This window comes from Hippichthys cyanospilos, chromosome 5 (genome assembly GCF_059441005.1).
Source record: "Hippichthys cyanospilos isolate Australia breed blue-spotted pipefish chromosome 5, RoL_Hcya_1.0, whole genome shotgun sequence".
NCBI lineage: Eukaryota > Metazoa > Chordata > Actinopteri > Syngnathiformes > Syngnathidae > Hippichthys > Hippichthys cyanospilos.
In genome coordinates, this window is record NC_142373.1 from 18,280,354 (window position 1) to 18,504,510 (window position 224,157).

A 224,157-nucleotide genomic window follows, 5' to 3' on the forward strand; every position below is an offset into this window, starting at 1 on the left:
CAGTAATAGCGTAGAGTTCTGCTCGCTCTTGTACCATAGTGACGCATACCAAATTTTCGTGACTTCTGATGTTGAATTGGTGTATCTAGGCCCTTTGACTGATGCAAAGGGCAAATATATAGAATAGTTGAGTGTGTCCTCTCTACCAAACATTTCAGCCTCTGACACTGTGATCAATGCATAGACTGCCCCTTCACTTTTGTTGACTTAAAAAAAAAAAAAACTGGATTTTACCAGAATGTCACAATGCTGTCAACACAAACACTATGAAGCAATGCAGCAGATTGTCCTTCAGCATATGATTCAATATTTAGCTGGGCTCCAGCGTTAAATATTTATTCAGGGGGTAAACGCTATGTGCTTGGTTTGTTTCACTGTGAGGTGTGGCTCAATTCCCAGTAGTGTTATTAGCAGCAAACTCTTATCAGTCACCACCAGAGTAATGAGATGGCCTGTTTCAGATCACTACACTACACACAGGATGGACCTAATAGGGCATGTCAACAAGGCACACACGCACTGGCCCTGTCTGTCACCATGATTCTAATTGTTCAAAACTTTTGGAAGCCGCTGTTAATTGACAAAGAACAGTCCTTGAAAGTGACCTCACATTGATGCCATTCATAATTTCAGTCAAAATGTTTGCTTAGGAATGGTAAATCCTGCAGCGATGACGGATGAGTGGACATGCATACTCATTTTATTCTTGCCGCTCAGTGTAAGCATATCGGAATTTTTTTTTTTGCGAGTGGATTAAGAGCAAACTAAGGCATAAACAAAACGAAATAGATTTCATCTTGGACGCGTGCATATTTTTCTTTTGTCTGAAGGCCACAGCTGTCATTTGAACCTCAAAACTAAGACGCAGATGTGATATCCACTTGACTACCTAACGATATGCCGCTACTTAAACATTAGTCAACATCCACGGCTGTTTGGGTCAATGACGTTTAATTGATTTGAAAGAAGGTTTAAGTGCTGCAAATTTGGGATTATCTCATTAGACACACGCCGAATGCCTTTTAGTCTCCTTATTCCACACCATTTAACTCTCATTCTTTTAATCTTATCTTCTCTTTTAGATGCATCCGAGCAGAGTTCAGGACGGGAAACGCCAGCGAGTACCTCGTCGCGCCAAGGTGTAGCGGATCCAGTGGAGGAGAAAACAAAAACGGACAAGAAAAAGAAAGTCAAAACCAAAAAGAAGGATAAGAACAGAAACAAAGGAAAAGAAAAGGAGAAGAAAAAAACGGAGGAGTCTGAGGAGACTGAAAAGAAGTCTAAGAAAATAGGCTTTGGCTTGCTGAGGTGAGTATTCTCCCCCCGCTCCTTTTTCCTAATATTTGCTGATGGATAGGGAGTGATAGTTTCGTATATATTTCATTGGGTTTAAAGCAACAGCCTGAAACTGAAATAAAACAGATTGAGATCACTGCTAAGACTCGAGCAGTAAAAAAAAAAAAAAAAAAAAAAAGACAGCACATCTGCATTTTGAGTGATTATCATCCTAGGTGTCATGCACAAAAGCTATTGATTGTATAAAAAAAAAAAAAAGACAATAAATAGATTGCTTTACCACTATCAGCCCCATTTTCAGCATTTTATTAGTTTGGCCATGTACAAGCTTCTGAAGTTGTTTCACAAAACGGTTTAATGACATCAAGGTCGTTCACACCAACAACATCTGATTCTTTTTTTTTTTTTTCTACTTTATCAGTCCAAGCCAATCTGGGCAATTTATATCGGACCGGAATGCGCAGTAGCTTTTTAAAGGTACCATTTTGAAAAAGTCTTTCTGAGCGTACAATGTCAGCCAAGGGCAGCGCATCGGACTCGGCAAATAATAATGCCAGATAACGCAATATGGAATTCAGCGCCTGTTTTTCCGTCAGCGCAAGTAAACAAGCACAGTGTGCGATCACCCCATCCACTCGTATCGCATACATCAACGCACCAAGCACTTACCCCTGTGAAGCACTATCACGTGTTCCCTAGCACACAAAGACCACTATAAGAGCGCTGCCCCAATTTTCTCAAGAGGTGCTTAAAATTATCTGTTAGAGCTATTTGGTGTGATTAACTCAAACACTGTACAGCAGAGTAAAGTAGGCATATACAGAATGTGAATGGGAGTACTGTTTTTAAGAACAATGTGGACTTTCTGCTTTAATTCTAACCTAATACCAGGTTGCTTTTCTTAAGCATGAATGTTATTGAACTGAGGGATTTCACATGCCCATTACATAGATACGCATCTGTAGAAAAGCATGCGCTTGTAATTTGATCTTAAAAACACCTTCTCTTCGAGAGCTATCTCTGTGAAGTACTATTACAGGACTTAAAAAAAAAAAAAAAAACATCAAGCAGTGCCTTGTATCCCACTGATTGTGCCTCACAGTTGCTATTTATATTGAAATATTTTGTAACTTTACTACTCTGCGGGAGCAACACGGACACAACAGGCAAAGTCTGCTGGTGTTTATTTTCTTCTTTTTTTTTTTATATATATATATATATACAATTCTCATTCACAATGATACCAGTGGTGCTGAAGGGGAAAAAATGTCACGGAAGCAGAAATGAAAGTGGTAAATTGTATTTGTCTGGTTTCTCTGTGCAATGTTGTTAAATACGTTCACAGACAAATCACAAGAATGGAATGTACAATAGATTGAAAAATGAGATAACCATGCACAGTCATTCCAGCAAATATGACGAAGTTTACTAGAACATCTGAACATCTTTATTTGGGGTTAATCAGGTCCGATTTAAATGGTGGCAGGTATGTACCCATTTAATGTGAATTTCTTCTTGGTTTATTCTCAACATTGACAAAATACATCCTATTCCTTAGCTCAGGGGTGGATTTAGCTTGCGGGCCACATGGAGGAAAATCTATTCACAAGTGGGCGAGACCAATGAAATCATGGTATATTTTATATGTATTTAAAACAACTTCAAATTTATGATTCTTTTTTTAACTCTTTTAGTGCCATGCGTTATCGGAAAAGGAAACTTCTAGATGGCCAGTATATTTATCATTTTCACTCATCTTTCAAGGCCGACAAAATATGGTGTCCGAGGTGTCTGTAAATGTGGATTGATTCAGATTGATTTCCATTCCTTAAGGTGAATCGCATGTAGGTAATATCTATGTTGTAAGTGTGGAAACACTGTCATCCAATGGTCACAGTTATAACTACAGTGCTCAATAGGCATTAGGTAAGGCATTATTCAAGGGTGTGGGCTACCCTCCATAAAAAGGTATTTGACCAGAATTTTAGTATTTATTATTGTACTAACACTAATCCCTACCCCTAAAAGACGAGAATTCTCGCCCATGGTGCTGAAAGAGTTAATACTGTCCAAAATATCACAAGCCTAACATCACGATTAATCGTAAAATGTTATCATTCCTATCACTCATAATACAATTCAAGTTTTTCATTTATTGAGAATAATCAGCTCATTTTTATACTTTACATCACAAAATCATCACGCGGGCCAGATTATACCTGTTTTTGGGCCAGAACCGGCCCATGGCCCGTATGTTTGACACCTTTCCCTGCACAGGACTAGCAACTACATTGTCTCGAGTGTTTGATTTCATTCGAGCTCTTAAACAATAGTTTTCCAATTCAGTTGTACAGGTTGTAGTTCATATTAAAGGCAGTAAAGCATTTGTAATGATTTATCTTGGTCTCCTTTTTTAATTTTGAAAGCATAGCATTTGAACAGAGGTGTGCAGACTTTGTGTAACCACTTTATGTAAATACAGTATTGCGTGTGTGACTTACCACCGTAACATTTTTTTTTTATTAGCAGATGTTCACAGCTCCTTCTTAGTGTATCATTTATTACATAAGACAGTAGCGCTTTATACATTTTCAGATGATGAATGAAATCGTTTTTCTTCCAATGATTCTGCCAATGTTATGTTGGAGCTATTGACTTTGAAATTGCCCACTTGCTGTTTTTGTGCCTGTTTGGGTTACACAAGCTGGATTTAATGGCGATGTTTCTTCATTTGATCTCATCCTGAACTGAAGGATAACTACGCTGAGCTTCACCAATTAAATACATTTTAAGCATTATATGTATACAGGGTTCTTGGTTTATGGCAATGTTTTGCAATTATTTTTTGCAAAGCCCCCCAGAAAAGAGAGAACCTTTTGCGGCCCCCCCCCCCCCCCCCCCCCACACACACACACACACACACACTAGCCTCGCTGTCTCTAAATAAGATTATCATCTATGAAAGTTGTATACCTAAAACGGTATAAAAATCAACTTTCAACAACTGTAATTACTTTTTTACAGTGTTTATACAGTTTACAGGTTAGTCTAAAACTGCAAAAAAGCATCAAAGTGTGTGAAATGCAAAAAATTCTGATGCCAATCTTTATTTTTTGTAATTACTCTTCACATGGCATGGAGTCCTAGTCACTTGCTATGACCCGTGGACCCCATTTTTATACAGTATTGTGAGGTATAGTATATTAAACTTGGCTCTACTGTACATTTTCATGGTAGTTTTATTTCTAGCATCTTCTGTTTTAATTTTATTTATTTTTTTCCAGTCTTGCAGCGTGGTGATCTATGTCTCATTCAAAATGTTCTTGGCTTTCTTTTTCCTCAAGCCTCAGCTCTATCTGCCTTTGATTGCACGTAATGGTTAGAGACTAAAAGGGCAAATTGGCGCGCCTCGGAGTTCCATCTAAGCCGAGATCCGCGACATTGGCGGAGGGATAAATGTATACCGTAATGCTCTGAAGGTAGTGGTATAGTCAGGCGTATTCCTAATGTGTTTGGTTTTTGGTGTGATTATATTAATCATGTTCAGCGATCACACTTTTTGCATTTACCCGCAGTTACCTTTTCATTTGTCTGAGCACCATCTGAAAAGGGAAAAAAAAATGGAAAGCATTTTTTTTTCTTTCCTGATGGACTTTGCAAAGTATCACCAAATAAAACCCACATTACCAGAAAGCCTTCAATCCAATTCCATTTTAATTCACATGAACTCATTAAAATGAAAGTGGACAGCTGGCTCTGTCAACTAGACTGCTGCCATCTGCCAATCAGATATGCCAGTCACTTGTGTGTGTGTTTGTGTGCGCACACGTGTTGGTATGTGCATGTAAGTGTTTGTGGTTGTGCGTGTGAGATTTTGTATGAGATGTTTTGCACAAGGAGACAACTAAATGGTAAAAATATATTTGAAAGAATATGCAGACCAGAGATTATGAATATTCACTTTGCGATTGGTCACAGAGTCAGATGGTCGTCACATTGTTGGCTCATGGTCCCCGCGAATCATCGCTGTGCGTATGCGGCGTGCGTAACCCGCTAACGTTTGGCAGCTGTGCATGCAGTTCCTTCTTTCTCTCCTTCCTCATGCTTTTCTCTCATCAGCTGGTCCAAATGTGACACCTCTGGTGGACTTAAAATGTTCCATCGACGAGGCTATTATCTTGTCGCAACAGGGGTGCCCATTAAGGAGAGCTCGCGCCGTTGTGGGGTTGAGGAGTGCTACATCCAGTACTGCTTTGTGGTCTCGGTTTACATGTTTACTTGTTTGACAAGCGATTGATCGGGTACAAGCACTTGAATTCAAATAGTGAACAGAAATGCTCAAATGGGGCTACAAGTACGTAAAGGCACTTGGAATGTATGTGAGATTTTAACAGGGTTTATGCAGATATCAACAAATCGAATGTTATGCCGTGACAGAAGCTGTGCAGTTTTCTTTTCGAATTAAGTACACATTAATTGGAACATGAATCAACTTATTGCTAAATTGTGTAACATTGAGTTGAAACTGTGTATGCTTTTTATTTTCTTAAGATTTATACTGGAGTTGCTGAATACAATATGTCGAGATGCCACAAACAAATGGAGTTACAAATTTGTATACATCAGATACCGCTGGCACAAACTTTTTTCCCCCCAAACACTCCCCAAATGCTTTGCACTAGCTAGGGTCTACTTAACTGAAAAATATTTCTTAACTCCTGGGTGTGCGGGGATTTTTCACAAGCCTGGCCATATTATCACCCAACTTGGTCTAATGAAAGTGTCATAACATCCTCAAATAAAAATATATAATTACTTTCAACCCCTCAAAATGTTCGATAGCATCAGCCCTATTCATGCATATAGAATTTTTTATATTTTTGTACAAAAATGGTAAAAATGTGATAATAGCAAAAGTAACTGCGCTGTGTATTCATAAATGAAATTGAAATAGTTTTGAAGACTTTTGCATCATGTGAGTCCAGGCTCAGCCAATCATTGAAGTCATTGAAAGGCTTGCAAATGTCATAAGTTGACCATGAGCGCCACCCGGTGTTTTTGGGGTGTCACAAAAATTTCTATTGCGCTCCATTGGTGAATTGCCATTGAAAGGATTAATGCAAAAATCGGGTGATATGCATGATAAAACATTGGGTTTTCAATATGCCCAAAATTGACAATATTACCAATGGTTTGAATGGCCGTAAAAGAGCCGGACATGGGCTAAATTTGACACCTAAAGGGTGAACCTCGCAACCTCCTGTTTGCAAGCATTTAAGGGAGGGCAGCGTGGCATCTTGATAGTTTTGACAATCTATGCAGTAGTGTTTTTTTTTTTCTTTGTATTCTTTTTCTTTGAAATCACACATCAAAAAGCCTTATGAGGTACATAATTTGACAAAGGTTGCAAACCACTGGTGTACTCCATAAATTAAACGGTTACCTGCAAAAATAGTAAGAGTAATTTTGTGTCTTGTTGCTTGTTTAAGCCATGTTTATTTTTCTAATAAAATGCATGTCTTAAAACAAACCTTATAACCAAAACCACTTGAGTTATTCAATTTCTAAATTGAGTAGGAGCTGCCTTTCAATTTGATATGCAAAAACTACACTGCCTTCTGACCGGACTTGGCTTTTGTTTTATAATTAGCGAGAACATGCTCAAAATGGGTGGATGGACACCCTAGCTGCCAATCAAGCAATGTGACAGGAAGTCATTGGCGTGTCACTGACTGGTGTCATGCCTGCCAATCAGTTGTGTGTTCGCCTGTGCCTGTATGTGTTTGTGAGCGGCGTTAGTTTGTTTTTCACGGTTGCATAATGTCAATCAGCGATTTCCTCAAGGGTCGGCCCGCTGCGACGGCAGAGGGAGGGGTGACAGAATAAAAGTAATGAGAATTTAGTCAACAAACGTCTGCTTGTTTTCCTCGTGTGTCTTCTCATATTGGCTTTTATGAAGTTCAGGTGGTAAGATTGCCGTGGGTATTCCTTCATCTTTGTGGAAATGGCAGAGAGCGATGCTGTCATGTTCATCTGCAAGGCGCACCTAAAAGCCTTCCATTTTCTCAAAAGATGACAATGCGTTTTATAATCCAGTCCGCCTTATACAGTACTTCATCTCCATCTAACTTTTTCGATTCTTACCTCTGCATTTCAGTTCTAAATGTATTTTTTGCAATTACAATTTTTTTACACCCTGTTTGTAATTTTATACATATGCATAAATGCTCCAATTTTGAAGCAATTTATATGGGGACAAAGCGCAAAAACTGAGTTTTTGTAAAAGAAAGCACACGTTTATCAAATAAATCCTCAAACTGTTTTTAAATCAACAAAGCAATATCTGTTAACGTTTTTTTTTTTTTTGGTTGCAATTTGATTTAAAAAAAAAAAAATAAATCATTAACGCAACCTCAGCCACTATTGTGGTTTCTATTCTATGCGCCCTATAATCCAGTTCATCTTATAGTGCAGAAAATACCGTACTCTATCTAGGAATAAATTGGATTGACAAACCAGGATGAAAAAAATGCAGAAAAGATATGCTTTTGGGATCCAAAACAAAGCTGGCTCCACTTATTTAGTGACGCACATCACTTGCTGGGCTAGTACCCGCCTTTTAAAGAAACAGTAGTGACTGGGGTTGCAGTATGCATCAACTCGATGGAGCTGCGCTAAAGGGAATGTCAATAAAACAATCAGATAAGTCAAGACTTTTCAAACAGAAATCAAGAAAAAAGAAGATTTATGGAAATTGGTATCCGAAGAATGGGAGGAAAAAATTCCGCTCTCTTGGTTACATTAAAAGATCATAGGTCTCAAACTCCAGTCATCGAGGGCCGCAATCCTGCATGTTTTTGATTCTTCTCTCTCAAACACCCGATTCAAATGATTAAGATACTTTTCAATATCCCGTAGAGCTTGCTGATGAGGTAATCTTTTGAATCAAGTGCGCTTGAGCGAGAAGAATCAAATTTTAGGTGTGCCTTATACTGTAGTTCGGAAAATCCTTTAAATGATATAAAGAGATTTCCGTTGTGCCTTAAAATGATGCACTATGGCATGTGGAATATAAACTAAAGCGTCACCAATGCTTCAGCTGCTTTGTGTAGGGTCAAGAAATCAACACTGCTGCTGATTAGGAATGTTTTTAATGCTGTTTATCAATACTGTGTGCTCACATTTCCAGCCTTCGGTAAGCTGAGATCCCATGTCTGCTAGGTCAACAAAAATCCATCAAGCTTTTGTAAATTCCCCGTCTTACTAGTTAGTAATCCCCATCTGTGCTCCAAGAGACTTTGGGGGTTTAAGAACGTGTTTTCACTATATTTCCAGCAAGCACACCATCAAACGCAAATATTATTACCCACATGCACTAACATGTAAATTAAGAAAATGTTGCCTATGGGGAAGTTAACCTAAAACAAAGTAGAAATTAAAACTAGGCGATCTTTGCCGCTATATGCGCTGGTGCCGTATACAGTAAATTCCTCAAGACATTTGGAATTATTACTGTCTTAACGCCGCAATGGGGTTCAATTATAGAAATACCTTGGAGGGAGCTGTTTTGAAACCGAGTGATTGACTAATCCTTTTTAGTACATTTGGCCCTTCTATCAGTGTGAAATTGAAAACATGTATAATGCACATGCTGGCATTTTATTGCTTATGAACAAATCAACCATTAAAATAAGTCAATATTTCCCGCAGCAAATGATTTTTTTTTTTTCCCCCCTCTGGTCACAAGTCACACTCTGTAAATGACTTTCTCCTCTCACGAGCAACCTTCCTTTACCCAGATGGTAGCCTTAATAACGTGTACATAATTGTGATTAAATCATCCTCACATGCAAATGAGTGGTGGTAAAGAATGTAGTGAGAGGTCATGAATATTCACAAGTCATCCTTCTGTTCCTGCTAATGGCAGAACGGGAGCTTTTGCCTTCATCCAACTGGCTGCCAGTCAATCTTTGCTGACGCTTTTCTATTGTATTTCCTGTGAACAATGGTCTTCATGGCGTGTCACTGCGGTCATGTTGGGAATGTACCCTCGGGTTACGGCGTCCTTCGCTTACGTTTTTTTTTATTCTTTACGTTACGAAATGGAATACTACGTTTTTTTTAAATGCATTTTTCCCTCTTTACGGCGTCAATAACTATCATGACCGGTAGGGTTGGCTGTGTTTATGTTGTTTTGCCTCCCTCTTCAGGCGTTTTTAGGTAATTACTCTTATTTTCTGTTTGCGTCAAGCTGCCTCCAAGATGCTGGTCTGCTATTGGTTAGCGTCACGGTGTCACTAAGATGCCGACATGCCTTGTCGAGACTTGATCTTTTGTGAGATGATGATGCCAGCTGATTCAATTAAGAGTGGCAAGAAACACGAACACAAGACAAGATGAAGAATTTACAAAGATAACGTTTATCTTGTTTTGCTATAGTTTTTAACATCACGTGCTTCCTATTCGCATGTGTGTCCTATATTTGGACTATTACGAATTAATGTACATATTTTAACTACGGTACTTGAAAGAAAATTTTTTCCCTCTTTTTTTTTATCAAGCTTGTGTAGTACCCACCAAGAGGCACAGATGCAAAAGTGCTGGAGACTCACTAATTTCCTCACATCCAACTGTCACATGCCTTTATGCTCAGATCCACTTAGTAATACACTGTTTATTTCCTCCTTCCTATTATTCCTGTTCAGATTTGGAAAGAAAAAAGAGGACAAGAAAGAGACCAAGGCGGCTTTGCAGCATCAGAAGTCAGGCACACTGAATGACCTGGACTTTGAAAGGATGAAAGAAGAGCGTGAGAGGTGTGAATAGTTCATTTTTCCCATCATTGTTTTCTCCTGAATGCCAAAAAAAAAAAAACGGGCTCTGTTGTAAACACTGTAATTAGCCATGACTAATCTTGCATTGATTTTTTTTCTTTCTTCTTCATTCTTGTCATATTTGAGCCATGGGCCAGTAGAAATCGGTATCAGAAATGTCCTCATTTGTGTGTAATCGTCTGTCCTATGATCACAGGTTTTCAAACATGCTAAAATATGAATGTGGACTTTTGTGGTTGCTAGTTGTTTTTTTTTCTGTGTAAGTTTCCAATATTCCAAATCACTGAACTAAATCTGCATTTTCCATTTGTCAGAATTAAGGCAGGACATCCTGAGCTGCATGATCACCGTCCCAAAGACCACCAAGTTGCGGGTGTCAGATCCATGTATGAAAGTGTTGAAGATGACGACGCTGATCCCAATTATGCCAGAATACAATCCTTTAAGGACCGTGATATAGTTTCACCCCCGCAGCCACTGTTTCAGTCCTCACCACATAATACTGTCCAGCATGGTCAAGTCAGGACGCCTTCTCCTTCTCTTCAGGGCCCATCAAACATTTCTGGACAAGCCAATCGGAGTTATGATCCAGGAGCCATCCCTGAAAACAATTTTGATCAGCTCTATGCAAAGGTCAATAAAAATGACCCAGGAGTCATACCTGAGGACCATTTTGATAGGCTATATGCAAAGGTCAACAAAAATGACCCAGGAGTTATACCCGAAGACCAGTTTGACAGGCTATATGCAAAGGTCAACAAACCTAAAGGAACCGGGACAATTTCAGCTCCTGTGTCTGCTACTTCCACTGACAGGTAGGCCCTCAAAAATGATTGTCTGTGTTGTTCAAATTTCAAATTCTGACCCAAAATTGAAGTTCAAATTTTGACCCAGCATGACCTTTTTGATGTTTTTGATACTTAATATCAGAGGAAAAGCATACAAAATTAAACACTAGGAGGCTAAAATATTGCATGGATTGTCAAAACATGACATCTTTCAATATGCCACGCTGCCGTGCCTTCTAAATAACGGGAGGCCGAGAGGTACACCCTATAGGTGTCAAATTTAGCCCATGTCAGGCTTGTTTACTGTCATTCAAAATTTGAACTAATGTCAATTTTGGACATTTAGAAAACCTGTTTTTTTTATCCTCTTTCCCCCGATTTTAGAAATTTTTGTGTTGACACATTCCTTTTCGGTTTCATAAATATATAAATATACACCCCAGTTACTTTTGCTGTTTTCACATTTTTACAATTTTTGTACATAACAAAAAGTACTTTTTTGGTTTTGTTTTTTTTTTTTTTATTCTCGGGAATTGAGGACTGATGACAAGCCCCTCCATTCTTTGTGTGGCTTTACCCTTGCTCACATGAATGCCGCACTGAGTGTGTGAGAGTTGTCATCCTGAAGGATGGAGTTTGGTCTGTGCGAGTGTCTGTGAAGATATAGGACTGCCACCGGATGTACAATCTCATCTAAATATCTTTCTCTCTGTATTGAAATGGCTTTCCACAATGACAAGCCTCGTTTTTCAAGTCCCGGAAATGTCATCACACACCAACACACTCCAGTCAGGCATCCGCTTGTCAGCACCTGGGGGGTACTGGAAACTCAAAAACAAAATATGTTTATACCATGGAGATGAGAAGTCGACACATCCCTGTTCAAATGCCAAGTTTTTGTGAAACACTATAAAAAAATAAGACCAAATAAATCATTTCAAATGTTTTACCTACCAGCCTTTTGAGCAGATCAGCCAAAAATATCAGTTCGTTTTATGGTACAATAATAAAAGGGGGCAATGTAAACACATAGAAATGATCAAAGACATCATTTAAAAGTGAAATAAATAGGCTTTTCAGCAGAATACAAACATTCAAAGTAAGCATTGTAACAGATAACCTACCACTATGAAACATTATATAGTCCCAATACTTTTCCAAGGCATTTATTTCAAACAAACTGCAATAATATGTTGACTTGTTTACTCCCAACTGTTCCGAACTGTATTGTTGCAAAGGGCACAGTTTAATGTAGGATCATTTGGTAAAGCAATTAATCACAGAATTGCAAATATACTATTGAAAAATAAACATCCGCAACTGCGCTTGAGTTGAGACTCCAGGAGGTAAAAGGGAAACAAAAGGCGGGCGAGAGTACACAACAAGGAATGTATGTTGCTCTTGAAAAGGATTTGAATTCGAAGGTGTGATTTTTTTTTTTTTTTTTTTTTTTTTAAACCCCCACACACACAGTTAGGTGGAGCTATGTCAACCACCATCAATTTTCTGAAGTGACTGCAAAGCCTTGCTTTAGTGCTCCCTGCAGTCTTGAGTGGCTGGAGCCTACCTCCACCCAACCACTACCACTACCAAAGCATCCCAAGTGCGCTCAGGTTACCATAACAACAACAACAATCTCTGGCCCTTGACCAATTAGAATGCAATCACTCTGGAGAGAACAGAGTGGAGCGAGCTTGAGAGTCTGCGTTATTATTGCACGCGAGCGAGACAGATCAATACCAAATTATTGTCAAGATACAATAAAAATTAAATATAAACTATGAATAGTGACAGTAATGTGTCAGTTTGGCTTCTATTTTCACCATCTAAACTCGGGCTGCACAATTAATCGAATTTTAATCGCGATCACGATGTTGGCTGGCACCATTAATTAAGCTGATCCTCGGCAATATTAACATTTAAAAAGCCGGCTATAGTACAGTACTGTACATGTCAAATCAAGCACTTTATCATTCCACCACCAGGGGGCAATGTTTCCCACAGGTTTGCATGACAAAATGCTACGCTTTTCTCACCCTAATATATTACTTACCAGTGTGAAATGTCGTTGATTTTCTCACCTGATTCCTAATACAAACAGTGCTAGCTGTCAATTGAGATTCAACATTGGAATAAATTTAGTTTGAAATGCGCGAAAATTACATTTAGACTGCCAATTGATTAAAATTTGCTCAAAAGTAAACAGTCCTTGGTTCTAAGAAGACTTAGTCTTCATTTTTTTTCAATGGTTTGCGCTCAGCAAGTAAGTTAATTATTTACTTTTTTATTTTAGTTTATTATTTGTAAATATCAAGTCTTGAAGCCTTGTTTATATACTGCTTGTTTAAAAAAAAAGGGCAATAAATAGACATGTTTGAGCAAACATGAATAATCGTGATTTCAATATTGATCATAAAAATCATGATAATTATTTTGGCCAAAATGGTGTACCCCTAATCTGAACATGATGCTGCCAACTTGTACCTTTACCTCCAATAACATAAAAATTAAATGCCTACATTCAACAAATACTGAATCTTTTGATTGAAGATAAGACAAATAAAAGGGACCAAAAAATAAAACTGTTTGTCCCTACGTTTCACACTAGTCCTACAACCTCCACAAATAGTTCATCCAATCGAAAATGAATGGACGGCACATAATTTATAATTTTAATAATAGGGAAATGTTTCTAGAAATTCTATGAGATGACTTGATAATTTTCAAGTGAGAATAGCACAGTTAAGAAATGTTGATAATCATAACCTACTGGGACACTTTAGCGTTATTGCATTTTGGAATGCATGAGAAAAACCAGAGACATTTTGATTTGAAAAATGTGAGCGGTAAGGAGGTTCAAGGACCGTGGTGAGTATGAGCAAGAGGAGGGATTTGAAGTGTCTTGAAAGTAAAAGGAGGCCAAATGGAAGGTCAAGTAGGATTAGGAATAAAGAGAAGGGAAGTTAAAGAAAACGAAAACAGTGAGCGGGTGAAACAGAAAATAGTTATGGAGAAGAAAGAGATAGAATGAGTGTTTGGCACTAAAGGAGCAAATTAGTGAGAGGAAATGCGGGAGAAAAGGGGGATTTAGTTCTAAAAGCATGAAAAAAAAAGCCACAGAATATAGACAGCCGATAAGGGTTGGAGAATAAGACGAAAATGATTGAAGAAGTGAGCGGGAAAGATTTTGAGGAAATGGAAGCTGCAATGCGTATTTAGAGCTTCGAAATGTATAAAAAGAGGATTCGGAAGGCGGCGTTTGCGGGTTTAAAGGAGACGGGAATGGATCCACATTCGAAAAAAAAACTCTAGCAACTAGCAAGTGAATGTTTGGGGATTGTTCTGCAGATGCGGATATTGGGGTCATTGAGTGTTGGGGGCTAAAAGGGCAAAGTAGACTGGGAAGCAAGGAAAAAAAAGAGGTGAACTAAATTGAGATGCTGCGCGCAGAGAATGTACAGATGAATAAAAGAGGGGAACGAGAAGAGGTGGGGGAGCAAGCAATGGGGAGTCGTTGTAAAACGGGCTTGCATGTGTGTTTTCCAGGACTCAAAGTGAATGATTCAGCTCGGCTAATAAGGAAAGCTCTCAAGAGGCACTCGGCTGCCGTCCTTTCCTCCCTCTTGCTCGCTTGCCTTCAATGAAGCCTTCCGAGGCCTCTCTTCACCCTGTTGCACTCGCTTCCTCTCATTTATGATGTTCCCCTCTATTTGCACAAGTAGTCCGCGATGAAAAATACATTTCATGCAAAGGACGTCCGCCTGCGATTGAACATCGGCTTTTACATTGTAAAAGCACACGAGGGCAGGGGCCAGGCCTTGCGGAAGGACGCGCCATTCTCTTTAAAAGGGCGCTCATGGACAAATACGCAAGAACGCATTTACTCTTTAAAGCATTCTTTTCTGATTGTACCAACCTCAACGGTATTTGGAAAATTGTTATGTGGTCGGCATTGACACACCACTACTATATACTATATATACAGAATATACTGTATGTGTGTGTGTGAAAAAAAAAAAAAAAAAAAAAAAAAAAAAAAAAATATATATATATATATATATATATATATATAGTTGTTTTTCAAGAATTTTAACCCCTTTTATCCCAACTCCGGCTTTTTGATGTTTATGTGATATCAAAGGAAACGCATACAAAAACACTAGGAGGCTAAAATATTGCATTGTTCGTCAAAACATGATGACTTTCAATATGCCACGTCGCTGTTCCTTCTAAATGCTTGCAAACAGAAGGTCGAGAGGTATACCCTATACAAATTTAGCCCATGTCAGGCTCATTTACTGCCATTAAAAATTGGAAATATTGTCAATTTTGGACATATTGAAAACCTGATGTTTTGTCATGCAATTTTTGCATTAATCCTTTCAACGGTAACTCGTGAAGGGGGCGCAATAGAAATTTTGTGTTGAGATCCCAAAAGCACTGGGCGACGGTAGCGGCCAACTTATGATATTTGCAAGCCTTTCAACGACTTCGATGATTGGCTTAGCCTGGACTCCTCTAACGCAAACGTCTTAGTCATAATACTCTAAGTATGACATAATAAATATTCTATATATTTATTATATAGTAATAAACATATAGCTGAAAGCTACTTTTGCTATTATCGCATCTTTACAATTTTTGTACATAAAGTAGGTTCCTACCCAACTTTTTTTATATATCTGTATAGATAGGGGTGATGCCACTAAACATTTTGAGCAGTTAAAAGTACACATATACATCATTCATATTTGACGATGTTATGACCCTTTCAAAGTCAGCCCAAGTTGGGTGATAATAAGGCCGGGCCAGTGAAAAATCCCTGGACACCCAATGGTTAAAATTGCCTACTACTACATACACAGAATACCTTGATGCGAAATGTTATACAAACATTGGTATTAAACATATTAGCCTTCTGCCGAGTCAAAGGGTGAAGTATGCCCATGAGGCTTTTATGCCAGCCGCTCCACCACCTGCAACACCTCAAGCACATGCTGAAGACATGTCTACATAATTTTATGGCTCATAATTTTCAATCTGTTGAATAAGACACCCAGAAAACAGGATGCCTGCCTTTTCTACCAGTACAGCGGGCACAGGCATTACGACAGCCAGTCCGATTGATGTCATGGCAGTCGACAGAAGCGTAATTACTCCCCGTGCTTATATGGTGCCGCCAAAGGAGCGGTGTCATATCCTGTCAGCTGCATTTTAAAAACACGCGTCGCTTCCCGTTAGCCCGACGAGCAAAGTGAGCCTTGGCGCAACCTGCGAGAGTCTAAGTACCAAGCTCATAATGCAATCGCAATGTACGAGCGTGTCTTTTGTTTCTCACACACAATCGCTTTCCTTTCTGACCCACCTGCCATAGTTGGTCATCTTTTGTTGTCAAACTTCATTAGTGAAGATGTCAGCTAATTAGTGCAAAACGCAAGCTAGGGAGATTAGGGATGGGGGGGGGGAATAGAAGGCCGAGATGAGGGAGGGAGATGAGGCGGAGCCGGGGCACAGGCGATGGAGATAAGCAGACGCTGAAAGGATTAAGAAGTATGCAGAGGATGGAGAGATGAACTGCAGAAAAATGATAGACGATGCATGATATGCTCATTTCCTTTTTTACTATTTACCACTTGGTTTGGTGCACTTATTTTACTTGCGTTCACCGTCTATCAGAAATCAGTATGGGAGAAGCTGAACGGCACAGCGACAAGACACAGGGAGCGGCAGATAACATTGATCGGTCTCCGTCGTTCTCGTCTAGTTCATCCTTTTACGACACGGAGCTTAATGATCTTCTACTACTAGACGTCAGGGACAACACTCAGACGACAACTCCCTCTTGTAAAAGCGCTGTTGGCTCCTCTCAGAAATGGACCTGCCTTGTGGGGTCCTGTACTGCATCTCTACTATATATAATAGCACCAGGAATTTTTTTTATTCACCATTATAAATGACTCAATGGAAGAAATGATGATTCAGTTGTTTCACAAACATCTTTTTGAATCGAAAAACACTGCTTACGGCCACACCTCTGAATGATTTTTCAGGTATAATTCATCTCTCTCTCTCTCTCTCTCTCTCTCTCTCTCTCTCTCTCTCTAAATACATAAATAATGATGTCTGATGTTTTTAAATCTATGAATGATTTGGAGTTTGACAGATCTCTTGGCCCAATTTATTCAGTCTATTAATATTTATGATTCACAATTGATCTAAACTATTGCCATCCCCCACCACATCCTCACTTATTTCATTTTAAATAGATTTTAAATGTGCATCTTTGGATTATTTATCACCAAGCCTGTAAATATGTAAAAGTCTTAATGATATATTTCTTATTTAAGAGTATTCTGTAGATCTATCATTCTTATACCATTACTAATGAAACAGATTACTTAAATATTCATACCCATGTTATTAACAAAATGTCAAATTTTTGTGACTCATCTTAAACATTTATAGAATTATTATTGGTGTGACAGAGCAAGATCAAAGAATTGATCTTATTCTGCAAAACAGAGGCCTTTATCATAGGGGTGTAGCTTTCTGCTAATTGCGTTTGTAATGCTCAGCCATCATTAAAAAACGAACGTAAGTAGTTTATAAAAGCTTTTTTCATGTTACGTGTTTTAATGTTCGTTGTTAGTTTTTTTTCCCTTTAGTCTCTGTCAGTATCTGTGGACATGTTTTCCATGTTTGGCAGTTATTCGTAGCGATTGTGTGATTGCTGCACAGATTTGTCTCCATAGGCTTCATTCTTCACCTGCTTAAAAACATTTGTCTTTGGCCACCCTCTTCAAATAAGTTGAAGCTTTAAAAACCCATTTGTGACTATTGGTGTTCCTCAAGTTTCTGTTCTAGGGCCACTGCTGCTATTTGTTTACATGGCACAGTCTGCCTATATTCTGCAGCTATAACCCCATTCATAAACTATATCACTGCTGATTTTTAACAGCTATATTGACACACTTTTGTTAATTGTATCCTTGAAACATTTTATCTTCCTGTTGTGTTCTTAGGCGTTCCTTTCCATCCACCACCCTGTTCCTTCCTTCCATCCGTCCATAAATTTGTACATTGTCATTGTGTTTTGTTAACATTTTCAAAAATTGAATGGTACCCTAAAGTGATTATGAAGACACCCATAAATAACATGTATTCTTGTTATTATTCTTATAAGTGTTTCCTGTCTGTTTTCAGCAATATGGACCGAATCCAGCAGTTAAGAAAAGAATACCAGCAAGCCAAAAGAGAGGGAATGGTGCATGGGTATGAAGAAGTGGATCCTCGACGTTTAGGGCATGAAAAAGACAGGGTAAGGCTCTCTTTTATACAAGTCTTGCTATTGTGTGTGTGTGTGTGTATTTTTTTTTGGGGGGGGGGGGGGGGGGGGGGTTGGGCTGTAAGTTGCACGGTGCATTGCGACTGCTGTACAAATATTTTCAGTGTTCTCATGGTAGGAGTGGAAAGTGAATAGCTCTTTTACAGTGTTGTACTTCATCTTAAGTATGTGTATCAGTGTGCAATTACACACTGAATAAATCATACAGCGTACACGATTATGCCATGGACTAACCTCACAGATAATATTTGTCATCCAGCTGTTCCTTCTCAAATCACAAGATCATTGTTGCAACCTCACAGCTCCACCTCTGTGGTTGACTCAAACGAGTCTCTGGAATAACAGTACATTATCAAAGTGCTAATGAGAAATCACCTCCCACACTGCTGTCAGGTGTCAGCCAGCAATGACTTATTTTGCTTGCCAAATTTAAATACTTGTCTTCAAGACACCTGCAGTCTTTCTTTTGATAGGTCATTATTTCACCATATAACTTCATCGGTGCCATTCTCGGTTGATTTGTGTTATTATATTCTGTTTATATGTATGTGTTATTGAGTGATTGGTGTGCAAAACTTGGTTATTGAGAGTGAGTCAGACATCTTGGAAAAATGTTTTTTAAATGATGTCATGTACTGAGGCGTAAATTGACTCAGAATGGCAATCTATTCTTAGACACAAATGAAATCTGTATAGTTTATAACAGTGTACCTGTATTTCATGGCACAATTACTCATATTTACCTACGTTCATATGTACCCCCGGTGCTCGGAAGTAAAATTATACACCGCTTATCAAGAAAAATAACTTTCAAACGCATTGTTGGTTTTTGTGATAGTAATAAAGCAAGCTTTAAAAAGCTGCTGAAACATATATCCACACAGCAATACATGCCCAAAGGGGACAGAGGCATTACTCAGCGGAGTTAACAGCTGTTTTGTCTGTGTTTTTTTTAAACACCTTTTCTATTTTGGCATATAAGGTACATCTAACAAGAAAACCGAATCCTGAATACCCGCCCCAGGGGAAATTTTAAGGTCTATGATTTTTTTGCCATCATGTAATATTCTTATATACATGTTGCCTGTTTTTCAAGGAGTGTCTTATTTTGGATACAAAAATAATGAAAAACTCATTTACCCTCCCACTACGTTAATAATCCTTTCTTCTGTTGGAGACCATGGCTTCATTCAAAACCTCTCGATAAGGTAATAACATACAAGGTGTCATTTTACAATGTAATTAGATCACTTAAATGTCACATCTGTCAATGTATTCACACCGATACGCCTGCCTTACTTTAATTTACTTCTCAAAGTAATTTAGTTTGGTTACGGCAAGGGCAACCTCCTTCCTCATGGAATCAATAGCCTCACTTGACTCCAGATTAGAAAATCTTGTTATTGTTTATAAATCAGGTAGGGAGACCAATTAAAAAGCCTCAGAGGCTGGCGCTCATTTTCACCATCCTGAGATTACACATTTATTTCCATTCATGACAGGTCGAATTTGTCATTTCTTTTGTTCCCCCAATGGTCTTTTTTTTTTACCCCCACATTATTAAGACAAACTGCAGACAACATAGGAGCATCCCCAGCATTTTCCACGAGTCGCACTCGCTTCAATAAGAAAATAAATGAACAATAATAATACGTACATACATATTTGTGAATAGACATACATGTATTTTCATATAGACAGTATGCATGTGGAAATGTACCTATTTTATACTACTGTCTAGCAACTGTACTTCTAAAGCAAATGGGCTTTTTTTTATCATTAGACGAGTCCTATATGAACAAGTAATGCTGTATAAAAAAAGAAAAAACCAACAAAATAATCACTAGCTGTAATAATCAAGTTAAAATGAGTACTAAATCACCAAATTTGACACGTGCATTTTAGCCATAGTTTCAGTTCTATTAATTCTCATTTTTGCCATCAAAGTATTGATAAATTTTGCAAAGATCATCAGCAAAATGATAGTATCCATGCTAGCCCTTGCTAGCCCATTTGCAAAGTTTATCTGAAAACCACTTCTTGGTCATGAATGCATTAGTGTAATGTCTCTTTCTGCACTGTGTAATATATGTTCATTTAGGCTGCACAGGTTATTTCATTCGTAATCCTACTTTATTATTTGCTCTATTGTGTGGGGTGTAAGTCTACTCGGGGAATTGAACAGAATAAGAATTTCATTGTGTAATGTTATTGTGCATATGGCAGTCGAACCTTTGAATCTTGAATTGAAACGCAAATAAAAATATCCTTGATCATTATGTTCCATTAGAAGGACAAGGTTTGCCTACACCTGTTCCTTTCTTTCTCTGTTTTCAGTTTTATCTGCAATAAATGCACAATTGGTACCTTTTTGTACAGCTGCAGTCTAAATAGGTTAGTGCTGCCATCACAGGAGCAGTTGGGGGCTAAGTGCTTTTTTTGTGATGCTTTGAGTATGCGGTGCCCATTCACCTTCCTTTCAACACTTTTGAGACGTGTACTTAGTGGAGTTGTCTTTCATCTTCATCAGTTGAAGTTGCGTGTAGTTTGAGGACACTTGTGGGATTTATATATCCGTTTGATATTTTTATATTAGTCTTTGCACCCTTTGGACACGAACAGAAGTCATGTATGTGTAGGCAAGTTAAACTAGAACCTAATGTGGGAGGGTGAAACTAATTTATATTTCAGTCTCGTAAAATATAATTGTTTCAGCTTAGCATTGTTGACATACTTGTTTATGGATTCGATCTGCACGTTGCACCTGTTCATCTTGATGGCGAATGGTTGTTTGATTAATTTACGGCTTTTGGGACACTGCACAATGGAAGCGCAACATGTGCCTTTGTCACCAGTTTACTGTTATAGGATGGCCTTGTATAATATCCTGTTGATTAAGATGGAATTCCCAGTATGAAATGTCTTGCTTGTTTGTGTGTGCTTCCAGATTTGATACGGATTTCCCTTTACAATGTGTAAGTGTTTGTTTCGGGGATTGTTTCTTCTCCCCGTTCAAGGTTTCAGTCTTCTGAGCAGTAGCTAGTGTTCCTCCTCATCACTTCACTATTGTGTTCTTTACAAATAGGGAAAATCCCAACCCGCAATTCCCATAACATGCAATATTCTCATTTCCTGTCTATAGTGTATTTTTCATGATTTTTTTTTTAAATACATATTAGGTCACCACATTTGTGAATGCAATATGATTCAGCTATTCGGATATTTGCACATGAGTTTGACCAACTAACTTATCGTTGAAATATTCAGTGATTTGTGTGTATGGATTTCCCTAGCCTAAAGATAACCATTAAATTCACTGGCTCTACATGGAGTGGTGCTCCAGTTGTTGGCTTTTGTCACATGCATCAGTCCTTGAGTAATATATATTTTATCATATCTATTATGGCCTTTCTGAGAAAGCCAAAATCCTCTCCCCTCCCTCCATACTTCCACTTCTCTACAAGTGCACACAACACCTTTCTTTGTTCCCTCCAATTTGTCCATGTAATCTCCGTTGTATCTTTGTCGTTTGTTGGATGTACAGTACATAGATAGACTGCAGTAAACCTTGTGGCTGAGTGTAGCTCGTTGTTACAGACAGGGTTATGAGATTTGTTTGTGCACTGTTGTTTACCACAGTGGCACAAATATGCAGTGAATTGCTTGAAGGGAAATAAAGTGTACTTTGAGATTTTTGAGGGTTTTTTTGTCATGAACTAGATGATGGGTTTTAATGCACGTTATATAGGCAGTCACTCAAAACTGGGGAAAATTGAGCACACCAAATGTAGCACAGTAAAATGCGAAGTAACCTCGAAAGTGGGGATTTTATGTTATTAATGTGTTCATTTTATATTCTCTGCAATGAAGACAAAAAGACCTATTTCTTTATTTGCCAGCGGATATTCTTCTGCTACGTTTTTTCATTTCACATGCATCATTGGAAAAAATGCAGGCTGAAACGAGAAAAGCATTTAGGCCAGTTGACTGAGTTTGCTTTGGAACGTAGCCAGTTGGAGATGGTTTTAATGATTAGTCTGATATTCTGCGAGTATCAGTGTCTTAAATCAGACACGTGCACAGATTGCGGGTTGGTGAACAGACCACAAAGGGGGAGTGTTCAGAATAATTATAGATTAGTTGAACGCTGGATGAGTAGCAGTACTCTTAATGACCTGAAAGTCTGATTGCAGAAGTAGGTAACTCAGCCAGAACAATAATGCATTAGTCAAGGTTAAAGAGTATAACAATTATGCAGCTGGTATTAGGAAAATGTGTGAGGCTACGGTGGCGAGAAATGTCAACAGACGGTTTGTTGTCCAAGACCTCGCTTAAGGTTTCATGGTTATCTTGAGAAAAGTGACAGTTAGGATGTCACCACAAATAGAGAAGTCTACTCAAGAAGTATTCAGCTTGGCATTGTAGCTATGCAACAATTTGAGTTTTTTTCGATCACATGATCATTACTTGTTTGTCAGCTGTGTGTGTGGGTGAGATTGGGAGGATAAGATAGTATTGATGTAAAAAAAACAAAAAAAAACAAATGTTGATTGGACTGTCCCTTTTTTTTTCTCCTCTTACCCCAATCCAACCCAATAGTAGGTACTGTGTGTTTTACGTTATCCAATAGATATGCAAGGGCGAGTTTTGACAAGACATTGCATGATGACAAACTGCCCACTATAGTCACAAAGAAGGTAAGAAAAATGGTCCAGTCTGCATACTTATCGATATCATAAACTTTTTGTCCTCATTAGGAACCGACCAATTAATTAGCCTACTAGTTTTTTAAATGCTCCCCTATTTACAGCAACTGTATACAAGCAAACACTGGTGTCATTAAGTATCACACATAAACACATGCTATCATCATCAAAACCATGCAAATCTTTATTTTTAGAAGCAATTGTTAAGTGTGCAATACAAGGTAAAGCAAAGAATTGACCTGGATTTCATGAGGTTACACACCATCTAAAATCACAGTTTGTTTTAAAAAAAAAATACTTGATGCAACATTAAGTATAAATGTTGAATATAATAATACCCTTTCAATGACAAGCAATTCTGTACAAACAAATGAAAGGCGCTAATGTCCTTATAACGTCAAATATTTGTGCCACGCAATGCATTCTGTGAACTGAAAAGGAAGGTAGTTAGATTCACTATAAAAATGGCATATAATTGGTGTCTCTCAAATGTGTTGGGAGAAAACATGTGATTGGATTATTTATCAGTTTTAAAATGAATCAGCCGATTAATCTGTACTGGCTATCATTTTTTTCTTGCCAAAAAACAACATTGGCTCCAAAAAAAATCCATACCGGTGTATTGATTATAATGTGACAATGTCTTATTGCCCAGTGTATGGAAAAAGGTCATGTTGCTAAAATATAGGTAGGAGTTCTTATTATAGTACGGTGGTATGTAGGATGTGTGGATCTCGGGAGCGATTGCTTTGCTTGGATGGAGTGAAGAATTTGACAGTAAACCTTTGTGTTTCCCCAGTTGATCGTTTTCTTCAGGGAATTATGACCTATATCGGTTTTACATCCGTACCTTAAAAAGAAAAGAAGAGAGTTGAAAGACTACAAATAAGCTGAGCCTAATAAAAGTGAATTGAACCTGACTCTTGCTAATGTCCCAAAACAACTACTAGAATTAGAGAGAGAGGGTCAAGAGTTCAAATATTGCATATGCAAAGTGATCATACCAATATTCCAGCAAGAATGCCTGTCTCATCCCCTTACTCATTACTTCATATTTCATTGCTTCCTTAATTATTTTATAGTATTTCTAAAATCTGTGATCCAGCACTCCCTAGCTTCCATACAACAGTGTGTGTATTTAATGTATGTCTGTGCGTGCGTGTGTTTAATCTTAGCCTAGCTGCAGGTCATGGGGTTATAATCCCCAAGTCAGACAAGATGGGATCAGTGCAGACCCAGTGGACCCAGACACATTCACATGTCTGCAGGACTAACATAGACGCAATCGCACCCGCGCCTACTGTTGAGTTATACGTCCTCGCTCTGTCCCAGTCGATAATAGAGACGCACTTGTGTCTGGACGTTAATTGTTCATATGTCCCCCCACTACATTTCTTCATGTGTCCCAATAGACCGAGCGCCATGAAGCCAAACCCTCTTTTATCCGCGCTCACACACACACACACATATATACACGCACGCAACGCGCGTCATGAGGTAATCTACAGCAAGGTTCCATAGTTATGACTGACTGAAGCAATTAGCAGATGACTCATTGTTAGAGATCTGAAGCCATTAACACTTAAATCATTCACACCAACTGTCTCGTAATACCGAGCGTTAACGCGTATGTGTGTGCGACCGAAGCTGCGGCAGTGGTTTCCAGAAGGGGATTTAAAAAAAAAACAGTCAGTCAAAGCCAAACGCGGCTTCTATATTATTTGGCTGGAGAACAGTAAAAGTTGCAAAATTGACTAGTTGATGGAAATCCCCTTAGACCCACACACATTAACCAAGAGGAAAAAAATGCAAGAATGACATCAATGTGACTTATTGTAAGCACACATCTGCCATCTACGCAGTGGACTTGCCAAAACAGGTGGCTCATTCCATTGGCATCTGCAAAAGCAGTTTAACCGGGCTCAAGTTTTGCTTTAATATGATGCGACATCACCCTTCCCTGTTAATTAAAATGGCTAATGAAAGTTCACATCCCTTTTTAAAATACCACATTTTTGAAGTGTATCTGCAAAAGATGCCAAAACTTTCCCCACCAACTGATACAAATACTTTCAATATAATCAACTGCAGTAGTGCTTGGAAAAAGCAGCAAAATGTTTGAGGATATTTTTATTTCAAGTTTAGAAGTTTATTGTTTATTTTTATTTTACGGGGATTTTAAATTCAGTCCTGTTGCACAAAAAAGAGTTATAAGACATCAACATTTTCATAATGGACTACATGTGTGCGATCACAACACATTTCATATGACGAATTAAGGCTAAATTATATCAAATTTGCTTTCGCTCAATTCACAACTTCTGCTATTGATTGATAAAACAAAGTTGAAGGCGGGAGTTTTAAATGAGATAGATTTTTGGCGAATCTTCAAATGTGACGTAAAGACGATTACAAATGCCACACGGCAGTGAGAAGAAAATCCGGAGCACACATCCAAATGAACTCCAAGCCGCTTCACTTAAAGAGGTCGAAAGGTTTGGATTGACCCGGTCGGAGGTCAGACATGAAATCAATTAAAAATCTTAGGAGTGACCTGAGGAGTGAGCTGCACTGTTGACATGAGTCACAATCTTACAGATCTGGTGCAAGTGCAAATGTGGTCATGTTTTGCCAACCTAAAGATGTTGACTTTCGATAAACCCACTTTGATTTGTTTTTGGTGGAGCCCAGCCTTTTTTGTTTTGGTTTTAGGGTTAAATGGAAACTGGTTGAATTGTTTTAGAAATATTTGCCTAGCATAAAAAAAACAAAACAAAACAAAACCTTGTGATTCATTTTGGCAGGTGAACAACTATGTAATACCCGGTACGTTTAAGTTAATATATCCCAAACTAAACTCAAAATGTTGTTTATGTCGAAATGTGGTGTAGATGGATCCAGAAGCAACTTCCCACACATAATTAATTATTACAGTGGTACTTCTACTTACGAAATTCTAGAAGTAATTTTGTAATGTGAATCTTTCATAAGTAGAAACGCTTTTTACATTTAGATAGCTTAATTCATTCCAACTCCCCCAAAATGCTCCTAAGCGCTTTAAATGAATTTTATTAAATGATAATAAATCAAAAAGAGGAAATACAAATAGATATAGAATTACATTTGTGCATAATAATCCAAATGTATCATGTAAAGAATAATAAAAAAAACACTCCTAAACCCTTCAAATTAATCATATTATTGTAGCAGTTGAAAATATGAATGCAGTTCACTTGTTTGCCTTGAGATATTGTTGGTGATAAGTGCAGAGAGGGACATCTTTTTGGGACGTTTAATTTTTACGTTTTTATTTTACATTATCAGTGACCCAGGAATCATTTACAAGTCCACAGGAACAGTAATATTGAATTTTTTAATTATTTTTGGCATGCATAGCTGACTTTCAAAGTTTAGTTTGGGGTCATGCAAAGTGCTTCCTGTGTGATGTCATTGCTAAAGTGCTAACGACATGCCAACGTTAAAGTCCGATGTGACAGCCCAAAGTGGTATGTTACATAGGTGTTTTTTTTATGAATATGTACAATGTTAGCCGTAGCTAATGTGAAATTTATGTTTGTTAGTTTTACGGTGTAAATTGTTTGCGGGAAGTGTGGATGAAACGAGTAAAGATGAAACGTGGAAGACCACAGTATATATCACGGATGGTGATGACGTATTACACTACAGTCATGATGGCGCAAGCGCTGGTCTCTCTTGTCTCATATGCCAGCAGTGTCGCCTTTCGTATCTTGAATTTGCTCTTATTTGTGATGCAAATGGTGACATGTGCGCGCTTTGTGACACTTTGGAATTGGATTTTGATAGTGTCAATGGTCTTTTTCATGGTAGAAATTGTATCCAGAAAATAATCCAATGAAGCATTAAAAAAAAGTCAGGGGTTAGAGTTGGAGTCAGTGTCTGAAAAGAAGAGTTGGATTGTGTTATTAGAGAGGAATGTTAATATGATTAGTGGATGACTCCAACCATGCTGTCTGGCCTTGGTGCCTCACTGGTTTGACCGCTGAGCCTTCACTGAGCAGAATGAAAGGTTAAAAAACATGCAGCGGAATATAAGTGAACTAGTAGTTCCACATTGAACACAAGAGAGTACGTTTGCAGACATACATGCAATTCAGCCGGCCGGCCAAAATGAGTCAACATGTCATGAGTTCTCACTTTTAAACATGTGTGACTCCCCCTAATTAGGTTTCATAAAGTTTGGGTCAAAACTGCACTGTGGTTGCTTGACCCGTGGCTGCTTGACTGATTGTTGGGCCTTGATCCCAGCTTCAGCAGACACGATTCATCATTTCCTGACATCATAAACTGAAGAAACATTCTTTCCGGGATTGAGTTATTTTTCATGTGCTCTGCTGTCTTTGATAATCAGGACTCAAAATTGGTGCACATAGCAAGAAAAGTTCTATTATTACTCTGTAATTATAAAACAAATGTTCTAAAGTATAGTTCGTTTTTCATCTGAAATCAGTCAGTCTTTCAAATTCGACACACTTTACAACGAGGTCATTGTTATTATTTTCGTCCAATGTGATCAAATAAAACAGGGGTGTCCATACTTTCGGCCATTATGGCCCATTTGCTTTAAATTTTCACTGTATTTTTTTCCACAGTCACGTTGGTGTACTTTGCAACATTGTCATCTGGTAGTAGCAATATGATGGTAAGACCAAAATCCCGTTGTCAAAATAGCCACATCATTGTGACGTTACTATATTAACCCTTGTGTCTGGGGATTTTTCTCTAGCATGGCCAAATTACGACCCAATTTGGGCTGACTTTGAAAGGGTCATACTGAATTGAAAGGCTACACCCTCTTTTTGTACAAAAATTGTAAATCGATTGTTGGTTTTATCAATGTACACTGCAGTAGAATCTCTTTATTTTTGGGAGGACTAAGATGGAATCGATTGTTGGTTTTATCAATGTACACTGCAGTAGAATCTCTTTATTTTTGGGAGGACTAAGATGGAATTGATTGTTGGTTTTATCAATGTACACTTCAATAGAATCTCTTTATTTTTGGGAGGACTGAGATGGAAAGAAATTTCGCGTGGTCTGAATCCAGGATATCTCCGAACACAAGTACAAAAGTCATTCAACCAGATTTTTGCATATTAAGTTCCACCAGTACCCTACAAGCCAGGTGGCTAATCGCTCTTCCACTCACCTATTGGACACTTCAATTTAGCTTAAGATGCCGATTCCTCAAAACGTATTCGTCATGAAACTTTACAGACTTGTTTACTCGTTTAAAGTTTAGCGAAAGAGGTAATGAGGCTATTATTTATGAGGCCAGATGTCTCGGTCTCAACTATATTTGTTTTTAAATGAATGCACTTTTCATCTGAAATGCTTATCCGCAGAGATATATTTTCATCATTAGCAGTGCAGTTTGTTGAAGAGGCCAAACGGTCATGAAAACAACTGTTATGTATACATACTTTCAAGAGATTCAAATGAAACGATGCTAGCTGACTTTTTGTGTTGGGGGAATAATGATTAAACATTGTCACAGGACTATTATGTATCTAAGGTGCGCATTCCCTCGTAACGTTCAGACCCTCCCGTAATGAATCCGTCATTTACATTTAAGGAAAGTATTCTATAAAGATGATACATTATTAATGTATTCAAAATTGGATACAGAAAACTCATTTCTTGCTTATTACAGACATCAGGGGTCTCATGTCAACTTTCAATGAGAACATTTGTTTCCCACCGCGGACTCAATGAAGATGTCACAACAGTGACGGGGAATTAACGCCAAGTTCCTCTCACCTTCTTTTTCACACTCATGGCCATCTCTCCCCTTCCCCTCTCCCTCACTTTATTCTGTGCCCGCCCATCTGTGGGTTCAGATGAACTGAAATCTCACAGGAATTTTCATTGGCTGATCGCCACACTAAGAGGGGAGCTAATTGGCCAGCTGGGGCCCTGCCGGCGCCATAGCGGGGCATCGGCCAGGAGACCGGTCAAAGTGGCGTGACACTGGTCAGGCTGGCTGTCACACCAAGTATTTGGCAGTAACATTTTGGAGAGGTTAAATCGTAATAGGGGACCGTGCCTTTCTGTGAATGTGATCTGCTTTTCAAGTGTCAGCTATTTTAACTCTTTCAGTGCCTTGGACGAGAATTTTCCTCGTGTAAAATACTTAGGCTGTGTGCCGGTGAAAAGTATTCTTATGAACTACCTTTTTTTTTTTTTTTAAATGACTGGATAGATTGCCAGCACGCCTCTTAATATTATGCAAATCAAGCACTGTTGTAATGCAGTTATATACATACGCAAACTGTTATTTTGACATCAAAACACATTTCTACTGTTTTGTTCATGTTTTATCAAAGGGAAGGACTGTTCAGATCTTTCAGGTGCTACTAAAACAAAATATTTGTGTCAAAGTCACTGTTGTGCATAAAAGACATCTTTTGACCGTTTGTCCAAAATAGCTTGGTGTCACTCAAATTACCTATTTTCAAGCAGTGATTAGTATAGAACAGAATGAGGTCGAAGCTTACTTTCTTTTTCTAGGTAAAGAATGGAATCCAACCTTTCATATGTTACCACCAATGTCTCCGTAGTCAAACTTTCCAAATTCTGTCGGCCTTGAAAGATGCGTTAAAATCCTCAAAAAAAAGGCTGGCACTTTTCAGCTAACGCTTGGCACTGAAAGAGTTAAAAATAGTAATAGTAATAATAACAATAATTTAAAAAAAATAAAAAATAATAATCTCACCTAGGTTTTCCCACTCAAAAGTCCAAGTCCTACATGTTTGCATTTTTCCTATTTATTCCATTGATTAATGATAACTTTTATCTCCCCAGTAAGCATACATTATTTGATCCGACTAGATGTATTTCCATCCGGTGTTTTATTTTTTTCTTCTATTTTGGCTTTCCCCTCAATTGCTATCTCCTTTAAGACTTGGCAATCCTTGCATTGGCACATTTTCTCAATTATAGTGAAGTCTTGACACTAGACAATCCATCCAGGCAGCCATTATCCATACCACTTACTCTTATTATGCGTGGAGCTTGGAGCTTTCCCAGCTGACCCCCCCCCCCCCCTCACACACACACACACACACACACACACACACACCACTTTATTGCACGGACAGCACATGGAGGAAGCTGTATTATATGCCAAAAAATAGAACAAGCAAACTTTCTATTGAACGTCCCTAACTTTTTAGTTTTGTGATGACTACCATTATGCAATCCACTTGACATAAGTGCAAATTACGAAAGCCCAGCTCACCACTTATGATTGTTTATCTATTGGGTTTTGTTTATCTATTGGGTTATTTAGTTACCAGCAATACGAAGTGGTCCAGGGATGTATACATTTCAGGACAAAGGTGAAAATTGAGGACTGCGTTGTTACTGTGTATAAGACGCACCCACACGATGGCCAAAAGACAGCAATTAATAAACAAATCAAATGGAATACCTTTCCCTGTTCTCTAACCGGTACCTACAGCTTGGCACTCTTGATCTTCACTATGTGTGTGTGAACAAGGATTGACTCGAACGTTGGTTCAGTTGACTGGCTTCTTTTGTTAAAAATAATGCCATAACAACCTCAGCTAACACGAGATGCTGTTAGCTGCAACAGGCACAATGGCTAATGGCCACCTGATGTCCATACTTTAACTCGGTACATCACGGTAATGATTGTAAATAAGAATGCAACCGATATAAAAACGCACGTGTGCGTCAAAACTTGGCTTCGACAGATCAGTTTTCCTCCAATGGTGTCGAATAAAAATAAAAAAAATCAAATTTAAAGGGTCTGTTTATTGGACGTGCTCATACTTTTGGCATTCATTTTTTGGGAAATAAAAGTGTGCATTATATTTGGGGAATTACGGCATTTGTTTTTCTACACACCACTCAAACTATAACAGGACTATGTGTCCATTTATAACATTTTAAATCTTTATCTCAGCAAAGGGCTAGTCTGGTTTTGCCATGTTTTTATTTTCTTCTGCAGTGGTGAGTCTCCACAGTTAATCTTTTCCTTCTGTTATTTTTTTTCTCACTATGCAATATCAGTGCACCTTTACCATTTCATTAAGTAGCAGAGTGGGTTAATCTAGAGGAAATGAGAGGTGGAGGTTTGTCACCGTGGATTATTCTGGTCCCAGACTTCAAGCACTCCTTTCCCACTCTGGAGATAATCATACCCAGGTTAGCCAGGAAATTAAGTGACTGACTTTCAGAGACTTTTCTAATCCCTACCATGCTCTCTTCTTACATTTCTGGTCCATTCCCACAACACTCATTTGTGTCTGTTCTCGACCAATTTTCACCGATTGTGGACTGGAACAAAAGTTGAAGAAGATTTTCACTTTTTTGTATGTGTGTGTGTGTTAGTGCAGCCTACATTTTTTTTAAAATATGAATTGTGCTGTTACTTTGCCTATTAGATCATTTTAAACAGACTTATATTTTTTGGAAGGTCTTTCTTCCGGTTGAACTAACTCGATGAATAACTCATCCATTGGCCTTCTGGCATTTTTGGGCCTGTATAATAAGAGGGGTCTGGCCATGAACTTTATTCACATAGCAAACAAAACGCTCGACGTAGTTGCATTTCTGCCCTCTTAAAAGGCATGTCATCTCGCACAAAAGGAAATGCTGCCCTCATTCTCCACACTTCTTGTCTACTGACGTGCATTTGTGTCTTATCATTTCACATTTGCTCTGCTACGTAAGCGCCTGTTCAAATTTTGCATAATCGCCTTTCATTGCTGTGTGTTGAAGTCATTTGACTCCAGTTGAATTTTTTTTTCTTAACTGTGATTGTTAATGGACTCAGGCAATCACTACGGCCGCCTGCAAACATTTTTAGCCGAAAGGCTTTGACTGCAGGCTGTTTCAGGAGTGATAATACCGTATGCCCCTTGCCTTAGGCCAGTGCTTGTCAACCTTTTTTCAGTGATGTACCCCTGTGAAATATTTATTCAGCCAGGTATCCCTTAATCAGCGCAAAGCATTTTTGTAAGGAAATAAAGTCAGCTGGGATATGCACCAGCAAGCCTGCAACCCTTGCGAGGATAAGTGCCTCTAGAAAATGGATGGATGGATGAAAATTCTGTCTCTAATGAACCTTTAAAAATAAAGGTAGCATTGTGCAAAACTCACTATAACACACTTTAGCAATAAGTTATTTTATGTTACAATTAATTTGCTCTTAATTTGAAAAAACGTGTGACATTACTCTCCGCAGTAAAAATCGCTAAATTAGATTTACCGTTACCTGCAGACCCCCTGTTAAAATCTCATGTACTCCATGAAATGTCTTCACAAAGCCCCAAGAGCACTCGTATCCCACTTGAAAATGGCTGGTCTTTGACAATAAATGCTCGTGGTCTTCCTGGGGTAACATCTAGCAACAATGTATCGAAAGATAACTTGGTTCTGGGTTGATTAGTGGCTCGCCCCGGGTATACGATATATGACCTTTTCCACAATACAAGATGAGATTGACCAACCTATCTGCAGTCAACAACAGCACCCCAAACAAAACAATATGAAGCAATAGGTCAGGGCTATGAAGAAAACAAAGTGTAAAAAAAATAAAAATAAAATCTGAGAAAAAGAAACGGACACCATTACACCAAGAGCCCGTAGTCAATCATGAACAGGTGAGAAGGGGGAATGTTGCTTCCATCATATTATATCTTCATCTATCCTGTCAAGGGAGACACCTGCTCCCCTTCTCTGCATGCAAAAGAAAGGTCAGGTTTTTATTCAGGCTCTCTCTATGGCCATGCATTATTTTGTGTCAATTTCTTTGTGACTGAAGATGGTGGTTGCATCTTCTTACAGCATATACTGTATGGACTTACGCTTTAATACTTCCTGTCGGAGATGGAGCAAAAATGATTCCTAGATCCCTCACAAAAATCCAACAGTCTTTCATACCTATGGAACTGACTACTTTTCAACCTAAGACGTCCATTTCTGCTTCCTCAGCACTCTCTTCCAGCATTCCTATATCTCTTAATTGTCCGCCCTTAAATATCTACCTCCCCCATGCTTCCCACTTTACTTCTGTCCCCCCAGTCTTGCTTGGAATTCACCTCTCTTTGTTCCCCCTAATCCTCAAAGAGGAACCTTTTGAAGTGAGGAAGTTTGGGGTGAGACATACGCATTCAGGGGTGCCCATTGCTAAGTGGGGGGTAGGGGAACGGGGATATACTATCTGGGTGGCAGGAAGGAAGCTTAGAGAAAAGTAAATTATCTTTCTTCACTTTTAGCTGCACCTCTTCTCCTGATCCCTCTCTCCATGGCCCTATATATTCCAGCATCACCTCTGACTCCTTTTTTTTCCCCGCTTATCAACTTCCCACCTTGCGTTTTCAAGGACAAGCTCAGCTGTTGGGAACACTGTGGTTTGTGCAAAAAAATCTGTGCATGTGAGCTTTAAACTTATGTGTTAGTATATAGATATACAGTTCGTATCACTACGTGTGTATTAGCTACGGTGTGCTGTGCTCATTTTTCAACAGGATTTGTTGCAGAGGCTAATCCTATCTCCTGTGCTATCACCTTAAATTCTTTCTTACTACCAGTTATTTTCCCCCACTGCACTTGCCTGCTCCACATTTTTCTCTCTTTACTTCAACCAATATTTCAGAAATGCACTAAAATAAACTAAAAACTTCCCTCTTTAAAAAAAAGTTTAATTTCAGATAGAATAGGTTCAAAACCCAGTTTTAGCCATATTCCCTCGCTTAGTTGTATCCATCATTTGTCCATCCATCCATCCATCCATCCATCCATCCATCCCTCAAACATACGTTATTGTATTTATAGTATATTTTCAATGTTTTTGTGGGCCCTGACACACATTCCTATGTTATAGTCTAATACATTTTGTTCCTTTGTGTTGTCTTACTAAAGAGACACTACTGACACACTTTGCATGAAAAGTAGTATTAATTGTCGTCACTAGAGACACACTCGGGTACATGAGTTCAAAGGAATTGACCTTCTGTAGTCTTAATTGTACCACAAGTTAAACGGCTCTGACATTTAACTGCGCTCCAGTCTTAACTCCTGGCCATCAATTCGAGAGCGTCACTGACATTTCCATGAAGAGATATTTGCGAATAAACACGACTTGTGTGCATTGTTAACAGTGTAAACAAAAGTCACAAAATTCCACTCTTAGTCCACCTCTGCCTCCACTACATTTATTTGAGATGCAGATTTTTGTTTTGCGCTATCCTCCCTCTCTTTGGACTGGCACACCCCGCCGTCTCTCTAAGTGAGATTTTACAGTCCAATAGTGCAAAGTGACCTTAATGGTGTATGTCTGCCGAGATTTCATGGGCTTGTTGATCAATAGCAGTGACTCAGCAATCACTTTGCCAGGTGCTGAGACTTCTGATTTCAAAACTTCTCTCAACAGCACAGAGCCTCTACTTTGCGTGTAAACATGCACAGAAACACCGCCCATGCCAACATTTCCTTAAGTGCTCTTAGATGTTATACAGTGGATCAAAACGTTACAAGCGATACAACATTCTTTCCATTTGAAGAAGGAAACAAAATGCAAATCTGACACATTACAAAAAAGTCTAAATGCAAATATTATTCTTACTATATTATTAGAAAGCAAATTTGGGGATTTACTCCCCTTTTAAATAGGGTATTGCCATAATTTGTTAAACAATGCTTTGTTAGCATGCTAACGGAACCATAGCACCATGTGCTCATGAAATGCAATAACAAAAAGTGCTCACTTACTTGCTGGGTTACTATAGAACAACACACCCAATTAGAATGAATACGAAAGACCAATCACAATGAAAATGCTGCACATAAACACCTCCATTGGATTGAAAACACAAAAGCCAAGTGGAATTTTTTTTCAGAATCACAGGGTCGGTGTATTCTTTTTCCCAGTTGGAATGACAGTCGTGTTGAGGTGCGTCCGGTCTGCACATACTCCATTTTGATTAGAATGCATCATAGCATCATCGTATGCACACAATAATTCGGCATAGTCTTACTCGAGCACAACTGTTGTGCTAAATAGCATCTTTACAAATCGGGCGGTTGATCTTGACGTGTCACACTGCTGATCGGGTTAACGGAGTAGATCAGGTCAAATGATCAGGCTACCAGAGATCTTCATTTAGAATCGTTTCAGTCGGAAAACACGTCTCCATGTAACTCTGGTTATAGTCCTACCTGTCAGTAAGATGACATGTTTTCCCCTTTACCATTCAACTTGCAATTCATATATAAAAATTACAAAGCATGTTGGAGCTTGACCAATTTGCTTTTCTAATAGCAGGACATATATACTGTACTTAATGCAGTGAATATGAAGTATAGCAGTAGATGGCTACTTTTTCGAGTAAAACGGAGCAGTGTCAAAGGCATTGTGGAGACATGAACTTAAGTAGAGAAAGTTGTTTCTGATCATTTTTCATTGTGTATGTTTACGCCGAGTGCAAATGAGTTCTGAAAGTGAACTCAAACAACTCACACGAGACTGATGTGTAGTCAGAAGAGAAGCCGCCAATAAAAGGTGAGGATGGCCGCTATGCGGATAAATGGCAAGGCACTACATTTAGTGATAAGACTAGATTTGTGCCTGAGGACCACTGCACATGATTGTGCACACGAGGAACATATAGATCCTAATTAAGAGTATGTGTGGAGTATGGGTGTTTTGTAGCACTCAGAGGAGCTCGGTATTTCACTTAAGTAGTGTGAGATTGGAATGAGCGAGAGGAGGCCACAAGTGTTCTAATTGAGATGCTCCATCCATGTCAGTCTTGAAATATGATGTGAAGAGTCTGTTGAAAGAAGAGAAATGAAGCTTTCTTGATGACTCCTTCCATGCTCACTGTGCTGTGAAATGTCACCGGACCGTTTAGCCTACCAGTGCTGCTTTCCAGCCTCAGTCATCTGATCACGCACTCACACCACCGCCTGTCATATTGCTCACCCTGCTTTTCATCTAACATACATTTTCATGCAATAGAAGCATAAAGAGACAAAAGTATGAGGACGGCTTTTTACCAGCATGGGATTTTTGATGCCAATATTGGTGGTTGAAAAAATGATTGGTTGATATCTCGGATATTAGCTGTTATACGATAGAAGAACGTTGGTGTGCATGAGATTTTGCGCATAATGGTTTCAAGAACGTGGTACCCGCATGTACGTGACTAGCCAACGGACTCTTTCTAAAAATAACTTCCCGCTAACGGGAAATGATTATCTTGCACTGTTGTGGAAAAGATCATTTGTAAACCCTTGCAGATATTTCTAGGAATAATGTTGCATGTTTTTGTTTATCTCTTTCCTACCTTTGTCATTTTAGATTTTTTTAAAAGTCCTTACGGAGGTGTCCTCTGTTCAGGATCTTTGTAGAATAGGGTGAAATGTTTTCCCACCAAATTGTTCAACATCAGGAATATGAATCTTGTATAATATGAATCATGTAACGAAATGAAAATGGAGACTATGTTTCACTATTATCACTTGCACAATTTCTTCCAGTCGTTTGCCTCTATCTTGTGGCATCCCAATCAAATGATACAAACTCTGCAGATACGATTCCAAATTTGGCCAGTGTATGAATATTTCAGAGAAGTAGCATATCATAAATAATCTCCTGCATACTCCTCGTAGGATTCATTGAGGTCGCCTGCGGTCCTGCATTCGTGCTTCCTGAAGTCACAGTGAGGTCTGGTTAAGTGCAAAAATCTAGCAAAATGTAGGTATGTCTGTGGACATGGTTGTAGCAGTTTCCAAAATATGTTTAACCTTTTCGCTGGCAATCACGGCTACTATGAAATGTAGCAGGTCCACTTAGGCCTGTGCAATGTCACGCCTGTTTTCTCGTTACTGTTGATGATATTTTCTGTGGTAGGTTTATAAAATCCACATCTGTTGCTTCTCTACATACATGCTTGTGTGTTTTTGTTTACTTGGCCTTTTCCTTGGCATTAAAGAACCATCTTGTGCTTCAGCACCAACACTTTTTTTTTTCGTTCAGTTTATCCCTGACTGTAAAGCAGCACAAAACAGGACCGTGACGGTGGTAGAAGTACCCCACCACCACCACCACTACCACCGTAAACACGCACACACACATACACCTCCTGTTTTTGATTGCCTTCACTAGTGATGTGGTAGTGTTATTTTCACATTTGATAGAGCCGGTGCATTTCTTGAAACAATGGACTTTTGTTTTTCAGCATGAATGCAAAATGGGTAGCTCATGGAGCATGAAGAAATATACGAATGTTTTTTGTTTTTTTTTTCTGCTGGTCCATCATTCATCTTTCGTCTGCTACATGGGCTGCTGTCATTGTCATTTTTGCTATTTTATCAAACCATCAGTCCGCCAGCCCGTTGTTTGATTTTATCCATGCGTCCCTCGTCATGTCATCATTTTACAAATGCATGCTGGACCGTCGGTTGTTGTTCAGCAAAACAGGCATTCGTCGGTAACAGACTTGCAGAATTCCCACCTCATTCCCGATGGAATACTCGCCTCTGCCAGTGAGTGAGGAATGTCATGACTGACAAAAAAAAAAAAAACCTCAGCATCGCTGCGTAGTTCTTCTTTTTTTTAGGTTTTTCATCAGTTCTTTTTCAGCAAAACAGCAGAACCAGACATGGTTCTTACATTTTTGTGGATCAATATCTTCTCAAGTGATGACAATAGGTGTGTTTAGTTTAAAATCTGAATGTGGAAAGTTCCGACTACATATTATTTTCCAAACTTCATGTTCCTTAACAAATTGAATTCTTTCTAACCATTACCTTCATTAAATTGTCAATTATAGAGAATTATTGTCACATGTATAGCACGAAACCACACCGTGAAAGTCTTACTCTGTTCACCGCAGCGAACAGAAGCCGGCAGCCACGGTGGGCGCCATCATGCTTAACATGGCAAGTTAGAGACGCTCAGGGGTGTTAAACTCATTTTTATACAATGACCCTGTTGTTAAATATTTTGTACATTTTTAAGAGAATTGCTGAAGTCGCACTAGACACTTCCTGCCCTAATATGGCACAATGTGTTATTTTTAGCAATCGGCATCTAGTGCGACCTGTTGAGCCTGGAAGGGGGCTCCTCCCACCTGCGGTCCCTTCTGAGGGTTTCTTATTTTCCCCAAATGGGTTTTTTAGTTTTTCCTTGATACTCTTCTCCGTGTTCTATCAAAATTAGCAGACCTTATTTTCTTTATATGGGGACATTCATATTAAGTCCCAATCCCTAAGATGGTTTTCAGCCTTGGGCTTTCGGTAATGCATTTATAACCCAGTTTTAGTACTTTCAGCGATCCTGTTAATTGCTTGCTTTAGAGGCTACATATTTAGCCTCGTGAAACACGTAAACATGTTTGTTTGCCCTCTGGTATTATTTGAGAACGGAAAAACCATAACTCAGTGCATTAGTGTTAAATCACTTAGAGTAAACTGAGACAAATATATGGATGTATTCAAAGTTAATCACCGCAGCGTTTATCCAGTCTGGGCTGATCTGTTGACATGGTTGAATCCAGATGAGATCATAATCTAAAATCAATAGTTTGGTACAAACGAGATATTACAAAGAAACCCTTTGCCCCTTTTTTCTGCGCTAATTCTCGACATACAAAGTAAAGCACAGACTATTGGATGTTTTATCATATTATCTTTTCTCTACTGTCTCCGGCTTTGTCTCTTATGTAAGTTGTTTTTATATTTTTCCCCCTGATCCAGTGCGTTCATTATTATAACCCCTTAATCATCACCCTGACCTTTTTGTTGGATGTTGCAGTCACCCAACCTTTCCTATTTTCTCACCCCTTGAGCTATCTTGTTTAAATCATATTGGTAATGGTCCCATCACCTCGCCACGCTATCAAGCCCGTCTTCACTCAATTCTCTCCCTCCTTTTATAATCTACCTCTCATGTCTTTCCTCCTACCGCCTCCCCGCTCAGTGGCTTCATTATTTCCCTTCTATGTATTTCAACCGCTCCGGCTCATTTACTTCTCATTCATGCAATCTCTCTTTTCTCCTTTCTTCTCCAACTAATACCCTTTCATTCATTCACTCCACATATCTGTTCCCCTCTAATATCCCACCTCTGTATACCTGAGATATTAGGGCTATAAAGACAGGTGTTCAAAAGAAAGCGGGGCCAGCAAATGTGCTTTATATCCCTCCTGGCATCATTCCCTGGAATACAGAGCGAAGAGGATGCGTGTGATATCTCACGCTCCGACCCTTTTATGTTGACAATATTACTGTGAGTCCAAGGGAGAAGAACCTAGTTTTCTGTAAAACCTGCAATCCTTTGTCTTCCTCCTCACTTAGCACACGTGCAAGCACTCCACCGATCCCTTTGTTGTGTTCTCCTGGATTTGATGTTAATATTATTCTTTATTCCGCTGTGTGTAAACAAGCTATGCACTCACATTTTGGTTTGCCGCGGCATGAGATGTGCTGGCAGAAAAAAAGGATGTGTACTTTTCAGAACGGTATTGTTACACTGCAGACCAATCACATTTTGCACCCCGGAATATGTTAAAATTAGTTGTATTTACGCTTCTCTATATTATCCTCACTGAGAGGACATTTTAGGTTCTGTGACGTCTCGTCTTTAGTTGGAGTCTTTCAGGAGTGCTGCAAACGCTCAAATATCCCCACTGAATAGCCTGGGATAATCACACAGACATTTTGAGTGTTGGGGGAGCAAAAAGAAGTATGTTTGAGGGAGATTCAATCGTTCCCTCTATTTGGAGATGAAACATGACTTTAATCATGTGTGAGTTGGAGTGAAACATTCACAAGTAACCCTTTCCACCTTCTCAGTAGGCTCCAACTTTAAATCCTTTCTAAGTAACATCCTTATCACTCAGACCCATACACATGCAAATATAAACAAGCTGAGTGTGCATTTCACACTTCTACGTGTGATTTTATTTTTCATCACATTAAATACCGTATTTCTCCGTGTTTCTTTGAAATGCACCGAAGTTTTGCATTTGCATTGCATACTCGGTTTTGGGCCCAGAGACAATTAAAAACTAAACAATATGTCTGAAAGAGCATGTTGCGATGAATTAATAACCACCGCTAACTAGCGCTAGCTTGCAGCCAAATATTTCCATTTCGGCGCGTTCTTACTAGTTTCCCATTGAAGCTCGATGTTGTATATTGAATTATTGTTGAAGGGAGAATAAGAACATGCAAAGAGCAGCATGAGGCAGGCAAAGACTGTGCAATAGTTTTATTTAACCAGGAGAAAGCCATGGTGGCAAGAGTGAGCCTCGGGAAGCAACAGGATCAGACATGCTGTGTAACCAAATCACTTTAAAGCCCTTCCAAATACAAGCCCTCTGTTGGGAGAACACAAGGGCAGCGAGGCAACCGACACAGGGAGCAGGGCTTTCAAAAAGCAATCTTTTGTAGGGTGTTTGTGAATATTCTAAAATTGAACAGTAAACACTGATCCACAGAAAGTGACAGACACGCAAACACAAGCTCAACTTTTGCTTTTTTCTCGCAGATTCCAGGCAGAGGGAAAGATCATCGAATTGCACCACAATATGAAGAGGTGGAGCGTCAGTATGCCTCCCTACCAAGGTACTCATCTTGCTTTTTTCTGGTTTTTCTTTCTTATTTCCCCCCAAAATACGCACAATTTGTTTTGTGCTCCACCAATCTAGGGGTTCAAAATATTTCCTAAAAGTACCGTGTGACTCCCCAATCTCTAACACTACTTTGCCCTAAGCTCAATCGATGCAATCTTAGTCACGCTACAGTATTTTTATTGTGTCTGCGGCCCTTGTTTATGCCTGAATTTATTTATTTATTTTTCAGAATTGCAGAACTATCTAATCTTGATACTTCTGCAATTTAAAGATTTTGTTATATAAATTTTATTCCATTTTGGGAAATGAGGTAGACCGCTTTTTTGTGGTAGACCACATTGTAGTCATTTTCTTCCGCTTTTCTTTTGTAATGACTAAACGTACGGTCGACTCAACTGGCTATTATATAGAAAAAAATGAATAAATAACTCGAATTTAAACCATAATTTAACACTTTGGAAATCAAAAATCTTGGGAAACAACTACTGTTAAATGTACTGTATTTTTAAAATTCGATTGATTGCAAAAAACGCTTACAATAGCTCACTTATTAAAGGTTAAGTCAAGTGTCAATTTCGGTTTGATCAAAAGTAAATTATGTGATTTGCTCTAAGGCCACATATAATTTTGTGCCAAACCAATTTTTCCAATAATACACAACTTGGAAGTCAAAGAATTATTTTCAAGATGGGTGTTTAAACACAAGCCTAGATGATTAATTTGCCAAGATTAGCACATTTAAAAACTGAAAACTCATAAAACACACATGAATGAGACAACAATGTCGACGAATACCCACACCCCAACGAAAATATGTGCAAAATTTCTCTTTTCTTCTTTTTTTTTTAAACTTCTTTGTACAGTTTAAAAAAAATGTAATGGGACAAATTACTGCAAATCAGTGAGGTGTTCTCCCTGTATCTAATATTTTTTTTGTTGTATGCATTAAGAGATGTAATGTTTTTTTTTTTTAAATTAATTGGCCGATGACCATATTTTTCGCACTATAAGGCACACCTTCAACGAATGGCCTATTTTAAATCAATTTTCATATAGAAGGCGCACCGCATCATAAGGAACATAGAATAGAAGCTACAGTACTGGCTGTGGTTGCATTATGCATCCACAAAATGGAGCTTTGTTAAAGGGAGTGTCAACAAAACTTTTCGATAAGGCAGTCAAGCTTTACTAATAAACAGTCAGAAATTAAGAATAAAGATGATTTGTGGTAAGTACTATATGAAGAATGGGGGGAAAATACCTGATTACTCAAAACATGCGTTTTTGTGCCTTGTCCTCATACAAAATTGCTTTCCAAATATAATTCACAATATATAACATATCAAAATAATATTAAAAAAAACAAAAAAACTGGGTTTTACTTGCGGTTTTTATGCTATGTGAGGTGCGCGGGATATGGCGCAAAGTCAGCCGAAAATATGGTAATCGGTGATCAGAATTGCACTCTCAAAAAGTCGAGTCCGATCTTCCATTCTGTTTGTTTTCTTCATGGAATGGCAAGAGGTCAAAGTTGCAGGGAAAAGTTTGCCTCACACTTGTCGGCAACAAGTGATGGCCCACAGCTGCTTAGCTAGCGTTTACACGTGTTCCTCTTAATGGCTAACACAGTTGTAGACATTCTATATTGTCTATGCATCATCAGTCACTCTGCCTTTTCGAGTCTCAATTTTCAAAGCAGTTGCTTCCCACTTCAAAGCCTCAGCTCCAACATTACCTTGATTTTCGGCATGTATTCCCTTAATTATTCAACCGTCTTTCCTTTCCCCTTTTTATGTTTTCCACCCATCATTTTTCCTCATCCTTACCAACCGAAAATTGTAAATGCGTAAATTCAAACGGCTAACCGAAATCACATTTAACTTTCTTCACACCTCCAAAGACTCATAAAGTTAGCAACAAAATGAAAGTATAAATACTGTGCAGCATTTGCATGTATCCGCACTTCTTTGCGTTATTTATATCCAATGAACTTTTGCTAACATCTATTGACTTCAACTGCTGTCAACGAAGAGGCCAGCCAGATAACCTCTTTGACACATGTCCCGCCCCCGCCTTTATCATTTTCTCTGCTGTAAAACAAGCCACAAGTAGAATATATTCTCAAGTGTTGCATTTGCATTAGTCTCTTATTATTTGCTACTAAACATGTTAGCTATACTCCTTTGTTTATGCAGTGTTTTCATCACTAATATCACGTCAGTATTTTCATTGCTAATATTACGTGACACACGATTGGACCGTTGCTATTTTTAGAAACACTTTTACTGCCTGTGTCGGGCCGCTACTTAAACATGTCTGAGCTAAGCTGCAAATTATTCTTCACCCACCCACCAGAGAAATGTTGCAAACTAAGCTACAAAGAAATGACCACAGGAAATGTGGTTGTTGTGTTTTAATATTTTTCTTTCTTAAATATTGAATCATTTGTTTTAATTGTAACACAGCATTATATAGGCAGAAGTGTTCAACTAATTTGCTCCAACAGGCAGAATAAAGAATTGCTTTTACATAGTCGGCCAAAAACTCTTGCTGCATTATGAAATCACTCATGTCTTACAGACGAGATTGTAATTTGGGCATTGAAAATTTGTTGTCCGCTACACCGTTATGAACGCCTCACTTTTTTTCCTCACACTTTGAACTCTGCGGTTTCATAGGCCAGTGTGGCTTATCACGCTAACAAAGTATTGTTTTTCAGTTTGAACTGCTATTTTACTCGCTGCCAGGGATCCCTCATCACTAATAAACACAATGAATTGTGTTACTGTTGTGTTGGTGCAGTATTCTAACCACCTGAGTATGTCGGCGTTATGTGGGAAAAATGTTAATGCGTTCTTTTATTTATAAAACAAAGAACAAGTTTTACATATAAACAAACATTGAAAAAATTTCCATGTACCATTTTCTGTGGAAATATCAGATGTTACGACCTGCAGCTTATAGTCCAGTGCGGCCTATACGTGGCAGAAAGGAATGCTTTGCTTTTCTTTTTTTGTTTTTGTTGGTGCTGCTTAAAGTCCAGTGCAGCTTATAGTCTAAAAATATGGTAAATACCACATAAATATAAGATTAAATGAAATAAATACATCATCAAAACATGAAATGCTTACTTTTTTAAAATAATTAAATGTCTATTAATGTGATAAATACTGTGAGATCTAAGTACGTTCAATCTGATACTTAAAGTGTTTAATATCCTTTGAGTGTTTAACTTCCACCATTGTTAATTTCTTTTATACATTTAATTGTACTCAAATATCACTTTCGTGTACTTTATGTTTGCTTGCTATCATACACGATTTAAAGGAATAAGTGAGCATAAGAATATTTCTAGTCCGGTTCTCATCTCAGTTAAAAATGTCGAAGGATGGCTTTTTCACACCTCTTCCCTGCGTGTGTGTGTGCGCATGTGTGCGTAAGCAAGAGTGAGGCAAGAGTGTCTGTGCTGGTGATGACTTTAGCAGATGGGGCTGAGAGCAGTGATGATAGTTAGGGGGTCTAGCTGTCGCTTTGAAAAGCCTGGAGAAATTGGACACGCGCACGCTCACACATACAGGACGCCGTCTCAGGCTCATGCTTTCACGACTAGAAAGCTACTTGCGAGCGCACTGACCTCCACCAAGGTGGAAAGATTTTGAGCGCAAAGGATTTCTTGCAAAGAACTTTTTTTTTTTTCTGTCTGCTCCATTTAGCACCTTTGTAATGATAATAAATTCTTCCCTGCTTGGAGCAACTCCGCAAAGTTATGTGAAGTCACGGCTAATATTGTGTGCTGATAGTGTGGCGGACCATGAATGAGACATTTCCATTTGCATTCCGGGTTGGGGGAGACGACAGTTGCATTGAAAAGAAACAGCAACAGTCGAAAGTCTTCTTCACTCCACATTTATGTTTTGTCACGGACCAAAATGTGGTGACTAATTATGCTTTTGATAATAATTAAATTATTTCATCAATAACACTAGGATACAATTTTTGGTATGCTTCACACACCCCATTTTTGGCCTGTTGAACTCAGCCTTTTTGAGTAGGCGACCCTGTCGCTTGGACTTGATACCGGCCTCATTATCACCGCAGATACTGAACAATTTGTCCAAAAAAAAGTGCTTTGAGCTATTTATCGCCGCTCCTATTTAACGTGTACTAAACACACTGTACAAAAAAGCGATTTACAGGTGTGCTTAATACAACCTCATGGCTCTGCGTTATAGCAGTCAGCTTAGGTTAATGCAAACAAAAAAATCTCACAAAATGATATCCTTTTTAACATGAACAAAAAAAGCAATATAAATCAATTTACAGGAGCTATACATGCTGCAGGCTAGTCTGAAACAGGTAAAAAAATATTCAAGTGGCTTGAAGTATAAAAATATGTCAATCCTTATGTAAATTAGACACGATTTTGGCCTTCTGACTCATTTGTTGCTGATTCTAAAGAAAGGATCACTATATAATAACAGATTTTTGCTCAAAGGAGTAGGAAGAAGTTCACAACATATCTGGTCCTACTACATGTTTTCCATTAATAAGAAGAGTCATAATTATAATAATCATAAAAATTAAAATAAAAAAAAGCATACGAGTCAGCATGCATATAAAACTATAACCGCAAAAGGAGGAGATGTGAGGAAATGGATACAATGTCATCCTTATCTCTGCCATTTTCTTCCTGCTGTCACTCCACCATTTCACCTCCTCCACATCACACCCTCTATGTGTATATTACCAGTTTCTCACACTTCTCCACTTTTATCTCACAGTGTTGCATTATACTGGAACAATAGTCCCCTTGTTGAGAGCCTGTTTCAACTGTAAACAGCCATCCAAGCTAAATCAACATGTGGCGATTCCACCTGAAAATTAGGGCTTTCAAATCCGCTTGAAATAGAATGGCTTCTCGGTCATTGCCTTGGGTCTTTGGATTCCCAAGCCCATGGATGAAGTCATTAGTCGCCACTGGTACGGTACGCTACCAGACGTGACCGGAGTGGGAAGTTTAGCTTTCTGCCCTTTTGCGGCGACAAACATTATCGTTGTTGCGAGACGTCTCCACATATCTGATCATCTCGATGGGGCAAGCCGCAATGGCTGCGAATGTGCACTTCTGACACGGCACGTCGCGCTTCGGCGACTTCTTTCTAAAAGCCCCCTCGAACTTTGGTGCCTCTGATGTGCCAATCGCATGGGAACGCGCTAATAACGTAGCTTTTGTTTCTCAAGGCGTGTCGTATCCTCTGATGTTTTGTTTCACAATATTGATTGATTTACTCAAATGTCTTGTTTGTCCTGCCTTAAGTTGTGTATGACTTTCAAAGCACATCAACTTTTTATTCAATTACATTGTTATCTATGTGGATTTCTGTTGTTGATAGCGATCTGTTGTTTGAAATACAGGTTTGACCCAATTAGATTAGCCAAACACCCTGTCCCATTTTTCCTTGTTATCACTCTTATTGGATTTAACTCACCAGTCAGCCATGTCGTTCAGGTCTCTGGGAAGGCTGTCATTTCCTCATTAGAATGATAATTTCATTATTACTCATGAGAACCGCATGCTGTTTAGTGTATCCATCTCCCTCTATGTCTCTTTTAATTGTATTCCAATTGTTTACCTCTGTATTTTCTTGCAAAATCGCCTTCCCTTCAAGCACTTCTTCCTTGCGCTCTCTAAGTTCTGGATTTTTTTTTTTTTTTAAGGGCATTCTACGCTCCTGTTTAGGGGAGAAACAAAACGGAATTTCCCTCACTCTTTCGGCCTCTCTCAATCTCTCTTGACAAGACCTCCCAACCAGGCCTGAAATTTTCCCAGACCACTTTACAACCACTACATAAGCAACTCCATTGTCCACAGTTTTTTTTTTTTTTTCCTGCATCTCTGGACTCATCAAGACCCTGTTGTTTGTTCGCTATATACAAGACTCTAAAAGGACCCTCTTTTGACCCTATCCTGTGCCTCATATGTTTTTACTCGTTGCCAAAGATTGTTCCCAAAAGTTTAAATATCAAAGTAAAAAAAAAAAAAAAAGTTGACGCACAACTAATAATACAGTTACAGTTTTCCCTTGCCAATTACGCTTCACTTTTTCTGGGTTCTGTGCACGTTTTTTTTTTTAAAGCCCTTCACTCTTCAGCAGTGGCTACCCGATGTACTGCAATAACACTCCCATGCTCACTCCTAACATGGAGTGTAAAGCAATCTAACAGCCTAATACTCGGTCTTGTTCAGGCTCAAATGAAGGCATTTTGCATAAAACTAAACCACTGCTGGTCAGTTTTTGCATTATATCAGGGCGTTTTGGCAAGAACTCTTTGCGACTCTTACAGGCTGTGTGCTTGTGGCTGTGAGTGAGAGAGCTGTGCATGTGGGGGGGGGGGGGGCTGAGCAGGTATATGGGGGAATGGGAAAACAAAATTAGCGTGGCCATTTAAGAAAGCTTGCATTCTGGGAATTGGGCTGTGCTTGGGGCTGCGAGGAGAGTTAGCGGCCGCTCACCAGTCTGATGCACGGTGAAAATGAAGTTTGTGCCCAAGAAGAAGCACATGCCCGTTTGGCCTCTGTACTACGATTGGGAGATCGCTGGTCAGCCTGGATAGTTTTCAGCTCACCTGTGACCCTCTTGAAGACACATTAAAAAAAATAAAAATTGGTCGGATGAGATTAGACAATTGGATTTAGCTTGTCTGAAATGTGCACAAAAGCACAATTGTTTTCAAAAATATAATACCAGGCAAACCTGGTAGTATAATATAACACTTCTATTTTCACCTTAAAATCAGAAGCAGTCTTGGCTGTGAACCATGCAAACAGCATACATTCGTTTGTGGTCTCTTTGCTTATGTCAAGGTCTCTCCAGGAAATGAGCTCACCTGCTTGGCAGGGTTTTTCCTCAACCTGTACAAACTATTTTAAAGTTCTTCTTCATGTACCAAATTAGTAGCTGAGCTATTTTGCGGTTTTGTAATTTCACAAGCAATTTTTATCAAGTCATCACACTCTGAGCAAAACGCCCCAGCTTGAAACTATTAGATTTAGCAGGGACTTTATTGGTTCAAGATGTGAAATTATTGAGGTACGTTTATTGATCATGGTACAAGTAATGGATTTTACGACGTTTCTGGAAGTCACCAACTAAACTGTCTAAGTGGTTAGGTATGATATTTTCAAGCCCAAATGCACCAAAGGAAACCCACTGGTATCACAAAATTCACACGGATACTTTTGTTACAGTATAGAATAAATGACAAGCTTTTTTTTTCATTTAATTACTCTTCTTGATGATACCAACTGTGAAAATGATCTCAGTAACACTACCCGTCTTTTTTCTTATGACGCACACATACAGTTTATGTTTTGCGGCAAACAAGCTTGAAACAATTCATTTTTAACGTCAAGAAGTTGGAATGCGTTTGCACTACCTGTGTACCTTGCTATGCTATTATAACTGGGAAAAAAAGTAGATGTTTCTTTTTATTTTTAGCACAACGTCTGTGTAAACATACAGTAACCGTCAAATGTCAGGTTACCACTCATTTTGCTCCAGCTGTGGCTTTTTTCCTCCACATAATGAAACCTTATGATTCATGCAATTAAGGGCAATTATTTGCTTTCTCCAAAAGTGCTCTTGACTTACCTTTTTGCTGCTCTTATACAAACCTTTATAATCGAATCCACTTGAGGAACAGAAGCAATTTTAATCTTTCTAACTCTCGATTTCATTTACCGTATTTATCCGAGTACAAGTCGACCTCGCTTATAAGTCAACCCAACTTTTTCACTTCAGTTTGGGTGAATTTTACAAATGGCTGTCCAGTTATAAAAGATGGTGTGTGTTATTGAAATGACAAAATCATGGTACTTTTAGATAGATTTCTTCATTGTATATAGAATAACATACCGTTGCGGTTATGGGGGAGGGAATGGGGTGGAAACAAGACAAGTGTGAAGGAATGTCCTCATTAATTGGTCAAATATCCTCATTACTCTTCCATGGGTCTTTGGACCCCTCCAATTTGTTTGGAATGAAGGTCTTCAGAGATGATTTGCTGATCATCGTACTTGGGATGTTCTTTACCCAAGTGACGATTGTTGTGAGTTTAGCGCGTGGAAGGTTGCCCTTCACTGTTTCTCCCCCCACCTGCCAACATCCATGCCAACTTGTTTAAGCACTTGTCTAAGGGCTGAAGGAGATGAGTCAAGCCGTGTTTTCCTTTTCATAATGCATCAAAGTTCGCTGAAAAAAATTATCCACACAACCTTAACAACAAAGAAGTAATTAGGCAACACTTGCCGAAAGTGCATTTTTTATCTAAAACAGTTGCACACGATATTGAACTAGAGGTATATAAAATCACTTTAAGCCTTCTATACGACATGATATTACTTATTTCGCATTCAAGTTAATGTTATTCAAGCACAGATGTGTGGGCAAAATTGGTCTTTTTTGAGTTTTGCGATTATAAGTCAACCCCCCTAATATGGGGGTTGAAAATGAGGAAGAAAACTTGTACCCAGAAAAATACGGTATCTGTATAACTTGGTTTCTCTTAGTTTTTGGTGGTAATTTCAGCAATCAATTTCCAAGCCGCATTTCCTTTATGATGTTTTGTGAACCATCACTCCAAATCTCCATTGTTTTGCCCTCTTCTGTGTTTCCGAGGCAACAGTCTCCTACCATCTGGAAGGTCCTCATTCCCGCTTCCTCGCTCTTTCCTATAATGGATTTGTCCTCCGTCCTTCTCTCTTTTCTTTCCTTTATCGAATACGTTTTGTATTCATTTTCTGTGGGCTGTATTCTTTTTTGCAGTTTTCTCCTTACATTGAACCTCACACACTGAAATGTACTCACATACACACACACGTAAACCTGATACCAGCATGCGCGTCTGTATATGTGCACACTCTTCTATTCGCTAGAGAATGTAATCATGTTAGTTTCCTGGACAGGCCACTTTGTGATTCATAATTTCTTGGTGAATTAATCATATTTGAAAGACCTTTATTGACAAAGACAAGTAGAGGGCCCTTCAAGTGTTTTTCTTTTTTTTTTCTTTTACATTTAAACTTCAATTGACCGTCTCAGCCTGGTGACCTTTAATATGGATGAACTTTTGCCTTTGTTCCTCTGTTCTCCAGCTGCATTTGCTCCATTTTTATTGGTATCAGTGTTTTCTCCATCTCATTTTCAGTGTTTTCTCTCTCCACAGTGAAGTTAAAAAAAAAAAAACTGATACATGTAAGTATTAGTAGTATACAGTTCTTTTCCTTAAAATTTTGTGGATGCATCCACTGTTGTTTCTGTTCCACTGTTGTCATCTCAGATTGACCACTTTTGGAATGAATATGGCTTACACTGGTCAAGAAAATAATCTGTGGCCTTCTATGGTATTTAATTAAAAATGTGTCTGATAACAGATGTTGACACCATTTTAGACCCACATTACAAACAAATTTACAGTTTGACTGGCTTTGACTACGCATTTCCTATTTTGGGCTCTATTGGGAAATTCCACAAGTTGTCACCGAATAGCAAAATTTGAGTACTGTAATTCTCCAAAAATGGCTGGTTCACATCAAGATGATCATTTCCGTGTTCAATTCAGTATTGAGTATAAGTACTTATGACTTCTCCGTGCATCCTGTTTGTTATGAGAGGAGGACTGAAACGAGACCTCAAGTGATTCAAGAATTTTCTTGCTGTTGATACATGATACTGAACGCTAGCACCCAATTTCATTACGCTGCTATTTACACTCACATAAGTCACCTGTTGCCAGTGTTTACCGATGGCTCGGACTCCGTTATCGCTGTGTGTAGCATAAATTAGCCTGTGAGTGCTCCAAATAGACGTCAGTGACTCTGCACGCTGCTGTTCATACTGATCACTTAACAAACCATGCTAACTCAAACCCGCACTTTTAGCTAGTAAATTTGTTTCAAAGACCACAACTTATGGGTAGAGATCATTGACTATATTCTATTAGTCTATATTATATTTGCAGACCATGTTGAGTTTTGTGGCATGTTGGAGACCCCAAAACGGTCCTGTTTTTGTACCAACTGGTGCTTAGGGTCCAACAAAGGAAGTTGACTCAATTTTCAGACGATATCAACAACATACAATCATGAAGCACCATGGTGCTATCATAAATGGGAACATGTTGAAGTCATTGGTGACACCAGCCGTGTTTGTTAGTTTTTGCTCACACTTTGCCTTCATTTCTGTGCATTTGCTCTTACTCTTAATTCCTTCTTGATACTATCCTCTAGACTTTGACCTATGTAAGTGTTAGTTAGGAGCTAATGGAGTTTCTCGTGACTTGGCGAGGTCAAGGATCAAGGCAGGTTTAAGGGCTCCCAGCACCAAAACACCAACACAAATCTCCCTGGCAGCTGAACTAACAAGAAACCATCTCTGACACTCAATCGGACAAACACAACCAGTGTGCAATCACTTAGCCATAAGTAGCAAAATAGCTTAATGTCTTATTTGGCTTCTGCCTATCTCTCCTGCTTCAGGTGTCACCCGTAATGTTTTTTCATTCGCCGAGATTAGGTTTTGTCACAACTCACACATACAGTCCAAGATTCCTAATTCCATACCTGGCTCGGGTTTTCACGCGGCGGCTTAGTGTGGTTTAGTTTAGTCAACAAAGGCACCTGCCAATCATACTGGAAGCCGTTTCTCTCTGCGATTCTGCCTGCCCAGTGCGTATGAGGGGGGGAAAAAATCAAAGTTTGAATTACACTTTAAATTGCATTCTGTATGCGCATCGTTTTTCTCTCCTACCATCGCAGCACACGGCGTAAAGGGATTTATGTTATACTAAACGTAGCAGTGATGAGCAATAGATAACAGAAAGTAGATTTTTATCGCCATGTTATTTGGAGTCTGCTGCCTCAGGGATTAAAACACTAGAGCGCCGCATTAGGAAAGTGAACCGCTGCGACATTATATCCCAGAAGCCATATTTATTACAAGAAATAACACCGGAAAGGCGAAATCATTTTGGTTTTGTTTTTGCTTTGTAGTTTTACACTTTAGCTCCCTCTCATGCACACGCAATTTTCTGGCTCTCCACTCTACCATCCTTTTCCCACTCTCTATCTGTTGTTTCTTTTTTAATCAACTTACTTCATTTTGTTTGTTTCCGCCTTCTTTAAACGTATGCTTGTTTGGTGAAAAACAGTCTGAGAAGATTGATGTTTGCGCATATGTGCGAGCGCCCATATGTTTACTTGGAGGTAACAGCTGCGGACAGCACTATTACAAGAGTAAGTGAAAGTCGGTGCGTTCGAGAGGCTGGTGCCGAGGTTATATAACAACTCCTGTGTTTACTCTCAAATCCATCGCAAACCTGAAATCCACCAAAAGGAGAAAGTCTCACGTTACTGCAAAACACTGTCTGAGTCCACGGCTTAGCAAGCTGTATTACCGGTTATCCCTTCAACTCTTCGACCAATGTTTTCCCCACCTTCATATGGGGTTTTTGTACTTGATTCTTTTGTATGCGTGTTTGCATAGATTTCTTTGAAACTTTTCTCCAGCTTCCTCCCGCAGTTGTAGTACAAATACTGACCTGTGAGAGGCACTATTGTGCCAGACTGACAGATAATAGAAAGAAAGAAAAGAATTGAAGAACCTAGGCTAATTTTTAGCTTATCTCAGAGAGTCGGGCAGTCCTTCGCTGGCATTGCTGACAGGACGCCTACTTGGCTTCGTGTTTCCGCATTTTTGCCGAACGTTTTTTGATGTGAAGTTTCATAACATTACGCAGGCTGAGAAAGAGCAACCGTACTAAACCCCGATCGACGGACGTGAGCCCGCAAAATCAGCATTCACAAGCCAAAATATTCAACAGTTTCAACATGACACTTCTCTGTTCCCCTTCTTTCTGAGCAAGATGACACAGAAGATTCTTTGAATTCACAAAATGCCTCTATGTAACATTTAGGCCACCTTTACCCTTTACTGGGCACAGCGGCCGCATTCAGCCGATAGTACAAACACGTATAAATGGCCTTTATTAGGAACACGTTTTTCTATTTTTAAGTCCTAACCAGGCAAGAATTTTCAGGTTTTTTTGAGAAATTTAGGGATTCGTTAGAATTTCAGCAGTGGCTGTAAAGGTTTAAGCAAAGTTTATTCTTAATCAACCCTTACAAAAGACCAAGTCCCTTGGTCTTGTCTGTGAATTTACTATCCCTTTCTTGAACCGAAAAACCAAAATAGCGCCATAGGAATTATGAATTCAACGCAACAGGCCACCAACAAAGTTTACAGGCAACACGAAGACGATAGAGACGTGGGGGAAGAAAATAACAAAACACGTAGCAAACAGTCCATCACCGTTGGCGTCGGGCAGAATCCTCATATCTTCATTATTTTTCAGGAGACCCCAAAAATGGCAAGCTTTTACAATCATAAGCATTGCATTAGTGAAGTCATTTTCACCCGTGATATCGGTCCATACTTTGTAAAAACAACTCTAACTCTAGATGCTGTTTTCTATAACTCCTCACATACATGCCGCTCACAATTTTTTTCAGGTTGAAGGGTGTGACTCGGAAAGTTTAATTAGAGGTTTCTATAAGTTACTGCGGCACTACGCTTTTACTTGGCACACTGCAACAATTGTGTGCGTATGTGCTTGAATGCATGCATGTGTGTGTAAATACCAGCCGGTAATGGCTTCCACTCTCATTATTGCCCCATAATCCCCAGCTGCTGTGCAGTCTTGACTCGGTTCCTGGGGGGAGAATTCCAAACTTGCCGCTGGATTTGCAATGGATTCCCCACAGATTCAAACTGGATTTCCACTCCATTACCAATATGGCCACTCTCATAAGACTGAAACAACCATTTAGCTTTTTTTATGATCATGATTACATTACCATTAATATTATTTATACTATTAAGTCTCGATGTGAAGTTTCATTTCTTGCGTCCTAGGTTTTTTTTTTTTTTTTTTTTTTAGACTATTAGCCACACTAGAGCTTTGCCATATTCGTAAAATAATGTAAAATTTTAAACAGCTTAACAGTTGTGGCAACAATGTAGCCACTGGAAGGCAAATATTGTGTTTTGCGGTTTGCTCTCAGTAGGACGTGAGCAGTGTTCTTCCCATGTTTGCTGCAGCCATTTGTTTTTATGCACGCGGCTCCCATATGTGCACTGTTGCTGGATCATAATGCAGTTGTACATCTGCCCGGCCTCCTTGCCCTTATCTCTGCCTTGGTGACGTCATCAGGGCCAGGCCAAACAGTAGGTCACAGACTGGCTGACTGATATGGGGACAGGTTTACTTTCAGGAGAGTCGTCTGCAACAGCTGCTGGAAAATGCCATAAATCTCTCAAAACAAATAATTTGGTAGCACTGGACATATGAGGAGAGTCGAATTCCATGTAGGTAATATCTGTGTCTGGAAACACTGCCATCTAATGGTCGTAGTTATCACTACATTGCTCAGTTGGCTTATATTAGGTAAGCATTAGTCAAGAGTGTCAGCTACCCTCCATAAAAAAAGCATATTTGATGAGAATTTTCCTCTTTATTATTGCTATTACTATTTTAAAAGATGAGAATTCTCGTCCATGGCACTGAAAGGGTTAAAAAAAAGTTCACAAAAAGGTAGAATCACACATTTTTTTTAGTTAATTAGTTAGCTTCTGGTGAAAAGGGAGCATACATTTTTGACCCGAAACCACAAACCTTTTGACCCGATGGCTGCCACGAAGGATTCTAAAATTTGACCACAGAATTGGACCAGGAGGAGATGGATGAAGTATTTTGATAATCCACCTCATAAGAGAAAAAAATGTGGGCTATCTTAAAAAAACATGCTTTAATTTCAATCGAAAATTACCCAAAGCATTACAAAAGTTCCCTGTAAATATTCATTGACTCATTCATTGACTCTCCTGATTGATCATTTGTCAAAGTTTAGCAGTATGGATTAAAAAGTTTAGTGGGCCACATATGGCCCCCGGGCCATCGTTTGCCTATGCCTGTTTTATTAATTGTTCTGTAGTAAAAGCAGCAATAAAAAAACAAAGTCCTTTGGGTATTGATATTGTCAAAATGCTCTAAAATGGCTGACAGTTAATGACAGATGTATTCTGATCTGCCCTCATAATAATGGACGTCTTACCCTGCTTGGGTTTCAGCGCAACAAGATAGTTTACTAAAAAATGAACTTCCCACGTGTTAAATGGTAAGTCGGCGTTGTCCTCATCGCTCATTTGTCATCTTCCCTTTCCCAGACGAGGTCCATTGGATCCAGCTGAGTATACCATGCATCCTTGGTCGGGTCATTACGTGGGCGCTCCCCAGGCTCCGCAAGGTTACCACAAGGCACCGTCCTACCCTAACCCCAACTTGCAGCCCCCTTCATCATTCTCCAGCTACCCCTCTAGCCAGCCTTACTCACGTCCAGGTGACCCTCGGGGAGTTGACTCTGGATTTTACCCCCACCCGAGGTAATTGAATGCAACGTTTTCTTTTTCACTCATGGTCCTCATTACGCAATGTACAAGGCGTGTCAGAAAAGTTTCAGGACTGCTTCTGCGCCTGTGATGCTCCTCTTTTTTTTTTTTTTTTTTTTTTTTTTTTTTGCTCTCTTCCGCTAAAAGAGACTCTTCCGCTGAGCGCTCTGACTTTTGATCTCCAGGTCATATTCATTCATTCCCAGAGACATGTCTTTTTTTTTTTTTTTAAGTTCAGAAGTTCAGACATTCATTCCCCTTATTTATGTTTTTTATTCGACAATCTAGAAATGTCAGTTACTAAATAAATTACATGCTGAGGTAATCAAATATTATAGGTAATTAAGTATGTAAGTAAACAATTACTTTTGTAATTACACTCTAAAAAGAGTTGGGTTTAAGTAACCCAATTGTGGGTCAAAAAGGACCAACCCAATATTTACATTAATTGGACCCAACTCTTGCTGTCTGGCTCAAAAACTGGGTTGTTTTGTATAAAAAGAGCCCGGAAAGTTGGGTCAAATAGACGTAAATTTTTGTCCGGTCCTTTTTGATCCATTCGGGTTGTTTTTGACCCAACTGTTTTTCGAATGTGAATACTAAAGTGATCATGTACTTTAGGCAATTAGGTACTAAAGTGGAGATTTTTGGTAAGTAAAGTACTAAGGTAATTGATGACTTTATGTAAAAAAAAAAGTAAACATATGTCTTTGGAACTGAATGAGTTAAAGATCTTTGAATCATCACCGGTGATGAGTCTCCCTTGCAAGTCTGGTCTCATGGGCCTCATCACTCACTCTTCTTTTTGCTTGACAACCTGTCACAGAGACTAGGAATATCAAGTCGTGTCAAAAATAGTTCACCGCACAGATCTCATGCCATAGTTTTATGTTCCAGAGTGATGACAATAAAAACTCATCGTTTGGATTTAAAATATACTGTATCTTTTTTGACCGGAGTCCTACAACTTTTCAGATGCACTTTGCTGTGCGTTGCATATTTAGCCACCACTAAGTGGGATTCCTGCTAATAAAAGTGGTAATACTAGTTCCGTCCTTGGCATTCTTTGACTCAGTGCTTGTTTTGTGCCCTCAGCTCGCAGCAGAGAGGACCTTTGCGACAAGATGTGCCCCCATCACCCACCCCGCCGCTTCGGGGATTGCGTTACGACACAATGACGCGCGGAAACACCGGTGGAGGAGCTTACAGGTGAATTCAACTTGTGGGTAACCGTTCATCTTAATCGAAAATTTGATTATCCGGTTTTCTGCACTATAAGGCGTATCGGGTTATAAGGTGCACCTTCAATGAACATAAGTACTGTATTTTCTGCACTATAAGGCGCACCTGGAACCTTTTTTTTTTTAAACTGATGGTGCGCCTCATAATCAGGTGCGCCTTATATATGGATCAATATTGAGATTGTAGATGGGGAATGAACCGATAAAGTAAGCTTTACCTGTTTATTTTGTGTGTTTACAGTTGAACAAGGTTGCTCATATTGACATGGAGTTATTATGCTATTGAGAGTTTAGAGTTATTATTTGAGTTATTATTGTTATTTCTTTGAGTATTACTATGTTGTGATTGAAAACGTTTTAAAATATGTCATTAATTGAGGGTGCGCCTTATAATCCGGTGCACCTTATATATGGGAAAAGTCTTAAAATATGTCATTAATTGAGGTTGCGCCTTACAGTGTGGAAAATGTGGTACCATTAGTGAATGTCTGTACTGTGTAAATATGTATAAAAATGCTTTTGGGATTGAATGAGTCAATATCAGGGTAGGATCTTTTGCCCTAAATACATTTTTCAAAATACAGTATTATACTTTTTTAGGGAGTCTAACTTGGTTATTATTTTTTATGTGCAGGTAGTGCTGCATTTAGCTTTGTTGTACTTCTAAGTTATCCTGGAAATGGATTCAATTGCCGCACTGTCCCTTTAGAACACAACGAAATTCATCTTTTCGGCAACGCTACAAGCACTTCTATTCATTTCCCTTACCATCTTGTATTTTGAATCCCTCTGATTGAAACCTCCACTGCCTTGGGTTAAATTTATGCTAAAATTATGCAAATGATATTATTCCCCAACTCACCAATGAAGCCACAGAATTCCGTTCAGAAATCACTTTTCTTATGTAAGAGAAAACTATTCCGACAGGCACCTTGCGGATCCCGGTCCGGAACAATATGGCTACCCCGGGGAGACTGGACGACAGCAACATCAACACCAAACCAACCCGAGACAAAAGAACGCCATGACCGCCGCTGTGTAGGTCGGTATTCAGCCAGGAAAAAATACAAAGTGTTTTTTTTTGTTTGTTTGTTTGTTTTTTTAACACAATGCTGTAACGCGTGCTGCAATGAGCCGCGGAAAAACGAAAGTTTCTGATGACGGCGCTCCGATTTCTGCCATTATCAAACGCAAGCCGTTTGAAATCCGTTGCCAAGCAATTATCAAATCATGATAATTGCCTCCCGTAACAAAGCACATCCTCCGACTGTCACTTTAGAGCCGCGTCCACTCTCGCGGGAGGGAAATTTCCGTCGGTGAGTCTGCTGCTTGGACCACCGCTTCGTTCGCAAATGAACGCCACGATAAGGATTTCATTCGTTCGACATTACTTCGCGGCCAAATACACGCAGCATTCAGATCCGAAGTTTTACATGATTACGTTTACTCGCAAAAGATTGTCTTTCTGCACTTACCGCCATGGCAGTGAAAAGTTTTAACCACTTCAGTTAATGTGAAGAATGAAATGACTACCGATAGTTCAATTTAACGTAGCTTCTTAGATGATTTTTTTTTTAATTATCTGCGCATGTACGAAAAGTTTCGGTCGCTCCGTGTAACAAAGTCGTAAGAGTGACACATAAACCGATCAAGCTTCAATATTTGTCTCTGAAGACAAAATGCAAAGGGCATACCACTGTTGTAAACAGGCCAAAAACCAGTGTTGTGTTCAAAACACTCGATAACGTGAGATCGAATGAAATTTGGTCCTTTCACGGCCAATAGAATTACGCACACCAAAGTATGATTTCAGCAGAATGTTTCAACTCTTTACCTGAATGTGTGATAATAGACTCCAAACAAGACAAAAGAATGCAAAGTGCAAAAAAAAAAAAAAAAATTTTTTTTTTTTTTCCTTGATCCTCCTGTCCTATCTGAGGCCGGGCGATGCGTTCAAGTGCACACAGGAACTGAGTTGGAGTATCCACTCAGTGTTGGCACACCATTTAACCACTTGCTAAAAGTCACTTCACCGAACTAAGCGTTTGAGCCTGTGTTAACATCTTTTTTTAGTTTAGCTGTATTAATGTCAGTGAGTAATACATATATAACGAAAAAAAAAAGCATTTCAGCGAAATTGCTTTTGATGAAGCATTTCATTTTGGCAGCAATTTCACATGGCATTATCGGCCAAACAAAGAGGGTACGCAAAAATCGATTAAAGGGCTAAGAAATGATATGGTACGTAGTTGGCGTGGGGTATAAGGAAATGGCGGCGGGCGAGATTCCCAAATGTGGCCCAGAAGGGTTTGAGTGAGAGTTTGGAGTACGGAATGGAGACAAAATTGCAGTGGGAGGAATACATTTTTAGTGCCGAGGTTAATCATAGTTCTCTTCGCTACAGGTATTACTGAAAAAAAAATATCGCGGTATGACTGTGAGAGTGTACGAGTGTTTGGAAATGATCCACTTTACAGAGACGCGAATGTTATTTGCTGTCACTTTGCTACCATTATATTACAAGTCTGTGTTTAGTCCAAATGGCCACCAGGTGTGTCAGAAAAATCCCAGGAATGCCTTCAGGCACAAGTTTGGTTTGTTTCATGGCCACGTTCATATCTTAAATCATCTAAGCTTGTTCGAGCCACCCATAAATTGATATTTTTTTAAGAAGAAAAATAGCCCTCTGTAGTACTTGTGGACATTTTTTGCCACAGTTTTTCCTTGATTGCAATGGACATTGTGCTGCTCCTTTGGGTGTGGCCACCTTTTTTTTCTTCAAGTGATAAAGAATATGTGGGACATCTGAAACACACTTAACCGGCAACAAATATATCACTTACTAAACACACGAAACAGAACACAAGAAAATATGGAAGAGGATGAGATTTATTCTGTTTTGATATAGTTTTTACACTGTCGCCAAACTGCGGGTGCATCCTAAACACGCTAACTTAAAAAATACCAGAATTTGACCTTAAAATTAAGGGTTGCGTCGTTTATTAGGGAAATTACGGTAGATCTTGAAAAACCCAGAGAGTTGGTCACTGGTACCCCAAGGTGCTCTGTCTTTTGTGACTACAGTCCTGGAACTTTTCTGACACCCTTTGTACTCTATGTAATACTTCATTTATATTTGTTCACACGTTTGTTTGCATGTTTGTTTCATTACGGAGTTGCAGATTCACAAATGTCACCGTGCAGGGTTGAAGAACATGTTTTACACAAATCTAAACATATGCATGTCTCTTTGCTTTTGTTATGTTATATTCTAAAGGTACATACCAGAGTCCTTTTTTTAGGACCTCTGGGGCTCACCGAGACCAGTGTATGAAGGAACAAATTTTAATAATGACATTTTTATGAAATATATTGTTTGCAAAATCCATGAAAGCAAGTATCGTAACTTGTCATTTTTGTAAGTACCCAACCGCATTTTCTATCCATGTATATAACGTTTTTTTTGCATTAAAAACATTTAAACAACACATGAACTACGATGTCTTCATATAGAGTTGTCTGTGCTTTTTTTTTTTTTGTATTCACTCTAACCTCTGCTCTGCTCATCTGTTAAGGTTAATTAAGTTTGAGTCGAGAGAAGTGATTTTCCCCCAGCCTTGCATATTCTACAAGGTGAGTCCATTTTTAGTCCGTTAAGCAGCTGATAAGTTGTCTCTTTGTAAAGAGCGATTGATGTGGGGCCCAAATTAGCGCGCAACTAATTATCAATTAGAAAAAGTAGATCGGCTGCTTTGATTGCGGCCCAAAGTCTGGAGGGTTTTTTTTGGGTAGCTGCCGCCGCCCTGCTGGGTCATGCGGCTGCGTTTAATAAGCATTTTGCCCAGGCTACCCGTGTTATCGGGCTGCTAAAGGAGCAGGACTTGGACAGCAATCAGTGAAGTTAGTCGTAATGAGACACACAGGCCGAGGGAATTCTTTTATCAGTCAAGACTTAATTAGCATATCCCACACCTTTTGACCAATGGGGACAGGAAGTAAAAGGCATTCAATTTGCATGAGTCACTGGCGCTTTATTTTTCGGAGATGTGTGTAACTTCAACGCCGATTATAATGGATAATAATTACCGTAATTCCCCAAAATAAGATGACCCTGGGTGTAGGACGCACCCTTAATTTTAGGGACAAAATCTGGTATTTTCTATGTTTGGCGAAAATGTCAAAACTAGAGCTAAACAGAATCGATCTCATCTTTGTAAATTCTTCATATTTTCTTGTCTTCGTATCCGTATATGTTTGTTGCGGGTTAAGTGTGTTTTAGATTTTCCACATAGTGAGCGGTCAGTGAACGCAGTGCCAGTGCCACGCTGAATGCGTTCTAAGCAATTGTTTTTCCTCGCGACGCAGTTCGAGTTTATTTTGGCATAAATACTTGAAGTTGCGCACTATCCGTGTTCCATTAAGTTTATGAGTGTGTGTGTTTATGTCAAAAGACCATGATTAACTCTTTCACTGCCAAGCATTATTGGAAAAGAAAACCTCTAGTATATTTAGCTTTTTCCCTCATCTTTAAAGGCCAACAGAATATTGTTTGCTATGTTTATGTAAATATGGGTGCTGCCATTGAAAGATTGACTTCCATTCTTCAGTTAGAATTGATGTAGGTAATAACTGTTGTAAGTGTGGAAACACTGCCATCTAATGGTCACATTTAGCACTATAGTTCCTAATTGGCTTATAGTAGGTAAGCATTAATGAAGGGTGTCAGCTCCTTTCCATAAAAAAAAACATATTTGACGAGTGTTATTACTATTTTAAAAGACGAGAATTCCCGTCCTTGGCACTGAATGAGTTAATAAACGAGTCAAATCGAATACCTTTCCATATTAATTGAATCAACCGGAGACATCATTTACAAGATACTCTACGTTTCAGTAATATTTCTGTGTGTGAACAAGACTCGGACGTTGGTTCATTCTGCTCACTACTTTTATTGACTTCCACCCTCCCTCTTGCTCGTCCCTTAACTTTAATTATTGTAAGTAAGAATACGGCTGTTATAAAACGGATCAATCTTCCTTGAATGAATCCATTACCGTTTATAGGACACACCCATACTTTTGGCCTTAATTTTTGGGAAAAACTGTGTCTTATATTTGGGGAATTACGGTAAGTCCTTCGTCAATTTTGAAAGATGTAATGTAGGGAGTGTGGTTAAGCAGATTTCTAGTAGCGCACACATGCCTGCCAAAAGGAAAATACGAGAATGACAGCTTGATCGGCGCGGGGCTTGTTGTTGACTGATATTCCTCGGACAACGTGGCTTCATAGCTGGCCTGGTTTGTTGAAAAACTCAATGGCCCTTGGCCCGTGTGTTACTTCATATTCAATTTTAAAAGACATTCTGCCAAATGAAACGTTACGTTACAACCTTGCCCACGGGGACGCTCGCTGCTCTAAAATGCCACATCTTGGGTGCGCTGTTCCGTGTTGCCAGCTTGTCAATTTGCCTGGGAAATAGTCTACCAAGATATATTGTGCTACTGCTGACAAGAGAAATAAAAAATTGTTTAAAAGTGCTACACAGTTAAAATCAAACAAATTACATCTGTGATATGGGGGTGCCTTGAGAGAGGAGTTTAATTCGTTATTTCACAGTCCTTGTCATTCAAAATGAGTTTCTGGACTTCTTCCCCCGTAAAATGAATAGCAGTATTTTAAAAGATGAGAATTGGCACTGAATGAGTTAATAATCTGCCATATTTAGTTATTTTGAGGATAAAGAATATGCCTGGCAGTTTTTTTCGTCGAATTGCTACTCTGTTTCTGTACCTTAAATGCTATTAAGTAGCCCGCCTATGGCATTTCTAATGTGCTAGCATTAATCTAATGCAAAGTTTTTTGTTTTCTTTTTTTCTCTAAAGCATGTCTTGTTTTATGTTAAGTTTGACAGTAAACTTAAATCAGGAGTGCCGTTAAACAAATGTATGCCTGTATCGAGGATTTTATGTCAAAACGACTTACAATTTCCACACACAAAATGACACAAAGCGCAACGTGAAGCCACACACACCAGCACAGCTTAGTCAGGAGCTTCTTTCAATCATCCCCGATAAAACACAGCGTATAAAATGTCGTGTAATGCCATGTAATGCGAGCACAAGTGAGGCGACGTGATCTGTACGGACAGTAAGTACAGTACTTGGTTTTGCTGACTACGCGTCCTTGCCGGGACCGAAACGACACCATTGCACTGGCAGACTACACGAAATATCCGCCGACTGACTAAGGCAAGCTTCAATTATTCATTTCATGAAATACGCCGTAGTAGACGGGAATATTTGTATTTCCCTTCTTACGTGCGTGCCAGTGAGTGGATGAGTACACGGTTTGAAAGTAGCTATTATTAGCAGTGTGACAACCTGCTTTTTGTCCCTTTTGTGTCCGCTGATTGTTGTGACGGTAAACACAGTGTTTGAAGACAAGCCCGAACAACCCCAAATCTTCAATTACAGTTTAAATTACTTTGACTGCCAAAAAATGACAGTGATTTTGATTTATTTATTTATTTTTAGTAGGGGGGAGACGGGAGTTCCATCAACAAACACTCTGCTATTCCTCTCTATGAAACATGATGATGCGCTGTGTCATTTTTTTTTTCCAAGGTGATTTTTTTTTTTTTTTTTTTACAAATTATCAATGTTGTCAATCTTAAAGCAGTAACTTTGGGACTTAGTTTCAATTTTATAAAGCGTTAAAAATAACGACTGAGGGTACTTTGTTGAATTTACTCTCTGAGGCAGCAGAAACATCTTTATAATAATTGAAAATAATAATAATAATCTGGTTCTTGAAACTTATTTTATGAGTAAAGTTTGAGAATAAGCTAAAAAAAAAAAAACACTTTTTAGTGAGCATTTTGTGAATGCACGGCCAATCAGTTATCTAATGATTTCATGTTAATTCCAAGAATTTACTCAAATAAATGTTATAAACTTTGCAGAAAATAATTGAAAATTGTGATTAATCATGATTAATTGTTGAAAATTTTGCCATTAACAGTTATTTTTTATTTGCTTGACAGCGCTGCTTTTTTGGGTATTTGGATTATTTTATTTTTAAAAAATGTTTATTTCATTTGTGATTATTACTATTATTACTGTTTATTTTATATATTCATGATTTTATGTTAATTCCAAGCTTTTACTCAAAGAAGTTGAAACTTCTCAGAAAATTGTGTGTTTAATTGCAATTAACTATGGCAAGTTTTGTGATTGTTTTTTCAAATTCCTTCATAGCGCTGCAAATTGCTTTTGTATTTTCATCATTGTATTCATTTTATGTTAATTCCATGATTTTACTCTCATAATCAGTACAAACCTCTTGGGAAATTGTTGAAAATTGTATTATTAAAATGTATTTTTGTAAAAAAAAAAAAAAAAGTTAGGTTTGCTCATTTGTGATTTCATGTTGATTCCAAGTTACTGAAATAAAACTTAGAACATAGAAAATAGTGGAAAATGTGATGAATTATGGAAGGTTTTGCAAGTATTAGTTCTTATCTAATTGCTTGATAGCACTACATTAGAGTAGGATTAGTACTTTAGTCCCAAAAATTGTTTAGTTGATACAATTATGATGTGTTCAACAACAAATAGATATGAAAGGACCTAAATCTAAATATTAACAATTTGCTTTGTTCATTTGCTCCACTAAACATTCATGTGAGTGCAAACTGCAACAGAGGGAGGATCTCAAATCTCCCGTTGACAGAAAAACTTTGAGCGATACGCCGTGGCTGACCCAGGCCGACACGGCAACAATTTTAGAGCCGAGGAACAGCTTTTTGGAACCAAAGTTCTCGTGGAGAACCAAAGAAGCTTGATGGGGTGTCCTCAAATCCTTCCTGGATGTCCCGAGAGGAGTTGAGTAGGCAGAGTGCCAAGTATGACGGCGGTGGAAGGGAAGTTGTCCAAGTGGTGTGCTCGGAGAATCGCATTGGGGCCGCAGCAGCTGCTGGGCCCGGGGGGGGGGGGGTTGTAAGCGGAGTTCCAGCGCGAGATGGTGAACCCCGCAAAACAGATTAGCCTTCAGCGATGAAATTATTTCCAGAAAGAGGTGAAGCATTGTCTCTTCGCGGGCCACGTATAAGGAAAATGCGCTTTAAGGAAACTTGTAACTTTGACTTCAGCCGGGGGTGGGGCAGTCTTAAAAAAATAATATTAATAAATCTGAAGTTGTGTTTGAAGTTGATTAAATATATACCATGATTTTATTGGTCCGGCCCACTTGGGAATAGATTTTCCTTCATGCAGCCCGCAAGCTTAATTTGAAACCCCTGACTACACAAGACCCTGAACTGACATCAAGAGGTTTCCCATTCAACCCATTCAATCCCAAAGACGTATTTTTACGTTTTTTTTTTTTTTTTTTTTTTTTTTTAAGAGTCTAGTCCAGTGTTCCACTGTTTGGCTAAAAAGGGCTCTAAAAACATCTAGTGAATTAAAAGCTAAGTACTTAAGGAATAAAGTAATAAAATAGTCGATTACTTAAGGTACTAAAAGTATTTAAGTAATTACTTAATGTACTAACATCCTAGCAACCATTTTTTTTTTTTTGGTATTCAAATACTAAGGTAACCAGTTAAATTATGACCTAAATACCTCAAATAATAAATTACTTAAACGTACTAAAGTAATTGATTACTTAATACTCTAGAACTTGATACTCTTAGAACCAAGCTCTTAAAAACAATGGATAAGATATAAAAAAGTAACTGGTCTGAATTGGTCTGAACTCTTAAAAAAAGAACGTGAAAAATATTTCTCTGGCATTGAAGGTCCAGGAAGATGTAGGCCACCATTTTGCTGGCTGAGAGGGAAAAATGAGTTTGGGAGGAAAGAAATTCCCAAATTGTTGCCGTGCCTGGCGATGGTGTCATATTCCATGCGTGTTCCTTGAACGGTGGAAAACGATGAACTCAGGCTTTTCCGTTGAAAATCATCTGTCTCAAATTGGAGAGCGCTTGCGCCACGACCGCATCTTTGTGTTCAGGTGAAATGTTTTGGGAACGGATTGATGGAACCGTATGCAGCTACCGCATAACCCCAAAGTGTATTGACAAAGACCAAAGCTGTAGTCTCTGGATTTTGGTCCGTTTTACTGCCGCTTCCCCTCCTTGTTTTTTTTTTTTTTTTCTTCTATAAGAGAAGCATGACACACTCACTTTTCTTTTTTATGTCTTCCTTCCATTGTCCACTTTGAACTGTCCTAGTAAAATTGGTCCCTTGCCAAGAAAATCCTATTATTTTGGAACAAGTGGGAATACAAGTGGTCGCTACGTTTGACAAGGATCTGGCTAGGACCACCTTAAAACTCGCACCAGATTTTAAGTCAGAAACATTTGACAGGAAATCTTATTTTTGTCATGTATAGGCCACGCCAGATTAAATGTACAACCAACATCATGCTTTGAACACAGAATGAGCACGCCTGCTTGTTTTCAAAATAAAACTTTGATTTAATTAATTTTCAATATAACACTGCTTCACTCTGATCGTTAGAATACTGCACCAATACAACAGTAATGCGCACGATGTATTTACTGGTGGAAAGTGTCCTCTGGTGGTGAGTAAAATAGTTCAAACTCAAAATCAATACTACAATAGCGTCTTTTTCAGTTTCTATTTGTTTACCAGGAGACTGCCCCCTGGTGGCGAGTAAAATAGCTCAAAATCAAGATTTGAATAGAATTTTTTGCTTCCCCGGGAGAAGCTGAACTGCACTATGAATCGCAGAGTTTAAAGCATGAGAAAAAAGTAGCAGCTTGTAGTCCGGAATTTGCGGTAATTATGCTAAGACACAGACGAGTGGCGAGAATGGCCGACTGGAAAAAGAGCGAGACGCCAAAGGTGCTTTTTTTTGTTGTTTTTTTTTGGACGGATTTGTTTCATCTTTAACCATTTGTTTTTGCTGTAAAAAAGGTGTTCAATTAACTCCCAACCTTAATAGATTGTTTGACTTTATGTTTTTTGTGGCAGAACAGGAAGTGATAAAAACAAATCACTGGCAAAGCAAAGTGTTGATTGCAGGAAATTCCCAAGACTGTGTGTGTGTGTGTGCGTGTGTGTGTGTGTTTGTCCTCACATCCTTACAGGGTCATGGACAGTGTATTAAGAGCACCCGGTACATCATGTACTGTAAGTGTGTGTAAAAATGACATTTCCTCCTGCCCCTGTTCACTGCGTTGACTTGTTTAAACTCCAGTGGCAGCTGCTTCCCCCTTTCCTGTCCGACGCACACGCACACACACACACGCGCAGGCCAGGTCAGCTGTAACCATCCGGTATCTTGCTCATAAAAAACAATAAATATCGTCGGTCTCACTTCCAGGGTCCTTGAGTCATCTTCAAATGTAAGTGTGAGAGGAAGTTTTAGGCTTCTAGTAGCACCTTTGTCTTTAGTCCTTTAAACAAAACACACTGTGTGATTTGGGGCAGGTCTGTGGTGAACGTTCTTTTTTTTTTTTTTTTTTTTTTTTTTAAAACACTAATTGTACACTCATCTACTGGAATCCCAAAACAGGATGCTCTGTTTTATTTTACTATTCTGTGGATAAATATTTATACATAATTTTTTGTATTTTATTAAATTCATTTTTTTCTGGTACATATTTTTTGTGGAAAAATATTTATTAATAATCATGGTATTTCTTTTTGATAAGATTTCTTCTATTATCCAAAAAAGGACACTTTATATTGATGATGTAGTTATTTTGTGGACCAATACAAATGAAGTTTGAAAGTGATGGCATGTTTTAAGTCTTTTTTTTTTTTAAGTCTTTTTTTTACCCAAATTTCCTTTGCACTGGTTAAGGGATACTTGGCTTAAAAAATATATTTCACAGGTGGTACATCACTGAGAAAAGGTTGAGAACTCTAACCGGTGCAGATAGCTCCATACTTTGCCATTCTTATTCAAATCAGATGGAGGGATCATATCTTTTACACGGTGCTCTCCGTTTTATTAATATTCCGGCGTGTGGATGGACTCGGACGTTGGTTCAGCCTTCTTGCTTCTTTTACGTAAAAGAGTGCCGTAACAACCTCAGCTTACACAAGCTGCTGTTAGCTGCAACAGGAAGTGGCTGCTAACAGCCAACCGACGTCCGCCCTCTAGCTGGCACCGTTACGGCAATTATTGTAAGTAAAAATACAGCCGAATTAAAAAATGCACAAAAAACTTTGCTAATGTGGTTGACGAATCAATTATCTTCGAATGGTATAGAGTAAAAGAAAAAATCCAATTTTTTAAGTTTTATAGGAGACATCCATACTTTTGGCCTGCTTTTTGGGGAAAAGGTGTCATTTATATTTGGGGAATTACGGTAATAAATTACCATTAGTTTGATGAGACACAGAATTTCAAGTTTGAAAATCGTGACTGCCCAAGGCCTGTTAGTGAAGTAGTTTCCCCTCAAAATCAGACACAGAGCGTAGTCCAGCACATCAGTGAAGACGAGAACTGGCCTCGGCCTTTTCCCCTTTGAGGACCGCGCTTAATTTTTTCAAACTTGCGACGAGCAAAGAACGGGCTGGACGCGGTCCATTTTGCCGTCTGCGGCGGGAAAGGAAAGACGTTTGCCAGACCTCGGGGCGGCTCCTCCAAAACCCTCAGCCCTCCAGATGGCAAGTCCGGCTCTGCGCGCTGTTGATTCCTAAGCTGATCTCACGGCGAGTGCTATGAGATGGCACGGCAAAGTGGGGGACAGATTCTTTGCTGGAATCCTTTTGATCCCCCGGAAGGCTTGAATGGAGCAGGAAAGGCAGAGCTGAGAGCTCCAGCTGTTTATCAGGTCACAACCTACCACATGTCATCCTCCGTTTGATTTCTTTTTCCACTTCGTCGTCTTTTGTCTCTCTACAGGCATCCGTCCGCGTTTTTAACACGGGGCTTCATTTTTATAGACGCGGGTCCTTCAGTGCGTGTGCGTTACATCATGCCCCGTTTTGCCGCCATGTGACCAGCGCCTGCTTCGCTGTCCAAGAAAAGCAGCGAGCGCAGGATGAAAGAAAGCATTAAATATGGATGAAGCAGTTTAAAAGGATAACGAGTACGACTGGAGGAGGATTAGCTGCTTTTTTGGACACGGCCAACTGGGTCGCCGCCAAGACATGCGACCGTCTTGTTCTTAGATGGGGGGGGGGGGGGGGGGGGGGGTGTTGGTTTTCATTCCCTAAAACATACATTATTCACCAATGAATGTAGAAACAATTTCATCATTGGTCTTGTTTTGATAGATGCCCAAAAACAACTACCGTATTTTTCTGACTGTAAACCGCATCAGATTAGAAACCGCACCAACCAAAAATAATTTTTTGTGGGGGGGCGTCATGTTTCAGCCGCGCCGTACTATAAGCCGCTGGTTCTAACATCAGATAGTTACGTGGAAAGATGGTAAATGGATTTTTTTTTTTTTTACATTTTTGTTCTTATTTTAACCCCGCCGGAGGCGGCATGGCTCGGTGGTAGAGTGGCCGTCCCCCAGCTGAGAGGCTGTGGGTTCGATCCCCCGACCGTCAAGACCATGTCTAAGTGTCCTTGAGCAGGACGCTGAACCCCCAGTTGCTCCTGATGCTGCGTCATCAGTAGGTAGATGACTAGTTAATGTAAAGCGCTTTGAGTACCATATTTTCCGCATTATAAGGCGCACCGGATTATAAGGCGCACCCTCAATTGATGATATATTTTAAAACGTTTTCTATCACAATATAGTGATACTCAAAGTAATAAAAAGAATAAACTAAACTCTCAATAGCATAATAACTCAATGTCAATATGAGCAACCTTGTTCAACTGTAAACACACAAAAGAAACAGGTAAAGCTTACTTTATCGCTTCGTTCCCCATCTACGAATCCCAATCTCAATACGGATCCATATATAAGGCGCACCTGATTATAAGGCGCATAATCAGCTTTAAAAAAAAAAAAAGGCTTTTTTTATAGTGTGGAAAATACGGTACTTAAAGTAGACAAGCGCTATATAGGTGAAAGTCCATTTACCATTTACCTTTACTGGGCACAGTAGCCGCTTTGGCCCGATAGTCTAAACAGGCCAAACCTGTTGAAAGTGTCAACGATCTCATTCTATCCCTCGCAAGAATGAAATACGGCCCCAACAGCCAGTCCGAGCCGACTCAGTCAAAAGGCCTGTATACAGTGCCTGTACATAATCAATATAAGCATTAAAAATGAACTGAAGGGGAAAAAAATGAAAACATTTTTCGAGAAACAACCAACGATAGCATGTATTTGGGGATCAAGTTAATACCTGGAATTGTGGTTACATAGTGACTTCTTTACCGTAGTCATGGAATAATTAAGAGCTCATTCTGGCCTTAATTGAACTTTCCATGGGCCTCAGTGGAATGACGCCACCTCTCACAAGCATCGCACTGATTGACAAAATGTGATTAAAGGAGACATACGGTTATATAAAAAGCCACCAGGAGGAAATTTCGAGGTAAACAAAAGACAGAAGAAGCCGCTAAGAACACTGCAACAAGTCCATTTTAAGAAGTATAAAAAAAAGGCTTATAAAAAGAAATATATTTTGCGCAGCAAAAAATTCTTAAGTCAAGATAGTAAAGCTCACTTTTCTTACTTAAGTTTTCTTTGCTCAAAACGTTTATGTTTTTTCTCATAAAAAGATGAAAGGATGAGTTTGAATTGTCTTCAGCTTCAGACCAAGACTCTTAATTTAGGAAATAATAATAAAAATTATAAATATATTTGTATGTTATAATTATATCATCATGTTCAAATGTATGCCTAATTGAAGAAAATGCATCTACAAAAGTTTGCTTGAATTTGGCAAAATTCCGAATTTTTAAACTAATAAGAAAATATCACTTATATTTTACAGTATATTAGCACTGTTTGCTTACATCTAGTCAAAAATGAGTAACAGTGACAGAGAATTTACCCCTTACTTCCTTTGGACTAATTAAACCGAGTCCCGAGCGAGCCACGCAAACCATAACTGATGGACTTATGAAACTTTTCGAGAACACGGGTTTGAATAATGCAAAGTCGCTGCGTGCACACAGACAGTGCGCGTAATGTGGGAGCAATAATCATATCGAGGACGACTTTTTAATGATAGAAAGGGTATGCGCATCGCTCATTATACATAAACCGGGTGGAAGTCTTGTACGGGAAAAACTACATTGGACGTTAACTTTCGAATAACATAACAGCAGATTATTAGTAAGAGTAAAATTTAATTTTAACAGTGAGTATAATCAACGGGGGCGTAATGAATCCTCCATAACAAAGCCTTGCTCGTTCGGAAAGGTTTTCCATTGGAAATGTCAACGAAACTAAGTGACAATCTCTGTATGATTTCATTTTATAGCTCATTTGGGATTCCTTCACGATTTAACCGAAAAGGTGCTCTCGAGACACAAACACACAGTCATGTAGCATTCAGACATAATCCAGAGACGGCGAGACAGGAGGACATAAACATGGCTGACAGGTACACTAACACAGGCGTGCTTGAGTTCAATCAAAATGTTCTTCCCCATCGTCACTTTTATTTTCGTCACAATTGCTGGTAAAAAGAGATTTGTAGTTACAAAAAAAAAAAAAAAACACGCAACTTGATATGGCACTGATGAGTTTTATTCAAATTTAACCTCGGATATAATAGACGGAAAAGAACATTTTGTCTCCTTCCTTTCATACAGGGATCAAACTTTATAACCTGGCCATAGATTTAATTTAACAGATCAGTAACTTTTTAATTTCGCTACAAGTTGTGAGGGTGAAATCTTTTTCTTTTTTTTCCTCAACGGATCAGTGAAGCATCTCGCTCATTTTCAACAGTCAAGCATTTATCCTCTCTGCTTTTATAATTGGAAGGGAAGCTGTTCCATGTGTCCAATTTTACAAGCTTATTTTTCATCCACGTTTTTAGGCGAAGGTGTACTGATGTGTTTTTAATGGATCTTTTCAACAGGAGATCTGCTCTGCGTTGCGCCATCAAGCCCACACTCACATATACTCGTACAGTATGCATATACGTCCCCCGAGAGGCCAGTTGTTATCCAGACGCCCCGACGCAGACGTTTCACCTAGCAAAGACACACAAACACTGCCCTTGTATTGCTACAGAACATGCGCTTCGGAATATAAAGCGTGAGAAATGATTTTGGTCTGGCCTGGATTGGGTTTCGTCCCCTCAGGCGTGAGAGACTTGAAGGTAAACGCCGAGATATTTTTCTTTCTCGTAACATCACTAAACAAAAGTGTCTCAATACTTTTCGGGGGAGTTCTTTGCTCGTTTGCTCAAAACATATATTCAACAACATGATTGATTCAAAGAAATATTCATATGCTACCCTTTTATTTTCAAATCTTGAAATGTAGCATTTGTTCTCGCCGCGTCACAGGATAGTGACAAGGTAATGAAGCTTCATGAAGCGCTTGTGATATTTTGTGACTCCTCAAGTTGGCGCTCCGGATTGAAATATGCACTGAAAATTTAGGATAGTTTCACTTCACCAGAGTTTAAAGCAGGCAAGAAATATCACAAGTGCATCGTGAAGCTTCATTTTCCCATCAAAACCACAAATTATTAATGTGCATACCCCGGAGCATTGTGCGTGTAGTTATTATTTGTTCAATTTGGAATGTGGTCTGCTCGGGAGGTGGACAAAGTAAGAATTTCACTGTGTGGTTTCGTGCTATACATGTGACAATAAATCTTTGAATCTTAACTGAAGCCACACGGTCTTTCCTCACTACAAAATGTAAAATCAACAGCTGCCAAAGGCGGCACAAAAAAAAAAAAAAAACGACCAGCCAAACAAAGCACAAATTAATAAAGGATAAAATAAAGGCTGTACCCTCCGGTTTTCATCAAAACCGAATCTTTCAAAACGTCAAGCCAAAGTGGAAATTTGCCCATGCCTCCGATTTCGTAGTTACGTGTAGTCATCTTAAACCAGAGATTTGCCTCATCGCCCTACCGTTTTTTCCCGCCGAAGATGCAGATACTGGTGACGTCAGAGGCGAAAGTTCTTCCTGATTGGACACGTCAGAGGCGGAGGTTCGTTTTGATTGGACAGAATTTGGTGACACTAGTGTAGCCTAGCGACTTAGCATGAAAATGAACGAAACCGCACTGTGCTGGATTCCTCTAGGCTTAATTTCTTTAAATAAACAACAATAACGCGAGAGAGCCTTTGGATTTAAATAAGCCGTTTACTTGTAGAGAAGGTGTAAATCTGTTCCAAAACATTATTTCGTGTGAGTCCGACGGCACAATAGCAGATGATCCACGGACCGGCGGTTGGGTAACTCTGGCGTAGACTCTCCCATACTTCTAAGCAGAACAGTGACTGAATGAGATCGAGTATTAACAGGCAGTTAGACTGCTTCAGACTCCGCGTAAAGACTGAGAGTGGGAGTGTTCTTGCAGTACATCGGGTAAGTGCTGCTTAAAAAAATGCAAAAAATGAAGTGCAAAGTTGCGAGGAAACCATATTGCAAGACCTGCAGACAACTCACAGGCAAAAAAACCTAAGAACTTATCGCGTAACCACAGAGGGAGTTTCCCTGCCTGTTTTCCAAAAGTCTACATTCCACACACACTCGCACACCTCTGTTGGGCCCTTTCACACTAATCACTTTCCACTGCTGACACCCAAACTCCATTTCTTCTTTCCGCATGCACTCCCCCTCTGCCTCGCAGCCATACCCGCACGCTTCTGTAGGCCAAGCGCCTGTTGACGTTCACAGGCCGGATGAAAGCTTCCAGATTGTTGCGGTTTAGACAGAACGCAGCGGACGGGACGACGGTTCGAAAGGAAAGGACGCAAACAGGAGCGTCTCGCACTCGGCTCTTGACACAAAGTGACATCCCTTGAAGCCTCGATATTCCGCGTGAGTGTGCGCACTCACCTGTTGTGAGCGCACATCCTGCAGGACACTTACTGGAGCTTTTCCGTCGCTAATTATACGGCTTAAATGTCAAGCCCATTAAAGTGACCTATTTGACTTAATAGGGCTGCGGAGTGTAAATAAATGCCGGGGTCCGGTTTGTTTTTACTGCTTCCCGCTTTGCTTCGGTCTTTCAAATCCAATTCAAAGGCTGATTTATTCACTTTGGGCTTCATTCTCGTCTTTCGTTGGTGTTGTTTCGGCTTTATCTCCATCTCCGCACCCCCCTTAAATTTGTTATATCACCTTTCTCCTTTGCGCTACCTAAAAAAGAATTGGCTTTTTTTTATTGCATTCCACGCGATCGGTGACTCACTTGGCATCAGGCGACCAGTCCAGATTGTCTTCTCAGATAGAGTCAAGCTCGCCCACCAACCAATGAAGACGAGTTCTTTTCTACTTCTCATGATTTTAGCCCTGCAGTTTCAAGTCCAGCATGTATACCATTTAGTTTTTTCCCTAAAAATGTAACACTTAATCGATGAACAATCGATTACCACATTACTCAATAATATTTTCCACTTATCGAAAAATGGTATAAAGACCTGGAATTGTCCAAATGGGAAGAACTTCTCATGATTTTAGCCCTGCGGTTTCAAGTCCAGCATATATACCATTTAGTTTTTTTTTTTTTTTTACTAAAAACGTAACACTTAATCGATGACTAATCGATTACCACGTTACTCGATAATATTTTCCATTTATCGAATATTGGTGTAAAGACCTGGAATTGTCCAAATGGGAAGAATTTCTCATGGTTTGAGCCCTGCGGTTTCAAGTCCATGATATATACCGTTTAGTATTTCCTGACACTCAGAACTTTACATTATACGCGTCCGATTACATACAGCTGAGTATCCTCGACATGTTGGGACGGACGAAATAGAGGTCGCATTCAGTCATGGCAACTTGTAGAGAACGCTACTGACTCAGCACATGGCATCCGTTTGCCTCCCTCCCATCCTTCCTTCAGCAAATTCATTCTTCACTCTGACTTACTACCACCGACACTGAACCTTCTCCGTCTGCGACTTGGAGCGGTGTAAACAGAGCGTTCGGGTAGGGGGCAGATGCTCGATTGTCTGCCCACGTCGTAGGGAGTCCAAGTCGCTGACCCGTGCAACCTTGCAGACTGGCGAGGAAACACACAAACGCCAGCGTTTACTCGCTTAAACGCCGCCCGCGCTGTCACACTCGGCTTCCCCCCCATTTCCTCTTTCCTGTAGTTGCTCAGCCAGCCGTGCGTGTGACGCGCCGTGAGAATCGATGGCCGCGACCTCGACGCACATGCGCGCTTACATCCTAACACGCCAAGCTTGCAAATATATGCGCACCAGCCTGAGCACGAGCGTTCCTGGAGATCGGGTCAACCTTTGGCCGGTGACCCTCGGTCCACACCGCCGCTCCAGCTAGGCGTGTGTGTTTCCGAGACGGTTAATGGCGCATGACCGGTCAGGTGATAATAAGCTACGAGTGGCCTTGTGTGCGTTTGTCCAGACGGGTCATGGCCTGTTGCTCTTCACTGCATCTCTTGTTCCTCCACAGACGGCGCTGATCACCTGTGGAGGCTCCGTCTCTGTCTGTAGCTGGCTTCTCACCACTCTTCAGTGAGTTGATGTGTGTGTTTGAGCTCATCAGCGGACTTTTGGGGGAGGCTGTCTTGACAAGTGCGATTTTGGATTTGCGCCAGTGAATTTGTGACATTCACCATAGTAGAGAGGCTCCCGGTTCTTCGCTTGTCAGGCACGGTACTCGGATATTCATGAATCGGTACGCCACGACATCTGTGACAATAGTTTGCATTACTGAATTGTATATTCAAGTGAAAAAAGAAGGAAAACACTCTTTAAACAAAATAAATGTACCACTAACATAACAGGTCCAATAACCAGCCACTGTACCATAAAAATAATACGTATCGTTTTATTTTCAAAGTAGGGACCTCCCGAGCCCCTCTAGTACCAGGATAGCAGAAAATGAATACTTTTTGTTTCTTCAGTTTGCTCATCGGTCTCCTGTTTACGAGTCTCTACCCTCAATTTAGCACTCTTTACCCTCGGGTTACTCATCTGTTTCTTCACTTAATTTACTAATCCATAATCTCAATTTACTCGTGTGTTCCCTCAATTCACTAATCTGTACCCTCATTTTACATATCCCCCAATTTACTAATCTGCACCCTTAGTTAATTAATCTATTCTCTCTATTTACTTATTTGCACCCTCAACACCAATTGTTTACTGACATGTTCCCTTGGTTTACAAATCTTTTCCCTCAATTTATTAATCTATGACTGCAGTTTACTTATCGGTACCCTCAATTTACTAATGTGTTTTCTCAGTGTACGAATCTGTTCCCGCGCTTTACTTATCTGTAGCCTCAAAGTACGCACCCTTAATTCCAGGGTCAAATTCTGGTTCTAAGTTAGTGTGTATAAGATGAACCAACAGTTTGGCAATAATGCAAAATTCATAGCAAAACAGTATAAATCTCATTTTTGTAAATTCTTCATATTGTGCTGATATCTGTAAGTCATATATTTGTTGAGGTTTAGGTTAGATGTGTTTCAGATTTCCCACATTATGAGAAGGTCAGTGAACGCTGTGCCAGTTATTTTTCCTTTTCTCGTGACACAGCTCAAGTTCATTTTACTATAAATACCATAAGTTGTGCACTATCCCCGTTCCACCAAGTTTATGATTGCGTGTATATCCCAAAAGACCACAAGTAATAAATGAGTCCATTGGAATACCTTTCTGTGTTCTCTTACCGGTGCACACGGCTCCATACTTTTAATTGAATCATACCCACATAATCCTCCTCGTTCTAGTAATATTCGCGTGTGTGAACAAGGATGGACTCGGATGCCGGTTCAGTCTGCTCGCTTCTTTCATTGAAAATAATGCCGGAACAACCTCAGCTAACACGAGCTGCTGTTAGCTGCAACAGGAGCTATTAGGACCGACCGTATTTCTTAGTGGTCCTATGAGCTTATTAGGACCACCTTACAAGAGCATTCATGTTGTAAATAGGCCAAAAACACACTCCTTGTTTGAAATTCTGGCATCCCTTTTAAACGACATCAAAGCATCATCAATTGTATTGAACTCCTGTTTGATCGCCCGGAGATCAATGAGGTCATGTCTTACCACGGAACCAAACCGTGGACACTATGGGGTGAATAACCATAATCATGATAACGATGAGACTTTATGTTGGGATGAAAAACATGCCGGATGCTCCCGTTGAGTTGTGCGTAGGAGGAGAGGAAGCCAACTCGCCAGCCTGCCGCCCAACCAACAAAAGCGGCAAGCGTACACGAGCGAGGGACGCGCGGGGTCGCGTGCTCGCGTTGAGCTCCCGATTACACGCCGGCCTCGTTTATGTGTGTGTTTTGCGCATGTTTTAATAAATGAGGGAGGGCAACAGAGGTTGAGCGCGCCGCTTGCTCCTCGGCCGGCTTTGTCGTTTCTTAGCAACCCCATGAATGAATAATACGCGTAAACACACACGCAGACATATTAATGAGCTATTCTTTGCCGCCGGTCCACTTAATCTCTCTCAGATGTTTCTACTTTCCACGCAGATCCATTTCACGGCAAGCGTTCATTTGCTTTCAGCCAAAAAAATGAATCATTATATTCATAATGACCAGGATAAGAGGAAGGTGTTTGATGGCTTTCAATGTAAACACACCATGAGTTCCAAGTAAATATGCTAGCAATTTGGAGGTTGTTTTCCAAAGCCACATGCTTGGGTAGCTGGAGATTTGAGGCAGATTGAAGGTTGGATTCATTATTATGACTCAGCAGATTGGGTTGATGATGGGATTTGAGCAAACCAAAATCTGAAGCCAGTTGTCTCTGGAAAGTTTTGAAGTTGAGGTAACACTCCTGTCCAACTGTGGGGTGAAGGCTGGCGAGTGCCTTTTTTTTTTTATCAGGTTTGTTTGAGGTCACCAGAGCTCAACAAAATATCATCAGTGGTCCTCAAAATGCTGCTTGACGTTGCTCTTGTTGCCAGAAACACGTTCAAAATTTCTTTGCACCAAGGGCAGTACAGGCATGCCTCTGGCGACATCTCCACCGCCTTTTGGTGACTTCTGGTAAGCCGGTTGTCATTTTGGAAAGTTTTGTGAACTGAAGTAACATCCTTTTCCCGCTGAGGACTTTTGGACCACCTCTGGCGAGCCGAGCCTCATTTTGGAACATTTTGTGCCCTGAAGTTGAAGTAAACCCTCTATCACATTGAGAGGCAAAGGCTGATGAGTGTCTGGAGGTAGCAGCTCTTTTTGATCTTCTCAAGGTTTGTTCAAGGTTACCAGAGGTCACCAAAAGGTCATCAGTCGTTGTCACAAAACTGCCAGACGTTCGGCGCAAATTGAACAAATTTCCTTGCCACAAGACCAAGATCTGGTGACATTTTGATGAACCTCGACGACATTTTAGCTGACCTCTGGCGACCTTGAACAAACCCGATTATCTTCCCTTCCTATCTCAATTTTTTCTCTCTCTTTGTACTCACCCACTGCCTCTTTTGCTCGCCCTTTCTCACACATACGCTCTCTCTCTCTCGCTCGCCCTCTCTGTCTCTACTACCGTCTCACAGTTGATTCCACTTGTGTGTTGTGTGCGCGCGTGCTTGTATGATATCGGTGTCAGCTGACTGGTCAGTTAATACAATCACTTAGTGGGCTCACTTGAAGGCCAATGTCCAGCAGATACACGGTGATTTATGATTGGTCAATATCCTTTATTGCTCTTGCAGCTTGATTTCCTCCTTATCCTTTTCCCATTCTCATTCTTCTGTGCTCTCGGTGGGCTTTTTAATTTCTCATTATTTCTTCTCTATTCCTTTACTGACTTCCATTGTCGAGCACATCGTTCACCTCGCCACACCTTTAGAGCAGCACTTTGGACTTGCGGGGGCGGGCAAACATTTTGACCACAGGGCGGCAAAGGATTCTAAAATTTGACAAAAGGAACAGACCAGGAGCAGATGGATGGAGTGGTTTTTTTTGTTTGTTTTTTTTCTAAAAAACATGCTTTCATTTCAAAAGAAAATTAACAAAAGCAAATTAATATCTTGTCTGTTATATAAGTTTAGTGTATTTAACTATTTATTGAAATAACTTTTCCTATAGCTGCAAAGTAGATGAACAAAATACAGTTTTTTATGTCTTTATTGTTTAATTGCTAACACTATTTTAAAGCATTGATACTTCCGCTAACTTCAGTGAAAAAAGACTCAACGGCTATCGAAAGTGTTATATTTTGATTTAAGGCATTTGGCACAAAAAAAAAACATTCTTGGCTGATTGACATGACTTGAAAGTCCGTCAATCCTTTTGCGCACATGCACAAGTGTGCCCGCGTGCGTTTTGTGCACGCGAGCCACAACAGCTGACATATTTCTTTCACTACGAGAGGGATAGAAAATAGAGCGGCATGAATGGCATGTTGTGACTAATTGAATGATGCACCTCCTCATCACTTTTTGCTCTGTGCCTACATTTCGCAGAGCAACCCCTAAAAATGTGGAAATTTCTTCCCCGAAAAGTATGGAATGTTTGTAAATTTTGTCACCTTTTGTCTGTTGGGGGTGGAGCGGCAAAAAAACAAAAAAAAACAAAGAAAATCCCTCTCATCAGCCCGTCACTCACAAATGTGTGTCCTTGCTCGAGAAGAAAAGCCTCCAAGATGGGAGCAGGTCATTAGAATACAGTGAGAAAGGCGAACGGAGGCTGCGAAAGGGAGCGAGGGGGGTGAATGCAACACGCCATTAAAACAATTAGTCTGCTATTTAAAAAGCTTTTCTTCGCACCCTTTTGATACTGAAATGACTGATGATTGGTGAAATTATCCTTACAATGCTTTAAAAGACACACGTGCGCACACACGCACTCTTTTTTTTTTTTTTTTTTACATCACCTGTGAATGTCTCCCTCCTCTCCAATTTTCTCCATAAAATGAACATGTGTTTCATTAGGAACGCTTGCTACTGTCTGTCTGGTTGTTGGTCTGTCTTTTGGTATGTCCATCTCACCGTCATCTCTTCATCAACAGTGTCTATTTGTCCGTCTATCCCTGTCCATCCAGCTGTCCAAACATATGAGTCCAGCTGTCAATCTCTCAATGTTATTTATGCTTGAGTGCTTTGATTAGTTAACAGCAAGTTGTAAATTCAAACAAATAATTCTCAATTCATTGTCAAAAATGAGGAAATCATTCTTATTTTTAAAAAAATCTGGATAGGATTTTCAAAATACAACTTCAAATAAGCATAACCTTTCTTCATTTTAGCCTAGATTTAATCGTTTTTACTATCATGATCAGTCAACCTAGAACACTATATATATATATTTTTTATATAATGTATATTTCTTTTTTCTGGGAGAAAAAATATGTTTGCTCAAAAGCCAGCTTGTTTGAGTGCGAGAAGGTATATTTAAGGTTTTAAATGACACTCCATTCACATATTTTTTTTATAATAAAATTCAAGCAACATACAGGCATTAAGAGCTGTTGACTTGATTTTCTTATAGAATCACTTCTAACTAAATTCACAGTCTTTAGAACAAAATCTATATCCTGAATATTTTTTTTTCACACTTACTTCAAATATATTGACCCGCATACAAAGTGGAACATTTGTTATTGAGCGGGTAGGCTGAAGCAGCAGTGTGATGCAAGCTCTCCTTTCCGGTGCTTGTCCATATACTGAATTTGTGTGAATGTGTGCTTTGTCGATCTTGCCAACATCCGGAGGAGAAATCTTGTTTTAGCTTCCACAAGCTTTTAAGGTTCATTCAGTTTGTTTCCTGAATGCAACATGGTGCCATATAGGGTTAATAAATAACACACAAGGAAGGAAGACAAGAGACTTTAGATTCTGTTTGCTCGTGAGGAGAACAGACAGAGATGTGTCCACGGTTGCATTCTCCTACAGCTTTGAAACATATCCCGTCGAGTCCTCTTTCCAAAGGTTGCCAAGACTATCCCAAAAATATTTTCTCATGACTTGATTCAATGAAACAATGACTGCAATACAGTAGAATTAAATACATATAATTCTGATTGAACTTAAATTACAAAGCATCTGTTTGGCTTTAAATGCTTAAAGCAACACTTATGCGTAAGTCCGTTTTTATAAAAAGATTTTGTTTTTGCTCTCATTTCCTGAATGAAGAAAAACGGTCTTGATATTAAGCTGAAGATCATTCAAAATCATCCTTTCATCTGATGAGAAAAAATATGTTTTGCGCAAAGAAATCTTCATAAGATAATGCTAGATTTCATTTATGAAAATATTTTTTTTTCCCTTTTAGGCAGAAACAAAGAATATATTTCTTACTGTAAGGCTTTTTTACATTCTTAAAACAAACTTTTTGCAGCGTGCAAACAGCCCATTGGGTTAGGGTTGTGATGCAGTGTGCTGCAAACAACCAATCGGTCGTAAATTCAATAACAGGACAATATTCAGAACAATAACTTCAAATCGTCAAAAATGCAAAAACGTCAAGTAATCAAATATTCTGTGGCTTCACAAATGAACACACTTCCTGTTCAGCGTGCCGAGGGGTGAAATTGAGCTCCCAATTTTGGAGCAGGTGGTGAAGAAGTTGTCCGGATGTTTTGCTTTCCTCAAACATGACTCAGGCAAATGGCATGGCCACTTTCTATTTATTTGGCTTGCGTGGTTCCACACTTGCGTCTGGGATAGTGTTCAGCCAAATAAAAGTGTAATAGGGGTCGCGCAGATTGTTGAGACAGATAGATAAGGCCATTATTTCTCCGGCGGCTGTGGTGTGTGCGCTGCGTGTCTGTTTGTGTATGCGTGCACGCACAGACATAAGAGTCACAAACCATTAGTCTTGATGGAGTGAGGCAACAGTGGGGGGTCACCACGGGGGAGCCCACACTTTGGGAGGACTTGGCTGTAGACGTTTGTGTTTGCAGAGAAAAGGGAGCTAAGACAAATTGCGATGGCTTATTTTGCATTTTTAAATTGCCTGTTTGAATGATTGCTAATGAGGAGCTTTTTTGGCGGTAGTCACAAGAAGGAGTCATGCCGCACAAGCCTATTTTATAAGGTGCACTGGATTATAAAGCCCACCTTCAATTATATTTTAAGACTGTTTTCATATATAGGGCGCATCGCACTATAAGGCGCATAGAACAGAAACTACGGTAGTGGCTGGGGTTGCGTTATGTATCCGCTAGATGGAGCTGCGATAAAGGGAATGTCCACAAAACAATCATAAATCAGTCAATTTTTTTCATCGGAAATTAGGAATAATGTTTATTTGTGGAAATTACAAACTGAAGACAATCAAATTGCAACCAAAAACCTTGAAATATATTGCTTTGTTGTTTTAAAAAGTTTCTGGATTTATTTTAAAAAATTGAACATTTTATAACAATGTGGGAAATCTAAAACACACTTAACGCGCAACAAATATATGATTTACACAGAAGAAAATCTGAGGGGTTTAGGAAGATGAGATTTATTCTCTTTTGCTTTAGATTTTACATTCTTGCAAGGTGTCGGTCCATCTAATTCACGCAACATAGAAAATACCATAATTTGACACCAAAATTAAGTGTGCCTCCTATACACAGGTGCGTCTTATATTTGGGGAATAACGGTATGTAACCACTAAAGTCAGGGATTTATTTATTCTTGGGTTTTACTCAAATCACCCAAGTTGCCGTAAACACGTGGCTTAGATGGAATTGTACTTGAAAAAATCGGATATACACATAATAAAATACATTTCAAAAAAGCAACAATTGGGCACAATATTTAGTGTTTGAGCTTGTGTTGACATTTCAGTGAGCAAAAGCAGCATCCACAGTTGGCTTGGTCTTACCTAACAAAACAGCAGGTAGCTACTGTACAGTATATGTCATGTATTTCTGTACGTTGGCTCCCCAGGGTGTCGTCTCTGGTGTTAAGTTGTGTGTAAACAAGCCAGGTTGCGTTCTGTTTTTAGCTGACTTTTTTTTTTTTTATGGCAATGTGGCGCAATCTCAGTCAAAGAGGCTTTCTGTGACCATGACGCCAGCTTATTGACTGACTTAATGACTGACTGCGACTACTTAACACTCACTGCAGAGGCCGTTCTTCAATGACCATTTGTCCATTGTTTCTGTGCGTGTTTTTTTTACAGCGTCGTAAAACACCGAAGTGAAAGAGAGCCACTAAAAAAAGCGAATTGCATGTGTGTGAGTGATTGGAAGGGGGTACATTAAACCCTTTGTTTTTCATTGTACACGGTGTTTTAAGGCTATCTGGAGTTGTAAAGAGTAAAGCAAAGGAAGGCGGATGGGAAAGGAAAAATAAAGTTGAGTTAGTGTAGACGTCGGCTTCTTACTTTAACCGCTCCTCATTGTGCCGCTTTGCTGGTATTAAACACTCGGTTAATTATTGGACAGTGTAAACTAATGGGGACTGCAGATGGTGCCGTGAGTTCTCCCGCGAGGATGCTAATCACCTGTCACTTTTTGTTGTTTATTGTTGAGTTCACCGTGCGTGGTGAGTAGTGCGAAAGGTGTGATTTGTTTTTAATTGGGACTCATTTGTCATACAGGCATGTTTATAATATTGGCGAACAGCTCTTGGGATAGTATAACCTCAAAGCTACACCACCGATTGGTTTACTGTAAACTGAGCATTGTCATCTTGCAGATTTGATGCTGAGCTTTTGTACTGGATGACATTTATGGTAAACTGACTCAAGCTCATGTGCCTGAGTGGATTTATTCTGCACGTCTAAGTGCCCATAAATGATCTTTGCATCGATTCGCATGACGGCTGCAGTTATCGATTATTTTGGGTGTTTGGATATTCTACAGAAATTTGAATGTAATAATTGAATATACATGGTGATGTGGACAGAGTTGGTGGCTGCTCACCATGGGCTATGTGTTTTGTGTTGTGAGAGAAAACAAAGTTTGTGCCAAAAAAGAGATGCATGTTCAATCTCCGTACCACGAGAAAGGTCAACAAGGTTTTATTAAATACATTTCATATACTATATTTATTTATGTACAATGTCCAGAGGAACATATCCTACATTCTGGAATTCTCCTATCGCGGGTTTTCTGTTCCCCATTGATCACAAAAAAAGAGGAAACTCAGTCCTGTTAAATGAATTGCCCTTTTCATATAAGTTTTTGCTGATCAACATTTTTTTTTAATTAAATTTGAACTGTGCTTAGAGGTACACTACTTCCCTCTTCTCCTCTAAACTCCTCCCCATAATTTTATGTCCAAGAATGGATTAGACAACTCAAACAACACTTTTGAATCAGCAAGGTTTGTTAAATTGTGATCAGTAGGAACGGCAACTATGTCAGGCTGTCAGCATCAAAGTGTGCAGTCATTTACATCTATCACGCCAGCCTATATGGAGCACTTGAGTGCTGCTAGTTAGGGGCTAATTAATGCTAGATACAGCTATATACTGGACTGGTAAAAGCTGGCAAAAAACTGGCTAATAAATCATATTTTTTAGGCTTAATTTCCACTTCAAATACTCAGAATAGTGTCCCACAAACCATGCAGTGCAAAATCACATTTTCAAATGGAATTTACATTTTCTACACATTACTCATCTGCTTGTATGAAAGCTATTTTCTTTTGACTCCCAACGCGTGTATTACCAGACATTTTTTTTGCAAATAGTAAATTTAAAAGCCAAGTAATAATTTGGCCAGTCTGTCATTGACAATGTTATTCAGCCCAAAGCCATTACTTGTCTTCATTAATCTCTGCGTTAATACAATTCCACAGGAAGCAATAATGCGGATGTTCATTTCTTTGTTGTTGTGTATGAAGCCTGTCACACATGTTTGATGATGGTTGTGCCTTTGGCCTGGATTTCATTTTTGATACATGAACGATGAAAGAAAATCAGTCATGTCCAAAAGGTGACGTGACACGACACCGAGTGTGTGCGTTCCCATGCGTGCGTGCTTAACAGTAATTTGCTCAGTCACAATTGTACTACAGCATGTCTGCATGCCATCCAGCCGTTTTTTGATTGCGTTAGTGTGTGTGTGTGTGCATAAGCCACTTGTGTATATCTGTGTGTAAAACACTTAAGAAGGTCTGGGAAAAGAAACAGCTGTAGCCCCCCCGCCCCTCTTCTCAGACATTGTCCACATGACAATGCTTCTCAATCAATTAGCATCCGGTAGAGTGTGTGTGTGTGTGTGTGTGTGCGTATTTGTGAGTGTGTGTTATGGAGGTTGGAGGTGGATGCGGTCAACCATCTCATTGAAGAAGCAGCTCCAAATCAAATTGTTTATCCAGTGCGGTCAACCCTGGTTTCGCTTCCTCATCATTCTTTGCTCAGGATGCACACACACGCATACGCACACACACACTGACAGTCACTCTCATCATGGCTTATCCAATCGCAAGTGCAGCTTTAAGTACATGAGTTCAACTCGGGTTTCAGAATGCATTTCCACAAGAGCCTCTCGTGTCCACTTGGGATCGGCTCGTACACCTCAGCTCTGCATACTGATGGACAAACAGTGATTTACAGTAGCTTGTTTCCAGCTTACAGGAGGCTGCGACGTCTACCTGAGTCTGTTGGGACGAGACATCGGAACAGACTGAAAAATAGACGACCTAGCTTCACTACAGAATAAATCATCCGCAGGTCTCAGAGTAAGTTTGCGACCTGAGATTTGGCCTGTGAGCAGTCCAGGATTTGGGATTGGGAACATTTTCTATGTTCCCGGTTATAGGACGCACCGACACGTTGCCGATATTGGAAAAACTATAGCATAACAGAATAAATCTCATCTTTGGAAATGCTTCGTGTTTTCTAGTGTTCGTATCCGTAAGTTATTTATTTGCTGCGGGTTAAGTGTGTTTCAAATTCTCCACAATCTGAGCGGTCAGTGAACGCTGCACCAGTGTAAGGTTGAATGCGCTTGAAGCAGTTTATTTTTCTTCTTTCTTTTGACGCAGCTTGCGTTTATTTGACCATAAATACCAGAAGTTGCGCAGTATCCGTGTTCCACCAAGATTACGATTGTGTATATGCCAAAACACCACAATTCATAAACGAGTCAAAATCTCGGACAGCGGTTCGGTCTGCTCGCTTCTTTTAGTGAAAATAATGCTGTAACAACCTTAGCTAACACGAGCTACTGTTAGCTGCAACAGTCAACTCATGACTGCCCTCCAATTACGATAATTATTGTAAGTAAGGCTGATATAAAAATGCACATCTGTGCATCAAAACTTGACAGATCAATCAAACTCAAGTATATACAGTAAAAAAATATACAGTATATTAAAAATCAAATTTTTAAGTTTACAGTTCTGCTTTTTTCTTTTGTTAATGTTCAAAAGGATACATGTTTAGGTATACCTATGCAATTTTATTGATAATAATTGTATTTACAGTCAAGTATTATTTATAGTGTGTGTAAGGTGCAAAAGGTTTTCTCTTTTCTGGGAGGGGGCTTTGCAAAATAAAATTGAGATGCTACACATTGTCACTCTGGCCCGTTGCAAACCATGGCCTAGTTCAGTGCTAATCAGTCCACCACGGATTCAACCAAATTGTTTAGCAACTCATGTTTTCCAAAGACCCTCTACAGTTTTTTGTAACTGTGCCGCTCCCAGGCCTTGCGTTTGTTTGTGTTTTTCAAACGGATGACTAGTGACCCGTGCCTGTCTGCAGAGCTGTTACACTTGAGCAACGTGCTCATAAACAGGTCTCTCTTTTATTGTTCCTTAAACAATACATGCGACTGTACTCATTTCAATTCGAAGATAATGAACTGAGAAAACCGCCAATGTTCGCGTCCATCCCGTTGAGAAGACTGCAGTTATCGTATTTTCTCGAGTACACGTTTTCTTTCCCGATATAGCCGTGAATCAATGTTGATCGTGTTTATCCAGCGTTTGATCGAACCGATACCAAAACAATGATCACATTGAATGACTTTTGCATAAATGCTGATACCTCCAATAAGTTCTGCAGCGACTCAGTCCGAGCAGGCTCCTCCCAGCACTCAATTTGGCACAGACACCATAACACTTAAGTCCTCATGCTGTTAAAATTGCACGCCATTCAGAAAGACATTTGAGCACGAATGTGATACCTCCTCCACCAGTACGCTAACATTTCACTTTGACATCTTTGCAGTCCCCCCACTAAGCCGTTGATTGCCGCCGCTGTGCTTCCAGCTGAGTCAAACATCCACAGAACACATCCTTATCTCCAGCCGCACAGAGCGCAAGTGAGAGGGTGCCGCCGCTTTCGGGGGGGCGGCGGGCACTCGGACAAAGTAAAAAAGATTGCAGAAGGGGATGCGCAAAAGTTGCTACCCAACAACAGAAAAGCGCGCACTTAAATCAGACCTGGAAAAGACGGAACGTCGCACAATAAGTTATGAGGGAGACCTTTTTTTGCGAGCAGTCTGTTGGTATCTTTGTGCCGGCTTGTATGAGATATTTGTCTCTCTCACCTCAGTGTCCTTGCTAATCGCAGAGCGGACTCCCCGCTGGCTCCGCAGGCTGCACTGTGATTATCAACACCTTACTTGTTCAATTGCGCACAAATAGTGTAAAGCAAGATGGATGACACACATGCCGGGCGCTTTCATTTATAGTTAACAAAGTGCTTTTTTTTTTTTTTGTAGAAACACACGGGTGCCTATTTATATGCATCATTTACATTTGTCTATTTCTTTACACATCCAGCTTAGTAAAAATATGTACCGTAATTTCCGCACTATAAGGCGCACCCGATTATAAGGCGCACCTTCAATGAATGGCATATTTTAAAACTGTGTTCATTTATAAGGTACAACGCATTATAAGGCGCATAGAATAGAAGCTACGGTAGTGGCTGGGGTTGCGTTATGCATCCACTAGATGGAGCTGCGCTAACGCGAATGTCAATAAAACAATCAGATAAGACTGCCAAACTTTATTAAGAGACAATCAGAAATGAAGAATAAAGATCATTTGTACTATCTGAATGGGGGAAAAAAAATATCCCTTGATACATTATAAGACTGTTTACATCAATGCCAAGACGGATCAAGACTTTATAATTATGAATCATTTAAGTTTTAAACTTAAATTGTTGAATCAAATTGCAACCAAAAACGTTAAAACGTATTATTTTCTTGATAGAAAACCAATTTTTGGATTTATTTGATAAAATCGTGCTTTCTTTTACATAAACCCATGGTTTTTGCATCGTGTCCCCGTATGAATTGCTTCAAAATTTGAAATGGATATAGGGAATGAAAATTTCAAACGGCGTTCTAAGTGATGGCGCATCTTATATAAGGTAACAAAGAAAATACCAACATTTATCCCTAAAATTAAGAGTTTGTCCTGTACACAGGCACGTCCTATATTTGGGGAATTACGGTATTTCATAAGAAGTTAAATAGTCAATGTTTCAACAGTAAGAGTTCATCCTTTATTTATTTCATCATTCACATGATTTATATGCATTTGTTTAACTATAAAAATTGAAAAAGTGTTGCATGCAGTCTGAACTTATTTTGCACTGGAATTTTGAGTAAATTCTTTGTTTTGCTTGGACATCAACTTGTAGAGCTTTCTATGACTTTTTCAGTCTGTCTGTATGAGAGTTGCAACCTGCTGATGACCCTCGAAGCTTAGTGGCCGCTTCCTTTCCCATCTGGTTTGAAGTTAAACGGTTATTAGGTGTGAACCAGGAAATGTATTGGTCCATTCATGGATCAAACACATGGCTCGGCTTTTTGTTAGAAGACACAGTTGTGCAAAAGTACTGAAACATTAAACAGTTGGACTTGAGCATTCAAACGTTTCGACAAGGTCAAACTAAGTTCACGTGTAGAGCTTACGGTGCATTTTGGGTTCATCCTGAATTTCAAACCGAAAGCTAAATTTTCCTTACTTCGGGTGTGTGTGGCACGCGCGAGCTGGCCTGCTTCTAGTCCTGCATTAAATGAGGACGTCGGCACGGGCCGCGCTCACAGTTGACAAACTGGTTTTACTGGGGCTTCCCGTAAGGTCTGCTCACTAATAAAGCTTATTGATGAGGCCACAGGGATTTGCGCATTAGCATTACTCTACGTCTATACGGTTTATGTTGCTAGATAAATATGAGATGCCCAGTCTTGATCGTCCACTGTTGTCTTTTCTTTTTGTGGATCTCTGTCGCATCTTTAATTTTGACCGGTGCATGTTTTCCGATACTAACTGCAAGTTGACTGGCGCATTTTCCGCACTGTAAGGTGAACCGGATAATTAGGCACCGTCTCATTTATAGAGTCTATTTCTGTACTTCATCTTTACACAAGACGCACAGCATTATAAGGCGCCAACTCAAATATGCGGCTAATAAAAAGAAATAAATAAAGGTAACTGAAGCAAAACTGTGTTTAGTTCTCAAACAAATCCGTTATGCAGTAGTCCTCGTTTTCTCTACCATAATTGGAGAACGCGACAATTTCGCCATCAAACATGTCGGGCTCCCCCTCATCAATGTCGGAGTTAGTCTCATTGTTTGCCGTCTCTCATCCGTCACTCCCACGCCGCTTGCAACTTCACTTCGGAGTTCTTTTGTTTGTTCTCGTTGGAACTTTGTAACTTGATGTAACTTGGCGCAGTTCGATTTCCTGCTTGGTCCAGATTTGAACCATAGACTCGTTGATGCTGAATTCTTTCACAGCTGCTCGATTCCTGTGTACAACCGCATAACTGATAGCCGGCAGTTTAAATTATGCATTTAAAAAAAATTTCTCTGATTAGTTTAGCGCAACTAGAGGACCTGCTGTGCGTATTATGACATTTTCTTTGATTGGTTTAGCACGTTCAGCGTACGTAATGTATGTATTATGAAATTTCGCCAGAGTATGCACTGTACATATTGCAGAATCTTCTCTGAGTGCTTTACTGCTGCCAGACTACGTAGTATAAGTATTATGAAGTTTTTTTTTTTTCTGATTAGCTTCGTGCTGCCAACTTATGTACTGGATATTATATGTGATTTTCTCTGATTGGTTTAGCGCTCCTAGCGTACATATTGTACGTATACATTTTTCTCTGATTGGTAGGCGTTGCCAATGTATGAACAGTACGTATGATGAAATTTTCTGAGACTAGGTACTGTAATTATTACGAAAATTTTTCTGGTTTAGCACTGCCAGCGTACATACTGTACATATCACAAAATTTTCTTATTGGTTTAGCGCTGATAGCATATTTTGTGTACTTATTACAACTCTGTGTCATTTTAAATGGTCCAACAGTTAATCAAATGGAGCTCACCGATTTGGGAACTCAATGCACACATAAGGCGCACTGGATTATAAGGCGCACCATAGATTTTTGAGAACGTGAGTGTGTTGCACATCTGTCCCTACTTCCTTTTTTTTTTTTTGCCTCCCACTTTCCAAAAACATCCATCTAAGGTTCAATGAAAACTCTCAGTTGTCCATAAGTGTAAATGTGTGAGTGTAAATGTTTGAAATACTCGTTGACTTTATAAAAACAAGTCACGATGAAATCGCTAGCTAGCAAACTGCATTTCTCACCACCTGTAACAACAACACACGGTGTTCCTGTGAGTCTTTAATTTCACACAATACTTGCACAAATGATGACCTTTCACTTAAGTACTCCAGCACATGTGGAGAAGCAGCTCGGACCAAAAAAAAAAAAAAAAAAAAAAAAAAACAGAGCAAAGTCTCTGGAGAGTCGAGGTGTCAACAGTGCTTCCAACTTTTCACTGCGCTTCTTTTGACTTGGTCGTATGAACGCTCGTAGACAAACGTTTAAAGCGAGGCGCAGATGCGCACGAGTGAGGAGAACATGACAGACGCGGAACTGCCGGCCCCTCTGAGATCACAACATTCTCCATGTATTATTAACCTCAAAGATGGATGGAGGGAGGGAAGCGGTGGCAGAGTGGTGATCGGGAGGATCCGGAGAAATCTCACAGGGCCCGCTAACGTTTCAGTCTGATTACTTTAGACGGACAAACATTACTCAGGCTCAACCCAAAGAATGTTCGCAAGCACGCGTGTGCTGTGTAAACATCTGAACAAGGTGTACGTGGTCGTAAGAGATGTTATTTTTAAACGCATTTTGTAAGAAACATCAAAAAAAGCCTAAAAGGAAAAGCTCAAAACAGCAAGTGACAGTTTGTATGTTGAAAAACTCATCAATTATGGCACCAGTCCATACAGGGTTAAATGACACTTCTGAAATGAACTGTGATGTGTTTTCACAAGATGGATGGATGGATGGATGGATGGATGGATGGATGGATGGATGGATGGATGGATGGATGGATGGATGGATGGATAGATAGATAGATAGATAGATAGATAGATAGATAGATAGATAGATAGATAGATAGATAGATAGATAGATAGATAGATAGATAGATAGATAGATAGATAGATAGATAGATAGATAGATAGATAGATAGATAGCCTGTAAGGGTTACTTCAAAAATGGAGCATTTATACGTCATACCAAAATTTCAAACAAGGTGTTCTGAAATATGTCATTGTAAAAATGAAATGTAGAAGTGTCAGTTCTAAATGTTAGTTTTTGAGAAAATTGAAAGTGTTTAGGCGCGCCTTATAGTGCAGAAAATACGGTGTATGTTTGTACTTGACACATAATTTGTCGACAGATATCCAAGATTTTTCAACGCAGATAAGCAATGAAATGCAGTCCTCTTGTTCAATATTTTGTACATAAATTTGATCCAGAGTCACTATGTCAGAAATGTGAAAAGGCTTAACAAAGCTTTGTTTACAATGATACATATGAATTTCCCCTTATCCAATTCAAAACAAAATGTTAAGAGAAAAATGCGCCCTCTGGTGGACTACCGTGTCTAATGCAGTCCTCTAACCGAATCACAGCCGTGTAAGTTATGCAGAAGAAGTATCAAAAAGACGTGGGTGTCAATTTATGCTCCAAGTCCTAAAGTTCGAGCGTTTGAATAGTCAAGTTTGTCAGCGAGCGGAAAGTCTGGGCATGCTCTTACGTGATCCAAAGTTCCAGTCGTGGCTCTCGTCACATCCCTGTAGGGGGTCAGGTGGGCTTTAAGTTGCACTGGAGAGGCGCCTGACGAGAAGAGCAGAGACGGAGAAGAGGGACGCGTTACAAAGGTCATGCAACTGCAGGGACCCAAGCGCGCGCGCGCACACACACACACACACACACACACACACCTAAACCTGTCATGGAAAAAGAAGAACTTAATACCGTAAGACCTCCAGAGATGTTGGGAAACATTTGACAGATTGATGGACAGGCTCAGGTTTGAAAGTGTGTTTGTGAGTGCGCATGCATACAATATGTGTGTGTGTGTGTGTGTCACCTGTCATTGTAACCCTTTCTATTCACACTGATGGTCCCAAGCAAAGATTTCATTGTAAGAGTGGTTCCCACGGATCCTTCAACGTTATAAAATCCATGAAACAAAAACAAGACCTTTAAAGGCAATTCATTCTTAAGTATTTCAAATATCTGTTAAAAAAATGGTAACATGCCACAGTTCGGATTAAATATGCGTAAATAATGACATCATAGCGCATCTTAAAATGATGTGGCTTCAGTTGGGACTCTTGAGAGTAGCTGCATATCATTTCTGGGCTAATGTGTCAAATGTGAAAATGTATTTAAAATTTCTTAAATTCATCAACTGTACCAAACTTTAATGCATCTTGAACTCAAATGCATAGCATATTCTTTCAAATAACATTTGTAAGCACTGTCTTATCTTAACTCAATGGTTCTCAATTTCTTTTTGCAAAGCCCCCCTCCTTAGGAAGGAAAAAAAAATGCCCCCCCCATCTCCCTTCGACAAATGTAAAAAAATTCATTACCTATAAAAAATGTATATTTATTCCTAAAACTGTATGGTTTTCAACATTAACAAAAGACAAAAACTTTATTAATCAACTTTTAACAAAGGTTTACTATTTACAGCATGGTGTCAAACCTAAAGCGCGCGGGCCGGTTCTGGCCCGCAAACAGGTTTAATCTGGCCCGCGAGGTGATTTTCTGATATAAAGTATAAAAGTGAGCTGAAGTTTTTTCAATAAATGAAAAACTTGGTGTTTTATAATTAATTGTAATGTTGATTTTTTATGATTAATCGTAATGTTGTGTTTGTACTATTCACATTAAAAAAGAATCATCAATAACTCTGAAGTTCTTGTTTTAAAGTTATATAAATACATAGCAATGATTTTACACCCCTGATTTACAGGGTTTATCAATGTTACAGGCTAGTCTGAAACTGAAAAAAAAAACTTAAAATGCAGCCCCCCAACCACTATTTGAGAACCAGCCTAAATTACAGTAAGTCTCAAGGAGGCAACCCGTGACGCTAGAAACGTCCAATAAAACACAGTTGAAGAATCCCGGTTCCCAGGAATCCTAAGTACATTTAAAAGTGCTATAAATAAATGTCTCATGATGTTAATATCCAGCAGCAGTGACGAGGAAGAAATTGGGTTGAGGACTTGTGCCCCGGGAAGCCAAGAATTGCTTTAAGCTCCTCATCTCCTGCTTCCATGGAACTCTTGGAACACTCAACTGAAAAGAGGTGGTTGAGGATCAGGGCCCTTCATTGAAACTTCAAGTGGTCCACTTCAGGAAAATTCAAGACCACATCAAACTTTTTAAAGGTAGCTCAGTCTTTTACTAATTACTGCGAAGTTTTTTTTATACTTAATTGCACCAGCCTCTGTCAGTATGCAAAATATACAGTGTATTATTATTTTTTTTACTATAAGCCGCAACTTTTTTCTCATGATTTGAGCCCTGCGGCTTATAGTCCAGTGCGGCTTTTCTGCAGGTTTTTTTTTTTTTCTTTGCTAGCTACCTGGAGACAATCCACCAGAGAGAAATAGATAGATAGATATAGATATGTATATATGTTCACTAAAATAATTCAACAAAGGAAGACAGAAGAAGATGGAAGTATGTTTTTTGCGTTTGAACTGCTATTTAACTCAGCAGTATGTGCTATATTGAAAATAACCATAATTTTCTATAAATGTTTTGGTGCTAAACATGCAGGCATTGACCTTTGATTTATAGGCCAAAAAAAAAAATTGTGCTTGCTGTATATAGTATGTATATGTATGTATGGAATGTTCTAGCGATATACCAATGTATAAGCTGCAGCAGCAAATACAAAAAACTTTTTTTATACATATAAATATAAATAAATTATACTGCATGCATGTGAAATAAAAAAAACAGATGTCCAAATTTTTCCTTAGGTGAGCATTTCTCAATAATAACCTGTATTAATTTACAGTAATGTTGTATTCAATTTACCCTGTCATATTACAATGAATAAATGTAAATTACAGCAGCTTTGGATTTTACAGTACGGTATTTACCTGTAAAATCATTTTTTTCGTATATTATTGTAAATGTGTTCACAGGATATTGCTGTATTCATTACCTTGAATGTCATGCAAAACTTACCCAATAATTTACTGTGAAATCACAGCAAAATTTTAAGTGCGGGGCTGGCTGGAGAGTGACATGGGTTGGATTTGCACCCCCTTGGCAACCACTTAGCTCCGCCCCAGCTTGTAACTCTGCAAATATAGGAAGGAAGCAAGCTCCAGATAATTGGTATGCAACGCAGAGCTACTTTATAGTAACTAAGTATTTGTTCTTCGTTACTGCCTGTACCTGGATTACTTATCAAAACAAGAGGGGTGCAGGAAGAAAAGATGGACGTTGGGGGGGGGGGGGGGGGGTGGGGGGGATTAAAGCGCTCTTTAATCAGGGGAGGGGGGTGTGCGTGGAGGCTGTCCGAGGTGGCCGCACTGTAATCCGATACACGCGTGCGCACAGCGTGCAGACTCGAGCAGAGGGAGCGCTCCGGCTGCATGGCACTAAGCCGGCGGAGCTCGAAGAAGACGGAGCGAGCTTCTGCAGCCAAATAGAGAGCGAGTGAGTGAGCGAGCGAGTGAGGGGGCCGGAGAGAGAGAGAGAGACACACACGAGGAGGAGAAGCAAGAGCGTGTTAACTGTCACTTCGGAGGAGGACGCCCAAGAGCCTCCACTGCTCCTCAGCACCTTTTACGCACAAGACTGTTTCATCTCCCCGACGACGGACTGTCACCTCTTCACCATTTGGGAATATAAACGCCCACGAGCATGTCTTTTTTCAAGCACGAGATGTTTTGACCAAGGGAACTTTTATTCTTCTGAGTTTTGAGCACCTTTGGGCAAACTTGACCTCATGTTTGCACAGGATTGTGGACGCGGATTCGATAGTGACTTCGCGTTTGTCTCACGTTGATGAAAAGATAATAAAGCGCACAGCAAAAAATGGATTTTGGACACTTTGCTTGTCTCTACAGAGAGAAGACGCACGGCCACTCGCTGATGCAACTTTAAACCTCCAAAAAAACAAATCGGCGTTTGTGTGTGGATCGCGTGGACGATACATCACGATCGGTGGACTAGAAAAAAAGAGGAGAGCTTTGGGACCGCTTGATTTTGGTTCAAAGATGGATTTATCAAGATGGTTCTGCGTGAGTGCGCTCACACTTCTAGCGGCTGTCAGAGCGGAGGAAGGAGGTAAATGTCACACGGGCATCTGTACAATTTGATATTTTTGGGGTGACTCGGAGCGGTGTTATGGTTTTGTCTCGCTTTCGCTCAGAAAGCAACTCAATGGTCATGTTTTTTTTCAATCCCCTATAGTTTATATTGTTTTTTTCATTTTCTCTTATCAAATCGACCTTTATCATTCTCGTGTTTGCACGTTCTTGCCTCTCGAAGTTGAGTACGCGCCGAAGAAGTTGTAAAAGTGATGCGATTACGCACATTCTTTCTTTGTTAATGATCGCAAAAGGACCAAAAAAAAAAAAAGAAACGGATCGTATTCTATTTTAAAATGGGGCTCCCTGCGATTTGAGTCGTGTCCCCTAGTTAATAATGTCAACAGAAAATCGGACTTTAAAAGCACGAGGTAAACCCGTTTTTAATTCGTTTAAGGTGCCGGATAGAATTCTAACGGTTTCCATCCATCTCCGTTGATTGTTCTTCGTATCACCCTCTCTATCGTAGATCTCATTTTGTCTTATCAGTTTGCACTGTTTGCTAATAGGATGCCTATTGATTGTTGAAGTAAACCGTCCACAGTGACTCTTCATCACTAATCCGCTCCCTGGAGGGTTCTCCTAAAACAAATAAATAAATAAACAGCGGTATTCCTTCGGGGACTGCTATCGGTATCGCTTATTGTTTTCCGCATTGTTGAAATTCAATTATGCGCCTTTGGGTACTCGTTTGAGTCATGATTTGAATTTGGTGCTAATCTGCGTCTCTTCAGACCGAATTGTACGCCTTCGCATCACTTCAGAGTGCCAAGACAACACTTCGTCCTCCTAAATTGTGTCCACGTCTCATAATGTGGACACGACGTGAAGCGTGGGTTGTGAGTGCCGTGCGCTTTTCTCTTCCATATTTCGCCTTTACGCACGAGGAGATGATTCTTTTTAAACCCCTTGTAAATTCTATTCACACTAAATTCTAAAATTGATAAGTAAATAACAGGTTTGTGAAAGTTACTGTACATCCTGCGTAGCAATATATATTTATTTTTTGTTATGCTTTTGAGGCTTGATTGGACTTTACATCCATGACTGCGAATTCCAACCAATGAGAGCTTAACTCTTCGGAAAATTCACGCATCCGTATTTGTTTATCTATCTATGCCAGCAACTATAATCACAGACAACAATTTAGTCTATATAAGGCAGAGGTTTCCAATTTCCACCCACTGAGTACCACAAACTGAAAAATAATAGGATACAAGGACCACTTCAACAAATATTTAATCTATTAAGCACCACACCACAGAAATAAGTCCTTCAAACAGTTTTATTGTTCATGGATTAATTTTATTTGAACTGTGATAAGGTATGACAAACAGGATTTTGAAAATATCTACGTGTGCACTGAAAAGCAGCGCAATCTCCTTTTTTTCCTGAAAAAACAAACTAGAGGCATTCTGACACAAAGTGGAGTCAACCATTTGTGCTTGTAGGAAAAAAAAAGTCATTATTTAGCATGGCATTATGAAAAGAAAAGTTGATTGCATAGTGCTAAATAATGGGTTTTTAAAATCTCATATTTAGAAACTCGGAGGTGGACCGCTTAAAAATGAACAGCGGGCTAGAAATGGCCCCCGGGCCACATTTTGAAAAGTAATGATGTGATGTTTTTATTATGATGGCTTTGTGTGAAATCTTTCATATGTCAGTGCTTCAGTTGTTTCCACGAATCTGCTAGAATTTTTTTCAATGGTTGAAAAGAGAGTCTAATGTTTAGAATTTGTACTGACACGGGTCCTATTCTGGAGCCTCCATAGAGCCCATATGGGATTTGACACATGGGAAAAAAAGATCCCAATGGACCTGGCTGGCTTAGATACAGTAGCTGGTGTAAAATTCCCTCTCAACTACTTCTCCTTATAACGGCCGTGCAGCTGCAACTTTTACTGCCCAAAATGCACTTAGTTCCTTTATAACCCACATGGCTTCTTCTAAACGTGATATAGAAAAACGGCACAACAAATACAGCAGCAGAGTGAGGTTAAATCACAAATTACACTTGTTGTTACTGTTATGTTTATTTACCTCCATGTTTGTGGGCTCCGTTTAGCGCGAGCAGAAAACTGTTGTTGCGTGGGCCAATACGTGAATTTTCATAGCAGGTTCATGTCGGCTTGACAGATACAACATTACACATTGACATGAACGTAATGAAATAAAATTGTGGCACACAATTTCTGATCAGTAAAATTACACCATTAGCAAGTGTGTACTTACTGTTTTGCCATTACTATATTTGGGTAGACAATGATGTTGTCATGCCAAGACTGACCAGCGAGTGGCACCATGGTGACATGGGGCATCCACAAAGAAGAAGAAAAACAAACTAGAAAGATATTGGCTAACTTTTTCGCCAACTTTTTGGTGGAAAACTCTACTCCGTTTCTATTTTTGTGTGGTGAATAAAATGTGAGGCACAAGTGCAAGCTTCGGGTCACGTCCTAATTGGCTATGGTTCCTGTCAGAATGGGCGGCCGTGGCTCGCCGACCTCGGTGTCACCCACACGCTAGTGTTGGAGATCGGAAGGGACGGAACAGGCTAAACATTTGCAGTTATTATCTCTGGCCGAGGAAAATGTGTTTATATTGCCCACACTATAGGGCAAATTGCTCAAGAGAGACATTTGGAGAAATTGGGACCATTCAAATTTGCTCATTTTTTATCTACCCTAATTTTACTAAAAGGACAGTTACCTTCTCCCCACATTTCCATTAAAAAAAAAAAAAAGTTAGTTGGCAATCCTCAGTAGCCTCAAAGTGTAAATGACATCGCATATATATGTATATATATATATATATATATATATATATATATATATATATATATATATATATATATATATATATATATATATATATATATATATATATATGATGCAGTTTAACAAAATCGGGCTTATGTCTCCAAGAAAAATGGACGTATTCTGATTCTACACTTGATTCCCCTTAAAACGATGTATACTACATGGAGGTAGCTCAAAAACGGACAAAGTTAAAGCAATTTGAATGTTGCCGATTTAAAATCCCTATTTTTTAGGAAAATACCTTGAAAGTTTTGGCACATTCCTCTTTTGTCACCTAATCGATTATTTTCATATGCTCGGATCACAATTTGAATCTTTTGGCTGCTGGGAAAAGAAAGTCGAGACCTTAAAGGAAGTTTTTTTCTTTTTTTGTAGAAATCGCAAATGGACATCTATCATAAATTCGTATTTTCGTCAATAACCCAAAACTAATCTCTCATTTTTCCCTGCTTAATTTCTCTAGCGAATCTCTAGTTGAACAAGTTATGTGTTTACTTTGAGTCGCTCATGATCCACCTCCGGTAATCCTTGCAGCGGGTTTCTGGATTGCAGCTGGATGTGTGAGGCAGCTTCTGAAGAGTGCGCTTCACCCGCTTTCTTTCTTTTTTATTTTTTGGTCTCGTTTATTTGTTCCGCTGAGTGCATGTATCATGGGTTCTCCAAACCTGGCGGATATCTTGGCATAAACTTTCTCATTTCTGGCTGCGGCTTCCACTTTCTTCCGCGCTCATCCTCTGGGTCACATCTGAATGAACGACCCGCAGGGCTGTTTGACTTGAAAGCTTCCAGAGTAGCCTGTGTTTCTGAGTCGGAAAACAACAACCTGATTTTTTTTTTTTTACTGGAATTTCCCTCGGTTTCCAGTGCAGAGCTTTCCTGGCTCATCTACCGGGACAAACGAACTCACATTGCAGGTTGTAAACTTTTTACCGATGCCAGTTGTCTCCACAGATGAAACGAGTAGGAGACGGTATTGTCGAGATGCGTGCATATCTCAATGATCATTTTACCTCTGGAAACTGTTGGGTCACCGGGACATGCAGTACTAAAAAGCTATGGGTCCCAACAGGAATATTTGGAGTCCCAAAAAAGGACAAAGTGCAGACTGCTTTTATAGGACATGAAGACAAGAACCGACAACATACACTAAGAAATGTCACAGGAAAATATATTAAAATATTAGAATGAATTTAAAAGTAGCATCCGTCGTCATCTTCTTCATATCGCAACCACTGATATAACTTGGTCCATTTTGGAAGAAAACTCCGCTTTTTTTACTCTTAGTGCTCGTTTGTTTAGTTTCAACATTTCTGTTTGTTCCTCTTCTCGATCTTCCAAAAAGAATTGTCCATTTTGGAAGAAAATTCTGCTTTTTATGTTGAGTTTGATTGTTTAACTTCAACGTGTCTGTTTTGTTCCTCTTCTCAATCTTCCGAAGCGTTTCATTTTCGCGTTTTTCTGACTCATTACTACCTGATTTTGTAATACTTGAATTGCCGAGTTGATGTTGTTTCAGGCCTAAAGATAGCACTTTTTTAGGAACATTTTTTTTTTTTTTTTTTTTTTTTACGAACGAGATCCTGAAGAGGAAATCTCACGACAATGCGATCTAAGGTAAAAACAAGACACCGTGACCCGAGAGATCAAAACAAATATGGCGGGCAAAGTTGTCAAAAAGGTTCATAAGTGGTTAAGTTTTGCTGAATAAACAGACGATGATTCATATCTTGACATCAAAAAAGGTTGCGTCCGACGTACGCACCTGGGCTTGAAAGTATGCGTCCCTGTCAAAAATTACGCGCCTAGGACACAGGGACGCAGGCAAACGAGCGCACCGATATCTATAGTGAACGGGGAGAGATATGGAAGTGCAGCACGAGGAAGTAACCGAGACAGAAAGAGGCCGACGCCAGCTGCCAAGAGAAGTGAACCAAACGGAAGAAAGATTTCTTAGCTTTGCTGTTTGATCCTGTTTCTGCATTCCGTTTGATCACGGTTGCGCCTGGAAGCCAGATAAACGGCCGTAATTGGCCACTCAAGACTTGCTGTCTGCCTCTATAGCGTCTCTGCCCAAATATGCTTGATGATGAAACACACCGGAGGTGATGCGCAGTGAGTGTTTGGGAGCTCTCTGAGGGGTGAAGTGCCTACAGGTACGCTGCTAGAACAACAGCTTCTTCTGGCGTGATAGAATTGAGGCGCATGGAAAGGAAGTCTCAAAAGTAGTTCGGCAAAACATAAACCATGAATCAGGCAAGTCGACTTGATTAATCTGGCTAATTATTCCTGTGGAATGTGTGTGTTTGTACCTGGCGGTGATGTAATTATTCTGCACACTCAGAGTAATGGCTGCTTTAAAACTCATTAGGCTTACGTGTCACAGCATTAGGTACACTGCCAAAGTCTAATTACCGTAAATTTTGCACCATAAGCCGCACCTGGGTAGAACAACAATCACAATTCAACCGAAAATCTGTTTTTGTTGTGTATAGCCCACACGGGGGCATAATCCTCCGATGAATTCACTCATTCAATCCCAAAGACGTAATTTGACCTTTTTCAAGATTCAATCGCATATAATTAACCCTTATGTGTAATTTCTCTACTTCTTTTACCTTTATATAAAGGACATTTCACACCAAAAGGAAAGCGCTGGAAGAAAATACCAGGGAGCTGAAATTTCACCCAACATGTCAAGGTTCAAAATGACACAACCACGAATGTGTCATTTGTTGGCTCAAGTAGTGCTAGAATGATGTGGAAGAAAATGACTCAAAAATCGTCAAAATATGGCACAAGGATTAATTGCACCTTTCAGACAATCTGTTGAAAATCCCCCCCAAGTGGTTTGTAAAAAAAAAAAAAAAAAAAAAACTGCGGATACACTGCATTGAAATATAAGACGCAGGGTTCAAAGCATGAGAAAAAAGTAGCTGCTTTTATTCTAAAATTTACAGTCTATGCAGTTCAAAAGTCTCAAGCCAGAAACATACACATTTAACAAAATGTTTATTATTGTGGTTGTGGAAACCACGCTACATTCCTCTGAGAAGTGTTTATAATTATATTGCTGGGTTTGTTTAGCTACTACTAAATGGTTCTTACCATAATCCAGTCCAAAAGTATTTATAGAGCACATTTGCAAAACAACAACACTTCTGCACAGCTTGCTTTTCCTCAGCTTTTGCCCCATGTTGAACACATCCGGCCCCGGTTTCCCCGTGGGACCTGCTTGTATTAATTAAATGTTACACTGGTCCGGGTCAAAATGCTGCGTGAGCAACAATCGGCCATCAATAACACAAACCATCCATGTCGTTATTTCTCACAAAGTGGCCTACGTGCTGTCGGGTCCACAAGAACAAATCGACTTCCTGACACAGTCCATCTTTATTTTGAATTTCTCTATACATAATTAAACTGCGCGTATTAATCTCGTTAGTTTGGATAAATCTACTTCTAGTCAAGTGGTGTATATTAGTAAAAAGTGACGCGCATGACCAAGAAAAAAAAACAAAACACTAATGTGAATGCTCAGTACTTGAAGTACTGAACCGGGATAAACAATTGACACAATGAGATCATCCAAATATTTTCCCCCCATTGTCTGATCGTCTTTTTTTTTTTCTCACTTCTCAACATGGTGTCAGATACGATTAAATGATTTAATGATTCCAAGGATATGAAAGTACAATATAAATTCTGCCAAAAAAAGTCTGTCAAAGCTGCCAAAACTGTGAAGCGGTGAAGAAAGTCGATGGAAAATGAGCGACGGAAAGAAAGCAAAGGAGTGAGCGAGCGAAAGCGGGCCGCTTTAAAAAAAGAAACTGGAGAACGGCGGCGCTGAGAGCGAGCAAGGAGGGCATCGGTGAAATTAGAGTGAAGGAGCAGAGAGTGAAGTGATAGCTGAGTGGAGCCACGTGAGCAGTAAACAACTCACTTTCATTCCTCTGCTACCTCCAAAGCACACATACAGAAATGGGAAAATCAACACATCTGTTTGTTGACGTTAAAAGGCATACACATATCTATAATTGGCCCAAATTTGAGCAATTTGCAAAGTACAAGTGATTGGATGCCTCTGATATAGTTTTCAACCATAATACCTCAAATATAAGACGCGCCCGTGTTTAGGATACACCCTTAATTTTGGGGTCAAATTGTGGTATTTTTTCAGTGTGAAGGATGCACCAACAGTTTGGCAGCAATGGAAAAACGATAACCAAACAGATTAAATCTCATTTTTGTAAATTCTTCATAATTTCTTGTGTTCTTATCCATCAATTATGTATTTGTTGCGGGTTAAATTACATGTGTGTCGGATTTCCCACATTGTGAACGGTTGGTGAACGCAGCGCTTCAAGCAGTAATTTTTCAAGAAAAAACGCGGCCAGTATATAAAAAAAAAAAATCTGTGCGTCAAAACTCATCTTATGTGGCTGACAGAACAGTCTCCCTCAAATGGTGTTGAATTTAAAACAAAAAACAAAACAACACAATTATAAAATTATAATCTTCAAGTTAATATGTTTGTACCATGTTGGGCAGAATTAAAAAAGAAAAACAAATCTGAAGTTGTTTAAAAGTTATATAAATATATAAATCTTTATGAACCAACAAGCTAAAATGGCTTTGACACCCCTAACTTCAGGGGTTTTTAGGCTAAGAAGTTAACCTTTTAACAAGATTAGAATCTCCATGAGAGGGGCCTTTGAAATAATGTTTAGTATGGTTAAAAACTCACTAAAAAAGTTGAATTTAAAAATGACAGACAATAACTTGCAACAACTTAGTAGTTATTTTAAACTAAGAAAACAGTTAGCGTTTTCTTATTCGTTGTATATTTGTTTGTGAGTGGATATCTCGCGCTGCCTCTCACAGGTCAGTCTTGGTACTACAACAAATCAACTGAGTAGAAGGTTGCTTGAGTGTTGGATTAATGTGCCTCACAAATCATTTATGTATTTACCAGCTAAGCTAGCTAAACCGTTAGCTAAGATTCATACTAACATTGCGACAGAATAAATGTTGGTAGAATTTGTGGTAGATTGTGCAGTCGTACCTAACATTATGCCACGTGTGTGTGTGTGTGTGTGCGTGCATCAAAAAAACCTGTTGCTCTTGCCGCGAGCAAACAAGCATTGAGCCATTTAACCTTCAGTACATTTTCTCTCGTCTGCCTCCCGCCCTCGCTTTCATTTGTTAAACAGAGAGGACAATTAGCGTGTCCACTAGGATGTTCTAATTACGGTTATCATGTCATTAGCACACTGTTGCTATTCTAGTGACTTTGCCAGCCATTGCTAATGACTGGACTAACTGGAGCTTTGTGAGTCCGTGCATTTGTAAACACATGTACTTTTGAGCCATTTTTCCCCCTCTTTTTCTAAAGCTTTTGTATACAAAAAAAGAAGCATTTGTGAGTGTATCCACGCGCGCGCGTGTGTGTGTGTGAGCACTCGGTGTCCTCCACAGTCCCTCTAGATCAGTGGCGTGCGAGGCCACAGGTTGTTTTCCTTTCTCTCGCTCCCGTCACGCTAAATCATCCTGTTGTTTTCCTTCGTTCACGGCCCTCCACCTCTCCTTTAATAGCACTTTGTGTCTCTTTTTCCACACCTCAGCGCTTTCCCTTGCTCCGATTAGGAAACCTCACTAACCTTCTTTTTTCGGCCCGCTCGGTTACGGTGGGGAAATCTCTTTAGTGTTTCAGCTTCTCATTCTTCTCTTATACTCCCTTACACGACGGTGTAATCTGTTTTTTCCACCCTTCTTGTTTGCCACCCAACCTGGAAATGGGACAAAACAAGGGGTAACCTATTTCATTTGACAGTAAGATACTACTCAAATGAGCGGTCAACTCAAAAAACTTCTTTAAAATATGTTATGGCGGCCATTTTGACACTTACTGTATTTTCCGCACTATAAGATTATATGACACACCTTCATTGAATGGCCTATTTTCAAATTTCCATATATAGGGCACACCGTATTATAAGGCACATAGAATAGAAGCTACAGTAGTTGCTGGGGTTATGTTATGGATCCACGAGATGGAGCTGTGCTAAAGCGAATGTCAACAAGACAATCAGATAAGTCAGTCAAACGTTTCAATCACAAATTAAGAAGATGATTTGTGGAAAGTGCTATCTGAAGAATGGGAAAAATACCTTTTGATTACAGCTTTTTATGAGCTTTTCAGAGCTGCTGACTTTCTCCTTTCACATGATGAAAGACAGATGCTCTGGCAGTGCTCACACTTTTGTCCTCCGTCTTCTGCCTTTCTTCTCCCCTCTCATTCCTGAGGTGTCTCAGGTTTGGATGACTAAAATCTAACTGGGATCCATCCAATGTAGACATTACAGTCTGTTATTTGCTGTCCTGCTCATATTCCCATCGTTGCACAGTCTGATTTTTCTTTTTTTTTTTTTTTTCTCAAACAATGTGTCTACCTCGCTGCAATTTAAGGCAACAAAGGCAGAAGCAAAACGTAGTGTGTTGTAACGCTGGACCAATCCACTTAAGATGGAAAAGAAAACAAAATGTAATGCAATTAAATTGAACATTGTCTCGTGAAAAACAATGGCAGTTTGTCAAAGTCGATTGTTCCGGTTTATAAAAAGGTATTTACTAGTTTTGGCCTACATCATGGCCGTTATTGTGAAGATGACGCACCAAAAGAATAATCCCTAAGTGCACACACAGACTCTGGCCAAGACAAAAAGTGCGCACACAGACTGGAAATTTCAGTCAGCCCACCATCCAAACATTCGCAAAGTGCTTTCAGAAGAGCAAACCGATGAAGAGGGCGGAAAATGATCTCTAAGAGGAAAAATTAATCTGTTATAAAGCTCATGATTTGGAAAATTAGCATTCAGCATCAAGAAGGGATCCAGTTCAGCGAGGCGGCGTATATGTGTTTTTGTCTAAATTTTCACAAGTGCACATTTTGCTATGTAGGTGTGTTGTGTTTGTGCAAAAGCTGCTGAATAGGTGTTATCAGCAAGAAATGTGAAATGTGTCAGAGGGACATAAATAATGCAGCGACCTATCTTAGATCCCTGCTGGACTGCTTAGCACCATTTACCTCCACTTATGCTGTGTAAGTGTATATGTGTGTGTGTGTGTTTGTATGCGTGCAGTTGGTTGCAATTCAGCTACGTCCAAACCAGAATGTGATGGTCGATGTTCCGCGGTTGTGTTTGTGCATTTATTGTAGCTATGTGGTCTCAAAGCAGCTTCTCCCAGAGGATCACACACGCTGTTGTGGTTCACTTATAAAAAGTAGCCTCTTGTGTTTTGTGTGTGTGTGAGAGTACATTGGAACCTCAGATTACATTTGAACTGATTACAGGAACTCCATTTTCCAGGGAAAACTAACCTGTTTGCCAGTTTCAAGAACAATATACTCCATGCGTCACATTTTGTAGGTATCTTTTTTGTCAAGCTTGCTAGCATGTTTTTACAATAAAATACAATGATCCCTTCTTTTTTGCAGTTAATGGGGCCCAGAAAACCCCCACAATAAGTAAACACCCCCACGGACCTCACACGTGGTTAATAAAACATTGCTTATCTTTTTCTCTGCCCAGTGATCTCCTAACTGTAGTTAGGTTTTTGGGCACAGACTATTTTCTTTTACAACACACAGTGCATCAGAGCATGTTGAGCAGTCACTAAGTCTCCCCGCAGCTCGCAATGCAAGTCTTCTTAAAGGGCCAGGCTCATTCTGTGTTGTCATTCGCTCACGCATCTGCTCAAATCCAAACCCCTCCCCCAAATTAATGTCTCTCTGTCACAGCCACAAGCTTGTAAAATTCGTGAACAGTTATGGCCAAAACACCCTTATATAATGCCATGACTACGTGGTTGTAGAATGACAAGTAATGGTTTAGTTTTAAGCAGAATTGTCTTCGTTGACGGCTGAACAAGAGCGAGTATTAACAGGCTGTTCGGCTGCAATTGGACTCCACATTAAGAGTGAGCGTTGGAGTGTTATTGCAATACATCGGCAATACATGTTTTTTATAAAAGGAAAAAAAAAAGAAGCAAAGCACTGAAGCCGCAAAAATAAAAGTACCAAGTGACGAGTGAACACTGTGATTTCGGAAAACTTAACACTGCAATAACCCAAAATCGCATTCACATTTTAAAAACGCTCTTTAAAAAACATACTGTTTTCAATGCAAAACGGCCCTGTTGTGATTTGCTAGCAGTGATTTGCTAGCAAACACATCCACTAATTTCTTCATGATATTTTTCATTTAGTTTTGTACTGGACTGCGTTTTTTTTAAGTACACGCAGAAAAAAAAGGTAAACATATTAATTAGGTGGCTGGAATGGATTACTTTTTATGATATTAATTTTAATGACACACATTACTATGGATCGCAAATGTTAATGGAGCAAATTAAATTTGAGAACTGAGGTTCCACTGATATAACTTTTTTTTGCGTAGAAACAAATAAGAGGAAGCAAGTAAACTGTCTGATGCGGGGTATACCTCACTCTTACCCAAAGTCAGCTGAGATAATCTTCAGCACACCCACAACCATAAATGAGTTTGCCATAGAAAATGAATGGGTAGGTAAACTTCTGCTTTTGCATTTAATGGACCCCATTTACAAAGCATGCTTGAGTCCCATTTATTTTGATTTTTTTTTTTTAATCCCATTCATCTAACATTATAGGATTTAAATGACCGCGGTCCACCGCTGCGTTCATACTTTTCTCATAAGTCTTCTGTTTAAGAACTTATGCTAAGTCCAAGTGGCATTCACGGAACATCAATTTTCTTGTAAATTGCAGGCAAAGTCCAGCTGGTCCTAATTAGCATAAGTAAATGTCCCTCCGATGCCTTTATAAGGGCATGAGTTTGGAACCAGATAAACTGAACAGTGGATTGAATATCGGTGAAAGGAAAAAAAATAGTGAAATATTTGACATTTGAGTGAGCGGTAGAGTGGAGGTTTGGCAATTCGGCATTTGTGGTTGAAATCTCAGTTCCCCCTGTGCACTTTCAGGCACATACTCAACTCTCACTCCTTCCAATCATTCTGCAGCAGAATGAAAACAAAAAATATAAAGTGACTGTCATTATAATCACTTTTTTCTGGAATGTAACAGTTAAAAATCAGCAGTGCTCTGCAACTTTTTAATATGAATTTAACATGACCATGAAACGTTCAAAAACTGTTCAGTCCTGATTTTCGTGTGTTTGATCTTTTATTGAAAATCTCAGCGTCTGGCTCAGTCGTCGACAGTCTTGGCACATTTTCTCTCATTGTGTCACTTTTACCCGTTTTATAATTCTTGATGTGAACTCTTAACTCAGCAACTTTTGTGTTCTCACGCGTAGGCAGGCAGGGAGGCAGGTCACCATGCACTTGCGTGGAATGCAAATCAGAAGCACCGTGGATGTACTTTTAGAATTTACATGCATTCATTGGCCACTTTATTAGGAACACATGAGATCAAATACAAATCTTAAGACCTCCTAAACCACCTAAAAATAAAAAAAATAAAAAACATGCAAAGACCATCTTGACATAGTGCTCAATTGCCTTTTGCACCACCTAGTGGCTGAATGATGATGTGACTGTGTACTGAGAAAAAAAAAACTGATTTAGTGGTTAGCAAGTCTTTATTAAACACAATAGTGGCCTTCCTCAAATAAAGGAAACAACTTCGCAAAGAGCACTTGGATTGTATGATCTAAGAATATAACCTGTCACTATAGTGACTCTGTCTTTGATTAAATGTCTCGAAATTTTCACCAGTAAGGGGAAGTCGAATATAAAATGTGTCCGGTCTGCTTATCAAGACGAAGAATAAAACAAAGAAGAAGAACAGGAAGTTATTCACCTCATTGTAGATAATAGGCAGCTGCACTCTGAAATGTATTTATGGAACATTGTTGAAACACTGTCTGACATCAAGGAAACTATTATATGTGTATTGTACGTATAATATTACAGATACGTTAATTTAATGGTACTTAAATGTTGATAGTGCACTAATATTAATCGCCATTGCTAAAAGCTTAGCACGGGCAAAATTTGGTTTAAAAGTGTTAATAACTACAGAATCGTTGTATCCACTCACTTCACCGCTTCATTCAAACCTAGTAGATTATTTCATAAATAAAAAAAATCAGGAGTGTGGAGGGTTTTCTTGAGTATTTGATGTTATAATCAATAAGATAATATAAAAAAGATCCTAGCACAAAAAAACTGCGATTTTGTCTCCAGTCAAAACGGCCACTATCTGAGATGAATAAAAAACTTAATTCCTATTCCACAAACACAATATTAAACAGCAGACTGTGTTGAGAGTTGTGGAGCTGCGTAGAACAGTTATTGAAAAAAAAAGGTAATTTTTCCTCTTTAAACAGCAATTAGAAGAGCAGAACTTTTGAAACAACTGTAACCCTGAATCTCATTAGATGTGCCGGTACCCAATGTTGTGAGCACTGAGTGCCGTTTGACAGGAGGTGATTGGCTGCTGCTGCTGTGAGGTTTCCGGGTGGTTTAACACAAATCCAAATGGTGCCGGGATGAGATAAGCCCGGCAGGGTTTCACTGCCCTTGTAACTCTACTCCTGTGTTGCCATATGTCACCGGGGAGATTGGAAACAGATAGGACGAGGGCGAGCGTGACGAGGTGACTCGACGTTTCAGGGAGGAGCATGAAAGATGGAAATGAGAGGGGGGGGGCACACAGAGGTGATCGGTGATTGTGTACAGACAGCTGGAGGTAGACAACAGTTCCAGTATCAATCACTGGGACTACTGCATGCTGAGCTGTGACCTCTTTTCATCTTTATTACTCGGCAGTCCGCGCATACAGGCGTCCCCTGCTATTGTTGTGTTTTTTTTTTTTTTAGTTACGCCAATGCCCGAGTAGAAATAGCGTCACAGTCACTGATGCATTTTTCAGGCATTTACTGGACGCCAGGAAAACCGTAAAACACACAATCCGGCAGAAGCTGCTGCCGTCCTCAGGTCTCACACTTGTTCGGTCACACCAGGCCCCGCCTCTTAAAGGGCACACAACATGTATTGTGTTCTCTACACATTTTATACTTGGATTTTATTTTCACAGGCGAAAAAACTTTGGGTCTTAGAGTGAAACACATTTTTTGAGACCTTTACCACCCCTTCACAAGGGATACCCGATTTCCTTAAATATAGGATGCACCTGTGTATAGTACACACCCTTAATTTTAGGGTCAAATCCTGTATCCTTACAATAAACATGGGGTCACTGTAGCTGTCTATTTCACCCCAAATTAGACTCTTGATGACTGTTTACCTTTATTACCTTTATTATATTTATTTTTATTTACAGCATGGGCTTGTGATTCCTTTTGAAACGATGTTCATAACTAATAATGCCGTTGCACATTTTCTGCTGGTGTTTATTTACTGTCGTGAAATGTGTGATACTGTGCTGGGTGGTTCGCATCATCCCACACAATGTAGTCATAAAAAATTATACGCGTTCACAAAACCGACAAACCACATAGGCCTTTCGCCCAACATATCTGTTCAAAACATATCAGCATTGTGTTATCTTTGGTCCAACAGCAGTTTTACATAAACTCTCATTACTGGCTGATTGTTTGATCATGACATGGCTCAATGTTTAAATATTTGATATTTGGCTTCGGTGATTTGTGGCACCAAAACAAAAATGACAGCCTTGGAGTTTGATTCCCTAAGATGATAGTGACTCACTCTACTTTATTTTTTTGTTGTTGTTTTTCTCATGAGACATATTAGTAAATGTTTTACTCTGTTAAGCGTTTTTTTTTTTTATGGTTGTGTATTGTATTTTAATTGTATTGTCTTTTATATCAAGCTAGAAGTTGGCGGCACAAAGACAAAATTATTACATGGAGCTTGCGCTGTTCCTTCAGTTTGTCTCGCAAGCAATAAGTTACCCTACATTCACATGATCTTTTCATGCGTGTCAAAAAAAAAAAAGATGACCTAAAATTTTCAACCCTGAATCAAACGTACCGGTTTGTCTGCTGGCTTAAAGTGTGCTTCAAGTCCCGGCACATTTTGGAGCCACTTTTCAAGGGAAAAATAATGTTCAGCTCTGGCTCAGTTGTTGTCATTGGTGAAAGTTAGGAAGGGTACAAAATGTAAAGCACGCAACATTACACATCAGTGGTTTCTGTCGCGCATATGTATCTGTTTACCCAAAACTCATGATGTCGCCATCTGAGTCAATTAAGAGTGGAATGGGTAGAGAACACAGAAAAGGTATTTCAATATGACTCATTTGTGGTATTTTGGCATATATATGTATATATACACACATAAACCAAATCACAATCAAAAACTTCGGGTATTTAATGTGGAAATAACTCGAGCTGTATCACGAGGAAAAAGAAAAACAACTGCTTTGAGCACTTTCACTGGTGAGATGTTCACTGACTGCTCACAGTGTTGAAAATCTGAAACACACATAACTTAACCCACAACAAAACTTATATATACTTATATATACTTATAATTACAAAAAAAAATATGAGTGGTTTAGGAAGATGAGATTTAATCTGTTTTGCTATAGTTTTTACATTGTTGCCATAGTGTTGGTGTGTCTTATACACTGTAACATAGAAAATATCAAAATTTGACCCCAAAACTAGGGGACGTCCTATACGCAGGTGCGTCCTTTTTTAGGGAATTGCGGTAAACAAGTATGTTCAGTCAATTGGCAGCAAACATGCATCTAACAGATCTCAGCGCAGCTCTGCTTACCCTTTGGTCTTATCACGGCATGCCTGTGGATGATGGCAATCCCAAGAATCTGGATCTTCTCCTAACCTAGCTTAGCTGTACAGGTCATCGGTGGCAAAAGCAGCACAGCTCTCTCTCAAAGGAGTTTTCCGAATCACACATTCCGAAAACGGAAGCACGCTTTCATTTTGCACTTAATAGGTGAGCAGCACTTCAGCGACCCTCATTTGCATACAAGCCATTAAAAGTCAATTTCCCGTAATATGTCCCCTTTAGCAAAACATTACATTGATATCCTGCATGATGCTTAACATGCCTCTTTGTTAGTCTTGGAGCCAAGAGAGTCTGCGGAGTGCATTAAGCAGGCCTCACAATAGACGGCAAAGTTGCAATGGAGTCCATTTGTGCGCGGCAGGCATGTTATGCCATCGGCTGTCACCCCAAAATCTGACTTATGATGGGAGTTGTGTCAGAGCGCTGAATGAGAGCCATTGAGGGCCGGCTGACACACACACGCACATATGGATCTGCTCGCTCACACTGGCTGTGGCATCTGGATGCGCTATTCATTCAGTGTGTGTGTGCGTGTGCGTGTGTGTGTGTGTGTGTGGTGCTGAATGAGACCTTTGTGTATCGTGATGTTGCGTCGATCTTTGACACCGCATCCACTTGGGCGCTCAGTCCTTTGTTGTCCATATCCTGTCTCCGCAAACACCGGCCTTATCTTCCTCCTTATCTGCTTTGTACACACACTCTTATCGGGATTTGTAAACAGACACATTCAATGCAATGCAACCTTTTTTTTTTTTCGGGGATATTTTTAGTCATGTGGTTTGCAATCGGCGGCTCCGAAAATGCCTGTAAACATTTTATGAAAAATTGAAAAAAATGGTTATGTGCATTATAATTTTTCAGTTTTTCTGATGAATGCATTTATTTATTTATATTGTGTGTGTGTGTTTTTTTAAGAATATTCACTGTAGGACAGGAACTGAAGTTTTTTTTAAAAAAAATCATCCTGAAAATTACAATTTTAATGGATGTTAACTGAAATAATAAACCCAACAAACCATTTTTGAAAGGAATAAATTATAGTTAATTAGTCAAACATTTGGACAAGTAAGATCATGCTATATATCGTAAAAAAAAAAAAAAAAGTCTACACAGACTGCTCCCATTCCTCGTGAATATTCGATTGAAAATATATTGTTGAAAAGTATATTTTAAAATAGATAAAGTAAAATAACATCCTCTTTGATTCTTTATGTATTCCAATATAGCATTTTTCTTTAAGTTGCATGAAAATAATGACATTTTGGGATTAAATATTTGGGCTCTGAAAACCAGTATTTAAAAAAGTCTTTGGGTGAATGATACTCCATTAACTAATTCAATCCCCAAAATGTATGTTTACGTTTTTGTTTTTTGTTTTCCCAGTCTTTCAGTTCTGGGTAGGCCTACTTGTGTTTTTTAAGTACATGATTACCTACTACAGTGTACAGGATTTAATGTAGGGAGTTTTAAAAAACCTTTTAAAAAGTCTTTTAAAAAGTCTCTGGGATTTAATGAGTTCAAAAGCATATTTTGTGTTTTTAATTCTTGTGCAGTATTGTGTCCATTTTGGTGACAAATTCTTCCACATTGCACTTCGCAGTAATTTAGCCAAGGGATGGCACTTTCCTGGAATTGTAATCATTAAGTTGGCTGTGCAACTTCCAACTTCGGGATGATGTCACCGTCATTGTGAAATTTCAGCTCCCTAGCGTCTTCTTTCAATGCTCTTCCCTTTGACGTATTATGCCTGTGATAAAAAAAAAAAAAAAAAATCAAAGGATTGGCCAAAATAATGCTCGAAGGTTAAAGTCATTTCATAACGTCAATAATGAGCATTCCAACTTGAGGATTGTTTTAATGCCCCGTCTGCTTGTCTTTTGCCCCCAGCAGGCTCGGAGGCATGCGGCGGCTATCTGGACGCCACTGACGCGGGCTACATCACCACCCCCGGCTACCCGCTGGAGTATCCCCCGCATCAGAATTGCCGCTGGGTCATCACAGCGCCAGAACCCTCTCAGCGCATCGTGCTCAACTTCAACCCGCACTTCGAAATCGAGAAGCTGGACTGCAGGTGAGGACGGCGGGATGTTCTCGTCGCATCGAAAGGAAACCGATCGCTTTACTACAGTTTTCATTTTTTTCCATTTGGTTGAGTGCGGTAGAATTTAGTGAAAAACTCCCTCCTTGCAGCCAAGTGAGAAAGCATTATTATGCAAAAACTTTGTGCGAGAGCTGCCGGGCGTATTTGGTCAGCCCACACTCCTCCTGTTTCCTTGGCTTCAGCGAGCCCACAATAATCTCTTTGGGACCTCCCAGAGTCCCTCATCGCTTAATATCATAGCCTAATTAGCACGCATTTACAGTTCCAGGATGCTTTTTTTCACAGGAGACAATTTTTCATCTATTGCCGTTTTTGGCGCGAGTCAAAGTGGGAGAAATGCACGTGTTGCAGCGCAAAATTGAAATCTAGGATGCGGCAACAACATAGACGTGAGGGCAAACAGGCATGCTGGGAAATAATGAACCCACGCTGCTAAAGAAGTATGAGATTGATTAAGCAGCCCGCAGTCAAAACAGCTGTGGTTTGGAAGTATTCTTTTGTCCAAGTGTACACTTATTCGCCACCTTTCAAAAGTAATTACAGTTTAAGATTGAAACTTGTGACAGCTCGGGCAAAGCAAAACATCACTTATTTTAATAACTTTGGTCGTATGTTTTGACTTCAATCTAAGATGTTTTTTTTCCAATTTGTGGTGGTTGCCACCCACGTACACACAGTAGCGTATGAGTTAGCGCGTCGTCTTTTTCTTTAATGATTGTTTAATTTATTTAGTCGTTAATTCTTTTATTTTTTGCCGATTTTTGAGTACGGTGTTAAGTATGGTGAGAACTGTCGAAAGCTTGTTTGCAAAACATTCGTAATGTTGTAAAATGTAGTGGTTGCTAGCAGCTAGCTTAACTCCTCCAGGCAATTTTATTTGTTTTGTTTCTACAAAAATTTGAAAATGGGGTCCTTGAAAGTTGCCTTCTAAAAGAAGTCCCTGACTCCAAAAAGTTTGAGAATCCCTGCTCTAGACAACTTTGCCATCACTGTACAATATGGGAAGTCTCCAGCGTTAGTGCTAGCTGCTAACTATGTGCCGCATTCAAATACAGACATTTTAAAAGTCAGACAGAAAAAAACGGCTCATTCAATATTAATAACTGTGACTAAACGAGATGGGCTTTTCTCCATTTATAAAAGCTGAAATACATTAAGAAGAATGATGTGATGAAATCATTTTATATTTTTCAATACATGGTCCATGAAGTAAGTGACTTAAAAACCGAATTAAATAACCAGGCTTCTGTCTTCCATTTTCGTGACCATTGGATGGCAGTGTTGCCATACATACTACACGTATATTACATACTTGTAATTCTAAAAAGTCTAGAAGTTATCTTTTCCGATAACGCTTAAAAAATTAAGGCTGCCATCATTTTCGAGGTCATCTTCTTGCACAGCGAAGTTAGATTCCTCTCGATTGGTAACAAATAAAATCCATTTCTTGTCAGTTTGTGGGTCTTCTTGGCTGGGAAGTAGTGCTCATAGTCCTTTACCGCGAGTAATCATTATTTTCCTCTAGGACCTCTGGGATTGCCTGTTAAAAGCTTTCTTTTTCTGCAAAGTTGTAGACTCGTCACCTGTCTCTTGACTGAGCCTTTCTCCCATCTGAAAGATGTCTGTTTCTTACTTATTTTACTTCTGTGCGAGTTAAATTTTGGCACGTAAGTGACTAAAACAAATCAAAGAGAGTCCGGCCTGTTTTATATAAATTATGTATATATATATATTGTCGTGCTGTTACCTTCCACGTGTGATGGCGAAGCGTGGGTGGACAGAGTCACACGACAAAAATAACTCCTTAGTGCACTTTACTTGTCTCCAATACGCACACAAGTTACACGCACGAGTGAACGTTTCGTTAACATACTCTACGTTGTTCTTGGCCTCTAGCTCGGGCACAGACAGCGCTGAGCAGTATCCGTGCAGTGAGCCGTGAGTACCAAAAAACAACCATAGAACAACAACTCGTCTCGCGATGACAACCGCGAACTGGACACGAATGTTGCATTCAATGACCAAACTTGGCTCGGAAAACCAAAACAAGAATTGATACACAAGTATAGGTCGCCAACATCTGAACTGCCTTACACTACCCCCCCTTTAGGAATACTGAGTCCCTTCAGTATCTGGTAATGTAATCAAAGTTGCTGAGTGTTAGTGAACTTTCTCTTAACATTTAGCTTTATTCTACTTGCAACTAGTGTCCAAATCTCTCTGGTCTATGAACTAGGCGACCACTTGATGTTTGAAAAGTCTCTGCCAATGAGTTGGTATCGCCTCGTCTTCTTCTTGGCTGAGCTGCTGGTCTGAGGTAATTCACATTGACCTTTGGACTCCATTGAACATGTGGTCGTCTCGCATGGACCTTTGGACTCCCCACCTGGATCGTATGGCAGCAGCAGTGGCAGTAGGGAAATGTCATTGTCAATGTCTTGGAACCCTGGGGGCTGGCAATGCTGTAGGACTTTGCTTCTCTGCCTCAAAACCCAAACGATGCATTCAGATGAAGGTCGAATGGTCATGGCTTGTCCCAGTGTTACTCTAGCCACACAGTAGTCCGATTCATCATCTCGCACAATCTTTGATGGCACAAGTTCATTTCCAATGAAGACCTTGCCACGGGCGTAGACAACAACATCATGCGCCTTCATCAAATCCAGCCCCAAAAGAACATGGTCCCTTATGGAAGCTACATGCACTTCCCAGGGAATAGTCTTGGATCCAATTTGAAAGGTCACTTTGAGTCCATGTTTAGCTTTCATGCCATCTCCAACTCCTGCATTCAGTAGATAGGTCTCATTTAGATCAGTTGGTGCAATGTTGCTTTTGAGGATACGCTGGTACAGTTCCTCTGAGATCACAGTGGTTTGAGCTCCAGTGTCTGCAACAGCCTGAGTTGGAATGCCATTTATAGTTAGAGGAATTTGTAGACTTTCACCTATCTTTATGGTGCAGCCAATCTGCCGGCCTTGTAACTGGTGATCTGAGTCTACAACTGAGTTGTGTGAACCGCCATCCGATTGCAGCTGGAATTCTTGATGCTTGTCGCCATGTTTATGTGCAGTCATAGGGCTAATTGGTGTAACACAGTCTTTTCTGAAGTGTCCTGTTTCACCACACTTGAAACACGGGCCAGCTACCGCACGATTTGGGCTGGGTGTTTGCGAACGTCCTCTGCTTTGTTGCAGCTGCTGGTAGTTTTGCTTTCGTTCTGGACCTTGGCTTTGGGTTGGTTTGGGTTGTTGGTGTCCTGCATTTAGAGACAGGAGATTCCCAACTTGCAGCTGCAGACTCTCGAATTTGTTAGCAAGAGATTTCACTTCATTCATTAGCGTAACAAACTGGTCAAAAGTGACATACTGAGGAGTCTGAACCCTGCGGGATATCGCAGCAGTATCTTCAAGCATGTCTCCTTCATCAACCCATGCGATGCGCCTGGTTCGGTTCCTTAGCTCAGTTTCACGGCCCACTGTGGCTTTGAAGTTATGCTCATGGGCCTCCACAAACTTTTGTGCGTCAACAAAAGAGCTTGGCTCACGGTTCATGACTTCATAGGCCACCTTTTGGTTCCGTAAGCCCTTAAGAAAAGCATCGGTTGCCAGCTGGTCCTGAAGCTGAAGATCAACTCCTGGGTAGGCAAGTGTGACAAGGCGTCTCACCTCCTCAGCAAATTCAGCAGATGTCTCACGGCCCTGACGCAGTTCTCCCAGCTTCCTCCTTATTGTTGTTGGTGGATCCTTTTTTCCAAAACGTTGGGTGAGTTGCTCTACAAGTAGAACATAATCTTCCCTCGTGCGCTCAGGAAGTGAGCAGACATACCGCACTGCAGCGCCTCTCAAACATTCATGCAGCCTGTCCACTCGTTCCAAGGTACTCCATCCATACTTTCTGGCTTGGCGTTCAAATGGCATTAAGAAAGAGTCCCAGTCATCAGTTCCATCAAATATGGCTAATTTAGGTCTTTGAGGTTCTGGCATGTTGTTAAAATAGACTCCAGTATTAGGTTCCCTGCTTCCATAGGTGGTGTGGGCATGTGAGGTCTCGTGCTCCGTGTCTCTCACTTCTGGGCGTCTATTGTCAGTGTCCGGAACTCGCCTTGATGGTCTTGAGCTTAGAGATCTTTGATTTATCACTTCCAATTCGGCTGCAAAAGGAACACGATCTCTTGGCCTGGTTGGTCCATGAATAGATGCACTTGGTTCAAATGAATGGCTTTCCTCCATTGACTGCATTGGATTAATGTCTTCTCCACCTTGTGCAGTAGCAAGTAATGCTTGGATCTGTGGTGTGGTTGGTTGTCCTGTTATATGTGAAAGGACAGGGGCCAACATCATTTGAAGGTGTCTTGCTTGTTGGTTCTGAGTTTCCAAGAGAGTTTGCAGCCATTTTGGAGCTATATCCGCCTCTGCTTGGCTTGCTGTTGCGCCTTGTAATTCCTCCGTCATTTTTGCTCAGTTTTTATTGTGTATTATGTCCACTTCGTCGCTACTTCCGCTCACGCTCTTATCGTGAAGGGGCGGACCGGAAGTTGTGTGCAGCGACGCTGCGACAGCTTGACAAGATCTCCTCTACTTTCCACGTTCAATTAGACGAACGGCAACGCGTTTTAGCTCGACTCCAGTTGTTAATCCGTTCGGAGCGGAGAGGAAAACAGTCTTTTCGATTCTTTACGGAATTATTTTGTAGAAATATCCCACTTCTGACACCAGTTGTCGTGCTGTTACCTTCCACGTGTGATGGCGAAGCGTGGGTGGACAGAGTCACACGACAAAAATAACTCCTTAGTGCACTTTACTTGTCTCCAATACGCACACAAGTTACACGCACGAGTGAACGTTTCGTTAACATACTCTACGTTGTTCTTGGCCTCTAGCTCGGGCACAGACAGCGCTGAGCAGTATCCGTGCAGTGAGCCGTGAGTACCAAAAAACAACCATAGAACAACAACTCGTCTCGCGATGACAACCGCGAACTGGACACGAATGTTGCATTCAATGACCAAACTTGGCTCGGAAAACCAAAACAAGAATTGATACACAAGTATAGGTCGCCAACATCTGAACTGCCTTACAATATATATATATAAAAAATAGAAAGGGATAAAACATGAAACAGAAGTAGTTTAATTTCGGGTGCGGCACATGCGGTCCGGTATCAGTTGAGCCACTCCTTCCGCTGGTCTTGCTTTGGTGAAAGTCATGGATTTGAATGCAGAAGTGAAAGTACAGTATACAGTACACAATGTTCAATGCATGCCTATCACAGGGCTACAAATTTAGTACTCATACACTTTGTCTTTTGAAGCGCGCAACGTCCCCATTGGCATCAATAATAGATCAGGAGAATTCCCCCTCTCAGATTTGCTAAAATCATTCTGACATTTCCGCAGTAGAATCGCAGCATCAATATTTTACCTGGCTGTTTGTTGAAAGCACAAGACGGAAAAGGAATTGTTGTTTTGCTCTACTTCCACATTGGAAAAATATAAAAAGAAAACTACTTTTTCTTCGTTTCATATCCTGCCTGTCACTCCTTGTGCAAATCTAGCAGTTTAGTCTTTCACTTTCCCAGAAGTGGAACGGTTGATTTAAGTGGCGCAAATGTAAAAACAGGATCTTTTTTTTTTTGCCTTAAGCATATGGCAGTGTAGTTGTCTTGTCCTGTTAGGCGGCACATTGCAGTAAGCACATACATTACAAGAAGACATCTCACTTTGTCAAGTTGCATTTCATATTACATAATAATTAATAATCCATATCAGGATGTAAGATGATGATAGTAACATCTCAAGCCTAATAGACTCGATGGAACGGAGCTATTTCAGTCTACGGGCATCGAACGCCAGCGTATGTATGTGCGGAGGGAGGCTGAAATTGATCTGTTAAGTCCACAGGGTAAAGATGCCAACAACGGGGAGAAGACTCGTCTATCATCTCACACACGCGCATGCACACAAGTATCCTGCGCCGTTCAGTCAACGCTTGTTTCATTGTATAAAAATGCTGAAGCAATGGGATTTATTACGGGCTTGATTGTGATTTAAAATACTAATCTGTAATCTATAACGCATTACGGTATGCAGAGCTGCCATTGGCTGTGCCGCTCGGATCGATGACGGGCCGGTCGACGGCTGAAAACATATATATATATATATATATATATATATATATATATATATATATATATATATATATATATATATATATATATATATATATATATATCCTAATATATATATATATATATATATATATATATATATATATATATATATATATATATATATATATATATATATATATATATATATATATATATATATATATTTATATATATATATATATATATATTTATATATATATATATATATATTAGGATATGGTACTGAATGAGTTAAGATTCTAATACAGTGGTCATTTAATTTAAGAAGGAAGTGAGATGCACAGCTATAAACTCCAATGTTAAACAAAAAAGGCGTGAGTGGTTGCCAAGATTCGCAGCTACTTATGAGTAAGTGAAACTTCCCTTTTTGACAATCACATGAGATGCAACACATGGCCTTATCGTCCACGTCCAGTTTTTAGCTCCAACACTCACACACGTTTAGCCACGAGGGCTGACATTTTCAAACACAGTTGACATTCGCGGCATTAATTTAATCTAGAGGGTTCTCACCTACGGAGATGTAGAACTGCCACAATGTGGAGTCAACATTTTTGACTGGCAAACTTGTTTGAACGTATTTGCAGGGTACGTACAAACGTATTTCTAAACCGTCATTTAAGTGTTAGCAGCAGCATTTTTGCTAGGTGTGCGCATCCCTTTCTAACAGGCAATTTGATGCAGTTTTTGATTTAAGGTGTGCAAAATGATTCAAAGATGTTGGAGCGGAACAATACGATTCATTTTGACGGTTAACGGATTACAGTCATTATCCTTACGGAATGACTCAATCGCATTTTTGTTGTGATTATGCATAAACTTTGAGTGAACTTTTCCGTTCAGTAAATGTGACATTTCCTTTGAAAGATGTCTCTCCGATAAAGACAATTCAGCACATATCTGATACATTCAAAATGGAACGTTTCCAATCTATTACCTACACACTTATCCAGGAGCAAGCATTTTTGAAGAATAAAAATAAGTAAAAAAATAATGAATTCTGTTTTTTTTGTTATGACCCTTTTTTACCCTCTTATTGGCATGGGGTTTAAAAAAAAAAAAAAAACGTTTTTGGCTAGACGAATGCTTGCATTCTATTTTTCCGTACTGTAAACATGTCTTTTCCTTTTAAGATATACACTATATTTCTCCATTAAAAGACACTTGGATATGTGTCTAATATATTTCGAAGTGGAGTGTTTTGATTTGGCCTGCTGTCATTTTTAAAGTGCATTCATCTATTACCTAGCAATTATACAACAGCAAGTGTGCTAATCACTGTTCTGCCTAAACAGGAAAAAAAAAAAAAATCCACTTTTTGTTAGATCCCTTAATTGTCCCCTCCCATCCATATTACTATGGGGAATTGAGTCAAGTATATATTTTGTTTTGCAATTAGCTTAAGCTATACTAAAACAATCCATCACTTCTGTACTCAAGGATGTTTTGCAAAAGTTCCCTTTTAGTGCCAGTTCCTTTCCAAGATGCCATTTGAAGCACCCCGTGATCAACACATGAAACGCAGTTCCCATTTGGAGCAGATCCAAATTTGGACAGTTTGGCCTTGGCTTGGGTGGAGTGCCATTGTAGTTTACTGTTACAATGGTTGGAAACTAGTTTTACACTCATAACTGTTCAGTGATAGCCTCTCTTATAAGAGTCACGCGGAGACAAAGAAATACTTCTGATACGTTTTCAGATTTCTATCGCTGAAAATGAAAATCACAATTTTGATATGTGCCAATTCTACACTAAATTCTCTTTAAAACAGAATAAGTCATCCTAAACTCATCATATTTTCTCATATCCATAAATTACATTTTGTTGCGGGTTAAGTGTGTTTCAGATTTCCCACATTGTGAGCGGTCGGTGAACGCAGCGCCAGTGTAACGGTGAATGCGCTTGAAGTGGTTATTTTTCTACCCCTCGCAGCTCAACTTCCTTTTGCCATAAATACCCGAAGTTGTGCAACATCCGTGTTCCACCAACTTTTTGATTGTGTGTGTACTGTATATGCCAAAAGACCGTAAGTAAAAAAAAAAAAAGAGGCAAATGGATTACCTTTCGCGTTCTCTAACCAGCGCACAAAGCTCCATACCTTGCCACTTTTAATTGAATCCGCTGGAGACTTCATAAACTTTACATGATCCTCCCAGTTATAGTAATATTCCTGTGTGTGAACAAGGATGGACTCAGACGTTGGTTCAGTTTGCTCACTTCTTTTATTGAAAATAATGCCGCAACCACTGTAGCTAACAGGAGCTGCTGTTAGCTGCAACAGGCACTGGCTGCTAACAGCCAACTTTCACCCTTCTACCTCCTCCCATTACTGTAATTATTTTAAGTTAGATTATGGCCAATATAAAAATGGACATCTGTGTGTCAAAACTCAAATTTTTATGGTTGACAGATTAATCTTCCTCAAACAGTGTCAGATTAAAAGAAAATAAATAGTAATAATAATATTTAAGTTACCTACCGTTTATAGCATGCACCCATACTTTTGCCTTTCATTTTTGGGAAGAAAAAGTGCATCATATTTGACTGTAATACATGGCTATCGCTCAAAAATGGACAATTTCATTGTTGAAACGCAAAGTTGAAATCTTTTAATCTTTGTAATCTTTGATTACAATTTGAACCTTTTAATTCCTGGGAAATGCAAATCGAGAGCTTGTGGAGGTTATTTTTTGTAGAAATCGCAAAATGGACATCTGCCAAAGTTGTATTTTCATCAATAACTCACAACTTACATCACATTTCTAGGAACGGTAGGAAATGTTGCGTTTTGAATGTATAACTGCGCATCAAATTTCTTCTGCCATTTTTCAAACCATAAACTGGCACAAGCGTATAAAAGGTCTCTGCAAAACAACTGTAAAAGGGGCGGGGGTGCACAAATAAGATTTCTTCTGCCAACAAAGCGCTATTAAATCTTTCATGAGGTGACCCCCGAGACAGTTAAGGTTAAAGAGCCGCTCCGGCGTCTTCTTTTGAGCGGCGATGTTGCCTTTCAACACCGCAGCCGCTTGTCTACTTCTTGGCATTTTCCTCTTGGCTGGCCGCACGGCTCCGTCTGCGAACGCTGGATCTTTATTTGGAGTCTTTGGAAAGAGTGTGTGTGCGACTGCTTAGGGAAAACTGCAGCGTCAGGGTCTGTTGAGGGCAGGCGCAAATCTTCCTGACAGCTTCCCTCCTCGCTCTCTCTTCCTCCCTCTTGGCTCTCTCCATTCTCCTCCCCTGGATTCATCTGACCATTCGCACCCCCCCCTGCAGGCTCATCACCGCCATCAAACTGACCCCATCTATCATCTTCCATCTGATCACGCACCTTCTTGGGCCTGCACATGGTTCTTTTATCACCTCTGCCTCCTCATTGTCCCCAAGTGAATCACCCCCCTTTCCCCCCACCGCACCCCAGTCCTTCCTTCCTCTTTTCGCAGAAAAACAGGAAGCATGACAAATGCAGAAAATTAAGACATTTTGCTCCTTCCACATCATCCCTTTCGACATTTTTGTGACTCTTACCCCTTATGAGGTATTTTGTACAATCCTATGATCTTTGCACACAGGAATATCACATCAAAGGGAAAGACAGTGGGGAAGCTGAAATTTCACACAGATGGTAAAACATGTCAAGTTATCACGCAACTAGCAGTGTGCCTTCCCTTCGCTAAAATAATGCCGGAATGATGTGGGAAAAAATGACCCCAAAATTGGTTAGATATTTTGTACAATGCTAAGATTTTACATCAAAGGCATTTCACCCACATGGTGACGACATGTCATATTTGACAATAGCAGAACCTCGTAGTTATCACACTACCACCCTTGAATAAAATACTTCCGGAATGATGTGGAAGAAAATGACCCAAAAATGTATAAAAGTCTTTTGTCCAATCCTTTGATTTTTGAATCAAAGTCATTTTACATCAAAGGGAAAACATTGAAAAAAAACAAGACAGTTGGGAGCTGAAATTTCACCCAGATGGTGACAAAATGTCAAACTTAATAATAGCTGGACCACTTAGCTCCTTCCAGAATGATGTGAAAGAAAATGAGCCAAAAATGTATAAGTCTTTTGTCTAATGCTTTGATTTTCACATCAAAGAGAAAGCATTGAATCCTCCAATCCTTTGATATATATATTTTTTTTTTTTTTTTTACGGCAAAGGCTTTTCACATCAAAGGGAACACATTAAAAGAAAACATTAGGGAGCTGAAATTTCACCCAGATGGTGACAACATGTCAAGGTTTAACATTGCACAACCATCCCTGAGTGTGCCATCCCTTGAATCATGTGATGATGCCAGAATGATGTGGTAGAAAATTACCCCAAAATGGTCAAAACGCTGCACAAGGGTTAAACCAAAAGTCCTATTTGGTGTCCTTGTTCTCCTTGTCCACTATCTCCAATGCTGATCTGAGACGGCCACACATGCCCATAAAAGCAGAGCCGTGATGGACGCTCCCCGAGGCCCCGAAGCTCGTCTGATCCATAACTCTAAAGTGTGTGTCTTTGTGTTTGTGTGCTCCTGTAATTTTGATGGACGATCCCGATCAATATATGTTAAAGCCATAATGAGGCATTGATTAATTGTCCAGGAGATTACACTTGGACCAAGTTAGAAAAGACACACATGGGCACACACAGATATCTGTAATTAAAATCACTTTGAGAACTCCAAACAAAAAATACTGAAATAATTTGATGACTCTGTGATGGACAATTGTAACCTCAGCCAAAGATGATTGGCAATTGGCTGATGTTTTTCCATTATTTGCCACACTTGTATCATGATTTATTACGCATACATCCATAGTATTGTCAAATCATCAAGTCTTTTGAAAAGATCATTCTGCAAACCTTAATTTTTCCAAGTAATGATTTGGGAACAATGCAAGGAAGTTGTGAGACTTATTGACCTGGATGTCGCTATGCTGTATTTTCGACAGTGAGCCTTATACAGTGCATGAAATAACTTAATTGCCATGTAAATTATTAATTTTCTACAGGAATAAATACATATTTTTTATTATTAAAAATTTTAAAGCACCTTGTTTGAAATAAATGTTTCTAGAAATGTGTTTTTGAATAAACAAATGATAAAGTTTTTGCTTGCTATTTGTTTAAAAACACGTTTAATATTTAATTGAATCATAATTATCTTGTGTGAACAGTCTTTTATTGTAATCAAAGTATTTTTTTCCCATTTTACTTCGTACTTTCCACAAATAATCTTTATTCTTAATTTCTGATGGTCTTTGAAAAGAGTTTGACTAACTTATCTTTAGTGCAGCTCCATCTAGTGGATGTATGACGCAACCTCAGCCACTACTGTAACTTCTATGCGCCTTATAATGCGGTGCGCCCTATAAATAAAAATGGTTTTAAAATAGGCCATTAATTGCCTTATAATGTGGTGTGCCTTATAATGTGGAACGTACGGTACCCACAACCTAAGGTCACAGTTTTGTTTTTTTTAAATATGTATAAAACACATAGTGCAGACATAAAAAAACTGTCATTGTGTTATTTATTTTTTTTAAATGAGGGTTGCCCCTGCAAATTGCAATAAATAAGTACATTGACTACATAAATGGTGAAAAATCTGCATGAAAATGATACCTACTGAAACAAAGTCTGTTTTGGTTAGAATCTTTAAAATGAAGCGGCCAATTAATTGATAGTCAGTGTTATTTTCTGCCAGAAATCAGAATCAGCCAAGAAAAAAAAAATCCACATTGGTCTGGCACTTATAACTAAATTATTTTTCTCATGGGAAGAATACCTTTAAAAAGAAAATGGCTGCCCCCCCCCCGAGATGGCCAAAAAAAAGGATGAATTTTACCACTAAATTCAAATTCTATTTAAACAATATTAATCAAAACTAATAGGGCCTTATATAACATATTGCAAGGAAAAACTTCTCCAAAAGACAGCTTATTTTTTGTTGTTGTTTTCCTGGTCCGTCATTAGAAAAAAACGACCTCCCACAAAAGCACCACATTATCCAAATTTTCTGTCAACATGTAATCCACAGCAACCCGCCGGTCTTTCTTGCAGTATCTTAAATGCTTGGGAAACACGATTGGCTTTTTTCATCATTCCCTCCCTACAAGCAAGCCAAATCCTTTTTCTACACCCCTTGATAACCAATGAATTTCAAGGAAAACGTGTGAAACAAATTCCCACTCCTCGTCGTTCCCGTCGGCAAGTCTGTGCAACGAACCCGCGGGCTCTGTGGAATATTTGCATTTTTTTTTTTTTTCTGGGTTTGTGGAGGGCAAGGAGAGAGCGATGATGGGATTTCAACAGCGTGTTAGAAGCTGTGTTCCTCCCACGCAGAATGGATTGAAGGAAACCTGCAGCTCATCTCGGGATGCATGCGAGCCACGGGCAATGTGCGTGGATCTCTGTGCCTACAGTGTGTGCGCGCACTTAAACGCCGATGCCGGCTCCTCACTGAGGGCCCGGAGCCAAACGGGTAAGGGAGGACGGGGTGAGGAGCGAAGGTGGGAGGGGCTGGAGGACACCTGTGGCTGTCAGTCCAACAGGAGCGAAGGCGGTGTCATGTTCTCACTTAGCTGAATCTGTAAACATTTTGCCTTCATTTGGACCTCACGTCATCAATTCAAAAAGTCTTTGTTTTGAACGGAGGGAAGGGCGTGTGCTTTTCTCTTGGAGCCCGGCTTTGATGTCATGGGAGACTGTTGGAGCAGCAGAGGTTTTCAATTTGGATATATGAAAGTGAGGGACGGAAGTGAGGACGCCGCATCGTTAAAATGACACCGTGTCCCCAAATTTTGCATGATCGCATGCTAGAAAGCCTCTTTTCATCTGAATTCGTACAGCTACAAGCAAAATCATACTGAAAAGGCTCTTTTTTTTTGGTTCTGAGCTTCTCTCCATTTTTAAATCTTAAAAAAATCCATATGCATTATTTTTATTTCTATCCGGTGTAGCATACAAATAAGATGTATTGTCAATCCTCATCATATTCAAATATATGGCTGTCAAGTGTATATTACGTTTTTCACTTTGCATATGCAGCATATATTAAAATCACAGCTTGATATGGCCCACAATGCTATCTAATAAAGTATATAATAATAATAATAGAAGACAGTGTAGTAGACAGTCTTAGAAAATCAAATTAGTCTCATCACCTTTAACGGAAATGCTTGAATTACCATATTTTCCACACTATTAGGCGCACCTAGAAGCATTTGATTTTCTCCAAAGCTGGCAGTGCGCCTTATAATCCGATGCGCCATAGTCGGCTCATAAACCGCAAGTTTTCATGTTTTGGGGACGAAAAAATAAAATAACTTTAGCGCAGCTCCATCTAGTGAATGCATAATGCAACCCCAGCCACCACTGTAGCTTCTATTCTATGCGCCTTATACATGTAAACAGTTTTAACATAGGCCATTCATTGACGCCGCGCCTTATAAAACGGTGCACCTTATATTGCGGAAAATATGGTAGTGGTTAGTTTTTTAATAAATACATTATATAGCTAATATGTAATTTCTTGCTTGAATGATTGAAAACGAAAAAAAAATACAGACATATCTGACATCTTTCTTTTTTTTATTATGCGACCCTCAGAGGAAAAAGTTTGGACCCCCCCCCCCCCGCTGTAATAGTAAAATAAGACTCAATTTACTAACATATACAAATCCACAACATCTTAATTTTCTGGATTTACTAGTAATACTAATTTGGGAGTTTAAAAATTGCTGTTGTGACCATTTACTTTCCCTCAACAAATAAACCATCCATCCATCAGCAATCCTACATCATAGATCCTACAATTATATATTTATATATTTATATATATATATATATATATATATATATATATATATATATATATATATATATATATATATATATATATATATATATACACACAATTTTCAACATTTGTAGAACAAGTTGCAATTAGATGCACACCAACATTTTCAAGAACGTCATTGTGGTGATTTGTACGTGTGTACATAGCTCACGCAGAGATCATAATTCATCATTATTCATCATTATATTGTCATATTCTCTGCACTTGTTGGAGCAAAGTCCAGCCTAACAGCGATTAACTTTCTTTCCAGTTCCCTATTTGTCATGAGAAAACACACATAGTCTTACAGCGGCACGGCAGAAAATAAGTAGGTGAGGAAAACGTAATTATAAGTGTGACTGGGGTGCGCAGTAGGCCGTGTCCCACACTTTAATTGCTGCAATTCTTTTTAAGAAATCTTCGGGAAAAACACCCCAGAAATGCTCGGTTCTTACGTTTTAATCCAACTTCTCTCACTTGACTCTCCCACACAGCGATTCTTGAGTGACTGACAAAAGGTTGCAGGAGCTAAAAGATAATCAAATGATGGAAAGAGGATATGGACACATCGGCAAACACAAATAAGATTTAGTTATGTTTAATTTTACACTTGATGGCATGCACGATTAAGAACCAACTATCTGTATACCATATTTTCCGCACTATAAGGCGCACCGGATTAATAACACCCATCTTCAATGAATGAGCTATTTTAAAACTGTCGTCATATATGCAGCGCACCGCATTATAAGGCGCACAGTATGTTATGCATCCACTAGAGGGAGCCGCACTAAAGGGAATGTCAACAAAACAATCAAAACAATCAGATAAGTCAGTTAAACTTTAATGGTAAAATTAAAAATCCTGTTTCTCACAACTCTGAATAAAAAGCTGTTTTATATAAAAAGGAATACTTCTTGATAACATTAATAGACTGTTGAGATGAATGCCAAGATGAATTATTATACAATTAAATATGAAACTTGTTTTTTTTAATCAAATTGCAACCACAAATCTTACAATATATTATTTTGTTGATTTAAAAACTGTTTATAAAATTGTGTTTTCTGTCACATACTGTACTTATACTTAATGTATAAGGCGTACTGGATTATAAGGCGTACTGTCCACTTCTAAAAAATTGAAGGATTTTTAAGTGCAAATAAATTACGATACTTACAATAAAAAGTCAATTTTCCATTCCTTTTAAGGGGAAACTATCACACGCACACACTCACTCACACACACACTGTGCAGCGTACCACCCTTGGAGCATTCCATAACCAGTTGGCACCTTAAATGATGGGAATACAGGAGGCAGGTAACCTTTGGGAGGTTGCTCACCTGTCTGCAACAATGCACACACATAGACACGGGTGAAAAGACAAAAGCACATGCCGGAATGTGTGCTTAAATTTCACGGAGGCTTTCTTGCTCCTTCCATGAGGGCCGCTTGCCAAAAGTCAGCTGCTTTAGGCTACAGCTCACCCACGACTTTGACAAGTAATACCATCGAAAACTTACGATTGGATGGAATCACACCATTTCGCTTTTTTCCGTTGCATATCGGCAAAGTCAAAACTAAGTGATGAGGACGCGTCGAATTTTTGGCTACTTTTTTGAACACTTTTGGCAAAAATGGACACATAAGATGAGTTTTGAAGCACAGATGTGCATTTTTATATCGGCCCTATTCTTACTTAGAATAATTACCGGAAAACACAGGTGTCAAACTCAAGGCCCGGGAGCCAGATCAGGCCCACCACATCATTTTGATGCTGATTTGACTTCAGGTTCTTGCTAAAATACTACATTTTAAAAAAATTGGGGGAAAAAAAACCCCAACCGTTTTAGGTCCTATTCTCTCTTTTGAACAGTTTTTTACTGACCTCTGTTTTCAAGCTAGCTACGTGTGTGACGAACTTGACCATTTATTTGACCTTACAGTTATAAACTAAAACTACAATAAGGTCCACGATAAGAATGAGTTTGACACCCCTGCGTAACGGGACGAATTAGAGGGCAGATTTCAGTTGGCTGTTAGCAGCCAGTGCCTGTTGTAGCTAACAGCAGCTCGAGTTAGCTGAGTTTCTAATAGCATTAATTTCAATAGAAGAATTGAGCAGCCTGAACCAATGTTCGAGTCCATCCTTGTTCACGCGCAGGAATATTACTAGAGGATCGTGTAAAAGTCATGATGTCTCCAGCTGATTCAATTAAGAGTGCACCGGTTAGATTACACAGAAAGATATTCCATTTGACTTGTTATGGTCTTTTGGCATACACACATGTGCGGGATTCCAATCAATCAATAAAAGCTGACATTTACATTACATTTACATTGACATTTCACAAAGATTGATGGTGAAATGACTTTGATATTTTACTTAATTACCATAATGACCCATCTTGTCACTTATGTTTAGAATAGCTAATCAAATTCTGTTATATGCTTGTGGTCATTATGCCAGTCTATCAAAATACAGACTGCCTTTGTTACCGTTAATTATTCTAACATTTACCACAAAAAATGGAGCACATCACAATGTGTCCCCTTTGAAAGGGCATTAAAACACTGAACAATAATAATAATCAGAGCCGCATTATGTTGTTTTATTTCATTTTCATCTATTATTTACAGAACTGATGTGTGTACACCACACACAGTCTGTCTCCCAAGTTAATTGTCTGATGCTAGGCGATGACCAAAGAAAGTTTTATTATTATTTTTTTTTTTCGGTTTCAGCCCAACATCTTCGTTTTGGTGCAGCCTGACTAATTACAAGAGTTTTTCTATGCGTTCTACTCAAGTGTTACTGTAATGAAAGCTTCCAAGTACTATCGATTTATTTCCTGAGTATGATGGCATAAAAGCAGACTTTCTTTGAGGGTTCCTTCGCTGATCACGCTGGACAGATGTAAAAAGCTCAATAGAAGAGCAATTAACATGAGTGTGGTCAGGACTGATCGATAAAGTAGCTAAAGATGTGCAAATAGACTCCAAATGTACTTATTAGGTCTTCTGGTCTCTTGGTGAGAATGGAATTAAGTCAACTTGCAATCAAACTTGATGTTTGATTGAACACTCCTGCTGCGCAGTTGCGAAATAACAAAACTGAATGAATTTAAAAAAATGGTTTCAAACAAATAAAACACACGATTATAACACAACATTGATCATTATTAAACGTGTGCTACATTTCATGGAAGCACAATCCAATTTGGGTATATGCTCGTATTAGAGAGCTACACAAGAAGCGTATATATTTTTTAATTTAAACATGACAATTTAAACTAATTACTTCAAACTTAGTAGGATTTTTTCTCATTAAACCATGTTGTATTTCATTATGTACTCTCTATCTTTGGTATTAAACTAATAATAACAGTCTTCTGAAATATGCAATGGGGATTTTGTGCAATCCTCAGTTTATGTTGCACGGCACTTACAATATGTGTACTGTGGTGTTTATTATGGGATGCCTGAATTATATATCTTCCCCTGCAGCTGCAATAACAAAAGCACAGTTCTGCTGACAGTGAATATTGCAGTCAAATACATTTCTGCCCCCCCAACCCTTTTTTTTTAAACCTCCTTCAGAAATGTTGCACTGAGGTCACTGATGATATCATTCTAATAAATGGGAACATATGACAGTCACTGAATATGTTAGATAGGGGAAGCTCCGCCCATAATCCCTCCCCAAGATGATTTTGAATAGATATATTTTTGTCCTTTGTAGGTATGACTACGTTGAGATCCACGACGGCAATTCCGAGTCAGCCGACTTACTGGGAAAGCATTGCAGCAACATCGCCCCAGCACCAATCATATCCTCCGGACCCGCCCTCCACATCAAGTTTGTTTCTGACTATGCCCACCAGGGGGCTGGCTTCTCGCTACGCTACGAAATTTTCAAAACTGGTAAGCGGATTTCACTTCAAGATCGTCATCATTACTAATACTTGTGCGGTGTTTTGTCCATCCCTTTGATCAAAGGCATTTCACATCAAAGTCAAAGCATTGAAAGAACACAATAGGGAGCTGAAACTTCACCCAGATGGTGACAACGTGAAAGTTTGAAATGACGCGACAACTTGGTTATCACACCACTACTCCCTTGGATAAAATACTGCACGAAAGACGCGGAAAAAAAACGAGCCAAAAATGGTCAAAATAATGCAGACGGGTTGAACTCAATCCTGGTTGACAGGAGTTTTTGTAAAAGATTTTTAACTGGTCTACTAATAAAGTTTTACTGACATAGGTTGTTTTGCTGACATTTCCTTCTAGTGGACGCACAACGCAACCCCAGCTACAACTTTAGCTTCTATTATAGGCGCCTTATAATGCGGTGCGCTTTAGTGCAGAAAATACAGTAACTCAAACGGGGACCCTTAAGACCCCTTTTGACTACCCACACGAGACCTCTCAGCCCTCAATGGCCCTCTGTCTGTGCGAGCATGACATCTTATTGTGCGTGTTAGCGATGGATCCCCTTCACGCCGTTGTGGGTCAGGCAAAGTGAGACCAATTGAGTTGAAGGGCGAGCGAGACACACAAAGGGGCGCATGGCGTCTTCGGCCATCTCGTTCGGTTCCCCCTGAAAGCATTCCGCACATGCCTGTTTAATTGAGTCCTGAGCCCTGAGAGACAGCGTCACACACATGGCGGGCTGAGGTTACTAACACAACACGCGTGCTCGTCCAAAAGGATGCGTCTCACTTTCGGCGAGCAGCCTGCGGGGATTTGCTCCGTGTGTGTCTTTTGCCACTCCATTCCCCTCAATCGACTTTGGGATGAGTGTGTGACTTCACGCTTGGAAGTCTGCCGTCCCGGTTGCCGTTGTTAACATGGAGAGATGAAGATCATGTGATAGCGCTTTGGATCATTTTTGGATTGATGGAAAAAAAAAGTTGAAATGCGCAAGTTTGCAGTTGATACAAGATGCTTTTAAGTCAAAGCAGATTTAAGAAATCCGCTGTGTTATTTTTTACCGTTTCTTTGCTTGGGTTCCAACAGCCATACTTTAAAACATATGTCCATATATCCATCTCGGCTTTTTCCACAGTATACTCCTGATTCACTTTGTTCCTTGAGGTGTATATACATTCAAATACCAAAAGTAATCAAAAGCTGTCTTCCTACAATGTGATATATCATGCTTTGTTTTTTGACTATAAGCCACAACATTTTTCTTATTATTTGAGCCCTGCGGCTTATAGTACAAGATTCAAGATTCAAGTTTTATTGTCATAGGCATAGTAATGCCACACAATGAAATTCTTATTCCGTTTACTTCTCCCGAGCAGACTACGTTCCATAATCGAGCGAATAATAAGGTAGGCAATAATACAAAAACAAAAAGACAATAATAGAGCAAAAAGGGCAGTAATAATGAACCACTAATAAATGAATAGACTTACATTCTGAGCATGTTATGAAATAGATTGAGTCAAATAAACTGTATACAGTACTATGAAATAAAACTGAAAAGATTTGAATCAAAAGCTGTGTTTAAAAAGAGTTTTAAAAATATAGTCTAAAAAAAAGGCTTTTCTACTCAATTTTTGCTTATATACTGGTGCGGCTTATAGTATCAATCTAAAAAGAGGTGCCATCTCTCCTTAACATCGTGTTCTTGTCATATAACACCTTGAGGGGAGTTATGGTAAGGTTCACAGAAAAAAAAATGTCGATCAGTTTCTTTGGCAACCGTTATGACTTTTCCAAATGAAAACCCTGAGTTACACGCTGTAATAAAGCAAACTCTGTGCACAAGGAGCTGCGGTTGAGATTCGAGGGATGTCCAAGCATTTATTCAAGCAGTTTTTGCTCAATAACTTTTCAAAGTGTGTAGCACACCGTCTCCTACTCCACGGCTAAAAAGCAGAAATTGGATGTGTGCTTGTGTGTCTGCGTGTGTTAGCATGTGTGTGTGTGTGTGTGTGTACCTGGCAAAGAGGGAACATTTTGAACATTCAAGCTGCTGGAAGACGGCTAACAAGATCTTGTTATCCTGCAAGGTGCAACTCACCGTCTGCTTGTGTGGGTGACTGTATTTTATATACATGTGTCAGGATGAAAGTGTGTGTGCGCGTCATACACACCTTATGTAGTCTCATTACAATGTGGCTCCTTGTGCTGTTCCTGTGATTTTCACCATATTTCCTTAACAATAATAAGTAGGGTTAGTTTTCTTTTTTGTGTGTTAATATGATTTACAATGTCAATGTATTATATTAGATTTTTACTTTTGTTTTAGGGGCCCAAACTTTCAATCGAGGTATTTGTTGTGATTTTTTTTATTCATGTTTTTGGCTAAAGGAGTTATGTCAAGTAATGGATAACTTTTTTCTTTTTTTAATCAATCGTTTGGCTAAATGAGGGTTTAAAAAGGCACTAAGTTAAACGATAAGTTTATTTAATCAATTACTTTAGATATGGAAGTAATTGATTACTATAGGACTTAACTCATTCAATCCCAAAGCCGTGTTTTTCTTTTTTCTTTTTAATGAGTCCAAACATTCAAATTCAGTTTATATCTCTTCAAATGTTTGCTGAAAGAAAGTTCTAATAATGGCTGATACTTTATGAATTAAGTATCTAAGTAATCAATTTATTTAGGTAATTAAGTACTAAGTAATCCATTAATTTAGGTGATGAAGTTCTAAATAAAGGTATTTAAATTGGTAAGGTAATTGTTTATTTTGCGTAACTATTAAGTACTAAAGTAAATTAAGTACTGATGTACTAAAGTACTTGATTACTGTAGGTACTAAAGTAATCACCTCATTACCTCAGGTAATCCTTTACTTTAGTACTTGATCCACATTTGGCCAAACACCTGAACAAATTTGAAAAAAAAAACATGAGGACCTGAGACGGAATTTCTTGACTCTTTAAAAAAATACGTAAAAACACGTCTTTGGTATTGAATGAGTTTATTTAAAATACGTATGTGATGTAGCATCTGGTAGAGTCTGGTCTTTCTCTTAACAAATATTTTCCCCATTGTACAAAGCGTGTCATGGATCCGTCTCGCTGTGTGTATTAATGATTTTTCTCCCCTGCTTAGTCCTTCATCCCTAAGAGAGGATGACTTTTTTTTAGAGAGGGTCTCTATCCTAATCCCCGTCTGTGTTAGGGGAGATTGTCTCACTGGTGTCCTAATGGAGAGACATTTGCCGGCTGAGTAAGAGTCTAGTCAGAGTGGAAAGGGCTTTGTTGGCAGATGTTGAAACACGTCTACCACCAAAATATCATTTCTCGCCATTTGCTTTCTTTTTAAATCTTCACGACATTTGCTATGTGATGCAAATATTGGATGGAGAAAATGCATTGAAAAGTTGGCAATGCACAAAAAGTGCACAAATACAATAAGAAAGTGTTTACACTTCTGTTACTATGGTTTCTGGAGAAGAGTTACAACCAATACACAGACAATCCTGCTGGGGCAGCCAATCAAATCCTGCTGTCTAGGCAGTGTGCCCCCAGCTGTTATTGTGACCCAGAATTCGCCAGACACATGCGCACGCTCTCGCACACGGACACACACACACACACACACACACTTACAGTACTTACTGTACATGAATGCACAGATGTAGGATGAGCCATTGCAAACAAAGGCATGTCTGCACGACAGTCTCACTCACACGCTCACTCCATTATTGTTGCGCAAAGTACTTTACTGTACGATATGTTCACACGCGCATTGTTTTTCTTAATCCAGATCACTGTGCATCATTTCTCAGTCCAATGCAATCAAGTTGAATCCAGTAGTCTGGCCATTGTTTACTATCACCATTTTAACCATAACAATTTTAGCAGCTTTATAAAATGCAACAATGCGTCAACTTTAAAACGGCAACAAGCTGCACATAAAACTTCCGGACATGTATTGTGCCTCAATATGTATCAAGTATAAATCATGGCCATGGTTGTGAGCCCTTGAATCCTTCTGGCAAAAATACACTTTCCTGTGTTGTTAGTTCAAAAACAAAGTTGGCAAACATCCTTTAGATTAGTCCAATTAATTTCTAATACTCATGTCAAAGGATAGAATGGAATAGAATAGAATAGAAAGTTTTTATTGTTGTTGCATAGCTGGAAATTGGGAGCACTATGTTGTCAATCCAAAATCAAAGTCGAAAAACCACATTTAAATGAGTCCAATGCCGAATTAGACTCCTCATATCATATCATGTCATATCATAGTATAGTATAGTATAGTATAGTATAGTATAGTATAGTATAGTATAGTATAGTATAGTATAGTATCATAGTAATATACGAAATTGGGAGCACTGTGTTGTTAGTCCAAAATCAAAGTTGAAAAACCACATTAAAATTAGTCCAATGCGGTTTAAACTCGTATTAAATTATAGAATAGAATAGAGTGTTTTAACTGATATTGTATTTCTGGTATATAATGAAATTAGGAGTGCTGTGTTGTTAGTCCAAAATCAAAGTTGAAAAACCACATCTAAACTTGTCCAATGTACTTTTAGACTCATCAAATTATAGAATAGAATGCCTTTATTGGTCCATATTAAATCAATATTAACATGAAATAAAATAAATATCAAGGCATGTAGTTTAAATGAAGTCTGCTGTTTACAGTCCCCCGGGATCACACATCCAAAATCTACCCAGCAACATAAACCACAGTGCAGTGCAACAGCATTCTTGATGCAGACTGGAAATGACACAGACAAAACAAGGAAGATACAACTCAATGTGAAGAATGACAAACTTAATATTTTTCCTGCTTCTCTTCATTACGGTACATACAGGAGTATTGTCATCTTCAAAAGAAGAGCAACAAGGTGGAAATACGGGTTAAGAGGGCATGAAAGGAACATATCACATGTGAAAGGAGGGCAGAAGTGTTTATGTGATGTGCATGAACTTGAAGTAATGAGGGAGGGGGGCTCTGGGGGGGGGCAAATTGCTGCTGGCAACCAAACTGGTCAGGCGATCTCACACACACACACACACACACACACACACACACACATGCTTACAGTCATGCTGACCCACATTACTGTGGGGGTGAGGTGAAGGTGTGTGTGTGTCTGATGTCATTACAAGTGTGAGAAGGTCGAAAACAAAACAGATTGATAAGTAGGACAGACCAAGTGACACGTGATGTCACTCAATGGTTACTGTTTAGTTATTTTCTGCTGTTTCTGTTTCCATATTTTCTGCACTATAAGGCGCACCTGCAATGAATGGCTTATTTTAAAACGGTTTTCATATATAAGACGCACTGCATTATAAGACATGTAGAATATAAGCTACAATAGTTATTGCGTTATGCATCCACTAGATGGAGCTGCGCTAAAGGGAATGTTAACAAAACAATCAGATAAATAAGTCAAACTTTTCAATCCGACATTAATAAATAGATGATTTCTGGAAAGTACTGTCTGAAGAATGGGAAAAATACTTCTTGGTTACTTTAAAAGACTGTTTAGATCAATGCCACAATGAATTATTATTAATTATTATTAATCAAATTGCAACCAAAAACCTTGAAATTATTGCTTTGTTGATTTAAAAACAGTTTCTGCCTTTATTTAAGAAAATTGTGCTTTCTTATGCAAAATCCTGCGGTTTTTGCACCTTGTCCTAATATAAATCGTGTCAAAAATTGAGCATATATAGCATATCATAATTTCAAACAGGCTGTTATCAAACTTTAAATTATAAACAATACATCCATAACTGAAACTCATAAAATCTGACATGGGAATTGTTATTTTTCATTTTTCGTCCCCAAAAATGAAAACTTGCCGTTCATGCACTATATAAAGTGCACCAGATTATAAGGCAAACGGTCAGCTTTTGAAAAATAGATGTGCCTTATAGTGCGAAAAATACAGTACTCGCTTATGGCCTAGCGCAGTCCTTCTCAAATAGTGGCATAAGAATGGTGCATATGACTTTAGGGAAATGACTTTGCTTTTGCTATTCGAAGTGGAATTGCTCCTCCAAGTCACCAGGTGGTGCTGCGGCACTCCCAAAAAATTTGGTTCATGCACTGTGTAAGGTGCATCGGATAATATTGTACACTGTAAGCTTTTGAGAAAAACTGGCGTTTAGGTGTGCCTTATAGTGCAGAAAATACGGTAAAAAAAACTACAATCTAGAGTGTATGGTATGTGGTGATTGACCTGATTGTTTTAAGTAAGTTGTCCAAACACTCATCCGTGAAAGCGCCCATATTTGAATACATTTAAACATGCGAGAGGCGCTGCTCTTGAAATGTGTTACTTACTTTCTCTTGATTTTTTCGTGGAAGCAAGCAGTGCAGACACCCAAACAGACCGGAGGGAAATGGGTTACTGTAAGAGGCTTAGACAGCGGCGTGTGTGTATGTTTGGGTGTACGACTATACATGGTTGAGTGAACTGGAATAATGATGCCACTACACCACACCAATTGTGTGTGACGGCACACTGATAGAGGGAATATTACAGGACAGGATTTATTAAAGTGTCCGGATTATTTCAAAAGCCTTATGAACGGGTATGAGACAATTACATGTGTGGTGGTGCGTTTATGTGCATGTTATTGTATTAAAGGGGGAGTCAGTCCCCCCAAAAATTGCTTTACAATAAGATTTTCAACAAATCTTTAAGGGTTGACATTTAACAGACTGATCAAGCACCTTTCAAATACATCTCTAAAACAGTGGTGTCCAGTCCTGGTAGGCCGGTATCCTTACTATTTTATAATCTTCCCCCTCAAACACACCTGACTCAAATCATATGCTAGCTCATTTAGAGCTTGCTGATAAACTAATCATTTGAATCAGGTGTGTTGAAAAGAGAAAGGCGGAAAACACGCAGGATACCGACCCTTCAGGACTGGAGTTTGACATCTATTCAGTCAAAGAAATTCGGTCACTCTCTAAATGTATTCATCAATAAGGTCTTCCTTGACAATATCATATCAAAAGGGGTCAAGAAGTTACATGATATCCCATTATTGTTGATTATTTTTTTTCTTAATACCCATTTCTGTGGTCATCCTAGGTTCTGACTGTTCCAGAAACTTCACAAGTCCCTCGGGTCTGATTGAGTCTCCAGGGTTCCCTGACAAATACCCTCACAACCTAGAGTGCTCTTTCATCATCGTTGTGCCCCCCAGCATGGATGTGAGCCTCACCTTTCTCACCTTTGACCTGGAGAATGACCCCTTGCCCGGAGCAGAGGGGGACTGCAAGTACGACTGGCTGGAGGTTTGGGATGGACTTCCTGGAGGTGAGACAAATGTTTGCTTGTGGGTGAATATAAGGATTTCTTTTTTCTTTTAACACTGAGTCAAAGTAAGGACAAAGTCCATCTTAATCCAGATGTGGTCCATGCACTACTCTGAAATTTTTGTCAAAAATCAACTATAAGGCGCACGTCAATGAATGTCCTATTTTGAAATATAGGGTGCACCACATTATAAAGCGCATAGAATAGAAGCAACAGTAGTGGCTGCGGTTGCGTTATGTATCCACTAGTTGTGTGTTAGCAGCTTTTGTTAACCAAGGTTGTGCCACATTATTTTCATTAAAAGAAGCAAGCAGACCGAACCAACGTCTGAATCCATCTACGTTTACAAAGAGGGGCATTAAGATGAGATTTATTCAGTGTTAAGAATCCATCAAGTGATCCAGTTTGTTTTGTTTACCTACCTGTGTTATATTATTTTGAAATATCTGCCTTTATTCTGGAAGGCCACGTTGCATTTCCTGTTTATGCTCTCTGTTCGTCATTTAGCTTTTAGCAGTGTTTGTGTTAGCCAGGGTTTTTTGAAGAACTCTTCAAGCGCTTTCGTTTTTAAGTGTTCGTTATATCTCTCGCTTTTAATCTGGAAGCCCACGCTACATTTACGTTACCTCTTTTTAACTTTAACTTCCAGAGCGTCCCCTACCTCTCACCCAAAGTCAACTTGGATAATCTCCAGCTCACCTGCGGTTCAAATGAGAAGCTTGGTAGAAGATGTAGAGGAATGATTTTAGAGTTAAGACTTTGGAACAGTAATGTGTGAATGAGGTTCCAGCTATTTTGCAATGGACTCCACTTTGTGAAGTGAAATGAAAAGTTTTCTCCCTGCCTACATCTGTATTGATTTACTTGGAATGCCGACTATTTTCGAAACTATGCGTTGGTTGATAAAAGCTGAGCTTCCAGGCAAAACGTTGGCACCTACTTTGGAGAAACCACATATGTGTTCAGGGGGGAAAATAAAAGTGAGAGTTGTTGAGTGGAGGGAGAGAAAGAAAAAAAATAGGAGGTGAAGGGGTTAGGATATTTCTGTTCTTGCTGCTGGAATTACTGGAGAGAGTTTAGAGGGACAAATCCTCAGCACAGAGAGACTGGATAGAGTTTCAAGAGATGGAGGAGGAAAAAAGGAAAGGGGCGCAGGGGAAAGAAAGGATATGTTAAGATGAAAAAGCGGAGGCCAGAAGATCTCTGGTTTGCCTCCAGAAAGTGGATGAGAAAGAAGAAAATGGAAGGATTCCAAGGAAGATGATGTTTCGGAGAAGAACAATTATAAAATAAAAACATGCAAAAACAAGAGGCCTAAAAACACTCAGTCGACATAATTGCGCTAATTAATAATAATAATGTAATAATTAATTATGTTTGATTACACGAAACATCAATAATCACTTACCTAGTCAACCAAAAATCCTTAGAAAAATGTAAAATCCAAATCCAATACTTTTTTTTTCAAATGGTGATTAACGTTCATTCCTCAAAGCAGCAATAATATTTCTGGCTCAATATGAACCCGAGGTGTGAATATTTATCTAAAAGTGTTAAAAAATATGTATGTGTGTATGTGTGAACCTACTCAAAAACTTGTGCAAACAAAAACATGACATCAGATGTCAGGAATTTGAGACAATTGAGTGAGATGACACAAAAGTTTGGGAAGGAAAGTGAAACGTTGAAAAGGAAGGAAATGCAATGGAGGAGATCGAAAGGTGAAGGACTTTGGATTTTAGTGCTTCCAGTCAACAAGAGAGGCAGGAAAACATCATGAAAATGTGGTTGAGTACACATATTCAAATCAACACTGTAAAAAGTTCATTCGGATTTATGCACATACCTTACATTACAAAGATAGTCATACATTTTCATCTTTATGCCATAAAGCTCTTCCGTTCTTACGATAATTTGTGTGTGTGTGTTTTTTTAAGTGTATTTTTTCCCTCCCAATGCTATCAGGAGAAGAGTTATTACTATTGTTTGCTCAAGAGGCCTATTTCACATATCCACCCATTCCGAAAGAAAAAAAAAAAATCAATAGCACTGATCGATTGCCGGCTGTTTTCTCATCTTCTACCTCCTCCACAAGCTTCAACGTGTGCGCGTCTGTGTGAGGAGCATTCAGTGCTTACGAATGTGCCATCCTTGTTGGGAATCCTTCGCACAAACACGCACACAAACACACACAAACACATACACACCAAGTGCACCCCAGGGCTTGAGATCACGCTCATCTGTTTGTGTTGACATATACAAGTTGCTGTTGCAGAGAAGACGACAGTAGATGCATCACTTAGGTCCTTGAATTTACACACACACACACACAAACACACACTCACACAGACGATTAAAGTGTACAGCGTGAAACCACGTACAGCCTACCTTGTGGGATGCGGGATGAATGATCGGGTGGGAGGTGGTGACAGGGAAAGGTGTGGCCCTGACTATATTTCAGCTGAGGACGGAATTAGAGAGGTTGGGTGGGGATACAATCCAAGAAGGAAAGGATGTTGATAAATGAAAAGGATGATTTATAGATGCTTCCAATGGTACAACTACTATAACTTTGTCAAAAAGCCAAGAAAATGCTTGGAATTTGAAATGTTCTGAGATGATTTTTCAGTAGGTGTTTTATCGATGCTACAGATTAAAGTACTAATGTCGATGATTTATTCCCTTTTTTTTTAATGGCTTGAAGAAAACAGGGCAGTTGTTTTTACATTTGACCTGTCCAACATGTAGGGCCATCACTTTCAAGTTCTCCCTTGGTGTTCATAATCTTTTAATACTATTTGTTCATTCATATTTTTTTTAGTCATATCTCATGACACAGATAGATAGATAGATAGATAGATAGATAGATAGATAGATAGATAGATAGATAGATAGATAGATAGATAGATAGATAGATAGATAGATAGATAGATAGATAGATAGATAGATAGATAGATAGATAGATAGATAGATAGATAGATAGATAGATAGATAGATAGATAGATAGATAGATAGATAGAAATTTGTTGTCAGATACAAGATGTTTGACAGATTCTTTATTGATATACAGGACATGCTAACCTCGTGTGATTCAAATTGGTTCACAAAAATACTAGTTACCTTGTCCAAGTTGCTATATTTTTGTGTAAAGTGGTCAATTAGGTCACCAACTAACTATAAATATCTATAAAATATTTCACAGAATAGTTAGCCTGTATGAGCTAGCATTAGCGAACACCACTCCCTTAGCTAACTTACTTTAGCGAGGGTCAGTGCCAAATTATCTTTCTATCTAGGCTACACTCTGGACTGGTTGATGGTTGATCACAGGGTCCACAGTTCACACTCAGATTCACACCAATGGAGACTTTGGTCTTCAATTACATCACTAAACGATCCATAAAGTATTTGCGATGTCTGCAACAAAGTCAGGCGAGGTAACCACTACAAACGTCAGTGACTCATGGGGCTTGATTGGCGCACAAACCGGTCGGTGATTCATTCAGGCAAAGGACTGGTTGTGGTTTTTGACGTCATATGTCATATGGTTTGAAGCAGTGGTTCAAAAGATATTAAAAAAGGCCTTCACTTCTCAGTATGTCAACATGTAACAAGAGCGCAAATACCCAATAGAATCGGTGCGATGGAAGGGATTGAATGCATGGGTGTCATTTATCTACATTGATTGAAACGGTTTCATTCTTTCTGATCCCCAGTGGGACCACTGATCGGTCGATATTGCGGAACTATGGTACCGCCCGAGATCCAATCATCAACGGGGATTCTCTCCCTTTCTTTCCACACCGACATGGCTGTGGCTAAAGACGGCTTTTCGGCGCGCTACAACATGACCCACAAGGAAGTCAGTGAAAGTAAGTTGAAGGAAAGTTCTATTTATTTTTTTATTTTTTATTATTTATTTTTGACAACTAAATTCCCGTACTAAAAATAAGCTTTTCTCCCAGCATTCCATTGCAGTAACGCCTTCGGCATGGAATCCGGAAAGATCACAGATGAACAGATCACAGCTTCATCCAGTTTTTATGATGACAACTGGCTGCCACATCAGGCCAGACTCAACTACAACAACAACGGATGGACGCCCAACGAAGACAGCAACAGAGAGTACATACAGGTACAGAACAAAATGTATTTTTGCATTCAAAAATAGCAGCAGTGCAGTCATATTCCCGAATCGCAGAAACCTACTCATATCAGAATGGAAATCTCAACCCGAAAGAGATTGCATTGTTATTTTCGCAGCGTATTTGTCCTTGTGCCGGCAGGTCACACATAATAACTCTCTATTGCTATATTTGTAGCCGTAGGACGGCGCGAGCGAGAGTGGGTGGCGTGGTGTTATCAAGGTTTAGCAGCTCGATGCTTCGGTAAGGCATTGTTTACTGTGTTCCATCACAGTGCCAACTTTGTGCCAGCTACTTGCCAAGCCTGAGTTATGAGCTTGTCTGGTTCACGGGGGGGAATGGGAGTGTGAGGTTCACGCTCCGCTTAGACAGAAATGGATTCCGCTCAGCCAACGAGACCCTCCTTCGTGACACCCCTTCTGTAAACAATAGATTATCTTGTTGGGTGTCACCTTCCCTCAGCCTCCCAAAGGCGGCCCGGGTCTGCTTTATATTAGATGATTTACAAGATCTTTATTCCTCCCTAATGCATTTTCAATGACAGCACTCTACCCATGCGAACGATCAGCGGGCGTATGGATCGTACTTTAAACACAAAAGGATACGAAACGTAGTGAGCCATTTTCATTGGGAAAAAGTTGATATTTTGTCTATAATTAATTTGCTGGCTTCGTTTTCTTTCATGTAAAATGAATTCCTTTAACCGTGTGTGCAGTAGTTTGACCATGTTTGGGTCATTTTCTTCCACATCATCATCTCGTTAGTTTAGCCAGGGAATGGCACACTCTTGGTAGTGTGATAACTAAGTGGTTGCGGATGTTGAACCTTGACCTGTTGTCACCATCTGGGTGAAATTTCAGCTCCCTCTGTGTCTTTTTTCAATGGTTTCTTTTGATGTGAATTGCCTTTGATGTTAAGATAAAAGGATTAGATAAACTACCGCAGAAGGTTTATAAACACATTTTGCCACTTACTGAAGACTGCAAACCATTGAAAAACGACCAATCCCGGCTCACCTGTTTCTGGTTGTGCGCCATCATTTTCTCTGTACCGTCATTGTTTGGATTTACCTTTTTCATATTATGGCCCCAAAAAGGAAAGCTGAATTTTCTAGCAAAGTTGGTCCAGCCAATAGGTAAGCCATTATGATGGAAACGAGGCTGAACATCATCAAAATGTCAGAGTTAAGCGAGAGGCCGTGTATTCGGGTAATTATTTAGACATCGAGCGGAAATTTAGGGGTTGGTTCCGGATTACGCGAAAATTTGGGTTATGTCGCCTGCGTGGGAACGGAAATCGTTCGTAACCTGAGGACTGCCTGTAGCTGTACAGTGAAGGCCAAGGTCCGAAACCTGCTGCCAACCTCTGAGTTATCAAATTATTTATTCACAAAGTATGAACTTTTTACAGCTGAAGATTATTATATAAAGTTTAGTATCCCTTTAGAACAAAACAAACAGACAGTCTGCATGACTAATTCCCACTCGTGTCATTCTGTACCCCATAACCTGTGATCATGAACATAGTACAGGAGGTCCACACGACACCCGTAAATGGCACTAGGAGATAAGGTTTCTATGCAAACTTTAACTTCCATTTTTGATAGAGTAAATCTTTAGGCTATGCGTGCGACCATGCATCTCTAATTAACCGATTTCTGGCAAGCTAGTGAAGCGTGGTTGCATTTCAGTCAGAAAAAAAAAAAAAAGAATAAGTAAATCACAAACATTCACCATATCCCCCTGATTAAAGTATTACAACAAGAAACCCATTCATGCGTGCGCGCTTTGGGCTCTCTCTACATTCATTTTAATAGATGGACTTCTTTAGATCTTTACATTTTCATTTGTAGCCAAAGGTACGCAAGTTTTTGCTCCCTGACTCGGTTTCTTAATGGTTGCCTTGTAATACGGATGTATCAAATCTGTAATAGATTTGAACTACAAGTAATAGCCTCGCAGTAGCAAATGTCAGGATTTTACTGTCTTTTACATGAAACACAGGAAGGGAGCGCAGCCAAGAAGTAGCATGAGGTCAAGGTCCCATCAGTCTGCACTTCCTTCCTGTCTTACTGCCCAAGGATATGATGATATATCACATTTTACTGCTCTGGATGTAGTTGTCAAAATGCAAAAGAAGAGCAGACATGAAACAATGCCAGTTGTTGACATTGTTGCTCCTTCCATGTGTTCAGTGGACGTCATGGTGACACTGGTTGAGTTTAATGGTTTGTGACGGTTGGCTGGAAATACAAGCTGTCCTCTCTGTTGTCTTGCTGTCTGTCTGCCGCTGACGACTAGCGTTGTTGAGAGGGTGCTGCCTTCTACCGACAACCTCTGCTGTTTTCATATGTTAACACCCAGCAGTGTGTCGCTGGCTGTGTGTGTGTGCCCTTGGTTTTTGCCATATGGTGGGGACCAAATCCCGGGTTTTACTTTGTGAGGACCTCTTGGGCTTGTGGGGACCATTTTGGTGGAGCTCACAGGTTCAGATTACTTTTTGAGGATCAGGACTCAGTTTGAGAGTATAGGTTTAAATTGGATTTAGGTTGAGGTTAGGCAATTTGTTGTGATGGTAAAGGGTAGGGGCTAGGAAATGTATTACGTCAGTGCATGTCCCCATTATGATAGAAAAACGTCCATTTTTGTGTTTGCGCGTGTTAGTGCGAATGTGAGTGGGGAAACGGCTCCTGTCTTGACAAGCAGCTGTCATGAATGCCATCATGCCCGTTCTCTAAACTTGAATCAGGCACCTTGAGTGTCTGCGTGTGTTGTGTGTGTGTCCTTCCCTGTCTGTGTGAGCGTTTTGTTAATTTGTCTGGTTGTGTCTCAGCATGCCCTTCGGTGTTTGTGTCTGGTTGTGGACATTTGTGTGTTCATGTGTTAGTGTGTAATAGTGTTTCTATATGTATTTGTATGTCCGTGTGTGTGTTTGTCTAATTGTGTGTATGTGTGTCCCTATGTGTGGGTCTGCATGTCTAATAATGGCTCTGGTCCTCTTTGTGTTTTTGTATTCATGTGTATGGCTTTTGTCTGTGTGTATGTCCAAATGTATGTTTGTGTCTTTGTGTGTGTGTGTCCGTTTATGTGTGTCTGCATGTCCAAAAATGTCTCTGGTCCTCTTTCTGTTTTTGTAGCCATGTGTCTGATTGTGTGGCCTTGTGTCTGTGTGTATGTACAAATGTTTATTTGTGTGTTTATTTCTGCACTTGTGTTAGTGTGTACATTGCGTAGGTGCCCAGCAGTGTTTGTTTTTCTCTGTGTGTTTGCATTTGTGTGTCTTCGTGTTGTTGTTTTGGTCATATGGTGATGCTCAATATCTCGGGTTTTACTGTTTTTTTGGGGACCTCTTGTCCTTGTTGGACCCTGTTAGTCCCACACCGCTTTTTGAGGATCAAAACTTAGTTTTGGAGTTTAGGTTTGAATTGGATTTTGAGGTTAGCATAACGGTTAGCGTTCGGAAATCAAATACATTATTTGTTCCGAGATAGTAAGACAAATTTGTATTTTTGTCAATGTGTTTGCATCCATGTGTGTGTCTATGTGTTTGTGTGTTTTTTTTAGAATCCGGGCCCATGTTTTATGTGTGTTCACGAACGTCTATGTACGTGCACGTTTGCATGTGTGTGCATCCATTTTCATGCATCCCCATTTTTGTTTTCGTGTGTGTCCACGCATGTGTCCAAGTTTGTGGGGTTGTCGATGTGTGATAGTGTCTTTTAATGTGTGTGTGTTTGTGTGTCAATGCAGCTCAAGCATGCTTCTTGACAACCCACACAGGCCCCAACTTTTGCACGGTTTCTTTTAAAACTGGTGCATCAGGAACATACGGGCTGCATTTATTACCTCTCACCAGAGCCTAACAAAGTAAAACATGCCCTGGTCTAGTCCAGATTTCGTCAATTCTTTTTTTACATAGACATAATCATGTTTCTGCTCTAACTCTATGCCTACCTCCAAAGCCTGAAAGTTTGTGGGTAGACTTCAACCCCAAATTTAGTTAGTGCCTTCAGACAGAAGAATTTTCCAGATTTAACACCCAGCGTGAAAGGGGCTTCGTACTCTGCTCCATTCGATTGCTATTCTATGTCCTAGCATTGTGGTCGGGCGTGCGGATTGATGATGTGAGTCCTGATGGCCGCGTTCTTCCAACGCTCGTGTGATTGATGAGTAGTCTTTCCGGGGAATCTTCACTTAGCATCCGTCTCGACCTCTCGGCTCTGGCTCGTATTTGGTCTTCACCTCCTCGGCTTTCTTCCCCCCCCCGCCTCGCTCACTCCTCACCTCTTCTCGCCCCCTCTTATGGGTTCTTCTCCTCAGCTCAGGACTATCGATTAGGTGTCTTGGTGGATCTCTGGCTAGTCCTAAGTGAGCAAGTGTGTGTGTGGTGGGAGTAGTCTAAAACACCTGTCTTCCTGACAGGTAACAAACGCAGCATTTTGCCTCCCCCGGTGAGGCGTATCGTACCCTGGTGGGCCGCTCAGCGTTCACGCCGTAATATACACATCACGCGTTCTGCCTGAGCTCATGCTTCCAGTGTCTTTTGTGTTGCTCTTGTTTTCTTTTGACATGTTATCATTATCATCATATTATTATCTGAATGCCAACAATTTAGTTGGCTGCAGAATTTTATTGGAATGTAAATGTAGAAATATGTAAGATTTGTATTCAGACTGGATGGTGGAATTGTTGTTGCAATATTTGCCTCAGTCAGGTGATCTGTATCTCGATATACTGTATTTCTGTCTGATTTAATATAGTCTGTATTCATTTACATTGCAATAATTGTAAATATAGTATCTAAACTGTTTATACCAGGGGTGTCAAAATAACAAATTAATTACAATCAATTAATTACAGTTCTAGTTGAATTTTTAATCTCTAAATTTATGCTTTCTGTATGATGATTAGATCGATGTTTATTGTATCAGGCGTCGTTTGGCTGAGTGGTTTGGCATTGGAAAACAAAGGTCAATCATGCCCTGAAGTGGACACTGATTGGCTTTCATTGTGGTTGGTATAACCTGATGAGTTCCTATTGTAGGTGGAGGGAGGCAAGTTTACAAGTACAACTAAGATGTGAAATTGGAAAAATGACATCTTGAGTGAAATGCAATCTTTGTAAGGAGGGGCTTGCAGTAAAACTTTAGTCTACCACATAAATGCAAAGCACCCAGCTGCAGCTACAGCAACAGCTAACGATACAAATAAAGATGCTAATGTAGTGAGTCACACCGATACCGCAATAAGACAATGACACAGTGTAACTAAATTGAAAAAGGAAAAAGGTGAAATTCAAAAGATTGATTTGATAATAAATACTAGAGCTACACTATAAATTAGTACTGACAAAACAATTAAAAATTTAATTACATTTTCCATAACTAATGCAGATGAATTACATATTCCAAGCTAATAACTTTTTATTTTCCCGTAAAATACTACTGTTGAACCAGACTACTGAATCTTAACTCATTATTATGAGCATTTTTCTTATCATTTTCTCAGAAACACTTTGAAAATCTTTTTAATTTAGTTCTGCCCTTTAACACCATAAATACAGCATGTTTGTTTAATAGTTAGCATCACATTGTGGAAGTTAAAACGCTGTTTTCAACTCACCCACCCTAGACTGACCAATATCCATCAAAATTAAGTGTCTGGCAAGTGGTAATGTTATGTTTACAGTGATGTTAAGACACTACAATATTACCCAACACGGCAATAATAATCCTCCCCTAGAGTTCATATATATATATATATATATATATATATATATATATATATATATATATATATATATATATATATATATATATATATATATATATATATATATATATATAAAATAAAATAAGCAAGGATACAGAAAGTGCTTTTGAGGCTTTACTTTTTGAGCCTAGCTAGCCTATGCTACGTCCCTAATGCATAAAGTGTTCGGACAAAGAGCAGCCGCAAGGTCGAAATCGCAGTTCTGGTAAAATGCCACATATATTAACAGCAGGACCTGCATGCGGCATAGCATCCACAATCAGGCCGGAGAGGTGATTATAGCTATTGTATGGCAGGAAATTAAAATGAGCCCCTGGTCATCGCTATCGATCTGAGAACGAGGGAAGGCAGAAAGGCAGATGAGGAGCATAAAGGAGAATGGGGAAGGTGAGAAATGGTTGCTGAATAGCTGATGTCTGTATTTGCATGTTTATGTCTGTCTTCAGGCACTTTTAACACTTTAGGACATTAATTGTGAGGGCTCTTTGACAGCTTTAGGGTTCAGAGTTACAGACTTGAATTTCAATTAGGTTAAATATAGATTAGTGCAGCTGAAGACTTTTTTTTTTAAGTTCATTTCACCTTTCTTTCTATGAGGGCAAGTTTTAGTGGCCGCGGAAGTCATGTTTTCATTTGTTTGTTTATTTCGTAGCTCTTGTTAGATTTTCTAATATCTGTAATGCAGTCCTTCTCAAATATTGTGGCGTGAGGCGATGCCAGGGTTGCGCAAATGACCCCAGGGAAAAGGAGTAGTTTTTGGCATGTGACTTGGTTATTTTTTTCGGTTTTAGACTAACCCGTGACTGGCAGTAAATAAACACTATAAAAAAAAAAAGTAGTTAACAGCTGTTGAAGTTTGTTTAAATCGCTTTTTTCTTTTGTTAATGTTGAAAAGGATAAACGTTTGGAGGTATTTTCAGGTATTCTTGAACACGTTTCATAGAGAATAATCTTATTTTTCATTTGCTAGGTTACATAAAGGTTTTCTCTTGGTTTTTGCTAAGACTAATTATGAAGCACTGCTTTAAATTATGTTGTTTTTTTTACTGTATTTTCCGCATTATAAGGCGTGTGCCTTATAGTGCGGAAAATACGTTATTATAATGAGTAGGTAGCTTATTGAACATTTGTATAATCGGGTTTTGCCTTTGCAAGGCCAGAGGCTGTAATATCAAACCTGATCCAGATGTTTTTTCTTTCCCTATATCTGCGAACAGGTGGACCTCTACACGTTGAAGGTAATCACAGGCATTGCCATGCAGGGCGCCATTTCCAAGGAGACGCAAAAGTCATACTATGTGACGACTTTCAAGCTGGAGGTCAGCACCAATGGCGAGGACTGGATGGTTTACAGACACGGCAAGAATCATAAGGTAGGGTCAGAGCCCACCCACACTCACATAATCCTCCAGGGGTGCAGGTCGTGGAAAAAGGCAACTCCAAATAGTGCGGATGATCTTTGGTGACATAGAGGCTATGACATGGGCAAGTGTGCTAATGACTGGAAGAAATATGAGATGGAATACCTCTAACCGCAGTCTTAAAAATCCAACCTGTCTGTCTACAATTACAGCGGCTGTCGTTCATTTGGCTTAATTTCGGGTTTTTTACCACCAGGCACACGTTTCAAACTCCTAATGATACCTTACATCATTGCATGTGACCACAGTCCACAATCTGCTTTTCCAATCACATCTGGTTACTGTTACTTTCCTTGTGAAAAGTTCCGACTATTGTCAGCCAAAAAGAACGCTGGTCTTAGCTGCTCCTCTAAGGTGTTAAAGCATTCGAGTTACACTACAGGGGCCATGGATGCTGTGAGGAACACTAGCAGATGCTATCAGAGGTCTTAAAATCACTGCCACCGCGGGAAAATGGAAAAAGCATTCCTTCGGCGGTCGTGGCTGTTTTTACCATCACAGACGTTTTCTTCCCGTGCTAGCGGTCCACACGTTGTGTCCTGCGGTCTAACACCATGTCTAGCGCGAGGCTGTAAACCCTTCAGGAACACTCATGCAAAGTCGCTCCCTCATGGAAACATCCAAACAAAATCTTCTCAGAACTTTCAAGGTGGGAAACGAGGACCTGTGAAAGCAAGCTTGGATTTTTTTTTCTTTAGTTGCATACCCCAAAAGGTTTGTAACAACCAGGGAATTAATTAAGAGTCTTTTTTTCTCTTTTTCTTTTAAGTTTGCTTAAGAGGATATTTGAAGAGAAAAACATCAAATTGAGGGTTCGCAGATTGAATTTTTCATAGATGAAGCACGCGGGTGACTCAGTGTCGAAATGGAAAGAGCAAATTTGATGATGATGTTTTGTGGTTGGTAGCAGCACCCATAATCCTGCTTGATGCCGCCATAACCATGGAAAGCTGTTTCACAGCTGAACGCTGACAGCCACGCAGATGGAATGAGCGTGTGGTACTCATGTTTTGCCTGAGTTAAATCTTTTGGGGGGAGGGGCTTACATGGCGATAATATTCATCCCTTGTCTTGTACACACAAACAGACCCACTCACATATTGCGTCGTCCAACCATCTTGGAGAAGCTCTTATGTGTTAAGGATGATTTTGAACATTAGCAGTGTTTTAGATGTTCAAATGAACCAGTAGAGGACAGTCAAGCATGAAATTTGAAGAAGAGGAAGCCAAAGAGGTACAGGAAGTTATTGACTTAGCTATAATTAACATGCACCTCCTGGAATATTGTTGAAGCGCCATCTGTAAGTGACTTTAAATCCGCTATTTCATGTGTAACATATGTCATAAAAATATGTGTTTGAACCAAATGGTCGTTAATGTTTGTTTACCATAGATTGTACTCGCTAGCGCGTTAATTCTTCTTGGAATTACTAACTGTTTAGCGCACACAAAATTGTGTTGGCTACATAAGCAGATCACCAACGTAACCGAAGTAATGACAACATCTCAAAATCTGCATTCATATTCTACAATAAAAACTCGGAAATAAGACTCAGACAAACAGGCTTGGAAACAACAAACAATAGGTGACAGAGACCTAAACAACAGATATATCAACATTGACAATGACCTGACAAGAACTGAAAGGGCACAGTATACTATATACCCTAAAACTGACCAGACAACGAGGAACACCTGGGCAAGACACAATTGGAGCAGGGAGCTGATCGGTAGGGAAGCAGGTTAACAAGAACTGGTCTTTGCCATAACACTGAACAAGACACTGACACAAAAGGAACCGAAACACAAACAACTAAAAACACAAACTCAAACTAAGACATGAAAGGATCTCAAAAACCAACACAAACCTAAGACAGGAAAGACACAAAAAAACTAACAACCTCCAGAAACAACAAAACTGAAAATGGATCTGAAAATGTTGGCGCAATGCCAGGATTTAACTATAGATCAAATTCATCGTGCGTTTACAAAGTTCCATTGCAAACCTCTGGCCCAGCATGCATATTACTAAACCATATTGGCATTCTTTTAACAGTACTTGTTGGGGGGATTGTTTCGAAACGTTCCAAAATTCAGAAAGAAAAAAAAACCCAAAATGTTTTCTTGGCCATTGTCATGTACATTTTTCAGCTCAAGGTCATTACTTCTTTCAATTGTGAGATTATACTTTTCCCACTGGTTTTAATGCTGCGGTGTTATTGATGAAGTCATAAAAAATGAAGCAAGGTTTTTGGACGAAGCTAACGAGAGAGAACCCGCTGACAATTTATCTGTTGATGAGATTTTGGTATCAGCTGGCGCTCTATGGCTCTTCTTCGCTGACATACCTCACATGGTGAAGCAGCAGCCTTCTAAATGGCCTAAACGACTAGAATGCATAAATCATTAAACAGCAGTGTGGTCAAAGAGATTTTTTTCCCTAAAGTCTGGGTCCCATTACTACTGGCTCAGATGGAAGCATTTAGTTAGAGAATGTACCTTTTTATGAATGACAGATGAGAAAATAAGTGTTGTACTGCATGCCTTTGCGATCAACGACAGGCTTCTACAAAAAAATAGTTCTAAAAAATGAGCACAGGCCAGATATCTTTATTTCTTCATCCCTTCTGGAGTTCTTTCTAAATCTTGCCATCCATCAGGGCTTCTCTTTTGTCCACTCATGCGCACTCTTCACATATTTATTGTGATCTCAGCTTAACTATTATCTAAACGCAATGTTTCTCAATTATATTTTGCAAAGCTCCCCTGGGAAAGTGAAAACTGTTTGCGGCCCCCACGCGCTACTGTATCCTTTTTATAATAACAAAAGAACAAAGCAATATACCGTAGTTTTCGACTATAAGTTGACTATAATTTGAGCAGTGCGACTTTCCTGTGTGGCTTATCTGCCGTGTCTTTTTGTCACGGGTAAAACATATGTGTATATTTGTTTAAAATGTCAATTTGTGGAAGAACTATGAAATAGAATTGAAAAGGTGTGTAACAATGGCTGTACTCAAGACAGTAATCTGGCTTTTTTCGCATTTTTGTTTTTTTTTGTCTGGAATTTTCATGCATGTGTATCTGTGTACCTTTTTTAAATGTGAAAAGTATTTATACGTTACATATTTAAGACAAATACTGCTGCAGTAAACAAACTTTAATCTTTATTTATTTAACCTTATACAGTAACTGTACTGTTATCCCATCTCATTTTCATGTCATGGCTGTACGTAGTCGGGATCGCGGTGAGCTGCAGTTGCCCTACGAATAGGCGCTCGGACGTCTAACTAGTGTGGAGCAAGTAGGTCACCAAACACGATAACAAGCAGAGTTTATGCTTGAAATTCCAATTTATTAAAAAAAGTAAGAGGATCTCAAAGCTTTCTTTCCTCTTTGCCGGTCTTTTTCAGTCTTTCAGCTGCTCGTGTATGATTCACTCAGGGAACTTCAGGGCTTATCAGTGCCAAAAGTTTATTTTTTGCTCAATTTTTGTTTGTATACCAGCGCCGCATATAGTTCGAAAAATATGGTAACTCAACTTTCAACAACTGTTAATTTCTTTACAGTGTTTATACAGGTTATAGGTTAGTCTCAAACCGAAAAAATAACCCAGTGCATCAAAGTTGCTGAATTAAAAAAAAAAAGATGTCAATTCTTATTTTATTGCAATTATTTATTATTTATTGCAATCACACCCCCTCCATCTGCATGGCTTTGTTTATTTAAAAAAAGTATTGCTGCACCATGCATACTGGGGTATTAATCATTTACAAGCATGCCAAACCGCTAGGTGGCAGTATTGTCGCCAAATTCTGTCCAATCCGAAACAACCTCTGTTAACTAACGTCACCGGCATCTGTGTCTTTGGCGAGTAATAGAGTGATGACGTAAATCTATGGTTTATGATTACTACACAAAAAGGCGAATCCGGACAATTTGGCAAATCCAAGTTTTTGACGCCTTTGGTTTTAATCTCCCAAAAATCCCGGGCACATATAGCAGATAGGGCAAACGGGAGACATTTACCACCCTGTTCCTAAAACCTCGGCTACGTGTTGACTATGCCAAATAAACAACAGGAAAGATTATGCCGCCTGAATAAATGCCTGCAAGTTATTCTCCTTGTATTGTTAACATTAGCATTTTATGAGCAAGAAAAAAAAGAGCATTAGCTGATTCTGCCCTTACTACGAACCACTTATCTCAATTGCAATTGTTTATTACAGCCATCAGAATAAAGGTGCGCTATACAAGTGTACATAAAGATGAATAAACGTTAACATCTGGGAGAGAGCCCATAGGGGAGGCGCAACTGTCAAACGCAACAATGATTTGTGTGATCGGTAATGTATTTGATAATGTCATCCCGGGGTTTAATGTGAGCCAGATGAGGGGAAATATGGAAAACGCTGTGACTCGCAGGAAAGTAAGAGCAACCCAAACAAAAGATCAAGCAGCCCGCTGAACTGATAGAGTGGACAGAGCTGGCGTGACGGGTCGGAAACCCCTCGGTAGAAAGATCCCTGGGAACAAGTGAGTGAAAGAAAGCGGCAGAAGGGCTGGAAAGAAACGCACATGGGAGGGGGGAGCAAAACGAGCTTGGAATGGATGGATGGGAGCGCGAACGGCGCCAGGGAGCAGAAGGGGAATAATGAGAATAGCAGACGAGGGTGTTGCCTGCACAGATGTCTCGAGATAGATCCGCTGGCCTCCTGGACGTATACCGCGTGGAGGTGAGGAGAGGGGAAAGAAAATAAAAGGGCAAGTGCGAGAACATGGAGAGGAAGGCCGGGAGTTGAGGAGGAATCAAGAAGGGAGGCTGGGGTCAAAACACAAGTGATAAATGAAGACGCTCCGTGAGGAAATGGAGAGGAAAAGGACAAATGGGGAAATTATCAGGTAGTCATGTATCATTTCCTTTATAAAACGTTTGCTCCGAACACAAGCGCACGCACAGTCGGAATGTGCCGCCCCACAATGTGTGTGTCTGTGCGCGTGTGATGAGATGCGAGGAGATGGAAGATGTTTTACTATTTTATAACTCTGTCCGCACACATACTCACAAAAGACGCACAGCATAGACTTGTGAATAATTCAGTGTGTCTGCCCTGGTCCTTGCTGGCTGACTGGAGGACCCACGAAGGACCCACATCACGACACCACACACGCATATGTTAGTACAAAAGGAACGGACACACCTGTTCCGTAGTTAGGTGATTATGTTTTATTCCTGCTCATGCTCAGTATTTATGCTAATCTGCTCGATGCAAAGGTTAGTCGCCAAACAATTTGAGAGCCGGACACAAATGTATCTTCTGTGTTCCTGCAAACCATTGTTGGTTTAGATTGAAAAACACACACTGCACCTCTTTCAACTTAATAATTTACAAAGACTTAGGTTTTTACTTGTATCAGTAGCGCTTTCTGGTAGTTGTCTGAAATGGTTTTCACTTCACACGGGTGCCTAATCAGAGTTCATTTGTGGAATTTCTCGCTCTACCATTGTGGTTGGGGCCATCGGTTGTGCAGAAATCCGGTTAATACACAGCCCATATCCCTATTGGGCAAATAGTAAAATTCATATTTTGACAAAAAAAACAATCATCTAACTAAAACAAACAGAAAAAAATGAGTGGCCATAATTACTTGAAGGAATTGCATGACAATGTGTGTCCAGACTTTTGCCCTTTACTGTACATTGTAATTAGCTATGAAAACCATTAAAGCAAAGTAGTTGCGTTTGCACAATTGTCCAAAAAAAAAAAAAAAGCTGTGTTTTATCAATATATTTGTAACTGTTACACACAAAGTCTCAAATCTTTGTTGGGCATTTTTTACATGCTTCAATTTTCTGGTCAAATGCCGTCTAAACAAAACCAGAATTTGTGTAAATCTCAGTCATAATCTTGAAAACGGGCATTTCTTTGTATAAAGTGCTGTGGTGACAAGTGGTGACATGTGGTGACAACAATGATGCAATAACAAACACAGAGAAAATAGATAGACAGACAGACAAACAGAAAAAAAACAATTCTTCTTCGGCCATGCCCCGGGCATGGCTCAAGTCTGAAAAAAAAAAAAAAAACACAAGCTAACAAAAAGACACTACAAACAATATCTCACACAACATGTAGTGGGCTGGTTTTGGGACAGTTGGGGGGAGGAGGCGTCGGCATAAATAGTAAGTTAACACATATAAAAACAATAAACAGGCCAAATAATAACAAATGATACAGATAACATAAATCAACAGAAAATAACATCAGAACAAAATACAGTACAACAGTGCCAAGTCTCATATTAAATCATAAACCAAAGATTTATTTCTTCTGGGGAGTTTCAATGTCTTAATCTTACTATCAATGAAGGCTTTGCGACGGACTGATCAGCCACCAGAGTGCCAGTCCAGTATTAAATATTGAGGAAGTTTATAGCCTTTATAAAAAGGAAAAACACCATTAACAGCTCAGCGTAGGTCACTGTGTTAAATATGCACAGTAGCCATCCACTAAAGGGATTTGCGTTTTCTTCGGGGTTGTAAAACAACATTTGTCACAGTAGAAGCCGTTCTACATTCGCAACTCCGTTTCGGTGACCCCGAACAAAGCTCCGTGTGTATTTGTGTACATGAGCGTACGGAGGAAACGTTGCGCCGGCCACCGAGGGAAATCAGAAAGCCACCAGCAGCCCAAAATCCTCAGAGTCTGACTTTATAATTATACTTTTTACACAGTGACACAGTCACACACTCTTGTAATTACAATCCCATTTGGTCTTTTGGGGCCTCTTGGCATTTTTCCATCATTTAGTTGGTATTGAGGCCATCGGAGGGGCACCGGTTCGCCGAGTCCGCCTTCGTACCCCCGTTTGGTCTCGGGTTCAATCCCCACTTGGCCCAGCCCCTCCATCGCTCTCGTGTAATTCCGAGAGTTTCTTTATTCACACTTTTTCACCCCCGAAGGCTTCTGTTATTTAATGGTTTGGGACCAGGAAGAGATGATGAATCCGCTCACACAAAACACTCCAAACAAAACAAGGCAAATGTCTATAAATGAGTACCCAAGCAAGTAATTACAAGGCCTTCGGCTCTGGCGGACGGCCTTTACCGCTCGCTCGCCGCCGTGTTTCCGACGCCGGCGTAACGGAAGAGCTGAGCGCAGAGTAGAAACAGCTGTAGTGAAACAACGGGAGGTATTTTATGTAGAGATGAACATGTTATCATGACAGAAGAAGAGACAGTGAAGATGTCAAAGTAAAAGCCAGAAATAGGCCCAGAATACAAAACGAGAAGCCCAGCTGCGTTGGGCTGAACCCAACGCAGATGACAGCAATAAACGGACGCGACGCCGTCAGATGGAGACAGAAATATTAAGTCGTGATGTCAGATGATGAGAAGAACACTTCCGGCGATGGGAGGCCGCATCCAGTGTGTCTTTTATCCGCTTGTGTTCGCGCGTGTGTGTGGTAGAAGAAATCTTTTTGTGTGTATGTGCACTTGGTGGGGGGTTCGACTCCGAGGGCACCGGCAGTCAAAATACAGTGTGTGTTCTTTCTGAGGACTGTGTTTAAAGACAATTGAGACTGGATGACAGTGGGTGTGTTTTTTTTCCCCTCGCTGTGTGTGAAGAACTAAAGATTTTGTTTTTCTTTGCGCCTGTGCGTTTGCTCGTATGTTTAACCAAGAGGACGTGAGAAGAGGATGCTTTTCAGCTTGATTTATGACACAAGTTGGCCTAGTCAACCTTTGCACTAATGGTAGAGGGGCTGCGTAGAGAAATGGTGTAGTGTAACTACACATGTCAGCCACTAGGTGGTGCACTCTCATCGTCAAAGTGTGCAGGAGTTCTAAACTTTTTCAATTGCTGTCCACTGTTTTTTTTTTCAAATTAAAATGAATAATTAAATAAAGAAAAACAAACTACAATGTTTTACACCATTTTCTTCAGGTTAAAATGTTTCGGAAATTGGTATTATTATTCCTGATCAACAACATTTATCGTCATTTCTTAATTTAATTTTTTTCAGCATCAAATAGTTCACTTGGTCAAAATGTTTCTAGTTTGAATAAGGGTGGGCTTTTTTTCTTAATTTCAGGCACTTTAATGCACTTTAAAACCTCTGTGTCAATTTCGACTGATTTGGCCCATTGATCTATAAATATCTTACAAAAAGCTTTAAAAAAAACTAGGGGGATTAAACTTGATAAAACAACTATAGATTGTCAAAATGTTCAAAACGACACAACGCATTCATTGCTAAATGCTTGCAAATGGGATTTATTTGATGGCAAAGTTTGACTGTATAGCAAATGACACTCAGGGATTGTGCTATTTTTTCAGATTTAGAATAAACTATAACCTGTATAAACCTTGTAAAAAGTACATTTAAAATTTCCTGAAAGTTGATCCTTTTAGATCCTTTTATATGTTGTTCTTATGTCAATGTTAAAAAGGATGCAATTGTAGATTTACAATTTCACAAATAACGATCTCATATACGGTCATTGCAGTGCGTGCAAGGGGTCTGGGGGTGCAAAATCAAATGTTTGTTCTTTCCTTGGGAGGGCTTTGCAAAAAATAATTGGGAAGCGTCGCAGTAAAGGAACCTTAGGTACAGTGGATTTCCGTATGCGCCTTGTGTTTGTCCACAAGCTAACAAGAGAGTATTTATTTATAAATCTTGTCGTGGTGAACGGACCACCATGAACCATAAATATGTGCTGCAGTGATTAATTGTAGCTTTTATTTTTGCTCCCGCTAATAAAACACGCCAGTGCATTGACTTTGTATATGCAAGGCTTCAACAAACAAGATCCTCCAGCGGGTATTTTTTTTTTCCAACTGTGAACACAAATCACTTGTAAAATGCATTTGTCTACAGAATGACTAAGGTTAGATAAAGAACAGTCTTCTATCCATCTTTCTCACCATCCAGTTTTTAAGGTTTAGTGGAGCTCCAGAAATGAATCGGAGGCACTGTAATGTCACTGACGCAAGATTGATAAATGTGTGATTTTTTTTAAACCATGACTGCGGATGATACGCAAAACAATGACTCCCCTGCCATGTTGTTTGCTTGCTATATGGAATGACAGTACAATCATTCTGATTGACATTGATTAAGAATTGGAATTTCATTTACTAAAGACACATTATTTCTTAGGTAATTATGCAGATAATACAAATAACACTTGTAATATTAATGTATTATATTTGTAACTACAGCCAAGTCTAGGAATACAAATAACATAATCACGTTTAATAATAGTATATAAATGGGAAAAAGAGAACATTTTGAGCTCCCCCTCACTCGCTGTGGTGACTATAAATATTATCATTATCTTTACAAATTGCATTCCCAAAATGTTATCCTCTTCAATAATAACAAAAAAAATAGACATAAATCAACTTTCAACAAAAATGAACTTTTCTTTTTGCAGGGATTATATGTTACAGATGTCAAAATCATGTAAATTTCCATGAACTCAAAACTCGAGTCCAAGATTTTTACTTGCCGTTTATAACAAATAATAAAGTTGAGAATTTGCAATATTTTGGTTATTTTTTTTGCAGTAACTAAGGGCAATAAATCAATAAACTCTTATCCGTTGCTGCTGATTTCAAAACTACTAAGCCATCATTGTGACAATTTATAACTGACATGGTTTCCTCCTCATATTGGCCCAATGAGAGAAGTTGTGGTCACAAAATGGTCCGCAACAAAAATGAGTTTGACACCCCTGGGTTACAGGTTAGTCTGGAAAAACACACAAAAAATTTTTTTTACAAAGATCAAAGTGCCTGAAATAGAAAAAAAAAAAGAGGTTGACCCTTCTTTCAATTAGAAACAACTTAAAATGTTGTGGACGGAACAGTGCATTCTTGGTTTCAAATTAAGCGCAAATTAATTGGAACATAAAGCAACCTATTAGTAGGTGATGGTATAGTGACACATTTGCAAAACTTTGTAAGCCTTTTGTTTTATTTAGAGGGATGGGTAGTGTCCTTTGATACAATTTTCCTGCAGATGAGCCAGAAATAGTATAGATGAGCTTACAGGATCTATAATCTGGAGGCCCTGAATAAAATACGCCAAGAGATACCACTATGGACATAGTTCCCAAGTTTAAAGAATCAGACACGTGTGGCCTAGCAGTCGTCCCTTTTTTTCTGGAGTTTGAGAGGCACTGGAATGGACAATTTTCTGGGGAAAGCTGCATTTGAATCTGGCGTGTTAAGCATAATATAAAACAGGACGCAATGGTGTTCTTGCAGGAATGCTTGTGTTTTTCCCACATGACTAACTAGTCATGGTTTAGTCATACATAAAAATATTCCACATCTCTGTTTAAAAGCTTCTCAAATAAAATAGATTGATTGCGTGTGTGTGTGTTTGATTCAAAATGCAGTGTCAAAATTGTGACCCGCACATTTGTGATTTATCGAGGGAAGCATCAGAGAGGTGCTTTCGGTACTTAAAAAAAAACATTATGAATACTGTGTATGTTTGGTCAAAGACTCTCAGGCATCAGTGGAGCCACAAAATTTGACATCTGTGTAAATTAGATGAAAATCAAGGCTTAGTCCCAAGAATTGTGTCATACAAGGTGATGACTTCTCAGCAGTCTTGTCTGTCTTATTACTTCTGCCAAGAAATTCAAATTCGTCTTATCTGGACCTTTGGGGCCTTCTAGCATAGCATTGCTCTTGTGTTTATACTTGGAGATGCACACCATCTAATATGTTTTTACTGTAATCATTATTATGAGCCATTTTTGCCATTTTTTTAAAATTGCCGTATGAAATCTTAGTACCGTATTTCTCTAGGTATAAGTTGACCTCGCTTATAAGTAGACCACCCCGCGATGGGAACCCCGGCTCCGAGTTGTATTGTACCAACTTTTATTACGACTATGTGCGATGCTAATAAAGAGTTAAAATTATGTCGTAGTCCAAAGTATCATTGTTATATTAAGTAACAAGAAGATTGAAAGATATAACAGCCCTAAAAGTCATCATCACTATCTGACAGGCCAAATAGTTTAAAACCCAGACGTCCTGACCCGTCCGATTTGTTTGAAATGAGGTCTCCAGAAATGCCTTGCTGTAGCGTTCTTTACCCAACTGACGACTGAGGTGAGATAACAGCGTGAATCGGTTGCTCCGTGTTTCTACGTGTTTCATGCCGCTGCTTGTCTTGAATAGGTGGGTCAAGCCATCTTTTCCTTTTCATAATGGATCAAACTTTGCTGGAAAAAGGTTCCTTGCAGATATTTCTTATTCCGCATTTGAAATAATGCTATTCAAACACAGATATGTGGAGAAAATTGGTCTGATTTTGAGTTATGCGGGTATAAGTCACCCCCCCCCACCCACCCCACCCCGAATATGGGGGTTGAAAGTGAGGGGAAAAAGAAATTGTCTCGTACACAGAGATATTCCTAAATTGTTTGTCGTATGTGCTGTCTTTTCAGGTATTCCACGCAAATACCGACGCCACAGAGGTGGTTCTCAATCGGATCCCGCAGCCGGTACTGGCCCGCTTTGTGCGAATCCGTCCTCAGTCGTGGAAGAACGGCATCGCGCTGCGCTTTGAGCTTTACGGCTGTCAGATTACGGGTAAGAAAGACGAAGCATCTTTTTTCTTTGGAGCTTAACTGAGGTTTTCCGGCCAATCTCCTCGAGGGGCTCCTGTAAAAACATGCGAGTAGTTTTATAGGGGGTGATATACCGGCGTTAACGTCGGGTCACAAGGTGGGTCGGCGCAAGAACAACTCCCTCAGAAAACATTTCCTGTGAAAAAGATGAGAATCAATCTTTTTTATTTCCCCGCATTCGTATCATCAATTTTCCCGTCCGTCCATTCACCCAAAGTTTATTTTCATACTTTCCTGCTTTCCATCATATATTTCTCTCCTTGCAACACACCCACTCTCATGCGCTTTCAAACTCTTGCCCTCCCTTATTTCTATCCATCCCTCCCTCTCAGGCTCCCACACACGCACACGCACGCACCAAACCCAGTCGGTCCTAATAGAATAATACTAGAGTGTGATGTGTGGGTGATTACATCAGAGAGTAACCGGCTCTCGGCTTTCATCTGCAGCCCTGGCAAACAAACGGGATTTCAACCAGCATAATCAGCTCAATACTATAAATAGATAAAACTTAATTAGAGAGTCTGCGTTTGTGTGTTCTACAAATGGTAAATGCGCAGGTTTCAATCACTGTGTACGTGTGTGTGTTTTTTCACTGTATCATTATTAGGTTAGGTCCTCTCACTGCTGCCATTGTAGTGGCCATCGAGAGGGACAGATAAGCTCTTATCTGGGGGGGTTATTTCGGCACCCACACAAGCTGTAATCACACCCGAACAATATGATGCTGCTTGTGTGTTCCCGTGTGAGTGTGCTTGCGTGTTGCTTTATTTCAGTACCTGAACTCAATGGGTCCCCTGACTTTAGTCATTACGCTTAGCACGTGAGATGCCACCAAGGATATTCAGTGTTTTTGGTCTTTGAAAATCCTGCAGAAAATTAGAATCAAAATCCGAACGTTTTTTGTGTGAATATGAATGAACACGTTTTCACTTAATTATGGATGGCCGATCATTTTTTTAAAAATAGAAATAATCATGACCACTTATCCTACCCATGACTAACACGACACACTTAACCGTGCCTGGTCTCGCGGTTGCTCGGATGGTTGCAATCTGGGGTGTTCTGATCTTGTCCCAGGGCTCCCTTTTCATGTCGAGTAGCTAAAAATCACAGTATTTGGAGGGATTATCAACTCAATTCAAACAAGTTTGCTTCAGTCTATTTTAGTCCTGTTACTCAAACAACATTGGATGTATTTCATTTTTTCTTTTCCTTGTATTGGGCAAGCAACATATGCTTTGAGAGAGGGGGGTTCAAACAGTGTCCAGGTATTAATGCAGGGCTTCTCAAAAAGGAAATATCAATATAAATCAACTTTCAGCAACGGTTGCCTACTTTTTTTTTTTACAGCGTCTATACAAGTAACAGGTTAGTCCTAAAAAGAAAAAAAAATATCTAAAACTGTATCCTTTATGACATTACCAAAAGAAAAAAAGCAATATAAATCAACTTTAAACACCTGTTAATAACATTTTCTACAGCGTTTACCCTGGTTACAGGTTAGTCTAAAACAGAAAAAAATAAGCGCATCAAAATGCCTGAGAAAAGAATGATGCTGAGCCTAATTTTATTGTAATTACACTTCACATGGCAAAAACAAAGCTTTTACCTCTTTTATCACCCCCCCACTCACCGTGCCGACTACAAATAAGACTATTAACTACGAAATTTGTATACCTGAAACTGTATCCTGTTTTACCATTAGCGAAAGAAAGAAAAACAATATAAATCAACTTTCAACAACTTTATACTACTTTATTAGTGTTTCTACATGTTACAGGTTAGTCCAAAACTGAAAAAAAAAACAAGTGCATCAAAGTGCCTGAATTAAAAACAAAGATTTTATTGCAAGTAGACTTCACATAGCAAAAACAAAGCCTTTTCCCCTGGGTAATCTGTGCCCCCACTAAATGTGAATTTTTTTCTTCTTCTTGCCCCGCCCATGACGCGTTGAGTCTCTGGTGTGAATTATGGCCGATCAAATGTCTGATTAAATCATTTATAGTATGAAAAAGCTGCTATGCCAAATCAGTCGAAGGCCTACTAAAGCCAGTTCCGCTTGCCACGAAGTTGGAATAACGTTTTAGCAATGGTAGCAAATCTCCTAAGCAAGTAACAACGCGACACCTTTTGTTCCTTCCCAGATGCGAACATATTGACAAACATGCGCACAAAGCCTATCGCGGTGCCCATGGGGATGCCATAATGCCCTATGCAGGCCTATAAAGACGCACATAAAGCAGTCAGACAGTGACATGCCATTAACTTAAATCACACTTTTATGTCTCTCGCTCTCCTTTTCTCACTTCTTTTCCAGCCCGTCTCCATGGCGCCGCTCACTTTTTCGCTCTGTCCTATCTATCGCCTTCCACTCTCAGCCTCTGCTCCCGCTCTCATATTTTTCCTTTGCCCTCTCTCATTTTCTCGCCACATCTCTGCTCTTAAATCTTGGCCCGTTACAGCCTCATCCAAGTGTTCATTCCCCCCGACCCCTCCCTCACTCTGTCTTTAATCTCGTTTTATGTCGGCCCTGCAGCATCTATCACTCATTTGTTTATGGCACTCTTATCATTCTGCTCGCTGGCTTTTGGATTCATGTGCACGTTTGGGGGAAAAAAAATCATGGTGTATTTGCAGCTGCCAAGGGTATCAGGAGTATGTGCATTTGTGTCTCCTGTATGTGTAAGTTCACCTTACGTGTGGGAGCTTCATGTAAAGTGAAAATAATTAGGATGTTTGATATATTTACTAATGTTGTGAAGATATTAAAAGAAATGCAGAGGAATTCATTAAGATTTGCAATTACCGTAATTAATCAAATATAGTACACACCTGTGTATAGAACACACCCTTAATTTTAGCGTCAATTGGAATCAGCTAGAGACATCATAACCTTCATTTGATCACAGATTGGTGCTTTGCATTTATGCGGTAGGCTAAATTTTGGATGTTTCTGTGTTAACTAAGTTCTTTCTTACTATAAGAACGAATGACTCTACTTTGAAGAAGGATGTCGTAAGATTTTTTTTTTTTTTAAATTTCACTTTACCATCCATCGGATTGACAACTTTCACACGCTCTTCCATTTTCATGTCTTCCTCCTGCTTCTGAACTTACCCCCCCACTCATCACAGTAGCCTACCAGATCATGCTAAACACAATGACAGCTAATTAGTGTCCACTTCAGGGTGTGATTGACCTTTCTTTTCCAACCCCAAACTCGAGCACCAGAAGTCTGATGCATGAAATCAGATCTAATCAGAAAACACGAAGCAAAAAGTTAGAGATGAATATAAAGCCTTAAGTGGAAGCATCATGCATTGGAGCCATTCCTCTTCCAGTGAAACCAAGGCCATCGATATAAACCAAGGACTTAGATATAAAATCTGCAGGCTTCTGTGAGAACGCAAACAAAATATGCCAGTAAAGCCCACTAGAACAGATGAAAGTTATTTGGGGATAATCACAGGCTCTTTAAATGGAGGCAGGTGTGTGCCCACATTTAACGTGAATTCAAATGCAATGGGTTAATTGTGAAGCCACCTGCAGCCGCATCCCAGATATATGAGGGGGTGTACACTTTTGCAACCACATGATTTTTCCATTTTTACTTGTCAAAAAGATTATGACAAATTGTAGAGATTACATATCACCTTATTAATAAATAAAATAGGGAAAATATTTGTCCTTGTCTCGTTTTTTATATATCACAAAAACCTGCTGTTTAAACTGGGCTGTCTATACCTTTTATATGCACAGTATGTGTCTTTTTCTTCAATCGCTATATCCGTATCTCCAGAGATACATTCTCATTAGGCCTACTCGTGACGCTTGAACAAATGATACAGTGAAAAAAAACAACTTAAAAATCAACAAGATGGTAATTGAATTTTCTCCTTTGTTTTTTTATTGCCCTATAGAGGGAGCTTATCCTCTGTGTCGGGAGCTGTTGTTGTTTATAGTTGATTCATTATTTACTGCAGTGAGGTGCAGTTTCAAACATCACAGCATTAAACATTCATCTCCACCAAGACCCAGAGAATGTCACCATCAATCATCGTCACCCTTCACTGTCAATATCCTCTCGCTTTCTCTCTTTCTTTCTATTCATTCCTTCTCCCCCATCCTTCTTTTGGCTTCTAATTTTTTTCGAATTTGCTTCCCTTGAAATCCGTTTGACCTTTTTGACCCAGCCACCACTACCACTTTAAGTTCCTTGTCCTTAGGCTCCTCTCATTTCTCTCTTCCTTCTCATCTTCTCATCGTATGTCATGTCAGTTTATCACTGCCTTCATTTAAAATAATAATAATAAAAAAAAACTCACCCCTATTATACTGTTATTCAGACACACTTTTTTTCCTAAAACTGAAGGCCAAAAAATGGGTGCTTCCTATAAAGAACATTCAAAAAATCAGATTTTTTTGTTTTAGTTCGACAAACACCAGTGCTTATCGCAGCTTAAAGGAGCTTGTGTTAGCTGAGGTTGTTACCGCATTATTTTCAATAAAAGAAGCGAGCAGACCGAACCACCGCCCGAGTCCATCCTTGTTCACACACAGGAATATCACTAAAACCGAGAGGATCATGTAAAGGTTATCATATAAAGGTTATGGAGCGGTGTGCACCGTTTAGAGAACACATAAAGGGATTCCATTTGACACGATTATTAATTGCAATTTTTTGGCATGTATAAATATATTCATAAACTTGGTGGAACAGAGATAGTTTGAAACCTAGTACTTATGGCAAAAATAACTCCGCGCATTCAACGTTACACTGGTGTGGCATTCACTGACCGCTCACAACATGGGAAATCGGAAACACACTTAAGAAATATTTACTGATTTGAACATAAGAAACAATGAAGAATTAAAAACGATGAAATGTATTTTGCTTTGCGTCCCACATGCGGGTATATCTTATATTTGGGGAATTACGGTAATTATATCCAGGTACATAAACGTAAGGTTCTGATTCTTATTTGACTCAAACAAATTTGTCACTTTAAGAAAGCACATCTCTTTGCTAGCACCACACTTATTTTGTATTTTCCACTTGGGACTCAATTCCTCACAAAGAATCCTGGACTGAAGTTTTGCATCGACTTTTGTAACAGCACGGAGGCAAAATGTTCTGACGGTTTGATGGAAAGCCGTTCAGAGGAGCTGCAAAGTGGAACATTAGTTTAAAAAGAAAAATCACACAAGAATTTTCCCTCCAAGATCAAGCCTGCACCCATCTGTCAGCTCCATCGATACCGCCTAGCCTTTAGAAGGCTCTGCGGCGCTGGATCTGATCCAATCTGACATTGGACGCGATGCAGGCTGCATCCACAACATTTTGTTGGTAATTATTGGAGAATAAAGCCAATAAGGATCAAAACAAGCCTGACTTGGTGATCTTGAAATAGAAAAAAAAAAAAAAAATCAAACCACACTGAACGCAACTTCAGTCTCATTACAGACTCATGTAAATAGGGAATGAACAGAAAATAATTTTTCACCAAATCACATGGTTTGCCTTTTTGCAAAACTAGATCCATAATCTGTCTTCCAACAGACTAATCACACACTAATCACCAGATATGATATTATCACCTCTATCCAGATGCCCCCTGCTCAGAGCTACAAGGCATGTTGTCAGGATTGCTGGCCGACTCGCAAATCGTGGCGTCCTCCATGAGGGACATCCACGGCTCCATGGGCGCGGCCAGGCTGGTGGCCAGTCGGTCAGGATGGTTTCCCAACCCCACGCAGCCCATCGCTGGAGAGGAATGGTTGCAGGTACTTGGATTCTTTGAGCTTGCCGATGACTTTGCTTAGGACCAGGGTGGATGGATGTATGATGGATAAATAGATTGTTCCTGTTCCTGTGCCATTATGGCCCTCAAATCCCCCGGCACTAGTCCAGTCCTACGACTAATATCCCACATCCGATTGAGCAATAGCTGCTAGCTATACGGTTTGTGTTGCAGGTGGACCTGGGTGTGCCCAAGATGGTGCGCGGCATCATCACGCAGGGTGCAAGAGGGCTGGAGGGCAGCACCAGCGCCGAGAACCGAGCTTTTGTCAGGAAGTACAAACTGGCTCACAGTTTGACTGGGAAGGATTGGATTTACATCACGGACAGTAAGACGGGCTTTGCAAAGGTAAGGATTCATTCTGGCCCATTCTTCTACTACATCTGCTCTGAGCTTTAAGCGTGCTTGTAGACTGATCATCTTTAAATAGGGATTATTGGTCTGTCACAACAATAATCCCACTGAATGTTCTTCTCCTCAGGCCGGGTCTAAAGAACGGGTTCAGCTGATTTGTTTCACGGCTAATAAGCAATTTTATGGGAACTTTAAAAGCCGCTACTCTTCCTGCTGTGTAATTCTTGGAAAATGATATATATTACCGCCTTAATAATTCAATTTAATCACTGTGCTCCACATTGAGTCTTTTGCACTCTCTCTCATTCGGTTTTTTGTCTGTCTTTCATCCTCTCGTTCACTCATCCCCTGCTCGGCTCTCATGGGTGTAATTAAAAATTGTCTGTCCTGCATCACTACTCAACACTGCTGGCAGCGGAAGGCGCTGTGAGACGGGGCCCTTTAAGTTTTGCCTCACTGAGGAGACTCTGTCTTTAAGAGCTGTAATAGTACTACTGACTGTCTGGCTTTTCTGCTCTTTTCTCTCATCTGCCTGTCTGTTTTAAATGAGCAGCCTGGGAAATCCGTCGTGTGATTTTCATTTTGTCTTTTTTGATACAGAGAGGACTGAGTTCATCAAGCAAATATGTATATTTAACAGTATTTTTCTCGTGATTTGAGCCCGAGTCCAGTGCTTTTTTGTTGTTGGTTTTTTTGTTTTGTTTTGTTTTTTTTTTTTTGGGGGGGGGGGGGGGGGGGGGGCGAGCCACCAGTTGCCAAACCACCAGTAAAGCAAATGTGTGCAATTATGGAACAACTATGAAATAGAACTGAATAGATATGATCAATGGCTGTGCCCAAATTGAGTTTTAAAAATCTAGTACAGTATTAAAAATAAGGAATTGATTACAAGATATTGTATAAAAAGTATATTATATATATATATATATATATATATATATATATATATATATATATATATATATATATATATATATATATATATATATATATATATATATATATATATATATATATGGAACGAACTCTCATATATATATATATATATATATATATATATATATATATATATATATAAAATTAGGGCTGGGTATCTTAAAAGGGTATTGCAATTTATTGCGATACAACAAGGGCGTATTGCAGTATGTACTGCGATGTATTGGGCAACGTTCGGCAAAAAACAAAAAGATCTATGGCGTACATATTAAAATGACTGAAAAAAACTGAAGGAAATTATTAAAATAGACAAAATCTACTTATTCTTTTTCAGAAGCCACACATTAAACATTCACCCCTAATATATATATCTATATATATCTATATCTATATATATCTCTATATATATATATATATATATATATATATATATATATATATATATATATATATATATATATATATATATATATATATATATATATATATATATATATATATATATATATATATATGTACATACTGTAGATATAATTTACATTGTGTTAAAGCATTTTGATTGTCAATCCAAAAAAAAAAAGTCACTCTGTTGTTATTTTTATGGCACATTTCACGCTGTGCCGGGAATCAATAGTCATCCGCGCGACCATGTCTTAAGGAGAAGCTTTGCAATAATTTAGTTTTTATTTCTCTTGACAGTTTTACCTGCATTGTCCAAAATAGCTGTGAATCTATAGACAAGCTTTGAAAGCAAATAACAGAAGGCTCCTGACTATAACAGCTGACAGTCAAACAAGCATCTGTCATCAAGTGAGGCAGATTTTCTTGTTGACCGTCCTCAACACAGAGCAGCTCAAGTGTTTGTACACATTTCCATTCCGAAAAAATACCCAGGAAGCAAAATTGCATTGTGACTCGTCATTATGAAGAGAATTCCTATAGAGAGAATATTGACCTGTACTTGTTGCCCTTGTTTTCTGGCAGATTTTTGAGGGCAACAGCCACTATGATACGCCAGAAGTGCGACGCTTTGATGAGATAATCACACAATACATCCGAGTTTTCCCCGAGAGGTGGTCACCTGCTGGAATTGGCATGAGGATGGAAGTCCTGGGTTGTGACCTGCCAGGTAAGCAGACAGCACACAGCATACATTTACAGTAAGATTTATGCGTAACCATTGAGTTTTGTTAAAATATCAGGATGCGTGCTTGCATTTGCTCTTTTATTGTTTGTTGATTTTCCATAATGGATATTTGCTTAGTTTGCATTCCTGGTATTAATCTCTGGGAGTGTGTGTGTGAATGTGTGTGTACGTGTTTATCTTTTACACGCTTTTACTTTCCGCTGGTGAGATAGCGGTTTAGGTTAATCATGGTTCTCTATAGGCATTTGCAACATGTCTGGACATGGATTAGCATGTCTAGGTCATGGGGCTTCCACCACTCGTTGCCATCTGTGGACTGTACTTCTGTGCTCCTATATTGTCTGTCTGTTGGGTAATAACATTGTGGAAAAGTGTACGGTGAGGTTTCCGTGTGTGTAGTTGGGACATGCTTCTTTTTGTGGTAATTATCAAGCTTTGATATTTTTGTAAGGCATTGGTTCGAATGGATGGATGAATTATATGACAGATGGATGGATGGATGGATGGATGGATGATATGACAGATGGATGGATGGATGGATGGATATGACTGATGACTGGATGGTTGATGAATGGGCAGACGGATGGATGGATAAGACTAATGATTAATGAATCATTTACATCTGATTACAGTAATCAATCAATAAAATAATTAATCGTCCAAATCGAGATTAGTTGCAACTTTCTTGATTCGACCACACCTAGGCAGCATGTTCATGTCATGTGAGCGCAACCACAGCACAAGCACTTCCTTGCTTCCGTAGTGCATAAAAGCAATGCTGTATGTTGCTAAAGGCACATTAAAAATGCAACTGTAATACTCGACCTCCTTTCGCCTTCATGGACCAGTAGATGTTAGCGCTGCAGTCATATTGTGACATGTGACAGGTGAAGGAAACCAATGGCCGTCAAGTGGCCTGCTGGCTTTAACTGATGGCAGTGAGGGTTTGCTAGAGGCGGGGACCTTAAGGGAACCATATATCCTCAATGTGTCAAGACTGGCCAGCAACCTCATTGTGATGGGGATCTTCTCCGGCTTTAACACTCGATTGAAGTGTTTTACATTGGTTGGATAATCCAATGCAAACAATCAATAAGGTCCATAAATGCATGGATGCATGAGTGTGTTGGTTTGACAATGTTAGTTACAACATTTGACTGTAGAAAATGCCAAATTGGCAAAAATGTGTGTTTGGTAGCACACAGCCGGACAGTCAATGTCACAAGGCGAAATCATTGACGTATAATAATTTTACATGAGTTTTTGATGCTTCTCTATAATTTATTGATACGCCACCCTGTCCAAAATGAGAGACATGAGTTCTTTGCACTGATTTTGACAGTGGTAAACCACTTTTTTACACGCTTCATCCACACTTTCCACCAACATAAAACTGACATTGGCTATGGCTAACATTAAACATATTAAAAAATACTTCCACTGAACACTTCCACTTAACTCGCTAGGTAACTAATTTGCTGTCGGATCTGATGTTCGCGTTCTCAGCACGTCGTTCACGCGTCGTTCACACGCTAGCATAACATACAGGAAACACTTCGCATGACCTTAAACTAAGATTAGGTAAAATAAATATTATTGCTCCCATGGACTTGTAAATGATGCCTAGATCACTGGAAAATAAAAACTTACAAATAAAACAACCTAAACAAACTTCTCTGCTCGTATCATTAATACTGCAGCACCATCTCAAGGCAAACAAATGAACTACAAACATATTCTCAACCGCTACAATTATTATTATGAATTTTAAGGGTTAATGAGCCAATTAGGTTATTTACACATAAAAAGTGCCTCTACTTATGAAAAAGTCACGTTACAAAATGACTCCTGTCACAAAGTCTTTCGTTAGAGGTACCACTGTATTTAAATGTGGAAAGTGTAAAAATATCATAACCTAGGGCCTTTAACTAAACAGAAATTGTGAGTCACCTGGCCCCTCTCGTTCAACATTGATATCGATATCGTAACTGTCGATGTCAAAAATGTTGTTCCGCATGAATGGGAATAATTCCCACCGGCACACTCCAACATCTTCTATGTGATTTATCTTTGCAGGTGAGTGGGATCAGACAGAGGACTATGTCTATATTTTCTCTCAGTTTCACTTCATTTGCTATATCGAGTTATAGCCTGACATCTTTTCTACGGACATTACAACCCAGAGCGCCGTACAAATTGATCTCTTGACTATTGTAGTTGTTTAATAGTCTTTCTGGGTCTGCTAGCCAGATGTTTGCCTTCTGGATGCGATCATGGCTTTAGACATGACAAAAGCAACAACGCACACAATTTCACGGCGTAGAAATTGCTCCCGTTACGGCGTCATTTAGCAAATTGTGTTTTCACTTTTCTTTGTCACTTTTCATTGTCTTAAAGTGACAGTACATTCAGCGATGCGGGGAGAATAGAAGCGAAACCGATGACCTCGCCAGCTACACAAGAACAACCCGTTTTAGTGTTAACAATAAAACAAAAATGTTCCCGTGCCTTTGTTTTTACATTCGAACACAGTTTTTCACTTCTTCTTTTTGTTCGCCGTTGTGTATGTCTGCGACAGGAGATCAAATATTCAACAGTGTGTATCAGATTCGGCCCGTTGAGCACAGCTGTTTACATGTGCAGCCGCCACGGCAAATAACGTCGAGGGGAACTCTCCCATAAACACGAAAAGCCTTTGTGCGTTAAACAAGTACATGCAACACAACAGGAATTGTGAAGTATAACAGTCCGGAAACCACAGTTGCAGTTGTTCCTATGATTGTGGCGCATTCTTGAGCTTTAAAAGCTAAAACGTTTATGGAAGGAAATGCATTATTTATTGCGGCTGACTTTTCCCGCCACAAGGATCAGAGCTATAGTCATCTTGTTTTTATGTCAAAATTATGTGAAACACTATCAAAAGCTACACACACTTGTCACGTTTAGCATATCAATTAAGTCATTCAATCCCAAACACTTGTTTTTACGCTTTCTTTTGTTTTGTTTTTTTTAATTATTAGTCAAGACTATTCACGTTTTTTCATTTTTTCCAAGTGTTTGGCTAAGGGTCTAGCTGGTACTAAATGAATTTTGAAGTCATCGATTATATATCTATATAACTTAAAAAACAATTACTTCAACTTCATTATTCTTTTTTCTTTTTCAATACTGTCTACAACAGTACAAGCACAATATCACTATTAATCATAAAACACTAACATAGCTATTAATCGTAAAACAAGTTTTTCATTTATTGACAAAAAAAAACTTTACATAAAGTAATACATTACTTTAGGCAATTAGGTACTAAAGTCATTAATACTTAGTACCTAATGACTTATTACCTAAACAAATCAATTTCTTTAGTTGCTGTATCCCGTAGAGTGATAAATTACTTTAGTACTAAAGTAATATATATTTTCTTTAGGTAATTAGGTAATGAAGTAATCAATTACATTAATTTTTTAGTACATACTCCATTAGTGCTTTAGGTCATGTTTTAGTTCCTAGAGTATTTAATTACAATACAATTATATATATATATATATATATATATATATATATATATATATATATATATATATATATATATATATATATATATATATATATATATATATATATGGAGTTGAATTAGTTGACAAAGGAGCATGAGCCTCTTTGGGGAAGAAGAGAAAAACATTCTGTGATTTTTACATACAATATCTTGCAGAATATTAGGTTTAAATATTCAACGTGAGTGCGTAATTTCATGTTTCAAAACATGAGATTGTGTGATGATCGCATCTCTTTCACCTTTGTTGTTTTTCATATTTCACAATTAGGTGCGCTCACCTCATGGCCTCAGGGTGGGAAAACAATTTCCTGCTACAAAACATTTGTGGCAGCCTATTACAATCAAGGAATATGAGGCTATGCATACCTGCTCCTTAGTGGGGGCGCAGAAGGGGTGAATTTAGTACCTCATTATTTTACCCAACCTTTGCTGTAGAAAATGAGACAAAAGGCAGAATATTATTTTCCCAGGACTCATTTTCATCATTCGCATTCGCTATTGAGGCAATGTGTAATTTAGAGTATTGGAAGCCGCCAGATTTGCTCCTGTTTTTAAATGCTCCAGCAAGCAGAACATCTGCATCACTTTTACCTTGTTGTTGGCAGGCTGACAGGCCAATATGTACGGACACATGCCACCTGTTTGGATAAACAGCTTTATGCTTGTCTAAATGCTTGTTTTAGCTGAAAGCATCACCGGGATGATGGGGCCACTTGTGGGATAGAACAGTCGTACAAATGGGGATAGGACTCTCAGGTGTCACTTTTCATGTGCAATAACGCTGCCGACAAACATGAGTCATATTAGATACTACAAATGCAAATGTGTTTGTGTTTATATATATATATATATATATATATATATATATATATATATATATATATATATATATATATATATATATATATATATATGTTATATGTTATATGCTATATATTATAGCTCAGTTTAATAGGATATGATGCAATTACTTTTTTTATATTTTTATATCATTTCCAATAAAAGACATTTCCACACGTATGGATGTATTTCAAAGTGGAACGATTTAATTTGGTTGGTGAGGTTTCCACTTGTGTAGTCAAAATAATGGGTAAATTACAAGTTTTTAATGAGTACTGTAATTGTGTATGACATTCAAAAGTCTTTGGTGTGTCATACCGTATAAGCTTGCACGCACGCACACGTGCTCATTCATGACAGATATTGCATTCTGTCATTCTAAGTTTCCAACTGAATTCAAGAATTAGCTCTACATGTGTGCGTCTATGTGTGTGCGCGTCCACCATGACTAATTTCTTTCACATGTGAGACATGGCACCATTCAAGAAATATTCACGTGATTGCTGGAATGTTGCTCATCTCTCAGCACACTCAGTTCTTTCTATTGTATGTCTCTTTCTGCTGGTCCCACCTCAATGCTGTTTATTATTATTATTATATTTATTTTACTGAAAAAAACATATGTGACTTTTAAAATACCGGTTTTCCAATAATAACACGTTTCCTCTAGCACGGTGGTAATCATCAGCCTCCAGCAGATTCCATTAAGTCAAAGATGCGAGCTGCTGTATAGCAACAGGTATAAACACACGAGAAGGAATGGAAACTAATGTCAGTGTAGGAGGTCGTCTCTGTGAATGCGTGTGGCTTGGCCCTCTCCATCTCCCGACCCTCCCTCTGCATTCCCTCTTCATCACAAGGCCGTAATCGCTCCCATCTCCGCCAAGGCTACAGTAACACCCCCACCACACACAAACCGCAACCTCCACACCTTCTCTTCTCTCCCGACCTCATTACGCCTAAGGACGCGTAGCGCTCTCGTCTTCGTGCTACTGTACGGAGTCAACTACCGTTCAAGTTTAGGCCTTATGCTTTCAAGTCCATATCAACAATAGCCAATAAGGTTTGTTTACCTTGCCATTAATACGGTATCCGTTCGCATAAGAAAGGTTTTGAATTGGAAAATTGATTTTGGTTTGACGAACTGAATGAAATATTGGAACATCGCTGCATCCTTGAATCATATTTCATGTATCCAAGTACAATTCTAATCGTATTTTATGAACCGTATTTTCCGCACTATAAGGCGCACCGGATTAAAAGACGCACCCTCAATTAATGACATATTTTCAAACTTTTTCAATCACAATATAGTAATACTCAAAGTAATAACAATAATAACTCAAATAATAACTCTAAACTCTCAACAGCATAATAATTCAATGTCAATATGACTAACCTTGTTCAACTGTAAACACACAAAAGAAATACGTAAAGCTTACTTTATCAGTTCATTCCCCATCTATGAATCCCAATCTCAGTATTGATCCATATATAAGGCGCACCATCAGCTTTTTAAAAAAAAATTAAGGCTTTTAGGTGCGCTTTATAGTGCGGAAAATACGGTATGTATTTGTATTCATATAGATACGTACAAGTTTAGGCCTTATGCTTCAAAGTTTGTTTCGACGGTAGGCAACAATGTTTTGTTTACGTTGCCCTTTTAATATGGTATCCATTAGCGCGCGAAAGGTTTTGATTTGAATTGAATTGTTATATTGGGAAATCGCTGCATCCTTGAATCGTCTTTCATGTATTGAAATACAAATTTATTCGTATTTTATGTATATATTTATTTTCACATAGATACGTATAGGTTTAGGCCTCATGATTCATAGTTCGTTGGAACAATAAGAAACAATGTTTTGTTTACGTTGCCATTAGTAAGGTATCCATTAGCACGTGAAAGCATTGGAAAATTGGTTTTGATTTGACAAACTGAGTAGAATATTGGAAAATCGTTGCATGCTTCAATTGTACCACACTGATGTGTTGAAATATGTATAAAATCTTCTTTTAGATAGTACTACTCGCTTTTTCTGTTACCTGTTTGTGTTGTGGCTCCACAAAAAGTAGCCAGTTTCAAAACGTGACGTAAATTTGTTGGAGGCCATCCATTGGTCTGAGACCGATTCGGCATGGGAAACTAGAAAATTAACGATGAACGACAAAGAAGAAAAAGAATGAAAAAGATTTTGCTTTAATAGACTTGAAGTCAATGTCGTTTTCTGGTTGATGCAATTCTCCAAAACAGCCAAATCCCAAATTACGACTGTTCTAACCCAGATGTTTTTTTTTTTTCGTTGAGCACGAACATTCATTGGCACTTTGTTGGTTGCTTTTTGATCATAAAACTCAGATGAAGAATACTAAATGTCCAACTATTTCACCAAATAGGAATAATATGAAGTAGTGTCCTATACTTTAAGCCGTACCCTTGTTAAAATGTGATAGACAGGCGATGTGAAATCCACCCTCCGTCAATAGCATGCTTAGTGTAATGGTTTCTGCAACACTTAAACTCATTTCCTGCGGTTCTCTGTGATAGTTAGCTATTCACTGCCAGAAGGGTCTTATTATCTTGATTGTGAGCAAGACACTTAAGCCGACGATTACAAGGATACACTTTGTGCTACACAATGGGCCAATGAGTAATTCAGTGTCACTTGTCGTACTTGCATTTTTATTAAGACACATTGATAGATTTCTGCTTATTATCAGTGCAATTGTAATGGATTATATCCATTAATACACTTGCTGTTGAAATTTGAATCTTTCACAGCGTCCTAATTCATCGTGACTACCGTAATTCTCCAAATACAAGACACACTTTTTTTCCCAAAAATGGGTGCGCCCATGCGTAAATGGTAACATATATATGTATTGCAATATACTTACGATTATATCTAAAACATAGAGTGTTAACAACACATTTATTTGCAAGTTTTTCAATCATTTAATGCACATGTGTCAAACTCAAGGCCCGGGGGCCAGATCTGGCCCGCCACATCGTTTGATGTGGCCCGCGAAATGCTGATTCGAATAGAAGTTTCTGGTTAAAATACCACATTTATCAGTTGACTTCAGCTTTTAAAATTATTACGGGAAAAAAACAAGCATTTGTTTGCCCTCTATCTCTCTCTGATTTCAAAACTAGTTAGCAGTGTGACAAACACACCTTAGATTTATTTGATCAAAGTCATACCGGCCCGCTGACAGAAACTGTAACCGCAACGTGGCCCTCAGTAAAAATGAGTTTGACACCCCTGATTGAATGTATTCATTTTTAAATCGGTGTCACTTTATTCAGTAATTGTAAATTTGGCCACAGGTATACAGACCTTTTTCTGCAATAACATTTAAACAAATATGTCATTGAATGGTCAAAAAGAGAAAATCCTCTCACCGTGCATTGTCACCAACAATTAAAGTCATTACAGTATTCTCTTTTTGCCAAACACACACACACACACACGTAAAAAGGGTAGTCATTATTTAACTAGACAGAGGTGGATTTATACCCAGAGCTCTTTCCATAATTGAACAGTTCACGTCTCTCTGTTTCCGCCTCAGGCTGCTTAGTCAGCAGCTTTCGAATGAGGCCCGAGGCTGCGTATGTGTGTGTGTGTCCGTGGGTGCACGCAGGCGTTTGTGGTGGTGAGGACCCGACACCTGTTTCTCACTTGAAGTTGCGTGACGTCTGCCCTACTCACAGGACAATAATTTGAATCGAACGGAAAAATAACAAAAAAAATAACAATTCCATTGATTGGCTCATATTTACACCAGCATGGCAATGCAACCTGATAGTGAGAAAGGGAATGGTAGTCAATGAAAAACACATACGCAAAAATCAAGCAAATGGAATGCAGCCAGAGAATAGAGTTGGCAATCGCTGCGTGTGGTCATTAATTCGGAAGGTGATGCTGGGAAACTTGAATAGGTTCCGTCTTTCATGTCTTCATGTCTGTCTGCCCTTCCCCATGCTCACTTCCTCTTGCCCCTCCTCAAGGGGGAGTAATTACAGAGGTAAAGGGCACCAAATTAAAAGCGCTTAATGTCAGCTGCCAGGAGCTGCTTATCCTCTGTTAATATCTGATCCGGTGGAGTGACGATTTACTTGTTCCTGCATGCACTGTACATGTGAGTTGGGAGAATACGCCGGATATTTTTTGGACTCGAAATCCTTCCACTGTGACTACAGTTTATGAACCGCGCAGTGTGATGACTCAAATAAACACATCCGACTTCCCGCATCTTCTCCTGTGTCAGCGCGGCCCCTGACTCACCTACCCAATTACTGCACAAATCGCATTTTAGACTCTGCCTCGAATGTTCCTTTTTGGGGAATATATATATATATATATATATATATATATATATATATATATATATATATATATATATATATATATATATATATATATATATATATATATATATATATATATATATGCAATTTGTGGAATGATGGAATACAACTGAGAAGATGTGAATCCGAGTTTTATATAGTATTAAAAAAATAAAAAATATGAGTAAAATTAATAAGGTCTTGGATAAACATTTGTAATGTTTAATTTGATATGTATGTGATTGTATTTATATGTAGGATTGCATATGTCAATTATGTGCAATGTGTTTTTTGTGCAATGTGTTTTTTGTTCACACTGTTGCTGTAAACTTGCAAGTTTTAAAAAATGTATACAACTTTCATATACCATCTTCCTGCATGAATATCTGATGATACAGCCTGCGGCTTATAGTCCAGTTCAGCTTGTGCATGGGGGGGGTGTGTGTATGTGTGTATATATATATATATATATATATATATATATATATATATATACTGTATATATATATATATATATATATATATATATACTGTATATATATATATATATTTTTTTTTTTATTTTTTTTTTGCTCAATTTTTCCGGTTTGCAATTCAAGACCCAAAAAATACGAAATATTTGAATTCACTGTGTATTAATAATCCACACATCTTAATAATAATTTGCTAATAACTGATTATTATTTTGTCAGACCACAGTAGACAGTAAGATGATTGGGCTGAAAGAACATGTGAATGACAAAAACATGGAGGTAAAAAAAAAAAACGATTCACACTTGATGTCTGTGTCTGTGTCTGAATGTTTAAAAAAAGCTTCACAGATCCTGGTGCAAGTTTAAAAAAAAAAAAACGGTGAGTGAAAGACAGAAGATAAGAGACAGTACTTTCCTGAAAATAACTTGGTGAAAGGAACCAGATAAACATACGTAGACACTTAGAGCAGTGTGTATGCGACGGCGAAAGGGGGGCGCAGGTTAAACATTCGGCGAGTGTTTAGAGAAGCAACTATGGAAAAGTGGTTATCACGGCCAGTTTACTGACAAAGCCCGCGGCTGATGTGTGGCTGTTTGCACCACTCTTTGATTTATCATACACCCTCTGACACCAAGGTCGCTGTGAGTGCCGCATTTATCATATATATGTGTGTGTGTGCGTGTGTGTGTGTGTGTGTGTGCGTGAAGTACAAACGTCAGCGCTACAGTGCACAGCCATAAAACCTCTGTCTTGCTTCTGTCAAACACAATCGATATATTTTACAGAATGTTCTTGTATGCACTTTAGATTAAACATCATGTATCAAATAAATGAGCGTTATTAGTTAGTGCGATCTCAACTTTATAAACTTTTCCATCTTTTGTCCTTGTTTGCAGAAACAACCACCGTGCCTGACACGGCAACCCCCACGCTGCCCAGGGTGGAACATTCAACTGCAGCAATGAGACCTGGTAGGCACACAAACACACACACACGCTTATGCGCACACACACACAAGGTAGTGGGTTTCTATCATAGTGGGCACACCCCATTGACAATACATTTCCTAGCGTCAGATTGCCTAACCCTAACCTCAACTAAATTCAAAACTATACTCTAAAAGAGGGGCGTCAAACTCGTTTTAGCTTGCAGGCCACAGAGAGGAAATTCTATTCCCAAGTGGGCCGGACCAATAAAATCCTGGTATATAGTTATATAACTTCAAAACAACAACTTCAGATTTATATGTCTTTTTTTTATACTGTCCAAAATAGTGCAATATCACTATCATTCAAAAAAACATTGACATTACCATGATTAACCAAGTTTTTCATTTATTGATTCAGCTCAATTTTTAAACTTTACATGACGAAATCATCTCATGGGCCGAATCAAACCCGTTTGCAGGCCAAAACCAGCCCGCATGCCATATGTTTGACACCCTTGCTCTAAAACCAAGAATTGACCCTCAAAAGAGTTCTGAACCTATGGGGTCCACCAAAATGGTCCCCACAAGTATAAGAGCTCCCCACAAAAACAGTTAAACACGAGATTTGGTCCCACAATTTAGTGGAAATCAAACGTACGTACAAGTCGGGTGGGGTATCACAGTGGGGTCATCTCATTGACATAATTCATTTCCTAGCCCCTAACCATAACCTCAACCAAAACCCAATTCAACCCCATATGCCAAAAGCAAGTCTAGACCCTCAAAAAGAGGTCTGAACTTGTGGGGTCCACCAAAATCTCCTCACAAGCGCAAGAGGTCCCCTCAAAGACAGTAGAGTGCAAGAGGTTCCCACAAAAACAGTCAAACATGGGATTTGGTCCTCGCAACGTAGCAAAAACCAAGAGCACACGCACATTGACGCAAGCAAGCAGCCCATACCATGCTGCACTTAAGGTCAATCCGCTGATGTCGTTGTGCACCGCTGAGTTTCTACGCTTTGAAGTCTGTTGGAATCAAAAGTCCCTGATGAAGCTCTGTGTGAGTGCAAATCAGATCTCACGGCCACCAGACCTCACATCCGCTCTCTCGCACACGCAGACTCACAAACTTATGATGAATGTGATGGAGAGCGACTCCTCTCTGGCGACTAATCTTACTGGAGAATGGGATTTTATTGCATTTAAAAGTGCATACATTTGATTTCATATGCTGTGATGCGGCTTATTCAATTTCTTTCATTGTCCTCTCACTCCCTCCCTGTTTTAGTGAAATATTCATGCTCATCCCAGTTTATTCAAATGTGCTAAAGCTGTGATAAAGCACTCTTATGAGCACAGAATAGCTATGAAACTGGGATAGGATATACACACACACACATACATATATATACATATATATATATATATATATATATATATTAGTGACTGTTTATATTTAACCTAGTACGGTCAAGCAATTACAGTTTTTAAATTAATTAAATCACAACATTTGCCATAGTTGGTTGTCGCGGTGTTCAAAAATGTGTTGTAATTTAAAAGTTTGTCAAATACAAGTGTATTTCAAAGACCATTGTAATAGTTTTCAGTCTGACACAGTCGCCGTTCCTACTGATCACATTTCAACACACTATGCTGACTCAAATATGCGTTTTTAGCTGGCAACTTCGTTTAGACCAAAATTTGGGGGGAGAAACTTCAAGAAGGAGCAAAGTAGTGTGCTGCTAAGTACAGTTTAAATTTAAGCAAGGAATTTTCTGAAGGCTAGCCAACGTCAGAAATGCCGCATCCCTAAATAAGAGCGTTTTGCTTCGAGATGTTACGCCAAAGATGTTTATCAAATGTTTTTTTCACAATGTTTTATAAAATCTCAATTAATTTATAATATTAATGGTTTAGCTGTTGGCTATAGTTTGCGATTTTCAATATAGCATCTTGTTTATTCCACTTATCATCTGGGAATATGTTTTAGTGAGTTCCCAGCTAGCAATAGTGCCACACAATTCAGTTAAGATAATTGTCAGGACACAGAGATAGAAACTAGCAAATTTAGTGATCCAATGTAAAAGCAGATTGTGTTTTATTAAAAGTCAAAGTTGAGCGCACGTATGCGTTTTTGACTGTGTTGCAGTCACCACTCCATCGCCGTGGGCCGTATGTGACTTCGAACAGAGCCTGTGCGGCTGGTCCGCCGATCCCCAATCAGGTGTCAGCTGGTCCTTGCACACCGCCGGGAGCAGTGCTGTCGGTCATAGCCCACATGACACCAGACTGGATCTGACACTGGGATCAGAGAGTGAGTACTTAGATGTGTGCCATATGCTTTTCTGAGTGTTCGCTCTGGATAATTCTATGTTTGAAACGGGTGAGTGACCCCCACAGATCTATATTCTTTGCCCTGATGTCTTATAGTCTTATAAATATATATATATATATATATATATATATATATATATATATATATATATATATATATATATATATATATATATATATATATATATATATATATATATACATTGAATCCATTATATACTGTGCAAAACCCATTAAAACCCAGATTTTTTTACACAGTTTAAAACCGTTTCTTGTTTGTTCAAGTAATATTACCTTCAAAGAGGGAAATGTAAAACCAATGAAATAATATTATAATAATAATTTATATCACTATTTTAAATGCTCATGACTATCTTGACGCTGATCACTCGTTATCATAAAAGTTAATCCCAAGCAGGGGTGCACAATTAATCGAATTTTGATTAATTATCAAGGTATATCATGATTAATTAAGCTAATCCTCAGCGATATTAACATTTAAAAAGCCGTCTACCTTACACGTCAAATCAAGCACTTTGTCATCCTACCACCAGGGGGAAGTTTCCCACAGGTTTGCATGACAAGAGCTTCTCCTTTTATCACCCTAATATATTATTTACCGGTGTGAAATGGCACAGAATTTCTCACCTGATTCCGAATAAGCTGTCAATTGAGACCCATTTTGAAAAAGTGACAAAAAATTGGAATAAATTTGAAATGACCGAAAATGACTCACTCGATTTTTATTGACTCATGGCCTAGCCTCAACTTCTTTTTGTGACATTTTCGCTTTGTAAATTACGCGCCTCGGTTCAGCAGCGTTTGGGAAACACTGACTTACTTCAGCCTTTATTTACTTGAGTCACTCATTGTGAGGATGCTGTCATCTGATACGCTTCGCCGCTCCTCTTCTCATCCATCAGCGTTATCACATCTTCTCACTGCCTTTTCCTGTTTCTGTCACTTGTGCTTTTCACGTGTCTTCATCTTTATTAAGACACCCCGAGGTATCCTCCACTGTTTTGTCCATCAGCCACACATTTGCTCCATCACCCCGCCCTCGATCCACACACACACACGCCGTGCAATACTTACTGTACTCTCTCAAACACACACGAGGCCCACGGCGGTCAGATAAATCAGATGATGGCTCTGACAGAAGTGCAGCCTTAGCTCTCCAGCTCTCCCCGAGGCCTCTCGCAGACACAAACACACATATTTAACCACTCAAGGTGGCTCGGCCCACAGATTGAACATTCAAGGGCCCCCGCCCACACGCAGGCATGACCTTGCCATATACCGATGCTTTCTGTTTGTGTAGCAAAGCCAAACACTTTGAGCTTGACTGCACAGCTCCTACGCGTGCGAGTGTTTGTGCTTTTGTACACACGGCTATACTTGTGAGAACAGCTTTGAGTTTCCTACTGACATAGGATATTTAGGCTGGTCCTCGCTCCGTCAGATCTCCTTTTGAGGGCCAAGACTTGCTTTTGGAGGAAAGGTGTGAATTGGGGTAGGGTTCGGGTCAGGGTTAGAGTGAGGGTTAGGCAGTCATTTCTGATGGTTAAGGCTAGGGTCAGCGGCTAGGAAATGCATTATGTCAATGCATGTCCTTAGAGGTATCACGGTACTCCTCAAAAATGTTCTCACTATGTAAGTAGAAAACGGTTCTCACACAAACCTGTGTGTGTGTGTGTGTGGGTGTTCCTATACACACATCTATCCTTGTGAGAACCACTCTGAGTATTCTACTGACATAGTGAGGACATTTAGGCCATTCCTCACTTTGTCAGACCTCTTTTTGAGGGTCAATAGTTTCATTTGGTTAAGGTTAGGGTTAGGAGTTTGGAAATGTATTACCTCATTAATGTCCTCACAAGTGTAGCTGTACAAATGTGTATGTGTGATACTTTAAGACTTTACATGTGAGAACCGTTTTGAGTTTTCTACCGGCATAGTGAGGACATTTTAGCTTTTGAGGGTCAGGATCTGCTTTTAAGTATAGCTTTGATTTGGGTTAGGACTGAGGTTATGGTAAGGCACAGGTGTTGAAATCCAGATCTCGAGGGCCGGTATCTTGCATGTTTTTGTTTTTCTCTCCCCGACACACCAAATTCAAATGATTAGCTTCTTAGCAAGCTCCGCAGGAGCATGAAAATGATCCTATTCATTTGAATCAGGTATGTTTGGGAAAGAGAGTTCGAAAACATCCAGGATACCGGCCCTCGAGGACTGGAGTTCGACACCTGTGCGGTATGGGAGGTAAATATTTCTGATGATGATGATTTTGGGCTAGAAAATGTCAATGTATGTCCTCAGAAGTGCAGCCGTAAAAACGTGCGTGCGTTTGAGTATCCTTTCCGTGTATGCAAGTTTATGCGCAAGTAAATTTGGCAGTAATAGATGCAGGCAGAGAAAGTTTCCTGTTAGACAGCAACATGACGTTAAGTCGTGTTCTACAGCCACATGCGCGCGGCAAGCTGTCTCCCTACGCACATCAAAAACCCCGCACTTGTCACTGAAAGCTCTTTTAGCGGCTTTAAAAGAGAAAAGCCCGACCTGAACAGAACAGAGCTCAGAAAGGATCCTTTTGATCTCAGATAGGCCGTGACTGAATTTTATACCCTGGTGAGATTTTCATAGAAAGAAACTCTCCACGCTAGACATGCTTGTAATTGAAAAGCAAAAGAAAAGGAGTTTAGAAAAGCGGCAAAAAGCCACTCGCTGCCATTGACGAGGATATCAATTTGAAACACCTAATACATTTGCTTTGAATTGCTTTAGGTCGAATAGGTGGCAGCTCTCCCCGGGAGTCTTATCTTGCCTTTTCAGACCTGAACACTATTTTGCCCTGTAATTGTGTCACCATGTATTAATTATAGCAAAGTTGACACCATTGGCTGAAAGCCTGATGACTCTTGTCCGTCTACTTGCGGATGTGACCTTGATGTGAATTTTTTTTTAAAAATGTCGCTTCTGCAAATTGTGTGAAATAAAGTGCTCAAGTGGGAACATAATTGAATGTGATGCAAGCGGTAGTCCTCAATTATTTCATGATGAAGAAAAGTACAGGATGTCCTCAAAATTAATGATGGTATAATGCATAGCTCAGTAACTGCATGTCCTGGTGAAAAAAAAAAACAAAAAACGTTGAATTGAACTTCTGCTGAAATAAACAAACCGGTCTACCAATAGCCCAAAAATTGATTAACAAAAGAAATTTACGATTTAGAATTAATATAAAATGTCCCAAAATCGATTTTATAAATGAAGGAAAAATAATTCTTCATCATACTTTGCATCAATGGAATGTATGTTGAATGCTTTTAATTTGAAATTGGCCTTTTTTAGGAGTGGTTGCTATCAGCTAGCTTTACTTCTCTTCACGACTTCGTTTTTACATCACTCTAACACAGTGCTTCTCAATTGTATTTTGCCAAACCCTCCCGAGAAAAGAGAACCCCCCCCCCCACTCGACTGACTATAAATATGATTATTATTTATAAAAATTGTCTAGGTGTACCTCAACCTGTATTTTAAAGCAATAAAAAGCAATATAAATCATCTTTCAAAAAGAGTTATTTTATACAGCGTTCATATGGGTTATAGCTTAGTCTAAAACGGAAAAAAATAACTAACTTAAGTATATATATATATATATATATATATATATATATATATATATATATATATATATATATATATATATATATATATATATATATATATATACACACGTATTAAGTAAATATGTGCAACAAAGTGCCTGAAATAAAAAAAAAAAGATAATGCAAATTTTTATTTTATTTGAATTACACTTCACATGACAAAAACAAAGACTCATTATTTAGGAATGATTAGGATATAGAATAAGTTTCCTTCTTAAGAGTTTCATTCTATTCAGTTGAGTTGTACAGGTTGTTGGAAAAAAGTTTTGAATGTTTTCTTTGGGAGTAGTTTTTTTAATATCACAAAAACATAGCATTTTAAACTTTTAGATGCATTGTGCATTCCTGCAGCCAAATCTCAAAAGTTCCTTATGTGCATGAATCCAACACGCACTAATCATCCCAAATACAAACAAGATACTCATCATCTGTCATACACAACAAATGACGTCCGTTAGCATCTAAAAATGAGCTGCACCACCACAAATAATGTTGAACATGCAGACTCACGTGATCGCTAATACACTCCCTCTGAGCATCTCCGCCTAGTTCGCCCGTGGAGACTTGTTAATTAATTCTCTTCCTTTGTATGTTGGCCAAGATCAAACGCGGATAGAGGAGGAAAAAGCAACTTTTTTCCCCTCCTAAATATACTTAATGAGCAACTGTAATTTAGTAGGTCCCCTTTTTAATGCCTCCAAGTAGAGAAACAGAGTTAACTCACCCTAAATACATTATTCATTAGCTGTGAAATGTTGATGCTGCCAGAGCTGATTGGATAGATGGATGGATGGATGGATGGATGGATGGATGGATGGATGGATGGATGGATGGATGGATGGATGGATGGATGGATAGATAGATAGATAGATAGATAGATAGATAGATAGATAGATAGATAGATAGATAGATAGATAGATAGATAGATAGATAGATAGATAGATAGATAGATAATATAGTATATGTTTGTCAGCATTCATTATACTGTAAGAGTGCTGTGTGTGTGTGTCTGTTTACTGTGCATGCTCATTTGTGTGGCTGCAGCCATTAATGGCTATGATGAAATGGTGGTTTCCTCTGCGGTGGTGCCACGTACCGCAGAAGGATGGTGGTAATGTCCTCAGCTCCAAGTAACCACTTCCAGCTGAGATATAACGTCAGTTGGGCCTGTCATCCTCTGTGAAATGATTTTGTTTTTCAAATGAGAAACATAGACATTTTTTACTGGTCTAAAAAGTGTGCCTATTGAATGTTTTGGTATTTGGATAACCCACTGAAAATCATATTAAATTAAGTATATATACACCGTGTTTTTCGGACTTTGAACTGCAACTTTTTTCTCATGATTTGAGGGTTTCTTTTGAAGTTGCCCTTCTCACCGTATGGGTGGTGTTTTAGTCATGCATAACAGGAACTTTTGTTTCTGCGGTTAGCTTGAATTATTCCTGACTGTTGTCCACTAAATAGACAGAGTCATAATGCAAGAAAAATTGTCAAATGGTGGGCCTTTTTTTGGCTCTAACCGAGGTACTCACATTACTCAGGGACCAAAAAGTGTACATGTATTGATTTATCAAAGTGGGTCTCTTCCTTTTCTCCAGATTTCTCCGGGAACTACCTCCACCTGGACGCCGGGGCACACACCCAGCGCAAGCGGGCGAGGCTCCTGAGCCCAGAGGTGGCCCCCGAACAAGGACCGCTCTGCCTGGTCTTTTACTATCAGCTGCAGGGGGAGGCGTTAGGGAGCCTGAGGGTCCTTTTGAGGGACAGTGACCAGGAGGAGACACTGCTGTGGTCTTTAAAAGGAGATCAGGGAGCTCACTGGAGGGAGGGTCGAACCGTTCTCCCCCAAAGCCCCAAGGAATATCAGGTAGGTGCACCACTTGAACAAGTGAAGTTGGAAAACTAAAGACTATTAAAAGTGGAGCTACTTTCTCATTATTACGTTATGTATGTTTAGTGAAATACACTCTCAATTCTAGACTCTAAGACCAGTGCTCTCATTTGCCTGCGTCCCCCCCCCCAAAAAAAAAATCACATAAGAATATGGATTCTTATTTAATTTTAATTGATTCAAAACGTCACTATATTGATATTGAAATAAAAACGAAATCAATTTACTTCCTTTATGCTTCTGTGCATGTTTTTTTTTTTTGAGGCGCGCTTTACAATGGCATCACCCCTCTTGGTGGCACGACACACAGTAACGAACGATGGAGGAAATTAACCGCCCCATTCTAAATGAAAACGAATTTGTAAACTTGTGTGATTTTTCTATGGCAAAAAAAGCATTCTAAAAGTGCTATCCGACATTTTTTTTTCATATATTTTTTTTTCTTAGTATCAGTGACAATTAAAGTAATACACAATCAGGTCACAATGAGCTAGAAAGTAAAAATGGGAAACAAAATGCTTTGGAAGACCGAGAAGAGGAACAAAACAGACATGTTGAGGCTATACAAACAAAAAGGAAAAGTATATATATATATATATATATATATATATATATATATATATATATATATATATATATATGGATTTTTTTTGCTGCAGCTGTGTGGCTTATACTGGTGTCTGAATTTTAGGGTAAAATAGTAATAATATGGTCAAGCATCTTTCTTACTGTAAAAGACAGAATGTTTGTTACAGCTTATGTATAGGATCTCATTAGAACTTGACATTCAGGTAGGATCTATCTGTAATCCAGTTGATCTCATGCTTTCAAATGCCTTTTTCTTTTCCGGTGCAGGTGGTGTTTGAAGGTTTTTTCGAGCATCCAACTCGAGGCCACATCAGAATAGATAACATCCACATGAGCAACACCATCAACCTGGAGCAATGCACACGTAAGTCTTGGAATTTTTTAGGCAACTTCTGTTTGTTTTTCATCTCAAACTAATAAGCCAAGTGTCGGTGAAATCAAGCAAGTCAGAATGAGGAGAGCTCGTTATTGTATTTTGCATTTACAGACATTAAGAAGGCAAAATAAAAATGAAACTAGGCCACAAAGTGCCGTTGGCATGATATTTGATTTATCTTTTATTACACATCTCTCTCTCTCTCTTTAGTTTTCCTCAGCATCATTCCACCCTGTAATTTTTCGATTCCCCTCCTTTCTTCTCCTGGTCTCTCATGTTCCCTTTCCGCTCCGTCTGGGTCATCAACGGGCCTTCAAACAACAAATGAAAAGCGCCTGCGAGCAACATTTTCACAGGGAGACTGCGTGTGTGTGTGCGAGATGCTCTCAAACACACACACAGTTATTACCACTTTTGTTAGTTTGTTTGAAACAGAGAGGTCTGAAAAGGTTCATTTTTTCCCCTCAAACTTTCTCCAATCTTTTGATCGCTTTCAGTTTGTTGCAACCAACTACTGCCATGCTCCTCTCCGTTCTCATTATCCGTTCAAAATGTTCCCTACATTTTATATCAACCAGTCTGCTTCAATATTTTGACATCCACCTCCTCTTTCAAAATCTTCCATTTTCCCAGCCGTTCACAATCACGACTTCCAGCATCTACAAAGGAAACAATGAGTACGTTCAAACATGTTTCCCACAATTCTTGAAAGGGCTATTTTGAAATTGGGGCATAATATTGTCATTCATAAAATATTAAGGCACGCTGAGCAGCATTTATCCTCACTTATGTGGTACTTACCATAATTACCGTACTGTAGTGCACCCACCTATTCATAAATAAAAATTGTCCACATTTAGGCTACATTTGTCTAGAAACCACAGATGTCCATGTTGTCAATATTTACACAGAAAGACATCACAGCTATTAAGTGAAATAAGAACTGATAATCGCTGTAATTTCTTAAGGCAACATGCACACATGTATATAACCCCGTTTCCCCAAATAAATAAGTTCAAAATCATTTGTTTTCTCCTCTTTTTAATCCTATCCGCTCTCAAAATCTGGAGAATGGTTTCCCTTATTTTTTTTTGGTTATGGGCGACCAAAAAGTGAAATCATTGTAGGATCCGCCCCACCTCCACCTCAGGAACGTGTAAGTGGGTACCAGAATTTTTCAAATGTGAAAAATATTTATACTTACGTATTTGAGACAAAAGATTACTGCAGTACGCATATTTACTTAAATCTTGAATTATTAAACCTGTATACTGTAACTATACAGTTGTCCCTTTCCGTTTCCATCCCTTGGTTGTAATCGGGGAGGGCCGGAGTTGCCCTCAGACGTCCAACTAGAGTGGAGCCTGCAGATGACCAAACATGATAACAAGCAGAGGTTCCACTTGAAAATACAAAAGTATCTTTCCAATGCGTTCTTTCTTCATCATCATTCTCCTACCGTGCGTTAACATCTCACTCGCAAGTGAGCTTCATGAATCGGACTGGCCAGGCAATCTTGTCAATCAGCTCACAGGCACTCCTAGAAGACACGTGATTGGCTCCACATGAGGGCAGGAGTGGATTACACCGGGAGCCAATCACGTGTCTTGTAGGAGTGCCCATGGTGATTCAAACTGGTTGAAAAAAGTAGTGACTTATATTTCATAAATTACGGTAGGCTACTACTAATGTATTTGAATTTTGAGTTCAATGCGGGAATAAAAAAAGTTTTTAACAGTTTATTTTTCTTGTTTTTCTTTCCACAGAGACTGTTCACCCCCTGACTCCTGACATAACAAGTAAGTTTCTTTTCGGTTTCCACTGCCAAACGTCTGCTTGTTACTAAGCTCAGCTTCAAGCTCCGCACTGGCCTTTTATGACCTTGTCTGTGGATATTTTATACCATGTAGAAATATGTTTCATTCACACACAAGCAGATGGGGAAAAATGAATTACAACCTGCTTTCAAAACGACAAACTTTATTTTAAAAAATGTACAAATGGCATCTGATATAAAATTCACTGCAATGATTGTGTGCCAGGTCTTCAATGCCAAAGTTTCCAAATGTATTTTCGACGGCGTTTGCCAAACTGCTGAGTCTTCAGTTTGATATGAATGGTTTTAATCTCTCAGCAGTGCGTATGATGATCGTGTAAGGCATATCAGCGGTGTTTTTAAATGGAACGATCTGACACTATTCACTTGGCTACCAAGAAAACTATCACTCTCTCTTTTTACTACCTCCATTTTTTTTTTAACTGTAATTCTACTTGGAGCTTCAATGATATGAGGCATGATAAATGTTCACACTGAACAAAGTGTTTTTTTTGCTGGTAGTCGCACCAGTATTAAATTCTTATTCCTGGATTCTGTCACGTAAGAAATGTTGCTACAGGAAAGTTCCATCTTTGAGTAAGGGTTTGATGAAAGCGGGACCCTGCTGGAATAGTTTTCCCATGAAATATTTCTTGTGATATCAGGATAAAATCCAAATGTAGTCCTACGACGCAATGTTGTTTAATCATGTGTAAATTTCATTTTCACTCACTGATATTAGCCTGAATCGTACATATCATAGAAATATGTTCTTCTACTCAGGGTGATACATGAGACACATGCTGATGTCAAAAAATATAGTCCGCACGTCATCAACTTGACATGACAGAAAAGAAAAAGGAGTAACTTTTGGCCTTTGTGAGGAACATCAGGCTTTGTTTTAGACATGCCAATGTCTAAACTCGGCAGGAGTGCCTTGAAAAGAAACAAACAAAACGTCATTAGTGTTTTTATGTGCTGGATTTGAGAGGGGAAAAAAAAAGATGAGACGCATTGTTTGACTGCTGTCAGCACGGAGAGTTTTTTTTGTTCCATTCCTATTAATAGTAAAAACAAAAGGAAGGGACTGTTCCCTTAGATGGCCTATTGAGGTTCATTAACTTAAAATCAGATTCTAACATGCTAAACTGCTCACAAAGTGTAAAGTTTTGATAATAAATCAATATATTGTTTGGGTTGGAAATACAGGGTTCCCTCGCCACTTGTGCTTTTCTTTTTGCAAATTTTTCTCCCCGATGTAGTGCAATAACATTCCCATGTTCAGTACAACATGGAGTCTAAAACAGTCTAACAGCCTGTTAATACTCGATCTCATTCTGCCGCAGAAGAAAGCTATGTTGCTTGAAACGAAACCACTGTTTGTAATTCTATATCGACAAAATCAGTCTTGTATACGTAAAGGCGTTTTGGCAACAACACGGTCTTGTGGCTGCGAGTGAGAGAGTTGTGCAGATGCATGCTGGGGTGATAACAGACTCAAGCTGGCTCTTAACTCTTTCAGTTCCAAGCATCATTGGAAAAGGAAAACGCTATTATATTTAGCATTTTCACTCACCTTTCAAGGCCAACTGAATATTGTGAGTTATATCTATGTAAATATTGGTGCTGCCAGAGAAAGATTGACTTCCATTCTTCAGTTACACTTGCATGTATGTAACAGCTGTTTTATGATAGTGTGGAAACACTATCCAATGTTCACAGTTTATCAACACAGTGCTGAATTGGTTTATATTAGGTAAGGATTAGTCATAAAAAAACATATTTGACCAGAATTTACTGTTACTGTAATTACTATTTTAAAAGGCGAAAAGTCCTGTCCATGGCACTGAATGAGTTATAGAAGAGTTGCAGGAGGTAGTGCTCTATACTGCGGAGAGAGTTAGCTCCACTCACCACAATATGATGCACTGTGTGTGGTGTGTTGTAAAAAAAAGTCAAGTTTGTGCTTCAAAAGAGACACATGCCTGTTCAGCCTCTGTAGTACGCTTAGGTGATCACTTGGCATGCAAAAAAGCTTACTTACACTTCATATGTACGTTACACAGTCCCTCGGAGGTCCCCATTAACCGCCAAAAACGAGAGAATACTATATTTCCATGTGAAATGGAGTCAAGGAATAAATATCATTAAAAGCACGATTGAAATTTTGTGGAGGATTTAAAGAATACGCGTACAGTATGTGCGAGATTGATCACGTTATTCCTTTATTTTGAGGTGTCATTTCTCAGCATTTAGGTGAAACTGACTGAGGATGAATGTGACAGCTTGTACTTATTAAATCTTGATATGCAGAGCAGTCATTATGTTCACGTACAACAGGAACCATAAGTTTTCTGTTGCGGAAAAACATCCCCCAGGGTCAAGGTGTTCATCTGAATCGCACCTACTTTCACTCATCTTTATTTTTGGGGCGCAGTTTGAAGTGCGTTGATGGCAAATACTCTTGGACTGCCATCCCCCTTTTCTCCCTCATCCTCTGCTGTCACTCCCTCCACATTTGCTCCCAAAGCTGCATTTTGCGCTAATGCCGCCACATGACATTCTCCTTCATTTGCCCAAATCGCAAAGCTGAACGCATGGCATGAGCGTTTGCGCGGCAGCGTGCAGCACTGCTTTGGCTGTTTGCTTCATCCAAAACACTCTGAAGCCAAAAGGAATCCTTGATGGGTAAACACCTTGATTTGCTTGATGAAAAACACTCGTTTGCATTTGTTTACGTACTTCTGCAGAGGATATGTGACATTAGACCTGCGATCATCTCGTCAATGTACAAATATTTCTGCCACTCATCTACCAAGTACAATTAATGCCATTCAAAACACTTTTTTCTCACTTACCGTTAATGGAAAATGACAGCACACCAGTTTTCTGGATTTAGTCATGTGATATTCACACATTCACAAGCTCAGCCGTGATGGGTTATGTGCATGTGATGACATTTTCAGTCAACACCAGGTGGCAAAATGTGTACGTGAAAAAAATCATTTTGTCATCCAATTAATTACACACAAAATAATATTCCCGCTGAAAATGGCTAAATTGGCTATCACCTTGTTGACAAGAAGCAAAACAAATACATATCAGGTGAAAATGTCAACTGTAGTATAGTCAAGTCCACACCAGCTCAGAAAAGACTTTATTAACTCATTCACTGCCATTGACGGTTATAGACGTCAAAGATTAATTTTTACCAGGCGGGCAGTGAATGAGTTGTTTATTGTTCTTGTCACCATATGTGACTGATATATATCGAAGAATAAAAACTCATGCAGCAAATAACTGCCAGTTTGCGGAAGAACATTTCACTAATTCATTGCCAATGATGGCTCTAGACGTCAAATCTGCGGGCAGAGTTAGTGGTTGCTCACGCCACACTGTGTGTTGTGTGTCATAAAAGAAAACACAGTTTGTACCCAAAAAGAACCGTCATACTATGGTTAGGAGATCACTGGGCATAGGAAAGAAAAGTAGGCAAGGTTTTTATAATCAAACACATTTCGTACACTTTATTTATGTACGTACAATGCTCAGAGAGAGGGGTCACTTACGGGGGTTTTCCAGTCCCTATTGACCACGAAAAATGAGGGAACCCTGTATCTTTCTTAACCTAACACAAAAACAAAAGATTAGAATCATATACAACACATTCATATTTACATGTCACAGTTGCTGAGCTCCAATTTAACACCAAAGTGTGATAATGGGAAAATGAAGCTTCATGAAGCAGTTGTGATGTTTTTTTGTCTCCTCTAGAAAGCTAAATACTAGTGCAGCGGAAATGTATTTAATTTCTCCTACATCCTGGATCGCCATCTCGAGGAGTCCAAGAGTATCGCAAGTGCATCGCGAAGCTTCATTTATCAATCGCTACCAAAGGAGTTTTGCTAATGCTCAATGCAGCTTTTGACCTCCCCGCAGTGTAGTCTGCATGCCTGCCTTCCACCATCGCTGAGCCAACCAGTAATGTGTCCTCCTGCCCCCCAGGGGGTGCCATGTCTGGGATGGAGCCCACTGTAGACACGGTGGCGGTGCAGACCTTTCCCGCCCTCTGGTACTTCCTGTTAGCGGGAGGAGGCGCCCTCCTTCTCCTGGGTACTGTTATTGCGCTGGTGGTTTTGTGCTGCTGTCGGCACCGCTGGGGGTCCACCAAGACCGGCGGTGGTCACCATCATTCGGTGATGTACCACAACAGTCAACATCTAAACCACCCAAACTGCTTCTACAACCAAAACTCCAGCTGTAATCTCAGCTCTCTCAACCCGCCTCAGCCGCAAAGCTTGGAGACCATGGTGGTCATCGGGCAGGAAAAAGACGACTGCCGTGATTCCCAGTGTTGAACTCCGGACCGTCTATCGATCCATTCCAAAAGGACGTGCCGAGTCACCACAAAAACCACCGATCGGGATGCATCTTCAGCTCGCAGAGAAGAGCAATTCACACTTGGAGAATCGTCTGGCTCGATGTGACGTTTCATGACCACGTTATGTCCAAGGAGGGCATTTTTTTGACTATCCGGGCCCGGATAACTTATCGTACTTCGAGCTGAAACGGAGCACACCGCGGGACACGTTTTGCTCTCGCAGTACTTGTTTTTCTTCTTCAGTGGAATTCCGAGCAGGATACGTCTGTCTGCTCCTCTTTCATCTGTAGCATGACACGTCGGACCCTGTCCAGGTTTCATGTTACTACACGGAAATACACTTTTTTTTTCCACGAGGTTGAGGAGAAACTGAGGAGAAGAATCAAGCTAGACGTTAGCAGTGAATGGCGACGTCAAGTTTGTTGTTCCTTTGGTCTGTCGCTGCAGAGTCCACGTGTTTGTCTTTTAAGTTTTCGTCATCGTCGTTGGGTGGGAAAACTGCCAGCCTGTATAATGTCAATGTTTTATTTATTATTTTTTGCTCGGGTGGGATATTCACCCGTACTGTCACACATTGTTTCCATTTTCCTCAGATCGTCCGCTTCATTGTGCCTTTTACGCAGTTGACTTTTCTTTTGGCCTCCCATTGGCTGAAATGGTTTCACCAACTGTTGCTTTGGTTCGGACCGCCTGCGCCGGCGCAAACTTCAATTATGGGAGTCGGGGCATGTAAATGTAGACATAGCAACGCAAAATGTCCAAAGCATATGCACGACAACCACGTTACAGCACATGAAAAAAAAAAAAAAAACAGTCCACAAATGCGTTTAAATGATCGATGTCTGTCGAAGTTGTGCCTCGGCGTTAAAGGAACGTTTGCCTGCATCCTTTGGCTGACTTAACGCCTGCATCTGCATCTTTATATGATCGTTGAATGAAATGAAGCAGAAAAAGATCATTCGATACATCTTTGAGTGAGGATGCAGGTATATTCTTATTTACACCAGTTGTAGGTGTTAGCTTGATTGATTGCTTGGTAAAGGGCAAAACGTTCTCCTTTTTATTCATTAGATGAGACCAAGCCTACGCTGTGACCTTTGTACTCGCAAAGCCGTTAAAGCCTTCATCTTATTACTTTGTTGATGCCTTTTATTATCACATTTTTCAGTACAAATCGCATTAGATTAACTCCTGCACTTTTATCTCCCTGATATCGTATACCCCATAAAGTTAATTTTCGGTCCCAGAGATCGTTAATGCTTCTTACTGAGAACGATCAACCAACATTTTTAATCATTTAGTGGGAAACACATTTTCAAACAAGGATGGCCGGAATTACAAACTTTTAATCAGCTTTACTGACGGACAATCGCCTGTAGATGGCATTGATGCCCAGTTTTAGATATGAAATAAGCACAGTTTGTGAGTACGCTGGCAGATACGGCTACATTTTGTGCGACCTACCTTTCTTCTACCGCTGATTATAAGATAATAGAAATAGGCAGAATTATTTATTTACTGGTGAAAGGAGAGAGTATGTTTTATTTAAGACAAGAAGTAAATATAATCAATTCATGTTCCACAAACACAATAGAATGTTGTGTTAAGATGAACGGGGGCCAAGTAGAACATATTATTAAAGAACAATTTGATACGAGTTCCCCGTTGAAAAAAATCAAAATAACCATGACTTATGTTCATTGGATGAATTTTCACATTGCTGTTTTATGTGCCTTAAAAGGCTTTAGTTGTGGTCAAAAGTTGAAACTGCTAATCGATGTCCATTCATATTCATCCTCAAGTGTTTTTTTTTCCTCACCCTATTTTCCCTTAATTTTAGGGTCAAATTCACAATGTAAAAAATGCACAAAACAATGTCAAAAAAATCGCAAAACAGAATAAATCTCATATTACTAAACACCTCAATTTTCTCATGTCCACATCTGTAAATTCTAGATTTGTTGCGGGCTAAATTAAGTGTGTTTCAGATTTACCTTATTGTGAATGGTCAGTGAACGCCTCACTCATGAATGTGCTCAAAGCAGTTGTTTTTCCCTTTCCTCACGACGCAGCTCATGTTCATTTTGCCATAAACACGCAAATTTGCGCACCATCTGTTTTCTACCAAGTTTAATATTGCATATGTGTATGCTAAAAGACCACAATTGACAAACAAGTCAAATAGAGTACCTTTCCATATTCTCTAACCGGTGCACACAGCTCCATACTTTGCCACTTTTCATTGAATAAGACATCATAACCCTTACATGATTCTCTCAGTTTTAGTAATATTCCTGTCTGTGAACAAGGATGAACTGGGACGTTGGTTCAGTCTGCTCACTTCTTTTATTAAAAATAATGCTGTAACAACTTCAGCTAACACAAGCTGCTGTTAGCTGCAACATTCACTGGCTGCTAATGTTGCCTTCTAGCTCGTTCCATTACAGTAATTATTATCAACAAGAATACGGCCGATTAAAAACGCACATCTGTCTGTCAAAACTCGGCTTATGTGGCTGACGGATCAATCTTCCTTGAGAAAATTCAAATTGTTAAGTGTAGGGCACGCTCATATTTTTGGCTTTCATTTTTTTGGGGAAGGAAAGTAATTCATATATGGGGAACTACGGTATTTTTTAACCATGTGTTTTGTGTTGAAATGAGCTGTTTTCGGCAGCAGTTGTTTTCAGGACTTTCCAGCTGCGCATCACCTTGTGTTGTGTTTTCCCCCCCACATCATTATGTTCATTCTCGAATCCCTTGGCCTTTTTATTAAACCTTTCTTGTTCTTATTCCGCTCATTCCCTCTGTGCTGCAAATCCTTCCCGTATAAAACAGAGGAGAGAAAATGAGAGGCAAAAAACTCTCTGTGGCGTAGGCCCCATTAAGAGAGATGGCTTTTCCTCCAAAGGATGTGCCCAGAGATGGAGCTAGATGAAAGTGCAAGAAAAAAACGCTCTTTGTGCTTTCTAAAGATGGATTTTCTGTTTTTTTTTTTTTTTTATGGAGAAGATGGCTAACAGGGAAGCAGGTTGATGTTCGGACTGACTGGGAAAAATGTATGAAAACAAAAAAGGCCATAAAAAGACTGGCTGCAAAGTACACACACCATCCACACCCCATCTCTTAAATCTCTCTCATTAAATCAAAATTTCACACCGTGTCATACTGCGGATCCTGCTTGGGCCAGTCTAGCTCGTAAAAATGCTGTTTTGTGCTTGACTCAACATGCATTGGAGTTATTTGGATTTTTCTGCCATGTTAGCCCGCATCCTTTCAGATTGCTCCATCGACCCGCCGATGATTTACACATAATATAGCCTTCCAGCGTCCCAGTGCCATAACCCAATCAATAATAGTCTGAAATTCAAATGGCGGAATGATATATGGTACATATTTATGTTGCCTTCGCTTTCCTGCATTCAACGTATTTTTTTTGCTAGATTTAACAAATGCGCTGCCATTTTTCGGTGCTTTTAAATCAATCTTTCCTTTTTTTTCGGAGGTGCTTTAATATTTCTCATTTGGTAATGGAGTTGATTGGCTTTATTTAGGGAGAAAAAAAAACATCAGTAAGCATTTGTGGAAGAGTTTTCTTATTTTTCATCCACTGCGAATATCTGATGCCAAAAAAGGCATTTGGAAATGCCTTCTCATCTTCTTCTCTTTTTCTGTCTTGACTAATTGGAGCTGCAGGGAGGTTTAATCTCAGTCGGCACTGCTGGGTGGAAGGAAGCCGGAGGGCTTTTAAAAGCCATCATTAGCGAGCGTTCAACAGTCGCCCACTGCGTGGTCAAACACCTCCACGTTTGAATTTTACTGTATTACTACTGTACTACTACTACTGTAACCCAATTTCAATTTGCTCCTTTTTACCGTAAATCCCCAAATATAATACATAACGGCCGTATTCTTACTTAACATAATTATGGGATGAGCTAGAGAGCGGATGCCAGTTGGCTGTTAGCTGCCAGTGCCTGTTGCAGCTCGTGTTAGCTGAGGTTGTCGTGGCATTATTTTCAATTAAAGAAGGGAGCAGACTGAACCAACGTCCGAGTCCGCCCTTGTTCACACACAGGAATATTACTAAAGCCGAGAGGATCATGTAAAACTTAGGATGTCTCCAGCTGATTCAAGAGTGGCGAGCTGTGTGCACCGGTTAGAGAACAGGGAAATGTATTCCATATGACTCTTTTGGCCTATACACACAGTCAGAAACTTGGGGACACACGGATGCTACGCAACTTTGGGTATGGTTTAAGAATGACAAACAACTGCTTTGAGCGCACACTCAACGTTACAAGGGAGAGGCGTTCAGTGAGCGCTCACAATGTGGGAAATCTAAATTACACTTAACTCACAACAAAAATATACCTACGGTTACGAACACTAGAAAATATGAAGGAATTACACAAATGGGATTCATCCTGGTTTGATAGCGTTTTTACATTGTCACCAAACTGTTGGTGTATCCTATACACGGTAAAAGAAAATACTAAAATTTGACCCTAAAATTAATGGTGCGTCCTATAATGGGGGGATTACGGTATATTAGGGAGTCATCCCTGATATGCAGAAGAAACAAGGGGTAAAAAAAAAAAATAGAAAATACAAAAATATTCCGTCCATTCTGAGTCGGCCAAGTGGTAAAATAACACAAAAAAGTTTTCTTATTAAAATTTGTATGTCGTCATTGCACGCTACTCGGATGTGTTACCATTGTAATGATGTATTATTTCTTCACTGCATTTTGCACTTTTGCATTTTCTTGGTCACTGTGTTAGTGCTGCACTTTGTGACTTGTGAGTGGAATGCGAGGTTTTTTTTTTTTTTTTTCACATTTGGGAAGTTTTAAGAGCTTGGACATGTTGTTATAAGGCCAGACCTTTTTTTCATTTGTGGAAAGTTTGCATTAGGTGAAATGATTCATCCGTGTTGTGGTCAGTGAACAACAAAATGTTATATTTTTTCCATTACAATGGAAAGTTCACTTGAGGTGAAATGATTTATCAATGTTGTTTTACTATCCTAAATGTTTCTGTGATGGATAAATGAAGCTTCATGAAGCACCTGTGATATTTTTTGACTCCTCCTCTGACTCCTTTTCATTTGAAAGATAAACACGAGTGCAGTGGTAATGTATTCCAATTCAACTGCATCTTTGAACCTGGAGTGCCCTCTAGAGGTGTTCAGAAATATCACAAGTGCTTCACGAAGCTTCATTTGACCGTCACTAGCTCATTACCTATCATGCATTCGGCTCTTTCTTTCTCAGCCCCAACAAATAATGTCACTTGTACTTAATGGAATTGTTAAAAGAATTATAAAATGTATAAAATGCTTTTAACATTCAGTTTGAAGAGGAAAAGCAAAATTCACGTGAAATTTCCACATCATGTATATGGCTTAGCTTAACAATTAGATGAAGTGTTGTCACGCATGAACTAATGTGTCGCCGTAATCGAGGATATTTTAGATTTAAAGTGCCTCAAAAAGAGATCAGTTGATATGATTGAAAAAAAGGAGATTGATTGGAATTCCCGCAGGGGAAATAAAGCAGCGGTGGGCGCCTACTTGAGCTAACGCATTCATCAGCGGCCGCAGGAAGCACGCTCTTCAGTTCCTCTCTTTCTCCGCACTTAACAAGACTTTATTAATGTCTTTTTGATTTCCCGCTTTGCAGCAATCAATTTTCGCTCTCCCACTTGAAGAAAGACGCTGAAATGCAATTGTATGCAAACGTCCACAACTCGACTTTGAATGCACCGCATTATGAATGAAGATTGATAGTTTTTCCATTAATGAACGTTTCGTCATTTAGAGGCCGTACTTTTGCTGGCGCCCGTACTTTTCTTTGCTTACTGACACGGTCTCTTTGGAAGTTTCTAACCGATTGATGAAACTTTTTTCTTTTCATACCGTTTGAGTTGTCTTAAGAAAGGAGAAAAAGCTTACCGTAATTTCCAAAATATAAGATGCACTTATAGAGTTCAAAAGTATGGGTGTGTCCTATAAACGAGATTTATATCGTGGACTCATTTGAGAGCTTATCTGGTTCGGTAACATTAATGTAGAGAGTAAATTCCTTGTTACTTTGCGGGTTCTTTTTGGCTACAAAGTAGCGTTCAATGTCGCAAAGAAATCATTATTTCAAGTAGGACTCCTGGCATTGCCTGTTAAAAGCTTTTTTTTTTTCTTCAAAGTTGTAGGCTCGTCACCTGCCTCCTGACAGGTCGTCCATTTCAATTACGAAAACTTTTGCTACCTCACACACACCATCCTTCCTCACTACAATATGTAATGTCAACTGTGGCGCCAAAAAATGAAGATCAAGCCAAAAAAAGCACAGATCTATAACTGTCAAAGGATAAACTCAATCAGTTCGAAAACATCGTTTATTTTCGGGTGTGGCCCATGCGGTCCGGTCCGGTAGCAGTTGATCCAGGGACCGGCCACTGATTTAGAGAACACGGAAATGTATTCCATTTGACTCGTTTATTTATTGTGGTCTTTTGGCGTAGACACACATTCTTAAACTTGGTAGGACATGGATGCTGCGCAACTTTGGGTATTTATGGCAAAATGAACTCGAGCTGCATTGCGACAAAAAAGAAAAACAACTGCTTCAAGTGCATTCAATGTTACACTGGCGAGGTGTTCACGGACCGCTGATAATGTGGGAAATCTGAAACACACTTAACTGCAACAAATATATAATTTTACAGCTATGAACACAAGAAAATCTAGGGTATTCCATTAGACTCGTTTATTCATTACGGTCTTTTGCCATATATGCACAATCATAAACTTGGTGAAACTCGGTACTTATGGCAAAACGAACTCAAGATGTGTTGTGAAAAAAAAACGCTTTGAGCGCATCCCATATTGCTGTACACTGGTGCTGCCATCAATGACTACCCAGAGTGTGGGAAACCTGAAACACACACATGCCGCAGCAAATATATAACGTATAACTGAAACTTATAAGAATTTCCAAAGATGAGATTTCTTCAGTTTTGCTATAGTTTTGACATGCTGCTGCGTCCTATACACATAGGAAATACCATAAATTTGACCCTAAAATTAAGGGTGCGCCCTATACACAGGTGCGTCCTATATTACGGGAATTGCGGTATTTCACAATGTTGTGTCGATGGAACTAAAGCTCTGTTTTTTTATATTTATTTAATACCTCATAACCTGTGGGTATTTTTGCATACCTATTGGCTTGTGGATGAGTGATAATCAGCCGCACGTGTTTCTTTCAAACTGAAGTACAAGTGAGCTTCAAAGCTGCCTCACAAATATGCTTGTGATGAGATTTGTCTGTGCGAAGACAATAAAAGTCCTATTTTTCTATCAAAGACGTTTCCGTGCATCTCTTTTCCCAACTAATGGCCGTGTTGTGATTTGTCGCGGCGCTTATCACTGGTGCGCCGCATTCCGGGTAACGTTTGGTCATCGCGGCCGGCGTTATTCCCATGACAACGCATGGCGGCTAATCGAATCGGGCCTTTTTATAACGGCGTCTACGAATGTTACCGAGCTTTCATGTTGAGTTCCTAAACGACACGCCGGCTCTCTTGTGTGTTTCGCTACAGATCCCAGGCCGATGGATTTCGGAAAAGATCCCGATTTCAACAAGGCCTCGGTGAATGAAGGTGAGCTTTTTCAAGTGCGCTCTTCTCCACCTGAGGCTATACAAGCTGCTTGAAGTCAAGAGCGCAGAGCGGAGCGGGTCAACGCTCGCCCGTGGCTCTGCCTTGAGTCCTCGGCAAGACAAAAAAAAAAGACAAGTGATGCTGAAAGACTGACAGACAGACTGACGGAAAATGAATGTGAGAGTGTGCTCCGTGACAAGCGCATCCCTCTCTCGCTCAATTCCGCTGTGCGGATCTGTCAACTGGATCCGCTGGTCGGAATATTTTTTTCTTGTCATTTCTTTGTGTTCAATTTGCCACAAAATGACAACACACAAAGCGTGCGTATGCTTGAAGACACATTTAAAGCAGGTCCGAGCATTGGGATTAGAAAAAAAAAAATGTTCCAAGATGACTCAAGTATATTCTTCGTCCTCGCTATCAGATTAAAAAAAAAAGATAATAATTAGTGCATATATGCACACTCGGCAAAAATTGAGCGACAGCAAATAAATTACAGTTGGCAAATCACATTCACACAGCTTGTAATTGACCCTTACACAAATACCAATTTTTTGCCCCCTTCCCCTGTGCTCATGCCTTCTGGTGACAGAGATTTCCCACGCTTTGCTTTTTAGTCACAGGTGCAAATTTTAATCAACGTTTATTGTCAAGAAAAGAATAAATGCATCTATTTGTTTTTGTTGCGAAAATTGTTGTGAAAATCACTTAACACAATATCTCAAATCAATGAAACTTGAAAACAATCATTGCTGCATACAAAGTGTTGCAAATAGAGTCAAAGAATAACGCGCAGTTAAAACAAGGAATTCAGCAACGAGTCTCGTGCCGAGTTAAGCAAATTTCTCTGCTTCTCTTCATCTTCAGCTATTGGGAAATCTTGTCATTGTGCACAGCCGCCCGTCCATTTCTTCTTTGTCTCTTAGTGATTTTTAACATCTATCAAACACTGTAATCACAGCGTTGTAAATTGGCGTCTTCATGGCATATACTTTCATTAAGAGGATTAGCATAAATGCTTGTTGCTATGGAGGAGCACCTTTATGGTACTTCCTTTTTAAGTTTATTCATCAGCGCAACGTTCCTCTGCCGCCGCACATCGCAACCAAAACAATAAACATTCTGTGCTGTTAAATGGATCGAGGATTTAGTACCAGCGATAATAACAAAATGAATATGAGTGAATGTCTGCAGGTGTGTTTTTTTGCGAGGTGACTTATATGCGGCTTCAACCTGATGTGTTTTCACAAAAACAGGCTTACTTTTGAGTTACTGGACAAAAATATGACTTTGACGTTCATTTTGGGATTTCTATTAAAATAACCTCCTCAAGGTCTGGACTTTCATTTCCCAGAAGCCAAAAAGTTTAAATTGTGATTGGATTACATGAAAATAAAGGATTAGTAGATAATGCACACTATTAAAAAAATTGTTTTTTGCAAGGTAAACTTGACTTGAATTAAGTGTAGAAGCAGAATATATTCATATCTCAATTTTCACTTTTGGAGACATAAGTATTTCAGAAGACGCATCACATGTTTTTTTTCTATCGTTATTATGCAGATTTTGACTGTTGTGACTTATATGGAAATTTTTTTTGGCTGGTGTGTCTATTACAGAAAGTACGGTAATCACATAACTGGGCATCTGTCTGCTATTCTGGTGGTCAGTATGTCAATGAATCAATTTTGGAAATTATAAGGCTGATTTTATTGATTTTATGGAAACACATCGCGTATGTGATGTGTTTCCACAAAATCTTAATTTTTTAGCTGATGCGTCTTATACAGAAAATACAGGGATGACATAACTAGGTTTCTGTCTACCTTTCTGGTGGTCGTTATATCAAAACAAAAAATAAACCAAAAACCTGGAGCACATTAAGATGAGTCCCGGATCAGATTCAATTTCAGTATTTCTCATTTTCCGTTTTTGGGCAAACATTTTCATTGTGGCACATTCCTAATCCAAACATGATTCTATTTCAAATGAATTTGACGTCCACTCAGTGTCCGTTGTCTTCACGATTCCCCCTCCGCTGTCTCGCGCAGAATATTTCTACCCCGGGTGGTCCTCGTCCCTGCCCACGCCGGCCTCGGCCGACGCCGACCCCTCGTCCGTCACCCTGGTGTCCGAGAGGGACAAGGACAGCGCCTGGCTGTACAGCCTGGACCCCATCCTGCTCACCATCATCGTGATGAGCTCGCTGGGCGTCCTGCTGGGCGCCGTGTGCGCCGGACTGCTGCTCTACTGCACGTGCTCGTACGGCGGCCTGTCGTCGCGCTCGTCCACCACGCTGGAGAACTACAACTTCGAGCTGTACGACGGCATCAAGCACAAAGTCAAGATCAACCAGCAGAGGTGCTGCTCGGAGGCCTGAGGAGTCGGCCCCGCCCCCCCCTGCCTGTGCGTGTTTTTCCTCGCTCGGTTGTGTGTTCCGGGAAGAACTTTATGAGCGCGTAACGCGACGCTCCCAAATTCTTTGCCTGATGAATGAACCGATGCGACTTCGCCAGGGGGGCGGACACGAGCACCCGCGACAATCTGAAGGTTGGCGCCTGATACCACGTGGGGACATTGTGTACCAAATGAAGAGGAAAAGCTACGTCCATCGGTGGACAAAAGAGGCGGCATGCAGGATGCTCAAATGTCACTTTCAAACTCCTTCAAAGCGGGGACTGAAATCAACACATATCAAGCGAATGCCTTTCTCCTCAAAAACTTTATCAGAATCGAGCGACATGACTTTAGCGGGATTTTTTTTCTTTGGACTTTTCAGTATGAGTTGGCTATGTTCTCCGTTAGCTAGCCGTAGGCTTGTTTTTGTTCCGCCTTCGATGTGCGCGTTGTGAAACCGGTGGCATAGGAGCGTAATGGTGACTGTTTTTGTTCAGTTTTAGGCTCGGAAGGAACGTTTGAGTGTAGAGCATTTTAGACTTTATTTAGCATTGTTTCGGGTATTTCTTTGCTCTTGACTCGGCACATTTTCCATGACGTTATATGGAACCTTTAAAATCAAACGCGATATTATAGAATTGTGCTTTAGATTCTATAGTTTGTCGATATACTATGAGGTATATACAGTATATGTATATTTTTGTTTTTCAGACTGTATGATGACTAGTGACGGACACATGAAGCTTCGTGAAACACTTGCGATACTTCGGGACTCTTCTAGAAGGCGCTCTCGGTTCAAAGATGCAGTGGAAATGGAATACCTTCCCACCTTTACACCGAGAGCACCAAGAGTAGAGATGTGGAGAAGAAATCGCAGGTGCTTCATGAGGCTTCGTTTTCCGCATCCCCTAAATGATGACACTGTGTGAAGCTAAATGTCAATGATGGTTTTTATTGCAACCTATGGATTGCCAAAGAGCTGCGTGTCCGCGCAAGGGGGTTGGCGAAGGAACGTCGAAAAGAGCGGCGGGGAGGACGAGAAGGAAATCTTACTTGGACACACAATCGAGCCTTAAGCTAATTGCAGAAAACGCTGTATCGGAGGACAGCCATCATGGAGAGCCAGTGCCGGGTGGGGGACAGAGATGGACAGGAGGACGCTCGCTCATCGCTAGACAGAGAGACAGATGATGTCATGTTTACATTCAGGCATTTGTCACTAATTAGACTGCGCCGCACATCTGTTGGTGTTAGGGAAAGTAACCACTTATGATTTTTTTTGTGCTCTGCCAGGTCAGAGGTTCTCAAATGGGGCTGCCGCTTCGGAACGGGGGGGGGCTTTTAATGGTTTCTGCAGGTATAAACACATCTGAATTTAATGCTTTTTAAATGCTACCACAGGAACAGTAGTTTTCAAATTAAGTGCAAATTAATTGGAAAAAAAAAAAAAAAAAAAAAAAAAAATATATATATATATATATATATATATATATATATATATATATATATATATATATATATATATATATATTTCTCCCCCTGCACTTCTATTTATCTACCCCCAGACTCTTGAAAGAAATGGAATGAACAGTATTCAGATTTTTAATGTTTACGGAAAGCATGGCATGATATAGTACCCATCATAAGTTTAGAAACACGCTCAACCGCTGTTTCATTTTTTGAGTTGAATATTGAATATTTAGGTCATTATTTAGGTCAACTGTGCATCCTCAAGATTTCATAACTTTCCAAACATTGATTGGTTGTGTATGATGAGATTGAAGCACCAGAGAGCGTGCATCAGGTGCATTATACAGTTATATGTTTTTTTCGAGTTTTTTTGTTTTTGTTTGTTATTTACGGAATTGGAGTGAAAACATAGCCAGTGGTGAACATGAATTTGAAACCCTTAATACACACTAAAAATTTCATATTTTTCCCCACTAAATTTGGTTACTTAAAATGTATTGGCACATTTAAAATTTGTGTTTCATCTTATTGATTTACCAGCGTTAATTTATTCACTGTGAATAATAAAATGATTTTTGTAAATAATTATGAATACTAAATTTAGGAAAATGAATTATTTTATTGATAAAAGATGAAAAAAATCTTTAAAATACCCATCACAAGCACCAAAGTTCATCTATTCCTTCCCAATCCCAGTCAAAGCACGTCAAGTGTCAGCCTTGACTTGAAGGCGCCGTTTCACGTTCTCCTCTTTGTGTTATACGATCATAACATATTTCGCTGGTCACGTTAAGGCAGTGCTTCTCAATTATTTTTGGCAGGAAAGTAAAAACCTTCCGCATAAATGGCATAAACTAAACCGGATTGACAAAGAAGAAAATAAATAGAAATCAAATTTCAACAAATGTTTTTACAGGTTTCAGGTTAGTCTGAAACTGAAAAAAATGCATTGCATAAACAAGTGCCTGAAATTTGAACAAATGTCAATCATGATTTCAACTGTAATCATTTTTGACCTACCGCTTGGTGCTGAAAAAGAATTGATATATTCATAAACAATAATACATGTAAATTGATCTGATCATTAGCACAGGAGCACTGATATTGTAAACAATTTATTCTGAAGAAAAAGGTATATAATATTCATCTTATTTTCCTTTAAATCACATAAATTTATTTAGAAAGAAAAATATTGTTGACAGCTACTTAAAAGGTTGATAACTCCTGCACAAATTTTGCTAACGAGAGCGCCGCTTGAGCACCATCTTGTGGCGTGGATGTGCAATTACACTAACCCGGGGTTACACGTGCCCCCACCCCCCCTCATATCGCGCCCCACTATTTGAGAAGGAGCGCTTTAAAGTAAGTAAAGTGCAAATATCAATATGGAATTTCCCCACGTGAAAATCGCAGCAAAGCTGTCCGATCGTACAGAAAGTACGAATCCATTTTCAACTGCGGTGATTCCGTGCACATCCGATAAGATTCTGGCGCGTTGCCATGTTTGCAGGTAAGGACGAGGACGTCTGCTGGAATGCAGCAAGCGAGACGGCAATTCTTTGGCTTTTTTCTTTCGGGGATATGCTAATGAGATATGGGGACGCTCGGGTGTCCCCTCTGTGTTTGTCTCTGCATGCAGAATGATGGAACAAGCGTGTTTATTGGATTGCTTTCCAAGTGCCTTGGAGCATACATGATCTCTCGTTTTCTCTCTCACACATACACTTGACGTGACTTCTGATGGATTATGTATATGTGAAGACCAACAGTTTTGTCTCTCAGATAGTATGACGTCCTCTGTCTGGATGGACTCACACGGCGCCGGCCAGATAACGCAAACTGTCGTTTGTACAATTTGTACAGAGAAATGTCTTTTTTTAATGTTATTATTATTTAATAAAGGCTAAATGACGAAAGATTATGGCGAGCCCTGTCTGAAAATTATTGACGCAAATACATTGGTGTTTTTCCCATTATTTTTGTGTGTGTGTAAAAAAAAAACACTATGTATAGTAAGGCTTTTTGGGGTTAAAAATAATGATCATGTGAAAGAAAGCTTATTTTTTTCATGGAAAAAAAAACACTATGGCGAGGTCTTTATTGTGATCAAAGCCTTCTTAAACATGATCATTATTTTTATTCCCAAAAAGCCTTACTATACATGAAGGTCTTCTTTTTTCACAAAAAAAGCCTTATAACAGTTTTCACAAAAAAGCCCTACTATACATGGTTGTTTTTTTTTTCCCCCCCATGAAAAAATGCCTTACTATACGTGGTCTTTTTTTTTTTGTGATCAAAATAAGCCTTAAACATGTTCATTATTTTTAGCCCCAAAAAGCCTTACTATACATACGTGGTGGTCTTTATTCTGACAAAAAAAGCCTGGTTGTTTTTTTTTCCCCCATGAAAAAATGCCTTACTATACGTGGTCTTTTTTTGTGATCAAAATAAGCCTTCTTAAACATGTTCATTATTTTTAGCCCCAAAAAGCCTTACTATACATGGTGGTCTTTTTTTTTCCCACCATAAACCATTACAACTTTTGTCACAAAAAACCTTACTATACATGGTTGTTTTTTTCCCCATGAAAAAATGCCTTTTTTTGTGAAAAAAGCTGCAAGGCTTTTTTTGTGAGTACTATAGTTACTATAGTAAAGCTTTTATTTTAGAAAAAAAAGTCCACCTAGTATAGTAAGGCTTTTTGGGGCTAAAATTAATGATGTTAAGAAGGCTTATTTTGAGCACAAAAAAGACCATGTATAGTAAGGCATTTTTTCATGGGAGAAAAACCAACTGTGTATTGTAAGGCTTTTTTTTTAGGAAAAAAAAGTCCACTATGCATAGTAAGGCATTTTTTCATGGGAAAAAAACTACCAAGGCTTTTTTTTTTGAGAAAAAAAGTCCACCATGTAGAGTGAGGGTTTTGGGGCAAAAAAATTATGATCACGTTTAAGAAAGCTTATTTTGATCACAAAAAATACCATGTATATTTTATGGAAAATAACCATATATAGTAAGGCTTTTTCTGTAAAGCCTGTTCATGTAAATTATTTGGGGGGGGGGGGGGGGGGCAATGTATAGTCGGGCTTTTAGGGGCTGAAAATAATGATCATGTTTAAGAAGTCATTTAAGCCTGTGAGTCACATGACCAGCCAGTGAGGCTTTTTTTTTTTTTTTTTTTGCAACAACTGTAGTAAAAACGATGTGCCGTTGCCACGGCAACAGCAGGGACGCTGCCCTGCATTTGCCACACGATATCTCCACTTTTATTTGCAGCCACAATCATTTCACATTGTTGCAGCGATAGAAAAGGGATTGTTTATTTTTAATATGATGTCCCCAATCAACTGTCCCATTTTTCGCATGCTTTATAATTAACTAGCTGCAACAGTACTCAGACTGCTTGAGTGTGCGTGTGTGTGTTTGTGTCAAACTTGGGTTCAAGCTGGCTAATTAGCTTCCAAGGCCATTATTACTGATCTCTCACTGCATCAGCGTTTTATACGGCTCTTTCTTCTTCTTCTTCATTTCATCACTCCTTAATTATTCATCACGTCTTCATTTCTCCCTTTCCTCCTCCTTAGGTGACTGGCCTCATTCTCACGCTTCCCCTGACAGAAAAACACACTAATGCACACACAGGTGTTCAAAAAACACACACGCACACTAACATTAACACTTCGCAAACACACCAGGAACGGGCAGCAAACGTGTCAGTCTCTCGGGGTTGCCGCTTGCTCAAAGTGTAACCTACTAACACCGATTTTAACGCTACGAGTAAGCACTAATCACTGAACACACACACGCACACACCACTTTCTTGAGAAAGATAACAGTGCAGGGGTTCTCAAACTTTCTAGGTCAGGGGAGAATTTTTTTTCAAAGGACACCACAACCATTAGTGGTGCAAGAGAATCACAGAATTAAGTGAAATGTGTCTCTTTTGGGGAACAAACTTTTTTCTTTTACGACACACATTAGCGCGAGGTGCGCGGCTGCTAACTCTCCCTGCAATGCAAGTTGTCTTGTGAGTGCACAGCTCTCTCACTCACAGCCACAAGAGGTGTTGTTACCAAAATACCCTTCTATAGCACCATGACTCGTCAATTCAGTATTTCGTATATTTTGGTATACACGGGAGAAAAAATGGTGCAATCGATGAAAAAAAAAAAAAATCTTGGCCCTGATGTGAGCTTAGTCCAACAGGCAGGCAGCATGTGTTTATAGCTTTTTTTTGTGTCTTTTTTTTTTTTTTTTACACCAACAATATTTGCTAGCAGGTTAGTTGCTCCAGTGAACCCCGCTATTCATGTTTTGGAAATGGTGACTATCTTCTCTGTGCTCACCCACTGAAGTGACACAGCTCATTTAACAGGATGCTTAAAAAAAACAAAAAAAACATGTTTACCTGCTAAAATGGGGAAGGAAAATAACACCACAGTCATTCGAAGCACATAAAATGCAAATTAAACAGCATAGTACAATACAGTCATCTTCCTTTCTATCATTAATTAAAAAGCAATTAGCTATTTTCTTTTTATCCATTACACAAAGCACTGCTTATTCATTTCTTTAAGTACAACAATATGAGGCAACAGTTTGAACAAACGACGGAGCATTTCATTTGCCCTGAAATCTTGTGTTGAGAACCAACAACAACAACAAAAAATCTTTTATCGTCTAGCTCTCCAATCTTAAAACTTTATTTGCGCTACACTTCAGCGAAGGGGTACCACAAGGTTACAAAAAAAAATCAGTTTAATATCAATTCTTTCAATCTCAAAGACCTTTTTAAAATATTTTTATTTTCAAGGAGTCCAGACATTCAGTCCCAGTTCCTTTTATTAGTCCTAAACTAAACAAATACTTGAGATACTAAAATACTAATCAATAACTTAAGTACAACACTAATCAATTAATATTGGTGCTAATCCATACTTTGAGTACCAAAGCCCAAAAGTAATCACTTAATTTGGTATTTAATTCATTTAGCCCTTGTCATTTTTAGACACTAGTTTGTCAGAATTTGGTACAGTACAATTAAATGTAGTTAAGTGAATGCCTGCACGCTTCAAAAAACCGCAAGAATACGTCTTTGGGACTGAATGAGTTAAGAGGGATAAATCCGACACGCTGTCGCAGCCGCACATCAACAAATAATCATTTACATCAGAAAAAAAAGGATATTTTAAAAAGCAAGCGCGAACATACGTCAGTCCGAGAAAAAAAATGTTTTCAAGCCTGCTGACTTATTTGTTGGGTATATTTGTACATATATTTATTGGTATTTAGTAATGCGGCGCATGCACAAGCAGCTAGCTGCAGGCGACGAGCGTCAAGGCTGTATAATTCATGAGCTGACGGCCGGTGACGGATCGCTCCCTTCATCAGCCGACGCATGTCAATTGACACTTCCATTTCAACAAGTCATCAAGGTGAACGTTGACATACTCGCGCTTGTGGCAACCTGAGCGTTTTTTTTTTCCTTTACCTGAACACAATTAAACAGAAGCTAGCAGTATGTGGAGGCAGCAAATTTTGCAATGACTTTTACATCAAAGTGAGAACGTTGAAAGACGAAACTAGGGAGCTGAAATTTCACCCACATGTTGACAACATGTCAAGGTTATCACACTAGCAGGAAGGTGCCATCCCTTAGCTAAATTTCATCGAGAATGACGTGGAAGAAGATGATCCCAAAATGGTTAAAAGATAGATTGATAGATTCTATGATTTTTACATTAAAGCGGGAATGTTAAAAGAAGAAACTATAGAGCTGAAATTTCAGCCAGATGGTGACAACATGTCAAAGTTATCACACTTGCAGGAACGAAAATTCTGTGTGAATGAGGTGGAAGAAAATAACCCCAAAAATGGTTAAAGGTATTTTGAACAATCCTCTGATTTTTACATCAAAGGGAGAACGCTGAAAGATGAAACTAGAGAGCTGAAATTTCACCCAGATGTTGACAAGATCCATACCATCCCTCGGTTAAAATTCTGTGTGAATGAGGTGAAAGAAAATGACCCCTAAAATGGCTAAAGGTATTTTGAACAATCCTTTCATTTTACGTCAAAGGGAGAACATTGAAAGAAGATACGATGAAGCTGAAATTTCACCCAGATATTGACAACATCTCTACCATCCCTTGGCTAAAATTCTGTATGAATAAGGTGAAAGAAAATGACCCCTAAAATGGCTAAAGGTATTTTGAATAATCTTTTCATTTTTAAACAAAGGGAGAACATTGAAAGAAAATACGATGGAGCTGAAATTTCACCCAGATGTTGACAACATCTCTACCATCCGTTGGCTAAAATTCTGCGTGAATGAGGTGGAAAAAAATGACCCCTAAAATGGCTAAAGGTATTTTGAACAATCTTCATTTTTAAACAAAGGGCGAACATTGAAAGAAGATACGAGGGAGCTGAAATTTCACCCAGATGTTGACAACATCTCTACCATCCCTTGACCAAAATTCTAGGAGAAAGAAAAAGACCCCAAAATATGGTTAAAAGATAGATAGATCCTCTGATTTTTTTTAAATGATTCTTTTGAAAGGGAGAACGTTGAAAGAAGAAACCAGAGAGCTGAAATTTCACCCAGATGTCGACAACACGTCAAACATCAACACAGATTTCAAATTCTGCTGGAAGGACGTGTCCCACCGCCCCCGTCAACACAGCCACACGTAGACCAGGCCTAGGACGTAAGGATATCCTGAAAGCTCATCCTTGTTTCTAATGAAGATGGAAAAAGATGGATGGAACTTATTTTTTCATTTCATTCCCAGAAATATGCAAATGACAGCCTCCCGCCTAATGGACGCCGTTAATAGTCTTCTGCCAGTCAGCCATCATCTCGCGTGCAAACGATTCGTCTTTCCGTCCCGGTCTCCCGATTGGCTAAGCGGGCCCCGCGCGGCTCTTTTATGAGGCGCCTCCATCTCGATGGCAGCGCCACGCAGGCTCAATATTGTGTCATTTGTCAGCGCGCGCGCAGCTGCGGGCGCCATCCAGCTCAATGGACACCAAACTAAATTTACTTGGGTGTGTTGCGGGAAGACCGAGACCCGGACGGATGGATGGATGAATGATGACAGAAAGGCAAAAGTCGGACCGTGGTGGGGCTATTATTAAAAAAAAAAAAAAAAAAAAAAGTTGTTTTGGGGATGGAGCAGGATGGAAGCAAAAGGAAATGTGAGTGGAGGGAAATACGTAGAGTGAAAGATTGATGAAGTGAATGTGAAGGCTAATGAGTGCTACTGATTTCAAGCGTGGTGTGTGTGTGCGTGTGTGTGTGTGTGTGTGTGTGTGTGACAGGCTAGCGCTTGAAGGCTAGCCTGGTGTCCATTAGGTGTTTAGTAATGCAATGTAATGACTGAGCCTGTACGCTCGCCTTCAATAATCACGTGTCAGTGTGACTGATGTTCATCACATGAGCTGCTTAAACATTTACAATCTTTCCGCTTACGTTGAGAGGAATGCAGACATGTTTAATGCGCTGCGGCGTACACAGAGCCGTTCTTAATATTTCCCACTCGTTCGATTGATTCAGGATCTTGGAAAGTCACTACGGGATAATGAACGTGTAATTTGTATTTCTCTATAATAATTGAATAGATTGTAACGTGTTGCATCGTGATTTCATGCTTTATTCGATGGACACTGTGTGCCCAATTTTGGCCACCGGGGGCAGTATAATACATAAAGAGAGAAGATTTGATGACAATAGAGATGAAGACAGCCTTCATTTTTTGCAGAGGATAAAGAATAGCGTCATTTCCCAAATATAAGTCATACTCCCCCTGCACCCATAAAATGAAGGCCAAAAGTATTGGTGCATCCTATAGACAGAAACTTATGAATTAGAATTTCTTTTTAACGACATGATTCGAGGAAGATTGTTTTGTTGGCCACATGAGCCAAGTTTTAATGAACAGATGTACGTTGTCATTTTACATCAACGAGTCATGGCATTATAGAAGGGTGTTGGTAATAACACTTGACGATTCTTAGAGGGTTGTGGCTGTGAGTGAGAGAGCAGTGCGGAGGCATACGTGTGGGGGAGGTGGTGGGGTGTGAGCGGATGCAGACAGAAGTGACAACACAGGCTGGCATCTGGCTCGAAGAAAACTTGTACTGCGGGGAATGGGTAAAGTGGTGTGAGGGTAGCGCTCGGGACTGCTGGGAGAGTTAGCGGCCGCTCACTACGCTCTGATGCACTGTGTGTTGCGTGTTGTAAAAGAAAATCAAGTTTGTGCCCAAAAAGAAATATGCCTATTCGACCCTCGTGGGATATTTCATACACTTTATCTAAAACTAACCAAATAATGAGGCAAAAACGGACAGAAACAAATTTTGGGTCAAATTGATCCAACATTGTGTGTTGTTTTGCACAAACCCCACAAAATGCATGATGTACTGGCATGGGCCACATCGTGGAAGAATGATCACGCGTGTCTTGTGTTTCATTTATTTTTCATTTCTCACGAGAATATGTACAGAAGATAATCAATACGTTAGGAATTGCACCGCATTCCCTGATGGAAGTACTGTATCCCCATATAATTCCCTCTATTTTATACTGTTATTAAAACAGATCGCTACACTGTGGAAAATATTGATCATGTAGTAAGATGTGGCCCTCTGAAAATCGCTGCGCAATTTTGATGGTGTGTGCGTGTGTGTGTGTGTGTGTGTGTGTGTGTGTGTGTGTGTGTGTGTGTGTGTGTGTGTGTGTGTGCGTAACATACTAACTTCTAGAGTCTGGAAGCTGTCTTGTTCTCAGGCTTTCTTTCAGGGAGAGTTTCTGTTCTGTCGAGTTTTAAATGAGCTGCCACGCCTCCCTTTTAGCCTCGCTTCCATATATGGATGTCCTGTCTGCTCAGAGGGATTACTGTGTTTACATCCACGATGGTGCGCCGCTGACCTAAGAAAAAGGAAACTAACGCCACAAGATTTGGGGCAGACTTTCACATTAATACCTTTTGGTCTGTTTAACTAGGCTGCTTTATGATTTTGACCAGCCCGATGGATTCATTGGCCGGCCGAATAAATCTCGAAGCTCACGATAATACCAAACTATCATCCATCTATCTAGATGCGAAAATAAGTCAGAGGCGCATAGGTCCGAGTGTATTGTAACATGTGGTGAATGTTTTTAGTACATCTTATTTTAAAGTTGACTTACCCACCTTGGTTGACTTTTTCCACCCTTGTCCTACACACTATGCTGCTTTTTCACTGCGAACATATATGGCTTATATATTAAGTTAAAAATCAATCAAGTCATGCTTCTTTGATGTGTTTTTACTTGAAAATCTGTCTGTTCAAAAGTTACACTGGAAATGTTCTAACTTGTGATATCCAGGTTTTTTTTGCCATTTCAACACGTGCGTCTGCAAAAACAAGTCAGTCTAAAAAAAAACATAACTATGGCAGAGTTTTGAGGCAAATATTTTTAGACCACCTTATTTTAAAGTTGACTTACCCACCTTGGTTGACTTTTTCCCCCTGGCCCTACACACTATGCTGCGTTTTCACTGTGAACATATATGGCATATATATTAAGTTAAAAATCAATCAATTCATGCTTCTTTGATGTGTTTTACTTGGAAATCTGTCTGTTCAAAAGTTGGACACTGGAAATGTTCTCAAACTTATGATATCCAGTGTTTTTTTTTGTTTTTTTTTTTGACATTTCAACTAATGTGTGCAGCTGCAAAAACAAGTCTGCAAAAATATCGTAGCAAACATAATTAAGGAAGAGTTTTGAGGTAAATATTTTTAGACCTTATTTTGAAGTTGACTTACCCACCTTGGTTGACTTTCCCCCTGGCCTTACACATTACGCTGCTTATTTCTAAAGCTAAAAATGTATCAATTCAAGCTCCTTTGCATGTGTTTTTACTTGGGCTTGCATCGGTCGGTTCAAAACTCATTGGCAAACTATCACATTTTAGCAAATTGTTACGTTGAAAATAAATTTGCCGGTGACGTGCTTCGGTACCAGGACGCTTATGCGGTAAATTGTCGAAGTGTGTCAATGCCAATAAGCTTGTCTGTCAGAGCACGAGACATACTTTTCCCTTTGGCTGAGCGCTTGTCAGCGGCACATAGTTGAGTCGGTGAATAGAAAGCGGCACAAAGAGAGAGAGGCAGAAAGGAGTCTGGCTGCGGAGCGGACACGCCCCATCACACAACAGCCCATTCTCTCCATCTGCGCCGTCAGCGCAGCTGGCCTCTTCAACTTTCTCTCACTCCATTTGACTTCTTTCCCCTCATAATTCCTCTTCCTTCTCTATTGGCTCATCTCCTGCTCATTTTGTGCATGTGAATAGGTCTTTCTCTCCTCAATCTGCTTTTTTTTTTTTTTTTTTTTTCGCGATTTTCCAACAGATTTCATCTCCACTCGCCGCTCTTGTGTTCTACAGCGCTTGTCGTGATTTGGCTTTCGGGTGAGATGGAGCCCATCTTAAAAATGAAGTTCTCCCTGGACGGGTTGCCACAGATAAACGAGCATTCATACTTGCGTTCACAGCGATGGACGGGAGCAGGAGCACTTGGAGAAAAACAGATTGAATTCTTCATATTTTCTTGTTATATATTTGTTGCGGTTATTAAGTCGACCTCGCTTATAAGTTGACCGCCCTCTTTTTTTTTTAATTTCAATTTGTGTGAATTTTACAAAAGTCTTTCCCTCACTTTAGTGGTTTCATAGTTCAGATTTCCCACATTGTGAGCAGTCAGTGAACGCTGCGCCAGTGTAACATTGAAAGCGCTTCAAGTTTTGATCGCGATGCAGCTTGAGTTCTTCTGGCCATAAATACCAAACATTGCGCACCATTCATTTTCCACCAAGTTTATGATTGTGTGAACATAGTTAACAAACGAGTCAAATGGAATAGCTTTCCGTGTTCTCTAAGGGTTGCTCTTTTTATGGAATCACCTGGAGACATCATAACCTTTACATGATCCTCTCCATTTTAGTAATATTCCTGCGTGTGAAAAAGGATGACTCGAACCTTGGTTCAGTCCGCTGGCTTCTTTTATTGAAAATAATGCCGCATCAACCTGAGTTAACACGAGCTGCTAACAGTCAAATGATGGCCACCCTCTAGCTCGGACCGTCAGTAGTTATTGGAAAGTGAGAAAACATAAAAATGCACACCTGTGCATCGAAATGTGTCGAATTAAAAAAAAAAAAAGAAAGAAAAAACACAACATTTTTAAGTTATCGTAAATAAGACGCACCCATACTTTGGCCTTCATTTGGGGAATTTAACCATTTCAGCAGTAAATATATGTGAATATAATATTGTGTCTGTAAGAAATTTGAGAACTTCAAATTTTCACATAATTGTTCCTTTAGAGGAGATTACATAAAAGGTGAAACAAATGAAACAAACAAGAGTTTGAGAGTCCACTTTTGAAAATTCAAAGCAAACAGCGAAGCAGCTTTTAGTTGTTATGCTGCACGCAAATGGAAGAAGCTACCAGCAAACGTAAGGTCACTCTAAATGCTTTTAAATCCAGGTTTAAAATATTGCCTTGTTTCTTTCTTTCTTTTTTTTGTGTGGGCGTCATTGTTTCCTTTTTATTTTAAATTTTTTGATCAATTTTTACATATATCCAAAAAACACTTTGATATAGAGTTATTTGAAGCGTTTTGTCAGAAATGTGCCTCGATGATTTCTTTTTCGCTCCAAACGTTTTGCCTCCTTTCATTTCTATTTGTATTCCTCAGCATCAGAGCCCGTCCCACTTTGGCCTTGCTCGGGTGAGCCCGATCTGCTCACACAATGTCAGGACCACGGGGGGACCCTTCCCAAAAGTCCCCGAGGGGTCCGAGGCAGAGGCCATATGGCGCGGCGTTGAGCGGGCGGGTCCGAAGAGAAGACAGACGCAAGTTTGTGGACGACGAGCCCTTGACGGCCGGGGGCAAGTCGGACGCTCATTAGTTTCCCATGGCGAATTGATATTGTCCTCGCTAGCTTTTGGCTCGCAACGCAACGCAACACAAGGCGGGCGGCGTGAATGGACGCTTCCAATGCATGTGTGTAAAGTGCGTAAAGTGGGCGTGAGTGCAAAGAGTGTCGAGTGCACGATTTAGGGACCGTCTGCTTTTGGCTCCTCGTGTGACACCAAAAAGCGCGTTGCCATAGTGTGCGCATGTACCGCAACACAAAACACCTGTTTATCCCCTTTGCATACTGACAAATTTCTGTGTGATAATGTTTCAAACTGTCTCTTGAAAGTGGTTTTGGGTCTTTACTGGCTAGCCTCGAAGTCAGCAAAAACAAAAAAACAACCCACTTTCTTTTAAAAAAGCCACATTATAGTGTCAAATTTATTGATTGAAAAAGATGGGAAATGCAGTTCCAGAATTTTAGAAACCCTGTCATATTGTGTGAACGTATAACATAAAACACTTGTTTGTATTGCTGTGTCCAAATCCCACCACAAAATGTATGTGATCATGTTTCAGACTGTCTTTTGAAAGTGGCTTTGGATCTTAACTGGCTGGCCTCCAAGTCAGGAACAAAAAATAAATAAGAAATAAAAGACTTGACCCACCTCATTTAAAGGTGTTAATTTATGGAATAATAATGAGAAAAAATGTGAATCATATACTATTTTCAAAGTAAGCTTTAAAAAAATATATAATTTAAGATATGAAATATATAAATCATGTATCAACTCTTGGTTTGTATTTCTGTTTTATTTATGACACACATCTCTCTCTCTCTCTCTCTCTCTCTCTCTCTCTCTCTCTCTCTCTCTCTCTCTATATATATATATATATATATATATATATATATATATATATATATATATACATATATACACACACATACATACACACACATATATATATATACACACACATATATATATATATATATATATATACACATTATATATATATATATATATATATATATATATATATATACACATTATATATATATATATATATATATATATATATATATATATATATATATATATATATATATATATATATACATATATATATATATATATATATATATATATATATATATATATATACACATTATATATATATATATATATATATATATATATACATATATATATATATATATATATATATATATATACATATATATATATATATATATATATATATATATATATATATATATATATATATATATATATATATATATATATATTATTTTACTATATGTAATTTACCTGTTTAAATATCAAATAAAAATTTGGCGAAAACAAGGTATGTTGGCCCTGAAGTGCAAATCACACAAACCTTCATTTGTAAGTAGAAACCCTGGCACAATTTGATATAAGCCACAAGTGCTTCTACCTAACATAATGAGCTCATTAAGCCACCAGTTGAGTGGAAGCATCTGTGGCTAAAGCCAAAGTGTGGCAGAGGTTTTTACTTTCTGGACTGGATTTTCAGCTTTTCCATAACTTTGGAGAGCGTTTATGACTTTCTTTTTAAACTTCAAAATTGTATTACTAACTCACAATTAGGTTCCACTTTAAAGAGCTAAAAACAGCACTTGGAAAAAAGTTAGGTCTTTAGTGAGAGATTTTAGTCTCAAAGTCATCATGATGTCTTATTTTCCTGCCGGATAAAACTTAGAAGATGTAAACACAATATATTTTCCTAATTAGCTGTCTTGGAGCAGATGGTCTTTGTGGCAGATTTGGAGAGCCTTCTCTTGACACGCTTTGTGACGCACCGCCATCATCCGCATTCGTGAAAAAAAGGATAGAAATGAGTATGTTTGCACTACTTTATGTTTGAATTGGAATGCAATATTCAGTTGACCTACACTGTCATTGAAATATTTATATGCATGCAGCATTTTGCATGGAAGGTGTGTGCGTCTCCGAGAGCGTGTGTGTGTCTTTGCTTTCTAGGGAATTGACTCTCCACAGAAGATGCACTTGCCCGTCAAAATAACGGTTGTTATGGTAACGAGGTTTGTGGCGACAGATGTGTTGGTGGCAATCAGGAGAGGACAAAAAAGCACAGGGGACGCACGGGTATGCGGGAATTGTCGACGTCTTAGATAAGTGAATAAAAACACAATCAAAATGCGTTTGAATGTACACAGCCAGTGAACACATTCATCTAAACAAAAAAACGGAGAGATTTAACGTCTTAATTGTCGCCCCCCGAAAAATGCGCCGAGCCGCATTGTCATTCTAATGCATTTGGAGAAAGAGACTTAATTAAAGATAAATGTCATGATATCAAGCGAGCGCTCCCCATTGTGATGAATTAAAATTCAGAGCGTGACAGAAGCCTCCCGCCGTATTCCAGTGCTTTGGGACGTTTACGAGAAATGAGTAAATACCAGCAGCTTACGATTCAGGTTGCGCCGAACGACCAAAAAAAAAAAGATGGAGATTATCTGGGAAGATTCAAAAGCGACACAATAAAAGAAGCAAGCACACTGAACCAACGTCCGAGTCCATCCTTTTTCCACACGCAGATATATTACTAAAATGGAGGGGATCATGTAAAAGTTATGATGTGTCCAGCTGATTCAAAGAAGAGTGCACCGGTTCGAGAACATGGAATGCTATTCTATTTCACTCATTTATCAATTGTGGTCTTTTATTTAAAACTTAATGGAATATGGAAGGTGCGCATCTTTAGGGCAAAATGAGTCTCGAGGAAAAGGAAAAACAACTGCTTCAGGCGTATTCAACATGACACACGCGCAGCATTCACTGACTGCTCACAATGTGGGAAATCTGAAACATAACCCGCAACAAAAACATAACTTACAGATATGAAGCCCAAAAAATACTAAGAATTTACAAAGATGAGATTTATTCTATTTTGCCATATTTTTTTGCATTGTTGCCAAACTGTTGGTGCGTCATATACACGAAGGCATAGAAAATACCCAAATTTGACCCTAAAACTAAGGGTGCGTCTTATACACAGGTGCGTCCAATATTTGGACAATTATGGTAGATCTGTTTCTGCCTGCGCGGGGGGGGGGGGGGGGGGGGGGGGGGTGCAGAGGAGGCGTGTACAACTCGATGACAGATGAATTAGGACTTGCTGCTAAAGATGGACAATGCCAACGCGAAAATTGCCAATTATCAATTGTGCGTGGCGTGTGCGAATTCTCCCCTGAATAATGAGGCTTTTTATTGAACCTGGCACATCACCATCTCACCTGGCACCAAACACGCGCGCACGCACGCACACACACAATGCAGCCCTTTAGGGATCAATTAGCTCTCACTCACATTTGTATCATCTCAAGGCTTTGATTATGAATGCATCCATGCATACACGCACATGCGACAGGAATATAAAGCTTTTTTTTTTTTTTTTTTTTACATTTGAGAAGTGGAAAGCCTCCTTTCAAAGCCACCTGTCAGACAACGTTATCTCCGACAACAGCTAGCCAGACGCTACAAAAGCTTTGAATGTAATGACAATCGCAGTTTACCTCCGCACTTCTGAATCAACCTGATACGAGCTGCTCTCCGGCAACGCCAAACAAATGTGAGGATCTTGTTTTTTTTTTTTAAATATGAAAAGTCTACACACCCTTGTTCAATATATATATGTATATATATATATATATATATATATATATATATATATATATATATATATATATATATATATATATATATATATATATATATATATGTATATATATATATATATATATATATATATATATATATATATATATGTATACTTACCGTAAACCTTGTGACTTTTTTTTTCTTTTTAGGCGTAGGTACCACCCTATTTCATAAACTTTGATCGACATTTTTTGGGGTATTCATTTTATTCAGCAGCTCCAGTAGATGGATCATTATAACATTTTCATTTTATTTCTGGCTGGAAATTTGCATTAGTATTGGCAACGCGCAGCCGTATAAAGCTTAACAAAGTGAAGATGTGCACCATTTTGCATAGGAGTCACTATAACGCCATTTTGAGGGGTTTTTCATGTTCCAATTAATTTACTGTTAATTGGAAAAGAAAATAGCATCATCCCTGCCACTGAAATAAGAATGCTCGGATTAAATTTGCCGCAAAAACCTGGTTAAAATCTCACGCAGGGTGATTATGATCAGGACATGAAAATACCCTACAGAATCTTTGAGCACGCTTAAGCAATCGCGACCTGGCACAAGGTCCACGCACGGCAATCCATTATTCATTTACCAGGGTGTGTGCTTGTGTGTGTGTGTCACCCATCTGCTGAGGGGTGCAGTCCTGTGTGACTTATTGAGCCACCGTGGGCTGCGGCTCTGCTTAATAATGGCCCCGAGTTGCACGGAGCAATCAGTCAAGTTGCAATCACTTCCCCACCGAATGGAAGGCAACGTGACAGCGGTTCACAAATCACAGCCTGGCTTCTCACTTTGGCCAAAGTGAAGCACTATCTAAAAGCAACGTGTCTGACGTGTGCGCTTGAATGACTATAATCCCACTTTTGTGAGACAGCACTCGGCAAGATATTGCGGAGACGCTAATCTACCGGGTGGGAAATTTTGGACGGTCACCCGCTCATGAGCAGGGTTTAAGACTTGGTTTTGCACACGATATGAGCATGCAGCAACACTACACCCTACAGGTTCCACACGATATGAAACGGAGCAGAACAATTGGCGCTGCTTTGAAATGTGCACGCGATTAGATGTGTTGCAGCGGGTTCATGAGATCAAATCAAGTGGACGACGGACTAACTGATTTAAAAACCGGGATTTGCTGCCATCTAGTGGCACATCGTGATCATTTAGACATCGCCTGTGATGCCATTTTCCCTATGCGCTTGTGCCCAGGATAAGGCAAGGGTCCCCAAACTTTTTATCTCCACAGACCGGTCAATGCTAGATTTATTTGTTTATTTATTCATTTATTTTATCGTGGACTGATGATTGTACCGATTTATGGGGCTGAAATGAATATAAAACAAACAACGTGATAAAAAAAAAAATGTTAAAAGTCCCAAATGAGTAAAAAAACAATTGCTGTCCGACATAAGTTTTGAGTAAACATAATATTGTTAACTCATTAATCAAAAAATAAATAAAAATAATAATAATCAAAAATAACTGCAATAACTTTTTTTTCTTGTTTAAAAAACATGAATAAAATGTGTTTTGTCGAGTCAGACTTAGAGGAAAATAGCAAGCTAAACTTGCAATAGAAAAAGTCATAAATAAAAATCCATGTGGTCGAGTGAGTTTTTAATAAATAAAATTGCTATTTTTTTATTGGTCCGGCTTAAAACAGAAAAACAAATTGCAAGAAAGACAAATACCGACATAAACCTGCAATAGAAAAAGTCATGGTCATAAAAATAGCTAAAAATAGGATCACACCAGTCATCGATGTCCATTTTGTTTCCTACATTTTTAATAACTTTTAATGCAGTTTTTGAGCATATTAAAATGACTGCCTCTGTCAGATGACAAACATCATCCTGCACCTACATCACAACTGTGACTGAATCATACACGCGTCAATGCTGAATGCTCCCGTAAAGAACTGCACTCACTCAAGTTTCCCGTAGAAATTACACCATCACGACGAAGGGAAGGTAGTTTGGAAAAAAAAAAAGCTACTTAAGAATCAATGTGATATACAGTACACTCATTAAGTCATTAATATAGTCCAAAAATATAGAATTAGATCTTCAATTCACAGGTACAAAATTACACTTAAGATATTGGTGTGGTAAAACAATCAGCAATGAGTTTGACTTTCCACAAGGGGGCGACATTAACAAGCCAGAACCATCTTTGAGAATTCTGTAGGATTTCACACAAAATCCAGTTGTATTTTACGTTTTTTTCTGCTTAAATTCTCCTTCAGTTTGCTTTGTAAAATTCCTGTATGCTTTTCTGTGGGCACCACTCACATTTTACATCACAACATGACTGATGAATTACATTCCTCATTTAAAAACAATAAAAAGAAATGGCAAACTTAACCACAAAAATAAAATGTGGAACTCATAAAATCAACAGTAAAAGCTCACATTATTGGGTTGCTTGGGTTAATCCTACCAGGATGTACAAACAGTGTGATATAATCAGAGAAAAAAAAAAAAAAAAAACATTAAAAAAAAAAAAAAATCTTCATCCACAGAAGAGTCAAATTCTCCAGTACCCCAAAAAAGTAATCCAGCGACT

The 224,157-nt window shown here is 39.3% G+C and overlaps 2 protein-coding genes across 3 annotated transcripts in view; both read left to right on the forward strand.

Moving 5' to 3' along the window:
- The window catches only part of LOC148423856 (partitioning defective 3 homolog B-like), a 118,281-nt gene extending 58,422 nt beyond the window's left edge, over positions 1–59,859 (forward strand). The window contains exons 20-27 of one of the 2 annotated variants that reach the window (XM_088415659.1): positions 1,083–1,308; positions 10,002–10,112; positions 10,445–10,945; positions 18,122–18,236; positions 40,536–40,612; positions 54,903–55,118; positions 56,220–56,346; positions 57,293–59,859. In XM_088415659.1, the coding sequence (XP_088271785.1) occupies positions 1,083–1,308; positions 10,002–10,112; positions 10,445–10,945; positions 18,122–18,236; positions 40,536–40,612; positions 54,903–55,118; positions 56,220–56,337 (1,364 nt within the window). In that variant the 3' untranslated portion in view covers positions 56,338–56,346; positions 57,293–59,859. The remainder of the gene's footprint in view (positions 1–1,082; positions 1,309–10,001; positions 10,113–10,444; positions 10,946–18,121; positions 18,237–40,535; positions 40,613–54,902; positions 55,119–56,219; positions 56,347–57,292) is intronic. The other variant, XM_088415658.1, reaches the window with a different exon arrangement.
- A 34,484-nt stretch (positions 59,860–94,343) lies between these two features.
- LOC148423857 (neuropilin-2-like) lies at positions 94,344–207,874 on the forward strand. The gene is made up of 18 exons (XM_088414710.1): positions 94,344–94,946; positions 112,483–112,666; positions 130,453–130,634; positions 137,756–137,983; positions 141,700–141,855; positions 141,949–142,118; positions 149,117–149,272; positions 160,797–160,941; positions 166,591–166,766; positions 166,958–167,131; positions 169,058–169,202; positions 179,338–179,412; positions 181,518–181,682; positions 186,972–187,240; positions 188,120–188,216; positions 189,995–190,027; positions 202,027–202,086; positions 204,138–207,874. Exons 1-18 carry the CDS (start codon positions 94,877–94,879, stop codon positions 204,464–204,466), a joined length of 2,814 nt encoding a protein of 937 aa, XP_088270836.1. The 5' UTR covers positions 94,344–94,876; the 3' UTR covers positions 204,467–207,874.
- The last annotated feature ends 16,283 nt before the right edge of the window (positions 207,875–224,157 follow it).

Bases quoted from the DNA above. Each gene is read 5' to 3' on its own strand.
- LOC148423857 (XM_088414710.1), top strand. From the start codon at position 94,877: ATGGATTTATCAAGATGGTTCTGCGTGAGTGCGCTCACACTTCTAGCG. The intron at 130,635-137,755 runs GTAAGCGGATTT...TGGTCATCCTAG, and splicing joins CTACGAAATTTTCAAAACTG to GTTCTGACTGTTCCAGAAAC. The intron at 188,217-189,994 runs GTAAGTCTTGGA...TTCTTTCCACAG, and splicing joins CAACCTGGAGCAATGCACAC to AGACTGTTCACCCCCTGACT.